At 50.6% G+C, this 216,838-nt stretch overlaps 3 protein-coding genes across 5 annotated transcripts; 2 read left to right on the forward strand and 1 right to left on the reverse strand.

Moving 5' to 3' along the window:
- The first annotated feature begins 5,750 nt into the window (after positions 1–5,750).
- On the forward strand, positions 5,751–21,398 carry HAUS3 (HAUS augmin like complex subunit 3). Of its 3 annotated transcripts, none has more exons than XM_059887681.1 (6): positions 5,751–5,911; positions 6,637–6,995; positions 7,359–8,405; positions 9,778–10,217; positions 11,938–12,166; positions 20,590–21,398. In XM_059887681.1, exons 3-6 carry the CDS (start codon positions 7,503–7,505, stop codon positions 20,821–20,823), a joined length of 1,806 nt encoding a protein of 601 aa, XP_059743664.1. In that variant the 5' UTR covers positions 5,751–5,911; positions 6,637–6,995; positions 7,359–7,502; the 3' UTR covers positions 20,824–21,398.
- A 31,815-nt stretch (positions 21,399–53,213) lies between these two features.
- On the forward strand, positions 53,214–205,259 carry POLN (DNA polymerase nu). Its single transcript, XM_002688439.7, has 25 exons — positions 53,214–53,302; positions 57,613–57,757; positions 72,987–73,066; positions 74,514–75,002; positions 87,676–87,866; positions 92,141–92,253; positions 101,054–101,211; positions 103,816–103,884; positions 104,795–104,855; positions 105,547–105,611; positions 115,837–115,920; positions 116,229–116,324; positions 124,856–124,912; positions 125,624–125,677; positions 126,316–126,381; positions 136,343–136,400; positions 137,282–137,356; positions 138,244–138,358; positions 183,807–183,889; positions 187,693–187,824; positions 190,217–190,327; positions 192,063–192,141; positions 199,998–200,065; positions 203,193–203,254; positions 204,941–205,259. Exons 1-25 carry the CDS (start codon positions 53,234–53,236, stop codon positions 205,112–205,114), a joined length of 2,754 nt encoding a protein of 917 aa, XP_002688485.4. The 5' UTR covers positions 53,214–53,233; the 3' UTR covers positions 205,115–205,259.
- Positions 205,260–206,695: 1,436 nt separating this feature from the next.
- On the reverse strand, positions 206,696–214,625 carry NAT8L (N-acetyltransferase 8 like). Its single transcript, XM_024993747.2, has 3 exons — positions 214,180–214,625; positions 212,748–212,912; positions 206,696–210,926 (listed from the first exon to the last, which is right to left on the reverse strand). The coding sequence occupies exons 1-3, from the start codon at positions 214,553–214,555 to the stop codon at positions 210,559–210,561; spliced, it is 909 nt and encodes a 302-aa protein (XP_024849515.1). The 5' UTR covers positions 214,556–214,625; the 3' UTR covers positions 206,696–210,558.
- Positions 214,626–216,838: the final 2,213 nt, after the last annotated feature.

Genomic DNA, 216,838 nt, shown 5'->3' on the forward strand with positions numbered 1-216,838 from the left:
GACCCACAGTAACGTCTGCCTCTCTTGTGCGTTGTAGCCAATTTCCAGATTGCGGCGGGGAGGGGGTGGGGAACTTGAGTCTACCCCAGGAGGGTGGCCTGCTGAGGCACAAAGGGGGTCCCAGGAGACAACTCTGGCGCAGAACCTGCCCTCCAGGGGCCTGGGAGGGCAGTGGGGAGCAGGTTGAGGTGGGGACTGTGTGGGCGGCTGGGGACGCAGCTGGGTGTTGTGGCAGTCGCAAGGTGAACTGTACTGTTGGTACCTCCTTCCAGTTCCTCTGGGGCCCAGCGTGGCCAGAGGGGCTTCTCCTGTCTGCCTGAGCTCATCCACTGAGCGTTCCTTGCAAGGACCCCACACCCTCGGAGCAGGGCAGGATCACCCACAGTTAAGAGCCTTCCTTAGGACATGCGACTGCAGGCCCCTGGGGAGCTGTGTTCTGAATTCTAGAGCATCAATTCTCCAGCAACCCCCATCCTCACCCCCAACCCCCAGGAGACGTTCTGCTCTGGCTGGCAGAGTCCTCCCCAGGTGACCACTGTGGCCTCAGCTGACCTTCCTGGCCGGGAGACGCTCAGCCTGTGACTTTGCAGGCCATGGTTCCCCTGTGGACTAGGGGGTGGGCAGGTTGGCCTCACTGGCCAGCCAGGTATGCTGGGGCCCCAAATGTGACGCCTTGCCACTGGCAGATGCCAGCGAGGGTCTGTGCTGGAGCTGCTCATGTGCCCTCCCTTCCCCCGGCCACCTGCACTGGTGGCCAAGGGGATCAGAGGGTCGTTAAGAGCAAACCGGAGTGTTGTGGGGTCTGTAGAAAGCAACTGGGACCAGAACAGGGCCCCTGGCGGGGGGTGCCTGCACCCTTCCTCCGTGTGCTCTCATGCCCATGTGGCTCTTGGTGGCCGTGATCCTGGAAGCCCGGGCTCGGGTTTGGGTCAGCAGCCCCCGCGCCTCAGCACAGGCCCCGCTGGCTGGGGAGGCGTAGGAAGGCCCCCCCCGCCCCCCCCGCCCCCGGCCGTCCATGCGTCCCTGGCCCTCCCCATGCAGGGCGGGTCTCGAAGCGTGGCGCCCAAGCTCGCTTCCCTGGCGATGGGGCTGTGTGCCCAGCCGTGGTCCTGAAGGCCCCTGCCTCCTGTGGGGCTCCGGGCAACCCCATGTGCCGGGTGAGGCAGGCTTCCCCCACTTTCCCACCCCCATCTCTCCGGGGCCAGCTCACCCGGGCCCTCCCCACTGCATGCATGCAGGACTCTGACCCCACACCTCCCCAGCCATGTCTTGGACACAGGGCAGGTTCCGCGCCAGAGTCGGAGGTTGGGGCAGGGGGAGGGGGGTGCTGCCCAGGGGGCCTGGTGCTGGCCGGGTGGGCATGTAACAAGATCCTTGCTAGAAAGAGAGGGCCGCCCCCACCCCAGCCTGTTCACCGGGAGGGACTGTGCTGTGCCGTTCTGTCTTTGTAACATAAATACAGATTTTTATACCTCACCTCTCTGTCTTCCCGTTCTTTCCACCCCTGTGTTGGGCGTCCGTCCCCTCAGTCCCCTGGGCGGCCTCGGTGGTCCTCACCACCATATCGGGAGTCTCGGCTTTCTGGGAGACCCTGCAGACCACGGGCCTCCCCTTCCTAGGAGCCGGCCTCTGGGAGCCCAGTGTCAGAGCTGCCTCCTTGGACGTCCCCTGGAGGTGAAGGTGGGACTGAGGTGGAAGCCATCCCCCCCCCCCGCCCCCACCTTCCTGGGTCTGTTTGCCAGGTGGGAGGTCTTGCTGCCAGCCTCAGACTTGGCCCCTGGGGCTGGGGCACTATCCTGAGGACAGCTGGGCCCTCAGGGTGTCCTGGGCCGGCCAGCTCAGCTTTGCCGGTGCCTCAGCCACCTCCGTGTCAAGTGCCCTCCGTGCATGGCGGCCACTGGCTCTCAGGGTGGCCCTGGGAGAAGCCCCCGGACCTGGCCTCGGTGTCCCCGGAACGCCCTGTTGTGCAGGTGGGGGTGTGAGGCCCCAGCAGAGGCACCCCAGGAGGAAGAGCCCCGCCAGGGGTGGGGAACTGGGGTGGGGCTTTCCTGGGAAGCTGGGGTGCCATCCCGGGCCAGCCGCAGCCCAGCGAGGCGGCTCCCTGAGGTCTGCGGGCAGGTGGGGGGCGCCTGCAGGAGGGGATTTGGAGGGACTCCTGGGGACTCAGTTCCTCCTCCGTCCCCCCGGCAGAAAGCAGTACTCCGGCCTCTTGTACTGGGCGAGTCCCTGGGGGCACCTCTAGGAGAGAAGAGAACCTTGCCGGGAACACAGTTGGGGCCTTGAGCCACCAGCCCTTGGGCTTGAATGTGAATGCGGGTATCTGAATTCCAACTATTACTATGAGTTTAAATCACCACTTTTTTAAAAAAAAATCTTAATTTTTTTGGCTGAGCCACATAGCATGTGGGATCTTAGTTCCCCAACTAGAGACTGAACCTGCACCCCCGGCCTGGGAAGTATGGTCCTAACCACAGGCCCACCGGGAAGGCCTTCTATCTTTTACTGAGGGCATGAACGCTTCAGGTGATTAGCGCCGAGGTCCTCCCCCTGCCTGTCTCACAGACAGGAAGCTGCGTCTCAGGCAGGGCGCCTGCCTTCCTCCAGTCACCTGCTGGAAGGTGGTGCCCTGTGACCCGACCCTAGCCCTCTGGGAAGCCTCCACCACCGAATGCCTTGAGCCCACTCCAGGCCCGGTTTATAGCCAGCCCCCTTCACCCCTGACCCAGGCGGGCCACCTGCCCGTGCTCTCCTTGGCGTCCAGAACAGCCTCCGGTGGTTTTGCTGCCCAGTCACCTCCAGGATTAAGCCCAGCTGCCTGCCCTCTCCCCATCCACTCCTGTGCCTTCGGCTCAACCCAAGCCCACCCCGGCCCCTCTCTGTCCCTCCGCACTCCCCTCTGTTCGCAGCTTGGAAAGTCAGTCTTCCTGTCAGTTTTGATGGCCGTGATTTGGCCGCCTGGATCGGTGCTCGTCTGAGCTGGTTACTCAGGCTGCTCACTTCTTCCCTTTCCCAGCTCCTTGCCAGGCCAGGCCCGCGGGGCACACTAGCCCTGGCGGGATCTCTTGCCCATTTAGTCCGCAGTGGCTCTGCTCCTTCCTCGTTGCCTCCTGCCTCCTCAGCCTGTCCTGATGCTCTTTACCGGACCCCAAGCCTCCTCCAGGCTCCTGGTGCCCCACCCCCACCTCCAGCAACTCCGGCTGGGGGTCATCTTGGTCAGCGCCTCAACCCCACCCACTCAGGAGTTTGAGGACTGAGTTTTCCCGTGTCACGTGATTGTCAGGGTGATGGAAGACAAGCTGGCTCTCCTCCCTCCCGCCCCCAGCCCCACAGCGTAGGGCACATGGATGGCGTTCTCCTGGCCGGGATGGAGCAGGAGGAGAGGTGGAACGAAAGCCACCTCTTGTTCATCTGGACGCGGACACTCATCCAGACTCGCGTTCTCTGGCTGTCAGGCTCGCTCTCTGCATGGGACACCCCCTGCCTCTGTCTCTTGCCATCTGTCACATTTGTGACTGCAGGACAGAGCTTCTCACGCTGTGTGTCACTTCCCACTCGGAAGGTGGAGTCCCACCACCATCACCCAAAACTACATCTGAGAAGAGACGACCTTCGACATCAGACTGCAGTCTGATGCCTCTGAAAAGTTGTCCGAAACCTAAAACACATTTTAATATCAACAGGAGAAAAAAAGATTTTCATCGGAAGGAAACAACAAACACAGCTGTTTTGGTCTGTTTAGTCCAGCCGGGTCTCAGACTTTCTCACGAAGAGTCATTCCCGGCTCCCTTTACCTTTTGACTCCCTGTGCTGTGTGCTTGTCACTCAGTCGTGTCTGACTCTCTGCCACCCCATGGACTCTCTGCCAGGCTCTGCTGTCCACGGTGATTCTCCAGGCAAGAATACTGGAGTGGGTTACCATTGCCTTCTCCGCTTTGACTAAGTTCCCTTAAAACCCCAAATGGTTTTGATTGGGAGGAAAGCAAGCTTGTCCTGGAAGTAAGTGTAACCCACTTGCTTTCATAAATTCCAATGCAACCTCAAGTACAGAAATGCCCTAATAAGTTTCCAAGGAAAACTCTTTGAATAGTTAAACCTGTAGTATTTTCATTTGTACTCAGTGGGCTAATACCATTGTGATTTTTACTTATATTTTAATGTTTTTTTTGGCGCCAGGAACATCTTTCAAGCAAATGACTAAGGTCAGCAGTTCGAAGTCATGTGGAGGGATTTGTGGGCCCAGGGAACGACTCAGGAGTCACTCAGAAAAGTGGGGTTCTAGTTCAGATCAGCGTGCTGGGGTCTCACCCTCCAGTTTCCCAGGGCTCTTTGTACAGAGCAGTCCTTTTCCTTCTTTGCTTCAGTCTGAGTTCCTCCTCCCAATCTATAAATATCCCCAAGTTCCTCCCATCTTAAAACCCAAACCCTCCCCCAGCGTTGCATCCCCACCCCCCTCGTCTCCTGTTCTCCTGTTGCTTTCTCTTGCTCTCCCTCGATCTCTGCCTCTTCAGCAGAATTTCTTGAAGGCACTGCCTCCAAAGCCTCCACTTCCTCCGGGTAAGGCGGCCCAGCGCCTCTTCCCGCCGCAACCCCCGCCCCATCCCCACGGCTGGGCGGGGAGTCTTCCCGGTCTCCCCCCGGGGCGGGGTGTGTGTGACTAACCCCGCCTCCCAGTTTGTCAACCGGACCCTCTCTTCCAGGGTCCAGGCTCCTGCGTTCAGGCAGTGTGCACCGCTCTGCGAGTTTTCTTCTCCTGTAATGCTTTCCCCGACCATTTTAGGGTTTATTGTCTTTTTAGAAGAGGAGGATCAAAAAGTAGGACAAACGAAGAATTAATAAATAGGTTCAAGTCCGGATTAAAATTCATGTTATCTGTCCTGGAACATTATTCCTTTTCTTCCTAAGAAATATTAAGAAACGTTATCCGGAGAGACTTCTGCCCTGCCAATGTCACGTTAGACTAGGACGTTATCGAACAAGCCACCTTAGGGCCATTTGATGCTGGGGGTTGCGGAGTACTGATGGCGTAGTAATGACCAGGGCCCCAGCCTTGCTCACTGCCATGCTAATCTGCAGAAGATTGGTTTAAGTAAAACAAAATTATTTGTGTCTGGTAGAGATGCAAATACGTTCTGTCCGATACAAATGGTAACCTCAAAGTTTTGCTTCACTGGACTGTGCGGTGTCCACCAGATTTCCTCCAACGTGGAGGTCTCCTTTGAGCCCTACTCCTCTCGCCGACTACACACCCTCCGTTTCTGGCATCCTGCTTTAAAACCCGTGCTCCATCCTGTGACACACATCGACTCGACGAATCAAACAGTTTAGACTTTTTAAAAAGTCCTACGTTGAAGATGGGGTTGTCCGGTGAAGAGAAGGCTTGGGAACGAAGTGCTTCTGGAAAAGAGCGTTCGTCATGAGACTGAGAGGCGAGAAGTCTGCTCGGCGACTTCGTCCACGCTCACTCTGGACGGCAGCCCGGCCCCCGGGCCCGCGGAGGACCGGACGCCCCGGCCACCAGTCGGGCGGGCGACAGGGCGGAGCTGGCTCTGCTGCGCGCTCGCGACCCAACGAGGCTGAGACGGAACACCGGCTCCTCAAAGGAGGCGGACGGAGGCCTGCGTGCACCCAGAGGGCGTTCCTCTAGGAGACCCCCGCTGAGGCAGGGAGCCAATCAGCTCTCTCCTTGCTGGTAGACATCACGTCCGCCCCCGCCTCTTCCGATATTGCGCCTGCGCAGGCTGTCGCCTACCAGCCGGGTTTTGGTCGTTTGCGCGGGAGTGGGCGTCCCATGAGGCCTTGCGAGGTTGGGCGGCGGCGGGCTTCTGAGGGGCGCGAGCCGAGCTTCCTGAGGTGAGCGGCAACGGACTCGCAGTTCTCTCAGGCGGGCGGTGGGACGGTGGGAGCGGCGCGGGTCAGCGGCTGCGTCTTCTTTCCGGGCGCCCCTGGGGGCGTCTTTCGGGCGCGCGAGTAGTTTCCCGCTCAGCGCAGTCGCGGTCCTCAGGAGGAGGGGGCGGGGAGAGCTACCGGAGAGGCTGGGGACTCCAGTGCGGTCGAGGGGCGGCCGGAGGGACGAGGGGCTCAGCGGCGGGAGACTGAGGGCTCCACTGCGGATGAGGGGGGCGGCGGGAGGGGCGAGGGGCGCGGCGGAAGACTGGGGACTCTAGTGCCGGCGGGGAGCCGGACTCTAGTGGGGTTATCGAGGCGAGGGGCGCGGCGGGAAACGGGGTTCCAGTGAGGGTGGGGTGTGGCGGGGGGCGCGGCTCTCGGGGCCCCAGGCCGCTGGGCCCTGGAGGCTCTGCTGGGATGCGGGGGGCGCACTCCAACCCCGCCGGCCGGCAGGCACCCGCTTAGTCAGTTCAGTTTAGTCATTCAGTCGTGTCCGACTCTTTGCGACCCCATGGGTTGCAGCACGCCAGGATTCCCTTTGCAGCACCAACTCCCGGAATTTACTCAGACTCATGTTTGTCGAGTCGGTGATGCCATCCATGCTCTGTCTCCCCTTCTCCTCCTGCCTTCAAGTTTTGCCAGCATCAGGGTCTTTTCAAATGAGTCAGTTTTTCGCATCAGGTGGCCAAAGTATTGGAGTTTCAGCTTCAACATCAGTCCTTCCAGTGACTGTTCACTGATTTCTTTTAGGAATTGACCCGCTTAAGGTTTGTGCAGTTTGTCGCGCCGACTGGGCCGTCTCTGTGGACGAGTATTTTATTGACGCGCACACCGATCGTTCATCGCTGAATGACACAGAATCACAGAGTGCCGCAAATTTCTGGGTCCCTCCTCTGAACCTCTTGTTCCCGTCGCTGGAGTTCGCAGCGTGGATTATTCAGTGGTCCCTGTGCTGAAAATAACAAACGCCTGAAATACCTTTGTTTAAGGACTGCTGAGTCCTTTGGTTCAAGTCGGCGGTGGTTCTTAAGCCTAGTTTTCTCTGCACTAGGTTGGTCGTGTCTGACTTTGGTTTTTGCGTGAATGCGGCTGCTGACTGAGTCATTCAGGTAAATATTCAGTTGACTGTTCCTCAATATCTGACCATGTTTATTTCTGTCTTCTCGGAAAGGATAGGGAAAAGAGGCTGCTTAGTCACGTGATGGCGTGGATCTATTTAGATCCATCTATTTTGAATTAAAAACGGACTTGCTGATCTTTGGAAAAAATAAGATTTTCTTGTTAATTAGCCTTTCATGACTGTTTCAGCGTTCTGAGTAATACTCTAATTATTTCTCTTTGTCAAACTTTTCAGCTACAACTATCTCTGGGTTAGATAGTTCCCAAATATCATGTGATATTTATCAATACTTTAAAAGATAGAGTCGCCTTATTTTGTGGTCTAATACTTGTTTTTTTTTTCCCCCCTGTAGGATAAATTATTATAGATTCTAAAAATATTTTCCCCCCTTCTCTATGGACTTAACATAAAATTAGTTTTGTATGTATTGGACTTATTTTCTAAATATCAACACCATTAAAACCTTATCAGTTACAAAATTTTGGGTAGTTAAACCATGAGCTGTGGAAAAGAATTTGTAGAAACATTAAAAAAAATTGATTATCCCAAAGCTGATATTCTTAATGGGGAAGATTTTGACTGGTTGTTCGTTGAAAATGAACCATTTTTGAAGTGGTTTTGTGGGAATGTGAATGAACAGAACATATTGTCTGAAGAGGAATTGGAAGCTTTTAGCATTCTTCAAAAATCAGGCAAGCCCATCCTAGAAGGAGCAGCATTGGATGAAGTTCTAAAAACTTGTAAAACTTCTGATTTGAAGACACCTACCTTGAATGACAAAGAGCTAGAGAAATTAGAGGATGAGGTTCAAACTCTGCAGAAATTAAAGAACCTAAAAATTCAGCGACGTAATAAATGCCAGTTGATGGCTTCAGTAACTAGTCACAAATCTCTGAGATTAAATGCTAAAGAAGAAGAAACCAATAAAAAGCTGAAACAGAGTCAAGGAATTCTAAATGCTACAAATAACAAGATCAGTAATGAACTTCACACTCTTACTGATGGAGTTGCAAAGTTAATGATGTTCTTCAGACGGTCTAATTTGGATCAAGGAACAAATCCACTGGTGTTTTTATCTCAGTTTTCATTGCAAAACTATCTAAGCCAAGAAGAGCAAAGTACGGCAGCATTAACCTTATATACCAAAAAACAGTTCTTTCAGGGTATACATGAAGTAGTTGAAAGTTCAAATGAAGAAAATTTTCAACTTTTAGATATGCAGGCACCATCTATTTGTGATAATCAAGAAGTTCTTGAGGAGAGACGGCTAGAAATGGGTAGGCTGCAGCTGGCATACATTTGTGCTCAACATCAGTTAATTCACTTGAAAGCAAATAATTTGAGCCTAAAGTCAAGTATAAAGTGGGCAGAGGAGAATCTTCATAGCCTCACTAGCAAGGTAAGCGTGAGAAATGAGACTGGATTCATATTTAAGTTGTTGTTAATTACGAAATAATATTGGGAGATCCCCTGGAGAAGGGAATGGCAACCCACTACAGTATTCTTGCCTGGAGAATTCCATAGGAGGAGCTGGTGGGCTATAGTCTGCTGCTGCTGCTGCTAAGTTGCTTCAGTCGTGTCCAACTCTGTGCAACCCCATAGATGGCAGCCCACCAGGCTCCCCCGTCCCTGGGATTCTCCAGGCAAGAACACTGGAGTGGGTTGCCATTTCCTTCTCCAATGCATGAAAGTGGAAAGTGAAAGTGAAGTCGCTCAGTCGTGTCTGACTCTTCTCGACCACATGGACTGCAGCCTACCAGGCTCCTCCATCCATGGGATTTTTCCGGGCAAGAGTACTGGAGTGGCTTGCCATTGCCTTCTCCACGGCTATAGTCTATGGGGTTGCAAATAGCTGGACACAACTGAGTGACTAACACATGCTGATAGTAAAGTACTTTAGAAAGGGGATGTAGTAAGTAATTACATTTTATTTTCTGTTCAGTGTTGTGGTATGTGTTATTGTTTCACACAAATAAATCTTAGTGGAGGGGAGAAATAATAATTATAACCCAACCACATTATCTAGCTCATTTTCAAAAGTACTTTTGTATTCTTTGTTGGTTCATACACAGATAAGGCTGACGTCTTTTTTATGATGAATGAGTAGAGAGCCTTATTGCTGTTATAGGTAGTCTGCCTTATTTGCTCTGACCAGAGGATGGTGCTAATGAAATCCAATTCAGTGGATTGAAACTCTTGATTGTTTTTAAAGAATGTACAAATGTATTAAAGATATCTACTTGCACTCTTGGGTAGCTTGCTTTCCTGGTCATGTAATCAGTAGATAGTTGAGTAAAAAGAGCTTTTCTGAAGCTATATACCTATAATTGTCTCAAACTTCAGAATGATGTGTGAAGTACTGTCATTCTGTAGAAGTTCTAAAGTCAACAAGCAGGGTGGGAGAACAGCTACTGAGATTATTTTAAGAAAAGCATAAATAGCATACGTTAGTGTTTGGTAAGTAGTGTGGTAATGGGTGATTTTTTTTTTAAGATGAACTTGACCAAAAAAATCTGTTTTGGTAGCCATTTATGTGTATAGTATTTTACATAGTAGTAATAGCATTAAAATTTAGCAGTTCATAATGGCTTTACCCTTGGTTTCATCTTCTCTGTGCCATTTTAAACTGGGTTTTTGGCTTTTGTTAATACAAAACAAGTTTCTATTAGTGAATATGTTATCTGATAACCTAAAATGGAAAGTGAAAATAATTTAAAAACTATTCCTACTTTGTATTTACAGTTTGAAATGTAATTGTTTTCTTTGTGTAGGCTCTTGGCAAAGATAATTTGGATGCTAAAATTTCTAGCTTGAACAGTGAAATTCTGAAACTTGAAGAACAAATCACTCATATAAAAGACAAAATTTTGCCTGCTATGGTAAAAGAGAATGCCCAGTTATTGAATATGCCAGTTGTAAAGGGAGATTTTGATCGACAGATTGCTAAACAAGACTATTACACAGAAAGACAAGAGTTGGTTTTAAATCAGTTGATAAAGCAAAAGGCATCATTTGAACTTCTTCATTTATCATATGAAATTGAATTGAGAAAGCATTGGGACATATATCGTCAGCTGGAAAACTTGGTTCACCTACTTAAGCAAAGTAATTTGATGTTCCACCAGCGATTAGAAATGCTAACAGATCCATCAGTATCTCAGCAGATAAATCCAAGGAATACCATTGATACCAAGGATTATTCTACTCATAGGTAAGTTTCTTTGTTTCTTTAGTGAGTAATTATTTTTCTGTTTGTTTTTGTTAAGTACTAGAGTTTGAACTAAAATTTGTGAAAGTTTAAAAAGTTCTTTGTACTTCATTTTTGGCGTTTGTATTCTTCCACCTTTCTGTTATATGGGTCTGTGTTTCTTTTAATTTTTTTTTTCCCCAATTCCTCAGTTAATTTCTTAAAATTTTTTTTAAATTGAAGGGTAACCTTTTTCATTTACGTTAGATCTAGAAGTAGCTGGTTTAGAGGTGAGGTGGATGGTTTGGAGAATTGAAAATATACAATACAAGGCTTTTATTCATGTTTGGATGCTATTATTTAGATATTTTTAGATTTGGGGCAGGAGGCTAACTCTAGCAGGAAGTTTGAATGCATCTTGATGTATAGCAAGTATTGCTGATCAGAGAATTGATTGCATTTGGAGAAGGCGGTGGTAGGGAGGAGAGAAGACTTCATTTTTGCATCTAGTCAGGTGAATCAGTAAGGATGACTGCTAGCTTCTGGTCTCTTCTGGATGTCTGAGCAATTAATGGTATGGAGATACTGAAGTTGAACAGCTAAAGTAGTAAAAGGACTCAAAAATCTGGATTCTGCTGCTTTTTCTCTAGACTAAAAGAAAATCATCTAATACTTTTTATTCTTATTAATGAAATGAAGGGCATGGATAGGGCTATGTCATTGCAGTTTTAGAAGGTGGCGTTGAAATCATGATTCTGTGTGAATGGTGCCCCCTGGAATTGTGTGGTCACATTCCACAAGAAGAGAATTAGCCTTGGGCTTGAACTGGTTTGGGGCTTCCTTGGGGCTCAGATGGTGAAGAATTTGCCTGCCGTGCAGGAGTCCTGGGTTCGATCCCTGGGTCCAGAAGATCCCTTGGAGACGGGAATGGCTTCTTACTCCCATATTCTTGTGAATTCCATGGACAGAGGAACTTGGCAGGCTGAGTCCATGGAGTCACAAAGAGTTGGACACAACTCAGCAACTAACACTTTCACTACTTTTCACTTTGAACCAGTTTCAGGAAGACTAAGAACAGATACTTTTTGTCATATATGTGTAGAAGGTGCTGCCTCACATTTTTCCATTTGTACTGTAGGACTTTTCTGCCATTAATGTTTGAAGTATTACAATGGCCTCTTGGCTCATTAGGAATTTAATTTGTCAAGCAAATGTAGACATGACTGGAGTAGCAAGTTTACTATTAATATTTATGTAGCTTGTATTTTCAATTTTTCTCTTTTAAGTCTACCACAGTCCTTTAAAATTAGGTAGATGTTAGACGTGAAAATTAAATCTCAAAGGTTGACTTGACTTAGGTCTTACAGGACAGCCAGCGTCAGACCTCAGTCTTCTGTTTCAAGTTCTTTGCCGTTTCTGCTGCCTCATAGTTGTGTTCTGTGAAAGAAGTGTTCTCTAGGGCAGTATCTCTGAAGGGTACTTTAATTGAAGTAGGTTAGTGGCAGTTAAAGTCAAAAAGAATTTTATGTCTAAAACTTGGAAGATGGGAAAACTGGGAATTCAGATACGATAATTAGAATATGTATTTCTGTAATGAGATAGTATTGTAGTTGGAAAGTTTTTAATTGTTTGATTAATATTTACAATTGTTAGCTTTCCCAAAGATACCCCAATATAGTGGGTTATAATTTTGAAAACTGTACTGACTTAAGAATTTCTTCTAATTTTTATTTCTACATTTTAGGCTTTATCAACTTTTAGAAGGAGAGAATAAGAAAAAAGAATTGTTTATAACCCATGGAAACCTGGAAGAAGTAGCTGAGAAATTAAAACAGGAGGTTTCTTTGGTACAAGAGCAGTTGGCAGGATCTGCTCAAGAACATTCTTTCTTTCTGTCCAAACTAAACAGTGATGTGAACATGCTTTGTGAAGCTTTGTATCAAGGAGGAAATCAGCTTTTGCTTAGTGATCAGGTAGGTGCTTACCCTGGTAATTAAAAATGCTTAAAAAAAATGTTCATTGTAAAAGATACTAAAGAAAATGTTAACATGAAGAAAATATTACCCCATTTCCCTGATAGTAACATTTTGTATCTCATTTTTATTCACATATATTTTTCAAGTAGTTTTGGTCAAAGTTTTTAAAATTTATTAAATATTTCAGATATGAAAGGATATGTAATGTTTATGGTAAGAATTAAAAAAAAAAAAACACCATCCCTGTATTTTTTTTCACTTATTTTAACACACAGAGGATAGCTTTTATATCTTTAAAATTCTGTGTACCCTAGTAATAGCAGCTCCTTCTAATAGGCTTCCCTGGTGGCTCAGACGGTAAAGCGTCTGCCTGCAATGCGGGGGACCCGGGTTCGATTCCTGGGTCGTCCGGAAGATCCCCTGGAGAAGGAAATGGCAGTCCACTCCAGCACTCTTGCCTGGAAAATCCCATGGACGGAGGAGCCTGATAGGCTACAGTCCATGGGGTCGCAAAGAGTCGGACATGACCAAGAGACTTCACTTTCACTTTCTAATAGCATTCTCCTCTCTTTTTTCAGGGAGGAACTATGCTAAGATTTGTCATTTGCTTTCTTTTATTTATAATACAGACTGTGTGTTAGTTTTGTATGTTTCTGAACTTTATATAGATTGTATTATATATATTCTTCAGTAACTTGCTTGTTTCTTAATATGATTTTGGGTTTTATCCATGTGGGTATTTGTAAAACGTAGCTCATTTATAGCTCGTTTATAGTTTTCTCTTTTGTATAGTTAGTATTCCCTTATGTGAAATTCCACAGTCTAATTACCTGTTCTGTTGACAGACATTTAGATTATTTCCAGTTCTTGCTGTTGTAGATCATACTGATGTGGATAGCCTTGCTGCATGTCTTACAGATGCATGTCTCTCTCTCTCTGTCACCTCACATAGGAGTGGAATTGCTGAATAACAGGTTCTGTTTTACATAATACATCAAACTGATTTTGGAAGTGGTTGTACCATATTGTACCAGCAGTGTTTGAGAGATGCTCTTTTACGATGTTTTTTTCATCACATAGTGCTATTTGCATTTATAGTTTTCTCACTCTGCAAAGATATAAAATAGCGTGCCGTTGAGGTTACGATTGGCATGTCTCTGATGATCGTGGCGGTTGAGCCCCGTTCGGGAGGAGTTCTTTCACGCATTTCAAACGCCAGCCATTTGTCAGTGATGTGTGCTGCATGTGTTTGCTCCCTATTTGTGTCTTGTTTTTTTCTTTTTTATTGTTACCTGTTAGTTTTTGACTTTTTTTTTAAGATTTCAATTTTGATGTAATTTATCACTCTTATGGTTTGCCCTTTTTTATATCTTGTGAAAGTTTGCCCTTAACATAGTAATGACAGTCCCTTTTACTTTATCTTAAAAGTTTATGCTGTTCTAGTTCTTTAATCCACCAGGAGTTTGTGACATGAGAAATAGAGTTCTAATTTTATTGTTATTTTCCCCCGTGAATAACCAGATTGTCCCATTACCACTTATTGAGGCATCCAAATTTAACATCAGTATCTTTCTGGTGAAAGGACTCTCATACATTAAAATACATAAAAGACCCTCCTTAAACGTCTTTTGCCTTCGTGTATGCTCGCTTAGATATTAAGAGCACTGCCAGTTCTGAACCATAAGCTGGGTTCAAAGTCTGTTTTGGAGGACGAGATGGTTGGATGGCATCGCCGACTCAATGGGCATGAGTTTGAGTAAGCTCTGGGAGAAATGGTGAAGGACAGGGAAGCCTGGCATGCTACAGTCCCTTGGGTTGCAAGGAATTTGACACGACTGAGTGACTGAACAACAACAGATGATTCCTGTCTGGACTGTGATTCTAACCAAGGGCTCTTCCTGCTCTGGCCATCCTGATCTTAAGATTGTTGGTGTCCTTAGTTTATTACAAAGACAGTCTCCTGTTTGACTTCCTACCTTCTATGGACCTTGGACTTCACCACTCCTCTTGTCAGTGTCAGGAATCATGGATTCTGTTTTTTCAAGATTAGCGATTGAGTAAAGCAGCTTCTGGGGTCTCTTACCAGTCTGCATCATTTTATGGATTTGTAGTCTTTTAAAGTCTTGTTCTCTCTTTGTTGGTTTCAGGAAGCTTTGGGGTTTTGTTTTTTGTTGTTGCTGCGCTGGGTCTTCTGTTGTGGTGCGTGGGCTTTTCCTCGTTGCGGTGAACAGAGGCTCTTTAGTTGTGCCATGCACTCTCTAGTTGCCCCGTGGCATGTGGGATCTTAGTTCCCTGACCAGGCATCGAATCTGTGTCCCCTGCATTGTAAGGTGGATTTTTAATCACTGGATCACCAGGGAAGTCCTAGAAGATTTTGCTTTGTTTGACTCTTTAAAATACTTCATTTCACTTTTTACATTTTTTCCTATGGAAGAATTGATCTGAATAACTACGTTATCTTTTCTTGAAATAAGACAGCTTATGATTCGTTTTTAAAATAATTTTTTATTATAAAATATACAAAATGTAAAATTTACACTTTTAACCTTTTTAATGTGTGCAGTTATGATGACGTTAAGAACATTTGCAGTGTCATGCAGCCGTGTCACCATTTACTTGCAGAACTTTTCTCATCCCACATGGGCTGAACTCTGTGCCTGTTAAATATTAATTCTCCATTCCTTCTTTTCCCCATCCCTGGTAGTCTCTATTCCATTTTCTGTCTCTATAAATTTGCCTACTGTAGTTATCTTATAAAAGTAGAATCATATAATAATATTTTCCTTTTGTCTTTGGCTTATCTCAGCATAATATCCTTAAGTATCATCCATATTGCATCAGGTGTGAGAATTTCATTCCTTTTTGGTGCTGAGTATTCTGTTGTCTGTATATACCACATTTTATCTGTTCATCTGTGTTTTATCATCACATTTTATCTGTTTAACTGTTCATCTGTTCATAGACACTTGAGTTGTTTACACCTTTTATCTGTTGTATATAATGCTGCTGTGAACGTTGTACACGAATTTGAGTCCCTGTTTTCATTCCTTTTGCGTATATGCCTACGAGTGAATGCTGAATCATGGTAAGCCTGTGTTTAACTTTTTGAGAATCTGTCTGACATTACCCAGCAGCTGTACCAGGGTTCTAGTTTATACATGTCCTCACCTACAGTTGTTATTTTCCCTTTTAAAAAAGTATGTAATAGTCATCCTCATGGATATGAAGTGATACTTGTGATTAGTTTTTTAAAGTTTCCTATTACTGATTCTATCTTCTTGATCTTTTAAATAATTATTTAAAAATCCTGTGATGGTGGATTTGAAAATTTCTCATTGTAGTTCTATCAGTTTTTATTTATATTTGAGTCTATTTTATAAGTTACATCCAAGTTTAAAATTGCAGTGAATTATTATCCTGGTGGATTTAAATTGCAGTGATTTAACTGTTTAGCATTATATAATGACCCTGTATTGTGCTTTTTGTCTTAATTTTCTCTTGTCCAATATTAATATTCCTATGCTATTTTTCTTTTGGTTAGTATTTGCAAAGTAGATGCTTTTTTCCTTATGTATTTTTTATATTTTCCTTTTTATTTAGCGTTATGAAATAAACATTTCCATGCTACAATAATTTTAATTTTTAATGTTTATAATACTCTATTGATTTAATTACTATGTCATAATTTCTGTAACCAGTCCACCATTTGGATGAACTCTTAGAGATAGTATAGAATTATGAGGTTTCTTGGGTTATACACATTATTTTTTAGCTTTTGATACTGCCATATTGCTTTTCAAAGGAGTTTACCTATTTAAAATGTCACCAGCTATTTGAATGTCTACTAGACACCATTTATCATATGATACACCATAATTTCACGAGTTTCTAAGAAAGAAAAAGCATTTTCATTTAAACTGACACAGCACTTTCTTATTTAGAATTTTTATCTCATACCTATTAGAAGATATCTTTTAGGTGTGATAGACATAGGTTTTTATCATATCCCTTAGGAATATACATTAAAAGGAAAAAGCCAATTAAAATGATTAAGGTATTTCTGAAACTTCACATTCAGTGTCCATTTCTATGTTATTTCTTGACTCAAAGTATTTTTTGTGTTTTTCCACACTGTACATAAACAGTGTTGGTGATAGCAAAAAACTTATTGTTCAGTCGGTAAGTCATTTCTGACTCTGCAACCCCATGGACTACGGCACACCAGACTCCTCTGCCCTCAGCTGTCTCCCGGAATTTGCTCAAATTCATGTCCACTGAGTCAGTGATGCTATCCAGCCGTCTTATTCTCTGTCTCCCACTTCTCCTGCCCTCAGTCTTTCCAGCTTCAGGGTCTTTTCCAGTGAGTCGGCTCTTCACATCAAGTGGCCAGAGTGTAGGAGCTATAGTTTCAGCATCAATCCTTCCAGTGAATATTCACAGTTGATTTTCTTTAGGGTTGACTGGTTTGATCTCCTTGCTGTCCAAGGACTCTCAAGAATCTTCTCCAGCACCACAATTCGAAAGCATCAATTCTTCGGCGCTCAGCTTTCTTTATGGTCCAACTCTCACATCTGTACATGACTACTGGAACACAGCTTTGACTATATGGACTTTGATCAGCCAAGTGATGTCTCTGCTTTTTAATACACTCTCTAGGTTTGTCATAGCTTTCCTTCCAAGGAACAAGGGTCTTTTCATTTCTTGGCTGCGGTTACCATCTGCAGTGATTTTGGGGCCCAAGAAAATCTGTCAATTTCCGTTTTTTCCTCTTCTATTTGCCATGAAGTGAGTACGTCAAGGCTATATATTGTCACCCTGCTTATTTAATTTATATGCAGAGTATATTATGAGAAACACTGGACTAGAAGAAGCACAAGCTGGAATCAAGATTGCCGGGAGAAATATCAATAACCTCACATATGCAGATGACACCACCCTTATGGCAGAAAGTGAAGAGGAACTAAAAAGCCTCTTGATGAAAGTGAAAAAGGAGAGTGAAAAAGTTGGCTTAAAGCTCAACATTCAGAAAACGAAGATCATGGCATCTGGTCCCATCACTTCCTGGGAAATAGATGGGGAAACAGTGTCAGACTTTATTTTTTTGGGCTCCAAAATCACTGCAGATGGTGACTGCAGCCATGAAATTAAAAGACGCTTACTCCTTGGAAGGAAAGTTATGACCAACATAGATAGCATATTCAAAAGCAGAGACATTACTTTGCCAACAAATGGCAAAGGCTATGGTTTTTCCAGTGGTCATGTATGGATGTGAGAGTTGGACTGTAAAGAAAGCTGAGCGCCAAAGAATTGATGCTTTTGAACTGTGGTGTTGGAGAAGACTCTTGAGAATCCCTTGGACTGCAAGGAGATCCAGCCAGTCCATTCTAAAGGAGATCAGCCCTGGGTGTTCCTTGGAAGGAATGATGCTAAAACTGAAACTCCAGTACTTTGGCCACCTCATGCAAAGAGTTGACTCATTGGAAAAGACTCTGATGCTGGGAGGGATTGGGGGCAGGAGGAAAAGGGGACAACAGAGGATGAGATGGCTGGATGGCATCACCAACTCGATGCACATGAGTTTGGGTGAACTCCTGGAGTTGGTGATGGACAGGGAGGCCTGGCGTGCTGCGATTCATGGGGTCGCAGAGTCAGACACGACTGAGCGACTGAACTGAACTGATGGGGGCTTATGCCATGATCTTAGTTTTTTGAATGTTGAGTTTTAAGCCAGCTTTTTCACTCTCTTCTTTCACCCTCCTCAGGAGGCTCTTTAGTTCCTCTTTACTTTGACTGATAAAATGTGGTCCACTGGAAATGGGAATGGCAGACCACTCCAGTATTCTTGCCTCAAGAACCCCATGAACAGTATGAAAAGGCAAAAAACTAAATGACCTAATTTTAAAATGGGCTAAGGACTTGAATAGACATTTCTCTAAAGAAGATATATAAATGGCCAACAGGTTTATTATGAGTAGTTGCTCGGTGTCACTAATTATCAGAGAAATGCAAGGCAAAACCACAGTTGAGATATCACCTTACACCTATTATGACTATTATCAAAAAACCAAAAGAGTAGTGTTGGTGAGGGTGTGGGGACATTGGAGCCCTGGTACATTATTGGTGGGAGTGCAAAATGGTGAAGCTGCTGTGGAAAACGGTATGGAATTTCCTCAAAAAAATTAAAATAGAACTACTGTATGATCCTGTAATCCTCCTTCTGGGTATTCATCCAGAGGAAATAAAAATAGGATATTAAAGAGATGTCTCCACTCACATGTTCATTGCAGTCCTACTTGTAATAGCTAAGCTGTAGAAAAAACCTAAACGTCCATCTATGGAGGAATGGAAAAAGAAAATGTAGTATATACATACAGTGAAATATTATTCAGCCTTAAAAAAACCTCAGAATACCACAACATGAATGAACCTTGAGGAGATTATGCTAAGTGAAAATAAGCTAGTCCCAAGAAACAGCGCATGATTCCACTTACTGTGGGCCATCTAAAATAGACTCGTTAGAAGCACAGAGTACAGTGGTGGTTGCCGGTGATGGAGAGTTGTTCATCAGTAGGCGTCAAGTCTCACTTCAGGCGAAGGGAACAAGTCCTAGCATCTGCTATGCAACATTGTGCTAACAGCTAACAGTGCAGTGCTGCGCCCTTGGGTTCGTTAGGAGGGGAGACCTCGTGCTGTGTGTCTTAAGCACAGTAAGAATTTTCAAAAAAGGTGCTGGAATCCCCTGGCGTGGCAGTGGTTAGGACTCCACGCTTCCAGTGCAGGGGCATGGCTTTGATCCCTGGTTGGGGAACTAAGACCCTGCAGGTCTTACAGTGAAGTGAAGTGAAGTCGCTCAGTCGTGTCCGACTCTTTGCGACCCCATGAACAGTAACCTACTGGGCTCCGAGGTCCATGGCATTTTCCAGGCAAGAATACTGGAGTGGGCTGCCATTTCCTTCTCCTGGGAATCTTCCCAACCCAGGGATCGAACCCGGGTCTCCTGCATTGCGGACAGACACTTTACCATCTGAGCCACTAGGGAAGCAGTGTGGGGTGTTATATATATGATAAAGTGCTTCTTATGACTGTCTGGTCAATAACAGTTACATGATGCTCTTAATTATACAGTGCATATTGATTTCAGTTATGTTAAAGTGTGAAAGAGTCCATTCTAAAATCACTAAAATATGGTGATTTTACTATAATTGTCATTGGGTATCATTATTTTACATTTTTTCCTAGCCCAGTGAGATACAAAATGTCATCCATATGAATTTTGACTTTCATTTTTATTAATAAAGTTGAATATTTTTCAGTATTTGTAGTATTATTTTAGTAACTATTAAGATCTTTAGTATTGGAGTTAAAGGTGAGATATTTCTCACTGTTTTCCAGTTTACAGGGTTTTCCCTCAGAGGCCACTTACTGTGGATACCACTTGATTTTTTTTTTTTTTTTTTACTGTAGTTTAAGAAGTACTGCTCTTTGGAGCTGGCATTTATGACATGTGTATGACAAGCTAGTACTCTTGAACTTGTACATTAAAATCACCAGGGAGCCTGTTGAAATGTGACTTCTGGCTTTGTTGCAGAGTGATTTAGTGTGGAGTGAGGTATAGGAATCTATTCACAGCAAGCATCAGGTGATTACCATACTGTGGATCATTCTGAGAAGTGGTCGAAGGTTGAGGTGTAGTTATAGCTACAGATTGTCTGAGAACCTCTTTGATACTACTGGCTGATGGTTAGAAAACCTAAGCTGCTTTTAATGTTAAGAAGTGAGGAATTTCAGTTATCAAATGTGGGGGGTCCAGAATGTTTAGGTTTTTGAGAAGAATTACATGGTAAATCAGGATAGTTGAATGTTACGTGTAATTCCATCTTCTGTAACAGTGTGAAAAAAGAAAAATCCAGATTAAGACAATTACTTTATATTGGTAATTGCTTCATTTCAAGGTTTTATCAGTACCTCTGATGTCTGGAGTAAACAGGTTAGGCTAAAACAAGGTTTGATTGCTTTGGCAGAGTGTTAAGTTCCATGAAGGAAATTGTGTTCTTTTTTTTTTTTTTTGGTGTTCATTTTTATAGTTGTAGACTCTAAAACAATGCATGGTATAAGGTAGGCATTCAGAATACTTGTTGAACGTATAAATATGCAGAACAGTTTGCATATCAAATACTCTTCAGGGAGTAGGAGTTTGCTTTGAATCACTTAAACTTGCCTGCAGAAGTTGTTTCAATGGATCTCACGTAGACTTTTTGTTAATCCTGCTATGGATTTTTAATTGAGGTCTTTTATGGTTGAGGTTGTGGGAATAGTCATTATATCATTTAGATTCTTCCTACGTAAATTACATTTAAGATTTATGATTGGTATTATGAATAGTGATTTTGAATTAAAAAGCATTATTACTTTCCTTTTAGGAGTTAACGGAGCAGTTTCATCAAGTTGAATCTCAGCTAAATAAACTGAATCATCTTCTTACTGATATTTTTGCTGATGTGAAGACAAAAAGAAAACTTTTGGCATCTAATAAGCTGCATCAAGTGGAAAGAGAATTATATGTATATTTTTTAAAAGATGAAGATTATCTGAAAAATATTGTGGAGAACTTAGAAAACCAATCAAAGATTAAGACCATTGGTCTTGAAGACTGAAAATTGCCAAAAATGAAATCTTCACTGCATGTGCTTTACATATTTAGGAGAAGAATACAGATAATAAACATTATGAAAATTTTAAGTCTGAGGTCGATGAACCATTTCATTTAATGAATTTTGAGTATTATATCAATTTGGTTTATTTCTTATATGTTTGTTCAGAGTACCAGTGCTTTTTATACCTTGAGAATTTGCTTTGTGGCACTTATTCCTGGTAACCTTTTTTTAAAAAAATTTTATTTATTTTTTAATAATTGCTTTACAGAATTTTGTTGTTTTCTGTCAAACCTCAACATGAATCAGCCATAGGTTTACATATATCCCCTTCCTTTTGAAACTGCCCCGCATCTCCCTCCCATCCCACCCCTCTCTGTTGATACAGAGCTCCTGTTTGAGTTTCCTGAGACATATAGCAAATTCCCATTGGCTATCTGTTTTACATATGGTAATGTAAGTTTCCATGTTGCTCTCTCCGTACATCTCACCCTCTCCTCCCCTCTCCCCATGTCCAGAACTCTGTTCTCTATGTCTGTTTCTCCATTGCTGCCCTGCAAATAAATTTTTCAGTACCATTTTTCTAGATTCTGTATATATGCATTGCTGCTGCTGCTGCTGCTGCTGCTAAGTCACCTCAGTCATGTCCGACTCTGTGCGACCCCATAGACAGCAGCCACCAGGCTCTGCTGTCCTTGGGATTCTCCAGGCAAGAACACTGGAGTGGGTTGCCATTTCCTTCTCCAATACATGAAAGTGAAAAGTGAAAGTGAAGTCGCTCAGTCGTGTCCGACTCTCTGAGACCCCATGGACTGCAGCCTACCAGGCTCCTCCGTCCATGGGATTTTCCAGCTAAGAGTACTGGAGTGGGTTGCCATTGCCTTCTCCATCTATGCATTAGTATATGGTATTTATCTTTCTGACTTACTTCACTCTGTATAATAGACTCTAGGTTCATCCACCTAAGTAGAACTGGCTCAAATGTGTTCCATTTTATGGCTGAGTACTATTCCATTGAATTCTCTGGTGGCTCAGATGGTAAAGCGTCTGCCTACAATGCGGGAGACCTGGGTTTGATCCCTGGGTGGGGAAGATCCCCTGAAGAAGGAAATGGCAACCCACTCCAGTACTCTTGCCTGGAGAATCCCATGGATGGAGGACCCTGGTGGGCTAAAGTCCTTGGGGTCTCGAAGAGTCGACTGAGTGACTTCATGTTGACTATTCCATTGTGTATATGTACTGCAGCTTCTTTATCCATTCATCTGTCAGTGGATATCTAGGTTGCTTCCGTGTTCTGGCTGTTGTAAATAGTGCTGCAGTGAACAGTGGAATACATGTATCTTTTCAATTTTGGTTTCCTAGGGTATATGCCCAGAGAAGGCGATGGCACCCCACTCCAGTACTGTTGCCTGGAAAATCCCATGGATGGAGGAGCCCATGGGGCTGCAGTCCATGGGGTCGCTGAGGGTCGGACACAACTGAGTGACTTCACTTTCACTTTTCACTTTCATGCATTGGAGAAGGAAATGACAACCCACTCCAATGTTCTTGCCTGTAGAATCCCAGGGACGGGGGAGCCTGGTGGGCTGCCGTCTGTGGTGTCACACAGAGTCGGACACGACTGAAGCGACTTAGCAGCAGCAGCAGGGTATATCCCTAGGAGTGGGATTGCTGGATCATATGGTGGTTTTATTTCTGGTTTTTTAAGGACTCTCCACACCGTCTTCCATAGTGGCTGTATCAATTTCCATACCCACCAGCAGTGCAAGAGTGTTCCTTTTCTCCACACCCTCTCCAGCATTTATTGTTTGTACACTTTTTGATGATGGCCATTCTGACTGGTGTGAGGTGATAATCTCATTGTGGTTTTGATTTGCATTTCTTTAATAATGAGAGGTGTTGAGCTCTTTACATGTGTGTGTGTGAGCCATCTGTATGTCTTTGGAGAAAAGTGTTTTTAGGTCTTTTCCCACTTTTTGATTGGTTGTTTGTTTTTCTTGTATTGAGTTGTATGAGCTACTTGTATATTTTGGAAATTAATCCTTTGTCAGTTGTTTCATTGGCTATTTTCTCCCATTCTGAGGATTGTCTTTTCACCTTGCTTATAGTTTCCTTTGCTGTGCAAAAGGCTTTTAAGTTTAATCAGGTCCCATTTGTTTGCTTTAGTTTTTATTTCCATTATTCTAGGAGGTGGTCATAGAGGATCTTGCTTTGATTTATGTCATCGAGTGTTCTGCCTACATTTTGATCTAAGAGTTTTATAGTTTCTGGTCTTACATTTAGGTCTTTAATCCATTTTGAGTTGATCTTTGTGTATGCTGTTAAGAAGTGTTCTAATTTCATTCTTTCACATGTAACTGTCCAGTTTTCCCAGCACCATTTATTGAAGAGGCTGTCTTTGCCCCCATTGTATAGTCTTGCCTCCTTTGTCAAAAATAAGGTATCCGTAGGTGCATGGGTTTATTTCTGGGCTTTCTGTCTTGTTCCATTGGTCTATATGTCTGTTGGTGTCCCAGTACCATACTGTCTTGATCACTGTAGCTTTGTAGTATAATCTGAAGTCAGGAAGGTAGCTTCCTTCAGCTCCATTCTTCTTTTTCAAGACTGCTTTGACTGTTTGGGGTCTTTTGTGTTTCCATGTGAATCGTGAAATTTTTTGTTCTAGGTCTGTGAAAAATGCCATTGGTAATTTCATAGGGATCGCATTGAATCTGTAGATTGCGTTTAGTAGTACAGTCATTTTCACAATATTGATTCTTCCTCCCCAGGAACATGGAATATCTCTCCATCTGTTTATGTTATCTTTGATTTCTTTCATCAGTGTCTTATAATTTTCTGTGTACAGTTCTTTTGTCTTCTTAGGTATGTTTATTCCTAGGTATTTTATTCTTTTTGTTGTAATGGTGAATGGGATTGATTCCTTAATTTCCCTTTCTGATTTTTCATTGTTAGTGTATAGAAATGCGAGTGATTTTTGTGTATTGATTTTATATCCTGTGACTGCTAAATTCATTGATTAGCTCTAGGAAATTTCTGATAGTATCCTTAGGGTTTTCTATGTACAGTATCATGTCATCTGCAAACAGAGCTTTACTTCTTTTCTGATCTGGATTCCTTTTATTTCTTTTTCTTCTCTGATTGCTGTAGCTAGGACTTCCAGAACTATGTTGAATAATAGTGGTGAGAGTGGACACCCTCGTCTTCCTCCTGATCTTAGGGGGAATACTTTCAGTTTTTCACCATTGAGAAGAATGTTTGCTATAGGCTTATCATATATGGCCTTTACTATGTTGAGGTAGGTTCCTTCTGTGCCCATTTTTTGAAGAGTTTTAATCATAAATGGGTGCTGAGTTTTGTCAAAGGCTTTTTGTGTATCTGTTAAGATTATTATATGGTTTTCATCTTTCAGTTTGTTAATATGGTGTATCACATTGATTGATTTGCGCATATTGAAGAATCCTTGCATCCCTGAAGTAAATCCAACTTGATCATGGTGTATGAGCTTTTTAATGTGTTGTTGAATTCTGTTTGCTAAAGTTTTGTTGAGGATTTTTGCATCTATGTTCATCAGCGATATTGGCCTGTAGATTTTTTTGTGTTGTCTTTGTCTGATTTTGGTAACAGGGTGATGGTGGTCTTGCGTTTGGAAGTACTCCTTCCGCTGCAATTTTTTGGAAGAGTTTTAGAAGGATAGGCATCAGCTCTTCTCTAAATGTTTGACAGAATTCTCCTGTGAAGCCATCTGCTCCTGGGCTTTTGTTTTTTTGGGGGGAGATTTTTGATCACAGCTTCGATTTCAGTGCTTGTAATTGGGTTGTTCATAATTTCTATTTCTTCCTGTTTCAGTCTTGGAAGATTGAACTTTTCTAAGAATCTGTCCATTTTGTCCATTTTATTGCCATGTAGTTGTTCATAATAGTCTCTTATAATCCTTTGTATTTTTCCATTGTCTATTGTAACCTCTTCTTTATCATTTCTAATTTTGTTGACTTGATTCTTTTTTTTCCTTGACGAGTCTGGCTAAAGGTTTGTCAATTTTATCTTTTCAAAGAAGCAGCTTTTAGTTTTATTAATCTTTACTGTTGTTTCTTTTATTTCTTTTCATTTATTTCTGCTCTCATCTTCATGATTTCTTTCTTTCTGCTAATTTTGGAGTTTGTTGTTGTTGTTGTTCTTTTCCCAATTGTTTTAGGTGTAAATTTAGGTTGTCTGTTTGAGGTTTTTCTTGTTTCTTGAGGGAGGATTGTATTGCTATAAACTTCCTTCTTGGAACTGCTTTTGCTGTGTCCCATAGGTTTTGATTTGTCGTGTTTTCATTGTCATTTCTTTCTAGAAATTTTTTGATTTCCCTTTTGATTCCTTCAGTAACCTCTTGGTTACTTGGAAATCTGTTGTTTCATCTGCATGTGTTTGTGTTTTTTACAGTTTTTTTCTTGTAATTGATACCTAGTCTCATAGCGTTGTGGCTGGAAAAGATGCCTGATACGATTTCAGTTTTCTTAAATTTACTGAGGTTTGATTTGTGACTCCAGATGTGGTCTGTCTTGGAGAATGTTCCATGTGCACTTGAGAAGAAGGTGTATTCTTCTGCATTTGGATGGAATGTCCTGAAGATTTCAGTGAGATCCATCTCATCTAATATATATCATTTAGGACTTGTGTTTCCTTATTAACTTTCTGTTTTGATGATCTGTCCATTGGTGTGAGTGGGGTGTTAGAGTCTCCTACCATTATTCAGGTTACTGTGAACTTCTCCTTTTATGTCTTATTAGTGTTTGTCTTATGTATTGAGGTGCTTCTATATTGGGTACATAGATATTTACAATTGTTATGTCTTCCTCTTGAAGTGATCCTTTGGTCATTATGTAGTGTCCTTGTCTCTTGTAATATTTTTATTTTAAGGTCTGTTTTGCCTGATATGAGGATTGCTTCTCCAGCTTTCTTTTGCTTTCCATTTGCATGGGGTGTTTCTCCTTGGACTTGATTGACTATTTCCTTTTCCCTATTGGGAAAATTTTCTACTATAATCTCTTCAAAATTTTTCTCATACCCTTTCTTTTTCTCTTCTTCTTCCGGGATCCCTATAACTCAAATGTTGGCACATTTAATTTTGTTCCAGAGGTCTCTGAGACTAGCCTCAGTTCTTTTCATTCTTTTTACCGTATTCTGCTCTTCAGCAGTTATTTCCACCATTTTATCTTCCAGCTCACTGATCTGTTCTTTGCTTCAGATATCCTGCTACGGATTCCTTCTAGAGTATGTTTAATTTCAGTAATTGTATGTTTGTCTCTCTACATTTATTCTTTAATTCTTCTGCGTCTTTGTTAATTAATTCTTGTGATTTCTTCATTCTGTTTGCAAGGTTTTGATCATCTTTACTATCATGCTTGTGAAGTCTTCAGGTGGTTCACCTATTTCCCCTTCATTTATTTGGACTTCTGTGTTTCTAGTTTTTTCCTTCATTTGTTCAGTATTTCTCTGCCTGTTCATATTATTATTTTTAAAGCTTATTGTGTTTGAAGTCTCCTTTTCCCAGGCTTTAAGGTTGAAATCTTCCTTCCTTTTGGTTTCTGCCCTCATAAGGTTGGTCCAGTGGTTTGTGTAAGCTTCACACAGGGTGGGGTTTGTGCTGAGTTTCTTTGCTTTTCCTCTGATGGGCAGGGCTGAGTGAGGCGGTAATCCCGCCTGCTGATGATCGAGTGTGTATTTTTGTCTTATTTGTTGTTTGGATGAGGTGTCCTGCGCAGGGTACTACTGGTAGCTGTGTGATGCCGGGTCTTGTATTGAAGTGGTTTCCTTGGTGGGAGTGCTCACTATTTAATATTCCCTAGGGTTAGGAGTTCTCTGGTAGTCTCGGGTCCTGGAGTCAGTGTTCCCAGTCCAAAGGCTTACGGCTTGATCTCTGGTTTCCTGTTGCTAGCGGCTCCACATTTCATCTGGAAAGAACATAAATCTGGCAACCTCACTTCAGGCGTAGGCCATCCACCCAGTGTCCAACATTCCGATGTGCTTCTCTGTAAAAGCAGTGGAATCAGTCTTCTCCTGGGGTCCCTTTGAAGAGCCGTGGTTCCGGCCAAGATTAAGGCCGTAATCCTGGAAGACCGTCCTGGTGCTGGAATAGGGAACCCGCAGCCACGGGGCTTGTGGACAGCCAGCCAGAGCCAGGGGTGAGCACAGGGTGAGGATGGAGAGCCAGCAGGTGGAGTAAGGGGCCACACATCTGTCGTTTTTCCCCTGGTGTCAGACACATCTGTCTGAGAAGCTGATGCTTTTGAACTGTGGTGTTGGAGAAGACTCTTGGGAGTCCCCTGGACTGCAAGGAGATCAAACCACTCAATCCTAAAGGAAATCAGTCCTGAATATTCACTGGAAGGACTGATGCTGAAGCTGAAACTCCAAAACTTTGGCCACCTGATGTGAAGAACTGACTCATTAGAAAAGACCCTGAAGCTGGGAAAGATTGAAGGCAGAATGAGGCGATTAGATGGCATCACCGACTCAGTGGACATGACTTTGAGCAAGCTCCGGGAGTTGGTGATGGACAAGGAAGCATGGCGTGCTGCAGTCCATGGGGTCGCATAGAGTCGGACACGACTGAACAACTGAACTGAACTGATAAGGAACCCTGTGGCCATTTAGCAGGCACTCCACATTTCCCCCTCCTCTCAGACCCTGACAACTTCAGATTAATCTGCCGGTTAATATCTCCATGGATTTGCCTGTACTAATGATGTTGTTCACTCAGTGCTGTCGGACCCCATGGATCCCATGGACCTTGTAACCCCATGGACTGCAGCACACCAGGCTTCCGTGTCCTTCACCATCTCCCAGAACTTGTTTAAACTCATGTCCATCGAGTTGGTGATGCCATCCAACCATCTCATCCTCTGTTGTCCCCTTCTCCTCCCGCCTTCGATCTTTCCCAGCATCACGGTCTTTTCTAGTGAGCTGGCTCTTCGCATCAGGTGGCCAAAGTATTGGAGCTTCAGCTTCAGCATCAGTCCTTCCAGTGAATATTCAGGACTGGTCTCCTTTAGAATGGACTGGTTGGATCTCCTTGCAGTCCAAAGGACTGTCAAGAGTCTTCTCCAACACCACAGTTCAAAAGCATCAATTCTTCGGTGCTCATCCTTCTTTATGGCCCAATAACCTAATATAGGCTATATGGCTTTCATGGCCTATTTAATAATGTATCTAAATGCAGTCATGTGATGCGTAGCTCTTTGTGTCTATTTTTTTCACTTAGCATAATGTGTTCAACGTTCATCCATGCTGTAGCATATGTCAGTGCATCATTCCTTTTTTGGCTGGATAAAATTCCATTGTATAGATACACATTTTGTTATCTTCCCCAGTTGATAGACATTTGAGTGGTCTCCACTTTTTTGGCTTATTTTATTAGAGAATTCAGTACACTTATGTTTAGTGTAATTACTGAGAAACAAGGACTTCCACCAACTTTGCTACTTGTTTTTTATTTGTCTTAAGTATTTCTGTTCTGGGGAGGAGGGAATATATACATATATTTTTTATTATCTTATTGGTTGTTCTGTGAGTAACAGAACAAGTAACAATTTATAATAATCTATTCTGAATTAATATGCACAGTTTAAATAGCTTACACAACTTTGCTCCCACTTAGTCCCATCCCCACCCCCATATGTTGTTTTTATCACAGATCACAAGTGTGTGGACCACGGGGTCCTCCCAGGGCCAGGGTCAGGGTGCGGAAGGGGAGGAGGGGCCTCTCTGATGCACTTCCTTCATCTGACGTCAAATCTCAACCCCACACAGGGTCACACATGTCCATGGCAAACAGCCCAGCGCCAAAAAGAAGGCAGGACGAGGCCAGAGCTGTCAGCCCCCAGGACCGAAAGCCCTAATGGTTGCTTGCTTCTTCCCTCCGGTGCCCAAGAGCGAAGACCTGGTTGTAATCAGGAGGCATTTATTGGGGGTTGGTTTGGGGTGTGCAGCCCAGATCCAAGCACTGGAACTGTGAGCTGCAGCCTACAAGGTGCGGGCCTAGAGAGGCAGCACGTGGCTTGCTGACAGAAAATGCTTCCCAAGGATCCGGATCGGAGCTGGAAGAAGCTAAGTGAGTATGAGTGGGGGACTTTGAAGCTGCAAGGTTGCAGGTGGCCGCTGCTCACAGGTGTTTTGAACAGGGCTGGTGGTGTCCTTGAGTTTGATGCAGTTCAGAGAACTGCAAGCTCTCAGCGATGCAGGAAGTGTCTGAACCACATCCACACTGGACTCCTGGCTGCACTGTGGGTGCCCGGACCCTGCGTGTGCTTGTGCTCAGTCGCTTCAGTCGTGTCTGACCCTTTGTGACCCCATGGGCTGCAGCCCGCCAGCTCCTCTGTCCATGGGATTCTCCAGGCAAGAATACTGCAGCGGGTTGCCATTTCCTCCTCCAACCTGGACCATAGCTACTCCGTTTTTATTTTTTACAAAAATCATGCTAAATATGTCCCCTCCTCCCCCCCCTCCTCCCCCTCTGCCTCCCGTCTTCCTGCCTCCCTTCTGCTCTCCCTCCCTCTGTGACAGGAGTTTGGGGTGTATGAGCGCCCCAGCACTGCGGCTCTGAAGACAGTTGACTCGTGGACGGTCCTGCCTGCAGGGCGGAGGAGCGAGCACTGTCCCCACAGCAACAGCTGTGCCTCCTCCGGCAGGGCTCATCCAAAGGGAAGGAAAGACTGCGTTTCCTAGTGAGGTGGTGTTTGCAGAGAACTGGGTGGTGGCAGCCGAAGCAGGGGCCTCCTCAGAGCCCAGCCGGCCTTGGCTCAGCGAGCAAAGCTCCTCTCCCAGCACAGGTGCCCCAGGAACCCCCAGACCCACTGGGGGCAGGAAGCCGGTTCTCCCCGGGGCCACAGGGTGGCCCTGCAGGCCTGGATCAGCTCAGGATCTCCAGGCCCAGGAGTCATCGGGAGCAGACTGTGGTGCAAACCCTCAGGCAAGAACCAAAGGCAGAGAGCTGCCACGTGGCGGGGGGCGGCGCAGGCACAGGCAAAAGAGAAAGAGCGCAGACCACAGGAGGGGGTGGGGGTGACAGGGCTCGGGGTGCGGGTTCCAGGCGGTGTGGAAGGCGCTGGCTCACACCAGAAACTCGCTCTGAGAGGGACCCAGAATGACTGGTGTGCGTGGACCTGCGTCCTGCCCAAAGGCATGTTCTACCTAACGCCATCTGGCGGGTGCAACCTGCTTTGGAAGCGGGGGTCTCTGCAGATGTCAAGTTAAAACGAGGTCCTTAGGTGGGCTTGAGCCAAGCTGACAGACGTCATTATGAGCAGAAGGGAACGTGGACACAGACACAGAGAAGCCACATGGCGAGGGAGGCGGAGACAGGAAGGCCATGGCTGCAAGCCCAGCACTGCCCCAGGCCGCCAGGCACCTGGAAGCCAAAGGACAGGAAGGGCCTGCCCCGGGGCCACTGGGGGCCGTGACCCCTGGGCTCGGGGCTGAATGAGCACCCCTGCTGCGTGGCTTTGCTGCGGGGAGCCGGCCGAGAGCTCACCCCCTGTTGCCTTTCATCATCTTTATTCTTAATTTGGAGGGGCTTTGGGGAAACAAGTATCTCTTGTAGTAGAAAACCCACATCTGCCCTTCACCAGTCTGTTCCATTCTCCCTGCCTTTTTTCTTCTGTTACTTTGAGGAAAACGAAAATGAATGCTATGAAACTAGCGCCTGCCTTGCCACAGCCTTGTGATGGAGTCACTTCTGTTTTTATCTGCCCCTTCATCCTCCTGTTTCCTCAGCATTACTCGCCCCCTGAACATGGGCTCTCAGTTCAGTTCAGCTCAGTCGCTCAGTCGTGTCTGACTCTTTGCGACCCCATGAATCGCAGCACGCCGGGCCTCCCTGTCCATCACCAACTCTCGGAGTTCACTCAAACTCACGTCCATTGAGTCGGTGATGCCGTCCGGCCATCTCATCCTCTGTCGTCCCCGTGTCCTCCTGCCCCCAATCCCTCCCAGCATCAGAGTCTTTTCCAATGAATCAACTTCACGTGAAATGGCCAAAGTATTGGAGTTTCAGCTTTAGCATCAGCCCTTCCAGTGAACACCCAGGACTGGCCTCCTTTAGGATGGACTGGTTGGATCTCCTTGCAGTCCAAGGGGCTCTCAAAAGTCTTCTCCAACACCACAGTTCAAAAGCATCAATTCTTCGGCGCTCAGCTTTCTTTACAGTCTGCCGGCAGCCATCTCCCGGCATACTGCATATTGAGTGCAGCACCTTCACAGCATCATCTTTCAGGATCTGGAATAGCTCAACTGGAAGTCTATCACTGCCGGGAGCCAGTGTGAGGAACTCCGCCCGTAGGAAAGGTCATGAGGAAGGAGGCTTGGCATACGCAAAGGCAGGATCGAGCCTCAGGAGTCCCCCTGGAAATTCTCGAGCATCTACCCCCAAAACCAGAGTCTGCCTACTTTCTGCTTTGTACTCTCACCTACACCTCTGACTTTACGGAGGGCTGTCCCCCACTACCTCTCTCTAAAAAAAGAGTTAACTTACAGCTCCAGTTAATAAAGTTCCTGGGTGTGATAGTGTTTCAACCTACAAACTCCTTTGGAAGTCCTCTAGCCTGCCTGAATAGGTTTTTCCGGCCACATGTGATTGCTCAGAGCCTCCCAACTGTGAGAGGCATGAGATGTTCTAAACTGTCTAAATACAGATTCCTTTGAGCAGTTAAAAGATTGATTAGAAATTGTATTGGTGAAGGGTTTTTCACTTGTTGGGCCAATGTTTGCTGCTAAGTCTCCATATCCCTTACCTGCTGTGTCCCTGGCAGTGTATTGACTAATATAATTGGTGTAAGTAGTAACTTTAATGTTTGTAACCTTGGACCCTTGAGTTAATTCTTTTTTGTTGTAGCCCACCACACCTTTGCCCTATAGGAATGCAACTTTAATGCTTTTGGAGGGTGGCTCCTGACCAATCACCTTTAGAGAAAAATAAGTTTTCTGAAGAAAGGGTCTTAAAATGTTAACAGGCCTCCGGGCCAGAAGATGATGCAAATCACCTAAACTTTTGCATATGATAAGTTTGCAGGAAGAAAGCCTGGCTTACTGCATGACTCTACCCCTTCCCCTATTATCCTCTATGCATAACTTAATGTATAAAAACTACTTTGGAAAATAAAGTGCGGGCCTTATTCACCAAAACTTGGTCTCCCCATGTCGTTCTTTCTCTCACCTTCTGGCTGAATTATTCAGCCTCTTTTCTCCACTGAATTTCCTCACTGAGCTATCCTCATTCTATTACTCTTTATATCTTTGATGAATATTTAAATAAATAGGTCGCCGATGCCGTCTCTCCTTCGAATACCCTGGATCAGCCGGGGCTGGACCCCGGCAACAGTCCAACTCTCACATTCATACATGACCACTGGAAAAACCATAGCCTTGACTAGATGAACCTTCATTGGCAAAATAATATCTCTGCTTTTCAATATACTATCTAGGTTGGTCATAACTTTCCTTCCAAGGAGTAAGTGTCTTTTAACTTCATGGCTGCAATCACCATCTGCAGTGATTTCGGAGCCCAAAAAAATAAAGTCTGACACTGTTTCCACTGTTTCCCCATCTATTTCCCATGAAGTGATGGGACCAGATGCCATGATCTTTGTTTTCTGAATGTTGAGCTTTAAGCCAACTTTTTCACTCTCCTCTTTCACCTTCATCAAGAGGCTTTTTAGTTCCTCTTCACTTTATGCCATAAGGGTGGTGTCATCTGCATATCTGAGGTTATTGACATTTCTCCTGGCAATCTTGATTCCAGCTTGTGCTTCTTCCAGCCCAGCGTTTCTCATGATGTACTCTGCATAGAAGTTAAGTAAGCAGGGTGACAAGATACAGCCTTGACATATTCCTTTTCCTATTTGGAACCAGTCTGTTGTTCCATGTCCAGTTCTATCTGTTGCTTCCTGACCTGCATATAGGTTTCTCAAGAGGCAGGTCAGGTGGTCTGGTATTCCCATCTCTTGAAGAATTTTCCACAGTTTATCGTGATCCACACAGTCAAAGGCTCTGGCATAGTCAATAAAGCAGAAATAGATGTTTTTCTGGAATTGTCTTGCTTTTTCGAAGATCCAGCGGATGTTGGCAATTTGACCTCTGCTTTCTCCGCTGTTTCTAACTCTGGCTGGAACGTCTGGATGTGCCGTCCCGAAGGACGCTCACGGGGTGAGAGATGGACGGCGGGTGAGGAGCTGGCAGCTGCTTTTGGAAGTTTGGTACTTCTCTATTTCCTGGGTTGCTATCATAAGATTGCATTATTTTTTTATTAAGAACAGTAGTATCTGAGCAGATCGAAAGACCTCGGACAGACCTGGGAGCTGCAGGTGTGGAGCCCGCTGCTGGGCAGGACAGCAGGCGCTTCGGGAGCCAGGGCCCACAGAAGCCCCTACGGAAGCCCCTCTTTCTCCCTGCTAAGTGTTGCTTTGTACCATTTCATTGATTCAAAAATCTTGAGAGAAAACCATCTTGAACTGGTGTGCTGGTTCCCTACTGTAACCAAGCAGGGTCCTGCCGGGCCTTGGGGGGGCCACATCCCCAGCCTGCCTCTTGTTTACAGACAAGCTTCAGCCTCCTAGGCCTTCCCTGGATTCTAAAGAGCAAATTTAACTGAAGTGACAAAATGCAGAAACGAAAACAGTCAACGGGACAAAATAAGAGTAGTTTAGACGTGAAGTCGAGGACCTTGAGTTCTTCCTCCAAGGCTGCAGTTAACATCCTGAGCCCTATCTCTGAGCGGTCATGCCCACACTGAATGCCCCACCAGGTGGGAGAAGTTACACACCCTGCCTACCAGGAAATGCACTGCAGACCCCAGGCCGCTTGGAACGAGAAAACTGATCGCTGAGATTCCGGAAACGTCTCCCAGTTGCTTCACCCCCAACTGATCAGAGAACGTGCAGAGGCTCAGCAGGCAGCCTGCAGCCCCCAGCCCCAGGCTGCCCACTCTCCTTGGTGGGCTCCGTGCTGGGCGCCCGACAACAAACGCTGCACTTTCCTCACCACGACTGGGGCCGTGGACGGGCTTACTGCACACGGGCTGGAGGGTTCGGGTTTGCTTCCAGAAGTCCAGGGTGCCATACGTGGGCAGCATAACAATGAACCCACGAGCCAGGCGGCTTCTGACAACAGAGGTTTATGGTCCTGCAGTCAAGGAGGGCAGAGGCCTGAGATCAAGGTGGCCTCAGGGCTGCACTCCTCCCGCATGCTCCCAGGTAGGGTCCTTCCTGCCTCCTCCAGCTTCTGAGAGCCCCAGGAGTTCCCTGGATAAACGCTGCAGACTCCAGTCTCTGCCTCCATCACCACTCGTGCTCTCGTCTTTCTTGCCTTCCTATAAGGACACTGGTCATGTTGGACCGAGGGCCCACCCTGTTCTGGTGTGACCTCGTCTTAATTGTATCTTCGATGACCCTGTCTCCAATTCAGGTCACTTCCTGAGTACCTGGAGGTCAGAACGTCAGCATATCTCACTGCTGGGTGCAATTCACCCCCGAATACCTGGTTGGGGTCCAACATGCCAGAGGGCCTCTCACTTCCTCAGCGGATCCATCTTTCTGCAGAGCTGTCCATCAGAGCTGGTGGAGATGCCCCCGGCCCCAGCTGGAGATGCCAGGGGTGGAGAAGTCTGAGGGTGGGCGCTGGCCAGTGAGCCTCGGCTCAGCACTGCAGGACGTTCCGGGGGTCCACTGCGCATAGGCGCTTTCTGTGCACGTGGGGTTGCCCCCGTGCCCTTTGCTCATGTGCCCCTTCTGTGTTGATATCATTTATAATCAGTATCATTATTAAAATCAAAGTCATTATTTTTAAAGGCACAGATAATTGTTTAAAAGTTTATTTTTAAAACCCTCCAGTTCACTAATGTACCCTTACACTCAGCTGTAAACATCAGCAATTTTTTTGCTCATCGTTGCTCCTTGTATCCAAGATTTGGTTTTCTTTTTGCTTTAACGATCCTTTCAGAGAGCTTGAGCATAAACTTTTGGAATCCTTGTATGCCAGGAAACAAGGCATCTCCTGGCTGGTCCTAAATGACCCCTTGGCTGGGCACAGAACTCCAGCTGCATGTTCTTTCCCCTCAGCATCTGGAGCTACTGCTCAGCAGTGCTGAGGAGAAGTCTGCTGTCAATGAGATTACTGTTCATTTGTGGGCAATGGACTTTGATCTCTAGTGGCTTTTTTGACGGGATATGCTGCCACAATTCACTCATTCAAAAATATTAATTGAGCACTTCCTATATGCTGGGGCCACTCCAGTGGCTGGGCACGTGGCCAGGAACAAGAAAGACAAAGCCTGGCTTGTGGAACTGCCAGGCCACGGGGTACAGAGAGCAGATCCCATAATGCCAGGCACTGACAAGGGCCAGGAAGAAAGCCAGGAAAGAGCAGTTCCGGGAGGACATGGGGCATGCAGGGCGTCCCTCTGCGGAGGGCCTCGATGGAGCGGGCCGCAGAGCCTGCAGCAGGCGAGGGCGAGGGCTGCCCCGTCCCTCCTGCTCTGTTGTAGTGTGTCCCCTACTTAGCCAGTGGCCCCTCCAGCCTGCTGGTCGAGGCTTAGAATTCCGGAGGATCCAGCTCCTCTGGGTCCTGCCGCTCGCGCCGCCCAGCCCCTGCAGCGCTCCTGGAGCATGGATGCTGCTGCTCTGTGATTTGTCCTTCTTGCTTTCTTACCTCTTTTTCCCCAAGGCTGGATTCCAGAAAAACTTCTCTGTGTGCATGTGCTGCTAGCTCCTTGGCCCCTCAGCTATGCTTTCCAATCAACCCAGCTTAACCTAAAAGAGAGTAACCTCTGCGAGTAATGGATTCTTCCCCACGCCAAGCTGCTCTTGTTTTGCAGACAGAACTCCTCCTGCTGACATAGTGCTTAGGGCATGGGGGTCCAGTCGGGTGCAGAATAGCACCTAGAATGCCAGCCCTTGTGGCGTGGGCATGCCTGCAACCCCAAGGGTCCCCAGCTGCTGTGTTCTGACCGTCTCTCCAAACCTGCTCCCCTCGGCCCACCTGAAGGAAGACCCCTCATGCTGGGGGAAGGTGCACAGAGACCAGCTGACCTGGCAGTCCTCAGGCCCTTCCTGCTCCAGGCTCCGCTTTCCCTCGCCCCCCACACCTGGCACAGACACCCTCTGAGCCGCCCCACCGTCCATCTTGGCCACTCACTCGCCCACCTGGGGATCTGCCCGCCTGCAGAGCCCTCTGCGCAGCTCCTGTCGCCTTCCCGGCCTTCCTCAGGGCTGGCCCTCCCAGAAAGTGGCCTCCTGTTTCTGCTACAGTCCATCCCGAGGAGCCCAGGTAGGCTGAGGACACAGGGCCTCTGACAAGGGGCCCAGATGGCAGGTCAGGGTTTGGCCAAAAGGGAGGAGGGTGGAAGAGGCCTCCAGCAGCTCTGGGTGCTGTTGCAGTTGGTCTGCTGGGGGGTGGTAAGGGGCGAGGAAGCTTTCTCACTGCACAGAAATGGCTTCTCCTCCTCCAGCAGGAAGCGTGGGGTGGCGGTGCCTGGGGATGGCTGTGGAGACCCTGGGTTCCCCCGCCCCTACCCTGTCCGGCACAGAAGCGCCCCGACAGGCTCGGGAGAGCTGCTGTCTCCCCCGCAAACCCTTGCTGGGAGGGTCGACGAAGATTCCCCGGCCCTTAGACCCTCACTTCCCCAGTTCAGGCTTAGATTGTTCAGTGAGATGAGAGCTGAGCCTTCTGCGTGGCGCTGAGCACCCGAGGAACCAAGGCCACCGAAGATGCTGACACTCAGGAGCTGAGGACTCCGCTGTCTCCCCTGCGCTGGGTGGGGGGTGGGCACCAGTGGGCATCGGGGCTTGGGAAAGGGTCTCCTCCTCGGGGGGACAGACGGGGATGGAGCACGGATGAGCCAGGGTCTGCCGGCCGCTCCCAGCAGAGCCCACATCCAGATGAAGTCCCTGGAAAGTGCTGTCCTCCACGTCCCCGCTCCGCCAGGAGGCCTTTCACGCTGTCACCGCCGATCTCTGCTCCCGTTCTCAGCTCCTAGGTTCTGCTCAGATAAACTTCCGCTTTCCTTTCCAGATGGTTATCTGGCATTTCTGACACATATGTGTCCATTTTCCTGAGTCCTGTGGAAAGCTGCTGTTGTCAGGAGTGGAACATGGACCCCAGGGCTCAGGGCCAGTTTGGTTCTGGGGCCTCCGCTAGGCAGCAGGTGTGGCCAGGGGCTCGTGGTCTCTGAGCCTGCTTCTCCGTTCGTGGCAGTGGAGGCTGCAGTAGCACCTTCCTTGTGGGCAGCTGGGAGTTCACGGATCTTAGTTCCCTGACCAGAGATCAAACCCATGCCCCCTGCAGTGGTAGTGCGGAGTCCTAACCACCGGACTGCCCGAAACATCCCCTCTTTGAGGGCTGTTGGGAGGATAAAGAGGGCTGAGAGAAGATGGGTGTTTGACAAGACTTTTTTTTGGTCAGCTGGAAGGTTAAAGTAGGTTGATGGGAAATTCGTCCCCACAAATTTGTTCCCACAGGTGGGGCGTTGCTGTTGTTCAGTCGCTCAGTCGTGTCCGACTGCGACCCCATGGACAGCAGCTCGCCAGGCTTCCCTGTCCATCACCAGCTCCCAGAGCTTGCTCAAACTCCTGTCCATTGAATCGGTGATGCGACCCAACCATCTCATCCTGTCATCCCCTTCTCCTCCCACCTTCAATCTTTCCCAGCATCAGGGTCTTTTCCAATGAGCTGGCTCTTCTGGCCAAAGTATTGGAGCTTCAGCATCAATCCTTCCAATGAATATTCGGGACTGATTTCCTTTAGGATTGACTGGCTCGATCTGCTTGCAGTCCAAGGGACTCTCAACAGTCTTCTTCAACACCGCAGTTCAAAAGGATCAGCTCTTCGGCACTCAGCCTTCTTTATGGTCCAACTCTCACATTCGTACATGACTACTGGAAAAACCATAGTTTTGACTATATGGACTTTTGTCGGCAAAGTGATGTCTCTGCTTTTTAATATGCTGTCTCGGTTTGTCATAGCTTTTCTTCCAAGGAACGAGCATCTTTTAATTTCATGGCTGCAGTCACTGTCCATAGTGATTTTGGAGCCCAAGAAAATAAAATCTGCCACTGTTTCCATTTTTTCCCATCTATTTTCCACGAAGTGATGGGACTGGATGCCATGATCTTAGTTTTTTGAATGGAGCCAGGGGGAGGGGAACAGGAGGGGGTGAAATGGCGATGGAAAATGGAGGCTGTGAACCCTTGCCTCTTCCTAGCCAGAGATCAGCAGTGGTGGGCAGAATGTGGTCATCTGACCCCTGCTAGACCCTATGTGGGGTCTACAGAGGACCAGGCTGATATGCCTGGAGGGCATAGTGTTGGGAGGGCAGGGAGGAGCGCTGCCTGCACTGGTTTGAAATCCCAGCAGGAGTGTTTACAGGGTGGACTTGGAAAGGGCTTATTACCAAGGAGAACCTCACCTGCGCCCTGAAGGGTCGGCCCTGAGGCTGCCCTCTTCAGCCTTTGGGCTGGTCTCCAGGGCCACCTGGTGACCCTCCCCAGTCTCTCTCCCAGGGTGCATCACCCCAGCACCACCTCCAGGCCGCCTAGCAATCCCCAGCGTCTCTCCCACCCGCTAGCAAGCTGTGGACAAGCCCACTGGGGTGGACTGCAGGGCGGTTGTGGTGCCCCAGGTCCGCGTGTCCTCAGGCTCTGTCTACAGGCTGTCCACTCTGGGACCTCTTCCTTGCGCCTACATCCTCTCCACTGCCCCTCATCATCTCTGTGCACGTCAGATTTTGCTGATTAGAAAGTGGAATCAGCACAAGAAATATTTAATAAGGTACTTAATTATTCTGAATTAATGAATGAAATGGGTCCCATAACAGAACTTCTGCCCCAACATGGCTTCAGTGCAGGGGTGATGATCTTGCCAACAAGAGTCCAGAGTCCGGAGGCTATGGGGTTGATTAGTTTATTTGGTCAGCAAGGGCAGGTCTTTGAACCAGCTCCTCTGGGATTCTCCTTAGCTCTTTCCTCACGGCCTCACTTTGCCTGCTACATCTCCTCCCATCACATTCCCCCTACCAGGTCGAAGGAAAACAGTGATGATTGATTTCCACCACCCGCCTTCCTTTAAAGAGATGAAACTTTCCCAAACACCACCTGCCTAGGAAACAGGGCTCCTCTCAGCTCTATTGGGCAGAACTGGGTCATGTGTTCTCTCCACTCCCACCATTCCAGCAGAGGAAAGAGAGGGCCATGCCTGCTTTCCTCCAGTCAAGATTCATCCCCTGGGGATGGGCCTACTTTCTGTGAGCCCATTTCATCAGGAGACCAGGACAGCTGACATTTTATGTATTCGTATTTATTGTATTCGGCATAGAAGAAACAGCTGCTGGGGAAAAGAGCAGCAGTGTTTACAACGGGAGGCAAGAAGTTCAAGCACCAGAAGCCGAAGGACAAAACAGACTGTCCAGTGGAAAATACAGACAGGAGGGTCGCGGTGCCAGCAAGTGGGGCTGACGTCTCCAAGGATGAGTGCGTGACAGAGAAAGGACAAGTGTGTGGTGGGGACAGGCCTGGGTGCAGCGGCCAGTACAGCTACCGTTACCAGGCAGCAGTCACCAGGCGGCCGCTACTGAGAGACTGCCAGGGTGGTGATTAAAGGCCTGTTAGGCCAGCGGTCAGGGGAGTGGTGGTAGTCAGGCAGAGAGGGAGGTAAGAGGCGGACCCCAGCCTTCACCCCGGAGCCCTCCTGCTCACCCGGCCTCAGGCCAGTGGATGGGGTGGGGGGACAGGCTAGGGGCTCTGTCCTGCTGGGCTCCACAGCCCTTGCCAATGCTGCCCGCTGGCCGGGCCCAGGCCGAGAGGCAGTGAAGGTCTCCCCAGTCCCCACACTGGGACCTAAGGGCAGCAGCGGTTTGCCTGGCTGCCGTGCGAGGGACCTGACCCCCTGCTGTTTGGAGGGCCTGAGGAGACTGAAAACCAGTTGGGTCCTGGGCGCCTAGCTGCCTCAGAGATGACAGCTGGACAGGGTCTGGGGACCTGGCTCCAAGGGCACCACCAGCTGAGATCTGCCTCCTCAGCCCGGCCTGGGTGCTAGTGGGAGGACCCAGACTGGGTGCTGGACGAAGACTCCTGGGCAGGCTGACTGGCCCTAGCAGGGAGCGCACCCCCACCCCCCGCCTTAGCCAGGAAATGGACCTTGGAGGGTAAAAGTTGAGCCTTGAGATCTTGTCTTTTCTGGTCAGAACAGAAAACAGCATTCATTTAGAGACATTTACAGGAACACTGTTACCTGACCATGACCTGACCTCAAGAACAAAGAATCTGACACCAGGAAGTTTGCAACCACTCACCTCACTTTTCCCAGGAAAGGGCTTTGCTGAAACCTTTGGGGAGTTTGGGGTTTTTAAGGTGGGAGCCACGCGTCTCCTCGCATCGTGCAGCAATAAACCTTTCTCTGCTCCAGATTCCGAGGATTCAGTATCGTTTGGCCTCGCTGTGCCAGTGGCACACAGACTCACCCGCACAGGAGTGCTGGGATCCCTCTAGGGAGCACACACTCGCCTGACCAGATGGGCCGCCCGTTTCCTCTGCTGCCGGACCCTCTGGTGGGAGCCCCCGCCCCCTTCCCAGCATCTCACCTCCTCTAGCCTTCTCCACATCTCCTGCAGCCCATCCCCCTGCACGCCACCTCTCTTTCGCAGACCGCCTGTCCTCCATCCGCTATCAGACGCTATCTGAAGCTGAGACACCAAAGGGAGCCTTTGGAGAGTTAGCATCCAGGCAGGTTTAACGTCACCATGGCAACCCCTGGAGCGCCCTACCCCCGACCGACTCTCTGATGCACCGCTCCGCCCCCCAGGGCCTCAGGGACCCGGCGAAGACTGGGGCGGGGCCAGATAGGAGGGAGAAGGTGAGGACCATTCCGCAATTGGCCCGCGGAGCGCAGCGGTGAAAGCCGCCTGGCGATTGGTCGGAGGTGCACGTGACGTCACAGAGAGGCGGGGTGACGCACGGGGCGCGTATACCTGCCGGGCGCCGCTGCGGTGTCGCAGGGAGAGCTGAGCGGAGAGGCGAGATGGGTGGCTGTCGCCGCTCCTGCTTCTCCTCGCCGCCTCTTCGGCCGCCCTTCTGGCCACCGGCGCCCATTCTTCCTGACCCGGGCCTCTGGCCCATACCGTGTACTCCACGTTCATGTTCGAGGCCACTTTGGCTCCGCTAGGTGGGCTTGCGAGTCCGCGCACCCGCACGCGGCGCCTGGCGCACCCGCTTCGGCGGACGGAGCTGGCCCGACTCCTCGCCTTGGTGTTCCCCTCCCGCAGCAGGAGATCGGGGGCGCCGAGAACCGGAACGCAGGGGACCCTCAGGCCTCCGGGGCCGCACACCGGCTCCGCACACGCCAGCGTAGCGCCCCCGAAACGCGCCTGGCCTCCAGCTCAGCGCTGAGCAGAGGGCGGCCTCGAACCCGGACTTGGACACTTGTAAACCTTGGAGCAGCATCGCACGTCGTGTTCCACGAACGACTGTTGCTGACTCATAGGGAGATTTCCCGGGATTCCTGCCCAGGGCCAGCAAACCTCTCAGTGGGCTCCCCGCAGAGTCCAGGGCAGCCACAGACCAGGGGTCACAGGCTCTTGTGTGGTCACCCACCTAGGCACCTTAAAACCAAGGTCCCCTTGGACTCCAGGCCCGGCAAAGGTCAGTCACTAATGCACACTGGGATGCCCCTGGCCCCCGCTGAGCCTGACGGCCCTCCAGCTTATCTGACTGGGCTTGAGTGTCCTCCCGTGGCCGGAAAAGCCCCATCCCACGGTCCGCCATTCCGCAACATATGCGCAGTTGCATGTTCTCCATCCAGGGTCCCCACCTTGGATGCCCTGCTGAGTAGGAGACTGCCACTCACCAGCACCAAGAGGCCTTTGGGTGCCCCGCAACTTGGGGAACCAAAGTCCAAGGTCTGGCTCAGTCTCCTCCCAGGACAAGGGGCCACCTTCATATGCAGCTGAGAGCGCCCTGCGGACCCCTGCCCGCTGCCCACCAAGCTGCCTGCAGTTGAGGCCCCTCTCAGCCAAGGGCCATCCAGCAGGAGCAGACAGAAGCCCACAGACCCTCATCTTCTCATGGACCATGAAGCTGGGGTCTGCGCCGAGCACTCCCTGGTCAGCAGAGAGCAGCAGTCCCCTCACATTAAGGGCCCCCCGAAACTCCATCTGCCTGCACGGCCTCCTTCCAACCTCTCTGCACCTGGCAATGCCTTTGGCGGGGGGCTGCCCCTGGCCTGCCCTCAGAATGCCACGTGCGCTCGCCCACCTGTATTCTCCAGCCCCTTTGTTCCCAAGATGGGCTCCCCACTCAGCCAAGGGAAACCTCCCTCTCGCAGAGAGGCCCACCTGCATCTCCACAGCCCTGCAGACCCTCCCTCCAGGCCTTCCAACACTGACCCTTCACCCCCTCAAGGGCAGCGGCTAGCCCCCTGGCAATCCGAAATGCTGAAGTGGGGAGCAAAGCTAGCTCTGGCAGAAGGAAGACAACAGAAACAGGATGCACTTACAAGCAGTTGCTGGGCCACGTCGCATTAGGGCTCCCAGGGAGAAAAATGCCAACTTCGGCCCCTAGGCCCGGGATCCAGGTCCTCACCCAGTCGGGAGCAATCCGAGACCACTGGCCTAGGCAGGCCTCGGCCTTCCACCGTGGGGGCTGGGTAGGCGGCTGTCTGTGCAGACGTTGGTGGTGGCTGCGTCCCTGGGAGACAGGCTCGGGAAAGCCAGCACCTCGTGGCCGGAGCTTGGAGCCGTGCAGGGTGTAGTCCCCTGGTGGGTCTCTGCCGAGGCGCTGATGGGCCGCGGGCCTGGAGACCTCTGGCCTAGGACCAGGTTTAGCCGGCTCTTCTGGTGCTGTGTCACCTGGGGTGTCTTGGTTTTCTGGAGAGTTCTCTCCAGCGGGTGAGAGGGATTCCCTGCCTTAGAACAGGAGGAGCTGGAAGAGCTGCCGAACTGGACTGAAACTCATGGATAAAGCTTTGTATGAGTTTGACAGGAAACTTAAATCTGCGAAGACAGCTTTTCACAGAAAGAGGGACATTATTAAAATCTGTCCAGGGAAGTGTCTGAACTGAAGGAATTGCTCAGAATGTCTGAAGAAAACAACCAAAGGTGGAAACATCTGTTTCAGCTGTTCCGGGAAGGACAGGTGTCCCTGCACGTGGCTGACGCTGAGCAGGGCACCCGTGGCCATGTCCCAGGAGAGCCCCAGGCCCCACGCACAGAGAACTTGTTGGCTGAGCTGGGGCTGCTCCGGGACAGGTTGTCCCACCTGGAGGGGGAGGTGGAGGCGCTACAAGGACACGCCTAGCACCTGGGGCCCCAGGAGGCGCGGGTTCGAGAGCTGGAGGCACCTTCCTCAACTTTCGGGGCTTCCTGGAAGCCTGACAGGTTCACAGTACGAAGGCCGGTCGTCTGAGTACCCCGCAACCCCGGGAAGGGGGCCTGGAAGCGGGGGCGGAGCTGGCCTGAACTTCACCATGTGTATGAGTTCTGAATAGTAGTGTCGGAAGACAGTGTCCCCTGATGGTGGCTCCGGGATGGAGGACCGCTCCACCCACACGTGTCCTCGCCCTCCAGCCAGCCGGGTCTGAACTGCAGATCGCCCAGGCTAACGGCCAGCGCTGGGTGCCACTCTGACGGGAGGGAAACCAGCAGAGGGGGGCCGCCCATTTCCTCCGCTGCCCCGACCCTCTGGTTGGAGCCCCCGCCTCCTTCCCAGTATCTCACCTCCTCTATCCTCCACATCTCCTGCAGCCCATCCCCCTGCACACCGCCTCTCTTTCGCGGACCGCCTGTCCTCCATCCGCTATCAGACGCTATCGGAAGCTGAGAGACCAACGCCGCTGCGGTGTCGCAGGGAGAGCCGAGCGGAGAGGCGAGATCGCGGGCTATTGCCGCTCCTGCTTCTCCTCGCCGCCTCTTCGGCCGCCCTTCTGGCCACCGGCGCCCATTCTTCCTGACCCGGGCCTCTGGCCCATACCGTGTACTCCACGTTCATGTTCGAGGCCACTTTGGCTCCGCTAGGTGGGCTTGCGAGTCCGCGCACCCGCACGCGGCGCCTGGCGCACCCGCTTCGGCGGACGGAGCTGGCCCGACTCCTCGCCTTGGTGTTCCCCTCCCGCAGCAGGAGATCGGGGGCGCCGAGAACCGGAACGCAGGGGACCCTCAGGCCTCCGGGGCCCCACACCGGCTCCGCACACGCCAGCGTAGCGCCCCCGAAACGCGCCTGGCCTCCAGCTCAGCGCTGAGCAGAGGGCGGCCTCGAACCCGGACTTGGACACTTGTAAACCTTGGAGCAGCATCGCACGTCGTGTTCCACGAACGACTGTTGCTGACTCATAGGGAGATTTCCCGGGATTCCTGCCCAGGGCCAGCAAACCTCTCAGTGGGCTCCCCGCAGAGTCCAGGGCAGCCACAGACCAGGGGTCACAGGCTCTTGTGTGGTCACCCACCTAGGGACCTTAAAACCAAAGTCCCCTTGGACTCCAGCCCCTTGGAGCTGGCCCGACTCCTCGCCTTGGTGTATTCCTGTATCTTTAAGAATTTTCCACAATTTGTAGTGATTCACACAGTCAAAGGCTTTGGCGTAGTCTATAAAGCAGAAGTAGATGTTTTTCTGTAACTCTCTTGCTTTTTCTATGATCCAACTGATGTCAGCAATTTGATCTCTGGTTCCTCTGCCATTTGTAAATCCAACTTGAACATCTGAAAGTTCTCGGTTCGTGTACTATTGAAGCCTGGCTTGGAGAATTTTGAGTATTACTTTGCCAGTGTGTGCTGCTGCTGCTAAGTCACTTCAGTCGTGTCCGACTCTGTGTGACCCCATAGACAGCAGCCACCAGGCTCCCCTGTCCCTGGGATTCTCCAGGCAAGAACACCGGAGTGGGTTGCCATTTCCTTCTCCAATGCAAGAAAGCAAAAAGTGAAAGTGAAGTCGTTTAGTCATGTCCGACTTGGTGACCCCATGGACTGCAGCCCACCAGGCTCCTCTGTCCCTGGGATTCTCCAGGCAAGAGCACTGGAGTGGGTGCCATTGCCTTTGCCAGTGTGTAGATGAGTGCAATCGTGCGGTAGTTTGAACATTCTTTGGCATTGCCTTTCTTTGGGATTAGAATGAAAACTGACCTTTTCTAGTCCTGTGGCCACTGCTGAGTGGTCCAAATTTGCTGGCATATTGAGTGCAGCACTTTCACAGTATTATGTTTTAGGATTTGAAATGGCTCAACTGGAATTCCATCACCTCCACTAGCTTTGTTCATAGTGATGATTCCTAAGGCCCGCTTGACTTTGCATTCCAGGATGACTGGCTGTAGGTGAGTGATCACATTATCGTGGTTATCTGGGCCGCGAGGATCTTTTTTTGCATAAGATGTCAGTTGTCCCCCACACTCATGTATAAATTCAACGCACTGTTAATCAAAGCCCCAACGAGACTATTTTTTTTTAGAAATTGACAAACTTATTCTAAAATTTAAATGGAACCAGAAAGGATCTAAAATAGCCAAGACAATCTCTTCAAAAAATAATTGCCTTAATTCATTTATGCATCTGCCGTGCGGGTCTTTGCTGCTGCTCGGGCTTGTCTCCAGTTGTGCTGAGCGGGGGCTGCGCTCTGGTTCGGTGCACCGGCTTCTCATCGTTCTCTTGTTGAGAAGCTGGGGCTCTAGGGCGCTCGGGCCTCAGGAGTCGTGACTCCCAAGCTCTAGAGCGCAGGCTCAGTAGTTGTGGTGCGGAGACGTACTTGCTCCATGGCGTGTGTAATCTTCCCTGATCAGGGGTCAACCAGGTCTCCTGCTTTGGTAGGTGAGTTCTTTACCTCTGAGCCACCAGGAAAACCCTAAAGTAGCCAAGACCATCTTGATGAAAAAAGGAAAGTTGGAGGGCCTGCACTCTGTGATTTCAGGACTTATTTATTACAAAGCTGCAGAAATCCGGACAGCGTGGTTTGCTGTAGGGACAGACCAAGCGGTCAGTGGAACTCAGTGAAGAGTCCAGGAATAGGCCAGCACAAAGGCAATCAATTGACTTTACACGAAGCTGCCAATGCAATTCCATGGGGAAACGGAAACGCTTTAAACGCACAGGGCGGAACATCTCCTCCTCCGCCTGTGTCTGTACGGAATGAGCCCTGGCTGCTGCCTCACAGATTGCAAATTAATTCAAGGTGGAACATAAGCCTTGATGTGAAAACTAAAGTTATCCAGCTTCCAGAGTTAGGATATTTAATTTCTCAGATAGTCAAATGTTTCTAGATAAGAAACAAAAACCATGCTCCATAAAAAAAATAGATTACATTAAACTTCATTAAAATTAACATTATCTGCTGGCTGAAAGGCAATTTCAGTAAATAGTAAAGCCAAGCAGATTGGGAGGAAAATATCACAAAACATGTTTCTGGGAAAAGGTTTGCGTCCAGAGTATACGAAGAACTTAAAAGAACTTGGGCAAGTCAACGATGAAAAGATGAACGGCAATTTAAACAGAAGCAAACCATTTAAACAACCAATTTACATTGTGCATGAGTCCTGGAGGAGGGCATGGCAACCCACTCCAGTAGTCTTGCCTGGAGAATCTCACGGACAGAGGAGCCTGGAAGGCTACAGTCCATAGGGTTATATAGGTCAGAGTCAGACATGAGGGAAGTGACTTAGCAAGCTCGCACACCGTGTTTGCATATGGATAGCCAATCATCACATGCAGAGACGCTCAATGCCATGAGTCAGGTGAAAAGTAAACTTAAAGCACATACACGAAAACGGCTAAAACTGAAAAGGCGCAACGTTGGGAACTGGAACTGTCTCCTGCTGGTGGGATTAGATGTTGGGACAGTCACTTTGAAAAGCAGTTGAGCAGTTTCTGATAAAGTTAACCCTCCTCTCCCAACATCTCACATGTACAGATGTGAGAATCGGACAATAAAGAAAGCTGAGCGCTGAAGAATGGATGCTTTTGAGCTGTGGTGCTGGAGAAGCCTCTTGAGAGTCCCTTGGACTGCAAGGAGATCCAACCAGTCCATCCTAAAGGAGATCAGTCCTGGGAGTTCATTGGAAGGGCTGATGCTGAAGCTGAAACTCCAATACTTTGGCCACTTGATGAGAAGAGCCGACTCATTGGAAAAGGCCCTGATGCTGGGAGGGATTGGGGGCAGGAGGAGAAGGGGACAACAGAGGATGAGATGGCTGGACGGCATCACTGACTCAGTGGAAGTGAGTTTGAACAAACTCTGGGAGATGGTGAGGGACTGGGAGGCCAGGTGTGCTATTGTTCATGGGGTCGCAAAGAGTCAGGCATGACCGAGCGACTGAACGACCCAACGCCCCAGCCTTGACCCAGCACCTCTGTCCCAGACACACTCCCAGAGGACTGAGCGCTGGGGCACAGCAGTGCTTGGCGGGGACGTCCAACTGGAAAGAGCCCCAACACCCGCCTCAGCAGGACGGATGGACAAGCCATGTGCTGGCAACACGAGGGATGGCCTGCTGACTGACGGACTGTGTGGACCTCGCCTGCTTGTTTGACGGGAGAAGCCAGGTGATAACGTCCATGTGTCGTGTGGGTCCACCTGATGGACAGACCGGGTGGAAGGCAGGGCTCCCTCATTTCCAGAAGCTTCTGCTCTTCTATGGTTCCTGTAATTCCTTTTATTTCTTAGCCGTTTCCCTGTTGTAATTTCTTACCTTCCATATTTCTGTCATTTTGCTTTTTTCTTTAAAAAGAAAGTAGTCAGCTAGTAGAATTATCTGTGTTATTTTGTGAACAACCATATTCTGCATTTATATATCGGTTCTACTGTCGTAAAGATTTCTAACTTTTTAATTTTTCCTTTATTATTTCTTCTTTCTGCTTTCTTTTACTGTTATCTTGTCTAAACAATACAGCTTGTAGATTATTCTTTCTTTCTTTTGTAATTAATACAACTTTTTCATTGAGTGAAAGAGTCTTTGATGCTTCGCTCTTTCTCTTCCCCACTTCCCTCCCCCCACTGGTAACCACTGACTGGTTCTCTTTATCTGTGAGTCTGTCTCTCATATACATTTGCTTGCTTTCTTCTTTAGACTCCACACAGAAGTGATATCACACAGTATTTGTCTTTCTCTGATATTCCACTTAGCATATTGTTGCCAATGGCAAAAATGTCATTCTTTTTTATGGCCAGTATTCCATTGTGGGCTTCCCCGGCGGTGCTAGTGGTGAAGGCCCCGCCCGCCAAATGCAGGAGATGTATGAGACATGGGTTCGATCCTTGAATCGGGAAGATCCCCTGGAGGAGGGCATCGCAACCCACTCTGGTATTCTTGCCTGGAGAATCCCATGGACAGGGGAGCCTGGCGGGCTCCAGTCCAGAGAGTCCGAAAAGAGTCTGACATGACTGAGCGAGTCAGCATGCACATCACAGGTGCAATGTCCCACTGTATATATAAACCGAATCTTTTTTATCCGTTCACCTGTCGACGGACACTTGCATTGCTCCCATGCGAGGCTGTTGTCAACAGAGCTGCTGTGAACGTCGGGGCACATGTATCTTTCTTTAAAATGCATCTCACACTTGCTTCTTCCTGAACCTATCATGCTTCGTGTAAATGTAGAGAACTTCAATTTTTATTTTACTTTAAAAATATTTTTATTTGTTTGGCTGTGCCAGGCCTCAGTTGCGTTATTCAGGACCTTTAGTTGCAGCATTTGGGATCTTGCTCTCCGACCAGGGGTCAAACAGCGGCCCCCTGCATCTGGAGCGAGGAGTCTTAGCCGCTAGACTACCAGGGAAGTCCTGGGCTACATGTATGTTTTTGAATTAGGGTTTTTGTTTTTCTCAGATGGATACCCAGGAGTGGAATTACCGGATCATGTCATTCTACTTTTAGTTTTTAAGGCCAGACTCTTTCGCATGGCGACTGTGGCAGTTGACATTCCCGGCAAGAGCCCACCGAGATCCCCTTTTCTGCACGTCCTCCTAAGTGTCCGTTACCTGCGCTGTTTTTCTAACAGCCGTTCTGACAGGTGTGAACTGATATCTCACTATGGCTTAATTTTAATGAGACTTTTTGAAGACTTTTCACTGTGCTCTTTTTTTTTTTTAAACTGTTCTCTAGAAATTCTGTGCTCTGCTCCTAGCTCCTCCTTGGCTCCAGAGACAGGCTTTGCTGTTTTGGGGGTAAACACACTTTTTTCTCCTAGTTTGAGTGCAACATGATCAAGAAAGCCGAGGGTCCTGGTCTCCTTAGCAACCTGCTGGAGTGGGCGGCAGTCGTCCCGCCTCTGCTGTGAGCGCAGGGATTATCTTCGGGCTTAGCTGGTGAGAGTTAGGGGCAGGGTGCCGCTGTTCCACTACTGTGACCCCAGGAAGAAGAAAACTCTGCCCATGGTGACGTCACGCCCAGAGCACCTGCTCTCCACCCTGGGCGCCGTTTCCTCCCTCCCAACACCCACTTCCCAAATTAAACCCGGGGGGTGTCTCCAGGCAGACCTCCCGAGACACCGCTTGCATCCTTTCAGGGAGGCTTCACACTGGGGAGCAGGGGCCTCGCACACAATACACACACGCACGCACGCACACACGCATGCACACAGCTGCCTGATTTCTTCAGCTGGAGCTGCTCGGACACCTGGACAGCAGTGCCCATCTGCTCGCAGCGTCGGCCACACTGGCGATGTCTCAACTCTGCCCTGAGTCTCAGGCTTCTTACTTTCAGGCTCATAGCATCTTTCAGAGGGAAGGCTCTCGAGCACCCACCTCAGGACCCGGGGGCCCCCTCTGCCCAGCAGTGCCCTGGCCTCCAGCCTCACGACCCTGGAAGCTCCCCTGGAAAGTTTATCAAAATAACGATTATGTGGTTTGGGTGGATTCAGCCTCTATCGTTGTCATAGAAACTAACTATAGGTTGTATTACTGAATAATTTCAGGGGGAACCGAGTGATGTCATTTTCTTACCAGTAAGCAGCCAACTATGGATAAAGCCCATCACTCTGGGTGGGGCACATGTTTAATTGAAGAGTCCGTTTTTGAAACAGAATTAACAGGTGTTGGCTGCCCCCGATGAGGTCAAAATGCAGCTCAAAATCATCAGAGGTCAGTTCCAGTTGGACTGGGCAGTGTTCCTGAGCCCTGGTGGGTGGTTGATACTCCGCTGTTCTCTGGGCTGCTGAGATGAAAGAAGGCCCTTGGGTCCAGACAGGGTGGCTGGCCCCCACCCTGTGACAGACAGTCCGCACCCTCATCTCCAAAGCCCGTGGCCTGGGGTCAAGTGCCCAGTGACCCTGAGCCACCAGCTTTTCTTCTCTAGGTCCCCTGACCTGCCAAGAAGGGGGTCTCAGAACCCTCACATGACCCACCCCTGCTCCGACACAGCTCATGAGTGTGGACTTTGGCTACTAAGATTCTGGAAGTTTGCTGGAGAGGACCCAGCAGCTGGTAGGCACTGAGGAATAACAAAATCAGCTTTGGCCTTTGCTCCTTGAATCCCTGACTGTTCCTGGGTGACAAGAGAGTCTTTTGTTATTCACAACCAGCCCCTCCCAGCACAGCTGAGTCTGTGCCAGTGAGGTGACTCTGCTGGGGCCCCGAATAGCATCAGGACAGTCACCAGAAGGGCAAAGTGACCAGGGGGGAGAACCCCCAGCCCCCACCCTCGGACCTGGGGGAGGAGGGCGGGACTGGAGACAGGGTCAGAGCTCTCACGTGGTGGGGTGGTGGTAGGAGGCGAGGCTGGGAGGCTCACGGCCCACCCCAACCCCCACCCCCACCCCCGCTGGTATCAGCGTCTCTGTTACATGGGCACCTCACAGTCCACTAAAGCAAAGGGGTAAGAGCATCCCTCGTACCCGGCAGGTCACAGAACAGAGGGTAACTGAAAGGTGTTTAAATGAGGTGTCAACTTGTTTCCCTCAGAGGATGGGGTCGTGCAGTCCCCGGGCCCTCAGAATTGAAGGGGTGACCATTTCCATGGGGCTGACTGGCCAGAGCACCAGCCACAAAGCCTGGCCCATCATCCAACATGGTTCCAGAAGCTTGGGTTGGGGCATGATTCATCTTTATGCAAGGGACACAAAGTAAGTAACTTTTTTTTATACTAATAAAGGTTATTCAAAAAGGGCCAAGTAATTAAAATGCAGTTTTGTCTTCAAATACAAGAATTCTGAGAATGAATTCCCCCAGACAGATTGTGGGGGGATTTATACAACGTCTACGACATGCAAATCTCTGGGCTTTCTTGTTCCTGGAGTCTTATACTGATATCCCACCTGCTGTATTTGGAGGCACTTGGAGGCGGAGCCCCCAGAGATGGGACATCATAAGAAGAGGGGGTGAGCTGGCACTTCCCCGATGGTCTAGTGGTTAAGACTCCAAAGGAGGCCTGGGTTTCATCCCTGGTGGAGGAACTAAGATCCTACAAAGTGAAGTGAGTGAAATTCGCTCAGTCGTGCCCGACTCTTTGCGACCCCTATAGTCCATGGAGTTCTCCAGGCCAGAATACTGGAGTGGGTAGCCTTTCCCACAAGCCACTGGCAAACCGCTAGGTGGGAAGACCCTGATTCTCGATCAGTGATGCTTTCAAGGAAAGATCTTGATCAAAAGGGGAAAATGTGGAATTCGTTAAGGAATAGTCAGCTAACCTTTGGCGTTAAGGCAGGCCCGTAGGAGGCGCTCTCACACCCTCCTCGCAGGTCAATTTCCCTAACCGGAAGAGACGTCTACCTACTGTCCCACAGGAAGAAGAAAACTTTCCTTGGGCCGCCCGCAGCAGCCCAGCCAATCAGAGACGGCAGCAGCTCAGCTAATCGGGAGATTCCAGGCTTTGCTCCTCCAGTGGACTCTGGCTATCAGAGCCCCGCCCAGGTTTTTTCCCTATAAAAGCAAGTTCCCAGGGCTTGTTCTCTGGATTTGTCTGTGGTCGGCCCTTCTCTGTGTGTTCCGAATTATAGTTCCTCCACTGTTTTTAATATAGCTAATCTGGTGCTTGAAGTGGTATGTCTTTGTGGCTAATGGTATTGAGGATCTTTTCATTTGTTCTTTAGCTATCCGTGTACCTTCTTTGTTGAAATGTGTTGCCCACGTAAAAAATTACGTTATTATTAAATTACAGATCTTTTTATTCTGCACTTCCCTGGTGGCTCAGTTGGTAAAGAATCTGCCTGCAATGCGGGACACCTGGGTTCGATCCCTGGGTTGGGAAGATCCCCTGGGGAAGGGAAAGGCTACCCACTCCAGTATTCTGGCCTAGAGAATTCCATGAACTGTGTAGTCCATGGGGTCGCAAAGAGTCGGACACGACTGAGCGACTTTCATTTACTCACTTATTCCTCGTTTTCTGGTGAAAATAACTGGCTGTCATACTATTACAGCTGACAGAGGCTTCGTTAGCCTTGAGCTGCGCCGACTCTGATTGCCCTGATGCATTTACTCAGGTTGACATGGTCAGGTTCCAGGAACTTGGTTTATCCAGGACAGGAAGCTTCTCATCCTCGTGGAGTTGTTATCACCAGGATTTTGCTAGAATGCTGCAGGGCATGGTTGGGGGCAGGGGGGGCGGGTGGCGGGCGGTGGTGAGGCTGGTGAAGATGGGTGTAGAGGTCCAGGCGGCTCCCCCCGCAACAGTGGATTTCTTGTGTCGCCTCAGGTGTATGGGTTTTTAACGCTAATGTTTCTTTTAAAAAATCATTTCAAAAAAGAGTGTGAAATTTGGCTTAATTTGAAAGTCTTCTAACTAGTGAAACCTAATTTAATTTCTATTTTTGAAAGGACTAAAAGGGGTAAGTATATGGAGTGGTTTGAAAGGCAACTTGAATCGGTGTGGAAGCCAGGGACGCCGGAGGCTCTGCCCGCACCGGGCCTTTGTACACTGTGGCGGCCTCTTTCCTTACCGAGTTCAGAACCGCCACCTCCCCTCCCCAACGGGGGTGCCTGGGCCCCGCTTCGGGCTGCAGCCGCACCCTTCTGCGGAGAGCAGCCCACGGACAGGCGCTGGTGGCCTGCAGACGTCCTGGCACAGCGGGCTCACTAGCTGGAGGCCGGCCCGAGAGAGCCCAGTGACCGCCACAGCCGCGCGGCTCGCGGGAGCCCGCTCCCCACCCCGCGGGAGCCCCAGACCGCCGGCGCCGGGACCGGAGCCGCAGGGAACTGGGAGCTTCCCGCACTGATCAGCCGTTCCACCCCGCCTCAGGTTCAAGGAGGGACCCCGCCCAGCCGGGCTTCCCGTTGATTGGCTGAACGGGAGAAAGGCGGGCGCTGATTGGGTGGACAGGACGCCTCTCGCCGCGCGCCCGGTGGCCGCGCCTTCTTCCTCAGCCGCAGAACGGGGAGCGGAGGCGATTGGTGCGGACGCCGGCCCGCCGCGCCCCTCGACGTCACTCCCGGCGTGCCGCGCGCCGCACTTCCCCTCCGCCCGCTAATGTTTTGGCCGATCCAAGATGGCGGTGCAGGAGTCCGCCGCTCAGCTTTCCATGACCCCGAAGGTGCAGGAGTACCCGACCCTCAAGGTGGGGTCTGCGGCCGCGGCGCGCCTGCGCCTGTCAGGGGCCGCGGGCTGGGCGGCGACCGGGCGCGGGGTGGGGGGCCGAGGCCGGGGTCACAACAGAAACTTCCTTTCCCAGCCCGTCTCGTGAACAGGGGCGTGAGAACCCTGACACGGGCGTGCTGGCTGCCCCTGGACGGAGGCCCCCTGCCCGGGTCCCCGGGGGGTTCTGCAGGAGGGCGGGTGCGCTGCCCGAGGCCCGGACCTCCTGAGGGACAGTGCCGCCAGCCTGCACCTGGCGGGGAGCTGGCGCGGGGCCGTGTGGACGCCGGCCCCCAGGCCCCAGGCCCCAGGCCCCCTTCGTGCGGGGGACCAAAGCAGCGAGGCCATGCCCGGGACAGCAGGCGGGGCTGTGGGGGAGGGTCCCGAGCGGCCTACCTAGGTCCCCGGCCGACTTGATGTCAATGTTGTCGAAGCCGCTGCCGATGCGCACGATTATCCGCAGAGCCTTGAACTTCTCCAGATCCTCCCTGGTCAGCGTGATGGTGTGGTACATCAGCGCGCCCACGGCCTCGTTCAGGACCTGCAGCGAGAGCAGCGTGGTGACCGGCGCTGCCCCGAGCAGCCCGCGCCCCTGTGGGCCCAATAGGCTGTCTGGGTGGGAGGCCACCCGGGTCCCCGCGTGAGCACCTGCCGTGACCCGAGGGTGACGGCGACCCAGCAGACCCGCCAAGGACACCTGCCGGGTCGACAGAGGGGACGGGGCTCGCCTGACTGACACAGGGAGGTGGGAAGGGGGCTGCCCTCTCCCTGGGCACTGGACGCCACAACAGATGGAAAACAAGGGCACTGGGAGGACCCGAGACCCCCAGAACCACCGATGGGGAGGGGAGCCATGCCGCCATGCATGACCCACTCCCCGAAGAGGAGCCGCCGCGGGGCAGTGCACACCGGTCCCCAGGTGGTGAACACACAGCAGTGAGCACGGCACCCTTTCACACCGGGAGGGGCACACGTGGTCACCCCTCACTGTCACCGTGCGGGCCGCTCCCCCGGAAGGGTCGGGAGCGGCTGCAGCCCGAGGCCTCTGTCCTGCGCACCGCGGACCTTGGGGGTGGCCTCCCCCGGCCCCGCACTGGGAGGGGCGTCAAGGCCGGGCACAGGTTTTATGCGCGCTCGGCCAAGAGGTTGGCCTGGCCAGTGCAGACCCCGCGAGGGGCCTGACAACTCAGTCTCTGCCCCTCGGAGCGTGGCTGGGGCATCACCCACCCCCCCCGCCCCGCTCCCCACACGGGGGGTCAGGATGCTTGCAGGGACGGGGTGTGCATGTCTCAGCGGGGCTGCCCCGGGTGAAACCAATGTGAGCAGGTAGCTGCCAGGGTCTCCTAAGAGCCTGGCGCACAGACCTCCCCACCCGCGGGGTCTGCTCGCGTTGCGCCCCACGCAAAGCCCCTACTCGCGCACGTGCACGGCCCCACCCACCCCATCGCTGGCTGAACCCGCGTTCTGTCAGCACCCGCCCACCAGTAAGACGTGCCTGGCTGGGGGTGGGGGGCCACAGCCCAGGACCAGGAACGAGGGTCTGCTCCGGATGTGCTCGGAACAGCCAGGAACCTACCAGCTCTACCTGTGGACCCAAGGGCGGGGCCCCTGAGCTGAGCCACCTGGACCCAACGCATCAGACTCCAGGACCTGCCGCAGCTGGGGACCCAGTTCACCCCTCCCTAATGGGCCGGTACAATCCGCGACATCTCAGAGGCCACGGGGAGCCCGCGGGAGCCTGCCCGCAGCTGGGGACCCGGTTTATTCCTCCCTAACGGGCCGGTACAATTCGCGACGTCTCAGAGGCCACCCTCCCCTCCGCACAGAGCATCCAGCGCTGACTCGGGGTCCCCGGGGGGCGGAGGCTGTTGGACTCGCGGGGCTGCACGGCGCAGGCAGCAGCTGGCCCGCAGTGGACATAGCGAGTGCGGGGTGTGGGCGCTGAGGGGGGACCCTGGGCAGAAGCCAGCAACCTCTCAGACGGCCAACGGCCCTGGACTCATCTCTCCTATGATTACGGGGTGTCGAATGGAGACAGACGCAGGGCCCCCCAGAATGCAGTTCCTCGAGGGTGGCGTGGCCTTCCTTCTCGTCCTACGGGCAGAGGGGGCCCGGAGAACACAGCACAGGGGGAGAAAGGTCCAAGGCAGAGACAGCTGTCAGCAGGGCAGAGGGCCCAGGGCCTGGTCCTACACATGCGGGCAGGTGCTGCCAGCCTGGCTCGGGCCCTCCCTGCTCAGAGGACCCAGGGATCCCAGCCCCAGGCCCCCGAACGGGCCAGCGGGACCACACTGAGTCCTGACAGCCGCCCCGGCCTCCTAGGAGGGGGTGAGACGCAGGCCTGGTGAGGACGGCGTGAGGCAGTGGGCCAGCATCAGAGGCAGAGGGATTACGGGGGCACGCGGGGTGGGCAGGGGCACAGGGCAGGGCACGCGGCCGGGGCGGGGTGGGTGGTGAGGCGGCAGGCTCAGCCGTCAGGTCCCTGGGAAGACCCCTCTTGCTGCCCTGTGCTGTGTGGGCGGGGCTGTGAGGAGGCCCCCAAGGCTGTAGGCAGGCTGCGTGTGGACAGAGGTCAGTGCCCACTGTGGGTGGGCAGGCAGGTGCTGGAACTGGAGAGGCGGACACATGGCTGCCAGCGTTGGGAGGGGAGGCCCCGCGTTTAGCCTGGTCAGGCCTGGACAGTGAGACACGTGTGGCCTTCGACTGAGACGGGGGTGTGTGTCGGGGGGCGGGCTGAGGCAGGTGGGATGGGAAGGGGTCCTGGGGCGTCCTGGGCCGTGAGGCAGCGCATGGCCCGGGGCCGTCTGGAAGGTTCTAAAGCTGGGAGACTGTGCGGCTCCCAGTGTGTCCACTGGTCCCCCTGAGGTGAGTGGGCGGCTCCCCACAAACCTCTTCAGGCTCTGGTCCTGCTGCTACCACCCCGGGAACGTCCGCCCACCAGCACCACCCACCCAGCACCTGGCGATCCCACCCTATGTGAGGTGCACGCCAGTGGGCACCATGATTTTAGCTTTAACTTTAGACAGCATATTAAAAAGCAGAAACATTAGTTTGCTGACAAAGGTCCATCTAGTCAAGGCTATGGTTTTTCCTGTGGTCATGTATGGATGTGAGAGTTGGACTGTGAAGAAAGCTGAGCACCGAAGAATTGATGCTTTTGAACTGTGGTGTTGGAGAAGACTCTTGAGAGTCCCTTGGACTGCAAGGAGATCCAACCAGTCCATTCTGAAGGAGATCAGCCCTGGGATTTCTTTGGAAGGAATGATACTAAAGCTGAAACTCCAGTACTTTGGCCACCTCATGTGAAGAGTTGACTCATTGGAAAAGACTCTGATGCTGGGAGGGATTGGGGGCAGGAGGAGAAGGGGACGACAGAGGATGAGATGGCTGGATGGCATCACTGATTCGATGGACGTGAGTCTGAGTGAACTCTGGGAGTTGGACAGGGAGGCCTGGTGTGCTGCGATTCATGGGGTCGCAAAGAGTCAGACACGACTGAGCGACTGAACTGAACTGAATGTGCTTGAAAAATCTGTAGCAATAAATTTCATCTAAGACTTTGCTATTCACTCCTCACAAGTGACCTTTTTTTGTTCCTTTTTTTTCCCCTCTGCCCTACCTTGGAATCAAGAATTTACTTGAAATTTTTCTCTTCAGTAATGCAGAAAAACGTCACCTGCTTTTCGATTCATGGAACAGCAAATTCTGTTTAGATTAGTGCCAGATACATTAGATGTGTGAACAGCTACTTGGTGAATTGGACTGCCCCTGCTGGGCCTTCACCTGCTGAGCCCAGGGGCCAGTATAATTGAGCAGGGCGAGTGGAAGGATGTCAGGTTATGTGTCTGTCATAATAGCTCAAGTCAATTAAAAGTAATTTTTATGTTACTAGATTTGTATGTTTGAAGACTGTAACAGCGGTTTGTTTCAAACCTCAGGAAGTAGGAAAGGTTTGAGTAGATTGCTTGCTTCAAAATTGGTTAACTAGGAAATCCTGATACATTCCTCCCATATGGTATTAGCATAACACCCAGTGGAGCCTGTGAATGTCCTGTCCGCGTCTTCACTACCCCATCTGTGTTATGAGGACAGGTGACACCTGTTTGTTAGGAGCCTGTGAATGTCTTGTTCCCATCTTCGCTACCCTATCTGTATTATGAGGACAGGTGATACCTATTTGTTATAGTGGTGAATATAGTAATTTTTATGAATGTCTGTACATAAAAGTTTTTACATGACTTATTTTGAAGTCTCAAAATTAATATATGGGTATTATATTTATCTTACGTTTAGGATTTTATGAAAATGGAAAATTATGAGGCATTTGTAGGCTCTGACCTCTGTAAGATACCACTCTCCAGTGTTGCACAGAAGATTATGTCTGCTATGCATTCAGGTGATTTAGTGGAATCTGAGACCTGGAGAGAGAGTGAAAACAGTGAGTAATTTTTACGAACCTTCATGTTTTTTGTTACCTTGAATTATTCTTAAGACTAAGTTTTGAAAATCATTGACCTTAAAAATAAAAGTTATCTTACTAGCAAAAATGAGTTTGCTCGAGAATAGCAGTTTTGGACAAAGATGCAATACAAAGGCCAGAGGCGGGTCTAACAAAGGAGAAGCACGTCATTTTATAGAGAAAAAAGTGGATGTTGGGAGGGGTTGTTCTGGACCAAAGTCCACTGGAGAAAAGTGAGAGTTCAGAGTGGGGGTGGTTTCTATCTGAGTTACTGGGGTGGTGACTGCTTGTAGGAGATGCTAGGCACATGTTTTCCTGTGGGGACCTGTGATTGATTGTTCCTGTGACTGATTTTTAGTGGTACTGCGCCAGAGCTCCCCCTTCTGGCCTCCAACTCCATTTTAGTGAAAGTGAAAGTCGCTCAGTTGTGTGGGACTGCGACCCAATGAAACTATACAGTCCATGGGATTCTCCAGGCCAGAATACTGGAGTGGGTAGCCTTTCCTTTCTTTAGGGGACCTTCCCAACCCAGGGATCGAACCCAGGTCTCCCGCGTTGCAGGCGGATTCTTTACCAGCTGAGCCACAAGGGAAGCCCAAGAATACTGGAGTGGGTAGCCTATCCCTTCTCCAGCGGGTCTTCCCGACCCAGGAATCGAAACGGGGTCTCCTGCATTGCAGGTGGATTCTTTATCAACTCAGCTATGAGGGAAGCTCCCATTTTAGTGAGGTTTCTTATTAATTTTCAGAAAATGAAATGTAGCAGAGTGTTTTCTAGAACTTCGTGTTGCGTAGGGAAGTTTCTGCTACAAATGAGGGGGCCCAGCTCCCCTGCTCTACTCTCATTCAGTGATGGCTGAGCTTCTGCTCACTGAATTTTACATTTTCTTAGCCTTTACTGCTTTTAAAATGTAACACACTCTTCCTTGTTTCATTCCCTTAAAATCTGGACCAGATGTTCAAGTAACCTCAAAAGAGAAGGGCTCTTTCATAGTGCCCATCCGAGTGTTGCTTTGCCTTTAGCTCTTGGGTCACTGAACCTGTATTTGCTTGTAGTTTGTGGTGGAGAAGAGAAGTGTTCCTGACAGTATGTATATTATACCACTGGGTATGTGTATGTACACTCTTAACATGGCAAAGATCAGCGGGTCTGTGTATGTGTGTTCCTGACCTGACACAGGAGTGAAGGCGGTGGCATAGCCTCACAAGTGTGACTGAAGTGGGTTAAACACCAGGGTTTGTAATAAAGCAGTTTTTATTTAAAATTGTAAATATGGGCCAGTAATTTGTTTTTTTCTTCTACGGCGTAGATAATAAGTGAGTGAGATATAATTAATTTCATGGAGATGAAATAATTGAGAAAAATTGACAAACAGTGCAAAAGCTGTTATAAATGTAGTTTGTTGATTATATTAAGATACTCTTAACATTTCCACCTGTTGATAGCCATGCGTCTGTTGCCCCTCTTACAGAAGTCACTAATGAACTGGTAAGAATCTGGGGGTGTGGACTACGTACCTAGCCACTGATAGTGTTTTAGGGGGAATGTTGGTGCTTGGGAAGTAGATAAGGTTAACATCACATGTCAGAGAGACAGCGTTCTCCTTTACTCGGATACTTGCTTTCCAAAGTGAAAGAGCAGTGTGCACTCGACAGAGCTTGGAATACCCCTTCCTTCAAAACCTGGTGAGAATAATAAAACGCCCCTGGAAGCTGTGATGTGAGTCTCTGTTGGGAAAAATTTATCGGTCAGCCCATCTCATGAACTGCCTTGCCATGCTCTTAAAATACCTTGCTAAATCCTAGTTTTCATAACTTATTGAGATGATAAGGCGTTACTTTTCTGTCAAGTGTTCTTGGATTTGGAAAAAGAGTAGAATTTTTACAAAGAGTTTGTGTCTGTTGCTCTGTAGCACTTCCTGTGAACTCAGTGACTGAACACACACATGTGACTGAACACACACGTGTTATCTCTCAGTTTCTGTGGTCGGGAGCCTCAGCACAGCTTAGCTGGGTCCTCTGCAGGGCTGCTGTGCAGGTATCAGTCAGGGCTGGAGGCTCCTCTGAGGCCTGAAATGGGGAAGCATTTGCTTGTAAGTTCACACGGTTGTGGACTCTTAGATGAGGGTCTCAGTTTCTTGGTGACTGTTGGCTAGAAGCCACCCTCGGTTCATTTCCACATGGTTCTCTCCTCAGGCAGCTTTACATTATGGCAGCTTACTTTTTCAGAGTGCAAGAGAGTGACATTACAGTCTTATGTAAGGTAATCACAAACATTCTGTCACTGTTGCTGTGTTCTTTTGGTTAGAAGTAATCCACCCACCCTCAAGAGGTTCCACAAGGGCGTGAGTACTGGACAAGGGGGGTCGTGGGACCACCTTGGAGTCTGTCTGCCACAGGGTCCCACCGGTTTTACTCTTATTTCATATAAATCTGAAAGTTGGATTGCTAATGGGTTATTGATGATTGATGCTGAACCTGAGTTGATTCCTGAACTCTTGCCACATGTTAAGCTGTTATGTCAAATCCTCCTTTATAAGTAAAATATTGTAAATCAGCATTTCATTTCTGAATGCCCATCTCATACCAAATAAATATCAAAATTGAACTCAGAAATCAATGGAGATAAACTATTAATATTTGCTTTTATAAAATTATATTAAGTAAAACCAAACAGTGTTCTATGTCACTTTGGGATCTAATTTTCTGATCTGCTAGACCAACTGAGGTATACACGTCCAGTAAAGATTGGACTGTGTGTATCCTCTTGCAGCAAAGTTAGTCTTTATTTTAAAACCTTTTGTGGTTTTAAAAAAAAAAGATGCAAAGACTTAAAATACAGGTTAATGAATTAATATAAAGAGAAAATCATATAACTACTACTTACTTTGCCAACATCTCAAAATTTCCTTCTGAATTAAAATTCTCTTCCTGCTCAAAGGTAACCATTCTCGTGGTAATCATTACTCATCATCCACCACACCAGAGTCCGTCCTTCTCCTCAGAAGCACACCATCAGCTGACGCACATGGCTCAGTGTCCTTGCAGTCAGGTGTGGCCAAGTAGCAGCTTCCTATCTGTTGGGCACGCCACTGCCAGGGTAGGCCTGAAGACATCTGACTTGCTTCCTAGGTGGTCTCTTCCCTTTCCTCCAGTTGGAACCTCAAACGACTCCATTCTATCCTGCAAACGACAAGCGTCCTAGAGGACTGTGGACCAGCGTGCTGGAGGGACCCCAAGTCCAGAGTGTCTTCATGAGACAACTGCTCCACCAACCGAGACCGCTCGCCTCAGAGCAGCAGAGAGAAGTGAACTTGTTGTTAGGCCACTGTGTTGGTGGGTCTTTTGTGACTGCGGCTTGGCTTCTTACTGCGACTCCTTTACCTTTAAACTAGATGCAAACTGAGATCACCTGAGTTAAATTTGGCTTCCCTGGCGGCTCAGACAGTAAAGAACCGGCCTGAGGAGTCCTTGGTTCAATCCCTGGGTCGGGAAGAATCCCCTAGGGAAGGGAATAGTAACCCATTCCAGTATCCTTGTCTGGAGAATTCCATGGACAGAGAGGAGCCTGGTGGGCTACAGATCACAAAGAATCAGACACGACTGAGCAAGACTTAAATTTACATCGTCACTTCAGTGTTCAGTAATGCCACTGAAAGGATTTGAGGAACACTGGAGGAGAATAATTTTTCACGGTAATTTCAAGGTTGTCAGCTGGCCTGGTGCTATGGATAGTAGTCGGACACAACTGAGTGACTGAACTGAACTGAACTGATGCATTTGATTAAACGTGTATTTATTAGAGTACATCTCTATTTTGTCTAAATATCTATAGGAATCAAATAATGTTTTCTAATACATACTTATCCAAAATCTTTTTTAACTTAATAGAGCTTAGAGGTGAATATGTTTTTTTTTCTGGTAAAATAAGAATAGTTTCATAGACATTACAAATCAAAACTGATTATGCCAAAGGCTTTGACTATGTGGATCACAACAAACTGTGGAAAACTCTTAAAGAGATGGGAATACCAGACCACCTTACCTGCCTCCTGAGAAATCTGCATGCAGGTCAAGAAGTAACCGTTAGAACCGGACATGAAACAACGGACTGGTTCCAAATTGGGAAAGGCTGTATATTGTCACCCTGCTTATTTAACTTTATATACACAGTACATCATGCAAAATGCCAGTCTGGATGAAGCACAAGCTGGAATCAAGATTGCTGGAAGAAATATCAATAACCTCAGATATGCAGATAACACCACCCTTATGGCAGAAAGCAAAGAAGAACTAAAGAGCCTCTTGATGAAAGTGAAAGTGGAGAGTGAAAAAGTTGGCTTAAAGCTCAATATTCAGAAAACGAAGATCATGACATCTAGTCCCATCACTTCATGGCAAATAGATGGGGAAACAATGGAAACAATGACACACTTTATTTTCTTGGGCTCCCAAATCACTGCATATGGTGACTGCAGCCATGAAATTAAAAGACTCTTGCTCCTTGGAAGAAAAGCTATGAGCAACCTAGACAACGTATTAAAAAGCAGAGACATTACTTTGCTGACAAAGGTCCGTCTAGTCAAAGCTATGGTTTCCCAGTAGTCATGTATGGATGTGAGAGTTGGCCCATAAAGAAAGCTGAGCACCGAAGAATTGCTGTTTTTGAATTGTGGTGTTGGAGAAGACTCTTGAGAGTCCCTTGGACTGCAAGGAGATCCAGCCAGTCAATCCTAAAGGAAATCAGTCCGAAATATTCGTTGGAAGGACTGATGCTGAAGCTGAAGCTCCAATAGTTTGGCCACCTGATACAAAGAACTGACTCATTGGTAAGACCCTGATGGTGGGAAAGATTGAAGGAAGGCAGGAGGAGAAGGGTTCAACAGAGGATGAGATGGTTGGATGGCATCACCAACTCGATGGACATGAGTTTGAGTAAACTCCGAGAGTTGGTGATGGACAGGGAGGCCTGGCGTGCTGCAGTCCATGGAGTCACAGAGTCAGACATGACCAAGCAACTGAACTGAACTGAACAAATTAATACACGTTTAAAACTCCTCAAGGCAATTATCTGTCAAAATCCAATTCATTAATGTGAAGTGTGTCTTTATTTCTACCAACTAGTGGAAATCTTTGCAATTTCAGGCACAGAGAACATAAAGCTAAATGACAAAATAGATATTTTATTATTATTTTACTCTGGTCAAGATTATATGGATAAACATTTTTTTTATTTCTATCAAGTAAATATAAAATCCTTATGTCCAGTCACTTAGTATACCTGCCAGGTGTTGGGTTCAAGTTTGCACTGCCCTAATTCAAGCCTTCACTCCTTCTTATTTGAAAATTTGTGGTACTTCCTTAGTTGATGTTAGGTGTCAATTTATTGCCACTTTTGACCTGCCTTTGTGCTGTTGCTGGAATTAGCTCAGATCTTGCCTTTGTTTTCTGCAGAATTTGTCTGTAGAAAAATACCCCTGCAGGGCAGCCTGGCCCTTGCCAGCCCTTTAAGTCTTAAGTCTCATCACTTCCCCTCTCTTTATGCCCTATTCAGATTTTTAAATTGATTTATTTTATAGTAGGTCCTTGTTGACTGTCTGTTTTCAATATAGCAGTGTGTACATGTTGTCCCCAAATGCCCAGTCTATCCCTCCACCATCCCCCACCCCTGTACCCAAGGCAGTCTACAGACTCAGTGCAATCCCTATCAATTACCCTTTTTCACAGAACTAGATGAAAAAAATCTTTATATGGAGACACAAAAGACCCTGAATAGCCAAAGCAATCTTTCTTGCCAAAGCAAAGAAAAATAGCTGGAGGAATCAGGCTCCCTGACTTCAGACTCTACTACAAAGCTACAGTAATCAAAACAGTATGGTGTGGGCTCAAGAACAGAAATACAAATCAAAGGAACATGATAGAAAGCTAAGAAACAAACCCACACACCTGTGGTCAATTAATCTGTGATAAAGAAGACAATGCCATGCAATAGAAGGACAGTGTCTTCAACAAATGGGAGAACTGGATGGCTACAAGTTAAAAAAAAAAGAAACTAGAACATTCTTTAACACCATACACAAAAATAAATTCAAATGGGAGTAAAGACCTAAATGTAAGCCTGGATCCTATAAAACTTAGAGGAAAACAGGCAGAACACTGACATAAATTGCAGCAATATCTTTATGAATCCATCTGCTAAAGTTACAGAAATAAAAACAAGAATAAACGTGACCTAATTAAATGCAAAAGCTTTTGCACAGCGAAAGAACCATAAACAAAAACAGCTGGGGCTTCCCCGTGGGTCGTGGTTAAGACACTGCACTGCCAGTACAGGGGTGCAGGCTCCGTCCCTGGGTGGGTTGGGGAACCAGGGTTCCGCATGTTGTAAGGCATGGACAAAGGAGCCTGGCGGGCCACAGTCCGTGATTGCCAAAAGAGAAGACACACGTAAAAAGACAGCCCACAAAATGGGAGAAAATAATTCGCAGGTGATGCGACTGACAAGGGATTAGTCTGCATTCAGATTTAACTCCAGTTTCCAAAAACAGTGTTTCCCAGCTTCATCCTCTACTTAACCTTTTCTTTCACTCCTTCGTATACATCTCTTTAGTAGTGCGATGATTGCATTTACAAGGTTCTGCTCAAATGATACTTCATTACCAGAATACCTTATTAGAAGTAAACTGCATTGATTCATCTGCAACTCAGAGAATTTTCTGTGCCGTAGTTTTTGTTTATTTGCATAATGCTTTAACTCTTGATATATTTTGTGCTCTTTCAGTTCAGTTCGTCTCTCAGTCGTGTCTGACTCTTTGCGACCCCATGAACCACAGCACACCAGGCCTCCCTGTCCATCACCAACTCCCGGAGCTTCCTCAAACTCACGTCCATGGAGTCGGTGATGCCATCCAACCATTTCATCCTCTGTTGTCCTCTTCTCCTCCTGCCCTCAATCTTCCCCAGCATCAGGGTCTTTTCAAATGAGTCAGCTCTTCGCATGAGGTGGCCAAAGTACTGGAGTTTCAGCTTCAACATCAGTCCTTCCAATGAACGCCCAGGACTGATCTCCTTCAGAATGGATTGGTTGGGTCTCCTTGCAGTCCAAGGGACTCTCAAGAGTCTTCTCCAACACCACAGTTCAAAAGCACCAATTCTTCAGCTTTCTTTATAGTCCAACTCTCACATCCATACATGACCACTGGAAAACGGCACTCTTGGAGGCAGGCAAATGTAGTCTCATCTTTGAGGCTATGACAGTGGTCTGATCTGTAAATTTCAACTCTTACTGATTTGTAAGAGCTTTCTACAGACATGATACACGTATGAAAGACTTAACTATTTCTGTTTACGTTGTATTCTCAGTGTTTCGGGGGTCTTTTTTGTTGTTGTTTGTAATAGTTTAGAAATGTTTGTTTTTTTTAAACAGAAAAACTGAAAACAAAGTCCTTAATCCCACATGAAAAAAATTTTTTTTACATATTTACACACATTCAGAGTGAAAGGATTTATATGTACATTGTTTTCTTAATTTAGGCTTTTTCTTTGTTTGATAAACCAATCTCCCCTTATCGCCACCCCGTGTTAATAACTTAGCTTATGCCTTTTATGTTTTTGTTCACCTGTTTCTATGACTCTAAACTCCCAATGCAGGGGCCTGGGTTCGAGCCCTGGTCAGAGAACTGCATCTCACATGCCGCAACCAAGAGTTCACTTGCCACAGCTAAAGATTCTGCAGGCTGCAGTGAAAATCAGAGACTCTGAGTGCTGCAACCAAGGCCCGACGCAGCGAAATAAGTGATACACACACACACACACACAGAACAAGCTGTAGGTGAGATACGGATGGCAGCAGTGCAGTGAAGCTTTTCCTCAGGTGACTGGTTGGGTTGATCTGTGGAAGCAGCTGTCCAGGCTGCTGGGCAGTCTGTGTATTTGAGAAGTGGAAGAGAATGGCCTAATGGCTGTGGCTGTGTGCCCTGGGAAAAGACAGAGGCTGAGGGTGATTCACCAGCAACTAAAGGTTAAATGTGACAGACAGCTCACCTGCTGGCCTGTAAAGAGGCTCCCTGCGGTCCCAGGCCCGTTCCTAGTCAGGTTGGTAGAGCTCCAGAGCAGGCTGGACTCTCACCCCAAGCAGGTGTTCTGCCTTAAGGTCAGGGCCTTGATCAGGAAGAGGGACCTGACCCTGAGAGGCAGGGTGGGGACGTCTGGATTGGTGCCTTCAAATCTTGAGTCCCAGGTGCTTCTGGGACCTGCTGAAGTAGCTACTCCTCTGTCAAAGGCCAGCCCCCTCCTCCCTACCTCCACTGCAAGATGCAAGAGGGCTCTGTCTTTAGAAGTCACACGTTCCCCCTCAGGAACTGCCACCTCCCTGTCTTTTGGCAGGGCCTGTCAGGGAAGTGGATGAGACTTGGGCTGGCCAGGGCACAGAAACCGTGTAGGCATTGGAACAGAGGAAGTTTAAAGCATTACTGACTGAGAAGTAAAGAACTCTGAAGATTACAGTAACAGCAGACTCGGAAGCAGCCACCCGAGAAAGTGTCGAAGGAAGGAACATACCTGGAATGGCTTGGCCAAGTGATGTCCACCATCTGGCCGTCTGCTGTCCCGGAACAGGCCACTTGGGCTTCTAATGGAGCGACCATGGGGCTGGGGTGGAGGCTGCACATGGCATAGCGCTCGCACGCCCCAGGGCCTGCCTTGCTGTCGCCTCTGTTGTCCAGCTTTCCAATTTCAGACTGAACACTGGGTCCCCAGTAGCACCAAACTTTGAGCACAGTCACTTGGGGGCTCGCTTGCAACACTGATCCCCTTGTGCCCTCAAAGGTGCTGAGCTTTGTTTTGACTAGAATCCACACATGTTCTGGGCATGGGTTTGCCTTTCCCACACACACGGCCTCAGTGAGCTCTGTTCTCCAAGGCTCACAGAGCATTTGATCCGCTGACCTACAGTCCTGCATAGCACTGCCCCGGACATAAGGACCCGCTCTACAGCACAGGAGCTGCAGCTGGTATGTGATCCTGGGACCCATGGGCTCTGTCATGGGCGCACAGGTGGTGCAGTGATGGAGTGGTGGGTAGCAGGTCAGCTCCGGTGACCTCCAGGCTGCAGTATTCCCTGGACATCAGTGACCATTGCAGGATGCAGTGTCCCCATTGGACATAGTTAAGGACACTGGGACCCAGACGGTGGCAGTGGGAGCAACCCTGCCCAGCATCACTCCCAGAACCCCCTCCATAAATGTGTTTTTCTCTCCCTATGTTTCTGGGTTCTGCAGGTTTAGTCTTGACTCCCCAAGGTAAATCTGCCAAGGGCACAGAAAGAATGGCTTTCTTCAAGCTATAGTTGCTGCCCAGTCATTTCAAGTTTCTTATACCAAGGGACTGGCAGGCCAAAGATGTACTCTCCATCCTACTAGGGGTGACAGGGCTGTCATCATGTAAAGGGGACAGGAAAGCCTCTGCTTGAGACCCAGGTGATGTGATTGGACACCCCTTGGTCCACTGTCCACATTTGACAGTAAATGCAGTGGCCGTGCCTGAAAAGGGCATGACAACCAGGCACTTCACCTCTCAGGGATGAGGGTTTAGGTCACGATCAGACAAGCAACCAAAACCAGCAGAGGTGCCCAGCCAGGGTGAGGGGCCCTCAGGACATGGTAGAGGGTTAGGGTTAGGTACCTGGAGCCCCCTGCTTATCCCAGCTGTGGCAGCACAGCCCCTCCTGATGGTTGCCTCAGCTGCAAAGAGCTTTTCCCAAGGGCATACCCCTTTCCCAGGAACAACCAGGTAGTGACTGGTGGGTGTGGAGGTTGACCCTCTGGAGGAAAATTCTGTAGGAACATGTCAGGCCTTCTTAGCAATTGCATTAGTCCTTTACTCCCCTACAGACATTGGTCCTGAGAGTGCCCCCCCCAGTAACCTTTCTGAATGCAAGCCTTCATCTCAAGGTCAGCCTCCCAGGGACCAGACCTCTGCCAGTGTATGGGTACACGTACATTAAAGTCATTTTTTAAAAAATGAGGTTACACTTTCACAGATCTCTGCACCTTCAGGTCAACTAACACAGCTTATTCTGTTCGGTGGCTCTGTGCTCCATGGTGTGGCTGCTACATAATTTCTTCCTCCACTGCCCTCTTGGTTGGTATTTGCTTTGTTTTCAGTCCTTTGCCGTAATGCAGTACTGTCATAAATGTTTGGCTTAAACCTACTTACTGTTGCATCCATTTCTGTGAAATAGATAGCCAGCAGTGAGGTGGTTCCATTACAGGACTTATGTATTTTATACCTGTTTGTATTGAGGTCACAACACACAAACACACAGTACATCTGTCCTAAGATTACAGCTCAGGATTTCACAAACTGAACACCCCATAACCTTCACCGCATCAGGAAGCAGCATGGGTGGCATCCCCGAGGCCCGTCTTTGGACCCTTTGGGTTTGTCCTTTTCTCTCCAACTCTGAGACGCATGTGTGTGTTTTTAATGTGTTGACACTTTGTTTTCCACAAAGATCCTAGGCCGCGCTCACCCTCTGCCATGGCCCGCACTCTGTGGAGTGTGCTTCTCTCTAAATCTGAATAAATCCACTTCTTACCTGTCACTTTGTCCCTCACTGAATTTTTTCTGTGATGAGACATCGAGAACCTGAGCTTCATTAGGTCCTGAAACCAGAAACCTGCTCTACGAACTGTCAGAAGGTATCAGCTCAGAGAACTTAAAGAGTATGATCTTCCTTCTGAGGGAGCCAATTCCGAAAGTCCAGATGACCTTTAGAAGTTTCTTGGAATATCTGGAGAAACAAGCTAAAATACATGAAGATAATGTGACTTTACTGTAGGATCTCTGCCAAAAAGTTGTGCTGAACCTTATGGAAGAGATAGATAAACATAAAAGAGAGAAAAGGAATTTAAAAACAGATGCTTCAGGTTGCTTTCACGCTATGTAAAAAAGCAGTGTTCCTTGTACCACAGGAAGAACTGTGACCATGGAAGATAGTTTTTATTGGCTCTTAGACTTGAAAGACCCTTTGGTCATTGCTTCCAGCCTCCCACCCGTCATGGAAATCAGCGGCAGTTCATTCTAGTAATGAGCTGTTTTCTCACACACACACACATGGAAAGATCCGAACCATTCACATTTTTACCAGTAACGAGTGAGACTACCTCTTACTTCTCCATCTCCAAGTATATTTAGTTTGCATTTCGCTGACTAGTACAGAGTATGAGTATTACATCATATTTGTTTGCTTTTTGGATTTGCTATTTTGTGTGTTGCCTCTCCGTATCTTTTGCTCATTTTCCACTGAATTTTTCATTTTTGGTCACTGTAATTTGTTGTATAATATAAATATTAACTCTCTGTCTTTTTTGTCCCGTTACTTTTTCCAGTGTATTATTTTTTTTCAGAAATGGTGCTAATTGTCCTTCCCCTATTTATTAATTTACCCTTCTCTGCTGAACTGAAATATGATTTTCGCTATATATTAAATCCTCATAAGCCTTGGGGTCAGCTTCTGGATTCTCTACCCTGTTCTCGAGCTCTTGTCTACTCCTACTCAAATGCCTTGTATATGTGACCACAGTGGCTTTATAGCACGTTCTGTTAATCTGGCAAAGCAAGTCTTCTGCAATTTTTTTTTAAACTTAACTAATCAAACTGATCACATGGACCACAGCCTTGTCTAACTCAATAAAACTATGAGACATGCTGTGTAGGGTCACCCAAAATAGGTGAGTCATGGATGTGACTGGTGATAGAAGTAAAGTCCAATGCTGTAAGGAACAATGTTTCATAGGAACCTGGAATGCTAGGTCCCTGAATCAGGGTAAATTGGAAGTGGTCAAACAGGAGATAGCTAGAGTGAACATCGACATTTTAGGAATCAGTGAACTAAAATGGACTGGAATGGGCGAATGGAGTTCAGATGACTATTACGTCTACTATTGTGGGCAAGAATCCCTTAGAAGAAATGGAGTAGCCATCATGGTCAACAAAAGAGTCTGAAATGCAGTTCAGTCGCTCAGTTGTGTCTGACTCTTTGCGACCCCATGAATTGCAGCACGCCAGGCCTCCCTGTCCATCACCAACTCCCGGAGTTCACTCAAACTCACGTCCATCGAGTCGGTGATGCCATCCAGCCATCTCATCCTCTGTCGTCCCCTTCCTCTCCTGCCCCCAATCCCTCCCAGCATCAGAGTCCTTTCCAATGAGTCAACTCTTCGCATGAGGTGGCCAAAGTACTGGAGTTTCAGCTTTAGCATCATTCCTTCCAAAGAACACCCAGGACCAATTTCCTTTAGAATGGACTGGTTGGATCTCCTTGCACTCCAAGGGACTCTTAAGAGTCTTCTCCAACACCACAGTTCAAAAGCATCAATTCTTCAGCACTCAGCTTTCTTCATGCAGTACTTGGGTGCAATCTCAAAAATGACAGAATGAACTCTGTTCATTTCCAAGGCAAACCATTCAATATCACGGTAATCCATGTCTATGCCGCAACCACTAATGTCGAAGAAGCTGAAGTTGAACGGTTCTATCAAGACCTTTTAGAACTAATACCCAAAAAAGATGTCCTTTTCATCATAGGGGACTGGAATGTAAAAGTAGGAAGTCAAGAGATACCTGGAATAACAGGCAAGTTTGGCCTTGGAGTACAAAATGAAGCAGGGCAAAGGCTAACAGAGTTTTGCCAAGAGAACACACTGATCATAGCAAACACCCTCTTCCAACAACATAAGAGACAACTCTACACATGGACATCACCAGATGGTCAATACTGAAATCAGATTGATTATATGCTTTGCAGCAAAAGTTGGAGAAGCTGTATACAGTCAGCAAAAACAAGACTGGGAGCTGACTGTGGTCAGATCATGAACTCCTTATTGCCAAATTCAGACTTAAAGAAAGTAGGGAATACCACTAGATCATTCAGGTATGACCTAAATCAAATCCCTTATGATTATACAGTGGAAGTGACAAATAGATTCAAGGGATTAGATCTGATAGACAGAGTGACTGAAGAACTATGGACGGAGATTCATGACATTGTACAGGAGGCAGTGATCAAGACCATCCCCAAGAAAAAGAAATGCAAAAAGGCAAAATGGTTGTCTGAGGAGGCCTTACAAATAGCTGAGAAAAGAAGAGAAACTAAAGGCAAAGGAGAAAACAAAAGATACACCCGTTTTAATGCAGAGTTCCAAAGAATAGCAAGGAGATATAAGAAAGTCTTCGTCAGTGATCAATGCAAAGAAATAGAGGAAAACAATAGAATGGGAAAGACTAGAGATCTCTTCAAGAAAATTAGAGATACCAAGGGAATATTTAATCCAAAGATGGACACAATTAAGAACAGAAATGGTATAGATCTAACAGAAGCAGAAGATATTAAGAAGAGGTGACAACAATACACAGAAGAACTCAACAAAAAAGATCTTCATGACCCAGATCATCACGATGGTGTGATCACTCACCTAGAGCCAGACATCCTGGAATGAGAAGACAAGTGAACCTTCAGAAGCATCACTACGAACAAAGCTAGTGGAGGTGATGGAATTCCAGTTGAGCTATTTCAAATCCTAAAAGATGACGCTGTTAGAGTGCTACACTCAATATGCCAGCAAATTTGGAAACCTCAGCAGTGGCCACAGGACTGGAAAAGCTCAGTTTTCATTCCAATCCCAAAGAAAGGCAATGCCAAAGAATGCTCAAACTAGTGCACACTTGCACTCATCTCACACGCTAGCAAGGTGATGCTCAAAATTCTCCAAGCGAGGCTTCAACAGTACATGAACCGAGAATTTCCAGATGTTCAAGCTGGATTTAGAAAAGGCAGAGGAACCAGAGATCAAATTGCCAACATCCGCTAGATCATCGAAAAAGCAAGAGAGTTGATGCGTTTGAACTGTGGCATTGGAGAAGACTCTTGAGAGTCCCTTGGACTGCAAGGAGATCCAATCTGTCAATCCTAAAGGAAATCAGTCCTGAATATTCATTGGAAGGACTCATGCTGAATCTGAAGCTCCAATACTTTGGCCACCTGATAGGAAGAACTGACTCCTTAGAAAAGATCCTCATGATGGGAAAGATTGAAGGCAGGAGGAGAAGGGAATGGCAGAGGATAAGATGGTTGGATGGCATCACTGACTTGATAGACATGAGTTTGAGCAAGCTCCGGGAGTTGGTGATGGACAGGGAAGCCTGACTTGCTGCAGTCCATGGGGTCGCAAAGAGTCAGACACGACTGAGCAATTCAACTGAACTTCTGGGACTTCCCTGATGGTCCAGTGATTAAGTCTCTGCCTTCCAGTGCAGGGGACATGGGTTCAATCCCTGGTCAGAGAAGTAAGATCTCATATGCTGCACGGCATGGCCAACCCCCTCTCAAAAAACAAACAAACAAAGCAACTTACCTTTCTTCTCTGTTTTCAGACATTTAAATTTCCTATGTACTTTGAAGTTTTGTTTTTTTTTTTCCAATTAAAAGAGCCCTGTAGGGCCTCTAATGGGAATTACATTAAATTTATATTTGGGAGAATTAAATATTTTGTTCCTATCTCAATGCTGTGTTTTTCCACTTGTATAGATCATGATTTATGCCATTTTATAAGATTTTAAGTTTTCATCATTGAGTGTCTTGTGCCTTTCTTATTAAATTAATTGTAAGTATAACTTTTCTCTATTGTAAATGAAAGATTTCCCCCATTTGCATTTCTTGGTTATTATTATTGTTATAGATACTTGAGTTATGTTGTCTGGGATTGAACCCAGTTCCATCACTTCCTGTCCAGCCCAAGCTTGTTAAACTCTAAATGAGAAGTTTATATGTTTTACTGAATCTCTAATGTTCTGTTACAAAATTATTCCATCTAAGAATTTCTTCAAACTTTTAATACTTGCAAGCTTTCTGTAAAATACTTAACTTGGCTTTTCAAAATCAAGTATTCAAATGCTAATACCAAGTAATACTTTTTTAGTAAACATTTCATGATTACATAGATCTGTGTCCAGTTAACTTGAAGACATTTTGCATAAATGTTTACTGCAATGGTAGTATGCATTTTGTTTGTAAATTTTATTACATTGTTTTAGTTAAGTAAATGATGAGTAAATGATTATAGAGGCTATTTTCAATGTTTAATTAATTATATGACTTAGATTTTAATGTTTCCTTACTCTCTCGTGTTTCCTTTCTGTGTCTTTCAAAGCTGCAGATGTGGTAGACAAATCCAGTGTTAAATATTCAGTACTACTTGAAGATGGAAAGGATCAATCACTGGAAAAAAAGGTGAATCTTTGCAGATACGAGTAATTCTAAACAGATAGCTTTCACTTTTTCAACAAATATTTATCAAGTGTCAACCATATTCTGGGCACTGTGGATACAATGGTTAAAAAATAAAAGAAGTTCTTCTCCAGGAGCTTACAGTTTACTTGTATGAGGGGACGAGAAAGAGAAGCATAGTATTTCTCTATGACTCGGTGAATTAGTGTCACAACAGGAGTCAGGGCTGAGTGCTCTGGAGTCCGGAGGGGAGACGGCTAACCCAGTGTTTGTGCTGGCTCGTGCTGCTTTTCTCTGGTGGTGGGAGAGGAATCTGGGACACCTTTCTGAAGTGTGAACATTCCGAGTTGAGGTCTAGGAAATGGTCTCTCTCAATATCCTCACCTTTAGAGTGTGGGAAAGGACTTTGGGATAATTTTTTAGGTTAAGGGAAGATGAGTTGGAGCTTTGGGGTAGTGAAAGTAAAGAGAAGTTTGGAAAAGAAGGATATAAATTTTACAGTGGGGCTTCTCAGGTGGTTCAGTGGTAAAGAATCCACCTGCCAAGCAGGAGACACAGGTTTGATCCTTGGGTTGGCAAGATCCCCTGGAGAAAGAAATGGCAGCCCACTCCAGTATTCTTGCCTGGGACACCCACAGACTGGGGAGCCTGTGGGCCACAGTCCACAGAGTCACAGAGAGTTTGACTAAAGAACAGCAGCAGCAGTTCCCAGTGGGTGAGGTGTGTGGTGAGCTTGGAGGAGAGATGAGAAGAGGTCTCGTTACCAAAGGCCTGAGCTGTGACTCAGTGGAGGAGGTGGCACAGCAGTTCAGACTGTAGTGGTTGTTACTGTTCGGTCCCTAAGTCGAGTCCAACTCTTTGCCACCCCGTGGACTGCAGCAAGCCAGACTCCCCTTCCCCTCACTGTCTCCTGGAGTTTGGTCACATTCGTGTGCGAGTCTGTGAATCGACGAATGAGTATTCCATGTCACAAGATTGAAACAGGAAGAATGTTGCTGCTGAGCTGTAATTTTTTTAAAAGTTGAGTAGGTAGAGCTGTGGTGATTGTATTTTCTCTATAAATGGCCTTTGCTTGGAAACTGTCAGTGGTTCATCCTCAGTCTTGTACACATGTACAGCACATCCCCCTCCACAGCATCTCCTGTTACACGCGGCCCCAGCGCGGGGCTGAGGTGGGAGGCCTTCTCCACTGCTGCTGCTGCTGCTAAGTCTCTTCTCCACTAGCTCCTGTCTTTTCCAGCCCAGGGTGCAGCCAGGCACTCCTGCCTGGGTTGAGAAGAACCACTGCTCAGGGAGACTCTCCACAGTTCATTAGGAAGTTGGATCACAGTTGATGTGAAGCCATGTCCCTGCTTTACCTTAAATGGGTTTTATCAGATTTTACTTTGGTTTATATATAGACTTGTCTTACAAATCCATATTCTGTGAAATATTTTCCATTTTTCTATAGAATCCTAATTTGCTTACGAGCCAGCCGTCAGGAGTTTCCATCAAGTTTTGTCCTGAGTCCTCTGGTATCAGAGTCACAGATCAGCTGTCTGCTGACCAAAGCCAGAAGGGTATCAGCTCTTCGGCTCCTTCACGGTGTTCAGTTCCACAGTGTGACCAACAGGCTTCAGTTCTACAGAAAATGGAATGTAAAAGAAAACACCTCCCAAAGGAAAACAACAGGGAGAGCCTGAATCTTACAGGAAACCACGTCTCATGCAGTAGTTCATCAGCAAAAACAAGTAAGCTTGTGATACTGGAAGAAGATGCTGGTGAGGTTGAAACCTACCTCAGTTCCAGGCACGCAAAGGCATTCAAAACGGACTTTTGTGACATTAGACATTTGGATGCTTTGGAGCAAAGCCAGCTGATTGAGATGCTCAAACAGGCAGCCACCCTGGTGGTAACTCTGATGTATAAAGATGGCTCCACCCAGCTGAGAGCTGACCAGGTTAGTAAACGCTGTTGGTTCGTGTTTGTTTCTGTTTTGTAGGCAGCGTGAAACAAACCCGTTTTCTTAGTGTCGGATTCTGACGGGAGAGCTAGAAATAAGGTTGTAAACCTCCCCTCCGCCAGTGGTGAGTGGCAGCGCGTGGCTCTCACGAGGTGTGTAAGCCCTGCCCAGTGCTTTCCAGACTCCTTGCGCCACTTACGCCCCCCCAGCAGTGCGTGAGGCCCCAACTCTCCGCCGCCTGTCAGTGCTTGTCTGTCTTTTCACAGTTCAGCCATGTTTGTGTGTGCGAAGCGGTGTTTCGCTGCGTGTTAAAATACTCGCTCACTTAGGTATGTGCTCGGCCGCACCGAGTCTTAGTCGTGGCACGAGCGGTCTTTCTTTGTTGCGTCATTCGCATTCGTCGCGTCATTGCGTCATTGCGTCATTGCGTCATTCGGGATCTCTCGTTGCGACGCATGGGCTCTCGAGTCGAGGCGTGTGGGCTCCGTAGTCGTTGAGTGCACGCTTCGTTGCTCTGCGGCGGCACGTGGGACCTTAGTTCCCGGACCAAGGACCGAACTGAGTCTCCTGCATTGCAAGACAGATTCTTAACCAGTGGCCCACCGGGGAAGTCCCTCACTGCGGTTTTAAACTGCACTTCCCTCATGACTGGTGACACTGAGCAACTTCTCATGTGCTGACTGTCCATTTGCATTATTCTTTGGTGAAATGACACTTAAGGTCTATTGCTCATGTTTTAAATTGGGCTATTTCTGTTTTATTTTGGACCCGTAAGATTTCTTTATATATTCTGATACAAGTCTCTTGTCAGATATATGATTTGTAATTCTCCAAATCTGTGGCTTGTTTTTAGCAATTTCTTGATGACTTTTTTGTGGTGTGTGTTTTTTTTAACTTTATTTATTATTTTTGGCTGTGTTGGCTCTTCATCGCTGCACTAGGCTTTCTCTCGTTGCGGTGAGCAGGGGCTCCTCTTCTTTGAGGTCTGAGGGCTTCTTGTCATGGAGCACAGGCTCTAGACTCACGGGCTTCGGTAGCTGTGGCTCGAGGACTTAGTTGCTTCTCGGAATGTGGGATCTTCCTGGACCAGGGATCAAACCCGTGTCCCCTGCATTGGCCAGCAGGTTCTTAACCACTGGACCCGCAGGGAAGTCCCTTGATGGTGTTTTTAAAACACAAAAGGTTTTTTAGTTTCATTAATTCCAGTTTATCAAGTATTTCTTATATTACTTGTGCTTTTGATGGTATATCTAAGAATGCTTTGCCTGTCCCAGGTCATGAATGCTTTACCCTATTTGCTTCTAAGAATTTAATTTGAGCTCCTACATTTAAACCTGTGATCCAGTTTGAGTTAATTTTTGTGTGTGCTGTGAGATACGGGCATAAATCCACCCTGTTGCATGTTGATACCTAGTTTTCCCAGCACTATTTGCTGAATTTTGGGGGCACTTTAATAGAAACTCAATAGATTGCAAATGTTAGGGTTTACCTCTGGACATTCAGTTCTTTAAAAGTTGATCTATATGTCTATTTGTATGCCAGTCCAACACTGTCTCGATTATTTTAGATTTATAATAAGTTTTGAAATTAGGAAGTGTTTCTTCTTACGTTATCTTTTTCAAGATTGTTTTGAGTATTCCGGGTCCTTTGCATTTCCATACGAATTTTAGGGTCAACTTGTCAGTTTATTCAAACATCCAGGTGGAACTGTGATACCCATTGTTTTGAATCTGTGGGTTAATTCTGACAGGTTTGTTGCCAACCCAGGCTCTTGGACTCTTCCATCAGTAGATGCTGATAAGAGGCCAGACGAGGGCCTCAGGCTGTACTGGGCTTGTGCTGTAGTGCACGAGGGCAAGAACGAGAGACAGGCCCCCTGACTCACCCTCTGAGAGAAGCTGCCTGGGCCCTCCAATGTGGTAACAATGGGGCAGATCCTGTGGGTTGGGCAGGAGATGTTGCTTAGGGGGTCTGTCCACCCCCTTGCTGGGGCCATGTGCAGGGATCACATGCAGTACCCTGCTTTTGCTCCCAGCACCTCAGAAATGGCAGTTTGATTCTGGCCCATTTGTATCCAATTGCTCGCAATTGTCCCAACTTGACCGCGCGCGCAGTTATTTTTAGTCGCTTATAGTTTCTTCATGTCCTGTTGCTCGAGGAGACTTTGTCCAGGGGCAGCACTCTTTCCCCTCTGGGGGATTCTACACCCTTCTTAAGGGTTAAAGGGCCAAAGGTCTCTTCTTCTGGAGGTACTTCCTGCTGAACTGGGGCCACAGACCCTACCCCTCTCGAGAGGTGTAGAAGTCCCTCACTGAGTGTTCCAAGGACCAGCAGGGACCTGGGTCACCCACTGGGAATGGATTGAAGCCCTTGAGCCATCAGGCCTTACCTGAAGATGTTAGAGCCTGGAAGACACACTCTTGACCTAAAGGTTAAACAGGGCCAAAAGGAGAATAATGACGACAGCCACTAAAGGGCTTAGAAAGGGCAGGAGCCAAGTCACCAGGTTGGCTCTTGACCAGACAGTGGAGGCAGTGTTGCCCCTACCCAGACTGTGAAGCCACTCTGCTTGGGTATATGTCTCTTGAATATTAACCTGTCCCTGTCCTCTAGCATTGATCCAGGTGCATCAAGAAGTATTGGTTATGCACAAACCGCCTTGGTTTGCTGGAAGGTAACCAGGAGCTCCGCGGTTATCAATGACATGAGCCAAAGAAGAAACAGAGGTCTTAGGGTCTGTTAAGTCTTGCCCGATCTGTTCCATTACATAAGCAGGCTGCTTGGTGAGATTCCTGAAGTTACTTCCTGAGAGGTGGAGCACCCCTCTACAGGGCTGCTGGTCGCCCGGTTGGCTGAGCCCATTCCTAGTGCACTCCGGGTTCAGTGATGACCTGGGCGAGTCCCACTGCGAGTGAGAATTCCTCTCATTCCTGTGATTCGCGTTGTGTATTCCCCATGAAGTGGACATTATCAGTGCACTTGCAGGCTCTAGTTCTGTGGGAAGAGGATGGGATCTGGTCATTCCTGTGATTCGCGTTGTGTATTCCCCATGAAGTGGACATTATCAGTGCACTTGTGGGCTCTAGTTCTGTGGGAAAGGGTGGGATCTGGTCATTCCTGCGATTCGTGTTGTGTATTCCCCATGAAGTGGACATTATCAGTGCACTTGCGGGCTCTAGTTCTGTGGGAAAGGGTGGGATCTGGTCATTCCTGCGATTCGTGTTGTGTATTCCCCATGAAGTGGACATTATCAGTGCACTTGCGGGCTCTAGTTCTGTGGGAAAGGGTGGGATCTGGTCATTCCTGTGATTCGTGTTGTGTATTCCCCATGAAGTGGACATTATCAGTGCACTTGCGGGCTCTAGTTCTGTGGGAAAGGGTGGGATCTGGTCATTCCTGCGATTCGTGTTGTGTATTCCCCATGAAGTGGACATTATCAGTGCACTTGCAGGCTCTAGTTCTGTGGGAAAGGGTGGGATCTGGTCATTCCTGCGATTCGTGTTGTGTATTCCCCATGAAGTGGACATTATCAGTGCACTTGTGGGCTCTAGTTCTGTGGGAAAGGGTGGGATCTGGTCATTCCTGCGATTCGTGTTGTGTATTCCCCATGAAGTGGACATTATCAGTGCACTTGTGGGCTCTAGTTCTGTGGGAAGAGGGTGGGATCTGGTCATTCCTGCGATTCGTGTTGTGTATTCCCCATGAAGTGGACATTATCAGTGCACTTGCGGGCTCTAGTTCTGTGGGAAAGGGTGGGATCTGGTCATTCCTGCGATTCGTGTTGTGTATTCCCCATGAAGTGGACATTATCAGTGCACTTGCGGGCTCTAGTTCTGTGGGAAAGGGTGGGATCTGGTCATTCCTGCGATTCGTGTTGTGTATTCCCCATGAAGTGGACATTATCAGTGCACTTGCGGGCTCTAGTTCTGTGGGAAAGGGTGGGATCTGGTCATTCCTGCGATTCGTGTTGTGTATTCCCCATGAAGTGGACATTATCAGTGCACTTGTGGGCTCTAGTTCTGTGGGAAGAGGGTGGGATCTGGTCATTCCTGCGATTCGTGTTGTGTATTCCCCATGAAGTGGACATTATCAGTGCACTTGTGGGCTCTAGTTCTGTGGGAAAGGGTGGGATCTGGTCATTCCTGCGATTCGTGTTGTGTATTCCCCATGAAGTGGACATTATCAGTGCACTTGCGGGCTCTAGTTCTGTGGGAAAGGGTGGGATCTGGTCATTCCTGCGATTCGTGTTGTGTATTCCCCATGAAGTGGACATTATCAGTGCACTTGTGGGCTCTAGTTCTGTGGGAAAGGGTGGGATCTGGCCATTCCTGTGATTCGCGTTGTGCATTCCCCATGAAGTGGACATTATCAGTGCACTTGCGGGCTCTAGTTCTGTGGAAAGGGTGGGATCTGGCCATTCCTGTGATTCGCGTTGTGCATTCCCCATGAAGTGGACATTATCAGTGCACTTGTGGGCTCTAGTTCTGTGGAAAGGGTGGGATCTGGCCATTCCTGTGATTCGCGTTGTGCATTCCCCATGAAGTGGACATTGTCAGTGCACTTGCGGGCTCTAGTTCTGTGGAAGAGGGTGGGATCTGGCCATGACTCTGCAGCATGTGGTGCTTTGGGTGTCTGCAGAGGAAAACAAAGCCAGCAGGGGCTCAGATCAGAATGTCTGTCTGACTTGTTAAGAGCGGACAGTCCCTGAAGGACACCGCTATTGCTAGTGTGTGCGTGCTTGGGGCCAGAGGACCATTATGTTGGGGATTTAGATTGTGTACCCTCACGGTGGCCCTAACCAGATGCTCGTGTGTCACCTTGCTGGCCTGGTCAGTGGCCGCAGTGACAGGCCAGACCCCCGTTTGGTCCGTACCCCACAGGCGGGTTGAATTGATGGACGGGTGGATGGCACGTTTCCGTCCCACCATCACATTCCCCTTCCATGCTGTTTAGGGAGCTGGGGCTACACTTTGAAACAGGCCCCCGTGGGCAAGGTTGCACATGCAGCTCCTTCCTGGGTGAGAGGCACAGGGTGTCTGGTGCGGTCCTGCCTGGGGGCAGGGGTCCTTCCTGGGGGCAGGGCAGGGTTCCTGAGGCATGAGAAGCAAGTGCCGTTTATGCAGTTTAATCCAGTGCACCCCGCATCTCCCGTCCAATTGTGTGGGGAGTCAGGTAGCAGTGGAACAGGCTGCCAGAAGGCAGAAGTGTGACCAGCAGAGGCCAAGGGCGTGGCAGTCCTCCCGACCCAGACTGTTAATTCGTAGCAGAACTGACCAGAGGGAGTGCGAGGGGCGGGGTGGGGGCCAGCTGGGGGTGTTGATGTCATGTCCAGCATTCTCCTCAGTGTTCCCCTCATGATATGGTTCTGGCGGTATTGACAAGTGAGTTCTCCAGCCATTGTTCCCTAGGCACGGGGACTAGGTGGCAAATAGAATATCAGAAGCGTTCTTACGGTAGAGTATTTCCCTGACCCCTCCAAGACAGCAGAGCTGCCCCCCTGGCTGGGGTGGCTGAGCAAACTGGCAGAACGCAAGCAAGGATATGGCGAAAACATAGCCAGTGGGAGTCCGGCCCACCACGCCGCTCTCTGCTCGTCTGTTGGTGGTGCTTGTCTTTGACCATGTCTCAGGTCCTCCACTGGCGTACAGGCGTGTTGCTCCTCCCTTGCAACCTGCGGGCTTTGGGGAGGGAAGAGCTCCGGTCTGGACAAATGTACCCGGCTAGGTACCCTTTGCAGTTTGACAGCAGCAGGGGCTAGCCTTACTCTGCTGGGGCCCGTCCACTGCAGCAAGGGTTAGTTTTAGGGGGATGCCTCCTTCTAGATTGGGGTATTTTTTGTGTGCGTCAGTATCTTTTTAAAAACTATGTATTAAAAGGTTATTTATTTGGCTGTGCCAAGTCTTAGCTGCGGCCCACAGGATCTCTGGTCTTTGTTGCAGTGTGTGAGAGCTCCGAGCTGCAACGTGTGGGTCTAGTTCCCTGACCGGGGACTGAACCCGGGCCCCCTGCACTGCGAGCACACAGCCCTGGTCACCAGGGTTCCTTTGTGGAGGGGCCGCCCCTTCTGCTGGGTTTTAGTGGGAGCTTCCAGTGTCTTGGCATAGTCCTACAGTGCCTTCTGAACTTGGCCTAGACTAGAAGCGTATCGCAGGGTCTGGCTCACTGCCTCATCTGGTAGAATGTCAGAAGTAAGAAAATGCCTTCCCTAGGTCACTCACATGGGCTAAGCCTCAGATTACTCCTGGGGGCTACATGGACCCTGAGGAGTGCAGTAGGGAGCAGACTGGCCCAGGGTTCCCCCTTCAGAGCTTCATATAGCGGTTTGCTATAAAGTCACAATTTGGAGTCCAGATGCGACAGAACCCAGCCATCCTGAGACAGCCTTGGAGTCGGCTGTCTGGTTGGAGACAGTAACGCACTAACTGCTGTCTTTCAGTCCACACCCCGGGCTTGCGCTCCTGCTGAACCCATGGTTGTGAAATCTGAGCCTTCATCGGGGAAACGTTGTCTCCCGTTTCTGCCAGAAGATTAGGATCTTAGCAGTATTCTGATCTGAGTCTTGCTTTATCTCAGTGCTTACATATTTGTCTTCAATATATCGTGATGGAGTTCCATTTTTCAGGCCTAGTTCCCTCAGTTCTTTTGCTAACTCGTTTCTTAAAAAATGGAGGCCATTCTGAAAACCCTGCAGAAGCACTGTTCAAGTATACTGAGTTGCTTCCAGAGGGTCAGGCCCCTCTGTTCAAAAGCAAAAGGGCATTGAGAGCCTGGATGTAGCGGATACAGAAGAATGCGTCTTTGGAGTCCAGAACAGAGGAATACTGAGCACTCCCGGGCACTTGGGTGAGGAGGGTGTGTGGGTTTGGTACTACTGATTAAATAGGGATGACTGTCTAGTCATGGCATCCGGTCCCATCACTTCATGGGAAATAGATGGTGAAACAGTGGAAACAGTGTCAGACTTTATTTTTTTGGGCTCCAAAATCACTGCAGATGGTGACTGCAGCCATGAAATTAAAAGACGCTTACTCCTTGGAAGAAAAGTTATGACCAACCTACATACATATTCAAAAGCAGAGACGTTACTTCGTCAACAAAGGTCCGTCTAGTCAAGGCTATGGTTTTTCCAGTGGTCATGTATGGATGTGAGAGTTGGACTGTGAAGAAAGCTGAGCGCTGAAGAATTGATGCTTTTGAACTGTGGTGTTGGAGAAGACTCTTGAGAGTCCCTTGGACTGCAAGGAGATCCAACCAGTCCATTCTGAAGGAGATCAGCCCTGGGATTTCTTTGGAAGGAATGATGGTAAAGCTGAAACTGCAGTACTTTGGGCACCTCATGTGAAGAGTTGACTCATTGGAAAAGACTCTGATGCTGGGAGGGATTGGGGGCAGGAGGAGAAGGGGACGGCAGAGGATGAGATGGCTGGATGGCCATCTAACTCGATGGACGTGAGTCTGAGTGAACTCGGGAGTTGGTGATGGACAGGGAGGCCTGGCGTGCTGCGATTCATGGGGTCGCAGAGTCGGACACGACTGAGCGACTGAACTGAACTGACTGTCTAGTCCACTGCTCTTGAGTCTTTCACAAAGCAATGCTCCCTGTTAGGCCTCTGGACGGTGAGTATCAGAGTATTGCAAGGAGATTGGCAGGGCCTAATGAGTCTGTGTGTTAGGAATTTGGTGAGCAGCTATTTTATCACCCTCAGGAGCTTAGGCTTCAAAGGATATTGTCTCTTCCTGGTATCTTTCCCTAGGATTTAATCTTACTTCTATCAGGGCTTACCCTTCCTGGCACTGAAGTATCCCATACTACAGAGTTCTCCTGTTCCTTAATTTCCTGGGGAATATTTTGATGACCAGCAGGCAGGTCATCTGGGGCTACCAAGAGATGCATTCTGTTTGAATTCTCTATCTTCCTGGACTTCATTCTGTCCTAAAAATATACTAGTTCCTAGTTTATTTAGTGAGTCTCTTCCACGGGGGGGAGGGGAGGGGGACAAGACATTCCTGCCTGTACAAAAAGGAGTGAGTGACAGTAGACCTGATTCTGACCCCAGGGCACGGGGAGACCTAAGCTGCCTCAGCTTTGGCCTCCGTCAGCTCCCGTCACAGTGCAGCCACAGCCGGAGCCCGGCCAGCTGGCCAAGTCAGAGCAGAGCAACCCGCTCCAGTGTCTGCTAGACGTTTAGTTCTACGTGCCGCACCCTGGATGACCCGAGGCTCCACTGGAGTGATGAGGATGGATTGAACAGGATCCCGAGGCAGGCTGGCACCAGTCCCCACCAGCAAGTGTATGTGAGTCTCTAGAGCATCCAGGAGACTCCGCGTCACCGAGACCTGGGGCCAGCAGGGGTTGTCCTCGGGCTTTCCACAGAGGGCGCCCAGGACCTTCCCTTTCCAGTGCCCCATTCTGGTGCTGGGGAAGGGCACGCACTGATTCCTGCCCAGGTGATTCCTGGGCTGCTGCTCTGGTCTTCACAGCTGTCTAGGGTCCTCTTGAGATGGTAGGTGGATCAAGGCAGCTAGGAGCTGAGTTTCTTTATTAGTCTCCCGTCCTTGTTGGCTTCCTCTACCATGTCCCAATTGTTATAGACCTTGAAGGCCTCCTCTGCCAAGGTTGACAATGGGGTTTGGGGCCCAGCCTCAAGCTTTTGTAATTTCCTCCTGATATCCGGAGCACGCTGAGTGATAAAATGCATGGCCAATAGCAGCCTCCCTTCTGCAGACTCCGGGTCTATATTGGTGTACTTCCTGAATGCCTGTCACCCGGCTCAGGAAGATTGCTAAGCTTTTATCTTTTTCCTGTGTAACCTCTCAGACCTTATCATAATTTGCAGGCTTCATCATACACCTTTTCATTCCTTCTAATGAACAAGTAGTATAATGTCTTATCCTGGCCTGGCCTACATGATCCTTATAGTCTCAGTGGGAGTCCTGTTCTGGGACTGCGTCACTGGTGGCCACTAGGCTGTCTGTGTGTTCCCTGGCCTTTCTTAGTATGCACTCCTTCTCATCTGGGGTGCAACAGTGGTCGGGAATAACTATGATTTCTGCCAGGTCAGGGAGAATGTTAACCCAGCATGGCAAATTCACCTCTAAACTCATCAGGGTTGTCTGAGAATGTGCCGAGTCTCTCCTTACAGATTCCTATGTCCCTCATCAGAAGGAGACATGCTCTCTAGTAATTCTCCCTTCTGTCAGCTACTTCCTGGAGGGGGTAGAAGCCTTATGGTATGAAAGTGGGGCTAATTTTGAATCTCATCAGAGCCCCACTGGAGATAGCACTGGGCTCTGGTTTCAGGGTCCCTGGGTCAAAGGGGTAAGGCAGAGGCCACGGGCTGAAGGTGGTACTGAAGGGGAAGAAGTGGGGACGTGAGAAAGGACCCTCATGCCAGTGACGAGTTGGCAGTTGAAAGAGGGGATCTGTGAGAAAGTCTGTCAATCTTTTGGGGGCAAAGCAGAAATAGAGGCTGAGCACCCTGCAGGGATCCCTCCAACCATGGTCTGGATGTAGTTTCACAAGGCCCTGCATGTGAGGGACCTCTCCCCTTTTTGGGCACTCCTTACAGTATTTTCGTCCAGTTGTAAACTGGTGTTAAAGTTAAGGGGTCCAATCTGTGGCTTCTTCTTCTGATTAGCCAAGGCCTATTGCAACCAGCTGTGTTGCAAAAGAAGATGATTTTTAAACCATCTAATTTCAACTGTCCCCAATCTTTAAGAATGTAACCCAGAGAAGAATCTTCGGGGGGCATTTCCCATGTTTACATATAAATCTGATGGTTAATGCCTAGAGATCCTGAGGCTGGATGAACCCTCGAGACCTGGCACAACAAAACCACAGATGAGATGACAGAGGAGATCTCGGAACTCTTCTCCACGGTTGAAAACAGAACAGAGAAATACTCAGAGGTAGCGTGAAGTTCACCCCAGCCAGTGCCTTGGGGGTAGAGGTGCGGATGGACAATGTAAGGAGAAACAACTAGGAGAGCTGCTGTTCCAGCCCACCCCTCTGTGGGCATCTGTTCAGGCAGTTCCAGTCGGCTGTGCTCTTCCACAAGGGCCAGTGGAGGCAGGCAGTCTGTCCACCACTCATCGGGGTGATCATGCCAGTGGGTCTCAAACCCGCAACTGGGACTTTAACCCAGGATAAAGAAGCCGAGAAGTCTGCGATGACCAGGCTTCCAGCCACTACATCATATGAGGCTTGAACCTCTATCACTCTCAGAAATCTCCTCTCAAGGAAACCCCACTGGACCAAGGTCTTCATGGTAGGAGGCCAGCCTCTCCCACCTCTTGTCACCTGTCAGGGCAAACCAGGGTCAGCCTGTGGGAGCATGGCTTCACTAGCTGAGAGGAGTTAGGCTGTATTTGCCTGATGTTCACCTTCTCAGAAGGGTGTGACAGAGCGTGGGAGAGGACAGAGAAGGAAGAAGTAGAGAGTGGGAGATACCAGAAGAGGGAAAGGGGAGGGGAAGCTGCGTGAGTGAGCACAGTGAGGCCCCGGGGCAATGAGGGCAGACTTGCCAAGCACTGTGACCCTGAGCAGAGATTCAGGTGGCTGCTCGTCAGCTGCATCCAGCTCCACCAAATGGACCACTATCCTCTCTCAGAGGGACAAGGAAAGAAGGAAGACCCACGGGTCCCAGCAGAGTCGCCAAAATCATGCTCCCAACCCGGGCCCTTGGACTCTTAACCAATAGAAATGATAAGAGGCCAGATGGGAATTTCAGGCAAGGCTTTGCTGGGGCTTGTGCTGCAGTACAAGAGAGCAAGAACAAGAAACAGGTTTCATTGCCTGCTCCCTAGAGGGCCTTCTTGGGCCCTTATGTGGCGCAACGGTGGGCGGTGGGTTTGTGGGCTGGGCAGGAGGCATAGCTTCAGGGCCTGTACACCTCCTTGGTGGTGCTGTGTACAGGATCGTGTGCAGTACCCTGCTTTTGCTCCCAGAACATCAGAAGTGGCAGTTTGTTTGTGGCATATCTGTATCCTGTTGCTCACAATTGTCCCCACTCGCCCATGCACGCAGTTATTTTAGTCACTTATAGCTGCAGTCCCAGCCTTTTTGGCACCAGGGACCAGTTTCACAGAAGACAATTTTTCCATGACTGGGACAGGGTTATGGTTTCAGGATGAGTCAAGTGCATTACATTTATTGTGTGTGTTTATTTATATTATTATTACATTGTGATATATAATGAGATAATTATACAACTCAGCATGATGCAGAATGAGATCATCAGACATTAGATTTTCTTAAGAGCACACAGCCTAGACCCCTCACACACTGTTCACAGAGCACTTTGTGCCCCTCTGAGAGTCTGATGCCACTGCTGGTCTGACAGGAGGTGGAGCTCAGGTGATGTGAGCAGTGGGGAGCAGCTGTAAATACATAAGAAGCTCAGCTCACCTGCCCGCTGCTTACCTACTGCCACGCAGCCCCGCTCCTAACAGGCCGTGGACCGGTACTAGCGGGTGGCGTGGGGGTTGGGGACCCCTGACATATGGTTTCTTTGTTTCCTGTTGCTCAAGGAGACATTTGTCCAGGTGCAGGCGTGCTGGTAGAGGCACCCAAGTCCCAGCCTAGCTTAGTTTTGCCATCTTGAAAGCAGTGTTGAATTTTCTGATTCATGAACAGGGGGTGTCTTTCCATTTATTTAAAAGTTCAATTTCTCTTAGCAGTGTTTTGTAATTTTCAGTGTAGTATATAGATCTTGCTTTACCTCTCATTTCTGAAAGACATTTTTATGGGATAAAGAATTGTAAGTTGATAGTTTTTTTCCTTTCAATAGTTTAAAAATGTTATGCGACTGTCTCCTAACTTGCTTTGTTTCTCATAAGGAATCTGCTGTCACCCTTATCTTTGTCTCTGTCTAGGCAATGTGTCCCCCTCCCCCCTCCCCCTTCCCTAGAACACCTTCCCTTTTAAGGTTTTCTCTATATCACTGGTTTTAAACAGTTTGATTATGGTATGACTTGCTGTAGTTTTCTTGTACTTGGGGTTTATTGATCTTTTTGATTCTACAACTTAGCTTGAGAGAATTGACATTGAGTTTTATTGTCGTTAAGCATGGTATGTGTCTCTTTTTGTAGGTCTTCTCTGATTTCTTTCATCAGTATTTTATAGATTTTAGTACACAGATCCTATACATGTTATATTGATTTCTAAGTATTTAATTTGGGGACTAGTTATTATACATGGTAATTCCTTTTTTAAAACGTTTACTTTTACATGTCCATTGTTAGTGTACGGAAATATAACTGATTTTTGTGTTTTGACCTTGGATCCTGCAACCTTGCTTGGCTCACATATTCCTTCCAGGAGGTGTTTTATTTTGTAGATTCCTTTGGGTTTTCTACACAAATATTTATGTTATCTGTAAATGGTGATGGTACAGCTCTTCCTTTCTAATTTATATATCTTTTATTTCTTTTTCCTGCTGTATTGCATTAGCTAAGACTTCCATTATGATGTTGAATAGGGAGGAGACCAGATTTAGAGAATGAGATGGTTTGGGTTTGGGCCTTAATTGTCATTAAAGGAGGTATTCACTTACTAATTTTAATTTTAAGCCTTTTAATTCTGCTTAATTATAAAACATGACCAATCTTTCTTGAACAAATGCATAATTTATGCTTGATCTTGTAACTTTATTTTACTGTGTATTCACAGGCTCTGGTTTCCTCTGTTAAAGGCATTGTGATGTTACTGAGGAGACATCCGGAGGAAGGCAGCGGTGGTCTGGCTGCCTCAGCTTCTGACAGTGTTCCGGAGGACGTGCCCAGTGATCAGTGTATCTACATAAAAACTGAGCGCTCCTCTGCCTGGGGCCAAGGGCAAGAGGCACAGCACCAGCTTGCCGAGTAAGACGTCTCCACTAATCTCCTGAAGTCCGGCTCACCCGCCTTACCCTAACTGAGAGTTTCCCGAGCTCCAAGTTCAGTTATTTAAAGTTTCAGAATGTTTGTAGTGCACATGAAAGTGAAATGAATCTCAGTGACAGAAACCTCTATAAACACTGGCCCTCTCCCCTCAAAGAGCTCTGAAATGGTGGGACCATCCACAGGGGCCTGCTCCAGGATTTGAGTCAACATTGCAATGAGAAGTCGGCAAGAAGAGCGTCATTTTAAGGAGCAAAAACCCACCGTCACTGCTGGAGCCCTGGCTGACCTCCTCAAGATACTCGCTCACTCACTCACGGCATTGGAAAGCAATCTCTGCCTTCAAGCAATAGATAGTCCTCAATACTACCAACCTATTACTAATTTCAAAGTTTCACTTTGTGAAAATAGGCAAGAAACATCTCACTTGTATCTGCCTTCTTAGAGTCTCAGAATTTCAGAACAGGCAGGGATGCTCTGCTGCCCCTTCTCAGCCCTGAAAAGCCCCCTCGTGGGCTGGAGTCTGTGCCCCTCATCACCGTTTCTTTCTCATATTGTCAGCCTGACTCACTTCTGGTTTCGGTGGGGGTATCCACTGCCTGTGCACCTAGCTCTCTGAGTCCGAGTCAGCTAGGTGCCCCGAGAGAGCTCCTTGAAGCCACTGCCCTGAAGAGGCATCCAGGGAGGCTCTGGGTGAGAAGGTGGGGACCTGGTCCCGGCCGTCCCTGCCTGAGTCGGGCTCACCGGGCTCGGGTGAGTTTTGGGTCGTCGTGCGCCTCAGGTCGGAGCGCCTGAGGCACTGGGCCAGCCCGTATTCCTCGCACCGAGCCCCCACAGGCATTTCCTCTGCAGGGGCCAGTCCTGCACAGGGCACATGTCAGCAAAAACTGCTGGGGAATCTGAGGAATGGAACTTATCATTCACAAGTCGTGGAGGGTACACGGCATGCCCAGGGCCTCACAGAGGGGTTATAGGGAAAGAAAGAAAGGGCGTGCATAGACCTAGGGCTCTGCCTTTTTAGAGTTTGAAGGTGGGGTGTCTAGGGTTTCGAGGAGTCACTCTTTATTGGCTAACTTAAAGCATCAGAGCAGGAAGTAGGGCACAGGAAGGTTGAGAAGCCGTGTCACTCACGAAGTCAGTTATCTGCTTACCCAGGGCTTTCTGGAAAGACCTGGCAGCTCAGCTGGTAAGGACTCTCCCTGCAGCGCAGGAGACCTGGGTCCCATCCCTGGATCAGGAAGATCCCCTGGAGAAGGGAATGGCGAACACTCCAGTATTCTTGCCTGGAGAATCTCATGGACAGAGGAGCCTGGCGGGCTACAGTCCATGGGGGTGCAGAGAGTCGGACACGGCTGAGCGACTGACGCTCACCCACTCACTCTGGAAGAGGGAGCTTCCCCTGGCTCCTTCTCTGGTGGTTTTGCCCGCGGCTGAGTAGCACAGCTGGCAACACGTCTATTCAGGATGGACATCTCTTGAAACAGACGCCTCGGCAATAAAAGCTTAATGGCAGGCATGTACGCCACAGTGAGAATCAGACATCTGACAACACAGCACTCTGCTCCCAAGAACCCATAACCTTCTTTTTACATAACTTTCTTTTGAAAGAACAATCAGGCAGTCTATTACTATGGAAGACCTCTGTGAAAGCAGGGCTCTAATGTTTGGACTTCCTTTTCTGAATTCTGGATTTTGTATCCTGTTTCACATTCTCCACTTGAACATCTGGTGGTCACTTAAGCTTCGATCCTCCCTCTGCTTTTTGTTTTGCAGATGTGGCAAAACTGACGTAGAAAACACACTGTTTTAGCCACCTTGTCTCGGAAGACACTCTCTTTTTGTTGTGTGTCCTGTCTCAAGCTAGAAATCGCAGCAGGGTTGTGCCTTTTAGTGGGAGAGATCATAGTTGTTAGGTGGCCTCATTGAGAACTTCCGAGTTTCCAGCTACAAGAGCACCGAAGTGGGAGGGAACTCCAGGAGTCCCAGCTGCTTCTCCCTCACACCCGCTCCAGGCCCAGCAGAGCCAAGGCCTGACGCTCTGCCGTCGGCAGTGGCCCTCTTCAAGGGAAGCCTAAGGGAAAGGACACCAGAAAGTGCAAGAAGCCTAAAAATGCCTGCTTGCAGAGTAAGCAGAGCTCACTGGACTCCAGCTTTCCTTCTTCCTCAGCCTCATCCAAAGACCCTCGTTGATGTATTAATAAGCAGTTACCATCAGTTCAGTTCAGTTGCTCAGTCGCGTCTGACTCTTTGTGACCCCATGAATCGCTGCATGCCAGGCCTCCCTGTCCATCACCAACTCCCAGAGTTCACTCAAACTCACGTCCATTGAGTCGGTGATGCCATCCAGCCATCTCATCCTCTGTCGTCCCCTTCTCCTCTTGCCTCCAATCCCTCCCAGCATCAGGGTCTTTTCCAATGAGTCAACTCTTGGCATGAGGTGGCCAAAGTACTGGAGTTTCAGCTTCATCATCATTCCTTCCAATGAACACCCAGGACTGATCTCCTTTAGAATGGACTGGTTGTATCTCCTTGCAGTCCAAGGGGCTCTCAAGAGTCTTCTCCAACACCACCTTGGGTCCTGGCAGCAGCAAGATCAGGTCTCAGACCTCAGCATTGCCACTTCTCAGTTGTGGAAAGCTGGAAAAATTGTCTCACCCTTCCAGGCCTCGGTTTCCTTATCTCTAAAATGGGCCTGTGCTCTCTTGTGCTGTCGTGTCCGATTCTTTGCGACGCCATGGGCTGTAGCCCTCCCCGCTCCTCTGTTCATGGTGGGATTTTCCAGGCAAGAATACCAGAGCAGGTAGTCATTCCTACACCAGAATGGATCTAGTGCCTGCCTAATGGGATTATGATGAGGTTTCAGTGCAGCAATCCCTGTGAGTGTTTAGTGAGGTATTCACACATGGTAAGTATTTGATAAATGTCAGCTATCATGAATCCCATAATCAAGGAGCTCATGATTCAATGGGGGTAAGGTAAATTACGGTGTCATGAACGTGGTCCTGGCTGTAGCAGGTATGTGGCCAGGAGTACTGGAGCAGGGGGGCCTGGAGTGTGAGAGGGCTTGGTGGAGTCTGGTGATGGAGAAGGAGATTCCAGTGTGGGCAGAGCACAGGCTGGTCGGGGAGTGGGGTGTGCTGGGAGCACAGGCTGGGAGATTCCAGTGTGGGCAGAGCACAGGCTGGTGGGGGTGTGCTGGGAGCACAGGCTGGGACTGGCGGGGAGGAGTCCAGGGTGCGTCAGCTCCACTCAGGCTGGGGGCTTAGTCTGCAGGCGATTGTGCCACATCCAGGAATTGGATCTGAAGAGCCGTGTGAACTTGACTTCATGACTAACCTCTTTGTGTCTCGGCTTCATCATCCGTAAAATACAGATAATAAGTAACACCTACCTCTGTCAACCAAAAAATAACACAAGAGGCTGCAAATAAGTTTGTTTGGGGTCTTAAGAATTGCAATTCAAGAGACAAAGATTCAGGTAACCCCTAAAGAGTGTTCTGGGGAAGAGAGTCGGGTTTATAAAAACAAAAAGCCATAAGGTTGTTAAAAGTTGCCTGGCGAGGACTCTCCTGGTAGCCCAGTGGTTAGGAGTCTGCCTGCCTGTGCAGGGACACCAGTTTGAGCCGTGGTCCAGGAAGATCCCACATGCCTCGGAACAGCTAAGCCCGTGTGCCCCAACTACTGAACCCTAGCTCTAGAGCCCACGCATCGTAGCTGCTGTGGCCCACACGCCCAGTCCGTGCTCTGCAGCAAGAGAAGCCGCTGCCGTGAGGAGCCGGTGCATCACAGCCAAGACCCAGCAAAACCAAAAACAAATAAAATAAAAATTTTTTTTAAAGTTGGCTGGCAAGAACTGTGACAGCCTCTAATACAACCCAGAAAACGTTTGTCCTTAAGGAATCACAGACTGTTTCAGGGTAGAGGTCCGAAAGATGGACGGGGGCCTCGGGTTCTGGCAGACATTCTGGATGTTGTCACCAGGTCAAAAGGTCAGATTCCATCCAGGCTGCGTCGCCCCTGAGTCCCACTTTCTCAGGGGCCTCCTGGCTCCGTTCTGGGGACTGAGCAAGACCAACCCATTTTGATTTTCCCTGCACACCTCCTAGGATTTGAGTTAATCTGTGGAAAGCTTGCAGAAGAATGTCTGCCCATAATACTTCACACGTGACAGCTGTTAGTGGAATGTCTTTGGAAGTTTTCCAAGATGAGGAGTTTCAAATCGGTCTGTCAATCTGTGAATGTCTCTTCATCTTCTAGGAACGTGCTGCGTGAAGTACTGAGACGTAAACGCCCCGTCATTTGTTTTAACGCAAAGGATTTTGTGAGAACAGCGCTGCAGTTGTTCGGTGACGATGGCAGTTGGAAGTGTGGTACGTTTCAGATTTATCATCTCCCACGGATGTAACTGTCCCACAGCGATTCCTCCTGGGGATGGGAGCGCGGTGAGGACTGCCGTGTTGCACAACTCAGAGGTTGGGGGGAGTCACAGCTGCTCGGCACTACCCACGCAGCCAGCCACATGCCCTGAGCGCAGAGGCACTTCCCCTCTGTGTTTTACATGATTAGAGTTTTTCAAGTATGTATTACTTTTGTGTTTAAAATAGGGAAGAAGTAACATGTGGCTTGGTAGATGAATTTATTGTCACCACAAACAGCTGTAAACTCTCTAAGAATTAAACTAAAGCCAGAGTGCTGCTGCTGCTGCTGCTGCTGCTAAGTCGCTTCAGTCGTGTCCGACTCTGTGCGACCCCACAGACTGCAGCCCACCAGAATCCCCTGTCCCTGGGATTCTCCAGGCAAGAACACTGGAGTGGGTTGCCATTTCCTTCTCCAATGCATGAAAGTGAAAAGTGGAAGTGAAGTTGTGCGGTCGTGTACGACTCTTCGTGACCCCATGGACTGCAGCCTACCAGACTCCTCCGTCCATGGGATTTTCCAAGCAAGAGTACTGGAGTGGGGTGCTATTGCCTTCTCCGTTTATTTAACATTATTAAAAAGAATTTTAGAAACCTTTTTTTTTTTTTTTTTACTAGATAGACATGTAATAAAGCAAATATAGAAAGAATGTTCATTGCAGAGGCTGGGTAGTGGATACACGAGTATTCACTGTGCAGTCCTTTTCAAACTGTCTGAATGTTTGAAAATATTTATAGTAAGATGGCTCTAGTGGTAAAGAGCCCATCTACCCATGCAGGAGACGTAAGAGATGCAGGCTTGATCCCTGGATCGGGAAGATCCCCTGCAGAAGGGAATGGCAACCCACTCCAGTATTCTTGCCTGGGAAATCCCATGGACAGAGGAGCCTGGTGGCTACAGTCCACGGGGTCACAAAGAGTTGGAAGCAACTTAGCATGCACACAAGGCATTGGGAAAAAAAAAGTTTTTATTGTACAAAATTCCCAAGACAATATAAAGTACATGTGATACAGTAAGATATGTTTGGTGTTTATCCCTGGTTCATGGCTCTCAGCTCCCAAAACCCAAGCCATCTCCAGGGTGCTGAGTGTCCTCCATGTGCTAATGAGCACTGGGGGCTGGAGGCAGCAGGGCTTCAGGGCGGGAGTGGTCAGCAGAAAGAGGAGGCTCTACTGAGGCCCGGAGCTTTCAGTGTGACCCGCCACCTCCAGGAAGGGGAGAGGGGCTGGAGACCAGTGACTTAGTCAGCCACACTGAGGTAATGAAGCCTGCATAAAATGCCCTCATGGTGGGATTCCCAGGTGAGCAGCCCGGGTGCTGGGAGGGGGCACAGCTGGACTGGGTGTAGTTCTGTGCCCGCCGTGCCGTGCCCTGTGCACTCTGCCGCCTGGCTGTTCCTGGGCTGTAGGCTTCCTAATAAAGAGGTGTGAGTACACAGGGTGCTTACAGCAAAGGGTGGGCCCTGCGGAGGGCGCGTGGGAACCTCCCCTGGCTTCCAGCTGCGTGGTGGGAGGCACAGCAGGCCCGGGGCTGGGGGCTGGTGCCGGAGGTGGGGCCATCCATGGAGCTGAGGCTTGAGCTGCAGGGTCTGCGCTCACTGCTGGGAGTTTGTGGACACGCAGCTGCGTCTGCAGAGAACGGCAGGCGTGTGGGGGGACACAACAGACAACACTTGGCCCAGTTCCAACAGCTGTCAACTCTGTCCAGTCTTTGTTCCCCACTAGTTCCAAACCTCTGTCCCCTGGGTTATTTTGTAGCACGTCCCAAGCATCGTATTACTGATCTGTAATGTTTCAATCAGATGAATAAAATATGAGGATTTCAGTTTTCAGATGGCTTGCTCATCATCTCTCCCTAAAACAGCCATAATCTGTTCGTATCATTAGCTATCCAGGCAACGTTTGTACTTGCCCAGTTGTCTTTAAATAGCTTTGCTTGTTTTTGTTTCTTGCAGTTTGATTGAATCGGGATCCAAACACGGGTCTGGGTGGCCCTAAACTCGGGCTGGGTGTGATGTGTCTCCCCAGTTTTCTTGCGTCTTCTCTCCTTCTGTGTCTTTTCTTGCCATTATTTTGTCATTGCCGGAGTCCAGCTCCAGCAGCCAGAGATTCAACCTGAAGCGGTGAGCAGTGTCGGCAAGAAACGAGACAGCCTCTCAGTTTTCTTGGACTGCCTGTTTATTTCAGTTCAAGATTTTCTTTTGTACTTTTACTAAAGCAGTAGGTCAGAAGTTTGACATTTTCAGTTTCCCCTCACCCAGATTTATTATCTCCATAAATCATTGTTGCTCTTCAAACAGAGTTCCTGCTTCAGCGGTTCTCTGGAAATCAGCTTTACCATCTATTATCTACTCCCTCTTATGTGTCCTATAGTTAACTTGTGATTACATTGTAACTCATGCTACATTCCTCAGTTTATTTCTTATCTTTCTAAATCCTGTTTGCCCCTAACATCCTGAGCTCACTATCTCTTAATAAGGCTTCTAGCTATAGTACCTCTAAAATTCCTAACCTCTATAAGGTGTAGTAAAATATGCTAACATTACAACATTCCTTAAATTTTCAACATCTAACTATTTTAATTATTTCTAAGCCCTAAATTCAGTAAACTCCTTTGCCATAAACATTTTCCTCACAAACAGGCTTCAGATAACAATCCCTCCCATGTCCTCAAGCTGCGGCCTATGTGCTCATCCTGGAACACTCTTTTGTAAAAGTCCTTGAACAAATGTCAATGACTAACTTTATGAATTATTTTCTGAGCACAGCTGCAGAAGGCTTTGCGCCTTCTCATGCTCCTCTCAAGAACAATAAGCACCTTAATATTCCTTTTCAGTCAACTCAGCCGAGGAAAGGAAACAACAAGTCAGAATCACAAAGCCTAACTCCTTCATCCCGGGTCCATGCCTGCGGGACAAAGAGAGGGGGCTGGGGCCGTGCCTCCATTTTGTCAGTAATGCCTAACGCGGCTCCCGACATGTCATTGTTGACAGACCAGGGTTTCATCCTATGGGATTTCTCTTTCTTGTCTTTTAACATGTTCTCTCTTGTCTGTTTCTTCTGTACTGAGACCCAGGGGCCTGATCAGATTCGGGCTAGAGTTTGGGAGTGCAAGCCTGCTTCCTAGTCTCAATCCTAGCTCTGAGCGGTATCGTGTCCTTCTGTCAGGAAATGCATGAGACCTGGTTGTAATGCTCGGTTGTTTACCTTTTTTGTGGTATTTGAATTGTTTTTGTGATTTCATAGGTTGAATCTTCTCTATCTTTCATACTTGTCACATTAGAATCCATTTTCAATCTCTTCATTTTTTAGTTTAAAAGCATTTCCTTTTTTTCATCTTATTTTTAAACATACTTAAGGCATTATCTATTGCACTTATTTACTTTTGTATATTGACAGTTTCTTGTTGACTATGAGGAGAGTCTGAAACGCAGTACCTGGGTACAATCTCAGAAATGACACAGTGATGTTGGTTCGTTTCCAAGGCAAACCATTTAATATCACAGTGATCCAAGTCTGTGCCCCAGCCACTAATGCTGAAGACGCTGAAGTTGAACAGGTCTATGATGACCAACAAGACCTTCTACAACTAACACCCAAAAAACATATCCTTTTCATCATAGGGGACTGGAATGCAAAAGTAGGAAGTCAAGAGATACCTGGAGTAACAGGCAAGTTTGGCCTTGGAGTATAAAATGAGGCAGGACTAACAGTTTTGCCAAGAGAACACACTGGTCATAGCAGTATGTTCCAACAACATAAGAGACAACTCTACACATGGACATCACCAGATGGTCAATATTGAAATCAGATTGATTATATTCTTTGCAGTCAAAGATGGAGAAGCTCTATAGTCAGCAAAAACAAGACCGGGAGCTGACTGTGGGTCAGATCATGAATTCCGTACTGCCAAATTCAGGCTTATATTGAAGAAAGTAGGAAATACCACTAGACCACTCAGGTATGACCTAAATCAAATCCCTTAGAATTATACAGAGGAAGCGACAAATAGACTCAAGGGATTAGATCTGACAGAGTGTCTGAAGAGCTATGGACGGAGGTTTGTAACATTGTACAGGAGGCAGTGAACAAAACCAACCCCAAGAAAAAGAAATGCAACAAGGCAAAATGGTTGTCTGAAGAGGCCTTATAAACAGCTGAGAAAAGAAGTGAAAGGCAAAGGAGAAAAGGAAAGATATATTCATCTGAATGCAGAGTTCCAAAGAACAGCAAGGAGAGATAAGAAAGCCTTCCTCAGCGATCAATGCAAAGAAATAGAGGAAAACAATAGAATGGGAAAGACTAGAGATCTCTTCAAGAAAATTAGAGATACCAAGGGAACATTTCATGCAAAGATGGGCTTGATAAAGGACAGAAATAGTATGGACCTAACAGAAGCAGAAGATACTAAGAAGAGGTGGCAATAATACACAGAAGAACTATTCAAAAAAGATCTTCACGACCCAGATAATCACGATGGTGTGATCACTGACCTAGAGCCAGACATCCTGGAGTGTGAAGTCAAGTGGGCCTTAGGAAGCATCACTACGAACAAAGCTAGTGGAGGTGATGGAATTCCAGTTGAGCTATTGCAAATCCTGAAAGATGATGCTGTGAAAGTGCTGCACTCAATATGCCAGCAAATCTCAAAAATTCAGCAGTGGCCACGAGACTGGAAAAGGTCAGTTTTCATTTTAATCCCAAAGAAGGGCAATGCCAAAGAATGTTCAGACTACTGCACAATTGCATTCATCTTACACACTAGCAAAGTAATGCTCAAAATTCTCCAAGCAAGGTTTCAATAGTACGTGAACCTAGAACTTCCAGATGTTTGAACTGGATTTGGAAAAGGCAGAGGAACCAGAGATCAAATTGCCAACATCTGTTGGATCATAGAAAAAGGAAGAAAGTTCCAGAAAAACATCTATTTCTGCTCTATTGACTATGCCAAAGCCTTTGACTGTGTGGATCACAACAAACTGTGGAAAATTCTGAAAAATATGGGAATACCACACCACCTTCCTTACCTGCCTCCTGAGAAACCTGTGTGCAGGTCAAGAAGCAACAGTTGTTAGAACTGGACATGAAACAACAGACTGGTTCCAGGTTGGGAAAGGAGTACATCAAGGCTGTATATTGTCACCCTGCTTGTTTAACTTATATGCAGAGTACATTATCCGAAATGCCAGACTGGATGAAGTTCAAGCTGGAATCAAGATTTCTGGAAGAAATATCAATAACCTCAGATATGCAGATGATGACATAACCCTTATGGCAGAAAGCAAAGAGGAACTAAAGAGCCTCTTAATGAAGTTGAAAGAGGAGAGTGAAAATGCTGGCTTAAAACTCAACATTTAAAAAACGAAGATCATGGCATCTTGGTCCCATCACTTCATGGGAAACAGATGGGGAAACAATGAAAACAGTGAGAGCCTTTATTTTTGGGGGGGCTCCAAAATCACTGTGGATGGTGACTGCAGCCATGAAATTAAAAGACACTTGCTCCTTGGAAGAAAAGCTACGATCAACCTAGACAGCACATTAAAAAGCAGAGACATACACTACTTTTCTGACAAAAGTCCATCTAGTCAAAGCTGTGGTTTTTCCAATAGTCATGTATGGATGTGAGAGTTGGACCATAAAGAAAGCTACGCACTGAAGAATTGACGCTTTTGAACCATGGTGTTGGAGAAGACTCTTGAAAGTCCCTTGGACAGTAAAATCAAACCAGTCAATCCTGAAGGAAATCAGTCCTGAATATTCATTGGAAGGACTGATGCTCAAGCTGAAGCTCTAATACTTTGGCCACCTGATGTGAAGAATGGATTCCTTGGAAAAAACCCCGATGATCAGAAAGATTGAAGGTGGGAGGAAAAGGAAACGACAGAGTATGAGATGGTTGGATGGCATCACCAACTTGATGGACATGAGTTTGAGTAAGCTCCAGGAGTTGGTGATGGACAGGGAAGCCTGGCATTGTGCAGTCCATGGGGTCGCAAAGAGTCAGACACAACTGAGAGACTGAACTGAACTGATTGCCAGTTTAGTTTTTATTTCAGAAATGGTTTTTTGGTTTTACTTTGCTTTCCTGAATTCTTTTGTCTATTTATCAAGTTTTTCTTTTACTAAGTCACCTAATCTCTTAAGTATTTCTAACTGAGTTCTTCATTTTCATGCTAAGTCACTTAAATCGTGTCTGACTCTTCGGACTGTAGCCCTCCAGGCTCCTCTGTTTGTGGGGTTCTCCAGGCAAGAATACTGAAGTGGAATGCCATGCCCACCTCCAGGGGATCTTCTCAACCAAGGGATCAAACTTGTGTCTCTTATGTCTCCGGCACTAGCAGGCAGGTTCTTTACCACCATAACTTGTATCATTTTCTTAATTTTTCTTAGCTCATTCACCATCTGTGTTGTTGGCACTTCTTTTCCAATACCTGACATTCTCCCTGGTGTGGGGCTTGTCCTAATAGCTTCAGTTTAGTTACAAGAGTTTGTAGGAAACAGTCCCCAGACCATTCCAGTGCTGCAGACCTTCCCCAGGGTTTTTCAAAAGCATTTGTTGATAAGAACCCTTACTTTTGGAATACTAGAGCTTTGAAAGGGAGACGGAATGAAATCGTGTGGCTGGGTCAGTGTTGGCAGACACGGTTATATAAAGTCCTGATGGCTGATGGCGGCAGGCAGGCAGAGTGCTGGCCGACTTCCTGTCCCCCAGAGTTCCAAATCTGTCAACACAGGTGACTTCCCGGCTATCAGAAAAATAGCGACGATACTGGCTGCTTGGGTAAATATAAATCTCTTAGACTACTGTGATTTAAATATGCCAGAAAATATAATGCTTAGTGTGATGTGATCTAAGACTACAGTTTTATTTAAAGACCAACTCTTTGTCATGGTGAAGCACACTTCAAAATGTTATAGCAACTTCAGAGAGCAGTCACTCAGGATTGCCAGACTTGTCTCTTAATTTATCAGTCCCCTCATCCTTTTATTACTCCGGCTCCAGGTCCAAAATACTCTGGTACTAAAATATATTAGGCAAATATCACTTTTTTTTTTTTTAAAGAAGCACCTTCAGGACTTCTCTGGTGGTCTACTTTTTAAGACTCCAAGCTTCCAACACAGGGGTGTGGGTTTGATCTGTGGTCAGGGAACTAAGATCCCACATGCGGCATGGCGCGGCCAAAAAACAAAATAAAAATTTTAAAAGTGCATATTCATATGTGTCCCACGGCTACTTCTGGTAATCTTTTCTCCCAGTTTTCAGATGAGAAGACTACGAGGTGAGGGGTGAAGCGGCCTTGCCCTGAGTGTCTTTGCACACATCACGTGCAGCACTGCAGGGCTCCTCCCAGCAGGGCGCTGCACAGATCACCCCACGCCTCCTCCTTCTCTCTCGAGACTCGGGAAACTGACACCCCAATGCTGGGTCAGGGAGGCTGCCCCGCAGCTGGGTGGAGGAGGGGAGACTTGGGACGAGTGAAAGTGGGGAGACGCATGGTTGAAAAGAGAGGTGCACGGGGCAGAGAGAGGCTCCAGAGCAGGGAGAAAAGTGAAGCAAGATGGCAAGGGCGGGGCTGAGGCTTCCGACTGCCGTCTCTTTCAGCTTCATTGAGAGTTAGTTTGGGATGGATTCCCCATGGAGACCGGCTATGTGGGACCTGGCTGGTGGAGACCACTCTTAGCAAAGGCTCAGCCTTCTTCAGGAATGACAGAGCGTCACTTGTTGCTTAGCTCTGTGAAGGAGGAGATGGTAGGACTGTAGCTGTTAATGCGAGCCTTGTTATTGCTGTCCAGTTGCTCAGTTGTATCTGACTCTTTGCAGGCCCATGGACTGCAGCACAGGAAGCCAGGCTTCCCTGTCCATCACCATCTCCCGGAGCTTGCTCAGACTCATGTCCATCGAGTCAGTGATGCCATCCAACCATCTCATCCTCTGCTATCCCCTTCTCCTCCTGCCTTCAATCTTCCCAGCATCAGAGTCTTTTCCAATGAGTTGACTCTTTGCATCAGGTGGCCAAAGTATTGGAGCTTCAGCTTCAGCATCAGTCCTTCCAATAAATATTCAGGGTTGATTTATTTTAGGATTGACTGGTTTGATCTTGCTGTCCAAGGGTTTCCAAAGAGTATTCTCCAACACCACAGTTCAAAAGCATCAATTCTTCAGTGCTCAGCCTTCTTTAAGGTCCAGCTCTCACATCCATACATGACTACGGGAAAACTATAGCTTTGTTGGCAAAGTTACGTCTCTGCTTTTTAACGCACTGTCTAGGTTTGTCATAGCTTTTCCTCCAAGGAGCAAGCGTCTTTTTTAAAATTTCCCTGGTTGCAGTCACCGCCTGCAGTGATTTTGGAGCCCATAAAATCTCTCTCTGTTTCCAGTGTTTCCCCATCTATTTGCCATAAAGTGATGGGACTGGATTCCATAATCTTCATTTTTGAACGTTGAGTTTTAAGCCAACTTTTTCACTCTCTTCTTTCACTTTCATCAAGAGGCTCTTTAGTTCCTCTTCACTGTCTGCCATAAGGGTGGTATCATCTGCATATCTGAGGTTATTGATATTTCTCCCAGCAGTCTTGATTCCAGCTTGTGCTTCATCCAGCCTGCATGTACTCTGCATGTAAGTTAAATAGGCAGGGTGACAGCATGCAGCCTTATCATACTGCTTTCCCAATTCTGAGTCAGTCCATTGTTCCATGGCAGGGCAAAGTACTTATTTTCCATAGAATGACTGACAGACCTCTCTCTCTGCAGTTGCTGGCTTTGTAGGGCTGGATCCCAGAATCGCTGCATGGCTGATAGATCCTAGTGATGCCGCACCCTCTTTTGAAGATTTAGTGGCAAAGTACCTGGGAAACCCCACCACACTTACAGTCAACAGCATGCATGGAAATTCCTCAAGAAAGACTGTGGTGAGTTGTTTTAAGAAAAGGTTTATGGACCTCAATACAACCCTGGTACTGCTGCTAAGTCACTTCAGTCATGTCTGACTCTCTGCGACCCCATAGACGGCGGCCCACCAGGCTCCCCCGTCCCTGGGATTTTCCAGGCAAGAACACTGGAGTGGGTTGCCATTTCCTTCTCCAATGCATGAAAGTGAAAAGTGAAAGTGAAGTCGCTAAGTCATGTCTGACTCTTAGTGACCCCATGGACTGCCGCTTACCAGGCTTCTCCGTCCATGGGATTTTCCAGGCAAGAGTACTGGAGTGGGGTGCCATTGCCTTCTCCGCAATACAACCCTAATTTTCCTCTAAGAACTTTTTCTACTTCATGGACAGCCCAGTAGTGAAAAGAACACTGCCCACATCCACGTTTACTTGTTTGGCAGAAATGCCTTCTGGTAGAGGATACTGAATGAGGACGGATGACTCCTCTCCCTTTGTGCAGCTGTCCCTGGGAGATGCCATTCATGGCCTGATTCTCCTAAATGCGTCCTTGGTGTAGAGGGTCACCTGCTCTGTGAGTGGACAGCTGCTTGTTGATAAATCCTTTGTTCTGGAGGCTTGGCCCCCGTGGTGGAGGCCTCGGGTGGCCGCTCCTCGGTCCCCATGGGGAGAGTCATAGAGGCTGCTCAGGTCTGTCTCTCCAGGCCCCTCTCTCTTGTTGGGAACCATTGTCTGCAGAAGCAAGGGTGTGTGCAGCCCTGGAACCCTGCCCAGAGCCTGGGGCGAGGGAGACCTGATGTGCTGCACCACAGGGCCAGAAGGCAGCCAAGCCGGAGCAGCGCCCATGTCCTCAGCCACTCTGTCCAGGCTCCCTGGCTGTCAGTTAACAAGCACAGTTCAGAGCAGGGTTGGAAGGCCAAGCAGGAGGCAGTGTGAGCCTGCCCTGCATGCCGGGCTGAGCTCGGGACTGTTATTTGGGGCATTTGATCCTACAGGCCTGCTCAGGGGGTGGAGTCGGGGATCTGTGTCAGATAGAGGCTTGGGACTGGAAACAGAGACCCTCACCCTCCCTTAGTCTAAAAGGAATTTGTCAGAGGAATGTGGGGCAGCTGAGACTCAGAGGAAAGGCAGAGCAAGCTTTGGGAAGACAGCAACCAGGTGGCTCTGAGGACCGAGGCAGCAGAAGCCCACGGACCCGGGGCCAGCAGTGAACCATGACCTTTCCTCCATGCGTGACTTTTGTCCAAGATTCACAGTTTTAGCGCTCAGAGTCTCCATTCCATCGTTGTGTCACATGTTTGCCCCTTGGCAGGGCAGCAGGGCGTGGAGATGAGCAGTCCTCCAAGGTCCATGCTGCTGGGTGGCGCTTCCCCAGAGAGGCTGGGGTACTGTAGCGGGAGGAAAGAGTGGTCCGCTGGTGTGTGGTCAGCCCCATTCACAGAGGAGGACTCTGGTGCACAGGGCTCATGTCTGCACCTCGCCCAAGGTCAAGTCGAGGCAGAGTTCAGGCTGCATTTCTGACTCTAAAGGGGCGCTTTTCCTGGTACACACATGTACAGCTTAGAGGTGGGAGTGGCTTAAATACAGAAGTCAGGGAGGCCCGGCCGCGTGGCTCAGGCGCCCTGAGTGCCCCGGCTTACGGTTCCCCCGAGAGGCTCTGCCCAAGGCCTCATCCACACTCGGCAGAAAGGAGGCAGCCTGGGAAGGACTCGTGCTTGTCCAGCGACGTGTCCGTCATGGGAGCACGTGGTGAGAGTGGGGTGGGGAGGGGCCCTCTGCTCTGCAGGGCCCAGGGACGCAGCGTGAGACGCAGGAGCAGGAGAGCATGGAAACTGAGGACTCAGTGTGGGTCCCGTGGGGCAGCAGCGAGACCGCACGGGAGGGAAAGATGACGACCGCTGGGGGAGAGCAGGTGCGGCCGGCTGAGCTGCCGGGCCCTGAACACCGCCACGGGGCCTGAGCTGGTCCTGGGGAGGCCACGCAGCTCAGCCCTGTGCAGCAGGCAGCATGTTCAGGCGGCAGGCCGGCCATGTGCTGGGCACAGCCAAGATGGACATGGATGTGCCCGTGGCTCCGGGAGAGCCAGACCCGGTGGCTGCACGACCACTGCAGGGTGCGTTGTGGGCAGGGGTCTCTGACGCTGCGTCTGGGCACCCAGAGTCCCTGGGCCATGTGGCAGAGTGAGGGGTACAGTGAGGACCCCAGGCCTCTGGGAGTGAGTGACTATAAGACTGCGTGTTGGGGCTGAGGCTCCCCCCACCCTCGCTGGGACTCTGGTTGGTGCACCTCCCAGCGGCTCTGTGTGTGTCTGGGGCAAGGGTAGGTGGTGAGTGTGGAGGCCGAGACCAGGAGACCCAGTCCCTCACCACTGCGCGGTCTTTGCCCCTGGCTGCTTAGCTTCTCTGTGGCTCACTTCCTGTAAAATGAGGGCAGTGGGGGTGGAGGGAAAGTAAGAAAGCAGTAGGGATCTTGAGCTTGCCCAAGAATATTCCATGGCGTGGGGCTGCTCTTCTTGGGGTGATGGGTCACAGCACCAGGGTGCAGTCTGTGTGGAAAAGCTATGGCTTCCTAGAGCGTGACAAGTGTCGCTCCCAAACGTTCCTAACTGTTCATTCTTTTGCTCTTTTGAAGAATCAGACTGTCCGTGCGAAACTGAGGGTGCTCCACAGACTGACGATGCACCTCTGCTCCCAGCTGCAGGCAAGGCGTTTTCGTGGTAGCTTCACTGCCTAGGGGCTGGCCTTCGTCCAGACCCACAGGAGGCATGTCCCCTAGGGCAGGAGACGGGAACCTGGGTGTCACTCACTGGAGGACTGTCCAGATGATGAGACCTGACTTTTTAAATGTCCTCTGTAGGTTGACAACAATTGTAACATTGTTTTTAAAAAAGATTTCCATTCAGTTGGAACATTTCCAACGCTGCAGTTAACGTAAAAGCTAAGTGATCATTTCAGCTCCACTCAGAGTCTCATTGGGAAGCAGAGGTCATTTGAAGGACTAGTCAAGAAAGGTTGAATAAAGGGACCAGGTACCACAGCAAGGGCAGGAGTTGGGGGCCAGCACGGGACAGAGGGGCCTGAGCAGACAGGCACTGGCTGGGAGCTTCTCCACCCCAGCATTGACGTGCAGGCTTTTACCCGGACCCTGGGAAGGCAGTGTCCTGCAGTGGCCGCAGGCCGAGGACGGGGGCCGGCAGTGCCCTGTGAGCTGGTGCAGGGGACGCCGCTTCCCTCTCCTCCTGCCCGCAAATGGGCAAAGCCAGCTTGACAGCAGAGAAGGAGCCCAGCTGATGTGGCCCAGAGGGCTTCAGCCCTTCCTCCTGTTCTGAAATTAAAGTGGGAGACTTAAACCACAAATACCTAAATCACGCTTAAAAATGAGAAAGATGAAAGGAAAGTGGGAGTGGAACCTGTCCTACCAGATATTTCTGAATATTTCCGTTTGGGCTTGGTATTAATATTAATCATAAGATAGGATACTTGACAGAAATAGGAGTTTTAACCACATAACCCAGAGGAGCTGCTCAGTGAGATTAAGCGGGCTGTGCAGCAAATGCGGGCAGAAGTAACAGTTTCAAAGTAAGACGATGTCATTTCTTCCCCTAAAACAGGTTTGTGGTTTATGGCAGCTCTTCTGGACTTTGGAGCTCCCTCTGATACCGATTTTGGCAGGTAAGCTACCATGAAGGTGATGCAGTGCTCTTTCCAGAGTTCTCTGTTCTGTCCGGGACGCCTGTTTTCTGGTGACTTAGTTTGGGGTGGGCAGTGCATCATATGGGCGCCAAAGAGCAGCAAACCCTTAGCTTCCCCTTTGTCCTCTGTGACCACAGGATGTGGCGCGCGTCACCTCCTGGTCTAGAAGGACTCTGACTTCGGGGAGCCCCTCTGAGCTGCCTGTTCTGCAGGTGCCCCGGCCGAGGGGCAAGGGCCCTCCTGACTCCCGCGCCCCCGAGAACAGCAGCGGGGAGGGGCCTATTTGGAAGTTTCGCATGTCAGCAGCTGTCCTGTCCTGGAGTGCTGGACCTTCACACTTCGTGAGAAGCCCCTGGAAGGGCTATTCCAGGCTCCCCGCTGTCCTTGCTCTGAGCCCCTGGCCCACTCTGTCCTGCTGGGCACCTGGGAGAGCAGAGCCTTGCACACAGCGCTGGAGCCAAGCGGCTGGGCCACCTCCCCACCCACGGTATCCCCACGCCACCACCACCACCGCTGGGCTCCAGTGCCGACCCTGGGGGACGCTGCTGAGCCTGCACTGTCCTCGTGGTCTGCGTCGGGGAGGGAGGCTTGCTCCTGGCCCTTCAGTCTTTCTCAGAAATGACTCGCTAATGCGGTACAAATGGTATCTGCTTTGGTGTTTGAATCACAGTGATGGAAAGCCACCGCATTCGGGTGAACAAGGAGGAGATGGAACGGATGTCAGCGCTTCTTGGGGTGAGCACGTCCATCAGGCTGCCCACGGGTGCTGGCCCTCCCCTGCCTGGTGGGCGGCTCCCGGGGGGCCCACGTAACTGGCCTTTTCTTCCTCACTCGGCCCAGCCTGGGGCACTGTCGCCCCATCTGACTCCTGCAGGGGATATCACACTTGGAAAGAGTTGAAGCAAGACCACATCTGGTGCCCGCCCCATGTGGACGTGTGCTGGTTTAGAGGGCATCGCCCCTTGAGTGGGTGAGGGCAGGTCATGGGTTTCTTGGATACTTTAAAAAAGCAAAAGCAAAGTTTTCTAACTGTGAAAAATAGAGGGATGCATAAAGATGCCTGAAAAAGATGCATTAAGGGTTCCACTTAAGTTGTTTTAAAGTTAATATTTTAAAGGAAACTCTGGGATGACCATCACCCAGGTCAAAGCTGAGAACATCCGGAAGCCCTGCTGGCCCTTCCCTGTCGGAGCCCCCTTCCTGACTTGGCAGGACTTCCACTGTCCACATCCTTTACAGCTTTCCATTTAAAAGCTTGATAGTACAATTGCTTTCTCTCAGAAGGAGCTGTAGGTTAGCCAGCGTGTCTGGCCTCTCTCCCCTGGTCTCAGCTTCCGGTCCGTGCCCTTCAGCCGGCGTGTCTGGCCTCTCTCCCCTGGTCTCAGCTTCGGTCCGTGCCCCTTTAGCTGGCGTGTCTGGCCTCTCTCCCCTTGTCTCAGCTTCGGTCCGTGCCCTTTAGCTGGCGTGTCTGGCCTCTCTCCCCTTGTCTCAGCTTCGGTCCGTGCCCTTTAGCCGGCGTGTCTGGCCTCTCTCCCCTGGTCTCAGCTTCGGTCCGTGCCCCTTTAGCTGGCGTGTCTGGCCTCTCTCCCCATGCCCCTTGGCTCTTAGTGCTCCACTGCACGCTACACCCCAGTGTGATGGCAGCAGGGTTGTGTCTGGCATCACAGGCCATGCTGTGTCCCTGAGCAGGTCTCCTGGGCCTGTGGGCACATGGTCCCCGGGTCCGAGGCGCGGTGAGCTGCTGGCGCAGCTTCGTCAGACGACACTGAATTGCTTTCTAAAGCCACAGCTGCGTGACGTGCACACGAGGGCCCGTCCTGCACTTCCTCCCCGGCACGGGTCCCTGGACTCTGAGTGAAGATGCAGTGGTATCTCGTTATGATGTTGGTTCCTGGTGTCCAGATTACTGGGGAGGGTGACTAGCTTTTATTTCATTGTTGGCTGTTTGGAGTTTCTCCTTGGTAAGGGATCTGCTCAAAATTTTTACCCATTTTAATATTGAGGGTTCTGTCTTCCACTTTCTGATTTATAGAACATCTCAATATATTCTGGTTACAAGCCTGTTCTGTACACCTTGGTCCTCTATGTCTTACCGTTTTACTCTCTTAATGTCTTTTGATCAATAGCCGTCCTTAATTTTTAATTTTATCAGTCTTTTTCTTTATGGTTAGTGCTTTTTGCATCCTGTTTAAGGAATCTTTCCTTTTGTCGAGTTCGTGAAGTCTCTCTTCCATTATGTTTGAAGTTATTTTCATTAGCCTTTGCACTTAGGTTTATAAACCTGGAACTGATTTTTTTCTCTTTACTCACTTTTTTAATTGAGAAGGAAATAGCATACAATGAATAACGCTCATCTTTTAAAATTTATTGTGATAAAATACCCTTAACATAAAACTTACCATCCAAACTGATTTTAACTGCAGAAGTGAAGTGTTAGTCACTCAGTCGTGTCCAACTCTTTGCAACCCCATGGGCTATATAGTCCCCCAGGCTCCTCTGTCCATGAAATTCTCCAGGCAAGAATATTAGAGCGAGTAACCATTTCCCTTCTTCAGGGGGATCTTCCCAACCCAGGAATCGAACCCAGATTTCTTGCATGGCAGGCAGATTCTTTACCATCTGAGCCACCAGGGAAGCTCTGTAACTACAGAGTGTGATGGTAGGAATTGTTCATCTTGTTCTGCAACCATCACCAGCTTCCATCTCCATAACTCTTCGTCTTGTAAAACTAAAACCTACAGCTAGTAAACAGTTGCTTGCGGTTCTCCCCGCTCCCAGCTCTGGCGCCCGTCACTGCTCTTTGCCTCTCCGTGACTTTGCAGAGTCCCGGTGATCACGTGAGTGGAGTCGTAGCGCTGCTGCTCTTAGTGACGGCTCATTTCACGTAGTGTCGTGTGCTCAGGGTTCATCCGTGCTGTAGCATGTTGCAGAATGTCCTTCCTTTTTGAGGCTGAATAATACTCCATTGTATGTGCATGCCTCACTTTTATTATCTATTTATCTGTTGATGCATGCACCCTAGGTGGCTTCCATATTCTATGTCTGTCTTTATGCCAGTGGAAAATGGAAGCAACTTACTATGATTAGCTATTGTAAATACGTGCTAAGAGAATAGGTACACAAATACCTCTTTAAGATCCTGCTTTCAGTTCTTTTGAATATATGCCCAGAAGTGAATTGCTCGATCTTATGGTAATTGTGTTTTTAATTCTTCGAGGAACCACCATGTTTTTTCCAAAGCCCCTGTACCATTTTATGTTCTGACAAACAGTGCATAAAGGTTGCAGTTTTCTACATCCTCGCCAGCAGTTACTGTTTTCTGGGTGTTTTTTTTTTGACAGTAGCCATCCTAACGGGTGTGAGGTGGCATCTTGTTGTAGTTTCGGTTTGCATTTCACCAATGATTAGTGATGCTTAAAATCTTCTAATGTGCTTATTGGCCATTTGTACATCTTCTTTGAGAAATAATATCTATTCAAGGTCTATGTCCATTTTGGGATTGGATTTTTTTCTTATTGTTTAGTTTTTGGAGTTCTGTATATATTTTGGATATTAATCCCGTATCAACATGATTTTCATATATTTTCCTCCCATTATATGGATTGCCTTTTCACTCTGTTGATACTTTTTTTTAAGTTATACACTTCTACCTATCATTATTTTTTTATTTATTTTTAATTGGAGGATCAGTGCTTTATGATGTTGTGTTGGTTTCTGCCATGCATCAATGTGAAACAGCCACAGGTATACACATGTCCCCTCCCTCCTGAACCTCCGTCCCACCTCCCACCCCAGTACTGTCTTTTGATGCACAAAATTTTTAATTGTCATAAAATCTAATTTAAAATATCTTTCTTTTGTTACCTGTTCCTTTGGTGCCATATCTAAGTGATCCTTGCCAAATCCAATGCTGTTAGACTTTTGTCCGGCTTTCTTCTTAGAGTTCTTAGAATTTTATTATTTTAGGTCTTACCTTTAGGTCCTTGACCAATTTTGAGTTAATTATTATGTATGATGTTAAGTAAGGATCCAGCTTCATTTTTATGCATGTGGATACCCAGTTTTCCCAGCACCATTTATTGAAAAGACTGTTCTGTCTCCACTGAATGGTCTTAGCACCTTATCAAAATCATTTGACCATATATGCAAGGGTTTATTGCATTTCTTTTCCATGGGGATGGTCTTGATCCCTGTCTCCTGTACAATGTCACGAACCTCCGTCCATAGTTCATCAGGCACTCTATCTGTCAGATCTAGTCCCTTAAGTCTATTTCTCACTTCCACTGTATAATCATAAGGGATTTGATTTAGGTCATACCTGAATGGTCTAGTGGTTTTCCCTACTTTCTTCAATTTAAGTCTGAATTTGGCAATAAGGAGTTCGTGATCTGAGCGACAGTCAGCTCCTGGTCTTGTTTTTGCTGACTGTATAGAGCTTCTCCATCTTTGGCTGCAAAGAATATAATCAACTGATTTCGGTGTTGACCATCTAGTGATGTCCATGTGTAGAGTCTTCTCTTGTGTTGTTGGAAGAGGGTGTTTACTATGACCAGTGCGTTCTCTTGGCAAAACTCTATTAGTCTTTACCCTGCTTCATTCCGTATTCCAAGGCCAAATTTACCTGTTACTCCAGGTGTTTCTTGACTTCCTACTTTTGCATTCCAGTCCCCTGTAATGAAAAGGACATCTTTTTTGGGTGTTAGTTCTAAAAGGTCTTGTAGGTCTTCATACAACCGTTCAACTTCAGCTTCTTCAGCATTACTGGTTGAGGCATAGACTTGGATTACTGTGATATTGAATGGTTTGCCTTGGAAACGGACAGAGATCATTGTCATTTTTGAGATTGCATCCAAGTACTGCATTTCAGACTCTTTTGTTGACCGTGATGGCTACTCCATTTCTTCTGAGGGATTCCTGCCCGCAGTAGTAGATATAATGGTCATCTGAGTTAAATTCACCCACTCCAGTCCATTTGAGTTCGCTGATTCCTAGAATGTCGACATTCACTCTTGCCATTTCTTGTTTGACCACTTCCAATTTGCCTTGATTCATGGACCTAACATTCCAGGTTCCTGTGCAGTATTGCTCTTTACAGCATTGGACCTTGTTTCTATCACCAGTCACATCCACAACTGGGTATTGTTTTTGCTTTGGCTCCATACCTTCATTCTTTCTGGAGTTATTTCTCCACTGATCTCCAGTAGCATATTGAACACCTACCGACTTGGGGAGTTCCTCTTTCAGTATCCTATCATTTTGCCTTTTCATACGAAAAGCAAAGGAGAAAAGGAAAGATATAAGCATCTGAATGTGGAGTTGCAAAGAGTAGCAAGGAGAGATAAGAAAGCCTTCCTCAGCGATCAATGCAAAGAAATAGAGGAAGACAACAGAATGGGAAAGACTAGAGATCTCTTCAAAAAAGTTAGAGATACCAAGGGGACATTTCATGTCCTTTATCATGGGCTCGATAAAGGACAGAAAGGGTATGGACCTAACAGAAGCAGAAGATATTAAGAAGAGGTGGCAAGAATACACAGAAGAACTGTACGAAACAGATCTTCACGACCCAGATAATCACGATGGTGTGATCATTCACCTAGAGCCAGACATCCTGGAATGTGAAGTCAAGTGGGCCTTAGAAAGCATCACTACGAACAAAGCTAGTGGAGGTGATGGAATTCCAGTTGAGCTATTTCAAATCCTGAAAGATGATGCTGTGAAAGTGCTGCGCTCAATATGCCAGCAAATTTGGAAAACTCAGCAGTGGCCACAGGACTGGAAAAGGTCAATTTTCATTCCAATCCCAAAGAAAGGCAATGCCAAAGAATGCTCAAACTACTGCACAATTGCACTCATTTCACACGCTAGTAAAGAAATGCTCAAAGTTCTCCAAGCCAGGCTTCAGCAATACATGAACTGTGAACTTCCAGATGTTCAAGCTGGTTTTAGAAAAGTCAGAGGAACCAGAGATCAAATTGCCAACATCTGCTGGATTATGGGAAAAGCAAGAGAGTTCCAGAAAAACATCTATTTCTGCTTTATTGACTATGCCAAAGCCTTTGACTGTTTGGATCACAATAAACTGTGGAAAATTCTGAAAGAGATGGGAGTACCAGACCACCTGACCTGCCTCTTGAGAAACCTATATGCAGGTCAAGAGCAACAGTTAGAACTGGACATGGAACAACAGACTGGTTCCAGATAGGAAAAGGAGTACATCAAGGCTGTATATTGTCACCCTGCTTATTTAACTTATATGCAGAGTACATCATGAGAAATGCTGGGCTGGAAGAAGCACAACCTGGAATCAAGATTGCCAAGAGAAATATCAATAACCTAAGATATGCAGATGACACTACCCTTATGGTAGAAAGTGAAGAGGAACTAAAAAGCCTCTTCATGAAAGTGAAAGGGGAGAGTAAAAAAGTTGGCTTAAAGCTCAACATTCAGAAAACTGAGATCATGGCATCTTGTCCCATCACTTCATGGGAAATAGATGGTGAAACAGTGGAAACAGTGGCGGACTTTATTTTTGGGGGCTCCAAAATCACTGCAGATGGTGATTGCTGCCAGGAAATTAAAAGACACTCCTTGGAAGGAAAGTTATGACCAACCTAGATAGCATATTGAAAAGCAGAGACATTACTTTGCCAACAAAAGTCCGTCTAGTCAAGGCTATGGTTTTTCCAGTGGTCATGTATGGATGTGAGAGTTGGACTATGAAGAAAGCTGAGCGCCAAAGAATTGATGCTTTTGAACTGTGGTGTTGGAGAAGACTCTTGAGAGTCCCTTGGACTGCAAGGAGATCCAGCCAGTCAATCCTAAAGGAGATCAGTTCTGGGTGTTCATTGGAAGGACTGATGCTAAAGCTGAAACTCCAATACTTTGGCCACCTCATGCGAAGAGTTGACTCATTGGAAAGGACTCTGATGCTGGGAGGGATTGAGGGCAGGAGGAGAAGGGGACGACAGAGGATGAGATGGCTGGATGGCATCACCGACTCGATGGACAGGACTTTGAGTGAACTCCGGGAGTTCGTGATGGACAGGGAGGCCTGGCGTGCTGCGATTCATGGGGTCACAAAGAGTCGGACACGACTAAGCAACTCAACTGAACTGAACTGCAAGGGTTTATTTCTGGGCTCACTATTTTATGAGTATGTTTGGTTTGTATGTTTACTTTATGCCAATGGAAGATGGAAAGCATGCTCAATTGTGTCTGACTTTGCAACCTGACAAACTGTAGCCCACCAGGCTCCTCTGTCCATGGATTTTTTCCTGGCAAGAATACTGGAGTGGGTTGCCATTTCCTTCTCCAGGGCATCTTCTTGACCCAGGGATCAAATCCGCATTTCCTACATCTTCTACATTGCACGCTGATTCTTTACCACTGAGGCACAGGCCTGTTTATGGCAATACCACGATTTTTATTACTGTAACCATGTAGGAAGTTTTGAAAGCAGGAAGTGTGGGTCATGCAATTTTGTTCTTCTTTGTCAAGATTATTTTGGCTACTTGCTGTTCCTTAAGACTCCATATAAATTTTAGGGTGGATTTTTCTATTTCTGAAAAAACTGTCTTTAGAATTTTGGTAGGGGTTGCATTGAATCTGTAGATCACTTTGACTAGTATTGACCTCTTAATATATTGTCTTCCAACCCAAGAGCATGAGATGTGTTTCCATTTATTTATGTCATTTTGAATTTCTTTCAGCAGTGTTTTGTGGGCTTCTTTGGTGGCTCAGTGGTGAAGGATCTGCCTGCCAGTGCAGGAGATATGGGTTTAATCCCTGGGTGGGGAATATTCCCTGGAGAAGGAAATGGCTACAGTACTCTTGCCTGGGAAATCCCATGGGCAGAGGAGCCTGGTGGGGCTGCAGTCCATGGGGTCGCAAAGAGCCAGACACGACTGAGCGACTGAACGACCACCACAACGTGCTCTAGCTCCCGTTGTGTAAGTGTTTCTCCTTGGTTAATTCCTAAGTATTTTACTCTTTTTGATACTGTGGCGAATGGAATTGTTTTTGTAATTTCCATTTCATATTGTGTGTAGAAATGAAACTGATGTTTGTGTGTTGATGTTATATCCTGCTGTTTTGCTGTGTTCAGAAAGTTCTAACCATTTTTTTTGGTAGAATCTTTAGGATTTTTCTGCATATAAAATCATGTCATCTGCAAGCAAGGACAATTTTACTTCTTCCTTTCCAATTTGGGTGCCTTTTCTTTCTTTTTCTTGCCTAATTGCCCTGGCTAGAATTTCTACACCATGTTGAATGGAAGTGGTGAGAGCAAGCATCCTTGCCTTTTTCCTGATCTCAGGGAAGCTCTCAGTCCTTCACCACCGAAAATGATGCTTGCTGTGAGCTTTTAATCTTTGACTTACTATATTGAGATAGTCTTGTTCCATTCCTAGCTTTCTGAGTGTTTTTTTTTTTTTAATCATAAAACGTTTTTTATCAAAAAAGTTTGTATCATATTCTCAAATGCTTTTTTTGGCATTTTTTTAAATGATCATGTAACCCCCCGCCCCGCCATCCATTCTGTTGGTGTGGCGTATTATATTGATTAATTTTCATACGTTGAACCATCCTTGCATTCCAGGAATAAATTCCACTTGGTCATGGTGTATAACCTTCCAGCACACTGCTGAATTCTGCTTGCTGGCAGTTGTGGAGGAGCTTTGTATCACTGTGTATAAAGGGCGTTGCTCTGCAGTCTCCTTTTGTGTGTTTGTCTGGCTTTGGTATCAGGATAATTGCTGGCCTCAAAGTGAGCTGGGAAATGCTGCCTTCTCTTCAATTTTGGGGGAAAATTTTGAGAAGGATTGGATTAGGTCTTCTATAAGTGTTTGGTAGAATTTATCACTGAAGCCATTGCATCCAGGGCTTTGTTTGTTGGAAGATTTTTTATTTGATTTCCACTCCTTACTAGCTATAGTCTATTCTGTTTTTCTATTTCTCCGTGATTTAGTCTTGGCAGGTTTTGTGTTTCTACGAATTTGTTTAATCTAATTTATCCAATCTGCTGGTGTACAGTTGTTCATAGTGCTCTCTGATAATCCTGTTTATTTCTGTAAAATTGGTAGTAATATTTTCACCTAAATTTCTGATTTTTGTAGTTTGAGCCTTCTCTGTTTTCTCAGTCCAGCTAGCTAAAGGTTTGTCGATTTTTTTGATCTTTTTAAAGAATCAAATCTTGGTTTCACTGGTTTTCTTTATTGTTTTTATATTCTATATTTCATTTAACTCAGCTTCATATTTATTGTTTCCTTCCTCTGCTGTCTTTGGGTTTAGTCTGCTCTTTTTTCTAGTTCCTTCATTTGTGAAGTGAGGTTATTGAGTTCAAGGCTTTCTTGTTTTTTAATATAAGCATTTATGGCTGTAAATTACCTCCTTAGCACTGCTTTCACTGCATCCCATATGCAGTATGTTGTGGCTTTGTTTTCATTCATGTCCAAGTAATTTGTAAATTTGCTTTTTATTTCCTCTTTGATCTTTTGCTTATTTAAAAATGTGTTGTTTAATTTATACAATTTTGTGAATTTTTATTTTTCCTTTTGTTATTGATTTGTAACTTCAACTTCCTGCGGTCATATCATATTTTCTATGATATCAATCTTTTAAAATCTCTTGAGACTCAGTGGCTTAAAATATATTCTATCTTGGAAAATATCCGATACTCACTTGAGAATATCCCATGTGGATGTTATTGTTGGGTAGAGTGTTATGTGCTGTCTGTTAGATGTAGCTGTTTTTATTGTTGTTTAAGTTCTCTATTTCCTTACTTACGGGTTTCCCAGGTGGCTCAGTGGTAAAGAATCTGCCTGCAATGCAGGAGACCTGCGTTCGTTCCCTAGGTCAGGGAGATAGCCTGGAGAAGGGAATGGCCACCCACTCCCGTCTTCTTGCCTGGAGAATTCCATGGAGATGCAGCCCATGGTGCTATGTTGTGGTTGTTCTAATCATTACTGTGAGTGGGGTATTCAGATCTCCAACCGTTACTGTAGAACTACTGTCCATCTCTCCCTGCAGTTCTGTTAGTTCTTCTTCGTATATTTTAATGGTCTACGGACCTGTTAATGTAGATGCTTATATTGTTATGTCTTCTTGCTGCGTCAAGAATAGCACATCACCCTTTGTCTCTTAGAACCAGCTTTCATTTACGTTCTGCTTTGTCTGATAGTAATGCAGCCACCTTTGCTCTGCCTTCATTACTGTTTGAATGGAGTATCTTTTTCTGTCCTTCCCATTGCAGCCTGTTTGTATCTTTAAAAGGAGCCTCTTGCAGACAGCATATAGGTGGGCCGTGCGTTTCTATTCATTCTGCCAACCTCTCTGTCTTTCTACGTTTCTTCTGACCACAAAGAGAGGAGGTGAGGGGCTCGTGAATTCAGCACATCCTGATGCTGTGCTCAGCAGTGTGGCTATCAGCTGCTTCATAAGGTGCTTTTCATAAGGTGCTTTTGTCTTTGCTGTGGGCCTGCTGCACCCCTGCCCCTCGCCTGGACTGAGTGCCAGTCTGCGTGGTTGTCAGAGCTGCTGCCTCCGTTGGGAGGGAGGGTCCTGCCTCGCAGTCACAGAGGTCGCCGTGCAGTGTGGACCTGCGTCTCCTGCCTCGGGATCCTAGGCGAGTCTCGAGGTTACGGGGTGATGCTGGATCCCGTCGCTGGTCAGAATGCTGCTGGAGAATCCTTCTTTCCCTCCTTCTCTTCGGTGAAGTGTTTACTATTTTTACTTCTTTCAGTTTGTCTCCTTGGATCCACTTCACTTAGGAGACTGATTCTATGAGCTGAGTATTCCATCATGAGTCAACATTTGTATTTTGTAATCTCTCATTTCGGTAAATTATAAATTTTTTTTTGTTGTTCTTACAAGATCTTTTGTTGAGAATTATTTGGTGTGCAAATTAAATCATCTTAAATTGTGAACACTGTTAGTAAGCTCGTGTTTGTTGCTTTCGTAGTCTCGTCTCAAGGAACTGGAGCAAGAAGCCCATTTTGTTGCAGGAGAACAGTTTCTTATCACGAGTAATCATCAGCTTCGAGAGGTAAAGCTGAATTTCGGTTCTTTGATAGAACATGCTTCCTATTCAGGGGTTAAAGGGAGATTTATTCTGATTTTACGAGCATTATTGTATGTGGCTGTCTGAAAAGTACGTGGGTGGCTCGTGTTCTCTCACGCTGAGATTCATCACTTCAAGGCTCCTAAATCCAAGAGCAGGACCGAGTCAGGACCCACGCATTTGGGAGCACCTGATCAGGTGTCCTCTTTGGCCGGCTGCTGGCCTCTGTGGTGGTGGCGTGCAGGTCCTCTGAGGGCTGGGACGCTCGCCACGGAACGTTGCCTCTGTTGCAGATCCTGTTTGGCAAGCTGCGGCTGCATCTGCTGCGCCCACAGGACGCGTCCCCCGCGACGGGGCTGCGGAGACTCCCGTCCACGTCAGGAGCCGAGGTAAGGCTCGACAGTGTCCCCTTGCAGCACGTCCACACGGCACGCGAGTCCTTCTCAGGCCCCCGGGCTCCTTATGGCGGACGAGCCTGCAGCAACCTCCACGGAGCAATTCCATTCAGTCATTTCCTTTTGCAGCAGGAGAGGGGTCCCTGCCCCAAGGTTGCCCTTCAGGTGTGAATGAGGAACACAGGCTTTTACAGTACAGTTTTCCAGTGGTAATAAATTAGGTTGATTTCCTGCAAAGACGGTTTGATGGATTTGTCCTGAAAACCAAATTCTTGACCATCTAGTCATGACCTCTTAGTTTCATACCCTCATAAGAGACTGCAAGTGGGGGAAAGTCATCAGTTGTCTTCTTTCCCTAAGTTTTTTAGAAAATTTAGCTGTCCTTGTCTTGGGAGGAGTGCATTTTTAAAAAGACAGAGAGTAGGGACATGTACTTTAATTCAGCGGCAGAGAATGAGTAGATGTTCAGAATCCAGTAAGTGGTGCCTGCGGAAGCCTGCAGAGAGGAGGTTGGCAGCTCAGCGAGATGACCTGCGTTGCTCCTGCGAGTGCCACCATGCAGGCCCCGGTTGCTCTCTGTGCCTTGTCCCGCTTGGACTTCGCAACAGCGGAAGGTTTCCTTCCAGACTGCCCTGTGCACGTTGCCCCTCCAGCCCCCACTTTCTGTTCATCTCAGCCCTGGCAGAGCTTTGTGCTGGCTGACTGTCCCCCGACCCGGCCCTCAGCGGCCGGACAGCAGTTACCAAGGGACTCCTCCTCCCCTCGTCCCCGGAAGGACCGCTCGCTGGCGGGACTTGACTCTGCTCTCTGCCTGAGTTGTCCCCACCCTGGTGAGCAGCCGCCTCCTTGTGTCCTCAGAGCCGGCAGTGACCCTCCCGTGCTGCTGACGCACCATATCCGGGCAGAAGGGTCTTTTAAAGCCAGAGAAGTCATGGTGCTGCCTTGCCTTCGGCTCTCCACGGCGCTCAGAGAAAGACCCCAGCTCTCTAGGGTGCCCACCGCCCATGCCCGGGGGCCTGGGCCCAGTCCTTCCTTCTCCCCCACAGGCCACACTCCAAGCTCTACCGAGCACACTTCCCACAAGCTCCCTCCTCAGGCTGGAGGCTCCATGTGGGTTTTGCTCAGCTGGCTTCTGACTGTCAGCTTAAGTACTACTTCCAGAAAAACCGCCTTGTCACAGATGACTGTGAGGCCCCCGGTTGCAGCCTCTTCCTTCACCTTGATTTGTTTTCTGCTTATAACTTGCCAAAATGCTGGAGAAGGTGTGGAGAGAAGGAAACCCTCCTATATTGCTGGTGGGAATGTAAACGGATGCAGCTACAATGGAGAACCGTATGAAGGTTCCTTAAAAACCTAAAAATAGAACTACCATTTGACGCAGCAATCCTGCATATACCTGGAGAAAAGCATAATTGGAAAAGATACGTGCACTGTGGTATTCATTGTAACACTATTCACAGTAGCCAAGACATGGAGGTGCCCTAAATGTCCATCCACAGAGGAGTGGTAAAGATGATGTGGTCCATATACACAGTGGGGTATTACTCGACCATAAAAAGAGCAAACGGTGACTTCCCTGCTGGCCCTTGTGGTTCAGACTCCTGGCTTCCACTGCAGGGGGTATGGGTTTGATCCCTGGTTGAGATACTAAGATCTCACATGCCATGTGGAGCAGCCAAAAAATAAAAATATGTGGAAGTCGTTAAAAAAATTTTTTAGGAAAAGAATGAATGAAATAATGCCACTTGGAGCAACATAGATGGAGCCGGTGAGTATCACGCCACTGACGCAGCAGGCAGACAAGTGCCACAGCACTCACACGTGCAACCTAGTGTTTTAAAGACAATGCAGACGGACGTGCTTATAAAATAGAGACAGACTTACAGGTATTGAAAACACTATGCTTACAAAGGGGAAAGGGTGGCAAGTGAGGAATAAATCAGGACTTGGGTTGAATGTATATGTACTACTGTATAGAACATGGCATCCGGTCCCATCACTTCATGGCAAATAGATGGGGAAACAATGAAAACAGTGAGAGACTTTATTTTGGGGAGCTCCAAAATCACTGCAGGTGGTGACTGCAGCTGTGAAATTAAAAGACGCTTGCTCCTTGGAAGAAAAGCTATAACCTACCTAGACAGCGTATTAAAACACAGAGACGTTACTTTACCAACAAAGGTCTGTCTAGTCAAAGCTGTGGTTTTTCCAGTAGTCATGTACAGATGTGAGAGTTGGACCATAAAGAAAGCTGAGTGCCAAAGAATTGAAACTTTTGAACTGTGGTATTGGAAAAGACTCTTGAGGGTCCCTTGGACTGCAAGGAGATCCAACCAGTCAATCCTAAAGGAGATCAGTCCTGAATATTCATTGGAAGGACTGATGCTGAAGCTTAAGCTCCACTACTTTGGCCTCCTGATGAGAAGAACTGACTCATTGGAAAGATCCTGATGGCGGGAAAGATTGAAGGCAGGAGGAGGGATGAGATGGTTGGATGGCATCACCGACTCAATGGACATGAGTTTGAGTAGGCTCTTGGAGTTGGTGATGGACAGGGAAGCCTGGTGTGCTGCAGTCCATGGGGCTGCAAAGAGTCGGACACGACTGGGCTACTAAACTGAACTGATATATAACACTGGGGAAGGAAATGGCAACCCACTCCGGTATTCTGGCCTGGAGAATTCCAGGGACAGAGGAGCCTTGTGGGCTGCAGTCCATGGGGTCATAGACAGTCGGACACAGCTGAGTGACTAACGCATATATATAACATAGATGACCGACAAGGAACTACTGTACACAGCGCAGGGAACTGTGCTCAGAATCCTGTGATGACCTACATGAGAAAGAACCTAAACAGAAGGGATGCATGTGTGTGAATAATCGCTCTGCTGTACACCTGAATCTAATGCAACACTGCAAGTCAACTATATGCCAATAAAAAATTTAAAACTAAGATAAACTTGCCTAGTTACTTGTTTGCTATTCCAGTAGGAAGTAGGCTGCACAGACCAGACACCTCACCTGCTTGTTTGCTACGTCCCCAGAGCCAGATGGCCTAGGACCACCCCTTACTGTGGCTGCTTGTTCACAGAGCGTGGCCAGGGCAGGGAGCAGGACCACCGTGCTGAAGAGTCTGGGTGGGCTTCAGTGCCACATGGCAGCGTGCCCTCGATTTCCAGTAGCGGTGGGACCTGAGAGAGCCATAATTGTCCCCTCGGGCTGCCCCCCAGCTGGCGGTCTTGGCCTGATTTATTCTGTGTCCGGGCACCCTCTCCCTCTCCTGTGTCGCTCCCCAACTCTTCCTGACAACCAGCAGCAGAGGAGGAAATGCGATTCTCCCCTGTGTCAAGGTGCTTTCCTGTGGATGGGATTAAGACGGTGCCCTGCAGTTTTCTTCACAAAGGCGTAGTCAACATGAACCATATTCTGTTAGCCTTTCTGGCAAATAGATGGGGAAAAAGTGGGAACAATGGCAGAATTCATTTCCTTGGTCTCCAAAATCACTGTGGACGGTGACTGCAGCCAAGAAATTAAAAGACGCTTGCTCCTTGGAAGAAAAGCTATGACCAACCTAGATAGCATATTAAAAAGCAGAGACATCACTTTGCCAACAAAGATCCATCTAGTCAAAGCTATGGTTTTTCCAATAGTCATGTACGGATGTGAGAGTTGGACCATAAAGAAGGCTGAGCACCAAAGAATTGATACTTTTGAATTGGGGTGCTGGAGAAGACACGAGAGTCCCTTGGACAGCAAGGAGATCAAACAGTCAATCCTAAAGGAAATCAGTCCTGAATATTCATTGGAAGGACTGAAACTGAAGCTCCAATACTTTGGCTATCCGATGTGAAGACCCAAGTCAGTGGAAAAGACCCTGATGCTGGGAAAGATTGAGGGCAAGAGGAGAAGGGGACCACAGAGGATGAGACGGTTGGATGGCATCACTGACTCAGTGGAAGTGAGTTTGAGCAAACTTTGGAGATAGTGAAAGGAGGGCAGCCAGATGTGCTGCAGTTCGTGGGGTCGAAAAGAGTGGGACACGACTCAACAACTGAAAAGTGAAAGTGAGAGTCGCTCAGTCATGTCCCACTCTGCAACCCCATGGACTATACAGTCCTGGAATTCTCCAGGCTGTCTTGGAGAATTGTCTTGTCTCCCACATTGCAGGCAGCTTCTTTACCAGCTGAGTCACAAGGGAAGCCCAAGAACACTGGAATGGGTAGCCTATCCCTTCTCCAGCGGATCTTCCCAACCCAGAAGTTGAACCGGGGTCTCCTGCATCGCAGGCAGATTCTTTACCCACTGAGCTACCAGGGAAGCAACAGCTGAACAACTCGCTTAACAGGGCAAGTCGTGCTGTTCTGTGCATTTAGAAAGATGAACCTTCGCTAGGCAACACGTGCACGTGGTTCCCAGCTGAAAACTGGCCCCTCCCTTCCCTTCTCCCTCCTGCCCCCGCGCCTGCCCCACCCCGCATTCACAGGGATGAGACCCATGGTGAGATGGACAGCTTCGACCAGCAAGTAAGGGTGCAAGTGTGAGCTTAGGTGTGGTTCTATTAGACCTTGTTTTTAGTTTCAGGTTCACGGGAGAGTTGAGCAGAAGGTACAGACAGGTCTCATGTGCCCCCTGCCCCTCCGTAACACACAGTCCCCCTACCACCAGCGTGCCCCCCAAGGGTTACGTTTGTTGCAGAGGATGAGCCCTGGTGACACACCATCGTTCCCAAAGTGCAGTCTGCACTAGGGTCACTCTTGGTGTCACGTGGGCTCAGAGACGCACGACCACAGGTGTGCACCGTTGCAGCGTCATGCACAGTGGTGGCCCCTGAACGTCCTCCACTCCCCTGCCCATCCTCCCTCCACCCCGGCAACCACCGTGTCCATAGTTTTGTCTTTTCCAGAGTATCGTATAGGAGTTATTTATTATGTGGCCTTTTCAGATTTGATTCTTTCAGCTAGCGATATGCGCTTAAGGTTCTTCCATGTCTTTTCATAGCTCATTTCTTTTTAACACGGAGTCCTATTCCATCTATTCACCTACTGAGGAATGTCTTAGTTGCTTCCAAGTTTTGGCAATTATGAATGAAGTTGCTTTAACATTCGTGTGCAGGTTTTCCTGTGGATATAAGTTTCTGTTTCATGTGAGTAAATAGCATGATCTTTGGATGGTTTTGTGAGAAATCACAAATTGTCTTCCAGCGTGGCCGCACCACCTGCATTCCCACCAGCAGTGATGAGGGTCCTGCTGCCCCACGTCCTCGCCAGCACATGCTGGTGTCCGTGTCCTGGGTTTCGACCAAGACCACCCTTGGGCTTCCGTGGCCGTCCAGTGGTCAAGACGCTGCACTTCCACCGCAGGGGACACAGGTTCAATCCCTGCTTAGGCAGTGAAGTTCTCACAAGCTGTGTGCCCAACAATAAACAAGTACAAATTAAAAGTAAAAAGAGTACTCTTGTAGCTGGTTGGAGAATGGAAGAAGCCCATTAATAGGCCTTGGCCGTGGTGTGGGCTCTGCTGGCTCAGTGTCCAGGTGCCGGTGGTGAGGTTGGAGCAGGGCAGACACATGCCCAGGGCATTTTGAGAACAGAAGGGCACTTCTGTAAGTGTGAGCTCACGTGAGTGTGAATGTGGAGTAATTCCTGGTTATCTTAGTTCTGCACCTGAGCAGATAGAGATGGCCACTACCCAGGAAGAAGCAAGAGAGAAGCGGTTTACTGGGCAGGGGCGAGAGATGTCAAGCGCTCAGTCTTGGACTCGGGAAAACAGGCCATGTGCACAGATGTTGACACAGACCAGCTGGGTCTGTGAGGAGACGTCTCGTGCTGGAGGTGCTCCCTTGGACGTCGTCGCCCTGGGGGTCAGCCGTCCACCCTGGCAAGAGCTTTTGAGAATCCCTCATGCCCAGACCCTCAACTAAGCCACAGAGTCAGAGGCTGGGGGTGCGCGGCCCAGTCCCAACATGTTTTTGAAGCTCCCCCACTGAGTCCATAAGCAGCCCACACTGATAACCACAGAACTGAACACTGAGAAACTGCCACACAGGGGTTAGAGAGAAGAGGCGCCAAGCAGAGGCTGCAGAATAGCCAGAGATGGAAAAGAACGTGGTGCCCAGAGCCAACAGAGGGAGCGTGTGATAAAGCGCTCACAGTGACCGAGGCCGGCACTCTGCCTTTGACAGTCACCCGGCACTGCAGGGCCTCATCCAGAGATCAAACACTCCATTCTTCTCAAGTGTGCTCAGACAGCTCGATTGGAGATATGCAGGGAGCCTGCGGTTAGAGTTCTTTTGTGAGTAAAGTATCAGGATAAAGAGAGTGAGCTGATCTTAAGCAGTTTTCGTGGCTGAGTGTTTTCATGCACTTTGATCCCCCAAGGGACAGCTTCTCTAAGAAGCCGCAGTGCTGGGTTGCACGGAGGCAGGACTCCTCCCCGGGCAGAGCCTGCTCAGAGGACTCCAGTGGTGGCCCTCCTGTTGTGTCCCTGTGGCCGGCCCAGACTGTGAGTGCTCAGTCATCTGCAAACAGAGAGGGATACAGTTCTGGGGCTCACACCAGTGCATCACCGTGGTGTTGTCAGTTCTCCCCCAAGGGGACTTGCAGATTCAAAATGGTCCTGATTCCCTAGCAGGACTTTTTGGTACAAACTGGCGAACCAAAACCCAAATTTATATGGAGATGCCAAAAGCTAGAAGAGCCAAGATAATCTTAAAAGCACTCCTGAAGGACTTAGTCTGTTGGCTATCACAATTAATCATAAAGCATATGGAAAGTGAAAGTGGCTCAGCTGTGTCCAGCTCCTTGCAACCCCATAGACTAGAGTCTATGGAATTCTCCAGGCCAGAATACTGGAGTGGGTAGCCTTTCCCTTCTCCAGGGGATCTTCCCAACCCAGGGATCGAACCCAGGTCTCCCGCATTGCAGGCGGATTCTTTACCAGCTGAGCCACCAGGGAAGCCCTTGTGAAAAGCCTTTATGAAAAGACACTATTAAACAAGTAAAAGAGCAAGCCACCGAGGGGTGGAAGATATCAATATTTCCACTAAATATAGCCAGCTGAAGGAAATGCTGTCCAGAAAAATGAATTCCTACAAATCAAGAAGAAAAAGACATACAAGCCAAGGTTTTAAATGACAAAAAAAAAATGTACAGAGTTTAATGAAAGGAGATACACAGTCAATAAATATTTGAAGAATGACTTTATTAGTCAGAGAAATACACACTAAAACTACAGTGAAACATCACATTTACCAGAAGGGTCAAAATGAAGACCTAGGAGAACGTGCGTTGGCAAAAATGCGGAGAATGAGAACTTCTGTGTGCTGCTGATGGGGACACGCCGTGCGTTTACCTTGGGGGGTGGGCTGGTATCATCTCCGCTGCGTGTGGCCGCGTCTCACCCACCCTGAGTGCGTGTCCAGCAGAACTGTGGACGTGTGTTAGCGCAAATCTGCGCAGCAGAACGTTCACTGCAGCACTCTCCATCATAGCCCTGAGTGGAAATGAGCCCTGTATCCAGCAGGGGCAGAATGGATAAACAATTGCCCTGCGTTCACATAATCCCACTCGGCCACGGGAGTAAACGCAACAGCGCTTCACACAACAGCTGCTGCTGCTGCTGCTCAGTCGTGGCCGGCGCTCTGCGACCCCATGGACTGCAGCCCGCCAGGCTCCTCTGTCCGTGGGATTCTCCAGGCCAGAATACTGGCGTGGGTTGCCATGCCCTTCTCCACGGGATCTTCCTGACCCAAGGACAAACCGAGGCCTCCTGCACTGCAGGCAGATTCTTTACCACTGAGCTACCAGGGAAGCCCCTCATACAAGGACCAACCTTAACACCGGATATTGAACAAAGGGAGCCACACACAAAGAACACTTATCCTATTTCACTGATACGAAGTTCAAAAAGTGGTAAAGACTGGTCTTGCTGGAGGAGGCCAGGGTGGTGGTTACATCTGGGGGAGGGACAGAGAGCTCTGTGGGAACCCGGAATGCTCCCTCTGGCAGGACCCAGGCGTGCTCGCTTTGTGATGGTGTAACAAGCCTTGTTCATGGGATCTTGTACTTCCCTTTGTGGGTGTTGTTCTTCGACGTGTAAACATTAAATTGAAAGCTCATAGTCGCATCCCAGCATCGCCTCCCCAGCTCGGTGCCCCGGTAGCTGTGCCTCAGGTGCTGGGTGTTCCGAGACTATGGAGTCACACAGCTGTAGGCAGTTTCCTCGTTTACTCCTCTGCGTGGTATCTTCATGCCCTGGGTTTGGAATTCAGGGATTCAGATCTCAAGAGGAATCTTCCTTCCAAGCTTCGTGTGAAGTGCCTTTCTCTCCCATGTGTACAGTAATGACTCCGTTAGGGGATTAAGACTATAAAACTTGATCAACTGGGTTTATTACAAGTCTTCATTTTGGAAAGTGTGGTCAAGATAGACCATGTATTATCAGGACTTTCTCCATCTGAAAATGAGTGTTTAAACTTAAAATTAAGTGAAGGAATTCTGTTGGTGATATTTATTCTTATTTTTTAGTTAAATGCTCTGCAAGACCTTCATCCATTACCCAGAATAATTTTGGAATACAGGCAGGTAAGTTAGATTTATTTTTTTCTGTAAGTATGTTGGTTTCTGAAGGGGGCCCGCGTGACACCCAAAATCATCACGGAGGTAGCCCTGACCGCATCCTGAAGGGACGGTTTGTTCAGGCTGACCCCATGCAAGCCCGGCTTCCTCTGCGCGGAGGCGGCGCTCCTCACGCCGCGGCGTGGCGCCGTGCGAGTTCGAGGCCTCCCACGGAGCCGCCCCTCCCCGGGCTTGCTGTCTCCCAGCCACGCATGCTGGCTGCTGCGTACACCCCCGTCTCTAGCTACCCTCCCAGCCCTCCTGGTTTCTCGTCACACACCTGGTGTCTGTGCGCTCACGACGGTTGCTGCCACTCACAGCGTGGTTGTTTGCTGCTGTCCTCGTGAGGGCTGGGCGGCCGGAGGGGTGGGTGACGGTCGCCCCTGAACTAACAGAGCTGCCACGGAGACCCTGGGTGACGGTCCTGCATCACTGTCCCCTTCTCTCTGCAGCTTTCCTGTAAGAAGCATCATTGGAAGGAGCAGGGCGACATCTTTCTCTGTTGGTCATTGTTGTTTAATCCTGGGCACCACACAAGGCCATTTCAGGGCCTCCTGGGGTTACCTGAGGGGACAGGCAATGACCCACACCCAGCACGCTGAGAAACATGGCTTTGACGCTTGTTCCTCATTTAAACACTTAAACAGAGAAAGTGACTATTTTTGTTTTACAACCTAGGTTCACAAGATCAAGTCCACCTTTGTAGATGGATTACTAGCTTGCATGAAAAAGGTAACTAAAGCTTCAAAAAATATATATATATTAGTGATTGGGAATATGAGTTACTTAGACATGAGTTCAGATACAAGTAGAATTTCTTTAAATAGTCTAATACTCTTGAACCTATGAGCCACAATTTTGTTATCATTCCGGTCTACAGCGTAAGTTGACATTTCGCCTTAAAATCTCGTATTCACATGGACGCTCTGCTGCCACCACATGCTCTCACGCCTGCTGCCACCTGTCCTTTCCACAGTCCCTCGAGGGGGGTGTGGTTTCAGTTCACGCATGAGAAGTCTGCGGTCTGAGGTGCTGTGGCTTGTGTGACGCCACGTGGCAGGGGACAGCCCCGCCTGTCAGGGGAGGGCAGCCCCTTCTCAAGTCCACACTGAGCCCCCCACAGCACGTCAGCCCACGTGCCCTCCTGCAGCCTCTGCACCAGTCGGGGAGAATCTCAGTCACCCTGACCACGTGTGGGAGTCCTGTAACCCCGAGGACACCCGGGTTGGGAGTTCAGGGCCATTGGCTCCTGTCTCTCCCAGGCAGCGCTCTGAGAGCTGTGTGCTGTAGGCAGAGACTGGGGGGCTAGCATGTGGGTGCCTCCACACGGCATCGTCAGAACCTAAACCGATTCTTTCCAACTAATCAAGGGCTCCGTATCCTCCACGTGGAACCAGACGGGCACCGTGAGCGGAAGGCTGTCAGCGAAGCACCCCGTGAGTCAGCGCTGGTGGAGCGCCCGTCTCTGTGTGAGGGTGAAGTTTTGCCTGGATGTGTGGCTGCCTGTGCACTTTTTGTTTCTGAAAGGAGAAAGAAAAAGTGAAGTCGCTCAGTCATGTCCAACTCTTTGCGACCCCGTGGACTGTAGCCTACCAGGCTTCTCCGTCCATGGGATTTTCCAGACAAGAGTACTGGAGTGGGTTGCCATTCCTTCTCCAGGGGATCTTCCCGACCCAGGGATTGAACCCAGGTCTCCCGCACTGTGGGCTGATGCTTTACCGTCTGAGCCACCAGGGGAGATTCTGAAAGGAGGCCTCACCTGTTAGACTGTGCGGTTTCCTGCGTGCTAATCCAGCTGTCACTTATTTAGCACGTGCTCAGTTTGGGGGGACTCGGTGGGGGATTGGACTAGTAACCCTTGGCCCTGTGGTCCCGAGCCGGTCTGCCTCACTGTCCACCTGCTTGCCCGCCTTGGTTCATCCGGGCTCTGGTTGTACTGGTTGGGGGTGGGAGAGCACCCGCACACCTTCCTGGAAGCGTAGTCTCCTAATTGGCATCTTTAACGGAACAAAAGCCTTGCTTGCACAAGGAAGCTTTCAAAGCACTGTCTTCTGTGGGTTTCACTCCCAGCACCTCTTGGGGCCGAGGCCTCTGTTTCTTCAGGGGGAGAGGGGGATACAGCTGAGAATAAGGAAGTCTGTGTTTGGCTCTGGCTTTCAGCATGGAACTTGTGAAAGTGCTCAGCGGAAACAAGAAAGTGTCAGGAACGACCATCAGAAAGTGTTTGGGTTTTTTTTTTTTTTTCCTTTCAGAAGCTTCCCTTTAAATATCAAGACTCAGGACTGTATTTTTCAGAGTTTATAATGTAAGGTATGCAAGTATGCTATACGGACAGGTCCATTTCACAGGGAGGCGTGGGAACTCCTCCCGGCCTTGGAGGAAGTGCTGAGAGGGAGGCAAGCACCTCCTCCGAAAGGGCCTGGCCGGGCCCTTTGGGGGAGAAACCCAGAGCAGGTAGGCTGACACAAGCTGCAAGCCTTGGGACTGAGGCTTGCTTCCGGCCCAGAAGCCTGGGAGAAGGGTGTTTCCAGGAGCTCCAGGCCGAGACTGGGCGTGAGCCTTGGGCAGGAACCCTAAGTGGCTCTCCTACCAAGACTCCGTAGGCCCTAAGGGCCTGAGTGAGGACTGGGAAGTCCATGGTCCCTGGGCCCCGGGTCCCCTGGTATGGAAATGCAGGGCTACCATATTTGTCTGGTCTGAACAGGTCACGGCGGGGGCTGTGAAGTGGACAGCCCAAGGCCAAGTCCAGGACCTGAGTTTCAGCAGATCAGCCTTGTCAGGCAGAGCCAACGCCAGAACCAGATCGGCAGAGGAGGGGCCATTGGATGTCGGCCCTGGTGTGATAACTGGCTTCACCAGCCAAAGCAGTGAGGGCAGGTAGCGCCAGGCTGCTGACGCAGGTCCCGCGCCTTCCTGATACAGTGGGTTTGTAGGCTTCTCCCGGCAGATGCCGCCCGGAGCGGGAGGGGCATGACAGAAAAGTCAAGGAGGAGGCTGGGCTTGGAGGACTGCTGGTCCTTTGCTGAGTGGGTGCTTCTCCCCACGTCTAAACTGGTGATGGAAGCACCTCTAGTCCGTGTGCTCATTCGGACACCTTCAGCTGCGAGTGGCAGCAAGTCAGACTAAACTGGCCTCAGCAGTCTCAGCGTACCCGGCCTAAGGAGTTCAAGGCAGGGCTGGCTTAAGGCAAGGCTCAGTCTAGCAGTCAAAGTCAGATGGGCAGTCCAGCTTCCGTCCCCCATCTCCCAGCCTCTCTTTCTCAGCATCTTAGCAGGTCTTGGGGACACCAGCTTAGTTTCTCTCCAGTGGAAACGAGCAGTGTCTCTCCATGCCCCTTCCATGAAAGGAGGAGGAAACACCTTCTGCAGATGCCCTCAGCAAGCATCTCTTTGCATCTCTGTCTGGAATAGCCACTGGTCTATTGAGCTAGTCGCCGTAGCCAGAGGACAGGTTCTGCTGGCTGAGGGAAAGTGGGGAGGAGGACCCTCGTGAAAATCGGAGTGCCGTCTGCTAAGGAAAAGGAAAAAGAGCTGTGAGGCCTAAAGCAAGTGGCAAGATTATGGTATTTTTCATGTTCTTAGCAGAAATAAGGGTCACAAATTTTAAATCTACTACACAAGTTTAATTTAACCAGTGTCTCTTTGATTGTACTAGAAAGGGATACTTATTACTTATCTTTTCGCTTCTAGCAGCGGATGTTCTAGCCTGCCTTCCAGTGTGCCAGTTGTTCTTACATTGTCGTTTGGTGAAGAGTCTCAGAAACTTGCCTTCAGGCTCAGACCGTGCCCCAAGAAGAGTCCTGCTCTCCCTGTTCAGTGTTTAAGCCCAGTGTGCCTCTGTGCCTACCGGATGTTACAGTGGCCGTTTGGAATAATCTAGCCTTGCTCTTTCCATTGTTGGTGTGTGAATTTTTCAGCTTTGCTTATGAATATCTCTCCCACGTGATAACATTTAAGTGAAAGTTGCTCAGTCGTGACCAACTCTTTGCGACCTCATGGACTATACAGTCCTTGGAATTCTCCAGGCCAGAATACTGGAGTGGGTAGCCCTGGCCTTCTCCAGGGGATCTTCCCAACCCAGGGATCGAATCCAGGTCTCCCACATTGCAGGCAGATTCTTTACCAGCTGAGCCACCAGGGAAGCCCAAGAATACTGGAGTGGGTAGCCCTTCCCTTCTCCAGCGAATCTTCCCAATTCAGGAATTGAACCGGGGTCTCCTCCATTGCAGGTGGATTCTTCACCAAACTGAGCTATCAGGGAAGCCCTGATATCATTTAAATATCAAAATATTTACTAGCAAGATTTTCATGAATTAGATAATTATGGCTAAATCTGCACCACTATTTGAACCTAAATGAGATTTTTAAACCTCTGTATTTTGTTATTTTAGTGACTTAATACTTTCCTACTCTTATTTGGAATAAAAAGGTCTTCATGGTCCTTGGAGGAGTCACAGCCCTTCTACGCACCTGCCTTCATGGGGCCCTGGAGGGTGGAGGTGATTAGGGGCAGGTACCACCAAGCCGTGCACACTGCTGATTTTTGTTCTACTCAAGCTCATCTTTCAAAGCACTGGTTGTGACCTGCAACTGAACAGACCTTCAGAGGCAAAGAGCCGGCTGGGAGAGGAGCCTGTTCTTGGAGTCAAGCTGCCTGACGCCCTGTGGACGCACTGGGCCCGGCCTCCCTCCTCCTCTGCTTGGCAGAGGCTCAGGCTCTCCCTGGTGGCCGAGCGCTTGGCCCGCTCCAGGCTGCCCTCACTGTCCCCTGCTGGTGGGCCGGTCTGTCCTTCCTCCCCAGGCGGCTCCCTCTCCAGTTCCCCTGGGGGCGGGGCGTGGGGCGGGGCTGGTTCCTTCCCCAGCCCCCGCCTCCTTGCTGCTCTCACCAGCCCCACGCCCCTTCCCCACCGGTAGCTGCCCTCTCTCATGCTCGGACTCACATCTCTCTTTACTTAGCTGTCCTTCAGATCTCTCAAAAAACAAAAACAAAAACCCCACCGAGTCGCAGTCCCTGTCTCAGCCCCCTGGTCCCGCAGGCAGGACTGCATGTCGAGCTGAGCACCAGCTCCCGTGGGGTCCGCCTCCTGGTCTCCTCTCCTCTCCCCGCCTCCTCACCCCCCTCCATCCCCCAGCCCCCTGCCCCAGCCAGGGAGCCTCTCGGGTGCCAGCCCGATGCTCTTCAGGCCCACCTGCGGCCAAGGCTCTCATGCTGAAGTCTGGACCCCCGCTCCTCCGCCCGCCTCCCTTCTTGCCTCTCCTCGCTCACTCTTTCGTTCCCCAGAATTGCGGAGCTCGTGCCTAGCGGACCGAAACCCCTGCCCTCGTGGAGCTTGGGGGTGGAGGGCCCGAGACCGACAGCAAACAGGCTCAACTAGTCGCGGTGTGGGAGGTGATGAGCACTGGAGAACACAACTCAGGGGCGGGGCGGGCCGAGAGCACGGGAAAGGCCGCATTCTGGGGCAGCGCTGACGGGGAGGCGACAACCGAAGGAAGCCGGCCCTGGAGGCGCGTCCTGCGGAGCCCGGTTCTTCCTTTACCCCAGCAGCCCTCGGCGGGCGTCCCACACAGCGCTCGGAAGACTGGAGAGCCGCTCCACTGGAGAGCAGGGCAGAGGAAGCCAACCCGCCCTGGATTATCCGAGGGCGCTGCGGTCCCCGCGTCTGGGCGCCCATCGCCTCCGCGGCTGCCTGGAGTGTGGAGCCTGCGCGCCGATGCGCCAGCCGCAGTCCTGAGCGGCGCGGCTGCCTTCTCCACAGGTCAAACCGGACCCTGTTTCTGGCATTTTTGCTAAAACAGCTGCTGACTTTCTGACAGACGCCAAAGGAGAGGCTTCAGATGCCACCTTTGCACCTCGCCTGTCGCTGAACCTGGACTGAGGGCTGTTAGCATTGAGTTTTTCTAGAAAAGTTCTCTTATTTTTCTTACATGTGCCCGAGTCCACTGTGTAGACAAATGGGGGCGAGTGCCCAGTCATCACCCCTCCAGAGCAGCAGGCGGAGGCTGAGGAAGGGACTTGCTGCAGAGCCCCGGCACTTCCCGCAGGGGATCTCCGGCGACCTGGAGACTCTGGCGAGGTTTGCTACACAAAGGACTGGAGGTGGTTTTCATTCATTTCACTGTCCACATTAACAGCAGAAAATGTTATGCCCTTCAGGAGAATGAAGTCCCACTTGCTTTCAGTTTCCATCGTTTGGGCACCTTTCCAGACATTCCTCCTCACGTGCGGTCGCGTCTGTGTGCCCAATACGCTGCACCCACCCTACAGTGCCCCCGAGGCTCACAGACCAGGTCCTGCCCACGGCCCGGTGGACCCGGCAGAGTGACATGGTCACCGATGGCGGGAGCCAGGTTTCTCATGTTGGAGTAGGGAGGACGCTGGAGTGCTCCACATGGTGGTGGACAGAGTTGGAGACAGCAGGGTGGACTCCCATTTAACTCCATGCAGACACAGGTGGTCACACGCAGACACCTTTAAACACACATGTCTCCTTGGTCTGTCAGCCTAGAGCGCCCAGAAGCAGTGACACCCCTGGCAAAGAGTGCACCCGGCACCCAGATCTCACGCCCGCTGGATCATGGAAAAAGCAAGGGAGTTCCGGAGAAACATCTGCTTCTGCTTCCTTGACTACACTAAAGCCTTTGACTGCGTGGATCAAAGCAGACTGGAAAATTCTTCAAGAGATAGGAATACCAGACCACCTTACCTGTCTCCTGCGAAACCTGTATACAGCTCAAGAAGCAACAGTTAGAACCAGACATGGAACAGCAGACTGGTTCCAAATTGGGAAAGGAGTGGTTCAAGGCTGTGTATTGTCACCCTGCTTATTTAACTTCTATGCAGAGTATATCATGTGAAATGCCGGGCTGGATGAAGCACTAGCTAGAATCAAGATTGTAGGGAGAAATGTCAATAACCGCAGATATGCAGATGATACCACCCTAATGGCAGAAAGTGAAGAAGAACTAAAGAGCCTCTTGATGAAAGTGAAAGAGGAGAGTGAAAAAGCTGGCTTAAAACTCAACATGCAAAAAACTAAGATTATGGCATCCAGTCCCATAATTTCATGGCCAATAGATGGGGAAACAATGGAAACAGTGAGAGACTTTATTTTCTTGGGCTCCAAAATCACTGCAGATGGTGACTGTAGCCATGAAATTAAAAAATGCTTACTCCTTGGAAGAAAAGCTATGACAAACCTAGATAGCACATTAAAAAGCAGAGACATTACTTTGCCAACAAAGGTCCATTTAGTCTAAGTTACGGTTTTTCCAGTGGTCATGTACAGATGTGAGAGTTGGACCATAAAGAAGACTGAGTGCCAAAGAATTGGTGCTTTCAAACTGTGGTGCTGGAGAAGACTCTTGAGAGTCCCTTGGACTGCAAGGAGATCAAATCAGTCAATCCTAAAGGAAATCAACCCTTAATATTCATTAGAAGGACTGATGCTGAAGCTGAAGCTCCAATACTTTGGCCACCTGATGCAAAGAACTGATTCTTTGGAAAAGACCCTGATGCTGGGAAACGTTGAAGGCACGAGGAGAAAAGGGTGGCAGAGGATGAGATGGCGAAATAGCTTCACCAACTCAATGGACATGAGTTTGAGCAAACTGCAGGAGATAGCGGAAGACAGGGAAGCCTGGCGTGCTGCAGCCCATGGGGTCACAAAGAGTTGGACACGAGTGAGTGAACAACAACAAATCCTGTTTATAGTTGAATAAAAATAATAAAACACCTATGAATAAGTTTAACAAAGGAAGTCAAATTGCACATCCTGAGATGCAGTCCCTTGCTGGCCGGGTTCCGCCTTTGGCTGCTGCAGAGCTCCCTGTCTCTATCCACACCAGCGGTGTCCACGCCGGGGCTGACCTCCACTCCCCTCCCCTGGCTCTGTTGCCTGTACCGTTGCCGTCGGGTCAGTGAACACTGCCCCGGGAGTCAGCTTTCTCAGGACACCACCCCTATCACTTCATCTCTGTCACTGCAGACAGAAGTGAGGGCTGTGCTCAGAAACTCAATTTCAGAGAGAGCAGCCTAGAAAGGGGAAAATAAAAAAGTGACTGTTCAGGGGAGAACGTAGCAAACACCATTTCAGAGCAAGGTCAACGTCAGCAGTGACGGGTCACACTGACAGCAGGCACCCTTGACCTGCCGGCATGAGAAGGGCACTTATCTCGGAGGCCTCCCTCCCCAAACCCGCAACCCTGGTCTAACCACGAGAAAAACAACAAGCAGATCCCAGCTGAGGGATGTGCTGCCTGACCAGCCCTCAGAACAAGGTCATAAAAAACAAAATCTGGGAAGCTGCCACAGCCAAGGAGCTGAGGAAACCAGACGACCGAACATGATGCGAGGTCCTGGGTAGGGTCTTGGGGCAGAAAAAGGACTTCAGGTGAAAACTGGTGAAATCGAAATAAAGTATGGAATTAGTAATAATGTATTGATGCTGGTTTTTTAATTGTGTCAAAAACCCTAAAAACGTAAGATGCTAGCAATATAGGAAGCTCAGTGAGGGGCCTATACTGTGTTCCTAACTTTTCTCTAAGACTGTTCTACAATAAAATGGTTACTTTTTTATGTTCTCCATCAAAATATTCTGGTTCTATTTTTAACAACTGATTTAATTTTAATAACTGTTATCTCTAGACATATTTGGGACACTTCATAAGAGCAGTTCTGATTGAAAGTAATTTATTTTTTGTTTGGTGATTGTACATTCCACTAGTCTCCAGTCAGCATTAACAACATTTTTATCTGGCTTGTTTTAAGATTAACTTAAGGGAACTAAGCCTTAAACTCTTCTTTCCCTGCAACTTGACAGTGAAAGATGGTGTTCAAGGTTGAGGTTCTCTGCCAGAGTCAGATGCCAGAGCCTCCCTTCTGCTCACCGTGGGCAGAGCAGCTTCCGTGTAATAACAGAAAAGAAGACGCCATTTGAGATGAGCGAAAGTTGCCTGAGAATTGAGCTCACGTCTCTCAGCCGTGGTAGGGGAGAAAAAAAAGCTATACCCTTCAAGCCCCTTCTTAGCATGTCGTATGATCAAAGGACAAAATATACATTTTAACTTTCCTTAAAATGTTCAAACTGTAGAGTGTTATATAGTGTGCCATAGTGTATAAAGTGTGCTATATAGGTTACATAGTTAGTTAAGTTTCTATTATTTTTATTGGGCTTCCAAATTGTTGCAGTGGTAAAGCATCCGCCTACCAAGGCAGGAAATGAAAGAGACCCAGATTCATTCCCTGGGTTGGGAAGATCCCCTGGAGTAGGAAATGGCAACCCGCTCCAGTATTCTTGCCTGGAAAATTCTATGGACAGAGGAACCTAGCCTGCCGCGGTCCATGGGGTTACAAAGAGTCGGACACCAGAGTGAGCAGTCACTGTTATTTGATTATTTGTTATATTGTAAAACAAAAAGTAGCACTTAGTTATTAAAAAGTTTCCTTTATCTTTATCTAAAGGTAATCACATTTCTGCTTTCTCAGGACAAATAAGCTTCTTTATCCCTCTTTCCGTTGGTAAAGCAACTTTCATTAAGCTGATGTTTTATGGGCCGTGGAAGGGAAATGACTTTAGGAGCCGAGTCCTTGCTTGCTGGATGAGCCTACACCGGGCTGTGCTCACCAAGAGCTTTTAGCCGAGTGTGCTAGTTACAGTCTGGTCTGATCCCAGTTTGACATGCTATTAGTCAGAGAACATATTCTGTTTTATACAATTATAGACCCTGACATTACTCAGAGTGAGTTGATTTTGTAGATGTTCTTCTATTAACTTGAGAAAAGTCTGTTCCTAGAAAATGGAAATGTTTTAATATGAAAGTGTTGGACTTTTGTTGAATGCTTATGTCCTGTTGTGGTGATGATGTGTTTTTGTCCTTTATCCTACGAATCTGGTGTATTATATTAAATTTTTTTTTTGCATTTCTGAGATAAATCCCCGTTGGCTGCGTACAAAACCCTTTTTGTGTGTTGCTAGTTTCAGCGTGCTAATATCGACTGAGGATCCTTGTGCCTGTTTATGGAGGATGTTGTATTTGGTATCTGGTTTTAGCATCAGGATAACACTTCATAGAATAAGTTGGCAAGCTCCTCACTCTGCCATTCTGGAAGTACCTTTCATTGCTAACTTTTTTTGAGAGTTCCTTTTTTTTGGCCGTACTATATGGCGTGTGGAATCGAGTTCCCTGAACAGGGATTGAACCCATGACCCCTGCATGGGACGGCAGAGTCTTAGCCACTGAACCACCAGGGAAGTCTGAGAGTTCTTTATATGTTTTGAATCCAACGTGATTTGCAAAAAACAAAAGTAAGTTTGATGGAGTCCAGTTTTTCATTGTTTTCTTTACGGACCATGCTGAAGGGGTATATCTAAGAATTCTTTGTCTAATGCAAGATTACACAGATTTTCTCTTAAATTTTCCTCTAAAAGTTTTAGAGTTTTGCATTTTACATTTATATTTATAATTCACAATTTATAGAATCAGCTTGTTGATAGCTAAGAAAATACTGCTAATATTTTAATTAGGATTGTGTTGAATTTATAGATCAATTTGGGAGTCATTGGCATATTAATGTTGAATGTTCTAATCCATGAACATGGTATATCTTTCCATTTATTTAGGACTATCAATTTTCTTTTATCAGGATTCTGTAGTTTTCAACATACAAATTTATACCTGAATGTTTTGGGGGTGCTGTTATTAATATAAATGGCATTGTTTATTTAATTTCAATGTCTGATTATTCATTGGCACTGTGTAAACATAGAATTGACTTTTGTATGTTGACTCTACATTGATACTTTGGTCTACCCACCAAAATTGTGCTTCAGTATTAGTTGTATTAAGATGGATACACATATGCATAATACATTGGCATTGGTTATTTTGTTAGGGTTTAATAAAATATGACACATTTAGGGGCTTCCCTTGGTGATCCAGTGACAGAGAGCTCCCAGAGCAGGGAAGCCAGGTGCCGTCCCTGGTCAGGGAACTGGACCCCAGGTCCCATCCCTGGTCAGGGAACTGGATCCCAGGTCCCATCCCTGGTCAGGGAACTGGACCCCAGGTGCCGTCCCTGAGAGTTCAAACGCTGCAGCTAAGACCTGGGGCAGCCAGGTAAATAAAGGTATTTTTGGTTCTTCCAGTTTACTGCTACCAACCCGTCTCTCTCCACCCTCCTCATGCGTGTGTGTTCAGTCATATAACCCCATGGGCTGCAGCCCACCGGGCTCCTCTGTCCATGGACTTTTCCAGGCAAGAATACTGGAGTGGGTTGCCATTTCCTTCTCCAAAAAATATATATATATATTTTAAATGTAACACATTTTAAATACCGTTAAATGATTCAGATTAAAAGAAGATATTTCAGCTAAAGCAGTTTCCCTTTTATTATTCGCAGAATATCCAAGGTATCTCCAAGCACCCAATTCAGATAACTAAACCTCAGAGTTTTAAAGGTAACACATTTCTTTTTATTTCACAAAAATCTTGAGCAACGTTTTTTTTTTAAGCCTAGAAATGTTTGTAATTGTTTTGCTATCTAAGTAACTGCTTTTCTTTCCTGAAGTTCTCCTCTGTATTTGCGTGACCAGGATTTAAATATACACTGAAAAATAAAACTCAGCTCAAGTGGCACGGCCCCTCCCCTCTAGCGGTTTCTAAGTGAAAGTGGATGATAAATTACCCCGAGAAAGAGGCTCCCCTCCCACTGCCTCTCCCCCACCAGCTTCCCAACAGAGAAGAGACAGACAACGGAGCTGGCTTTTATTAAGGTCTGAAAATTACTGGACATGTTTGTAAAAGCGTAGTCACACTCTTCTTTGTCTCGATCCACTCCACTGCCCTGAGGGTGATGACATTTCTGAGAAAGAAAAGGTCAAGTCTGAGCAAAGCCGGCTTCTGTGGCCTGTTCCCAGTAAACTCCTGCCCGCTTGCTTTCGGGAACTGCTGCTTCCAGAAGGTCGAAGCGAAACAGTGACGCGCCATGAGCTTTGCGTGAACAGAGCTCCTGGAGGTAGGCAGCAACTTGGCCTGCGCCAGCCCTGCACCGCACATTCCGTGGGGAGACCTTCCCCAAGGAGGCCTCCTATTGGTGAGGCGCAGAGGGCCAGTGTTTGACCTTTTCTTCACTGAGAATTGTAGACAGAACAGGAAATTTTAACAGCAGAAAATCTAGTTTGCTTTCAGCAGTCTTATGATGTTTTAAAATTGCATTAAGAAAAATCAGGAAAATACTCTTCTGACTTCCGAGTGATGTTAAAATAACTGTGTGTGAGGAATAGCTATGAATCAGCTCACGACCAGTTCACCAAGTGCTCTTGAACTCATAACGATTCAGGTGAAGAGGACGAACTCAGCATCTCCCCAAGGACGGCGTTTGTTTCATCCGAAGGCTACACCTTCCTGGCAGCAGGTACGTGCCAGCAGACACAGCATGCCACTGGAGCCCACCTTACGTGCTTCACGTGTTCAAATGCTTAGAAACCGAGTAATCCAAAGGCACTTACAGAACTCGCTCCTGAAGGTAAACCCCAGGCAGATATTTACGTGAAGCCGAGGCTTCTTATGCCCAGTAGGCGAGGGCAGCTCTGCCTCCTGGGCTTCTTCACGTGACTGCACCTAGAGCCCAGATTCCCTGCTAGGCCCCCCAAGTCCACCTCCCCCTTCTGTCCTGTCCCCCCGGTGCCCCTTCCCGCTCTGCCCTCAGCCCCACCACCAGCCCCGCACAGAGCCTTCTCTCCCGCACGGAGCCTTCTCCCCCGGTGTGGTCTTGCTCCCTCCTCCAACCTCTTTGCCTCTGCTACCTCGTCCCTTTCTCGATGACACGTCACAGCAGCAACCTCCCCACACACACTCACTCTGGAACCTCCTCCTCTTGATCTGTCTTTCCCATTTCATTGCTCGCCTTCCAACACACGGAATAATTCACCCAAACCGTCTCCCTCTCCTCGAGTAGCAGCTCCACACGGAAGGGACCGCCATCCGTCTTGTTCACTAGCGCACCCCAGGCACACAGCCTGGCACAGAGAGAGCCCTTCTGAACCTCTGATGTTCTGATGACTCAATCAATGAGTGCGGCCCCCTGGAGGCCTTGCCAGCCTTACAGAAGAGGTCTCCCAGACTCTTAGCACCAGGGATGGCGAACAGCCCAATGCCCAGGGGCCTGGCAGGTGGGAGGTGGGCGTGCCGACCTTGATTCCCCTCCCTGTGGGGAGGGGAGATTGAGGTTGCCCGGGCTGGGTGGCAACAATGAGGCGTGTGTGGATAGGTTCTGAATTAACGCAGAGCTCTATCTGACAGACTTCTCGCAGATCGAATTGCGCATTCTTGCACACTTATCTGGGGACCCAGAACTTTTGAAGTTATTCCAGGAATCTGAGAGAGATGATGTATTTTCCACCCTGACTTCACAGTGGTAAGATATACGCACTCATAACAGTATCAGATCCACAGGAATGCAGGCATGATTTTAAAAACCTGAAGTTGGTCCAAACCTGTTTTCAATAAGAAATTATGTTTTTCTCTAGTAGTTTAATCTTTTTGAAAAGAGTGGATAGCTAGGATGCCAAGCGTCTCTTAAGTATGAAAGAGGTGGTTGTTCTTCAGCTCCAGAAGGGGCGTAGATTGCTGAGGAATGTACCAGAAATATCAAAAAATCAAAAGTGAAAGTCACGTGTGCCTCCAGATGAGTGTCAGTCGGAGAAGACAGAGCCCAGGGCCTGCAGGCAGCCTGGTGGCAACCCCGGCGTTGCCTCTGCGCCCTCAGCTGCTGTTTGGGGCAAAGCAAGCCTGCACTCAACTCCTGTTCCTTCTCACTGCCGGCTCCTTCTTGCTTTTTTGTTTTGCCTACTTAGGCTTTTCTTCTTTCAGTTTGAAGCCTGGAATTCCTCCCATCTAAGGCAATGAGCACCTTTCTTGAGGATGCAGTTGTCCCGAGGTCCAGAGTCAGTAAGAGCAGGCTTAGACCCTGCCCGCCCCTCCTGCCCACCCCCAGCTCAGCGGCTCTCAGAGGCCAGGTGGACCCGGTGCTGCCAAGTCCTGGAGCTTGCTCCCCTCCCAGGCTCCCAGGGAAAGGCCCTTCTCCTTAGTGTGCCCTGTGTGCTCTTTTAGAAAGTGTGATATAATTCACATGTCATAAAATCCACCCTTTGAGAGTGTACAATTGTGATATAATTCACGTGCCGTAAAACCCACCCTTTGAGAGTGTACAATTGTGATATAATTCACGTGCCGTAAAACCCACCCTTTGAGAGTGTACAATTGTGATATAATTCACGTGCCATAAAACCCACCCTTTGAGAGTGTACAATTGTGATATAATTCACGTGCCGTAAAACCCACCCTTTGAGAGTGTACAATTGAGATATAATTCACGTGCCGTAAAACCCACCCTTTGAGAGTGTACAATTGTGATATAATTCACGTGTCGTAAAACCCACCCTTTGAGAGTGTACAATTGTGATATAATTCACATGTCGTAAAACCCACCCTTTGAGAGTGTACAATTGTGATATAATTCACGTGCCATAATACCCACCCTTTGAGAGTGTACAATTGAGATATAATTCACGTGCCGTAAAACCCACCCTTTTCGAGTATACAATTGAGATATAATTCACGTGCCGTAAAACCCACCCTTTTCGAGTATACAATGAGATATAATTCACGTGCCGTAAAACCCACCCTTTTCGAGTATACAATTGAGATATAATTCACGTGCCGTAAAACCCACCCTTTGAGAGTGTACAATTGTGATATAATTCACGTGCCGTAAAACCCACCCTTTTCGAGTATACAATGAGATATAATTCACGTGCCGTAAAACCCACCCTTTTCGAGTATACAATTGAGATATAATTCACGTGCCGTAAAACCCACCCTTTTCGAGTGTACAATTGAGATATAATTCACGTGCCGTAAAACCCACCCTTTTCGAGTGTACAATTGAGATATAATTCACGTGCCGTAAAACCCCCCCTTTTCGAGTGTACAATTGAGATATAATTCACGTGCCGTAAAACCCACCCTTTTCGAGTATACAATTGAGATATAATTCACGTGCCGTAAAACCCACCCTTTGAGAGTGTACAATTGAGTGGGTTTTAGTGCGTTCACAAGGTCTGGCAGCCACGGCCACTGTCTAATTCCAGAGCATCTGCATTCCTTAAAGAGAACCCCCACAGGAGTCGGTCCTCAACCTCGTCCCCGTGGAAAGCATTTGTCTGCTTTCCATCTCCTACACATTCGTCTGTTCTGGACAGTTCACAGTAATGGAATCATACAGAGCATGGCCTCTTGTAGCTGTCTTCTCTCACTGAACGTGATGTTTCCAAAGTCCATCCATGCTGAAGCACGTGTCAATACTGCATTATTTTTTGTGGCTGAATAATATTCCTTTCTGTGGAATAATGTATTCTGTGTGTGTGTGTGTGTGTGTATATATATATATATATATAAAATTATGGATGAGAATGGAATTATGGAATATATATTATATATATGTACTAATATATATTAGTATAAACAGGCAAATAATATTCCATATTCCATTTATTTATCCCTTTATCAGTTGATGTATATTTGGGTTGTTTCCACCTTTTGACTATTATGAATAATACTGCTGTGAACATTCATGCACAAAACTTTATGTGGAAATATATTTTCATTTCTCTTGGATAGATACCTAGGAGTAGAACTTCTGAGTCATATGGTAATTCTATGTTTAACTTTTTAAAATCGTGGTAAAATAACAAAATTTATCATCTCAACCATTTTTAAATGGTTTTAAATTTGTATCACAGCAGTAGCAACTATATTTAATTTTTTGAGGAATTATTGAACTAGTTTCCAAAATAGCTGCACCATTTTATACCCCACAAACTGCACAGGTCTCCAGTTTACCCACCTTCTTGCCAGTAGCGTTCATCTCTCTTTTTTATTCTAACCGTCCCCTTGGGTGTGGAGTAGTATCTTTGCAGTTTGGTTTGCACGTCCTTGATGACCGCCGATGTTGAGGATCTCGTCCTATTCTCTCTCGTTGTCTCTTCCCCTCTCCTGCACCATGACCGCCAATGTTGAGGATCTCGTCTTATTCTCTCTCATTGTCTCTTTCCCTCTCCTGCACCTTTACACAAACCCACCTGGTGTTTTGCTCACCACAGCTTTCTCTGTGCTTCTTCCAGAAGATGCACTTTCTTCCATTTCAGTTTCTCTCCAGTAAGGATATAAGCAACATAGAATTTTCAAGGCATGGAATAGAGTTAGTAATACCCCTGCCCTCTCTCCAGAGGTGTGCAAAGTCTGAGAACAGTGTTTCTACCTAGGCAGGAAGAGTGTTTTGTTTGCCTGGTTCACGTTTGAGCTTCACTGCCATCTGAGTGTGCTGGTGGAATGGTGCGCTGGAGTTCTCCTTACAATGTGTGAGGGAATCTGTTTGTGATTCAGGGGGAGTGCTTGTGCATAGATCACTAAGGGTGTTTTTTGTTGAGTGAGCCAAGAGCAACTCTGGCTGTTGCTGACCAAGTGTTACAGAAAAACATTCTTGTCAAAGTGTCAGGCGAAGGATGCAGCTAAAGCAGTGCTGGAGGAAAGTGCGCAGCACCTAACACTCCATCAGAAATGAGGAGAGACCTCAGATAAACAGCCTAGGCTGCCTCAAGAAACCTGAGAAAGATGAGGAAGGAGGAAGGAAACAGTAAAGATAAGGGCAGAAACCGATGACATTGAAAAATAGAAAACAACTGCAAAAATCAATGGAAAAAAGTTGATTCTTCAAAAAAAATAAAATTATCAGACTCTAGCAAGACTGACAAAAATAAAAATAGAGAAGACACAGATCATCAGAATCAGGATGGATTTAGAACAGGGTATTAGTACATTATTACTAAACAGATTCTGCAGACATCAAGAAGACAGTAAGGAAACACCATAAACAACTTCATGCTCAAAAATTCAGAAGAAATGGATCGATTTCTTGAAAACCACAAACTATCGAAACCCAACTCTGATGAAATCGATAACATGAAAAGTCCTTGAACTTTTCATTTAAAATCTCCTGGTAAGAGAGAGATTTGGCAGGGCCAGATGTCTTCCATGGAGTATTTTACCAAATGTTGAAAGAATTAACACCAGTTTTATATGACCCCTTTCAGAAAGTAGAAGAGGAGCACTTCCCAGTCGTACTTGCGAAGCTAGTGTTGTCCGAATACCAAAACGAGACAAAGAATAAAAAACAAAATAAAATAAAACCCCAGATAGACCAATATCACTCCTGAATTTAGATGTGAAAAATCCTCAGCAAAATATTAGCAAACCAAATCCAGCAACATAAAAAACTATACACTGTGTCCAAGTGGGATTTATTCCAGATGGGCAAGGCTGGTTTAATATTAGAAAATCAATCAGTGTGGTCCAGTATATGATCAAGCCAAAGAGATAATATGATGATATCCACTGACCCAGACAAAGCACCTGACAAAATCCAATACCATTCATGGTAAAAATCCTTGGGAATCTAGAAATACAGGGGAGCAACCCCAACTTGATAAAGAACATCTATTAAAAAAAAACTACAGCCAACAGCATATTGCATGGTAAAAGGCTGAATGCCTTCCAGTCCAGGTTCGATGCATGAGACAGAGCGCTCGGGGCTGGTGCACTGGGGTGACCCTGAAGGATGGGATGGGAGGGATGTGAGAGGGGGGTTCAGGATGGGGAGCACATGTACACCCATGGCGGATTCATGTGAATGCATGCCAAAAAACACCACAATATTGTAAAGTAATTAGCCTCCAATTAAAATAAATAAATTAAAAAAAAAAGATGAGTAACAACTTATTAGTACTGAATGTGGAAGTTCTGGCCACTAAATGAGTCAAGGAAAAGAAATAAATGGTATACAGATTGGAAAGGAAGATCTAAAGCTGTATTTGTAGGTGGTATGATTGTCTATATAGGAAGTCTTAGCGTATGTATAAGAAAACAATATTTTTCAACTTCTACAACTAGTAAGTGAGTTTAGCAAGGCTGCAAGACACAGTACCAATATACAGAAGTCAGCTGCATTTCTATAAATGGACAATAAACCATGAAGAAATTGAAATTAAAAATGTAATACCATTTACATTCACCCCAAAGATAATGAAATACTTACTTCAGTTGGCCTTCCCAGGTGGTGCTAGTGGTAAGGAACCCGCCTGCCAGTGCAGGAGATGTAAGAGATATGGGTTCAATCCCTGGGTCAGGAAGATTCCCTGGAATAGGAAATGGAAACCCACTCCAATATTCTTGCCTGGGAAATTCCATGGACAGTGGAGCCTGGTGGGCTACAGTCCATAGCATCGCAAAGAGTCAGACACGACTGAAGCAACTTAGCACACACGAATGCAGGCATTCAATTAACAAAATATGTATAGGATCTGTATGTCTGAAACTACAAAATGCTGATGAAAGAAATCAAAGATTTGATAAGTGGAATGACATCCTGTGTTTGTGGAATGGAAGACATAGGACAGTAAATATGTCAGTTCTCCCTAAAGTGATCCATAGGCTTAATTCAATGCTATTAAAACCTAAGCAAGTTTTGTAGACAAGGACAAGTTGACTCTAAAATGTAAATGAAGAGGCATGGCCCTAGAATACCAAAAACAATCTTGACAAAGGAGAGTGGGAGGAATCACTGCCTGATACTAAGACTTAATACACAGTAATCAAGAGAGTGTGGTATTGGCAGAGGAAGCAGATACACAGACCAGCGGAACAGAAAAGAGAACCAGAAATACACCCACGCAAACAGGCTCCACTGATTTCAGGGAAAGTACAAAGTCCCAGACAGAAAACAATTCTCTTCCGACTCATGCTAAGCTGATCACTCACAAAGCCACCTTGAGAAGTTCACTTCTATATTGGGTATTGTATATATCTTTCCTGCATTTTTTTGTATCTTGTACTAGTTTGGGGGAGAGCTTCAAAAATAAGAAGCTTTTAATATTTGCGTGATGGTTGCTTCTAATTTCCTACCAGCAGCAGCAATCCAGCACTTGTGACTTAGACTATAATTAGTTGCTTTGGAAATGATTTTTGTGTTCCAAACAGAGGACTAGAATAGCACGTGGTGAAACAGCCGCAGGATCAAACGACTCTTAAAAGTGTTTGTTTCATGGAAATGGCTTATTGTTAGAAACACAAAAAGTGAAAAGGCAATTCAGTGTTGTATTCTGAAATATGTAATAACATTTTCAAAGAATAACAATTTTCTTGAAAAACCTTTGAAAATATGTAGATTGTATATGAAAATGGAGACTTGGGAGAAGCCTTGGAGATCATCTGTGGAGCTATGATGTGCCTGATGAAAGCCTTGATTCCCAGAGAGCCAGGCCTGCCCCTGGGCCCACAGCTGAGCCAGACCAGGCCTCAGAGCCACCGCCTCCAGCTCCAGCGTCGTCACCTGAGCTCGGAAGACAACCTTCTGCACAGAGGTGGTGTCCTTCCCAGTAATCACTATGTGTGTGCCCGATTAGATAGTTTCCTAAAAGTTTTACAAAATGAAGATACAAACCATTTCTTATCAGTTGTATGTTTACCTCAACATTTTCAGACTTGAAGCTTAAAAGATAATGTTCACTGCATAATATATTAGTTTCTCTGCTTCTTAGGACTCTTCTTGGGTGCTTTTCTGAGCTATTGTCTCATAGGCAGGTGTGGCGGATAGTATCGCCGGTTGCTGCCCTTCTCTGGGGAACGATGGTGCTTCCCTGTCCGGGAGATGTCAGACTTGGGTGTGTGATTTGCTCTGGCTAATGGCAGTAAGCAAAAGGGACACGGGTCACACCTACACTGAGGCTTTAAGCAACGCACGCTTCCTCCATCTCCTTTCTCTCTGTCCTGGCAACATTGACGGAGGCTGCCCAGTCATCCTGCATTATAAACGGTGGACCAGCCCTGCGACGGGAAGGAGGCGACGGTGAGAACGCAGCACTCTGGCTGCTGGTAGTGTGGTTCCAGAGTGACTGACATGGCGATATAACTTGGCCTGTCATAGAGTCTACAGGACTGGGTGCCAGGAGTGAGATACCGCCGCGTGGAGTCCTAAAACTGTGGCACTGGCTCCAGGGCCTGGTGGACTGCAGCGGGGGGACGTCTGCTGGAGGCTGGAGGGTGGCACTTGGTACACGGTGTAAGTGAAGGTCGCTCAGTCATGTCTGACTCTTTGCGACCCCATGGACTATAGTCCATGGAATTCTCAAGGCCAGAATACTGGAGTGGGTAGTATTCCACTCCAGAGGATCTTCCCAACCCAGGGATCAAATCCAGGTCTCCCTCACTGCAGGTGGGTTCTTTACCAGCTGAACCACTAGGGAAGCCCAAGGTATGTGGTATGTATGGCAGTTGGTAAAACTGTCACCTGTGATGACTTGTGAAGTAGCCGGAGACCCAGGTTCCATTCCTGGGTTGGGAAGATCCCTGGAGAAGGCAATGGCAACCCACTCCAGTATGCTCACCTGGGAAATCCCATGGACAGAGGAGCCTGGCAGGCTACAGTCCAGGGGTCTCAAGAGTTGGACACAAGCACCAAGATCATACCCTAATGAGCTGAGGTTTTGGGCCAGCAGAATGCTAGAGCGTGCTTTGGTGGCTGGTATCTGCATGGGACAGGGTACTGTAAGACACACTCAGAAAACAGCTATCTGGTGTACAAGTAGGAATGAAAAGAAATAAGGAGATTCCAAAAAACAGAAATTTTACACATCTAAGTACAATTCTCACCTCTAACCAGTAAAAGATGAATCTGAAAAGGGCTCTGAATGACAAAAGCCGGTCAAAGCACTGCCTTCCACAAATTAGCTATATGGCTCTGATGCCTACTGTTAACATCTCTGAAAGAGTTAAGATGACACCCATAAGTCCTTGCAGAGACTAATAGTAGCTTTCTCCCAGTTCCTGATAAGCTTCAGGTGCCTGCGTTGAAGTCCAAAGAGAGGGTGCATCTCTCTCTCGGTGAATTGTGGGTGCATCTGTTGGCACATGGAGCTGACTGAAGTCAGAGAGGGCTGGTTGTGTTTCTGAGCCCTGTGCCTCCGGTCTGTGCTGGAAGACACTGTGACTGCAAACCTTGGGCCCGGTGCCTTCGATAACCAAGAAACAGCCCAGGAAACATGCTCATTTCTCCAAGGAAAAGAAATCCTTCAGTGCCTCTTACACGTAGCCAAGAAAGAGAGTGGAAAAAGAGGTCCCAGGAGTGGAGAAAATGGCCACGGCGAACAGGTGACTGAGCAAGGGTCCTTTCTGAGAAGGTCTCTCAGCCCCCGCCCAGTGAGAGATCAGAGCTGTGGTGGAAGGTTACTGTTCAGACACATGGTTACCTCTCCTTAGAGGAAGAGTGTGCTTCCTTGCCCATTGACTCAGGTTTGGCCTCATGACTTGCTACCAATGATACATGAACAGAAATGATGTTTTTCACTGATGGGTAGAAGAGCCAACCATGGTTATCCATATTTTCTTCTTCCTCTGCCATGACAACCATTGGTGTTCCAGATGTAGACTGGACTCTGTTCCTGAATAGCTTCAGCTGACCCACGATGGACATGTTGCATGAGCAGAAGGTAGGCTGTTGTTTGTGTAAGCCTTTGAGCATGGCCCAGCCTGTCCTTCCTGTACAGCAAAGGTGCAGCCTTTGTGCTGTCGGTACATGCGTATTTCTCCCCTAAAGATGAAATTCAATATCACATCTAACCCGCTGACGCAGATCTGTGAGTCAATATCAAATGTTCTAACCTGCATAAATTTGGCATCTCACAAGGAGAACAGAGAGAATGAGGTAGAAGAAACATTTGAAGGTATAATGGCTGACAACATTACAAAACTGATGAAAGATATAAATCTGAAGGAAGTCAGTCTAGATATCTAGGTCCAGAGAAGTGTCTTGCAAACATTAAGGCAAAATAGGGACAATTTGAGAAAATACGTGTCATAGACCTGCTCATGAGAAATACTGTAAGAAGCTCTTTGGGATCAAGAGGAATGATACCTCATGAAACTCTGGATCTTCAGAAAGGAATAGAGGGCACCAGAATGGCTGACTATCAAGATAAATATAAAAAACATTTTAATCTTTATTTTACATAGTTTATTACGTGTGTGTATGCGTGTGTATATACACACACATACACTATGACTTCCCCAATGGCTCAGTGGGAAAGAATTGGCCTGTAATGCAAGAGACGTGAGTTTGATCCCCGTGTCAAGAAGATTCCCTGGAGAAGGTAATAGATGCCCACTCTGGTATTCTTGCTTGAGAAAAGCCATGGGCAGAGGAACCTGGCAGGCTCCAGTCCATGAGGTTGCAAAGAATCGGACACCAGTAAGCGACTAAACAACAATAACAATGTATAGTTTATACGTGATTTTAAATTGCCTTTGCTTGTCTGTCTCTGGCTGTGCTGGATCTCTGTTGGTGGCTCGCGTGCTCTCTAGCTGCGGAGCGCGGGGCTGCTCTTCCGTGTGACACACAGGCTTCTGGCCGTGGAGGCTCCTCTTGTTGCAGGTCCCAGGAGCAGCCGAGGGTGCTTGGCTTCAGCAGTTGTGGCTCACAGGCCCGAGAGCACAGGCTTAGTAGCACAGGCTTGGTGCACGGACTTAGTTATTCCGTGGAATCTTCCCAAACCAAGGGTCAAACCCGTCTCTCCTGCACTGGCAGGCACATTCCTATCGGCAGAGTCCCTGTATGTGGTTCTGAATTCTTGAAAAGACTAAGGTGCTTTTTTTTTTAAGATTATAGCATAGAAGTAAAATGACAGGCATTTAAAAGTACAAAGGGCGGGAGAGGGAGAATATGGAATGATGCTGTTTTCACATCTTACATGGTTGTGAAATATCATTTGAAGATATACTGTGAACTTAAAGATAGAGACTGTATACTGTGATTTCTAGGACAGCCTCTAAAACAATACCAGAAAAAGTATAACTTAAAAAATCAATGGATTTTTTGTTCTAGTTCTGTGAGAAATGGACAGCTACATGTAAAAAAATGAAATTAGATCATTCTTTAACACCACACACAAAAATAAGCTCAAAATGGATTAAAGACCTAAATGTGAGACCAGAAACTATAAAACTCCTAGAGGAAAACATAGGCAGAACACTCTCTGACATAAATCAAAGCAATATTTTTTTGCAGTCTGTCTCCCAGAATGGAAATAAAAACAAAAATAAATAAATGGAACCTACTTAAACTCAAAGCTTTTGCACAGCAAAGGAAACAATAAACAAAACAAAAAGACAGCTCATAGACTGGGAGGAAAATATTTGCAAATGATGTAACTGACAAGGTACTAGTCTCCAGAATTTTACAAACAGCTCATCAAAACCAAGAACCTAATCAACAAATGGGCAGAAGACCTAAATCAACATTTCTCCAAAGAGGACAAACAGATGGCCAAAAGACACATGAGAAGATTTTCAAGATTGATAATTATTAGAGAAATACAAATCAAATGCAGTGAGGCACCACCCCACACCAGCCAGAATGGTTATCATCAAAGAGTCCACAAACAGGAAATGCTGGAGAGGGTATAGAGGGAAGGAAGCCCTCCTATACTGCTGGCGGGATGCAAATTGGTGCAGGCACCATGGAGAACAGTATGGAGGTTCTTCAAAAAACTAAAACAGAGCTACTGTATGATCCAGCAATCCCACAGTCCGTGGCGTGTGCCCAGAGAAAACTATAATGGAAGAGACACACGCACCCCAGTGTCCACCGCAGCATGTTTACAACAGCGAGACGCGGAAGCAGCCTAAGTGTCCGTCGACAGAGGAATGGATGAAAAAGATGGCACATATATACAATGGAATATCACTCGGCCATTAAAAAGAATGAAGTCATGCCATTTGCAATAACATGCACAGACCTAGAGACTATCATACTGAGTGAAGTAAGTCAGGCAGAGGAGAAGAAATATTGTATGACATACCATTATATGTGGAATCTAAAAAGAAATGATACAAATGAACTTACAGAACAGAAAGAGACTCACAGACTTAGAGAATGAATTTATAGTTGCTGTGGGGTAGGGATAATTAGGGAGTTTGGGATGGCGTGTACACAGGGCTGTATTTTAAATGGCTAACCAGCAAGGACCTCCTGTAGAGCACAGGGAACTCTGCTCAGTGTTACGTGCAGCCTGGATGGGAGGGGAGTGTAGGGGAGCATGGATACGTGTATATGTGTGGCTGAGCCCCTTTGCCATTCTCCTGAAACTACCACAACACAGTTAATCGGTTATATGCCAATACAAAATAAAACAAACACAAATCAGTGGAGGCAATGAAATGGGATATTAAAAAAATCTGTTATTTACCCAAAGGAATTCAAGGAAAGAGAGACGGAACAAAATGCAAAGAGTGTAAATGAAAATCAGATACCAAGATGGGGAGCTGACACTGCAAAACGAAGAGTGTCACCCGAATGGAGAAAATCTCACGATGATGAAAGGCTGACTCGCCAGGAAGACACAGAAGCTTGAATGTACCTAATGAGAGAGCTTTAAAATACTAGAAGCAGGGGCTTCCCTGCTGGCTCAGTGCAGGGGAATCTATCTGCCAGTGCAGGGGACACGGCTTTGCAATATGATCCGGGAGGATCCCACATGCCATGGAGCAAGTAAGCCCAAGCACCACAACTGCTGAGCCCACGCTCTGGATCTCGTGGTCCGCAACCAGAGCAGCCAGCTCAGTGCAGCCCGGGCCCCACAGCTTGGGGGGCAGGTCTCACTCAGTGCAACTGGAGTAAAGCCCGCACAGCAACAAAGACCCAGCACGGGGGGCAAAACAAATCCTCGAAGCAAAAACTGACAGAACAAAAGCAAGAAAGAGAATGAGCACTTCATCCATTCACAGAAAATGTCTTATTGCATTTCCCAGAAGGAAATTTATTTTTAAATGGAAATTTAATAAATACATAGTTAGGATGTCACCTTGTATCATTTGGGTTATTGCTCTTCTAGGATACAGTTTATGCACTGATTTCAAGATACATGCCCTGTTAAACATTCTATTACCACGTATGATTATTTTTTCTAGATCCTGTATAGTACTTCCATAAGAAAGTTCTGCCATGATGATTAATTAGAGCAAAGGACTCCCCTCATGATTAGTTCTGCTTCAGAGGGCTTGTTGCTGTTTTTGGTTTGTTTTCCCTTATCCAGTCACTTTTTCCTAAATGGTATTGCTTTAAAGACTCTTCTACTAAAAAGTTGATCAGATCTCTGGCACATCGAACTCCCTCCAATATTCCTACAAGCATTGGCAATTTTAAACCAATTTAATGTTAGGGGCTTCCTGGTGACTCAGTGGTAAGGAATCTTCCTGCAGTGCAGGAGACATGGGTTCAATCCCTGGATCAAGAAGATCCCCCTGGAGAAGGAAATGGCAACCCACTCCAGTATTCTTGTTTGGGAAATCCCATGGACACAGGAGCCTGGTGGGCTGCAGTCCACGGGGTCGCTGAAAAGCTGGACACATGTAGTGACTAAGCAACAAGTACTATCGGCTCAGAGCTTCCTAAGGCCCATATTCTCAGCACAGCAGCAGCGACTTGCGCAGGTTAGCAGACAAAGCAAGGTCTCCAGCGTCCGTGAAGAACCACCACCTCCAGCCAGAGGAGATTATTACTAGTCTCATCAAAGAGGAGAGAGTGCTGACCTGCCCGGCGACCTTGGCCATGTGGCTGCTTCCCCACTGAGGTGCCCAGAGCCTCAGAGTTCGGAGGGGGCTCCCCCAGCCTCTGCCCATCCCCCTACGTCCTTGCCAAGGCAGCTGCAGTCAATGCAGCCGAGTTCCAACCTCAGGGTGACACAGTCTCCCTGCATCCCTCACGGTGGTGACAGAATCACGTGGACTTTTCTCAGTTGTAAAGGACATTGGTATACCCATGCCATGAGGACTTCACTTTGAGTTGTCATGGAGATTTAGAAGAACAGTCGGCAGAATCTGCACTTTAGTTCTGACCACCTGTGGCCAGGAGGTTTTGCTTCCACTCTCCTTCCTTTTAATGGTGGAAAGAACGAGTTCTTACTTGGTCCCATGACATGCCTTGTGTTGTTTCAGGCACATCTCGTTAAATCCTGTGAGTGTTATTCCCCCGTGTTCTGGAGACACTGAGACTGTTAACCTTGCCCGAGGTCACGTGGCCTCCGCCTCAGCCCGTGATCCTCACACGTCAGTGGAGGGTGTGTGGGGCCGAGGCTCTTCACCCTCAGAGCTTCGGGGAGTCTGCGCCCCACACCTCTTCTCAGCCCCTTGCTTCTGGAACTCTGCCAGTCAGAGCTGCGCCCAGAGTTCACTGTGCAGAGGGGGCACTGGTCGATGGTGGTGAGAGCGGGCAGCCTTATCGAGACGATCACGTAGCTTGTATCTTCCAGTTTGTGAATATGGCGTATCACATTGATTCATCTGCATGTTGAAGAATCCTTGTGTCCCTGGGATATCCCCTGTATCCCTCTTACACCGCCTCCTCCCTCCCTCCCCAGGCACCACTCAGTTGTCTCAGAGCTCCGCTTTGGGTTCCCCGCATCATACAGCAAGTTCCCACTGTATGGTGCTGTGTATGTTTCAATGCTATTTTCTCAAATCATCCCACCCTCTCCTTCCCCCACTGTGTCCAAAAGTCTGTTCTTTACGTCTGTGTCTCCTTTGCTGCCCTGCGTGTAGGATCATCAGTACTACCTTTCTAGGTTCCCTATGTATGTGTGAATCTGTGGCATTTGTCTTTCTCTTTCTGGCTGACTTCACTCTGTATAATAGGCTCTGAGTTTATCCACCTCATTTGGACTGGCTCGAATGCATTCCTTTTTATAGCTAAGTAATATCCCATTGCTTTGGCTCCACCCCTTCATTCTTTCTGGAGTTATTTCTCCACTGAACTCCACTACCATATTGGGCACCTACTGACTGAAATGGGGAGTTCCTCTTTCAGTATCCTATCATTTTGCCTTTTCATACTGTTCATGGGGTTCTCAAGGCAAGAATACTGAAGTGGTTTGCCATTCCTTCGCCAGTGGACCACATTCTGTCAGATCTCTCCACCATGACCCGCCCATCTTGGGTTGCCCCACGGGCATGGCTTAGTTTCATTGAGTTAGACAAGGCTGTGGTCCTAGTGTGATTAGATTGACTAGTTTTCTTTGAGTATGGTTTCAGTGTCTTTGCCCTCTGATGCCCTCTTCCAATACCTACCGTCTTACTTGGGTTTCTCTTACCTTGGGCGTGGGGTATCTCTTCACGGCCGCTCCAGCAAAGCACAGCCACTGCTCCTTACCTTGGACGAGGGGTATCTCCTCACCGCAGCCCTTCCTGACCTTCAACGTGGGATAGATCCTCTAGGCCCTCCTGCGCCCATGCAGCCAGGGCTCCTTGGACGTGGGGATGTGACTGGCAATAGAAGCAAGGTCTGATGCTGTAAAGAGCAATATTGCATAGGAACCTGGAATGTCAGGTCCATGAATCAAGGCAAATTGGAAGTGGTCAAACAAGAGATGGCAAGAGTGAATGTCAATATTCTAGGAATCAGTGAACTAAAATGGACTGGAATGCGTGAATTTAAATCAGATGACCATTATATCTACTACTGCGGGCAGGAATCCCTCAGAAGAAATGGAGTAGCCATCACGGTCAACAAAAGAATCTGAAATGCAGTACTTGGACGCAATCTCAAAAACGACAGAATGATCTCTCTTCGTTTCCAAGGCAAACCATTCAATATCACAGTAATCCAAGTCTATGCCCCAACCAGTAATGCTGAAGAAGCTGAAGTTGAACGGTTCTATGAAGACCTACAAGACCTTTTAGAACTAACACCCAAAAAAGATGTCCTTTTCATTATAGGGGACTGGAATGCAAAGTAGGAAGTCAAGAAACACCTGGAGTAACAGGCAAATTTGGCCTTGGAATACGGAATGAAGCAGGGCAAAGGCTAATAGAGTTTTGCCAAGAAAATGCACTGGTCATAACAAACACCCTCTTCCAACAACACAAGAGAAGACGCTATACATGGACATCACCAGATGGCCAACACCGAAATCAGATTGATTATATTCTTTGCAGCCAAAGATGGAGAAGCTCTATACAGTCAGCAAAAACAAGACCAGGAGCTGACTGTCGCTCAGATCATGAACTCCTTATTGCCAAATTCAGACTTAAATTGAAGAAAGTAGGGAAAACCAGTAGACCATTCAGGTATGACCTAAATCAAATCCCTTATGATTATACAGTGGAAGTGAGAAATAGATTTAAGGGCCTAGATCTGATAGATAGAGTGCCTGATGAACTATGGACTGAGGTTCGTGACACTGTACAGGAGGCAGGGATCAAGACCATCCCCATGGAAAAGAAATGCAAAAAAGCAAAACAGCTGTCTGGGGAGGCCTTACAAATAGCTGTGAAAAGAAGAGAAGCAAAAAGCAAAGGAGAAAAGGAAAGATATAAGCATCTGAATGCAGAGTTCCAAAGAATAGCAAAAAGAGATAAGAAAGCCTTCCTCAGTGATCAGTGCAAAGAAATAGAGGAAAACAACAGAATGGGAAAGACTAGACATCTCTTCAAGAAAATTAGAGATGCCAAGGGAACATTTCATGCAAAGATGGGCTCGATAAAGGACAGAAATGGTATGGACCTAACAGAAGCAGAAGATATTAAGAAGAGGTGGCAGGAATACACAGAAGAACTGTACAAAAAAGATCTTCATGACCAAGATAATCACGATGGTGTGATCACTCACCTAGAGCCAGACATCCTGGAATGTGAAGTCAAGTGGGCCTTAGAAAGCATCACTACGAACAAAGCTAGTGGAGGTGATGGAATTCCAGTTGAGCTATTTCAAATCCTAAAAGATGATGCTGTGAAAGTGCTGCACTCAGTATGCAGCAAATCTGGAAAACTCAGGAGTGGCCACAGGACTGGAAAAGGTCAGTTTTCATTCCAATCCCAAAGAAAGGCAATGCCAAAGAATGCTCAAACTATTGCACAATTGCACTCATCTCACACGCTAGTAAAGTAATGCTCAAAGTTCTCCAAGCCAGGCTTCAGCAATACGAGAACCGTGAACTTCCTGATGTTCAAGCTGGTTTTAGAAAAGGCAGAGGAACCAGAGATCAAATTGCCAACATCTGCTGGATCATGGAAAAAGCAAGAGAGTTCCAGAAAAGCATCTATTTCTGCTTTATTGACCATGCCAAAGCCTTTGACTGTGTGGATCACAATAAACTGTGGAAAATTCTGAAAGAGATGGGAATACCAGACCACCTGACCTGCCTCTTGAGAAATTTGTATGCAGGTCAGAAGCAACAGTTAGAACTGGACATGGAACAACAGACTGGTTCCAAATAGGAAAAGGAGTACGTCAAGGCTATATATTGTCACCCTGCTTATTTAACTTATATGCAGAGTACATCATGAGAAACGCTGTGCTGGAAGAAGCACAAGCTGGAATCAAGATTGCTGGGAGAAATATCAATAACTTCAGATATGCAGATGACACCACCCTTATGGCAGAAAGTGAAGAGGAACTAAAAAGCCTCTTGATGAAGGTGAAAGAGGAGAGTGAAAAAGTTGGCTTAAAGCTCAACATTCAGAAAACTGAGATCATGGCATCTGGTCCCATCACTTCATGGGAAATAGATGGGGAAACAGTGGAAACAGTGTCAGACTTTATTTTTGGGGCTCCAAAATCACTGCAGATGGTGATTGCAGCCATGAAATTAAAAGACGCATACTCCTTGGAAGAAAAGTTATGACCAAACTAGATAGCATATTGAAAAGCAGAGACATTGCTTTGCCAACAAAGGTCCGTCTAGTCAAGGCTGTGGTTTTTCCAGTGGTCATGTATGGATGTGAGAGTTGGACTGTGAAGAAAGCTGAGCGCTGAAGAATTGATGCTTTTGAACTGTGGTGTTGGAGAAGACTCTTGAGAGTCCCTTGGACTGCATAGAGATCCAACCAGTCCATTCTGAAGGAGATCAGCCCTGGGATTTCTTTGGAAGGAATGATGCTAAAGCTGAAACTCCAGTACTTTGGCCACCTCATGCAAAGAGTTGACTCATTGGAAAAGAGTCTGATGCTGGGAGGGATTAGGGGCAGGAGGAGAAGGGGACGACAGAGGATGAGATGGCTGGATGGCATCACTGACTCAATGAGTGAGTCTGAGTGAACTCCGGGAGTTGGTGATGGACAGGGAGGCCTGGCGTGCTGCGGTTCGTGGGGTCGCAAAGAGTCGGACACAACTGAGCGACTGAACTGCACTGAACTGAACTGAAGTCTTTTTTGGAGAAATGTCTGTTTAAGTCTTCTGCCCGCCTTTTGATTGGGTCATTTGTTTTTCTGGTATTGAGCTGCATGAGCTGCTTGTATGTTTTGGAGATTAATCTTTTGTCAGTTGTTTCACTTGCTATTATTTTCTCTCATTGTAAGGATTGTCTGTTCACCTTGGTTATAGTTTCCTTCATTATGCAAAAGCTCTTAAGTTTCACTTGGTCCCATTTGTTTGTTTTCTTTTTATTTCCATCCTGTAGGAGGTGGGTCATAGACGATCTTGCTGTGATTTATGTCGGAGAGTGTTCTCCCTGTGTTTTCCTCTAAGAGTTTTACAGTTTCTGGTTTTATGTTTAAGTCTTTAATCCATTTTGAGTTTATTTTTGTGTATGGTGTTAAGGAATGTTCTAATTTCATTCTTTTACACGTAGCTGACCAGTTTTCCCAGCTCCACTTATTGAAGAAACTGTCTTTTCTCCATTGTATATTTTTGCCTCTTTGGTCAAAGATCAGGTGCCACAGGTGGGTGGATTTATCTCTGGGCTTTCTGTCTTGTTCCATTGGCCCATATTTCTGTTTTTGTGCCAGTACCATACTGTCTTGATGCCTGTAACTTTGTAGTGAAGAGGGGGCCATTTGCAGGCTGCTGGGGGTGCCCGGAGGAAGGCGGCTCTGGAGCCGGCTGAGTGCAGGGAGGGGCATGGGGTCACACAGGGGTCACACGTGGTGGTGGGCAGCAGCGCCCAGGTTAAGGGCAGGAACACGGGGAGACTCCTCCCGGCATCCTCTCTGCCGCTGCCCCTGTGGCCTAACCAGGGTCATCGGAGGGACCAGAGCCACCCGTGGAGTCCAGTCCCTAAGGACACAGTACGGTGCAGGGATTCAGGGAGAAAACACACTGAGAACCACTCAAGCCCCACCAGCTCCGTCCTGATGAAGCCGACTGGAAGCCACGCTTGCCCTGTGGTCAGACAGCTGCTCCACCCAGCCCTAAACTGACCTGAGCCCACGCTGCAGAGGTTGTCCTGCCAGGGTGGGGGGTCACCGCACGGGAGGGCAGAACAGAACGTGTGCAGGCTGGTGCAGAGCAGGCTCAGCCCTCCCCTCCCCTCCCCTCCCCAACGTGCGGGTCAGCCAGGCCACCCTCCCACCCGGCGGGGATAAGAGGGTGGGTCTGGGTGGCCCCTTCCACCCGTGAGGGGTCCCTGCAGCTTTTTGCAAGGCCCCCCACCTTGTCCTCAAGCTCCCATGCCCGCTCCCCTCCCTGGTTCCAGCTGAGCCTCGGCTGCTCGTGTCAACTCAGATCTCTTTATCCAAGTGGGAACCAGGACGCCTCAGCCCAGGACGATTGTCCAGCCGCCCGCTCCTCGGATAACTGAGCAGCAATCTTGTGTTGATGGACAGCTGGGCAAGATGGGTGATCCTGCCCACAGAGCCCACGGAGGACATTACACAATGCAACCAGATATGTCATGGCAAGCTTCTGAAAGTCACACAGGAGAAGCCCAGGGCACTGCGCCATCAAGAAGCCTTCCTGGAAGAGCGGAGGTTGCCCTGAACCCCCAGGAGTGAGGAGGCAGGAGGGAAGAAGGGGGCTGTGAGTGTGGGGACCTCGGAACCGATGGCGCGTCCTTGCAGCGCCTCTGTGCTGAGCTCCAGGCCAGCTACCCAGGGTCTGGGCGGCGGTTGCCCTGGCTGTCCCAGGGGACTTCAGACAGCTCTGGAGAGAGCTCGGCTCCAGGCCCCTCCCTGCAGGGCCATCAGGCCTCTCCCCTCCCTGCAAACACCCACTCCAGCCATGCCTGCGGGCCTTCTCACCAGGGCTCTTCCTCTGCGCCCTCAGCTCCGGCCTCGGTAACCCCACCCCTGCTGCTCACCACCTCCTGACCCGCCGTTCTGCGTCTGTCTCCCATGGCATCTGCCTCATCCCTCCAAGATGCAATCAGAGCACAGGACTCCCCAGCCCCTCACCCCCCGCCAGCGATACTCACCCACCACAAGCCAGCAAGCCACAACAAGGACGGGAGGAGCCGCTGTGAGAGAGGAGACGCGGGAGCGCTGGGAGGGGAGAGCTCAAGGGTCACTGGGTGATGATGGTGGTGGCCTGCCTGCGAAACCAAGGGGGTCAGCTGAAAGGAAACCTTGACCCTGGGATCCAGAAGAAGACCGGGTACCGAGGACACAGAGACATCTCATCCCGAATGCAGACATCAGCCACTTAGAGACACGGTGGCAGTAAGGACACAATGAGAAAGACGCAATCCCTGTAATAAACTTAAGGAGAGATGCGCAAAATCTGGACGGAAAAAGTCAAAGATAGAGAGACACAGAAAAGAAGGTAGGAAATCTCAATCTTAGAGAGAAGTTATTTACTTTAATGTATAGATATAAAACTGCCCAAATAAATATGCCACAAGTTCCAACAGGATTTTTTAGTAGCTAGACAAACCAATCTGTAGTTTATGGTGCAAAAATAATCCATAATAATCATGAAAAAAATTAAGAATGATAAGAAAGACCAAGTCCTACCAGATACTAAAATTTATTATAAAGCCACAGTTACTAAAACATTGTTATCTGATACAAAACAGGATGGATCGATTTATAAAATAGGATGGATTGATTTATAAAACAAACTTCAAAAATAGGCCCACAGATAGCCAGATAGATTAACACTTGGTAAAGGAGATATTAAAGTGAAAAGCGGGATCTCAAATGATTTATTAAATAGTCATCTGGCAGCTGTGGGTTTCTATTTAATCAATGCCATGTGTATTAGGAGAAGAGACTGGCAGCAACACTTTTCTTATTTAACGCCAAGTTTTAAAAGTATTTATATGAGTTAGGAACACAGACATGCCAGTTTTAGCATTATTCCCAGGGCAAACAAAATGAGCAAGCAACAACCTATCAAAACGCAGGGGCCTTTTGAGATGATTGTCACAGGACGCGGCAGCAGGTTGTCCAGGGGGCCGTTCGAGACTTCCGAGGGAAAGCCCACGATGAGAGGGAGTCACTGGCTTCCTGCCAGCTCTCCTGGCTCTCCGGAAGCCAGGGAGGACATCCGTGGGAAATTCCCCACTTCGCATCTTTTCAGGTCGGATCCAGGGGTGCTATCTCTTCGCCCACAGCTGTAGGGCAGAGGGGACGTCTCCTCTCTTCTATGTGTTTTTTTCGAAGACTTGCATTTTTAAGGCCAGACTCTGGAATTTCTTTAGTTAGCATTAGGAGGAAAGAGCAGACTCGTAGGGATGACCTTGGCGAGCTGGAATGCAGAGGAGCCTACCGTGGGGTTTATGCACGTCCGTGTCTCCTTCAAGGGCGCCCACGTACACCCAGACTGAGGGCCCGCCAAGCTCGGCCACGCAGGGGTCGTGGGGAGGTGTGGGGATGCTGCAGCGGCGTGGCGGGCAGACCTGGTGACGGCGCTCCTCTGTTCAGAGTTCAGGGTGAGGCGGTGAAGGGCTGCTCAGGGCTCTCGGTTCAACCCTGAGTGCTGGCCAGCAGCCTCCACTTTGGAATGCCCAGGCCCTTGGCACAGCGCACTCAGGACCCCAAGCGCCGAGATACAGATGTTGCTTCCCCACGGCCCTTCCGTTTCTGCAGGGGACTCTCCCCGCGAGAGCAGCTGCCTGGCTGGACTCGCGGTCACCATGGGGAGGCGAGTGACGGGCAGTGAGGCAGAGACGGGGCGCTCTCCCTCCTGTACACTTGCTGATGCCCGCCCCCCACAAGCCGCGTGCAGCCCCTCTTCTTCCTCCCACCCGGGGCTGGACCCGTCCTCCCGGTCCCAGAGGCGTCCCTGGCTGTCGCCCCGGTGCACCTATGCTGGCCTCCTCCCCTGTCACACGTGTGTGAAGTCTCCCCCAGCTGGCAGCCTCTTCCTTCCAGTAGATTTATACATTCTCTCTCCTTTGCTCTATTTTAGAGGGCTCTCGGGAGGGAGCAGGTAGCTGGGTCTCAGTAGCACGCCATCTTTTTAAATTTTATTTATTTGGATGAATTAGAGGGTGATTCTGTTATTATGATGCCCTCTGCCATACATCGCCATGAATCAGCCATGGGCAGACTTGTGTCCCCTCCTGGACTCCCCTCCCGCCCCCCTCCTCCCCACCCACCCCTCCAGGTCGTCACAGAGCACCAGCCTTGGGTTCCCTGCATCAGACACCAAGCTCCCGCTGGGTATGTTTCACACATGGTAATATGTGTGTGTGTGTGTATTTCAGTGCGTTTCTTTCAAATCACCCCACCCTCCCCTCTCCATGTCTGTGCCTCCGTTCCTGCCCTGCATGTGGGCTCATCAGCACTATTTGTCTAGATTCCATTGTTGTTGAGTCGCTCATTCACGTTGGGTTTTTTGCAGCCTGGCTCCATGGCTTATGCAGTGAAAGCACCTGTCTAGTAAACCGGAGACCCTGCGTTCAGTCCCAGTGGGGCCTGAGACAACACTGTTGGGCTTCCCTGCTGGCTCAGACAGAAAGAATCTGCCTGCAATACAGCAGACCTGGGCTCAATCCCTGGGTCTGGAAGATCCCCTGGAGCAGGAAATGGCAGCACACTCCAGGGTTCTTGCCTGGGAAATCCCATGGGCAGAGGAGCCTGGCGGGCTACCATCCAGAGGGTTGCAAAGAGTCAGACTTGACTGAGCCACTAACACTTTGACTTTCTTTGCCACTGCATTGGATGTATGTACCACAGCTGCCTTGTCCATTCGTCTGCTGATGGACATCTAGGTTGCGCCCACGTCCTGGCTATTGTAAATAGTGCTGCAGTGAGCACTGGGGTACATGCAACTCTTTCCGTTTTGGTTTAACTGGGACCCTACCAATGGTTTTCAGCAAAGAAGCGTTTACACTTCGCTGTGGCTCCTATGGGGTGAGAAAGGCAGAGGGGCTGTGTTGTCTTCTGGGCTCATGTCAGGGAGAAGTCGCCAAGGGCGGCAGAGCCCTCGGGTGTGGAACTGACTCACCCGAGGTGGGGCTGGGGGAGGAAGTGGAGGACGAGCTTGGTGGGTGAAGAGCAGGTGGGAAGCAGGTGCAAGTGGGAGCCCAGTTTTGAACGTGTGGGTGGGTGGTCTCTGCAGCAGCCACATGGAGATGCCAGGAGGGAGGTTACAGGAGGAAGCCGGGAGGCCTGAGGCTTAGTGCCCGCTGAGCAGAGAGTCACTGTGGACGCGCTTGTGCACGTGTCTGGGGAGCCAGTCTGAGTCAGGGTTTCCCTGACAGCCCCTGCACAGCGCCTGCCTCACCCCAGGGTGGGGACAGAGCCAGCAGAGGGGCGTGGCGTGGGGGAGCCAGAGAGGTGCGGGGCGGGGGGGGGTGGCAGGGGCATAACCAGGCAGAGGGGCGCATGGGGAGGGGGGACGAGGCGGAGGGGCACAGCAGAGCGGGGTGAACATGCGGAGGGGTGCGAGGGAGGCAGGCGGAGGGGCGCGAGGCGGGGACCAGGCGGAGGGGCGCAGCTTCGGGGGAGGTTGCGGTGGCTGCGTGGCTCCCCTCTGGCCACAGCTCGGGCAGCTGGGAGCTGAGCCGGCAGGCCCTGACCCGTGACCCAAGGCCATAATCTGCCATCAGGGCTGGCTTCCTCCCCAGGCCGCAGCAGCAACTGCCACGGCTCTGTGGTCTGCGGGCCGCGGAGCAGGGCCTCAGCTGGTCAGTCAGCTCTCCCTGCGGGGAGCCTGCCCTGCTCATCACGGCTCAGGAGTGTTTTCTGGGTAAAACTGAGGAAAGAGGGCAAGGAGTGAGCCTGACTTCTGCTTCCCTGGGGACAAAAGTCATCAATTCTCAGGCCCGGTGGGCAGACACAATGCTGCCGCCGCTGGGGAAAACAGTCTGGCACTTCCTCAAAAAGGCAAACAGAGCGTTCCCACATAACCCAGCAATTCCCTCCTAGTCCTGTGCCCAAGAGAAATGAAGCACGTGCACCCGGAAGCGTGTCCAGGAGTGTTCAGGCAGCACTCTTCACAGTGCGCGAAGGCTGGGTTCGGCCGTGTCCACCAGCAGCGGAATGGAGATCACCGCTGGGCCGGTGCGCAGCGGAGACTTGGCCAGAGGAAGGAGCGGAGATGAGCCCAGGAAACACACAGCGTGACGAGGCCAGCCAGCGCGGAGCACGGGGGGCGGGACCCCTCCATCTGAGACGAGGGAATAGACGAGCCTGTAGACAGAAAGCAGAGCGCCCTGACCAGCGGCTGGGGCGAGGGCAGTGAAGGAAGATCGATGATTGGCATTAGGCTTTGTGTTTTGGAGTAAAGAAAATATCCTGGAATAAGACAGTATCGATGGCTGACAGAGCCTATGTGAACACACTAAAAACCCCTGAATTGTATGTCATAAAAGGTGCGTTTTTATAGTATGTGAATTATATCTCAGTAGTAAAACAAGGTGAACGTGATCAGTTGCTTCCCAAAACAGTATTTCAATTATAGTGAAACGTGAGTGGAAATACGGGCACAGCGGTTTGGTTTGAGATGCTGAAAAGGTCTAGAAATAAATAGTAGGGATTCACAACATTGTGAATGTACTCGACACCAGTGAAGTGTGCGCTTAGCGTGGTTACAATGATGAGTTGTGAGTTACGTACATTTTACAAAACAAAATGATTCGGAGAGAACAAGCCATTGTAGATAAGACCCTTTGTCCGTCTCTGGGAGGAAGACCCAGGAAATCCAGAGGCTCTCACCAGTGTGTCTAAGTCCGGCTGGAGTGAGGCCTGCAGGGGACAGCTCCGGCCTGGCCGCCCGCCCCCGGCAGTCGCCTCTCTGCAGTCACACTAGTTCTCTGCTTGCGGGAGGCACAGATGGGGACCTGGCCTCTGGAGAGCACAGCCCCACGTGCTGTCCAGGGGCTGCGCGCACCCTCAGGCCAGCAGCAGGTCCCCGGGAAGCTCCCTTTGGCTGCAGGCCAGCGTCTCCCCGCCACCATGAGCTGGGTGGTGGGTTCGGGTCTGCGCTACCCCCCACCCCACCCTAGGCTCAGTTACTCCTGAGCGTGGGCAGACTTCCTGTTTACCCAGCTGCTCTGTGAAAAGTGCGATCTTTATTAGAACCTTACAGGACTATGAGGTTCTTGTAATCAGCCCTTCCCTTTTCCACCTTAGAAGTTATCTGTCTGTATCCTCGGCCCAGTTTTCTATTATATTCTTTTTCCTAATGACTGGTAGAGGTTCTTTATACATTCTTGATGTTATCATTTTTATTTGTACAATTCTTAATTGTCTCTTAACTTTTTACGCGTATACTTTTTGTCTCTTATCATTTTTATCATACAGGATTTTCAAATTATGATGTACAGTACTTCATGATTTCTTATTATGGTTTATACTCTTTTGTCTTTATCAATAACTCTTCTATATGGAGAACTTATATTCTCCTTTGTTTTCTTTAACTTGACTTAAAACTTGTTTTTTTTTCCATAGGCTTTCAATCCATCTGGTCTCAGATTTTTTTTTATTTGTGGTACATTTGAAAACAAAGAGCTAACCTGATTTTTTTCCAGCAGGGCGAGCCAGTGTCCCCGGGTCCACACGTGTGGGCACGTCTGTGGTGTGCCCACAGCCCGGCCGCTGTCAAGCCCAGGAGCCCACAACCATAGCCTCCAGTGGCCACACGGCTCTCTCTGTACGCGCGTCTTATCCTCCCCCTTTGACACAGCAGTTTGTCCCCAACTTATTTTTGTGTGTGATGTGAAGTAGGCACTTAACTTTGTGATTGTTCACAGTTAATTAATTCCAACCCAACAGAGATTTGAAATGCCGAATCACAGACCCCACCTTCGTGCGCCCTCTGGCCTGCTCGAGGCTCTCTGCTTTCTCTGGCTGACCTGTCTGCCTTCCGTCAGCGTTGCGTACAACCGCTGTTCCCAGTCGCCCGCCTGCCCTTCGTGGTGTCAGGACTGTTCTCCTGTGGGCGGTTTTCAAATGGGCTTTCGAATCTATCAGGTTTTCACTTTATAATCCCACTGATACCTCGATAAACCTCACTGTGCACATTTGGCGTCTTCTCAGCGTCTCACCCTCCTGTTCCTGAGCACGGCTTGTCTTCCGTGTGTCCTGTGAGTGTGGTCCTTTCGTTATATTTTCTATCTCAGTACTGGTAGGAAAGTTGCTGATTCGTTTGTCTTTATGGTGAGATTTTTTTTTTTATGGCCAAATTTTTCTGTAGAATTTTTATTGGTTAGAAAAAAGTTTAACGGCCAGATATTAAAAATAACAAGAACCAAATAGCCATAAGCCCACTGGAGTTCCTCTTGTTTTTTCCCCACATACTTATCTACAATTTTGATTCAAAACCCAATCATATTATATATGTTATTTTGTAATCTGGCATAATCTTGTCTATTTTTTAAATAAACTTTTTGTTTTAGAGCAGTTTTAGGTGTAGTAAAAATGGTAAAGACAGTCCAAAGGGTTCCATAAATCCCACACCCAGCTCTCCCTGTTATTTACGTCTTCCTCTAGCATGGAGCCTTGGTCACAGCTAACGAACCCGCTGCTGATAGGTCATCAGCTGAAGCCCATGTGTATTCCTCCTCCCTCCGTCCTTCCCTCCTGCCCGCCTTCTGCTCCAGGATCCACCCTGCATGTAGTTGTCCTGTTCCCTCGGGCTCCTCGGGGCTGTGATGGGTCCTCAGACTTTCCTTGTTCTAGTGGCCGTGACAGTCTTCAGGAGAGCGGGTCAGGTGGGTGGTGGAGTATGCCTCAGTGGGGTCTGTGTGATGTTTCTCTCATGGTTACACTGGGGATACGCGTCCTGGGAAGGGCAACCACGGAGGTGACGTGCTTCCTCACTGGTCCCGGCCAGGCTTCACTCCATCAACAGGGCCCGCTGCTGCTGCTGGTGTTGACCTTGATCACCTGCCCTGAGGGGGTGTCGGCCAGGTTTCTCTAAAGCCCCTCCTTCATCCCCATTTGAAAGCCAGTCACTAACCACAGCACATCCTCGGTGGTCAGGCTCTGTGCTCCTGCCGACGAGGGTCGTGTGGGAGTCTTCTGCATGGGCGGTCTGCCCCCGCAGTTAGTTGGTTCCTCCATCTCTTCCTTATATTGATATGAATGCACAGGCACTTACTCTGTCCTTTCGTTAGACTCCAATAGACAGTATTTTGTTATTCAGATTATTCCGGTTTTGCTCCCTGGGAGCTCTTTCACTTGGCTGCTGTGTCCCTTTAACTTCACCTCTTCCATGGGCGGGGGAGGGGTGTGTGTGTGTGTGTGTGTGTGTGTGTGTGTGTGTGTGTGTGTGTGTGTAGATGTATGCTAATTAAAACAATTTCCCAAATGCCTTCTTAATAAATATCTTCAAACCAAATCTATTTCCTTAGGACAAATTCCTAGAAGAGGATTTTGGGGGTCAGAAAGAATACGCACATTTTAAGGATATGCACATTTTAAGGATTTGCTGTATACTCCCTAAATGCCTTCCAAAAGGATGTCATAGTTTGTTCTGCCATCAGATGTGTCACAGAATGCCCTTCCCCCTGCACCTGTGCTAACAGCCAGTATTTCAGTTTGTTTAATGTTTGCCAACTTGATAAGTTAAGTCTCTCATTAATTCACGTAATTATAGTTGCCAAATTATGAATGGAAGCTGAACTTCTGTTTACTCATTGAACATTTCTTTTTCTTCGTGAATCACCTGTTCATATCATTTGCCCATTTATATCAGGGTCTTAGTTGCAATACTCAGGATCTCTAGCTGCGGCACGTGGGATCTAGTTCGCTGACCAGGGGTGGAGCCCCAGGCCCCTGCAGTGGGCGCTCAGAGTCTTAGTTACTGGACTCCGGGGAAGTCCCTTAGGATATTTTTTTCCTTATTACTTTTCAGGAACTCTCTTTGTAATAAACGTATTAGCCCTTTGGCAATTATGAAACAAGTATTTCTCCCTGTTTTTTTAATTGGTCTGTATGTTAATTATTCTTTATGTTCAAACATTTTAAATTTTACACCATAAAAAAATCTATTAGTCCTTTTATTGCTTGTCTTTGAACCAAAAGCTAATAGAGGGGAAAAAAAGCATTAATCCAAAGGAAGGCAAGAAAGAAAAGAGAAGATAAAACAGGATAAATAAAAACAGTATAACAACACATCCAAAAAATATAAGCAATTATATTAAATTTAAAAGACGGAAATTTCTAATTAAAAGAACATAAAAGTCACACTGAACTAAAACCTCACGCCCAACTGTATACTGCTTGTGAAAGCAACAGTGTCAGTCAGTCGAGTCTGACTCTGCGGCCCCAGAGACTGCAGCCCGCCAGGCTCCTCTCCTTGGAATTCTCCAGGCAAGATACCGAGCGTATAGCCATTCCTTTCTCCAAGGGATCTTCCCGACCCAAGTCTCCTGCATTGCAGGTGTATTCTTTACCAGTGAAATCCTAGATACTACTTACAAAAGACGTTGTTGTTGTTTTAGTCACTAAGTTGTGTCTGACTCGTTGCAACCCCGTGGACCGTAGCCCGCCAGGCTCCTCCGTCTGTGGGATTTCCCAGGCAAGAACACTGGATCAGTTGCCATCTCCTTCTCCCAGGGATTGAACTGTGTCTCCTGCATTGGCAGGCAGTTTCTTTACCACTGAGCCACCAGGGAATCCCCGCAAGACATAGTTTATTTATTAATTTATTTAAAAAATACGGTTGATGTACAGTATTATATGTTACAGGTGTACAGCATAGCATTCACAAGCTTTAAAGGTCATACTCCATTTGTAGTCATTATGGAATATTGGCCATGTCCTCTGTGCTGTGCAGCATGTCCTTGTAGCGTGTTTTAGACATGATAGTTGGTGTTTCTTCATCTCCCACCTCCATGTTTCCCCTCCTCCATTGCCCCTCCCCACTGGGAACCACTGGCTTTCGATTTTGCAGTCTTTTAATATTCTCATCATGGTTGAGGAAAACACGAATCCTTGACGTTTCCGACCATAATATGCCAGTACTTTTCCCACTTGCCAGACGGCGCTGTGATCTCAGGACCTTTGACTCTCTTCACCCCTTCCTACCTGATCATGCATTCTACTCTACATGTAATTAAATCCCACAAGGTCAGGAATCGATCTTCATGAAGTGCTCTCCAGCTCTAGTGTGTGTTCTATCTTAAAGTCTGTGATATTTTCTACAAAGGCTTTCTTTGGTCAGTGTCTTCAGGAGGCATCTCTTCTTACCTTTGTACCGTCAACCCTCCTGTGTTCTCATGTTTATAGTGTATCTTTTGTAGGCCACATTTTAAAAAACTTCAGTATTTATGTATTTCTGGCTATGCCGGCTGGGTCTTCGTTGCTTTGAGGGCTTTTCTGTAGTCACGGTGAGCAGGGGCTGCTTGCTAGTTGCGAAGAAGTGCAGGCTTCTCTTGCAGTGGCTTCTCTCGTTGCCGAGCATGGGCTCGAGGGCACACGGGCTTCGGTAATTACGGCACGCGGGCTCAGTGGTTGCAGCTCGAGGGCCCAGAGCACAGGTTCAGCAGTCATGGCGCGTGGGCTCACTTGCTCCACAGCATGTGGAATCTTCTTGGACCAGGGTTTTAGCCAGTGTCCCCTGCAGTGGCAGGCAAATTCTTAACCTCTGGATCACCAGGGAGTTTCTATACACAGTGTTTTTTAAATGTAATCAATTCTGACAGTTTTTGTCTCTAAATTGGAATATCTTTCTCATTTACATATAGTTGCTGATGCATTTGGGTATAAATCTCTCCTTTTAGTATTGTTTTCTATTTGTCCTACTTTTTCTAGACTTTTTCTCTCTCGTTTTGCCTTTTTTGGACTTCAGTGTTTTTTGGTATTTCGTTTGCTGTTCTGTTACCTTGTGAGTTATGTATTCTTTCACTATTGTTTTAGAAACTACTCTAGAGATTATGACAAGCATCCTTCACTTATAAAAAATGTGATATAAAGCTGTACTTTCACCACTTCTCAGACTATACACAACTTTTAACTCCATTTATCTCCCATATATTTTAAGTCTACATATATTTTGAACCACACAAAATATTACAGTATGGTTCGTATAGTCAACATTCATTTTCAGTTCAGTCGCCTGTTTGTGTCCGTCTCTTTGTGACCCCATGGAAAGAAGCACGCCAGGCCTCCCTGTCGTATCACCAACTCCCGGAGTTTACTTAAACTCATGTTGGTTGAGTCAGAGATGCCATCCACCCATCTCATCCTCTGTTGTCCCCTTCTCCTCCCGCCTTCAAGCTCTCCCAGCATCAGGATCTTTCCAGTGAGTCAGTTCTTTTGAACTTGCTTATGTGTCCCACCCATTGACCTCTGTTCCTTTCCACGTCTCGGCGCTTCCATATGGAGTGGTCTTTCTTCTGTTTCAGCGTTTCTTTTAGTGCAAGTACTCAGGTGACAGATGATGTCCGTTTTTGTCTGAAATGTTTTTTATTCTCCCTTTGGAAAAAACATGTGTTTATTTCCTTCTGGCTACGCCGGTCTTGGTTCCTGCACTCAGGCTTTCTCTCGTTTCGCAAGCAGGGGCTGCTCTTCATGGGGGTCTGCGGGCTTCTGACTGCAGTGACTTGTTGCCGAGCGTGGGCTCTTGGGCTCAGGCTTCAGTAGTTGCGGCTCATAGGCTTAGTTGCCCCGCAGCGTGTGGGATTCCTGGGCCAGGGGTCAAACCGTGTCCCCTGCATTGGAAGGCAAACTCTTAACCACTGGGCCACCGGGGAAGTCCTTCCTGCCTTTATTTTTGAGGAATATTTGTGCTGGAAGCAGAATTCTAGTTTCACAAGTTGTAAGGTTGTTTTGGGTTTTAGCATCTCTATGATTTCATTCCACTCGTTTTGTTAAGAAGTCACGGTTATTTGCACTGATGCCTCTTTGGAGGCATCAGCCATTCTAGGTGATTTAAGATTTCCCGTTTGTCTTCGTTTCAGCAGTTTTACATTGTTCTTATATGTGGTTTTCTTTGGATCCGTCTTGTCTGTGGTTCCCTTTATCTCCGGTCTTACGTCTTTCATCATTCTTGGAAATTTCTGTCATCATCTCTTTAAACATTGCGTCTCTCTCTTCTGTTTCCTCTCCTTTGGGGACTGCGGTTACACCTCTGTTAGAACTTTTTTCCATATTCCATGTTTCTTTCATAGCTCTTTTCTGTGTTTTCCATCTTTTTTCTCTACATGTCTCAGGCTGGACGTTTTATCTAAACTTCAATTGTTTCACCTATATTCCATCCATACTCTTCTCTATAGGCATAACCAATAGGCTGCTAAAGCTAAACCCTATTTAACTAACCCTTTAAGTTCTTATTTTATTTACTGTACTTCTCAGTTCAGCCTGCCATTTAATTACTTTGTATAGTTTTCCATCCTTGGCTCAGTTTCTTAGCTTGTCATCTGTCTTAAACATATTAATCACAGCCAACTGATAACTGCAGTATCTGTGTCTCCATAGATCTGTTTCTGTGGTTTCCCCCTTGGCTTTTAGTCATTTGATCTTGTTCCATGGGATGCCAGGTGATTTTTGATCAAATAGTGTGAACAAAAATGAGAGCTTACAGCTGTGAAAAAATGAGACGTTACAGCTATGAATAGTGTTACCTTCCTCAAAAGACGACTTTGTTTTGCTTCTGGCAGTTAGACTGGGGCCAGATGGCCTTAGTCCACCCCAAGATGGATCCTTTGGGAATATGGGCTTCAATCTTTGTGAAAGCTAGTGTATTTCAAAGTCTCATTTTTCCCTGGAGTACCTAGGATACTCTTTCTTGATAATCCCTAAACCTCAAGTTTTTCTCCAGTCCCATAGACTTCAGGAAGCTGATATCAGCCTTTCAACTATCACTTGAAAAATATTACCAGCAAGTCCTCCAGGGCGAGTCTGGCCCCAAACACCAAGCTTGCATTTCTACATGTCCCCTTCCTGAAGCCATAGCCTCCCAAGTTCTTACTGCCTCAGGGTTTTTCTTACTGTTCTCTCATGCCTTCAGACAGATGCTTTTTAACATTTTCTCCAGCATTTATAATTGTCCTACATGGAAACTGGTTTACAGCTTGCTGGTCCACCACTTCCAAAAGCAGATAGCTCTCCAGATTGTTTAAAAGTTATACATTTAAATTATATATTTAAAGCATAAATTCTTGTGCTTTTTGCCCTTAAGAATCATACCTGTTCGTTTCTTTACACATTCATCACTAAGTTCTCGTTGAGTATTTCCTATGTTCCAGTCACTGTGTTAGGTGCTAGGGTAAACACCCACGTCCTTTTGTTCATCTTTTGATTACTTAAAATGGTCAATATTTGCATCTTCCTTCTAATAAAGTACACGATTTAGCATGTCTTTATGTCCCCTTTCCACTCCACTCCTGTGCTGATGTTGTTGAGAGTTTCTGTGTGCACTTACAGATTTCTCTTTCATTTGACCTGAGCTTTTTCAAGAAAAGAAAAGCCAATGATAAATTTGCCAAGATATTGTATTCCCCAGTCTCTTACAGCAACTCCTGACGTTGTTTCTTTAATTATGGAATCCTGCTCCTGGAGTTTCCTCCGAGTGGCTGTGTATGGCAGACTCTCCCACCCATCCGTGTTTATCAGCTCTGTTTCCTGAAGTCCTTTCTGGAGCCCCACCTGTCCCAGCCTCGCCTGACTGCCCCCTCTCTCAGCCTGCGCTTCTCCTCGCCATCCTTTGGGGACCCTCTGCCCCTCTCCTCTGTCTGATCCCCACTTCCTGCCTCCCTTTCTTGGCTTCCTCCTCTGTCCTGGTGGAACATAGCACCAAGACATTCGGTGGAACACCAAGACACCAAGACGTTTCTGGCTCCCTCAGAAATGGTCCATGGAAGGTTAATTTTTAGAGATCTCACCTATATGAAAATGTCTCACATTTGGTTGATAATTTGGCTGGGGATAGAAGTCTATGTTGGAGATGGTTTTCCTTCCAATTTCTTTTTTTTTTTTTTTTTCCTTCTTCTGGCTGTGCCACACGGGAGATCTTCACTGCAGCATGGGGGAGCTTTAGTTGCAGTGTGAGAAGTCTTAGTGGCAACATGTGGGATCTGGTTCTCTGACCAGGTCTGGAACCCAGGCCCTCAGCGTTTTAATCACTGGAGCACCAAGGCAGTCCCTTCCTTCCAGTTTCTGAAGGCAGTGTTTCCTTATAATATCTTTTGGGTATTTTTCTTCATTTACCAGAAGTTTTTCTTCTTTATAGACCTTTCCCAAGGACTGTCTCTTGCAAAAAGAAGTTATTATGTACAGCTCTCTACTAACATGTCAGTGTTAATGATATGACTGGAAAATATAAATTACTTACGAGGATCCAACAAAAGGTAGAAAGCCCCAGAGACCAATATCCTTTTCAGAGGAAACCGAAAAAGAAGAACTACACTTCCACAAATTCCAAAAAGGAAAAAAAAAAAAGCATCCCAGCCAACTAGAGCTTTCAAACCTCCAAAGGGATGGAGGATGGTGCCTGTGGTTTCAGCTGGTCCCCAGTCCTAGGAGGATGGACAGGCTCACTTCAGCCTGTGGCTGGACAGGTGGGCTGTTTCAGGAGGGCAGGGGCATCCTCTAGGAAAGTGGGCTGACTGGGTCAAAGGCAGGCCCCCAGCGCTGGCCCCCTGCTCCTTTCTGTCTGCTGTTCACAGCTGTGACCTGGGAACCAGCTCGTCCCCATTTCCTGTCGCTCCTGCTCCCTCCAGTCATCACTGGACCTGGGTGCTGCTCTCAGCCCTGGGGTGGAATTCTCAAGGCTGCCTCCCCTCAGGAAGCCACATCTCCTCTCTGGATAGCATTTGCTGGCCCTTTGCAGTTTGGGGGCAATCCGGGTCTATCAAGGAAACAAAGCGCAACAAGATGTCCGCGTTCCTGGGCCATCCCGTGTCTGTGGCCTCTGCTTGGAGGAGGCCATGAGCGTGCTGAGCCTCCTGGCTCAGCAGGCCTGGAGCCGCCAGCGGGTAAGGCACCTGGGGGAGAGTGGACGCTCCCCAGTGGTGCTGAAGCGGTCTGGCTCTTGCTGTAGCTGCAGGGGCCACCTGTGGCTGCCCCAGGCACAGAGCTCTGGGCCACAGCTCCCAAGAGGCACACTCAGTGGGGTCTTACAAGGGAATACTGGGAAGCCTATTCCTTCCAGGGTCTGCTGTCCCTCTGCCCCTGGGCTGCCGACCACTTCTGCTGGCCATGCCATGGTCTCCAGACTGGAGGCCTGTCCTGGCAGCCCTGCTGGAGGGAGGGAGGCTCTTTGGCCTCCCTTTCCCTGTGGAGTTCTGACTTATCTGCCCTTGCCCCTGAAGCAGGCCCTGGTGAGCTTCCTGCGCTCCCTGGTACCCTGTCCACCCTGTATCTGCCAGGCACTTGCAGCCCTAACCGCAGTCTCTTCCCTGCTCCTCGGCTGCCCGGGGACAGCCTCTGGCGTGGCTGGCATAGTCAAGCTTGGGTCTGACAAAGGGTTTAGATAGAATCGTACTGACGTGATTTTTGTACAGATCTCATTTCATCTTTCTATTTCTCACCCACGGGCGGGAACACACGTCTGACTTCACTGAACTGAGGAGCCTCTGATCTCTTGTACTCCTGGCTTCTGGACCACCACTGGGACTGCATCCGTTTTCTCCTCGGCCAAGGCCACGTATGGGTGCACTTTGCTCCTCACCCCACATCCAAGCCCTTGTCTTCCTGCCAGAATTCCCTTCCTATCCGTCTTTTCTCTCTGTCTCAGACTCTGTCTCTCATACACACACTTCTGTGCTCTTGATGCCCACTCCTTCATTTTTGTTTTCAAAATCTGGGTCTCACTGTATAAACATTTCGAGTGAATTGTTCTTCACGTGCTGTGCTGAGCTGAATAGTGGCCCCCAGAAGAGGTCCACATCCTAAGGCCTGGGACCAGTGCAGGTTCCTTATGCAAAAAAGATCTGTGCTGCATGATTACATCAACCATCTTGAGATTACCCTGGATTATTGCCTGGGCTCTACCTGCCGTCACAGTTCAGTTCAGTCGCTCAGTTGTGTCCGACTCTTTGTGACCCCATGGACTACAGCACGCCAGGCTTCCCTGTCCATCACTAACTCCTGGAGTTTACTCAAATTCATGTGCATTGAGTTGGTGATACCATCCAACCATCTCATCCTCTGTCATCCAGTTCTCCTCCTGCCTTCAATCTTTCCCAGCATCAGGGTCTTTTCCAATGAGTCAGCTCTTCGCATCAGGTGGCCAAAGTATTGGAGCTTCAGCTTCAGCATCAGTCCTTCCAATGAATATTCAGGACTGATCTCCTTTAGGATGGACTGGTTGGATGTCCTTGCAGTCCAAGGGACTCTCAAGAGTTTTCTCCAACACCACAGTTCAAAAGCATCAATTTTTCGGCACTCAGCTTTCTTTATGATCCAACTCTCACATCCATACATGACTACTGGAAAAAGCTACTACAGTCAAAAGCTTTGACTGGACAGACCTTTGTCAGCAAAGTAATGTCTCTGCTTTTTAATATGCTGTCTAGCTTGATCATAGCTTTTCTTCCAAGGAGGTTTTCTTCCCATATCTTTTAATTTCATGGCTGCAGTCACCATCTGCAGTGATTTTGGAGCCCCAGAAAATAAAGTCTGTCAGTGTTTCCATTGTTTCCCCATATATTTACCATGAAGTGATGCGACCAGAGACTGTGATCTTTGTTTTTTGAATGTTGAGTTTTATGCCAGCTTTTTCTCTCTCCTCTTTCACTTTGATCAAGAGGCTCTTTAGTTCCTCTTCACTTTTGGCTGTAAGGGTGATGTCATCTGCATATCTGAGAAACATTATTGATGTTTCTCCCAGCAATCTTGATTCCAGCTTGTGCTTCATCCAGCCCAGCATTTCACATGATGTACTCTGCATAAAAGTTAAATAAGCTCGGTGACAATACATAGCCTTGACATACTCCTTTCCCAATTCGGAACCAGTCTGTTGTTCCATGTCCGGTTCTAACTGTTGCTTCTTGACCTGCATACAGATTTCTCAGGAGGCACGTAAGTTGGTCTGATATTCCCATTCTTGAAGAATTTTCCACAGTTTGTTGTGATCCAAAGGCTTTGGTGTAGCCAATAAAGCAGAACTAAATGTTTTTCTGGAATGCTCTTGCTTTTTCTATGATCCAGCGGATGTTGACAATTTGACCTCTGGTTCCTCTGGCTTTTCTAAATCCAACTTGAACATCTGGAAGTTCTTAGTTCACGTACTGTTGAAGCCTTGCTTGGAGAATTTTGAGCATTACTTTGCTAGCATGTGAGATGGGCGCAATTGTGCGGTAGTTTGAACATTCTTTGGCATTGTCTTTCTTTGGGACTGGAATGAAAACTGGCCTTTTCCAGTCCTGTGGTCACTGGTGAGTTTTCCAAATTTGCTGGCATATTGAGTGCAGCACTTTCACAGTATCATCTTTGAGTCCTTGAAATAGCTCACCTGGAATTCCATCACCTCCACTAGCTTTGTTCATAGTGATGCTTCCTAAGGCCCACTTGACTTTGCATTCCAGGATGTCTGGCTTGAGGTGAGTGATCACACCATCATGGTTATCTGGGTCATTAAGATCTTTTTTGTACAGTTCTTCTGTGTATTCTTGCAACTTCTTCTTAATGTCTTCTGCTTCTGTTAGGTCCGTACTGTTTCTGTCCTTTATTTTGCCCATCTGCTTCCCTGATAGCTCTGTTGGTAAAGAATCCGCCTATAATGCAGGATACCCCAGTTTGATTCCTGGGTGGGGAAGATCCCCTGGAGAAGGGATAGACTACCCACTCCAGTATTCTTGGGCTTCCCTAGTGGCTCAGCTGGTAAAGAATCTGCCTGCAATGAGGGAGACCTAGGTTTGATCCCTGGGTTGGGAAGATCTCCTCGAGAAGGGAAGTGCTACCCACTCCATTACTCTGGCCTGGAGAATTCCGTTGACTGTACAGTCCTTGTGGTCACAGAGTTGGACACGACTGAGCAACTTTCACTTTCACTCTTGCATGAACTGTTCCCTTGGTGTCTCTAATTTTCTTTAAGAGATCTCGAGTCTTTCCCTTCTGTTGTTTTCCTCTATTTCTTTGCATTGATCACTGAGGAAGGCTTTCTTTTCTCTCCTTGCTATTCTTTGGAACTCTGCATTCAGATGGGTGTATCTTTCCTTTTCTCCTTTGCCTTTCACCTCTCTTCTTTTCTCAGCTATTTGTAAGGCTCCTCAGACAGCCGTTTTGCCCTTTTGCATTGCTTTTTCTTGGGGATGGTCTTGATCCCTGCCTCCTGTACAATGTCACGGACCTCCGTCCATAGTTCTTCAGGCACTCTATCAGATCTAATCCCTTGAATCTACCTTTCATTTGCACTGTATAATCATGAGGGATTTGATTTAGGTCATACCTGAATGGTCTAGGGGCTTCCCTCATAGCTCAGTTGGTAAAGAATCCACCTGCAATGCAGGAGAACCTGGATCAGGAGATTTGTGGGTCAGGAAGACCCGCTGGAGAAGGGATAGGCTACTCACTCCAGTATTCTTGGGCTTCCCTTGTGACTCAGCTGGTAAAGAATCTGCCTGCAACGCGAGAGACCTGAGTTCGATCCCTGGGTTGGGAAGATCTCCTCGAGAAGGGAACAGCTACCCACTCCAGTATTCTGGCCTGGAGAATTCCATGGACTGTACAGTCCATGGGGTCACAAAGAGTCAGACATGACTGAGCAACTTTCACTTTCACTTTGAATGGTCTAGTGGTTTTCCCTACTTTCTTCAACTTAAGTCTGAATTTGGCAATAAGGAGTTTATGATCAGAGCCACAGTCAGCTCCTGGTCTTCTTTTTGCTGACTTTGTAGAGCTTCTCCATCTTCAGCTGCAAAGAATATAATCAATCTGATTTCAGTATTGACCATCCGGTGATGTCCATGTATGGAGTCATCTCTTGTGTTGTTGAAAGAGGGTGTTTTCTATGACCAGTACATTCTCTTGGCAAAACTCTGTTAGCCTTTGCCCTGCTTCATTCTGTACTCCAAGGCCAAACTTGCCTGTTATTCCAGGAATCTCGTGACTTCCTACTTTTGCATTCTAGTCCCCTATGATGACGAGGACATCTCTTTTTGGTGTTAGTTCTAGAAGATCTTGTAGGACCTCATAGAACTGTTCAACTTCAGCTTCTTCAGTGTTACTGGTTGGGGCATAGACTTGGATTACTGTGATATTGAATGGTTTGCCTTGGAAACGAACAGAGATCTTTCTGTTATTTTTGAGACTGCACCCAAGTACTGCATTTCAGACTCTTTTGTTGACTGTGAGGGCTGCTGCATTTCTACTAAGGGATTCTTGCCCACAGTAGTAGATATAATGGTCATCTGAATTAAATTTGCCCATTCCAGTCCAATTTAGTTCACTGATTCCTAAAATGTCAATGTTCATTCTTGCCATTTCCTGTTTGACCACTTCCAATTTACTTTGATTCATGTATCTAACATTCCACCAGGTCCCTGTGCAATATTGTTCTTTACAGCATCAGACTTTACTTCCATCACCAGTCACATCCGCAACTGGCCATTGTTTTCACTTTCGCTCCGTCCCTTCATTCTTTCTGGAGTTATTTCTCCACTCTTCTCCAGTAGCATATTGGGCACCTACCAACCTGGGGAGTTCATCTTTCAGTGTCATATCATTTTTGCCTTTTCATACTGTCCATGGGGTTCTCAAGGCAGGAATGCTGAAGTGGCTTTCCATTCCCTTCTCCAGTGGACCACATTTGTCAGAACTCTCCACCGTGACCCGTCCGTCTCGGGTGGCCCTACACGTCATGGCTCATAGTTTCATTGGGTTAGACAAGGCTGTGGTCCATGTGATCAGTTTGGTTAGTTTTCTATGATTGTGGTTTTCATTCTCTCTGCCCTCTGATGAAGGCAGGGCCGTCACAGGGCCCTTGTGAGAGTGAGATGAGGGAGACTTGACACAGACCGAGGGGAGGAGGCCCTGGGACCAGGGACGGAGGCTGCAGTGGTGTGACTGCAGGCTGGAGGACAGGGGCAGACCCTCCCCCGGAGCACCGGCAGGAGTGGGCCCTGCCGACTCCTTGTTTTGCCCGGTGGTACTGAGCTCAGACTTCTGACTCCCAGGACTGGGAGGGAATAAATGTCACTCTCTTTAAGTCACAAAACTCATGGCAGTTTGTTGCAGCAGCCACAGGAAGCTAATACATATGCCAACCCTCTCCAGGGTTCCTCTGGGCTCCAGGTGTGCTGGTTTACAGGACGTCTGCTCTGCATCCATTTAGTAGTGGCCACTGCAACAGGAAAATGTAGTTAGTGAGAAATGCGTACTTTTTCCTGGTACGCAGTCCCAAAGAGTACAGGCGGCCTCATTCTCTGCTGTTGTGTCCAGGCACAAGCTATGGAGCCAGAGAATCATGCTGTTCAAGAGGCCCCAGACTCTCCCCAAACTGGCACTGGTAATGGAGACTGCGCTTGGTTCAGTGGATGAGGCACAGACTACAAACCGGGAGATCGAGACTTATCAGACTCATGTTTGAAAAGCTGTATTAGTCCCAGGCAGTTAGATTTCAGGACAAGGATGATTCTGAGGGACATTAAATAAAAGGGCCAGTTCATCAAGAAAACGTAACCCTTCTCCTTAGGGTGCATCGAATCGGAGAGATTTGGAATACATGAAGCAAACCTCATAGCAATGAAATGAAAAACCCACAGATCCACAGGAACAGCTGGAGGTTTCAGCAATACTTTCTCAATAATTAATGACAAGTGCCAGGAAAGTCAGAAAGTATATGGAAGACTTGAACAATGTGATTGACCACTGCAGAATATACTTCATTTTATGTGCACAATAAATCATTGATCAAGGTGGACCATATGTTTGGCCACAATACGTGTCTTAACAAATTTAGAAGGACTGAAATCATGGGGACTGTATTCTCTAATCCAGTGAAGTTACATTTGAAGTGAAGAACAAAAGTATGTATAGAAAATCCCCAAATATTTGAAAATAAAGATGATATTTCTAAATAACTCATTTGTTGTCGTTCAGCCACTCAGTCCTGTCTGACTCTTTGCGACCCCATGGACAGCAGCACACCAGGCCTCCCTGTCCTACACTGTCTCCCTGAGTTTGCTCAAACTCATGTCCACTGAGTCGGTGATGCCATCCAATCATCTCATCCTCTGTCACCCCCTTCTCCTCTTGCCCTCAGTCTTTCCCAGCATCAGGGTCTTTTCCATTCGCATCAGGTGGCCAAAGTATTGGAGCTTCAGCTTCAGCATCAGTCCTTCGGATTAATATTCAGGGTTGATTTCCTCACAGGTCAAAGAAAAAAGTCAGAAGGGAAATTAGAAAATATTTTGTGCTAAATGAAAATGAAAACACATGTCAGAAATTTGGGAGGCAGCTCTGGAAGCACTTAGGAATTTATGACATTAAATGCTTAAAAATAGAAAATAAGAAAAATCTAAAATAAACTCTCAAAGCTTCCAAGCTTCCACCTTAGGATGCCATAAAAATAAGAGTGACTTAAATCCTAAGTAAGTAGAAGGAAGACAGGAGGAGCAGCAACCAATGTAACAGAAAGAGAAAAGCAGAAAATCAAGGAAGCTGAAAGGAAATCTGAAAAGATGAATGAAATTGAAGTTCTTCGAATGATTAAGAGAAAAAAGGAAACCCACAAATTACAAATATCAGGAATTACATAAGGGCACATCAGAGAACTGCCCTGGTGGCCCAGTGGTTAAGACTCCATGCTGCCACTGCAGGGGCCACAGGTTTCATCCCTGGCTGGGGAACTAAGATCCTGTAAGACAAGGGGTGCATCCAGGAAAAAAAGGTACATTATTAGCATAATCTCTATAGGTATTAAAAGCATAACGGGGGGATGTGACGAGCACGAAGATACGCACGCAGAGCAGACAAGTGGATTCACTGCGAATGGTGGTGACTCACTGTTCAGAGAGCAGAGGCGGATTGCCATGAGGGCATTCCTCCTCACCACTCTCACACTGGGTGAGCGGCAGGAGGCTTGGTCCTGCCGTCTGGGGGCAGGGATGGGCGGGGGAGGCAGGAGACAGGCACACCCAGTGTAATGTTTCAGAAATACATTGAAATTTCTGCCCAGCTTGACTTCTTTGCTTCTTTATTTCTCTTAAGGCACCCACTGCTCTTCTTCCAACATTTGCTTTGGCTCCAGTGCCTTGTCATAGAAGGATCCATGTCTTAGAAGAAGTCAAAGCCAGTCTTGAATATTGGAGTCTTCCTGGCGTGGCTTCCTCTGTGTCTTCCTCTTTGCCTGGCACTGGTCGGGAAGCTCTCATTTCCATCAACTCTTCTGTGAATTTCTCTGGTGTGGGGGTCTGTTAACTCTTGAAGTTCTCCAGGATCCGTGTCTTGAGACCCCTCACCCCTGACCTATTTTTTCTTTCATGATTTCCTCGGTTGGCTCCGTCGTAAATCCTATGGAGTCATACCCAACGTCTGGTCACAGTTTTCTCCAGCAGCAAATTGACTGTTTGGGGCTTGATGGCTTTCATGATTTGCCTATAACAATGGTGGGGTCTTCAATGGTGTGATCCTTCCAGGCTGCCGTGATGTTCTCTCTGCCAGGGTTCCCTTCCGTGGCATTGACAGTCCTTTCCATACAGCACCAGGTACTATGCACTTTAAAGGTCCTTATGCCCCACCCGGGGAGGCCAAATAGAGACGTCGTATCTGGGGACAAGTAGACCACTTTGACACCTGCGGAGCTGAACCCATCAGTTCTGGGTGGCCAGGGGCATTGCCCACTATCAAAAGAACTTTACAGGGCAGCCCCTTACTGGCAAGATGTCTCCTGACCTCAGGAACAAAGCATTGATGCAACCAGTGCAGGAGAAGGGTCTGGTTTGGCAAGCCGTCTAAAGACTAGTAGTACCCATCTTCTCCCTTCAAGGCTGGGGGTCAGCAGCTTGATAGATGGGGGCAGTTCTGACCATAAACCCAACAGATCTCACGCAGAATGGGAGTCACCCCTCCCTTCCTGCCGTCCGTCCTGCTCCCAGTTCTCTTCCTTTCTGATAAAAGCCTTTTGTGGCATTTTTTTCTCCCAGAATAGGACACTTTCATCTGCATTAAAAACCTGTTCAGGCAGATATTCTTCCTTCCCCGTGATTTTCTTAACAGCTTCTGGCCCTCGTCTGCTGCCCTGTGACGAGCAGAGGCTGCTTCTCCTGTCTTTACATTTTTAAAGCCAGTCCTTTCACTAAAATTATCAAACCATCCTTTTCTGGCATTAAATTCTCCCAGTTTAGATCCTTCACCTTCTTTTCGCTTTAAGTTGTCATGTGATGACTTCGCTTTTTCTCAAATCATATCCGAGTCTATATCTATCCTGCACCCACGTAAAAGCTGCGTTTCCTTTTATTTATTTATTTCTGGCTGCACTGGGTCTTGGTTGGTGCACGTGGGCTTTCTCTGCTTGCCGCGGCTTCTCTTGTTTCAGAGCTTGGGCTCAGTAGTTGTGGCAGGCGGGCTTAGTTGCCCCGAGGCATGTGGCCTCTTCCCTGACCAGAGATCAAACCCGTGTCTTCTGCATTGGCAGGAGGATTCTCAACCAGTGGACCACCAGGGAGGTCCCATAGCAGCATTTTCAATACAAGATAAAGAGGTTATCTTGCAAAGGATCCAAGGTTTTCGTGCCTGCAGGCATCAGTTCAGTTCAGTCTCTTAGTCTTGTCCGACTCTCTGTGACCCATGCACGGCAGCACCCCCGGCTTCCCCGCATAGCCTGCAGCAGCAGCCTCATGAATTTCCTTTTCTTTTTTTATGAGGATCGTTATGCTGGCTTCGTTTACCTTGAAACGCAGACCTCAATCTACCGTCCGGATCACACAATTCAGCTTCTTCTCAGAACGTCATAAGCTTTTTCTGTTTCTAGGGAGCTCTTCCAGCATCACTAGTGACTCTTCGTGTGGTCTTATTGAAGGTTCACAGTGTTGCTCTAAGCATGATGGAAAATGCGTGTGAACAAGAGAGATCTCCTCTTACTACAAGTATCAGTTTACTAGAGAGACAAACTGCTCACTTGGAAATGACAGGCGTTCCCAGGCATTTGTACGTGGATCCTCAGAACACCTGAGCTCAGCATGGTCTCAGTAGGAGGAGACGTCGAAGTCGTCACAGCAACTCAGCGGGCGCCGCGGTTCATTCAGGCAGGGACGTTCCACACCGCGGCTCCACGCCTGTCTGCATTCCTCCGCGCTGCCAGTGGCACCACGTATGTTCCGTGTTTGTGTGCTTCAGTTCTGGGAAATCTTAATGTTTTGTTATAGATTTGGGTACAGTTTATGGTAGTAAATGACAAAATAAATTTGCATCTTAACATTTTGTGTATTCATGATACACCGAATCTTTTCTTAATTTTTTCAGTATTCAGACTATAAAGTTCATCTCCAAGTTTCTTCAAATTGTTTTAAATCTAAAAAAAAATTTTTCAGTCTATTTATTGGAAAAAAATATCTATGTCTCCTTGGACCCACGATGTTCTGACCTGTGTTCCTCAAGGCTCAGCTACACTCCCAGCACCGTGCGGAGCGGCAGTGCAGGCCGCGGGCGCTTTGCCTGGGCTTCCCTTGATAGGAAGCTGGCTCTAAGAGCCTTGCTTTTTGACTTTAAGGAAATATGCAGCTACTCCTGTTTTCTCAAGAGTTTTTATTAAGAGTAGGATTGGGCTGGACCGGAGTTGGATTTTGTCACAGGGGTTTTTTCAGCAGCTGTACAGGTGATCGTGTAACTTTCTCCTTAGTCCTGTTCATGCAGTGACTTGTATTAATAGACTTCCTAACACTGAACCGACCTTGCTTTCCTGGTGTAAACTCATCTTGGCCTTGAGGTGCTATTTTCTCAGTGTAGTGTTGGACTCTGCAAATATTCTAGTTGAGATTGTCACATCAGTCAGCATTCACAGGCAGTGTTAGTCTATCGCTTGCCTTTTTTATGCGCTGTTTGTCATGTTTTGGTATAAGTAAACTTTATTTGGACATGTTTGTTCATTTTCTCTGCAACGGTGTGTATGGTATGAGGACTCTAGTCTGAAGCTTTGTAGAATTCCCCTCAAAACCACCTAAGCCTGGTGCTTTATGGGGTAGTTCCTTAATAACTTTCTCTACTTCTTCGACAGACGTTGGTCTATCTAACTTCTGTCTACAAGAGTCAGCCTGTATGACTGCTTTCTTAAGAGCGTGTGCGTCTCGCCTGGCTTTGGCCGTTACTCGCGTGACACTGTGCAGAGTAACCTCAGCCGCTCTAGCTCCGGGCACGCCCGCTGCTGCTCCAAGTGTTGCTTCTTACTCTGTGTCTCTGTGTTTCCCTTTTGGGTAAACTAGCTCCTGGTCTGTTTTGTGTAAGAACCAGGGTTTTTATTTACTAATGAATCGTCTTGCTGTTCTCTGCTGTATTTCTGCTCCCATCTTCAGTCTAACTTTATTATTTCCCCCCTGTGTATTCTTTTGATTTGTTTGTTTTTTCTTGCATTTATTTGATTCATGTATTTTAGTTCTTTTGTTTGTATTCATATAGGCATTTAAGGTTGTGAAATTTCCTCACTTTTAGTGTAATTCATTGGTTCTGACATATGCTATCTTCATTAGAAACTATTTGATTTCTGTTTATATTTCTCTTCCACCAAAAGTTGCTGTTAGAAGTGTATTTTGCTTTATTTCTAGGCAAAACAGGCTTTTGGGGATTTTGTTTTTGTTTTCAATTTCTGCTTGCCTTGCACTGTGATCTGGGTGTTATTTTAATATTCCTACTGTGTGCAGCCTTTTGAGGTTTTTTGTGTGCTTGATGGGTTCTTGTGTGTGTGCCGTGCTGCAGAAGAAGGTGTGTTCTGTTATCAGAAAGTGATGCTCGCTACGCGTCTGCCGCCTCTATTGATTGAGGGTCTGGATTCTATCACACCCTGACTCTAGGAAGAAGCAAGTCCCGGGAGAGCTCCATGCTGCTTCCTCAGACAACTTCCCAGCTCTGGATAGAACTGAGGGGGGTCACCAGTGTGGTTTGACTGGGGGCACCTGCTCCAAAACGCCTCCCTTGGCCTCTCTCTGCAGGGTCACCAGATGGGTTTGTTGGGCCTGGGCCCCAGGCAGCTAACGGGGAAATGGGTAAGGTTTTCAGCAGCATCCTTTCTGATGGGGTTTGGAGCACCTGTGGATTTCCAAAATAAAGGGAGGAGGGTGAGGCCCAAGGGTGGCTGGACACGGGCTGGCACACACCTGCTCTGAGCTTGGGTGCGTTTTGGTCTTATGCCCATCATCTAAAGACAGCTGCTGGCAATACCAAGGTCAAGGGCAGGGTTTAAAAGTGGGCGAAACCGCTTCACGCAGAAGGAGAAGGAAAATGCGTCGGAACTTGGAGGTCAGGTGGTGAAACAGATGAACCTTAGGACATCACTGAAAATGGTGGGGCAGGCAGCTCTGAGCGCCCACCTGCCGCCAGAAGCATGCGAAACGCAAGCACGCACCGCCAGACTCGACTTTGTCAGAATGCTGGGACGCCGCCAGCCGCGGGCAGCAATCAAGCCAGTGCTGAGTCAAGAAAAAAAGACTGAAACAGGAGCGCTTTCTGGTCTTCTCGTGTGGCCCACAGCACCCCTGTGACGGGGCAGCACCCGCCCAGGGTGGGCCCCGTCCCTGGCTCCGGAGAGCCCGAGAGACGGCACACAGAGCAGTGTTTGTCTGTCCCTGCCCTGCCGGGGGCGGCCAGAAGCACAGACTCGGCGTTGACTCCCCAGCTCGGAACCCTCTCCAGGCAGAAAGGGGCGGCCTTGCCGGGAAACATCAGAGATCAGCAACAGCAGGGGGCAAGGGGGTGGCCAACAACAGAGCCCACAGCTCAGGGCTGGGAGGAGAAGCTGGGAGCAAGGGTCTTCAGGAAATAGGACACTCAGAGCCTCGGCCTGTGAGGACAGCTGGAAGCCACGTGCAGGCCAGGGCAGCCCCCATGCCCCACCCGGAGCCCTGAGCAGACCCTGAGCGTCACGGCAGCAGCAGAGAAGGCAGGCTCTGCAGGAGGCCTCCCAGGCAGGCTCCTCTGTGCGGCCTCTCTGCCTTCCTCCTTCCTGTCTCTGTCTCTGCCCACCTGACGGGCTCACTCCATCAGGGAGATGCAGGGTACGCGCACGGCTGGGCGAGGAGGGCCTGGCAAGGGGAAGGGGCCCGGGTGCCCGCCTGCCCCTCTGCTTCCCAGGCTCAACTTTAACCTTAGGAGATCAAGTGAGCATGCACGGTCAGACATGGGGCTGCTGCTGCTGCTATCTGGGCGCCCAGGACGGGCTGACGCCCCGGCCCCTCCCTCTGGGGGGCAGGGTGCAGGCGGCCTGTCCAGTCCTGTGGAGGGTCCAGATGTCGCCCCCTTGCCGCCCTCAGCAGCAGGACCCAGCCCAGGCCTCTCTCCCGGCGCTCGGGCACTGGAGCCACTGCCTGGTTTGGGGTGTGGACGCCCCAGAACCTGGCTGGCTTGCATCTGTTGGGAGGCCCTGGCTGACACGGATGCTGTAGATGCTGACCGTCTCCCCTGGGAAGGTCCTCGGGGTGAGAGGAGGCCGTGCAGGTGGACCCTGGAGGACCTCTGCGGAGGAGGCCCCAGCCTGCCTGACCATACGCTGTCTTCCCACGCAGGAAGGACGTCTCCCCAGAGCGTGTGACGCATGCCGACAGGGAGCAGACCAAGAAGGTGGTGTATGCGGTGGTCTATGGAGCAGGTAGGTGTGGCGGGGTGGGAGGCCTGCGTCACCTGGAGGCCAGACGGGGCGGGGGCGCCTGCGTTGAAATGCGGTGGAGCTGTGGAGTGGTGCTCGGGCCCTGGAGCTCGCTCTGCGGGTCCCTGGGCCCCGTCCGCGTGCTGCTGACCTGGTAGGCACTAGGCACAGGCAGGCCGCTCGCCCCCGTAACCCTGCGTCGCCACGGCCTTTGCGGTGGGAGCAGGCGGCGGGCAGAAGCGAGGGCTTCCCTCGGCCTGCCCTGAGGCACAGCCTGGCTTCCAGGAGACTCCTCCCCGGCCCCTCCCAGTGAGGAGCTCTGTGCGCGCTGGGGGCTCCCCTAGACTTAGTCCGGCTCCTTCTGGAGAGGCGCTGTGTGATCTCCTGCGGAGGAGCGGAGCTCCGTGCTGTAAACACGCAGTGAGTCAGTAGCCGTGAAGGTGACGAGGGTGATTTGGCTGCTCTCAGCCCTCCCGGTGACGGGGTTCCCACCCCAGGCGTCCCCGATGCCGCCGTCCAGGCTGCCAGCCGGCTGCGTCTGCCTCCCGGGAGGCGCAAGGCGTCCTGGGCGCCCAGGCCCGGCTCCTGGGCTGCGATGCTGTGTTTTCAGCCCAGCATGGTGGGTCTGGAGGCGGCCACTCCGGCCATGGAGGGCACGGGGGCAAGGCCTGGTTTCAGGGTCGTGATCACCGTGATGATGACGGCAGGAGGCCACAGAGAGAGAGCAGGACAGGGACGAGTGAAATGATGTCCCCTCCCCATCCCCAAGGGGCCCCTCGCCCCTCTCCCCAGGGCTCAGCGAAGGGCTGTCCCCTGGAAACGGCAGTGCCTGCTACCTGGGGCCTTGGCCAGGAGGGCAGGGCTGGGCTCACTGCTGCCCTCGGCCCCTTGGACTCTGCTGCCTGCCCACCAGCCCAGCCCCAGCCCGCAGGCGCCTCCGCCTGGAGGTGGCCCCTGAGCCTCCTGTCCTGCTCTGAGCTCCCACCACCCGCAGAGCCGGTTCAAACTTGATTCTCCTCCACTTGTTGCCACTGCTGAAGCTCAGCTCCACACCCAGTCTCTGGGGGTTGCTGAGTGCCAGCTCCACCCCGGGCTCCGGGGCTGCTGCTCCACAGGGCTGGCGTTTGTCAGACGAGCCACACGAGCCGGTCCACGGGGCGCACTGAGCCACCAGACTCATCCAGCACAGCTGCTGGTGCCCGTGGGGCCCATTGACCGGGGCCGGGCCAGCCTGTGCTTTATGGGCTGCCCAGGAGCCGGCTGGCCATGGGCCAGTGTCCCAAAACGCGTACCAGGCTCTCACGAAGCCCTGGGGCTGAAGCAGGGGGAGAACGGTTCCAGTTCTGTGTAGGGCAGAGAGTACTGGGGAAGGCGGAGTGAAAGTTACTCCTAAACCTAATTTCATCTCTCACACACACACACACCTAGACACACACAGACACACTGATGTGCGTGCACAGGAGGCAACTCACCCTCTGCGGGAGAAGCCCGATGGCTGTTCACGTGGGGCCTGTGAGGTGCAGGCCCCTCGTGCTCCTGCCCAGGGCATCCTCACCCCCCGTGCCCCTAGGGAGACGGGCCTGTGTTTTCACAGCTGAAACAGCAGGAACTGATAGGCTCAATCAAAGTGTAGAGGGAAATTGTGCCTGAAGAAAGGGCAGGAAACGCAAGGACAGAAGCCCTCATGGAGCCAAACGGGGTCTCACTTGGGGGCAGGGGGGCACCGTGATCTTAGAGTGGGACAGACCCCCATCAAGGGCATGGGGAGCAAGTGCCAGGGCTGGAGAACTGAGCGGAACTTCGGTCTCCGGCTCAGCCCATCTTTGCTTCTCTCAGACTTCCACAGCACCGGCCCCTCTCGGGAGCAGGGACCTAGGGACAATAGCCCCACAGACAGAAGAGGAGTCCTTCCCAGCCTCGGACCCTGGGAAGGAGACTGTGGCCCCTGCGCCACTCTCTCCTGCAGGCACCGGCTGTACAGTGTGCCAGGGCGCGGTATCATACACAGCCACCCGAAGGTCCCGTAGGTGCCCAAAGCACACAGAACTGGGGGTGGGCCAACACTTGGAAGGAAGGAGGGACACGGTGAGCCGTCTCACTCTCCACCTGAAGCCAGACCCCGTCAGTGCCGGGCGTGGCCAAGACTCCAGCAGAAACGAGAGCCTCATCAGCGTGAAGAGCCAGAGGACAGAGGCTGGGCAATCAGCGAGTCCAGAGAGTGGCGGGAGAAACCTCAGAAAGCAGAGCACCGGAGAAGAGCACCACATCCTGAGCTTGAACTTGGCCCCCACCTCTGGCTGCCCCCTCGACTGGGCACGAACGGGCCGGCTTCAGACAGCCCCGCTTCAGCCACTGCAGCGGGGCCAAGTTTGAAGTCTGACTTTAGCCAAATTAACTGGTCCTGTGCTGCTGAGAGACACAGGCGAGCCTAGAGCGTCTACAGTATGCCATCTGCAAGAGCCAGGACAGCCGAAAATCACAAAAACATGAAGAAAGAGGATAGCCTGATCCAACTCAGAAGAAGAGACACGTACACCCGAGTCACTCTGCTGCAGGCCTGAAACGAACGTGGTACGTCGACCACACTCGGCTGCCACTGATGCAACACACCGCTGACCCGTCAGTGTGGACGCACCGCAGACGTCGTGCCAGATGAAAAAGAAATCCAGAGGAGAGCTGATGGTGTGTAACTGATTACACCTTTAAATGAAATTCTAGGACAGCCACAGTTAGTTTACAGGATGACACACTTTATGTTATATGCATTTTTCCACAATAAAATAATGAAAAGAAAATCTGCACTGATAGAAAGCGAACAAGTGGTTTCCTGGGACCTGCAGATAACCACAATTCAGGGTGTCGTCCTAGAACTCGGGGTCCTGTCCTAGAACTCGGGGTCCTTTCCTGGAACTTGGGGTGCCATCTTGGAATTTGGGGTGCTGTCCTGGAACTCTGGGTCCTGTCCTGGAACCCGGGGTGCCATCTTAGAATTTGGGGTTCTATCCTAGAACTTGGGGGCTTGTCCTGGAACTCAGGTGTCATCCTAGAACTCAGGGTGCCATCCTGGAACTTGGGTTGTCATCCTAGAATTTGGGGTACTGTCCGAGAACTCAAAATGCCATCTTGGAACTTGGGGTGTCATCCTAGAACTCAGGGTGCTGTCCTGGAACTCAGGGTGCAGCCCTGGAACTCTGGGTCCTGTCCTGGAACTTGGGGTCCTGTTCTGGAACTTGGGGTCCTGTTCTGGAACTTGGGAGTCCTGTCCTGGAACTTGGGGTGCTATCCTGACCAGAGATCTCGCTATAAGAAGCTTCATCAGATCACCTGTGTCCTGAAATAACCAAATATTAGCCTGGACCAGATGTATTTGTTTAAAAAAAAAAATCCCCTGGAAGTGAGCTCCCCACCACCATTCCCTCATGATTTGGCCTGGGGACTTTCCCTTCCTCTTTATGCGCCCACACTCCCCAGCCTCCCCAGTTCTGAGACCAGCTTCCCTCTGGACAGGCTGCGATCAGGTCTGCACCCCCTGAAGGGTGCCAGGCCCTGGTCAGCATCCTAATCAATGAGCATTTACCAGGCCCTGGTCCATACTGGCCAGCGCCAAGCACTTAGATCCTGGAGCCAAAAGCCAGCACCATCCTGACCGGTCAGAAGAGGCAGGGGTGCCCACCAGGCCTTGACTCCCTGAGTCTCTCCAGAGCCTCTGTGGACTCGCTTCCATGCATGCTGGTCACTGCCTGGTGCCCCTGGGCCCCATGAGGTCAGAGTTAGGCTGACCGCTGACTGAGTTTCTGCTCACACAGGGAAGGAGCGGCTTGCTGCTTGCCTCGGAGTTCCTGTTCGGGAAGCTGCCCGGTTTTTGGAGAGCTTTCTGCAGAAGTACAAGAAAATAAAGGACTTCACCCAAGCAACCGTTGCTCGGTGTCAGCAGACAGGTGAGCCAGCTGCAAGCAAAGCTGTGGGCAGCCCCCACTCCCCCCCGGGCCCTCCTCTGGTGGGGAGTGGGGGCCCCTGGAGCCGGGTGAGCTCCCGCCCCGCTGGGGAGGTGGGACCACAGACTCCATGCGAGGAGGGTCCAGAGCCAGGCTCTGCTCAAGGCCTCAACACCCCGGCATGTGTGGGAAATGCTGAGTGGGTGGGCTCATGGAAAGAGTGAGTCCCGCACCTGGAAATGGAGAGCTAAAAAGCTACAGAGTTTACCCTCAGTCTGGTCACAGATTTCCGAGAATATCAAATAGAACCTGTTCTGTGACCACAGTGGAATAGGAAGGTAGCTTTATATCTGCATGTGAGGCCATCCATTCGTCTGCCTACTTGAAAGACTCACTGCACTCCTCAATAATCTTGGAGTTTATTCTGTTGCTTAATTCTTTGGCATGAGGGATCTTAGTTCCCCGACCAGGGATCAAACCCTCGCCCCTGCAGTGGAAGCATGGAGTCTCAACCACTGGGCTACCAGGGAAGTCTCCAATGTGGGACTTTAAAAAGAAGTCCCAAGCGAATGACAGACATCTTAGAAATAAATGGCAGCATAAATATCCCATTGCAAAACTGTGAGACATGGCCACCAATTAAAGATGAAGGGATTTTTTTTTTTAAGTGTTTCAAAAAGGAAGACATGTCTCTGGACATAAAAGACAGTCTTCAACCTGAGACATGTAGCAAAGAGCAGCAGAGCAGACTAAAGGGGAAGGAGGTCAGCACCACAGCAGCTCCTGGAACAGACACGGAGCGGGGCTCAGCACGCGTCCCAGAGCAGGCTTGGGACCCACGCCTGCACTGGGGGCTTGCTGCTGACCCTCTCGTGGGAGCCTGCGAGCACGACTCCCCCTGGGCTGACCAGCCCGAGCCAGGCCAGGTCAGTGCTCAGCCACAGCAGCCTCCTGGGGGCTCCAGGAAGCCAGCAAACCATCTCCACCCCCCAGGAAGTGCCCCACGGGCCTCAGGCTCCCTGGGCTGGGGGTGAACCCCACACCTGGATGAGACAAAAGGCTACCGATTACGAAATGTTAGGACGGTGACAGAAGCAGTGTTAGTGAGTCAGTCCACGGAGCCACTGAGGGTGGAGACAGTCAAACACAGGCCCTCGTGCCGTGCGGCGTGGGCTGGTGTCGACGGGCTTCCGTGATACTGACCGAGTCCTCGCTGCGACTCAGACGCTTGGGCGGCCCTGTTGCCCGCCTCACAGAGGAAGAGAAGGAGACCGAGGGGACAGCCGTTTCCCAAGTCCATGGGGCTCGCGGAGGTGCCAGCTGGGACCCCCGCCCCACCCTCGGCTGCCCGGCAGGGCCAGTGTCCCCTCCATGGGAGGCCCTGCAGGCCTGCCTGGTACCTTTCGCGAAGGGCCCAGGGCCTCCCGTGTCCCAGCGCGAAGCATGGGTGCCCTCTGACCCAGCGTTGCACGTGTGAGCAAACACTCAGTGACCCTCAGTTACGCCACACGCGTGTGTTGAACGCCTACCCGGTGCCAGGCGCCGTGCTGACACCAGGAGCTCACTGCTTCCCTGGAGCCCCAACCCCGGGACGTGGCCCACAAGGGAGCAAGTCCATCCAGACGGTGCAGGCGTAGGAAGCACGGTGCCCAGCACACAGTCAGAAATCCCTGGAAAACCACAGAGGCAGAGGCGGCCTTAACTACGCGCTTTGCAGCCAGTGCTCGGGACAGTCATTTTTGTAATGACGGCTTATACTAGCAGCTCTTCCAGTCCCCAGACACGTATAAGATCAAGCTGGGGATTTAGTTCTTACCAACACCTAGCAAAACCAGCGTCCTCACCAGTCAGGAGTATCACCAATGCGGCACTTCACAGTTCTTTTTCCTAAAGAGGACCCCAGGGATGGAAGCTTGGGGCCCACGGAGGCTGGCCCTAGAGTGAGGGATGTGGTCTCTGACGCAGACCCCCAACCCCTCCCTGAGCAGACTAAGGACTGATGTTTCCTCCCCAGTTCCAGTTTCCATAGTCCAGAATTGCTCCTGCACCCAAGTCTCGCACATGGCTTTTTACCTTTTAGTGTAAAAATCACCCTTCTGTCCCATGTCAGATCTAAGAGCAGCACAGAAGTCAGAGAGGGTGCAAAGCTTGCCGCCAGGCAAGCCCAGGCCCCTGCCACTGTCCCGCTTCCCAACACAGAATCCGTGTCCACACAGAACAGCGTGTCCTGCACTGGACGTGGACTGAAGGCCTCCGGGCGGAGCTCCGGCTGCGGCGGGGCGGGGCGGTGGGCGGGACCTCCGCTGGAGCAGCCCCGGCCAGAGGGCAGGGCCCCGGCCGCCGCTCCCACTCCCGCTCACCGGTGCCCTCCGCCCGCTTTCCTCCCGGACCACAGGCTACGTGGAGTCCATCATGGGCCGCAGGAGGCCGCTGCCCAGGATCCGAGCTCACGACCCGCAGCTTCGGGCGCAGGCGGAGCGGCAAGCGGCGAACTTCGTGGTGCAAGGTGCCGGAGCCCCTCTACTCCCGGGTCTTCAGCCCCGCAGGACGGGTGACTGTCGGACCTGCCCCTGCGAGGCTAGCTCTGCAGGCAGCAGGCAGGCTCCTGGAGGTCGTCCGCCAGCGCTAGAGTCAAACGGAGACCCGTCCCACCACCCTCGGCCCGAACTCTCGCTGTACCCCTGGCAGGTGTGAGGCCGTGGGGCCCAGCGCACCTTCCAGGGATCCACGCAGGAGGCGGGCGGAGGGCCCATGTGCGCAGGCCTCCAGCTCTGGGAGCCCCTGGGCGTCCGGGTGGAGGGAGGGCAGGGGCGTGACCACGGTCCACACACCCGGCGCCCTCCTCAGGAGGCCCTGGGAGCCTGGCAGCCCAGCCGCGTCCCCACTTGTGACCCCAGGGCTCGGGTGGAGAGCCAAGGCCTACAGGCCCAGAGGCAGGGCTGGAGGCGGGCCAGAGCCCTGGAGGGGTGTCTGCTGTAGGGGGCACCCAGCAGACCCGGGGCGGGAGGTGTGGGCCGTGGGGCACGGAGGGTGAGCCCCATGGAGAGGCCGGTGCAGCGCTGCCCCGGCCTCAGCCTCACGCCTCGCTTGGCCAGTGGAGAGGACGCTGCCCCACCTCCACCCTGGCCCCCCAGCCACACCCTGCTTCCCCTCCGGTCTCTTCACATCCTCTCAGCCCGCCCACTCCTCCTAAGGCAGCAAGCCTCTCCACATCCAGCCAGGGCAGAGGGTCCCCAGGCCCCGAGTCCCCACGAGCCCCACAGAGAGGCCGGCAGGCTGGCCGCAGAGACCAGCGGACACTGCCGGCAACCCTGCTATGCCCTGGGGGCAGCTGCCGCCCTGAGGTGGGGGGAGGCGGCCCACAGACTGCAGGCTTGTTTCTCCGTGAACCTGGGAGCTTCAAAGGGCTTAAGGCCAGGAATGGAGACCTGAGCTTCAGTCTCGTCCCAGGAGCAGAGCTGCTTGTTGAGACACCCACTGTGAGCTGGGCACCAGAATGAGCAGCCCCACTGTGCTGGTGCCCGCTGACTGTGTGACTGGCCCTGCTCACGTCCCGGGGCTGCACACCGGGAGCCTGAGGCTTGCTGGGGATCAAGGGCCACGTGGCGGGTGGGCTGCGGGAGCAGGGATGACCCAGTGCCTCAGTCCCGGCCCCATCATCCTGCAGCCGGTGTGGTGGACACCGTGCGGTCAGAATCCGTGAGTGTGCTGAGACCCTGCTCCCGGGGCTCCTGGGGAGCTGCGTTATGTGGCAAAAGGGAGTCTGCAGGGGTAGGGTCCTCAGTCAGCTGACCTCAGCTCACCAGGCCAAGGTGGGACATCCCAGGTGGGCCTGGCCTGACCAGGTGGGCCCTCGAGAGAAGGTTTAGGGGCCAGAGTCCGAGGCCCTGACCATGGAGGAGTCAAGCAGACTCTAGCGAGAGGCCCATGGCCCCCAGGAAGCAGGAACCTCTGTCCGCTGGCTCCAAGGAAGTGAACCTGGCCATCACCGAGGTCGTCCGAGAGGGAGCCTTCCCTAGCAGAGCCTCCAGATGAGGAGCTGGCCAGGGGCCAGGTCCAGAGGAGCGTAGGGGCCCCCACACCTGCAGGAGCGGAGAGGCCAGAGGGAGACCCATGGTTCTGACCTGCTGAGTACAGGGCCACATGCCCCGCAGTGTGGACAGATCAGCCCGCCCGCCTGGGTGGCGGGCTGCAGGCTGGGCCTCACACAGCGCCTGAACCGGAGCCCTTTGGTTCCACAGGCTCAGCTGCCGACCTCTGCAAGATGGCCATGATCCGCATCTTCACGGCTATGGCCACGTCGCCTACCCTGACGGCCAGGTCAGTGAGCGAGCCGCCGGTCCCCGGGACCTGCCCTCCCTGGCGGGGTGTGGGCCTGCCACCCACCCCAGCTCCAGCTCTGCCCCAGTTGATCCCTGGGTGTGCTCCACCCAGGCCCTGCTGGCCCCCGAGGTCCCAGCCTGGGTGCAGGTCGGGGGTGAATTCTCCCCCCGGATCCCCGGGTCCCCTCCTGGCAGCCCCCCGGTCTCCCCCTCCCACCTTGGCCTCCACGTACGTTTGCGCGCTTCACCCTAGAAGCCTCCGGCTCTGTGTGTGGCCATGGGGAGAGCCTGCCCTGCCGAGGACCCCTCCCTGGGGCTCAGCCTACCCCCACCCGGGGCGAAGTGCGTGGCGGGTTAGGTGGGAAAACCTTCTGAAACGCTGTGTGTCATGGGCCCACCCTGAGGGGCATGCTCACCCCCATGTGCCTGCAGCATGTCCCCAGCCGTGAGGACAGCTGGACCCCTCCCCTGCCGCCGCTGGGACAGGGGACCCGCTGGGACACAGAGACCCTTTGGGACACAGGGACCCGCTGGGGCAGGGGACCTGTGCCTGGGGCTGCCCTCTCTGCAGAGCTCGCTGTGTCCCGGGGCTTCTGGTGCTCTTACATCCTCTGGTGCACCTACATCCAAGGTGAAGGACGCTTCCCTCACCTGAGGTCGCCCACCTTCCCTCAGGAAGTTTTCTCCTTTACGTTTTCAGACATTTCCTCCTGTTCATGGTCACCATGGAGCCTACATTCTTTTTTAAAAATTATTTAATTGAAGAATAATTATTTTACAATACTGTGATGGTTTCTGCCATACATCGACATGAATCGGCCACAGATGTACATGTATCCCCCCATCCTGAACCCCCGCACCACCTCCCTCCCCACCCCATCCCCTGGGTTGCCCCGAGCACTGGCTTTGGGGGCCCTGCTTCATGCATCGAACTTGCACTGCTCATCTGTTCTACATACAGTGACGTGAAAGCGAGTCACTCAGCCGTGTTCACCTCTGTGCAACCCCAGGGACTATACAGTCCTGGAATTCTCCAGGCCAGAATACTGGAGTGGGTAGCCTTTCCCTTCTCCAGGGGATCTTCCCAGCCCAGGGATCGACCCAGGTCTCCCACATGGCAGGCAAATTCTTTACCAGCTGAGCCACATGGGAAGCCCAAGAATACGGGAGTGGGTAGCCTATCCCTTCTCCAGGGGATCTTCCTGGCCCAGGAATTGAACTGGGGTCTCCTGCACTGCAGGCGGATTCTTTACCAGCTGAGCCGCCAGGGAACCCCTATGTACCTTATTGCCAAATTCAGGCTTAAATTGAAAAAAGTACGGAAAACCACCAGACAATTCAGGTATGACTCAAATCCTTTACAATTATACAGTGGAAGTGAGAAACAGATTCAAGGGATTAGATCTCACAGACAGAGTGCCTGAAGAACTATGGACAGAGGTTTGTGACATTGTACAGGAGGCAGGGATCAAGACCATCTCCAAGAAAAAGAAATGCAAAAAGGCAAAATGGTTGTCTGAGGAGGCCTTACAAATATCTGTGAAAAGAAGAGAAGCGAAAGGCAAAGGAGAAAAGGAAAGATATACCCATTTGAATGCAGAGTTCCAAAGAATAGCAAGGAGAGATAAGAAAGCCTTCCTCAGCGATCAATGCAAAGAAATAGAGGAAAACAATAGAATGAGAAAGTCTAGGGATCTCTTCAAGAACACTATAGATACCAAGGGAACATTTCATGCAAAGATGGGCTCAATAAAGGACAGAAATGGTATGGACCTAACAGAAGCAGAAGATACTAAGAAGAGGTGGCAAGAATACACAGAAGAACTGTACAAAAAAGATCTTCATGACCCAGGTAATCACGATGGTGTGATCACTGACCTAGAGCCAGACATCCTGGAATGTGAAGTCCAGTGGGCCTTAGGAAGCATCAATACAAACAAATCTAGTGGAGGTGATGGAATTCCAGTTGAACTATTCCAAATCCTGAAATATGATGCTGTGAAAGTGCTGCACTCAATATGCCAGCAAATTTGGAAAACTCAGCAGTGACCACAGGACCGGAAAAGGTCAGTTTTCATTCCAGTCTCAAAGAAAGGCAGTGTCAAAGAATGTTCAAAATTCTCCAAGCCAGAATTCAACAGTACGTGAACCATGAACTTCCAGATGTTCAAGCTGGTTTTAGAAAAGGCAGAGGAACCAGAGATCTGTTGATCCAATGATCTGTTGGATCATGGAAAAAGCAAGAGTTCCAGAAAAACATCTATTTCTGCTTTATTGACTATGCCAAAGCCTTTGACTGTGTGGACCACAAACTCTGGAAAATTCTTAAAGAGATGGGAATACCAGACCACCTGACCTGCCTCTTGAGAAATCTGTATGCAGGTCAGGAAGCAACAGTTAGAACCAGACATGGAACAGCAGACTGGTTCCAAATTGGGAAAGGAGTGGTTCAAGGCTGTATCTTGTCACCCTGCTTATTTAACTTATATGGAGAGTACATCATGAGAAATGTCGGGCTAGAGGAAGCACAAGCTGGAATCAAGATTGCCGGGAGAAATATCAATAACCTCAGATATGCAGATGACACCACCCTTATGGCAGAAAGTGAAGAGAAACTAAAAAGCCTCTTGATGAAAGTGAAAGAGGAGAGTGAAAAAGTTGGCTTAAAGCTCAACATTCAGAAACTAAGATCATGGCATCTGGTCCCATCACTTCATGGCAAATAGATGGGGAAACAGTGGCTGACTTTATTTTTCTGGGCTCCAAAATCACTGCAGATGGTGACTGCAGCCATGAAATTAAAAGATACTTGCTTCTTGGAAGAAAAATTATCACCAACCTAGACAGCATATTAAAAAGCAGAGACATTACTTTGCCAACAAAGGTCCGTCTAGTCAAGGCTATGATTTTTCCAATGGTCATGTATGGATGTGAGAGGTGGACTGTGAAGAAAGCTGAGCCCTGAAGAATTGATGCTTTTGAACTGTGGTGTTGGAGAAGACTCTTGAGAGTCCCTTGGACTGCAAGGAGAGCCAACCAGGCCACCCTAAAGGAAATCAGTCCTGAATATTCATTGGAAAGACTGATGCCGAAGCTGAAACTCCAATACTTTGGCCACCTGATGTGAAGAACTGACTCATTGGAAAAGACCCTGATGCTGGGTAGGATTGAAGGCTGGAGGAGAAGCAGATGACAGAGGATGAGATGGTTGGATGGCATCACCAACTCAATGGACATGGGTTTGGATGGACTCTGGGAATTGGCAATGGACAGGGAGGCCTGGCATGCTGCAGTCCATGGAGTCACAAAGAGTCGGACGCGACTGAACTGAACTGAACTGAATGTACATGTTTCACTGCTATCCTCTTAAATCAACCCACCCTCACCTTCTCCCACTGAATCCAAAAGTCTGTTCTCGAAATTTAGAAAGACGGTACCAACAATCCTGTGTGCAGGGCAGCAAAGCCTACATTCTCTGCGTGATTTCAGCACCTCCGTAGAGCAGCATGTCCCGGGCAGAGGCCTGGCCCAGGAACGTGGTGTTGCGTCCCAGTGTGGGAGGGGGACGCTCCTGCCCAGCCCTGGGGGCCCCCGTCCAGCCCTGCACCCCGGCCATGGGTCACCTCACAGCCTGGGGAGGAGAGCTGTCCCCCAGGCCTGGAGGAAGGACACAGCGTGGGACACCTGAGACCCGGTGCCCGCGGCTCCTGCCCGGGGTCTGGGCTGCCATCCTGCCCATGCAGCAGCAGGGTGGGAAGGACCCAGTGGGCACGCGCTCGTCTCTCAGGGTCTCTCCTGCTGGCTCCCTGACCAGATCCTGAATTCGTGCCTCCTGCTCGCCTGTGTGGTTTCCAGGGGTGACCTGGCCAAGGGTGCGCGGGGCCCGGGCCCACTCCCCGTCTTGGCAGCAGCCAGAAACCAGGGCCCGCTCTGCCTCATGCTGCTGTAGATCCAGGAAGTTTCTGCGGGCCACAGGAGGGGTGCTGGCAGACGAGGGGCTGGGGCTGTTTAGAGGAATTCAGAAACACAGCGGTCACTTCTGCCCGCTGTCTGCATGAAATGTGTTTCAAAACAAACATGTTGACTGCAGCCTGCCACTTCATAAATTGTAGCAGGCCGTCCACACTGTGCCCGAGAACGCGGCCATGCAGCGGAGGGGCAGGCACATGCTGGGTGCCCGGAGCCCAGGCTGGGCCACGCTGCCTGGACTCCCAACACGCCCTCACCGGCTGGAGCCACGGGACCACCCCCGCTCGCTGCCCACAGGCTGCAGTGGAAGGCTGGGGCTCCTGACCCCCACACCGCCCTTGCCCAGGGAGCCCCTTCCTCTCTGTTTGCGGGGGACAGGCCTCCCGGGTCTTAGAACACATCGGGGCTAGAAGAAAGCTTTGGGGACTATGGATTCCAACTCACACGTGCAGAGAAGGGAGGCTGAGAAAGAATGCATCACAACATGGCCCAGCTCACCCAACCTGGCCCAGCATGGGGCCTCCTTGCCCTGAGCTCTCAGAGGCCCGCAGCCCCTCAGCGGCGAGACAGCCTCCGGAGGACCCTCCCTGCCCCTCTGCCCGGGGTACAGGACTGCAGGGTCCTCTCTCCACACGGGCAGCCCTCTGCCCTCTGTCCTCTGACCTTCTGAAGGCAGCAGCGACCCCAGGGCCCCATCAGGCTGATGCACCTGTGCCCTTGCGCTTCCGGCCACAGGAGGGGCAGCGGAGGTGCCCGGGGGGACAGAGGAGACGACTGGGCCCTCCAGGCAATGAGAGGCGGCCTCACAGGACTCGAGGGCACAGGGACCTGGGCCACCCACGACACAGGCGTTCAGGCCGAGCCCCGCAGGCGCTGCAGCCCCAGGACGCGCCAACCGCCCCTGCCGGGGTGGACACGAGCCTCCCAGCAGCTGGCCCTGCGGCCCCCAGTGACCGTCCGTGCCCCCAGGCCCTGAGGGTCTGCATCCTCCAGGCACCTGTCCGCCAGCAGCTGCCTGTGAGCACCAGGCCATGAGCCGCCTCCTCCCGCGGGCAGCTGGTCAGCCCACAGCAGGAGGGAGCCCTGAGCGTCAGCGCGACAGAGGGCAAGGGCCTCGCTGCACCCCTCAAGGCCTGCAGCCAGGCCTCCTGCACTCTGAGCACTCAGAGCTGGGGTGACCTAGAGGGGAGCCGCCCTGGGCACAGATGGGAGACTGGCTGCAGCTCTGATGGGGCGTCTCCACAGGAGCGCGTTCTATGCAGCCTGGCCTGCCGTCAGCGCAGGACGAGTGGACAGGACGTCAGCTGGCTTCCCAGGAAACAGCGGGTCTGACACCCGCGCTCACCACCCACCTGGGCACCTCCCGTGCCCCAGTTTGCAGTTAGAAACACAGTGACATCTCAGTCAGCTGTGGAGCGAGGTGTGAGTGACTAACGGTCTTGCTCTTCGGTCTTGGCCGCACCAGCAGCTCAGAAGTTCACCGTGTGATTTCAGGAAGTGTGAGAACTCTTGCTGCTAAATCTGGAAGAAGTTACAAGTGCCTACTCTGAGTTCTGCCCCTGGGAACACTAAGTCCCCTTGGGAGCCTAAGAGCACAGCAGAGGCCTTGATGTCGGCTTCAGAGAGCGAATGCCGCCACCGCCGGCCAGGCTGCCTTCCGGGAGGACTGCGCCGACAGCCGTGATCCCAAGGCTGTGCAGAAAACTCCGGCCCCCTGCCCGGGGTCTGCCGGCCCCCAGCCCACTCCCTGTGGGCCCCACGTGCCCTGTGGGTGCATCTGCTCCCGCACAGCCCTAGGAAGCTGGGCTGCAGGTGCCTGGTCCCAGCGGCTCCGTCCCCCAGGTGGGCTGTCCCCACGGGCAGGAGTCCAGCAGCAGCACTGGCTTCGGTTCAGAGGCTCAGGGCGGCAGGCTGAGGCCCCTCTGGCTCCCTGGCCCTTCCCCTCTTGGTGCCAGCATGGAGGTGGCTGCTCCGGCAGTCGCAGCACCTCGCAGGCACAATGAGGAGGTAGAGGTGATAGAAAGTGCGCCTGACCCCCATCCTCCCACAAGTTAGCCCTTTAAAGAGCCTTCCTGGGGTTAGTGGGGCCCCCACCTCCAGTGGCGGGGGCCCAGCCTCATCGCCACCCCACCAGCCCCAGAGAGGGGCGAGCGGGCCCACGTGGCCTGTGGTTCTCGGCCACGGCGTCCTGCCCTTTGGTCTTGAAGCTCCCTGCCCCCAGCCAGGACCCACCACCCTGCTGCCCACTGTCGGGGATGGCGGGTACTGCACCTCGCCTCAGTGCTGCCCCTTCCTGCAAGCTCCGTGCCTGCTGCGGACAGGCCGTGCAGGGACAGGGCGTGGTGCCTTCCCTGGGAAGCAGCTGGAGGCAGAGGCCGGCTCACACAGAGCGCAGGCCGCCCACCCTGCTGAGGGCCGTGGGCACCACACTGCCGACCCCTCCCTGAGCGCTCGGGGGCATCTCCTCCGTCTGCCCGGCCAGGGGCTGGTTCTGACCCCAGGTTCACGGCCCCAGCAGGCATCATCTGCACGCCTGGCCTTCGCAGGCCGTCCTGGGTGGCCACCAAGAGCTGCAGGGCCTGATGCCCAGGGTGCCCCCCTCCTACCCCCCCACCCCGGGCACACAGGAGCCCCCCACCAGCCACGGGCATGTGAGCACAAGTCCTCCCGGGACCCCAGCCCCTCAGCAGCGCCTCTGTGGCCCCCACACCTCCTCTCACCCCGGCGTCTGTGTACCCCAAGGCGGGTGGGGACAGACCCCCTCCAGGGGGTGCCTGAAGGCACTTAGAGAGGGCATGGAGCCAGGACCCACCCAGCGGAGGGGGCCGGAGTGGGTGCAGACCCTTCCCCTCTCGCTCAGCCCCGGGGCCCCGAGTCCAGGGTGTGGGGTAGGGAGTGTGGTGGTGTCTCAGGGGCAGGAAGGGGCCCAGAGGGCAGCTCTGAGGTGCCCAGGCTGTGGGCTGGGGTCGTGTGCCCGCAGAGTGGCCTCTGAGAGGTCACTCAGAGCTAGAGGTCAGTCCCTGCTGGGGTCCTGCCCCCGTGATGGTTTTGGGGGGTCCTCTAATGTCTATTGGAAAGAGCCAACTCATTGGAAAAGACCCTGATGGTGGGAGAGATTGAGGGCAGGAGAGGGGACAACAGAGGATGAGATGGTTGGATGGCCTTACTGACTCGATGGACATGAGTTTGAGCAAACTCTGAGAGTTGGTGATGGACAGGGAAGCCTGGTGTGCTGTGGTCCATGGGGTTGCAAAGAGTTGGACACGACTGAGCGACTGAACAGCGGCAGTTGGGGCCTTCAGCCCCTCTTTCTGCGTGTGTCCCTGTTTGTCCACCTTTGGCCGTGTCGAGTCTTGGTTGCGACGCGCAGGGTCCCTGCGGTGCCTGGGCTCGGTGCCTGTGCCTCGTGGGCGTGGCTGCTCTGAGGCACGTGGACTCAGCTCCCTGATGCGAGATGGAACCCACAGCCCCTGCGCTGGAAGGCAGACTCTTAAGCACTGGACCCCAGGGAAGTCCCGGGTGGGGACAGGGGCTCTTCTCAAAGGCTCGGCCCCAGCGTGTCCTCAGCTTCCTCTGGGGGAGGGGGCAGGCGGGGCCCCAGGCCCTCATGCTGACCCTCTGCCCACAGGCGCCTCCCTCCCGAGCCCCGTTCTCTCCTCCCGGAGGCTGTCCTGTGACGGAGCAGTGACCCCAGCTGCTTCCCCACCCTGGTCCTCCCACTCCCCCGAGCCTCAGCCTCCTGGGCTGCCGGTGCCAAAGCCCGGGCGGATGGCCCAGCGCTGTGGGGTGCCATGCACGCCCCCGGGAACCCGCCCCCTGCGCCACGGCCGCCCCCGGGCACAGGCAGAGGCCCAAACGCCAGGGTCTCCTCCATGTGCCTTGCAGGTTGCTTGCCCAGATTCACGATGAGCTGCTGTTTGAAGTGGAGGATTCACAGGTTCCTGAGTTCACAGGTGAGCCCCCAGGGGCCGGGGTTGCTCCTGTTTCAGGAATAGTTAAAGCTTCTCCTGCGGGGCTCACAGGCCCCTTCCCGGCCTGCTGCAAGGGGCACCTGCAGAATGCCCAGGCTGGTCTAGGGGCCCTTGAGAGGCCCAGAGGGCTGCACCCCGGCCAGCGGCCCCCAGAGAATGCTGCGTGCCCTGCTGCGGGCCCCGCAAGGTGGGGGCAGCACTGGGACCCCCGCCACGGGAGCCGGGCTGCGGGGCAGCGGCAGGGTCCGCCCCCCGGCTGTCGGCCCAGAGCCTGGCCCCCGACTCGGTCCTCAGGGGAGCCCAGGCCTCCTGCCATGGCAACCGTGCCCACAGCCGTGGGGCCCCTCCCGCCTCCCGTGAGTGCAGGAGCGGACGGCCTAGCCCCACTGGTGGAGGTGGGAGGCCGGGCAGGGGTCTCAGGGCTGGGTCCCCAGCTCCACCGGCTCTCAGGGGACAACTGGCCACGCCCCCCCAGCGCCACCACCTGCCTGCAGACCTGCCTGTAAAGGAGAGACTCCGGGCCTCAGTGCCCCCACCTCCAGGGACCACCCCGACAGTGGGGAGGCCACCCTGCACGGACCCACCCTGCATGGGACCCCACCCTGCACGGACCCACCCTACATGGGACCCCACCCTACATGGGACCCCACCCTGCACGGACCCACCCTACATGGGACCCCACCCTGTATGGACCCACACTGCATGGGACCCCACCCTGCACGGACCCACCCTACATGGGACCCCACCCTGCACGGACCCACCCTACATGGGACCCCACCCTGCACGGACCCACCCTACATGGGCCCCCACCCTGCACGGACCCACCCTACATGGGCCCCCACCCTGCACGGACCCACCCTGCACGGACCCACCCTACATGGGACCCCACCCTACATGGGCCCCCACCCTGCACGGACCCACCCTACATGGGACCCCACCCTGCACGGACCCACCCTACATGGGACCCACCCTACATGGGACCCCACCCTGCACGGACCCACCCTACATGGGACCCACCCTACATGGGACCCCACCCTGCACGGACCCACCCTACATGGGACCCCACCCTGCACGGACCCACCCTGCACGGACCCACCCTACATGGGACCCCACCCTACATGGGACCCCACCCTACATGGGACCCCACCCTACATGGGACCCCACCCTGCACGGACCCACCCTACATGGGACCCCACCCTGCACGGACCCACCCCACACAGGGTCCCATCCTACACGGTGGCTGTGGGTTTGGAAATGACAAGTCTGAAACAAACCATTTGAAGGGAATGCTGTGCGCTCCCTTGCTGGTTACAAAGGAAAGAGAAAGTCCCACATCTGGAACAGTCCTGTCCCCCTTGTCATGGGGGCGGCCGCTGGCCTCCAAGGCAGGTGGCCTCCAAGGCAGGTGGCGAGGCGAGGCTCCCTGAGACACACGGGGCCTCCCACCTGCACTTGGGAGCCACCATCTGGCGCTGTGCTCAGGGTGCCCCGGGGTCACAATCCAGCCAGGGACCACGAGACAGGTGACCCTGGTGTGGCCGGGGCTGGGTTTCATCTCTGAACGCTGGGTGGGCACAACATACCCAGTGGGGCCCAGGGGGCAGACACTGGCTGAGGCTGCATGGCACTTGGGTCCCTGCCCTCAGGGACCCTGCGGAGCGGGCTCTAAGCGCGGGTGACCACAGGGAGCGCCAGCTCCGCCCGCTGCTTATTTGAGGTCCCTCAGCGGGTCCATCTCACAAAGGCGGGGACACACGAGGGCCTGGTGGCGCCTGCACACCCAGTGAGGGGCCAAGGTCCCGACTCCCCGCGGGAAGCCCTGGACCCCCTGCAGTCCCCAGGGAGACCGGGGCCTCTGCCGGTGCCCGGAGAGCAGGCTGGGGACCCCAGCCCGACCCAACCCCGTCACCACCAGGGTCCTCTGCCAGCACAGGGGCAGCTGCTGGTGCCACTGCAGGCGCCCTGGGCCCAGCGCCCCACGAGACCGCTGTGAGCCCCGAGGCCGTAGTGGGGCAGGCAGCAGCCTCCTGCAGTCTCTGTACCCAAGCGCCAGCTGACTCGGGATGGGAGGAATGTCCTCTCATCCTGGGGCACAGGGCTTGGCGCAAACGCTGAGGAAGCCCGAGCTGGCCGACCCCGCCGCGGGCCGCTCCCGTCCCCAGACCCTCCGGCGACGGGCCACCAGCCCCCGGTGACTCCAGCTGTCCTTGCGGCTTCGCTGGCACCTGAACCCTCACAGGGGTTTCAGTGGGAACACAGGCCATCCTACCTGGGCTGCTCCAGCCTGGCCATCGGCGGGGGGTGGTCAGTGGGTGAGGGGTGGGGAGCAGCGGCAGAGAAGTGGGGAGGCTACGGCACCCCTGGGGGCCAAGGGCCCTGCTCCCCACTGCCTGCAGCTGGGCCAATTAAGGTGCCTCAAGCATGATGCAGCCAGTGGGACCTGGAAGCCGTCAGGAAGAACCACGGGGCTGCTCGAGCAGTGGGGACTGTGGCGCTGTGGGCCGGGGGAAGCCTGTGAACTTGGGGAGCCTGTGGACTCAGGGGGACCTGTGGACTCGGGGGGACCGTGTGGACTCGGGGGGACCCTGTGGACACGGGGGGACCTGTGGACTCAGGGGGACCCTGTGGACATGGGGGGACCCTGTGGACTCGGGGGCACCCTGTGGACTCGGGGGGAACGTGTGGACTCAGGGGGACCCTGTGGACATGGGGGGACCCTGTGGACTCGGGGGCACCCTGTGGACTCGGGGGGAACGTGTGGACTCAGGGGGACCCTGTGGACATGGGGGGACCCTGTGGACTCGGGGGCACCCTGTGGACTCGGGGGGAACGTGTGGACTTGGGGGGAGCCTGTGGACTCAGGGGGACTGTGGACTCAGTGGGACTTTGGACTTGGGGAACTGTGTGGAATGAGGGAGACCGTGTGGACTCGGGGGGACTCTGTGGATTCAAGGGGAGCCTGTGGACTTGGGGGGACCCTGTGGACTTGGGGACCCTGTGGACTCGGGGGGACCCTGTAGACTCAGGGGGACTGGGGAGCCGGGGCCGAGTGTCCTCCTGGCATGGCTCTGCCCGTGGACTCGAGCGGCCTCCGTCTTGCTCTGTCCAGCCCTTGTCCAGGGAACCATGGAAGCCCTGCAGCACGTGCCGGCGCTGGAGCTGCAGCTTCAGGTGAGGGGCGGAGCTGCGGGCCACACTCAGTCCTGCCAGCCCTCCCCCAGCCCCCACCAGGCCCGTGCCAGCCAAAGCGCTGGCGGGCGGCCCTCAGAGGGGCCCCGGGTCCTCATGGGAAGAGCTCCAGGCCCCGGCTCCTCCAGGAGGTGCGGGAGGTGGAGGGTAACAAGCGGGCAGAAGGCCTCGAAGCCGTGCAGACCGCCCCCCGAAGGGACCGCAGGCAGCTTGGAGCCGCTGGAAGCGTGGCAAGAAAGGGCCGGTCTCCCCTCAGCTCCTCTGGGAGCGGCCTGCTCTGTGCAGCGTGCCCTGTTCACTTCATCCCGACCTCGCCCTGTGGGTGGCAGCTTGGCAGTGGGAAGGAGCACCCCCGGGCCCAGCCAGGGGTGGGACCACCCATCATGCAGGGTGGTCTGTGCTTGTCCTCCTGGTGGGTGGAGATGTGGGGACCCCAAGGTCCCTGGAAGCCCAGGAAGCCTGACCTCACCCCACTAGTAGCCCCGTGGTGGCCACTGCAGTGCTCCCCACCCTCAGGTGGGGACGGAGCTGTTGAGCTGTGGTCAGGGCCCACTCAGGATCAGGTCCCAGGGAGAGCTCTCCAGGGCCCCCTGCACACCTTGCAGCTGGTGCCCACAGGGCGCCGGGACACGCCCATCCCTGACCCCCTCGCCTGGCCCAGCCCCTGAGGCCTCCCTGCCGCACAGAGGCCCTGGCAGGTGAAGGGGCTCAACCAAGATTGAGGCATCACGACGGGGTGGGTATTCTGGAGCCTGTAAGCCTGCCAGTGTGTGTGAGAGTGTGTGTCTAAATGTGTGTGTATGTGTGAGTGCATGAGAGTGTGTGTATCTGAATGTGTGTGGGTGCATGTGTGTGTATCTGAGACTGTATGAATGTATGTGTAAGAGTGTGTGTGCATGAGTGTGAGTGCCTGAGAGTGTATGTGCATGAATGTATGTGTGCATGTGTGAATGTGCGTGTAAATGCATGTGTATTTGTGTGTGAATGTATGAGTATGTGAACGTGCGTGTGTGCATGTGTATCTGAGAGTGTGTGAATGTGTGTATAGAGCGTGTGTGCATGTGAGTGCCTGAGAGTGTATGTGTGTGTGTGTGTGAGTGCATGCGTGTGTATCTGAGTGTGTGAATGTGTGTATAGAGCGTGTGTGCATGTGTGTGAGTGCCTGAGAGTGTGTGTGTGTGTGTGTGAGTGCATGCGTGTGTATCTGAGTGTGTGAATGTGTGTATAGTGTGTGCATGTGTGTGAGTGCCTGAGAGTGTATGTGTGTGTGTGTGTGTGTGTGTGTGCAGGTGAGCGCATGCGTGTGTATCTGAGAGTGTGTGAATGTATAACAGCGTGTGTGTGTGCGTATGCATCTGTGTATGAGTGTGTATGTGTGTGTGCATATATCTGAGAGTGTGAGTGCGAGTGTGTGAGAAGGTATGTGTCTGAATGTGTATGTGCATGTGTGTGTATCTGAGAGTGTGAATGTGTATATGAGTGTGTGTGTGTGTGTGTGTGTGCATATGCGTGTGTGTGAGTATGCATCTGTCCCTAGCAGAACTGCCAGGGTGTCTAGTCGCGTGTCTGGGCAAGGGGCTGCCTGTGCACCATAGGCCCTGGTCCACCTTCCAGGGGGCCCGGGAGGTGGCCAGGAAGGCCGGGCACTCACCTCTGCTGCCCGCACAGGTGCCTCTGAAGGTGAGCCTGAGTGCAGGCCGCTCGTGGGGACACCTGGTGCCCCTGCAGGGGGCCCCCGGCCCCACCAACGTCCCGCCGAGTCTCCAAGCAACATCTGGGCCCCGGCCAGCCCCAGAGCGCCGACCCCCGCGCCTGCATTTTTTGCCTTCATTCGGTCCGTAGCCCCAGGCAACAGCGGAGAAGAGAGCCGGGGTCCACCAGCCGGCGGTGCGGCCTCCCGGAGGCCAGAGCTTCATGAGCGGTCACAGCCACCTTCCCTTGGGGCCGCCTGCAGTAAACGCCTCTGGAGGAGCTGTTCTGACCTGTCTTTGTGAATCCTTCCTGGGGGTGGGAAACCGGGCCCGCAGCCCTTGGCCCCTCAGTCAGGACGAGCACTGGGGCAAGTCTGGGTCCCCCCGCCAGGCAGCTGCTCAGCACCTCACAGGAGCCGGGAGCAGCCAGCAGCCTGGCTCCCAGCGCCCCCGAGCGGGCCCGCGGGTGGCGGTGAGCTGAGTGGAGAGCACCTCCCGACCACCCTCCTGAGAGCTCGACCACCCTCCTGAGGGCCGGAGGGGCCTGTGCCCAGGTGCTTGCCAGCTGCTTCTCACAGGCACCCCGGGGCCAAGGGAGGGTCTGGCCTGAGCACCCCAGAGCCTCTCCGTGGCCTGAGACACAGACGCCCCACCTTGGATGACAGGGACACTGCGGCCAGAGAGGTCGCCTTGCTGGACGGGCCCCAGCAGGCCTGCCCCACCCTGGCTCAGCCCAGGGCCCCCCCACCCGTGCAGCCTCACCCCTGCATCCTGGTCTGGGTCCCGGCTCTGAGAGCCCCCACCAAGGGGGGCACGGTGCTCACCTGGCAGGGCCGAGGGGAGCCCCTCCAGGAGGGGAGCAGGCCCCCTGCCCCAGCCTGGACCCTGGCCTTACAGCAACTTGAGCCTGCAGGACACGGCCTCACTCTTCCAGGTGACGGGGTCGTCACCGCTCACCGTGCCCAGGCCCGTTCTAATCAAGGCTTCAAATCGTCGCTGGTCCCCTGGGGCACGCAGGGCCTGATGGCCGCGCCTGACCCTCTTGGGGGGCGCAGGGCCCCCCCACGCCACTGTGTCCAGCGTGTGTCGACGTCTGAGCGACAGCCCATCTTCATGCCGTCACCGCAGAGGCAGAGACCACTGCCTCCTCTTGGGGAGGACCTCGTGCAGACCAGTGACCGTCCCGGGAGTGCCGTCCCAGGGCCAGGCCAGGCCGCTGTGGGTGTGGGCAGCCCTGTGGGGCAGGTGGGACCCAGTCAGACTCAGAGAAGGGGGCGCACTGGATGCCCCAAGGGCAGAGGGGGTGCGCCCCCACCCGGAAGGTGGCCCCGGCAGGAAGGGCCCGCCGTGGGGGCCGTCACACTGGTGGGCTTCAGCAGCCCCGGGGCATGCTGGGCACCTCCCCCCGGGGTCTCAGTGTCCCCGTCCCTGGCTGACACCCCAACCCCACCACAGCCCCTCCTTACAGGACCTGGGGGTCCCACCCAGCCCCACCCCTCACCCCATCCCGTGAGCCCACGGCTCCAAGGAGCGTCAGACAGGCAGGCAGACGGCAAGCTGGCAGGGCAGCCAGGTCGGGGCCACAGACACAGGAGCGGGGGCCTCCCCTGCCCATGGGTTGCCCCACCACTGACCCCCGCCCCAGGGTCGGGGGGAAGCCCAGCACCTCAGGGAGGAGCCCTTCCGGGCCCAGGGTTACACAGAGGACGCGGCAAGAAAGCATGGAGCATGGTTCCATCAGCTCGGATTTTATTGAAAAACAGCAGCATCAGGGGCCGGGCAAGTGCAGGGCTGTGGCTGCGGCCCCTCCCGCGGCTCACAGGGACCCCCCGCCCAGCAGCCTGCGTCCCCGGAACTCGGTGCCCCTTGGGGCCCTCCCGAACGCCACACTGACAGCGGACTCAGCAAGCGACAGCAGCCCGCCTGGGCCTCGTCCCCAGATCTGACCTCCACCAGCCTGCAGAGTGTCCCCGAGCGTCCCTGCCCTGGCCACCCTCCCCACAGTGCCAGCGCCCTGGGCAAAAGCTCACCCCGGGCACCCCCGCTGTATGCGGGCCTGTGCAGCAGCCTCAGCCTGGGAGGAAGGAGGGCTGGGACCCAGGCTGGCTGGGCCGGAAGAGAGCAGACGAGGCCTCGGGGCCAGCCCGCCCCGGCCAAGCACCCCCGGCCCCCCAGAGCCCTCAGACACCAGGCTCTCCCCCTGCACACGTGCACACACACAGAGGCACACGTGTGTGCACCTACCCACAGGCACACACGCACACGCAGGCACACCCCTTCTCTGAAGTGGCTGATTATTGCTGTTAAAACACCGCATCCCACGCCAGCAGGCAGCGGGCCTCACGCCGCCGCCAGAGCCTGTCGTCCGCACCCCAAGCAAATACAGCCCAGGGTCTGCCCGTGCTCGGCCCAGAACTCAACTCCAAAAAGGCCCCAGGGCCCCAGCTCAGGTTCAGGGGCTGGAATGACGCACAGCAGTGGCTTCGGAGAGACGCGAAAGCAGAGGCGACACGGCACGCGCCAGGGAGGCCCAGGGCCGCCGTCCAGCAGCCCCGACGCCGACAGCCCCCAACTGCACCCACACTTCCAGCACGCCCCGGACGTCAGAACCAGGCCTGGGGGCCCAGAGAACCTCCAAGCCCTTGCTAGACACGGGAAGGAGCCCCCACCCCCAGGGACCGTCTCTGAGAAAGGACCCCCAGAGCAGGATGGGGGCCCCGGGACCACGTGGCCTCCCCGTCCAAGCCCCTCATCCGTCCGCCCCCAACCCCGCCCTGGGCCAGCAGGGGGAGGCCAGCCTGACACAGACGGAGGGACCCGGGGGCACCACCACGGCCCTGCGTGGGCCAGACCACCCGGCTGGCCCGACACACGCCCCCACCCGCCCTGGCCGCCCGCCCTCGGGACCAGCTGCCTGAAGAGCCTTTACCCGGGCAAGGCCTGCCAGCCACGGGCCAGGACGCTGGGCCATACAGCAGTGCTGGAGCCTCAGCCGCTCCAGGTCCCGGGACCCGGATGGGCCCATCGGGCCAGCGCTTCAGGTCCGTCTAACAACGACGTGCTCAGGCTCCACCTCCCGCTTCTGCTGCCTGGAAGCCGGACCCCTGAGCACGGTGCCAGGCCCAGGGCTGGCCTTCCAGCCCAGGGAGGCCCGGGAGCCGGCAGGGCCAGGAGGGGCCCAGGACTGCCCAACACAGAGAAGCTGCCCAGACACACCCCCAGGCAGGAGCGCGGGGGGGACGCTTCACAGAGGTAGAAGTGACATCAGGATTTCTACAAAGGTATAAAACTCACAGCGTAGTGCATGTTTGTGGAGCAGGTAGCTCCCAGGCTGGGGGGAAGCTGGGAGACCTGCCCCCAGGAGCCCAGGCCACACGCTGGCCAGGCAGGGGTCTCAACCCGGGCTCAGCACGCACCCAGCCTGGGGCACACAGGCACCTCTGCCCACCTCAGGGCCGGGCGGCGGCTGGACAAGAGCATTGCGGACACGTGGCCCCCCTGCCACACCCCTCCTGGAGTCCATCCTGGCAGCAACAAAGGGCACGAGGGGATGATGAGGGCCAGCCTGTGCCCAGCACCCCCTGGCCCATCTGCAGGGGTGGGGCAGGGGCCACGCAGCAGGAACAGACATCAGGGGACAGGAGGGGCCACACCCCTGCCAGGAGGACCCCCTTCAGGCGCTCCAGTCCACACCAACAGATGCCGAGGGCCCTCTGCCCCCGCACCCCCGCCGGGGACGGGCCCCACAGGCACAGGGCCGGAGGAAGCCGCAGCATCCCAGAGCCACCACCAGACAAGAACACAACCCGCCAGGCCCCAGGCCAGCCACAGCCCCGCCGCGCCCCTCGCCACCTAAGGCCGCCCCGAACCGACACCAAACCAAACAGAAAGAGGAAAAAGGCACAGCTTTGTTTTCCGTTTTGCTAAAACACTTTACGTCTGTCTGTATTATCCAGATTAACAAAATCTGAGAGCTGCAAGAAAATAGGGGGCCGATTTCTGTACAGTCTACAAAACTCCCACCCCCGACGGGGGGCCGGGCGCCACCAGGGAGAATGTACAGGGCAGCGCGGGGTCTGTACAATGTTCTGCAGGTTATCTCAGCTGCTCACAGTACCCAGGGCCCCTCGGGTGGCCAGGCGTGGCCGACTCAAAGCGCCTCTAACGACGCGCCCTCCAGGGCCCTGCACGTGGCGCCCAGGTCCGTGGCCCACGCGGCCTGCCACGCCCCCCCCAAAGCGAGGGGCCTCTGCGGGCCTCTACGCCCCTCCAGCCACCACCTTCCTCCCCGACTCTGGGCCACCCACTCCCAAAAGCCCCTGCCTGTGACCTGGGGCAGCGAGTGGGCACTTGGAAGGCGCCCCGCTCCTACATTGGACGCTGCTGACAAGCTTCTCCCGCCTGCACCCGCCCAGGAGTGCCCTCCGGGCAGAAACGACGTTCAGTCAGGGTGTCCCTCCATCCCCCGGCACCCACCCCTACCAAACTGGGCCGGAAGTAGTGCAGATTCTAGACCACACAGGTGTGTGTGTGTGTGCGTGTGTAGGTATCAACTACCGTTTTGTCCCAAGAGTTAAAGTCATGCAGAGTGCTATTCTGTCTAAATAACTTATTAAAAAATAGGTCGGCTTCAGGCTGGGAGAAGCTACGGGCTTGGTGGTGCGGGCGTCAGCCTGGGTTGGTCAAGATTCACAGGACAGAGCCCGGCCGCTGTGGGGCAGAAAGTTCCCAGGGAGGTCCGGGAGCAGCCACCACGCCCGATCGAGCTGGCCCTGGGGGAGCGGGGGCCCCCACGGCCGCCTCCACCTTGCCCTCCTGGAGGGCCCTGACCGCGGCTGGACCACACGTCGCTATGGGAACCACACCTGGATGACGACGCCAATCAGCAAAGTCCGGGCGGAGGAGGGGCAGGTACCGAAAGGAAAGAGGGGGTGATCAACGTCGAAGCAGAGCTGGACTAGGGGAAGCGAGGGGCGAGGTGGACAGCAGGGCTCCAGAGAGCGGGGCACGGGCCGGGGCGCTCACCAGTCTAGGTCCAGTCTGGGCAGGGCGGGGGCGGGGGGCTGCGGGCATGCGGCATGCTGCAGCCAGGCCACATCCTCGGCATGCACGGAGCAAAGCGGCCGTGGGCAGCCCGGGCCCGGGGCGCAGCAGGCCACGCCCACTGGGGGCGGACGGCCGAGCCCCGCCCCACTGCCGGCCCGGGGTCTGCTGGGCGCCGGGGGCCTCACCCCAGAGGCTCTGTGCTTGGTGGGCAAGGCGGGGCCCCTGGCCACCTCGGGGCTAAGCGGGATGGGGCTGCTCCGGCCGGGGCCAGCAGCTGCGTGGGCTCGCGGCGGCCCACGCTGTCACTCTTCAGGGCGTGGCCCGACCCAGGGCGGGCAGGGGGCGTGGCTGGAGGGACCACCCACCTTCCCGCGCGTCACCGATGCACACCGGCCCGGCATCCCCCAGGAACCGGCCAAGGAACCGTGTGGTGTCGAAAAGGGAGGAGCCCAACACACACACCAAGGTGAGCGTCTGAAAGCGGCCCGGGCGGCGGGCGGGGCGGGCACAGGCGGGCGGGTGGGCGGGGTGGAGGGCGGACGGCGGCGGTCACTCCTCACGCAGCTGCAGGCGGTAGCGGTGGTAGCGGACCTGGAAGAAGAGGCGCTCGGCCAGCGAGAGGGTCATGCCGGGCATCACGTGGCGGTCGCTTGAGCCCATGTGTCTGAAGCCCAGCGACTCGTAGAGCTTGTGGGCGGCCGCCTTGACGGCCGTGGTGCCCAGCACCACCGCGGAGTAGTCGTGCGCCAGGGCGAACTCCAGCACCTTGCGGCCGAGAGCCTTGGCGATGCCCCTGCCGCGGAAGCGCGAGTCCACGGACATGCGCAGCAGCTCCACCGTGTTGTCCGCCGCGTGCGCCCGCGCCGCCACGATGCCCACCACGTTGCCGTCCAGCACGGCCACCCAGAAGCAGGAGCCTGCGGGGAACAGGGAGGAGGTCAGGGCCCCGGGCACCACCGCCTGCCGGCCAGCCCGCAGGGCCCCTCTGGGCCGAGCACCGGGCCCCACCTGCCTGCCGCCCGCAGCAGCCCTGGAGCCACCCTGCCCCTGGGCCCGAGGCTGTGCAGCGAGCCCTGTGGTCAGGCCAGCCACGCCCCCCCCAGGCCCAGACCCAGACCCATCGCAGCCCGGTGCAGGGCAGGAGGGGGCATGGGGAGACCTCTGGGGAACCGAGAGGCGCAGGAGGGTCAGAGGGACAAAGCCTGGAGGGGAGAGCTGTCTCCTCCGGTGACCCGAGGCCCAGGGGCTCCAGGAGGCTAGACCAGCATGGTGCCCATCCAGGGAGCCTGGCCTGTGCCCACCCTGCCCACAGCCACACCAGCCCCCACTGCCACATTCTCCCCATGGGAGGCCTAACCTCCCCCTAAAGCACCTTCATGTGACCCCACCAGGAAGACACTCATCTCCTGTCCGCTGGGTCCCCCCTGCCTGCTTCCCCAGCATGCCCCACCCCCCTGCCACGCCGGCCTGTCACCTCTGTGGAGGTATCCTCACCGCCGAACCCCAAGACTGAGCCCAGGCACCCAGCCAGAGCTCGGGCATGACCACCCCCCACCCACTGACCTGCCCACTGGCCAGGGGCGCGGGCTCTCCCCACCCACCCAGCCCGGGTCAGAGGTCAGCACAGGCTCAGTTTCCCCAGAGCAGAGGCAGCCCCCACAAGCCCCAGTGCAGCCCGTCAGCTGCCGCTCAGCCTCCCCGCCCCCGTGGGGTCTTCCTGCAGACCCCCTAGCTGTCTCAGCCCATCTGATCTCACATCCAGGGGGACTGCGCCCCAGAGACGGGGGGCCATTCCAGGCTTTGGTGCAAGGCAGACCTGGGCTGAAGCTCCAGGACGCTGATAAGATGCTTTGTTTGGGCTTGGAAGAGGGTCACGCAGAACCGAGGGTGCCCAAGGCCTGCCAGGTGGCTTCAGGGCTGAGAAGGACCAGCCGCCATGGCCCGGAGCTGGTCACGCCGGGCAGCTCAGCCCTGCCCCGGGAGCCTTGCTTCCCCTGCCCAGCTGCCCTTCCTTGCCCCCCGCCAGGGTCCTACTAGAACCTCACCAGCCATTCAGGCCCCTCTCCACACAGACCTTCCTGCACCTGGGGTACCCTCACATCCCAACTCTGGGCACACAGAAAAGCCTGCCCCTGCCCCCAGGCCAGCCTGAAGCATAAACTCCCTAGAGGAGATGGCTCCAGAGCAGGTGCCAGCCCCTCCATCTACAGAAAACCAGGGCCGGGGCGAGACCCTGGGATTAATAAGTGGCCCAGGGACCAGAAGTGGAAGCCGTGACATGAGACCCCCGTTCTCCTAGGGTTCTCGTCCCCCCACCGTGGGGTCCCCTGTCCTGCCACTCAGGGCCCCAGCATTCCAGGCCAGCCCAGGACCCACGAGACGCACCGAATGGGCCCCTGGGGGGGGTGAGACGGGCACCAGGCAACGGGCAGCAGCAGCCCGAGCAGCAGGGCGGGTCAGCGTGGCCCAGGGCCAGCTTGGGCCAGCAGCGCCAGGCCCTCAGAGGACACAGGACGGAAGCCGGGGACGCTCTGGGAGGAGGACCCAGTCCTGCCAGCCCGGCCCTGCCAGCCTGCGGCACCCCACCCCTCGGCCAGCGCCCTCCTTCCTAGGAGGCTCAGTTCACGCTGCGCCCGGCCCAGGCCTTCCGGTGCCCACCCGAGGCTGCTGGGGCAGGGGCGGCTCTGCGGGGAGGAAGGGCTGGGGGGCGGGGGCAGGGGCGGGGCCCGGAGCCTCACCGGGGGGCTTCATGTAGTACTGCTCGATGTCGGCCATGTCCGTGTGCAGCGCGCAGTCCAGGTAGGCGAGGACCACCTTCCGGCTGTAGTAGTAGCGCAGGGCCAGCAGCCCTGCGGGCACCAGGCAGGTCAGCAGCAGCGAGCGCGTCAGGGCGAAGCAGAGTGCTGCGGGGAGAGGGCGCGCTGAGTGCCCTCTGGGGCGGGGCCTGCGGGCCACCCGAGTCCCGCACCGCACTGGCCCCTGGTCGATAACCACCGGGGCCATGGGCAGAGAAGACCCCAAGCGCACAGCCCAGCCCGTTTTCTCTGGAAGAGCAAAGACCATCGCAGCTGCCGCCCCCACTTGGCCCTGTTGGCAAACTTCTCATCCGTGAGGACGCGATGCTGTCACCCCTGACATCAGGACTTCCAAGTGTCCTGAGCACAGCAGCGGCCCCTGGCAGACTGCCCTCAACCACTGGCAGGCACAGATCAGGGCATGACTACGGAGGCGGGGAGCCCTGCCCATCACCCCAGACCCTTAGCTGGGTCCATATCCTGGCCTACATGAGGCTGGGGGGAGTCAAAGAGCCGGCAGGCCAGGCACCGTCCCTCTCTTGGGAACTTGGGGGGCCCCACCCCAGCCAAGAACCCTCAGGGCCGGCCTCTGGGCGTCGTGAGGGCAGGGGCCAGGGAGGAAGGCCGAACCGGGCCTCCAGCGCTCGGAGGCAGACGTGCCTGCAGTGAAAGGCCTCTGCTGCGTGACCTTGGGAAGTCCCACCCGCCCAGCCTCAAGCTCCACATCTACGAAATGGGGAGAATCGCCCTCCCGCTGCAAGGCCTCAAGGGGCCAAGGCTCAAAGGCCCCCATGGGGGCGCCCGCTTCAGGCCCACCGCCTCTCGCCCCGCTTCCTCGGCGCGCTCCCTCCGCCCGGCACCCCGGGGAGCTGGCTGCCTGCCCCTCATAAATTAGCACTTGGAGCCGGCGAGGCAACCTCCCCCGCCGGGTGGATTATATATAGTTACACGCGCCGGGCGCGGGGCCTCGGCGGCGGGCGCTACCTGCTGCTCCCCCGCCCCCACCCGGGATGACCGGGGAGGGGACGCGGGTGGAGACCCCAGTCCTCCCCGCCCGCAGCCCCTGCACCCGGCCCACACCGGTTCCCACGCCCCCGCCCAGCGCGCCTTGGCCCGGAGCCCGGACCGGCCCCAGCGCCGGGGGCCACCTCGCCCCGGGGCCGCCGCAGAACGTGCGCGTCCAAGGGGAAGGCAGCGGTCCGCCTCCTTCCCGGGCAGAGGCCCGGGGCCGGGGGGGGGGGGGGGGCGGGGGACAAGAGGGCCGGAGAGAGCCCCGTGCGGGTCCCCAGAGGGCCGGGCGGGCGCAGACTGCGGCAGGCCGGGGTGCACCCCGCGGCCCCGACCCCGCCGCCCCGCCGGGTCCCCGCGCACTGACCGGCCAGCAGGGCGTAGAGCAGCTGCGCGCGCGGGTGCTGCCGCAGGCCGCGGAAGGCCGTGTTGGGGATGCGCTCCATGATGCCGTCGTAGAAGATGCGGCGCGCCGCCTCCTGCTCCGCCGCGCGGAACTCGCGGATGTACACGCCGCGCCCCTCGGGCGGCTCCGCGCCCCCGGCGCCGCCGAGAGCCTGGGGGCCCGGTGCGGGCGGGGGAGCGGCGGGGGCGGCGGCCGGCCCGGGGGCAGCGGGCAGCGGGGGCCACATGGCGCCGGCGGCGGCGAGCAGCGCGTCCTTCTGGGCCCCCGGCAGCGCCTCATGGTCCTCGGCGGCCACGATCTTCGTCTCGCAGACCATGTCGGGAGGCCCACAATGCATGCACCCGGCCGGGCGGCGCAGCGCAGGGACGCGGGCCGGGCGGCGGGCCCAGGGCAAGGGCGCGGCGCCCTCGGACCCGCGGCGGCGGCGGCGGCGGCAGCGGCGGCGGCTCAGGAGCGCGGGGCGGAGGCGGCGGGCGGCCGGGGCGCGCGCAGGGAGCTGCGCCGCATTTTGGAGAAGTATTTATAATGCAGCGGCGCCGGTGCAGTCGCGGCGCCCGGGGTCCCGCAGGGTCCTAGCGTCCACTGCATTGGCTGCCGAGGGTCACCATGTGATCTCGAGGGTGGGAGCAGACGCCGCCCCCGCGCCCGCCCGATGGCACACTCGGGCGCTGCACCGCGGCCGGCCGGGGGCGGCGCGGGCGTCCCCGGGGCGCGACGGAGCGGTCGAGTCCCCGCGAAGCCGGCAGGGGACGAGCGAGCGTGAGGCCGGGGGTCGCGGCCGGGGTCCCGGCCCGGAACGGGCGCTCCGTGGGACTCCCGGCCGGGCGCCTCCCGCCAGGGCCCTGCGCCCCCGCGCGCGCCGCCGGTGAGCGCTCGGACCTGGGGCCGCGCCACCGGACCCCGCACCGCCTCGTCCTCCTGCTCCTTCTCCTCGGCCACCGGGCGCTGTCACGGAAGCGTCTGTCTCCGTCTCCCGCCCCTTTGTCTGAACGCGGCGCTTGACCGAGATCCTGGGGAGGGGGCGCCCCGGCTTGCCCCGCCCGGCGCCCCCTGGGAACCTGCGCCCGGGGCCGCACGGGCTGGCGGCGCGGGGACGCGATCAGAGCGGGGTCCGATGCCCACGCCGCCCGCAGCCTAGCGGGTCCCCGCGCTCGGATGCCGGATCCCCAGCGCCGGCGCGGGGGCGCGGGGCCCGCAGGACCCCTCCCGGCTCGGCCCCCGCCCTCCGCGGCCCGCGCATGCGCCCCGCGATCTCGGTGCAGGTGCAGGGAGGGCGCTCGGGGCGCGCGCCCCGGGCCCCCGCGAGCCCCTCGCGCCGACGCCGCGGGCAGGAGGCGAGGGGGCCAAGTGGAAGGGGAAGGGCGGGAGTCCCAGGCCCGCCCCCAGAGCCTGACGAGCCCAGCCCCCCGGCATCCCCGCACCCCCCTTCCCCGCGTCGCCCCAGTTCCCCACAAGTGACCCCGCGGGCCGGCCTGGAGCGGAGCTCACACCCGCGAGAGTGGAGAGCAAGCCTCGGGCTCCAGGCCTGAGGACCCTCGGGCCGCTGGGGCCCAGTGAGGCGGCGGCGGTCACCCAGAGGCCAGGAAAGGGACCGCCCCTCGCGGGGTCGCCCTGAGGGACCCAGGGGGCGTGAGAAAAGGGAGGACCCGGGGCCCAAAGCGCTGGGTCGTAGCGGGAGGGGCAGCCGAGCTGGGGCGTCACGCACTCGCTGTGTTTCGTGTGTCAGGATTTGCCCGGGGTCCGCCTGTGACTTTCCAGGAGAGCCGGGTGGGATCACTGACAATGTCAGGGGCCCTCATCCGGCCGTTCAGAGAGCCCTCCACACGGCGCCCGGGGCTGCCCCGCGCCGCGCGCCGGGCTCTCAGGCATCCTGAGGATGGCCGGCTCCACGGCAGGAGGAAGGTCGCAGCCAGAGGACAGCGTGCAAGGAGTCCAGGAAGGAAGAGGGGCGGGCGTGGGAGCGCCGGGGCAGCGTCCTGACACCCGCCCCTAGATCCGGGTCTGCAGGGGTCCCTACAGGCCCGTGGCCTCTGCTGGCCGTTGTCAGTCGCTCAGTCATGTCCCACCCTTGTAGCCCCCCAGGCTCCTCTGTCCATGAGATTGTCCAGGCAAGAATACTGTAGTGTTCACCATGCCCTTCTCCAGGAGATCTTCCTGACCCAGGGATGGAACCCGGGTCTCCTGCACTGCAAGCGGATTCTTTACTGTCTGAGCCACCAGGGAAAGCCCAAGAATACTGGAGTGTCTGCCATGCTCTTCTCCAGGCGATCGTCCCGACCCAGGGATGGAACCCGGGTGTCCTGCACTGCAGGCGGATTCTTTACCAACTGAGCTGCCAGGTCTCTCCCGGGTCCATAACCAGCCCTGCCCCTCCAGGCCCAGAGAAGGAGGGGGGCCTGGGCCCCCACTTAGCCTGACCTTGTAGGGCGCCCTCCTGCCTTAGTGGGTTGAGCTCATCCTCCAGCCTACACAAGGCTGGGAAAGGCCACGGCGCCTTGAGGCAGTGGTCCAGCCCCTGGCTGGGAAGGGAGAGCGCCTGGACGAGGTGGGGAGGGACAAGGCTGGCCCCCAAGGAGGCCTGCCCGGGTTCTGGACTTCAAGGGGCTGCGAGTTGGGGAGA

This window comes from Bos taurus, chromosome 6 (assembly GCF_002263795.3).
Source record: "Bos taurus isolate L1 Dominette 01449 registration number 42190680 breed Hereford chromosome 6, ARS-UCD2.0, whole genome shotgun sequence".
NCBI lineage: Eukaryota > Metazoa > Chordata > Mammalia > Artiodactyla > Bovidae > Bos > Bos taurus.

What these genes read in the sequence shown, in the direction of transcription:
- POLN (XM_002688439.7), top strand. Translation starts at nt 53,234, where the DNA reads ATGGCGGTGCAGGAGTCCGCCGCTCAGCTTTCCATGACCCCGAAGGTG. An exon ending in GGATGTCAGCGCTTCTTGGG is followed by an intron (nt 105,612 to 115,836) that starts GTGAGCACGTCC and finishes TTGCTTTCGTAG; the next exon opens with TCTCGTCTCAAGGAACTGGA. An exon ending in TGCGGTGGTCTATGGAGCAG is followed by an intron (nt 183,890 to 187,692) that starts GTAGGTGTGGCG and finishes CTGCTCACACAG; the next exon opens with GGAAGGAGCGGCTTGCTGCT.
- HAUS3 (XM_059887681.1), top strand. Translation starts at nt 7,503, where the DNA reads ATGAGCTGTGGAAAAGAATTTGTAGAAACATTAAAAAAAATTGATTAT. An exon ending in AAGGATTATTCTACTCATAG is followed by an intron (nt 10,218 to 11,937) that starts GTAAGTTTCTTT and finishes TCTACATTTTAG; the next exon opens with GCTTTATCAACTTTTAGAAG. An exon ending in AGCTTTTGCTTAGTGATCAG is followed by an intron (nt 12,167 to 20,589) that starts GTAGGTGCTTAC and finishes CTTTCCTTTTAG; the next exon opens with GAGTTAACGGAGCAGTTTCA.
- NAT8L (XM_024993747.2), bottom strand. Translation starts at nt 214,555, where the DNA reads ATGCATTGTGGGCCTCCCGACATGGTCTGCGAGACGAAGATCGTGGCC. An exon ending in GCTCTACGCCCTGCTGGCCG is followed by an intron (nt 212,913 to 214,179) that starts GTCAGTGCGCGG and finishes CTCTCCCCGCAG; the next exon opens with CACTCTGCTTCGCCCTGACG. An exon ending in GTACTACATGAAGCCCCCCG is followed by an intron (nt 210,927 to 212,747) that starts GTGAGGCTCCGG and finishes TGTTCCCCGCAG; the next exon opens with GCTCCTGCTTCTGGGTGGCC.